The 281,549-nt window shown below is 44.4% G+C and overlaps 3 protein-coding genes and 5 long non-coding RNA genes across 18 annotated transcripts; 4 read left to right on the top strand and 4 right to left on the bottom strand.

Annotated features, from left to right (window-relative positions):
- Positions 1-76,966: 76,966 nt before the first annotated feature.
- stw (laccase) lies at positions 76,967-181,612 on the bottom strand. Of its 6 annotated transcripts, XM_033379227.1 has the most exons (8): positions 110,321-110,736; positions 98,707-99,196; positions 97,104-97,864; positions 95,194-95,378; positions 94,489-94,684; positions 94,227-94,439; positions 93,939-94,169; positions 93,393-93,872 (listed from the first exon to the last, which is right to left on the bottom strand). In XM_033379227.1, the coding sequence occupies exons 1-8, from the start codon at positions 110,439-110,441 to the stop codon at positions 93,724-93,726; spliced, it is 2,346 nt and encodes a 781-aa protein (XP_033235118.1). In that variant the 5' UTR covers positions 110,442-110,736; the 3' UTR covers positions 93,393-93,723. The 6 variants fall into 6 exon arrangements, with proteins under 6 accessions (XP_033235120.1, XP_033235117.1, XP_033235122.1 ...); XM_033379231.1 differs by lacking the exons at positions 93,393-93,872; positions 93,939-94,169; positions 94,227-94,439; positions 94,489-94,684 and adding exons at positions 77,622-77,755; positions 78,850-78,908; positions 78,965-79,045 and having other exon boundaries at positions 110,321-110,740; XM_033379230.1 differs by lacking the exons at positions 93,393-93,872; positions 93,939-94,169; positions 94,227-94,439; positions 94,489-94,684 and adding exons at positions 78,559-78,676; positions 78,850-78,908; positions 78,965-79,045 and having other exon boundaries at positions 110,321-110,740.
- LOC117183792 (uncharacterized) lies at positions 81,478-82,225 on the top strand. Its single transcript, XR_004468969.1, has 2 exons — positions 81,478-81,806; positions 81,874-82,225. It is a non-coding gene; the product is annotated as an uncharacterized lncRNA (long non-coding RNA).
- On the bottom strand, positions 136,338-138,066 carry LOC117183794 (uncharacterized). The gene is made up of 2 exons (XR_004468971.1): positions 136,927-138,066; positions 136,338-136,868 (listed from the first exon to the last, which is right to left on the bottom strand). It is a non-coding gene; the product is annotated as an uncharacterized lncRNA (long non-coding RNA).
- Positions 178,324-179,494, bottom strand: LOC117183791 (uncharacterized). The gene is made up of 2 exons (XR_004468968.1): positions 178,994-179,494; positions 178,324-178,887 (listed from the first exon to the last, which is right to left on the bottom strand). It is a non-coding gene; the product is annotated as an uncharacterized lncRNA (long non-coding RNA).
- TpnC41C (Troponin C at 41C) lies at positions 181,560-193,101 on the top strand. Of its 5 annotated transcripts, XM_033379232.1 has the most exons (5): positions 187,307-187,400; positions 187,483-187,571; positions 192,409-192,436; positions 192,501-192,896; positions 192,960-193,101. In XM_033379232.1, the coding sequence occupies exons 1-5, from the start codon at positions 187,322-187,324 to the stop codon at positions 192,992-192,994; spliced, it is 627 nt and encodes a 208-aa protein (XP_033235123.1). In that variant the 5' UTR covers positions 187,307-187,321; the 3' UTR covers positions 192,995-193,101. The 5 variants fall into 5 exon arrangements, with proteins under 5 accessions (XP_033235126.1, XP_033235125.1, XP_033235123.1 ...); XM_033379235.1 differs by lacking the exons at positions 187,307-187,400; positions 187,483-187,571 and adding an exon at positions 181,560-181,668; XM_033379234.1 differs by lacking the exons at positions 187,307-187,400; positions 187,483-187,571 and adding an exon at positions 186,981-187,013.
- Positions 181,675-183,671, top strand: LOC117183793 (uncharacterized). Its single transcript, XR_004468970.1, has 2 exons — positions 181,675-182,208; positions 183,555-183,671. It is a non-coding gene; the product is annotated as an uncharacterized lncRNA (long non-coding RNA).
- Positions 193,102-253,220: 60,119 nt separating the features above from the next.
- LOC6899343 (forkhead box protein N2-like) lies at positions 253,221-275,381 on the top strand (the record flags this gene model as incomplete). Its single annotated transcript, XM_033377509.1, is given in 3 exon segments — positions 253,221-253,440; positions 253,443-254,521; positions 275,346-275,381. Coding segments are annotated over 3 exon segments (1,335 nt in total), but the record flags the coding sequence as incomplete, so codon positions are not given.
- Positions 275,382-275,482: 101 nt separating this feature from the next.
- LOC26532605 (uncharacterized) lies at positions 275,483-276,880 on the bottom strand. Of its 2 annotated transcripts, XR_001453429.2 has the most exons (3): positions 276,552-276,869; positions 275,778-276,498; positions 275,483-275,715 (listed from the first exon to the last, which is right to left on the bottom strand). It is a non-coding gene; the product is annotated as an uncharacterized lncRNA (long non-coding RNA). The 2 variants fall into 2 exon arrangements; XR_004468848.1 differs by having other exon boundaries at positions 275,778-276,880.
- Positions 276,881-281,549: the final 4,669 nt, after the last annotated feature.

Here is a 281,549-nt window from a genome sequence, read left to right as displayed (position 1 = left end):
AGGCTATCGCCGGACAGCACTCACGGGGGGCCCCGTCGGACTAAGAATTACTACGAGGGTCGGAGATATCGGCAAGCATCGCCGGGAGGGCTTAGGCAATCGCCGGATAGCGCCCCCGGGATCCTGTCGAACTAAGAACTACTACGAAGGTCTTTGCTATGCGGGGATACCGACAAATACCACCGCGAGTACCTAGGCTATCGCCGGACAGCACTCACGGGGGCCCCGTCGGACTAAGAATTACTACGAGGGTCGGAGATATCGGCAAGCATCGCCGGGAGGACTTAGGCAATCGCCGGATAGCGCTCCCGGGATCCTGTCGAACTAAGAACTACTACGAAGGTCTTTGCTATGCGGGGATACCGACAAATACCACCGCGAGTACCTAGGCTATCGCCGGACAGCACTCACGGGGGGCCCCGTCGGACTAAGAATTACTACGAGGGTCGGAGATATCGGCAAGCATCGCCGGGAGGGCTTAGGCAATCGTCGGATAGCGCCCCCGGGATCCTGTCGAACTAAGAACTACTACGGGGCCGGAGGTATCGACAAGCGTCGCCGAGGGCACCTAGGCAATCGCCGGATGGTACTCACGGGACACTGTCGAACTAAGAATTGCTACGGGGTCGGAGATATCGACGAGCATCGCCGAGGGTGCCTAGGCAATCGCCGGATAGCACTTACGGGACACTGTCGAACTAAGAATTACTACGGGGGGGGGGGTCGGAGATATCGCCAAGCGTCGCCGAGAGTGCCTAGGCAGTCGCCGGATAGCACTTACGGGACGCTGTCGAACTAAGAATCACTACGAATACGGGGATACCGACGCATATCGCCGAGAGTACCTAGGCAATCGCCGGATAGCACTCACGGGACACTATCAGACTAAACGTTACTGCGAAAGTCTTTATCATACAGGGCAGGCATCGCCGAGAGGGCTTAGGCAATCGCCGGACAGCGCCTTCGGGACCCTGGGAACTACTGGGGTACTGCGGGGTCACAAACTACTGGAGGGAATCATGCGGGGGGAACGCCAACAGTTGTAACCGAGAACGCCTAGGCAATCGCCGGACAGCGGTCCCAGGATCCTGTTGGGCTACGAACTACTGGGGGAATCACGCGGGGGCCCCGACGGGCATCCGGAGCGAATACGGATCACCACGTGGGTGTAGCCAAAGAGGGAGACTCGGGCAAGAGGCGTGGGGAAGGGCGGAGAAGATGAAGCCCCGGGCATTCAGGTTCCCTAGCATATAGGTTGTTGGTGACCAGGCTATGTTTTCGTTATATTCGTTACATTTCACTTTATTCTTCTTTGGTTCCCTACCTATCGCACCGCTCAGCAGCCCGCATGCACGTCTTGAGACTCGCTTACCCCTCTACTCCCACGCTTGTGCTTGTCGAAAGCCTCCTCTTTTCCCCGGGATTGCAGCGCCGGTGCAGGATCCCGCCTCCGTAAACGTAGTGTCGATGCCGGATCCTTCGCGCACTGCTGATCGCGTTAATTTCGAAGTAGTCCGCCACGTGTGTTCCTTTTCTTTTCGCGCGCCACTCAGATTTTTTCTTCCGTCAACGCGTCCGATTCCTACGACTGCCTCTCATCTAACTGACTTTCTTTCCACGTTTTCCCAGCTTCAGAGCCGGCGTTCTGCTGGCTCTGCCGATCCAGCGTCGGCGTGGGCGGCTAGCGTCGTTATTTCCCCTCTCTTTTCCACTGCGGGGGCGTCGTTGCTGGATTTGATTGCTGCTCTCAGCGGTCCTCTTCTGCCGCTGCTGCGTTGATGCTGTCGGCTTATCTTGTCAGCGCTTCTCCTCGGCCGCTGCTGCGTCGATGCTGTTGGCTTATCTTGTCAGCGCTTTCCTCTCTGCTGTTGCTGCGTCGATGCCGGCGGCTCGCTGGATCCCGTTGTTTTCCTCGTCTCTCTTTGGCCGCTGCTGCGTCGTTCTTGTTGGGTTATCTTGTCGATGCTTCCCTCTCTGCCTGTTGCTGCGTCGATGCCGGCGGCTCGCTGGATCCCGTTGTTTTCCTCGTCTCTCTTTGGCCGCTGCTGCGTCGTTGTTGTTGGGTTATCTTGTCGATGCTTCCCTCTCTGCCTGTTGCTGCGTCGATGCCGGCGGCTCGCTGGATCCCGTTGTTTTCCTCGTCTCTCTTTGGCCGCTGCTGCGTCGTTGTGGTTGGGTCTTGATTCTGGAAAGCCAGTGGCGTCCGCCGTGATCGCGACTCGCCCCCCTTTTAAGAAAATAGTAAGCTACGTGGGGCTTAGAGACCCCTCGGGCCGTATAATAAAAAATTAATAACAAGTGGCCTTCGTGGCCTTCCCCCCTCCCCATTAACCTAAAACTGAACAGTCAATGCTTAAACCTAAAAAATAAAAAGTCAAAAATCTTAATTCCAATGAAATAATTTCGGGTCCCTCCAGTGGGAAAATGCCGGCAAGATGATGGGTGGAAAAAATGTGGGTGGAGCGTACGCTCCCTCACACCCCCTCCATACTTCGGGGGTGCCGAAGAGTGACTGTGACAGCCCGGCTACGGGTAATTTTGACGCGAAAGCAGGTGCCGTCGTGGACCTCCAGTCGCCGGACTCCCAGTCGGTAGGCTCGATACCGTAAGAATACGGTGATGTTGGATATGAGGTCCCGGGGCAACCGCCGCCCTGGCGCGTTGGTCCGCCATTCGGGGGGAGCCTCTGCCCATTCCGGGTCGTCCTGTACCGCGGCTACCGTAGGGTGGAGTCGGAGGATTTGCAGCAGGTCGGCCATCTCGCCATACTCCAGCGGGAGGCTCTCTTCGGAGCTGAAGTCGCGTACTTCCTCGTCGGGGCGTTGTGGGGGTAGTCCGGCGTGGGCGGCAAAGAGGGGGGGCGGGATGTCAGCTGACCCCGATGGGTTGGCTGGTGCCCAATGCTGGTTCGCTTGTGGCGCGAAGTCCAGGTCCATGAGGGACCCGGAATCGGACCCTCCGTCGTCGCGTTGGGGTCCTGCTCCTTCCCCTGCATCGCTCGCGTTAGACACGTCAGAGTAGTGTGGCCCAGCACCATCACCGGATTCGTCCTCGTTGCGTACAGCTGGAGGGGTGACTACTCGACCTTGACCGGCCAGGTCCCACTCGGCCCAAAGGGGCGAGTCCCATTCGCTTCCGCGAGCCACTGGGTGTCCGCTCCCTTCGTACTGCAGCGTGGACGCCAGGCTTGGAGCGTCGCGCAGGATCGTCTCGTGCTCGTCGGTGTCCGTGGTCGCATTGTCGTCGTCTATGGCAGCCCCGTAACTCCCGAGCCAAAGGCGATTCAGGGCGGCGACGTCGTGATTGAGCGCCGAGCGGACACCTGCGGTTGCGAAGCGGCCATCGGGCTCCACTTCCTCTTCGGCGTCGGTCCCCGGGTCCTGTGTTTGTTGGTCGATCCACCCTTGGATGGCTGCCGCGCGCTGACCCCATGGCATCCAGCCCGGTTGTCTAAGAGTCGCCTCTCCGACCCGCCTCAACTGGGCTTGACGGGAGGTGGATGGCCCATCGGGGTTGACGATCCAGCCGCGAGTCCGGCTTGCAGTCGGTTCGTCGGCAGGCGCCGGGACTTCAGGCCAATGGTCTCCGCTAGGGTGTCCCGTCGTATCACCATTTGCCCCTAGGGGCCGAGCTTGCCTTCCATCTCTTAGACGCTTCATGTCTTCTGTCGATTCTAGGGAGAAAATGCCTGTCGGTTAGAACCTGCCTGTCTTAACTAGAAGTATTAATACCCTCCCCCTCTCCTGCTTGAGCGGTGCGAGTAAAAAGATGTTTACATTGGATGCAGTACTTATCTAATCCCATAAGGACCCTTACGGGGCGAGGACGTTACGGTAGCGCGCTACCGCAAGTGGCCCTTGCGAAGTCAGCAAGTCATTCGGGTCTCTCCAGCGTCGTCGGGTTCTCCTCGGGGTGTTCCACTCCGTGGAAGACCTTTAAGTCGGCTAAACTCGCTGTTTTCCTTTGTTTGCCTTGTTGAATCTGTAGTCGAACTATGTTGGGAGATAAGAATTGGGTTACCTTGTACGGCCCGTCGTACTTAGGGGCCAGCTTATCCGCGAAACCGTCGGCGGCTTTGGATAGGTGGTGCTGCCGAAGGAGGACTAGGGTTCCTAGTTCGGGTCGCCACTCGCGCCGTCGGAGGTCGTATGTTCTCTTCTGCTCTTGGGATGCCCGTTGGGTGTTCTCCTGTACGACCTTGAATACTTCCTGCAGTCGTGTCGCCTTCCCGTGGGCAGGCTCTGGTTCATTTCCTAATCCTGGGGTCACTTCGTCGTACAAGGCTCCTGGTAGCCTTGGTTCTCGTCCGAGTACCAAAAAGGCCGGGCTGAAGCCCGTGGTGTCCGACGTGCTGCTGTTTATGGCCAAGCTTAACTCGGGGAGGAGATCGTCCCAGGTCCGTTGGTCCCCGTCGGCGTATTGTGCAATCATTGTCTTGATGGTCCGGTTTGCCCTCTCCGTCGGGTTTTGCTGAGGGGTATACGGCGCGGTGTGCTCGAGTTCCATTCCCGCCACCTCGCAGAATTTCCGGAAGGACCGACTAGTGAATTGTGTTCCGTTGTCGCACACAAACTTCCACGGGACCCCGAATCGGCAGAGTATCCTCTATCGGCACGCCTTCTCCAAGTGGGCGGTTGTGGCTTTCCGGAGTGGCACAAGTTCTACCCATTTGCAGAATGAGTCGAAGAACACGAGGAGCATCGTGTTGCCGTGCGTTGAGCGGGATAGTGGGCCTACGAAGTCCGCGCAAAGGATGTCGAACGGGCCCTTAGCCTGGCGCGTATACATGTGACCTGCGGGTTTGTTCTGGCGCACCTTAAATTTTTGGCAGCTTTCGCAATGTTTCACGTATCGGGCCACGTCCCTGTAGAGTCCTGGCCAATAATATCGTTGGGTTACCCGAGTGGCGGTCTTCCGTATTCCTAAGTGTCCGGCGGTCGGGTGATCGTGGCATTCTTCTAACACTCGTCTACGATGGCCACTGGCAACGCATAATTTCCACTGGTGAGATTCTTCTTCGATTGGTCGGTGTCCAGGCTGCCGGTAGACCTGTCCGTTCTCGATTATAAATTCTCTGCATTCCTCGGGTCGTGCCTAGATACGTTTGAGCAACCTTTGTATCCAGGGGCAGGTGGGCAGGTCTTCTAGGGTTCGCTGTATGGTGTCGATAGGTTGCCGGGAAAGAGCGTCTGCTACGATGTTTTGGCTTCCGCGTCGGTAAAGTACGTCAAAGCGATACTGTTGGAGTTCCAGCGCCCAACGAGCGATGCGACCGGTCGGGTTATTGATCGAGTTTAACCACTTCAAAGCGAGATGGTCGGTGATGACGTCGAAGTGGTAACCCTCCAGGTAGCATCGTAATTTCCTGATGGCCCAGACGATGGCTATGCATTCCTTTTCCGTGTCTGAGTAGTTTTCTTCTGCTTTCCAGAGCCTTCGACTAGCGTAGGCTATGACCCTCTCCTCTCCGCGGATCTGTTGCGTCAGGACTGCCCCTAGACCGTAGGCGCTTGCGTCAGTTTGTAGAGCGAACCTCTCCGTGAAATCCGGGCAGGCTAAGACGGGTGCTTGGGTTAACTTCTCCTTCAACTCCTCGAAAGCGGCCTGCTTTTCGTCACTCCAGATCCACCTTTTCTCCTTCTTCAAGAGGCTAGTCATGGGTTGTACAATCGCCGCGAAGTTTGGGACAAACCTCCGGTACGACGATGCCATTCCTAGGCAGCGTCGAAGCTCCTTTATTGAACTTGGTGGGGCCAACTTCCGGACGGCGACGATCTTATCTGGGTCGGTGTGTATACCCTGCTCACTAATGACATGTCCCAGATATACGATACTTTTCTGGAAAAAGCTGCATTTCTTTTGGTTTAATCTTAGATTGGCTTCCCGCAGCCTTCGGAAAACCTCTCGCAGATGGTCGACGTGTTCTTCCAGTACCGCTCCGATGACAATGATGTCGTCGAGGTAAGCAAAGGCGTTGGGTTCCATCTGTGGTCCGATGACGCTGTCCAAGGCTCGCTGGAACGTAGCCGATGCTGAGTGTAGTCCGAACGGCATCACCTTCCAATGGAAGAGTCCTCGGCCCGGAACGGTGAAGGCGGTGCATTCTCGGCTCCCCTCGGCCATAGGGATCTGCCAATACCCGTTCTTGAGGTCCAACGTCGAGATGTAACGCGCGTTACGGAGCCTCTCAATGATGTGGTTGATCCTGGGCAGTGGGTAGGCCTCGGGTATTGGTTGCGCGTTGAGTTGTCGGTAGTCTACGCACATCCGCAGCTCGCCTGTCTTCTTTCCCACCAGTACGATGGGAGCGCTGTGTGGGCTTTTTGAAGCTTCGATTCGCCCGTCTCGCAGCAACTCGTCGACCTGAGCATTCATGATTTTCAGCATGGCCGGATTTTTGGGGAAGTACCTCTACCTATGCTCAGCTATGTGAGACACGCCCTCCAATCCCTCGAACTTGGACAATTCTTGCTTCAAAAACTCGGCTTCCCACGGCGGAAGGGGCGGTGCGGTGATGGGGGCTGTCGGTGGCGAGATTTCTTCGAGCAGAGCACATGTTATGAAGGCGAGGTTCATGGTGATAGGGTCAGTCGAGTTTGATCTTCGAAAAGGGTTGCGTTGTCGACCGGCCACGGCATCGGCTAAAGGGGCGAGTTTATAATCCGTTGGGCGGTTAGATGCAAGGTGGTCTACCTTGACCCGTCCAGGTCCTTCAGGGCCGTCGTCTTCCAGGCGTAACGGCTCGGGTTGTGGAGCGAGGCTGGTTTCCCGCGGGGTCGTTTGCACTGGCCGCGCCGCACGGCTGGGCGTGTCTGATTTGGCTCGCGTCGATCGTGTTATATTTTTAGGGCCGCCGGGTCCATCTCGGTCGGGGATTAGATGCGTTGTCCTTGTATCGCTGCTGGGTCTGGCGTTGTCGAGGCTTAGAAGCGTTGTAATTGTATTGCGGCTGGGTCTTGCGTGGTCGGGGCTTAGAAGCGTTGTCCTGTTAGGAATACTCTGGGTGGTTTTCGAGGCAGACGGACTGGCCCTGGGTGCGTCCAGCGGTGTCGCAGTCGTCTCCGGCGTGGTTTCGTTACTCTGGGTGTTCTTCGGGGCGGACGGACTGGCCCTGGGTGTGTCCAGCGGTGTCGCAGTCGTCTCTGTCGTAGCTTCGTTGATGATTCTGGCGTGGTCGTATCGAATCGTGGGTTGGGTTCGGGTGGCGTTGCTGGGTCTGGCGTGTTCGCGATCCTGGTGCGTGGTCATGGTTGCGTTGCTGGGTCCGGCCGGTTCGAGATTCTGGTGCGTTGTCACTGGTACATTGCTGGGTCTGGCGGGTTCGAGATTCTGGTGCGTTGTCACTGTTACGTTGCTGGGCCTGGCGTGGTTGGGATTCCGGTGCGTTGTCACGGGTACGTTGCTGGGTCTGGCGTGGTTGGGATTCAGGTGCGTTGTCACTGGTACATTGCCGGGTCTGGCGGGTTCGAGATTCTGGTGCGTGGGTTTCGTCCGGTGGGTCGCTGTTGGATTGGTCGAGGGGGTAGGAGCAGCGGATGCCGTCGCTGGACGTTCGTCACTAAAAGTAACCATGCGGGGCCGAGTCGAGGATGATGTGGGGATCGGGTTGGTTTCCCGGATCGCCCGCTGGGTCAACTGCAAGTACGCTCGGCCGCATTGTATTATAGTCTGGACGCCGCAAAGGAAATCGAGCCCCAGTATGATGTCGTCCACTACCATGGGTAGGACTAATAGAATCACCCGCGTTTCCTGTTGATCCAGACGTACCTTGACCGAAACTGCTTGCGTCACCTCCTTTGCTGTACCGTCTGCCAGGCGGACGGTAGTCCTTATATTCCGTGCGTTCCCTCCGGTACTTACTTCATGAGCGATGCGTTCACTGACGAACGACCGCGTCGCTCCTGTGTCGAGGGTAGCTGTGAGCGGCACTCCTTCGATGGTTACTAGCGCGGCGATCCTGCCTCCTTCCAAACTTAAGGGATGAGTTACTCCAGGGGGCCCTGGAGGTATGTCTCCGATCGGTTCCCTTACGAGCGGAGACTCGGTCCGTTTCCCGACTCGGACAGCCTACAGCAGTCGATCGTCCGGATGCCGCGGCGACCACACTCCCAACAGAATAACACTCGCCGATTCCTGCATGAACTGCTGAAATGACTTTCCTCTCCGCAATTCCGACAGGCCCGGCGTGGGTTCACCGGCTGATCTCCATCCTGTGTCACTACGCGGCTTGCCGTCTCGGCGCTCCGGGAGGGCCCGGTGTCGTCTGGAGGAGCCTGCTGCGGGGTGGGTAATCCGGGTCCTTGGTATGATGTCGTTCTGGGTTTCGTATCTGGGCGGTCGTAAGCGTGGCGGGTTTGTTCGCGGTCCCGCGTTGTCTCGTACGCTACTATCAAGTGGGTCAGTTCTCGCAACGTCTCGAACTCGTGCCTACGGGTGAACAGTTGGTATTCCGGCCGAAGGTTCTCGTAGATCCTGTCCAGCTCCCTGTCTGGAGTATACTGAGCTCGTTGCATCATGAGTCGGAGGTCGATCAAGTAGTCCTGAAAGGCTTCTCGGGGTCGTTGGTGACGGGAGCGGATCGTATCTTCCAAGCGCTGAAAGTATCGCGGGGGTAGGAAGAACTCCAAGAACTCTTTCCGGAACTCGGTCCATGGCTTGCCTTGCATCTGGAACGTCCTAAACCATCCTTCTGCCTTGCCAGTTAGTAGCCCGGAGATGGCTCGCGGCAGTTGTGCTGGACTCCCGCCATATGAGTCGACCCTTTCTTCCAACCGTTCGATGAAAGCCAGCGCATCCGAGTGTCCGTCGAACTTCAGACCCCAATTGCGCAGCTTATCGGCGAGGGCGGCGAAGGAGATTTCTTCCCTTCCGGGTCGCGAAGTTCCGGCTTCCTCGGGGAAGCGGTGCTGGTAGTGATTATCACCATGTCGTCGGTCGGTTGTGGCTTCAAGCCGGCTGGAGTCACTGTACCCCGGACCTTGAGCTGCGCGCGGGAACTCGGGAATTACGATGGATAGGGGCTGTTCCGCACAGATCCCTTCCTTCTGTTCACGTTGACTCGGTCCCGGCGACGTGGATGTGTTCCTCGGGTTCCTCGGGCTGGGCGCGCTGTCGAAGACCGTTCCGAGCTCTTTGATCCGCTTTTCGATCGCCGACGGATGCTCGCCGCGCGAGATGAAGGCCGAGATCCGGCTGCGCAGTTCGTCCACTGTCCCGGTTTCACCGAGGCCGAATTCGACGGCGATGGCCTGCAATTCGTCCTTGCGCCGATACGAAATCCACTGTACCCCCATGTCGAAGCACGGTGGTCGAACTGGCACTTCGAAGTCTTTCGCGTTTCCGACGGTAGTATCACGTATTGACCCTCCGGTAGAATCTTTTTCTTTGGTAACGCGCTGAATACCGGAGTCCTAGGGGTTAGTCACGGAAACACGGCGTATGCCCGGTTAACACGGTTGTCCAGTGGGGCGTCCTTGGAGTCCTTGCTGTTTGGGGTCCTGGTCGATGGTCGTGGTTGTCGTCGGTCTTTATAGTAGCCTGGGGATCGACCCTTGCTAGGCCGGTCGATGGTCCTTGCTATCGTTGTCCTTGGAATTGTCCTGACTGTTGATCCTTGCTGGGCCGGTCAATAGTCCTTGCTATCGTTGTCCTTGGAATTGTCCTTGTCGTCCTGGTCGTGCTGGGTTCGTTGATTTAAGCGCTGGATCTCGTCTCGTGTTGATGGCTGAACGCTGACCGATCACTTTGAAGGCTGGGCATTGACTGTCTGCTTCGAATGCTGGACACTGACTCTCTCTGATACCGGGCGCTGACTGCTTGAACGCTGGGGTACTGACGGTTTTAATGCTGGGCGCTGACTCCTCCTTTCGCTGATACCGGGCGCTGACTGCTTGAACGCTGGATACTGACTGCTTTTCGCTGACACCGGGCACTGACTGTCTGAACGCTGGATACTGACTGCTCTTCGCTGACACCGGGCACTGACTGTTTGAACGCTGGATACTGACTGCTCTTCGCTGACACCGGGCACTGACTGCTTGAACGCTGGATACTGACTGTCCTTCGCTGACGCCGGGCACTGACCCTTATTCTCTGGCTCTGGGTCCGACATATATAGCCGGGACGGTCGGTCTACGGGAGGGTTCCGATGCTCGTTCGGCGTCTACAGCTCACGACTCGCTGCTCGCCGCGTGCGTGTCGCTCTCTTTCTTGCGATCTCTGCCCAGCTTCGGCTCGGTCCTCTTTCTCTGCCGTCTCGCCACGGCGTTCTCCTCCTCGTGTGGGCGCGGCGGCCACGTGCTGACGCTATTGCTAGGGAGGTTAGGGAAGCCAGTCTCGGCTGTACGTGAATAATGGGCGACCTCACGTGCGGTTTTCCAGAGATATACAGCTATTCTTGGCCTAATGATTCCGACTGGCCATGCTTGCGCGTGGTACAGTCCCGATTCCTTCTGCTACTCGTTTTCTGATCAACTGTTCTACTTAGCGCCCCAAAACATAACGGAATCCCGGAGTCCCTGCTCGGGCGCCATCTGTAAGGAAGCGATCCTGGGCTGGGGTACATATCTCAGTCTACTCCAGGGTCGAAATTACAGCAATATTTATAATTTGCCGGGACTCCGAGTTCTCTGCCGTCGACGGGACAGGGAGGCAATCCCCAGACGGGAGCGACCGAGAGGAAAGGGAACAGTAAGGGGCGTGGCAGTGGCAATCGCCGGACAGCGCTTACGTGGCCCTGTCGGACCAAGAATTACTACGAGGGTCGGGGATATCGACAGGCATCTCCGAGAGGGCTTAGGCAATCGCCGGACAGCGCTCTCGGGATCCCGTCGAACTAAGAACTACTACGAAGGTCGGTGCTATGCGGGGAAACCAACATGTATCACCGAGAGTGTCTAGGCCATCGCCGGATAACACTCACGGGACCTTGTCGGACTAAAAATTGCTACGAAGGTCTTTGCTATGCGGGGATACCGACAAATACCACCGCGAGTACCTAGGCTATCGCCGGACAGCACTCACTGGGGGCCCCGTCGGACTAAGAATTACTACGAGGGTCGGAGATATCGGCAAGCATCGCCGGGAGGGCTTAGGCAATCGCCGGATAGCGCCCCCGGGATCCTGTCCAACTAAGAACTACTACGAAGGTCTTTGCTATGCGGGGATACCGACAAATACCACCGCGAGTACCTAGGCTATCGCCGGACAGCACTCACGGGGGGCCCCGTCGGACTAAGAATTACTACGAGGGTCGGAGATATCGGCAAGCATCGCCGGGAGGGCTTAGGCAATCGCCGGATGGTACTCACGGGACACTGTCGAACTAAGAATTGCTACGGGGTCGGAGATATCGACGAGCATCGCCGAGGGTGCCTAGGCAATCGCCGGATAGCACTTACGGGACACTGTCGAACTAAGAATTACTACGGGGGGGGGGGTCGGAGATATCGCCAAGCGTCGCCGAGAGTGCCTAGGCAGTCGCCGGATAGCACTTACGGGACGCTGTCGAACTAAGAATCACTACGAATACGGGGATACCGACGCATATCGCCGAGAGTACCTAGGCAATCGCCGGATAGCACTCACGGGACACTATCAGACTAAACGTTACTGCGAAAGTCTTTATCATACAGGGCAGGCATCGCCGAGAGGGCTTAGGCAATCGCCGGACAGCGCCTTCGGGACCCTGGGAACTACTGGGGTACTGCGGGGTCACAAACTACTGGAGGGAATCATGCGGGGGGAACGCCAACAGTTGTAACCGAGAACGCCTAGGCAATCGCCGGACAGCGGTCCCAGGATCCTGTTGGGCTACGAACTACTGGGGGAATCACGCGGGGGCCCCGACGGGCATCCGGAGCGAATACGGATCACCACGTGGGTGTAGCCAAAGAGGGAGACTCGGGCAAGAGGCGTGGGGAAGGGCGGAGAAGATGAAGCCCCGGGCATTCAGGTTCCCTAGCATATAGGTTGTTGGTGACCAGGCTATGTTTTCGTTATATTCGTTACATTTCACTTTATTCTTCTTTGGTTCCCTACCTATCGCACCGCTCAGCAGCCCGCATGCACGTCTTGAGACTCGCTTACCCCTCTACTCCCACGCTTGTGCTTGTCGAAAGCCTCCTCTTTTCCCCGGGATTGCAGCGCCGGTGCAGGATCCCGCCTCCGTAAACGTAGTGTCGATGCCGGATCCTTCGCGCACTGCTGATCGCGTTAATTTCGAAGTAGTCCGCCACGTGTGTTCCTTTTCTTTTCGCGCGCCACTCAGATTTTTTCTTCCGTCAACGCGTCCGATTCCTACGACTGCCTCTCATCTAACTGACTTTCTTTCCACGTTTTCCCAGCTTCAGAGCCGGCGTTCTGCTGGCTCTGCCGATCCAGCGTCGGCGTGGGCGGCTAGCGTCGTTATTTCCCCTCTCTTTTCCACTGCGGGGGCGTCGTTGCTGGATTTGATTGCTGCTCTCAGCGGTCCTCTTCTGCCGCTGCTGCGTTGATGCTGTCGGCTTATCTTGTCAGCGCTTCTCCTCGGCCGCTGCTGCGTCGATGCTGTTGGCTTATCTTGTCAGCGCTTTCCTCTCTGCTGTTGCTGCGTCGATGCCGGCGGCTCGCTGGATCCCGTTGTTTTCCTCGTCTCTCTTTGGCCGCTGCTGCGTCGTTGTTGTTGGGTTATCTTGTCGATGCTTCCCTCTCTGCCTGTTGCTGCGTCGATGCCGGCGGCTCGCTGGATCCCGTTGTTTTCCTTGTCTCTCTTTGGCCGCTGCTGCGTCGTTGTGGTTGGGTCTTGATTCTGGAAAGCCAGTGGCGTCCGCCGTGATCGCGACTCGCCCCCCTTTTAAGAAAATAGTAAGCTACGTGGGGCTTAGAGACCCCTCGGGCCGTATAATAAAAAATTAATAACAAGTGGCCTTCGTGGCCTTCCCCCCTCCCCATTAACCTAAAACTGAACAGTCAATGCTTAAACCTAAAAAATAAAAAGTCAAAAATCTTAATTCCAATGAAATAATTTCGGGTCCCTCCAGTGGGAAAATGCCGGCAAGATGATGGGTGGAAAAAATGTGGGTGGAGCGTACGCTCCCTCACATCAGTTTTAGGTTAAGGGAGGACGGGGGGAAGGCCACGAAGGCTACATGGTATTAATTTTATATATTATACGGCCCGAGGGGTCTCTAAGCCCCACGTAGCTTATTATTTTCTTTAAAGGGGGGAGGGGGTGTCCAGTCGCGATCACGGCGGACGCCACTGGCTTTTCAGAGCCAAACCCAACAACAACAACGCAGCAGCAGCTAAAGAGGGAGAGGAATACACCAAGAATCGAAACCCAACGGCACCGACACAGCAACGGGGAGGAATACACCAAGAACCGAAACCCAACGGCACCGACACAGAAACGGGGAGGAATACACCAAGAAGCAAAACCCAACGACAACAACGCAGCGGAAGCCAAAGAGAGAGGAATACACCAAGAGCCGAAACGGTAGCCAACAGCATCAATTCAGCGACGGCCGAAGACGAGAAGCGCCGAAAAGATAAGCCGCCAGCGTCGACGCAGCAACGAAGCGCCGAAACGGTAAGCCCACAGCAGCAACGGCAGAAGAGAAATGCGTAACGCGCCAGCAGCGAAAAAGAGAGACAAAAGTCACCGGTGCAGCGTAGACGCCGAACGACGGCGCCAGCCATCTGCCGCCGCGAGAATGACGACGCTGACCGCCCACGCTGACGCTGGATCGGGAGAGTTCTGAGGCTGGAGGGAAAACGTGGATAGAAAATTCGATTGGGAGCAGTCGTAGGAGTCGGACGTGTTCGCGGAAAAAATTCGAGTGGCTTGGAAAAAGTAAAACACGTGGCGGACCGGATCCACGCCAATGCGATCAGTGACACGAGGAAGATCCTGCATCGACGCTGCGCTTACGGGGAGAAGACCCTGCATCGATACTACACTTACGGAGAGGAGATCCTGCATCTACGCTGCACCCATGGGGAAGAGGAGGCTTTAGACGAGTACAAGCGTGTGAGTTCAGGGGTAAGCGAGTCTCTAGACGTGTATACGGGCTGCTGAGCGGTGTGATAGGTAGGGAACCAAGAAAGAATAAAGTGACCACCAACAATCTATACACTAGGGAACCTGTTGGCCGGGGCTTCATCTTCTCTGCCCTTCCTCACGCCTCTTGCCCGAGTCTGTGTGATTCCATCCAGTAGTTCGTAGCCCGACAGGATCCTGAGGCCGCCGTCAGGCGATTGCCTAGGCGTTCTCGGTGACAGCTGTCGGCGTTCCCTCCGCATGATTCCCTCCAGTAGTTTGTGACCCCGCAGGGTCCCGAGGCCGCTATCCGACGATCGTCTAAGCTCTCCCGGTGACGCCTGTTGGTGTCTCGCCTGATCCCCATAGTTCCCTGGATCCCGAAGGGGCTGTCCGGCGATTGCCTAAGCCCTCTCGGCGATACCTGCCCTGTATGATCAAGATTTTCGCAGTAATGTTTAGCCCGACAGTGTCCCGTGAGTACCGTCCGGCGATAGCCTAGGCACTCTCGGCGATACTTGTCGGTATTTCCGCATAGCAAAGTCCCCGTTTCCGCGTCGTGGTAATTCTTAGGCCGACAGGGTCCCGTAAGTACCGTCCGGCGATAGCCTAGGTACTCTCGGCGATACTTGTCGGTATTTCCGCATAGCCAAGTCCCCCTTTCCGCGTCGTAGTAATCCTTAGGCCGACAGGGTCCCGTAAGTACCGTCCGGCGATATCCTAGGTACTCTCGGCGATACTTGTCGGTATTTCCGCATAGCCATGTCCCCCTTTCCGCTTCGTAATAACTCTCAGGCCGGCGGGGTCCCGTAAGTACTCTCCGGCGATAGCCTAGGTACTCTCGGCGACACCCGTCGGTATTATCGCATAGTAAAGACCTCCGTATTGATTCTGAGTTCGGTGGGGTCCTGAAGGCGCTATTCGGCGATAACCTGAGTGCTCTCGGTGAAACCGACTGCCACGTCCCACTCCGTCCCCATCGTCGGTCCAAAATACGGAGTCCCGGCAAATTATAAATATTACTGTAATGTCGACCCTGGAGCAGACTGAGATATGTACCCCCGCCCAGGATCGCTTCCTTACAATTCGTCGGCAAGGATAACGCAGCGATATTACTGGCCCGGACTACACCGAGACGTACGACGATACGTACAGGGCTGCGTCAGCTGTCAGAAGTTCAAGACCACGCAACGCAAGGCCGTGGGCAGGATGCTCACATGATTTCGTCGGACCATTGCCACGGTCCAAGCACAGGAATACCATCCTGCTGGTCTTCTTCGACACTTTCTCAAAGTGGGACGAACTGGTACCACTCAAGAAGGCGACAACCGCAAATCTCGAACGAGCATTCAGAGAACGGATACTAAGCAGCTTCGGAGTGCTGAAACTATTCGTATGCGATATCTATCGATATCGCGTCTTTACTTCGCTCCGCCTAATAATTATTTTTTTCCGTGATTTAAGGAGAGTAATTACATTATAAAACGTTTATTGTGTTTGTAATTAATCGAGCATTCCGTTTGCTACATGTGCATCGCTCAAGCATTTTCCTCGAATAATCTCACCTTTCTCATATTTATTTTCCTCATCTTTTCATAATGAGTATTTCTTGTGCTAAACGCTGCCGCTCAGCTGCCACACGGCAAACATTCACCTTCTACTGGTTGTGTAATAACATGGCGCCGACTTTGGGCAAATTGGAGGACGCGTAGTCGACCTCATAAAGACACGCTGCGGTCACAACTGGACCTGTTGGGACTGCATGAGACAGACTCATACTGAATTTGCTGCGCTCAACTCCGGATTCAAAATGCTACAGGATAAGTTTCTTGCGATGGAGTCTCATTTCAAAAATCTAAACATTTTGACTGAGTCGCCAAAGCGAAAGAAGGTTACCAAGCCGTCGCAAGCGCTTCCGTGGTCCTACTAACGCTGCCGTCCGGAGGGATGTTGAGGCTCCCTCAACCTCAACTCCCATAACTACTGCTTTCCCAACTAACACCTCTATGTCCACTGCTCCCGTCTCAACAAATAATTCTGTGACCCCTCTATCTGTTCTTACTGCGGTTGCTCCTTCAAAACCTATTTTCGTCTCTCGACTCATGCCATCGGCTACGGAGGTCATGGTCCGAAACTTTATATTGTCTAAACTCAACATAGATAGTTCTGAGGGTCTCGTAGTTACCAAATTTAACTTCAAGGTCAAGCGAAACATCTCCTCTTTTAAAATTCTCGTCCCTGATAAGCATGTTAATAGTTTGCTCGACCCCTCTTTCTGGCCCGTGCATACGATTTGTCACCTCTTTACAAATCGTCCCACCAGCCCGGATCATCGAGTAGGTATTCTTCCAACTCCATCTGATCCATCTGCAACTCCGTCTGCTACATCTACATCTACAGCAAAAAAACTAGCTTCCCCTAGTACGTTAAAGATTGCCTATCAGAACGTTCGTGGCTTGGGCAGCAAGCTCAACAAGTTAAATACTGATAGTGCAACTTTTGAGGCCGACATTATCGCTTTCTCCGAAACCTGGCTTCATCCCTCAATCTCTGATTCTGAAATCCTTATTGACAAATTTAACATTTATAGATCGGATCGTCCATCTCGTGGTGGTGGTGTCCTGATTGCTGTCTGTTCTGACATAACATCCCAACATTTTTCTGTCGAAGCTCATAACAATTGAAATTATAGTAGTTAAGCTTCGACTCTCCTCGATAAATCTATTTATATCGTGCTCTTACATCCCACCGTCCTCTGAATTTTCAACCTACATGCTTCACGCAGCCCTTTTTCAAAATGTTTCGTCCCAACTTAATGAGTCCGATTTTCTTATCGCCTCGGAGATTTCAATCTTCCAAATATTTCCTGGTCTCCATCCAAAGACTCCAACCAGATGTTCCCAATCATACAGCACGATTTCGTTGATTCTCTGTCCGACTCATTATTGGGACAGATAAACGGCATATGCAATAGCATTGGTAGGATTTTAGACCTTGTCTTTACTACCGACTCTACGAACACTTTAGTACGCCGAGGTTCCCCTCTATCTTTTCCCGAAGACCTTTACCATCCTACCCCGGAAATTGATGTCCAGCTGCCTTGACCTGGTCCCACCAAATCCTGCACAAAGCCTTCAGCTATATTTTGCTTCAAGAGGGCTGATTTTACCTCTTTGAACAGCGCACTTTCTCTGATAGATTGGTCATTCCTCGACGACTTTCGTGACGCTTTCTATAGCACTGTTTTTTTCCATTTTTCCTACCTTTGTTCCATTGGTTTTCCCTCTCAGAAATCTTTCTGGCCCTATTTGGTTCACTCCGCGGCTAGTAAACCTAAGGAATATAAAATCTCATTTATATAAGAGGTTTAACCTGTCTGGCTCGCAGTCAGATTTCTCTAAGTATTCAATTGCAAAATCTAAGTTTTCAATTTGTAATTCCCTGTGCTATAATAGTTATTTGGCAAAATGTAAGCTCAACTTTAAACGAGATCCTAAACAATTCTTTAAGTTTGTTAACTCTAAACGTAATTCTTCACAATATCCCTCTTCTTTACACTTTAATGGTATTTACGCAGATAACAATTCCGATATCGCTAACCAATTTGCTTCATTTTTTCAACTTTGCTACTGTGGAAATAATGTTTTTTATCCCCAATCGGCCGACTAATTATTTCAATTAAATAAAACTCGGCTTTCAACAGATCCATCCTGAAGGGGCAGAACCGCTACTTTTCCAACGGCCCTCTTGAAGATGCTTGCTTGGGCGCAGCTGGCGGCTACGCTGGGATGATCGTCGAACGCAGCAATCGGCGCTTCTTTACGAAGGCGGCTTGTCGTGATTACGTCTTGATCATCGGGAACCTCTGTAATTGCATAGAATGGCAGGAAATTTGGCAATGTAGAAATTGTTGAGAGTTGAATTTCATTTAGCGTGGATATGTAGGTTTTTAATATATCGAAAAGTTCGCGCTGCAGTTCCTGATTCTCCGATCGCAGTTTTTCCACTTGCACCTAGCACTCGAGCAGCTGCTTCCTGCATTGCTGCTTTACGTTTTGGTACTCCAGCGTTGTGGGCCGAAAATCGTCATTAGAGATGGAGGAGGAATTTTCAAAAGCGGCTAAAACTGCACGCTTATTCTCCGAGCTATTAATGCTTCCTGACACTATCCAACCAAGTTTTGTCTCCTGCAATGTTGGCAATTGGTCTGATAGTCGAATCTGTCCGACGCACATTAAATCGAAGAACAAACCACCACCTATCAACAGATCGATACGTTGGGGCTTGGAGAAATTAGGATCAGCTAGTTTTAGATTATTCGGCATGGGCCAATCCTTTGCGTCTAGGCCGAAGTTAGGCTGCATTTCCGTAATTGAGTTGGTGACAATTGCAGCGAAGGAAGCTCGATAGCTTGCGTCCTGGGATTGTACAACTATATGTACAGACTTGCTCGAAGGTAGAATGGAATCTCCGATTCCAGAGATGTGAACATAAGACGAGCGATGATCCAACTGCAACTGATCAGCAAGTCTAGATGTTACGAAGTTTGCCTGTGATGCAGAATCCAAAATGGCACGACATGGGATAAGTGCTCCATAACGATCTGTTACATGGACGAGGGCAGTAGGTAGCAACACGTTCTGGCTAGGCTGAGATTTCTGGATCGAGGGGGGAGGGCTAGAACACCCGCTTGCTAGAAGCACAGTCGCGGCCTCTTCCTCGGCCGGTGAAGAGGAAGATGAAGCACCAGTTCCCGATGGAATGTGGAGTAGCGTGTGATGTTTGGCCTGGCAGTGCCTGCAAAGTCCTGACCTGCACCTCTGCAATTCATGGCCTTTGTTGAGGCAATTCAAACACAAGCGGCTCTTCTTTGCTTCTTTGTACCTTTCAAACGCAGAGAGATTCTGGAATGCCTGACATCTAGATATGTAATGCTCGGAGGAATTGCAATGGTTACATATGGGGTTAGGATGGTCGTTACTGGAGGTGATAAGGGTGACAGGTTTGTCTTCTCCCACCTGTTGACTAGGACTTGTTGCCATGGCTGATCCCAAATTCTCCAGCATCCGACATCTCGCTTCCAAAAATGAGGCCATGCTTGACCACCGAGGCAATCCTGACGTCGGCAAGTTCTCTTCCCATTTCTCCTTTGTTTTGTGGTCCAGTTTCGTGCCTATGATGAAGATCAGCAACCCATCCGAAATCTCCTGCGGGGTCGCCAAGGTCTGAAGTGCACGCAAGTGCGAATTGATTTTGTCGCTGAGCGCGCGCAAGCCGATAGCTGAGCCCTTCTCCACCCCTTGCAGCCCGAAAATAGCCTTGACGTGTGCCTGAAAATGTAACAGTTTACTATCGAATCTCAACATTAGTAAATTCAACGCCTTGCCGTAATTCTCCACAGAAAGCTCCAAGGAACGAATCGTATCCAGCGCAGCACCATCTAGACATCCACGAAGATATTGGAATTTTTCGATGATTGGGATACGATGGTCTTTGTGCACCATTGTCGAGAACATCGAGTGGAATTCTGGCCAATCCATGTATTTCCCACCGAATCGCGGAAGCTGCAACTCGGGCATTCGAGAACGGCCTATACTATTATAGGCGAACAACGACGAATTCCCCTCGAGAGTATGCCGAGCTGTTGAATTGGCAACATTTACCGTGCGAGCAGCCATCAACTCCCGCGACAGCCTGGACATAACCTTGACATAAACATTCGCAAAGTCCAGCCGGGCATCATGGGCTAACTGCAGGAAATCCAACCTTTCAAGGCTCGTTTGAGCGGCATCGAAATCCGCATTCATTCGCTCAATTTGCTCTAAGCGAGCTTGAAGTTCTGCCTCATCTAACTCGGCAAGCTCTTCCTTGGTGAGAAAGCGATCCATGGCCTTTAGTTGGCGCGCGACGGACTCGGCCTTGTGCTTGTAGAAATCAACATCACTCGGCATTGCTGCGTTCGCGACATTGGTAGGCTCAGGTGCTGCCATGTTGAGGTTTTAAAAATGTCACTCAGCACGACCGAAAAAGACACCCTGTATACGTATAAACGTTGGAACCGAAAGCAAAGGGATTACAGCTAATGCCTTTAGCTGTGCGGCTGTGCGAGCTGTCCGATTCCGCTTTGTACTCCGCTTGTGTGTATTAGTGAGTTCGCTGCACTGCACCGACCGAATTGTCGCGACAGAGAAATTAATAGCCAGCAATGCGTGTATGTAGGTGTATGTAAGTATGTTTTAGCACCGAATTGTGCTTAACCGCCGAAAATTTGTTAAGGCTAACGAATGTCGATCGCGAATGATAATTAATTGACACTGCAACTCAGAGATCACGTCGGGGTCACCAAATTTTATGTGGAGATAATGTTTTTTATCCCCAATCGGCCGACTAATTATTTCAATTAAATAAAACTCGGCGCAGAAATAAAATTGCGATATGTTCTTTAATGCGTGACATCCAAATTGCAAGTGTGGCTTGCCTGCCCTTTACATTGCCGCTCCGATCGCTAAGCGCAGCTTCGCTCGGCCGACGTCGGTAGGCAGACGCAAAGCGGAGATAGCGAAGAGCGAGCTGGCAGAGAGCGTTTAGCAGGGCAAGCAAGCGCAAAGCTTTAACAAACAAATGAGTGACATAGACATAAGTAACAAACAAAATAAGCGGCTGAGGGCCAAGAATTAGGTGCTACTTGGCCAGCAGCTAATCGGCTGGGTTCTGCTCCGAACAGCTACTCTGCTCCTTCTAATAACATGCCCTCTATTCTCGCCTCACCCCACGACTATCCTGCCTCGCACTCATATCCTATCCCTTTTCATAGTTCAAGTTGTATCCACCCCCCCTTTATTGATTATGATGGCCTTCTAACTAATTTAAAATCATGTAAATTTTCTTTCTCCACTGGTCCAGATTTGGTTCCCAGTGCCATGCTCAAACTCTGTGCGGATTCTCTTTGCGTGCCCCTCTTGAAACTGTTCAACCTCTCTCTCGAGCTTGATGATTTTCCCACCGTCTGGAAATAATCCTGCATAATTCCTATTCATAAAAAGGGGTCTAAATCAGACGTCTCAAACTACCGTTGTATCTCCAATTTATCTGCCATTCCTAAACTCTTCGAAAAAATTATTACTTCTCAGCTCCAACACTTTTGTAGTTCCCTGTTATTAGAATCACAGCACGGATTTGTAAAACGTCGCTCCGTTTCGTCTAACCTCCTTGAATTTTCCTCCTTCGTAACTGCCGGATTTGCAAAGCAATGTCAAACTGACGTAGTTTATACTGATTTTAGTAAAGCTTTCGATTCAGTTAATCACAATCTCCTCATCCACAAACTATCTCTACTATGATTTCCGACTAAACTTCTTCACTGGACTAATGCGTACCTTTGCAATCGTTCTCAGCGTGTCTGCTTCCAATCTTCTCTTTCTTAACCAGTTTTTGTCTTTTAGGGTGTGCCGCAAGGTAGCCATCTCGGGCCCTTATTATTTAACCTCTTTATCAACGATCTTCCCCAAGTTTTAACGAATTCACGAGTCCTAATGTATGCTGACGATGTCAAGCTATGTTTTTCCTACAGCGATCCGGTGTCCCCGTTATTTCTTCAATCAGATCTCGACGCTCTCAACAATTGGTGTACTATTAACGCTCTTCCTCTTAACATTTCCAAATGTAACGTCATGATCTTCCATCGCAACAAGCCTTACCTTTTTGACTTTACAATTAATAACATTTCCTTGGAACGCCTGTACAAAGTTAATGACTTAGGCATTATCTTCGTTCCGAACTTATGTTGTTAATTCTCATATATCCGCTATTTCGAATAAAGCCAAAGGAGTCCTTGGCTTTATTAAAAGATGGTCGAAGGAATTTTCTGACCCACTAAACTACTCTACGTATCTCTTGTACGGCCTATCTTGGAATATGGTTCCTGTATCTGGTCTCCCCATTACCAAAAATATCAAGATATGCTTGAGTCAGTTCAAAAACAATTCCTTATCTTTGCCCTGCGCGGACTTAATTGGGACCCCTCTCGTCATCTTCCTTCTTATGAGAGTCGGCTGCGCCTCATTAACTTACACTCTCTTGAAAGCCGTAGAACTTGTCATGGAATTCTCTTTCTCCATAAACTTCTCCTAGGCGAGGTTGAATCTTCGGCCCTCATTAGCCTTATCAGAATTGCTGTCCCATCCCGCCCGACTAGGCATTACTTTCCTCTCCGTCTTCCTCTCTGTCCTTCAAACCACTCTGACCTTTACAATAAATTTTTCCATCTTTTTCCTTTGATACTTGTGCTTCCAAAGTAAAATCTTCTTTAATGAATAATTTAAGTTAACTTCTTTCGGCCATGTATTGTGTTACCGTACTTTCCAGTAGCAGATAATTTAATGATTTGTACATTCCCATTTTTACATAGTTTAACTCTCCATAGTTGAACTCTAAACATTAAACATTAAATATTAAACATAATGGGACACGGTTCACCAGCCGGTCCTTCAGTACCTAATTACGAACCGCACGCGTGGAGCTGCAATATACAGCACCGTATTGCCCACAAGAAAACCCAACGGAGAGCCAACCGGACCGTAAAGACGATGATCGCCCAATTCGTCGAAGAATACCAGAATACGTGGGACGAACTCCTACCTGAAATGCCACTGGCGATCAACTCAAGCGTCTCCGAGACGACCGGATTCAGCCCCGCGCTCCTCCTGCAAGGAAGGGAACCCCGGCTCCCCGGCGCCCTATACGACGAAGTCACGCCCGGGACAGGAAGCACTCCAGAGACGGCCACCAACAAAGCAGCGAGGCTGAAAGAAGTATTCGCCATCGTCCGGAACAACATTCAGAGAGCCAGCAAAGAGCAAGGGATACATTATAACGACTATGGCGCCCCGCCATCGGGTCGTTAGTACTGTTACGCAAACACCACCTCTCGAACGCCGCTGAGGGCTTCGCAGCAAAACTAGCCCCCAAGTTCGACGGCCCCTACCGAGTCAAAGCTTTCCGTCACCGAATATCGCCAAGTTGCAACTTTGCGAAAGCCGGATGCAGAAAGTCGCGAATATCAACGACCTGAGGGAATTCCACGATCATGAGTCCGAAGAACCCGCTGAGAATGCAGACATCGACGAGGAAAGCAACGAGACATTAACCAGACGTCCCAACCACGGCACCGCACAGTCAGCAAATCCCAGGATACCCGGCCAAAAAGACAGCATCGGCAATAAGCGAGCCCGATGCCATAATACCGCCGAGAATACGAGCGCAGCGAACCGCGTGACCACCAATTAATCGAACAGCGCTGACGCCAGCAAGAGACGCTGACGAAGCGAAGAGAACGCGGAAACCCCAACGCAGACCACAGAAGAAAACACGACGCCGAGCCACAACCGGCGACACCGCCGAAGAGTAGTCTACCACACAACAACAAGAAAGGGCATTCGGGCGATCCAAAATGCACCCTCGGTTCGTTCTTCCTCTTTCTTGCCTATGCTGCCGTTCGCCCTTTGCTCGGCGCTGTTAATGTCTGTGCTGTTAACGTACGCGCTGTTAATGTCTGTGCGCAGTGATATTTAGAGCTGCCACTGCGGTTCCTGCCGTAACATTCCCCCTTCGCAAACTTCGTCGCTTGTCGTGATGCTTGCCAAACTTCTGGTTACGCCTTGGTCCATTGGTGGGTTCGTTATCTTTACATCTAACTTGGCCAGTTTAACTATTGGCCGAGTTAGCAGTCCAGATGTGGTGCGGATCACCGCGCTTCGGGCGATTCCGTCCTTGGCTACTCGAAGGTCCATGGTGACGGCTTTCCTCCACTGCACCTTGGGGCTTGTTTCGTTCGCTAAAAGCACGATGTCTCCGAGTTGGATAGGGTTGATTGGGGGTCTATGCCATTTGGTTCGTATTCTGAAGCTGTCCACGATCTGCCCTGCCATGCGAAAACTCTTACCAAGCATACCAAGCTATTGGCTGCTGTCGCTCTTTGCTGCCATCGATCTGGTCTCTGCTCTCAGAAAGTGATTCGGTGTAAGTACGTCGGCTTCCGGACATTCTATCCTTGCTAGAGCTGTTCTCAGCACTGGTTCTTGTACGTGTGTCTCCTCTAATATTTCGGCTAGTATGGATTTCACCGATCTGATCATCCTTTCCCACGCCTCCCATGTGGGTGCTCCTGGGGGTATGAAGGACCATTCTATTTGTGGGTACTTGGTTTCCAGTTCGTTTGGTAGAATTCTTTCAATTTCTTCTCGTAATAAGCGGCTGGCTCCTCGGAAGTTCGTCCCGTTTCCGACGCGATTCTCTTGGGGACTCCTCGACGGGCTACGAACATTTCCAATGTCGTTTCTACGTTTACCTCCAGTGGTCCGAAGTAGTCGATACCTGTGTTTGTGAATGGAAATTCGTTGATTGCTAGCCTCTCTGGTGGTAAGCTTCCCATCTCCGGTGCCTCTGGAAGCGCTCTTTTATTGTGATATCTTTTACAGGTTTTCGCTACGGCGCGAACTCTTGCTCGCTGTCCTGGTATGTGGTACAATTGTCGCATCTCGTTGACGACGATCTCAGTAAGCTGATGCTGAAACTTCCGATGGAAATAATCAATGAGAAGATTAGTGAGGTTATGTCCTACGGGTAAAATTACTGGCTTCTACAGGTTCCTCGCTATGCCGATTGACTTATCTATGCGGCCGCGTATTCTCAGTACGCCTGTTTCATCGAGGTACGGCGAAATGTTGTTGATCGAACTTTTCTTACTCTTTCTTACTTCTTCCTTGTCGTAGAAGAGCCATTTCTTCAGAGTAATCCTCTTCTTGGACCATCCGTTATATAACGATGTTGACATCTTCAATGTTGCGAAAGCGTGCAGCTAAATTTGAATCCTCTGATGCGAGATCTCTTTTGCGTATTTTGTTCAGAAATCTCATCACGCATCTCAGGGCTCCCGTGAACTTTTCCCATTTGCTAAAGCGACATACATTTGGGATAATGCTACTCAGTTTTGATGGCGGTTTCGGCGTATCTATCCACTCGTGTACGTGTATCCGTTCCAGTTTACTCGAGTTGAGCTATGTAGTTGGCCAGTATTCTTCCTCGTCAAATAAGAACGTCGGAACGGAGAACCATCTCGCTTCTGGTTGTAAACTCGATTCTTTGGTCCACTTCGTTCCATCGTCTGCTACGTTCAGAGCGGATGGAACCTTTTTCATTCTGATATGTCCGAGGTTACCAAGATCTCTCCAATTCGGAGCGCAACGAACTGATGGTACTTTCGAGCGTCTGAACATATCCAATACAACACGTTCTTGGAGTCGGTCCAAAAAACACGACGCTTGACCTCGACGGAGAGCTCCTGTGTTATGAGTTTAGCTAGTCGTAGGCCGAGGATCGCTGCCATAAGCTCCATCCTGGGAATCGAAATTGGTTTCAATGGTGCCACTCTTATCTTGGATACGAGTAGTATGCACCGGACTTCTTTGTTCTTCTTCGGCAAAGGCGTTTATGCTCGCGTCTGTAAAGATGATATAAAGATTAGATGATTCTTTCGTTCGACCGAGATATCGTGGAACCCTTAATTCTTCGATGTTTTGAAGTTGCCGTGCCCATATCGTCCAACGTTGACGTTCGTTTTCTTCGACCTGTTCATCCCAGCCTACGGCCAACCTCCATACGTCCTGCAGTATTATTTTGCCTGTATAATATAGAAGCCCAATAGTCCTAAGGGATCGAAGATAGTCATGACTATACGTTGAATTGACCGCTTCGTCACAGTTTTCGTTTTGTCGTATATGTCATCCCGAAACTTATTGACGAAGGTGAAGTAATCATTTCTTGGATGCCACCACATACCAAGCACTCGTTCTCGTTTTGTCGAGTCGAATGTTGCGAAGTATGGTCTTTACTTCCTCTCATTGTTCCATGATGAACCTTTCTGCGTTCCTATTATGTACCTCATTACGCACCTATCCGGTTCTCGACTGGTGTCACCATATCTCCAGAGAAACTGCTATGAGCTTTGATCCTCCGAACGTATCCTGACCTGGTGAAATATTTCTTTAATATCTCCGCAGATGCTAATGGACTTCTCTCGAAAGCGCGAAGGCAATTGGTCGGGGCCTTTTAGTAGCATTGAAGTAAGAGCGATGCCTTCCACTACGTCCCATACGAGTCTTAATTTACCTTTGTTCGGGTTCTTAGTCATGAATACGGGCAGATACAAAGAGCGTTTGCCCTCGACCATTTCATCTTTTTTGAGTTTTCGGACTTAGCCGATGTCTTCGTACCTCTTAATCTGTTCATTTACAAACTCTCGTAGCACCTTATCGCGTGTCATACGAGATTCTAGGCACCGAAGTCGTCGCATTGCCATCTCTCTAGAAGAAGGAAGTTCCACGTTGTCGTACCGCCAGAGAATTCCTGTCTCCCATCTTTTCATTTCGCTGCTAAACCTCGTGGAATTGTCCAGTATTGTTTTTTGCTCTTTCATCCTCTTTGGACCTGAGTGTGCTCTTCGCAATATTTTTGCCAACTGCGTCTAATGAGAAACTCTTTTACAAGAGTGTCCAGCTGTGGGTGTTTATTACATTCGCATACGTGCATTACCCGCGGACTCGCCGGCCCATCGCCCTTTCTGTGGCCATAAACAGACCACCCCAACCTGGACTTGGCGGCGATAAATTCGGAATCCCCGCGTTCTTTGACAGTCAGTGGCACTCCAAGTTTCACATTGTCCAATCCGATGATCAATGACGCTCTCACGTCCTTGTAGCTGATTATCGGTAGCTTTTCCAGGTGCGAATGGGATCCTAGGATTGAGTCATCCAGCGTCTGCTTCGGCAGATCCAGGTTTTTTACTGTTCTCACGTTTTGAAGCGTGAATCTGTGAGCCACATTGTCCCTTGGAGAGAACGCTAGGCTTGTCCATTTGGATTGAGATTCTCTCTGCGTGATGTCTCCAGTCCAGCGTAGGCATAGCTCATCCGAGGGGCCATCGATACCTAGTTTTTCCGTTATCTCCGTCTCGATTAGGGTACAGGCGGATCCTTCGTCTATCACTTGAATTTGGCCGTTCAGTCCATACAATGTTAAGGAGACATATCTAAACAACGCAGCTTCGTTCTGCATCGTGTGCAGTACCGTAGTGCTTTCTTTCATCCTATTCTCTACCCTAGAATTTTGCTGGTTACTATTGTGGAGGAGGAAATGGTGCTTTCTCGAGCATCTGTCGATGGAGCATACTCTTGTTGACTTACAGTGCCTTATAAAGTGTTTGCCAAGGCACCTCCAGCACAGCTTATTTTCTCTGACGAAGTTCCATCTACCCTTCTAGCTCCAGGACCTGCTTACAGTCCTCCAATTTGTGGGCCCCATTGCACCTACGGCAGGGCGGTGCGCTGCTATCATTGGTCATGGTAGATCCTTTTTGATGACTTGTCTTGTGGCTATCTGGGATGCTGTCAAGCATCTCTCTACCCCCGCTGGCACGACCTCTTGATTACTCCCGTACGCGTACGGGTCCGAAATATTTCGACTCGTACTTGGGTAATACTGTGCAGTCGGGTCGCGAATGAAGGGGTTTTGCCCATGCAGGTTGGTACCCGGCACCGGTGCGGCCATTGGATACCACACATCGTCGACTGGCATTGTCTCGTTTGGATTCAGCCCAGTAGGCATTCCAATCCGCGTTGCTTCCGCGGGTCCTGACATGTGGACTCCGGTCCAGTTGGGAACTGCTCTGTCCCAGCCTCCGTTGGTTACCGTGGAGCTCATGAGGCTTGAGGTAGTCTGGAATGCGTCGGAATGGAGCGCATTCCCTCGAAGGCCGTGGCATATGTTGGCCTTCCCAATGCATCTGCTCTCTGCTGAGCGAACGTTTCCCAGTTATCTAAAAGGCTCGTTCTTGGTGAAAAATCTTGATCCACCCCTCCTCCTTGGTTGGTATGCTCTGGTACTTGATGACTGGTGAGAAATGAGCCTCGTAGTTTTTACATGTAAATTGCGATTGACCTATTTACACGCTCATGATTGTAGTACACCGCCTAAGTAACTATTTTTACGCGCATAGCTGTGTTGTTGTTTACTCGGGTCCAGAACATAGCTGTAATGTTCTCACACGCATGGCCAGACCCGCAGCTGCACACGCACACAGCGATGCGTTCCGTTGTTTTGCATTGAAACCGTCGCGTCGAGTCTTATCGCGTGATCTTTCAATTCCCTTTTGCTCGACTTCTTTTCGCGGAGTTGATGCAGTAGAAACTTCGAGACGAAGCCGCCCGCACGCATAGTTTGTACCGCCGCAGAATCGAACCCCCCGCTATTCTTGTAATATAACTGTACTATAACCATCAATATTAAATAATCAATAAATAATAAATAAGCTCAAGATATAAACGATTATACAGTCCACTAATTCATAACCATAACAAATTTTGGTCCTTCGAGCCGGATCTCCGCGTTTGAGTTTATTTATACATACATATACATATTGAGTGATACCGTTACCCGCTGTTTGCCATGAAGGCCCTAGTGCATCGTCTAATTCAGCAACGTGGGGCCTGCAAATCCCAATTAACTCGCGTGGCTGCGGAGGCTCAAGAGTTTGTACAGTCATGTACTTCTGTGCAAACATTAGAGCACAAGTTGGACCGACTTGTTGCAACTTTCAACCGCTTTATGGAGCTGTCTGAAGAGCTGGTCCAATATAATGCTGAAGATGAATACGTGGATCCGGATTTGGACATCCCCGAATATGAGAAAAGGTTCTTTAGTGCGCATAGTATCTTCACTGAAGCCATACGTGACCGGAGCAGTCACGAGACTGAGCACGACAACTCAAATTTACTGCTATCGACCACTGTGGAACGCTTATTTGAGGGACAAACTCAACTTCTGGAGAGGATTCGGGACTCATCGGGAACTACAGAGCTGCAGTTCGAGAAAATACGCATTCCGACGTTTTCGGGCAGATACGAGGATTGGTGTCAGTTTAGTGACTTGTTCTTAGGCTCAGTCGACAAGAAGAGTAGTCTGTCCAAGTGCCAAAAGTTTCATTATTTGAAATCCTATCTGGATGGTGAAGCGTTGTCTCTGATAAAACATATTCCCGTATCGGATGCCAATTACCAGGACGCATGGGAGAGGCTCGAAAATCGCTACAACAAGAAGTCACTGATTGCTCGTTCGTTCATTCAAAACTTTCTTTCGTTGCCAACCGCAAAGGGTTCAAACATCGCCGAGTTGCGTAAGATAGTCGACACCGCTGACGAAAGTATACGTGGTCTACATGCGCTGAGCTGCGACAGCCGCGATGTGTGGCTAATCCATATCTTGCTCTCAAAGTTAGACCCGGAATGCAAGGAAGCGTGGGCCACCTCCAGTGAATCGTGCAAGGAAAATGTGACCATAAATGACCTGTTCGGCTTTGTCTTCGCCCGTTGCGATGCACTTGAGTCTTGTCAAGATCCAAAGCTAATCCAGGATACACACACGGTGCTGAATAAACGTCGTGCAATTTCTCATCATGTGGACGTGCCAAATACGTCTGCTCGTGATTGTGTATATTGTCACGAGCAACACAGTCTTTATGCGTGCACTCAATTCAAGGCTCTGGATGTTGTGGACCGCCGCAAGTTCGCAAGGGATGGTCATTTGTGCTTCAATTGTCTAAGCCGATCTCATCAAGTCAAGAAGTGTAATTCCACAAACACGTGCCGTCTGTGTAAGCTAAGGCACCACACTCTTGTTCATCCAGAGGACATACGCTCTGTCACGGCTTCCGCTGATGTCAACAACTCCGCTGACTCACCCTTCCGCTCGTCCAGTTTCCCTGCTGACGCTGATCCTGCCGTGGTCAGCCATCATACATTGGAGAGGAAATTCGTGGCCAAGAGTCAGGCCATATTGCCAACGATTTTGGCCACTATAGTCGACTCCTGGGGCAACGAGACCACCTGCAGGATACTGTTGGATACTGGTTCGACTATAACGATGGTCGCCGAATCATTTATTCAACGAATTGGTTTGCCGCACACCCACGCTCGTATACCAGTGGTTGGTCTAGGCGCAAATCCTGCTGGGGTTACTAGAGGTCGCGCCACATTCACGCTGCTCTCCCGCACAAGCTCGGCCTCAGTGGTGGTAACAGGTCTGATTATGAACACTTTAACCTCCTCGATTCCAGCCCAGAGGATCGAGTCTAACACACCGATGTGGAAAAGGATTCGTGATCTACCCTTAGCGGACCCTAAATTTGGTAAACCAGGCGAAATCGACGTGATCTTAGGAGCTGATCAGCTTTGGAACTTGTACACTGGACAACGCAAAGAGTTTGGTTCTGAATATCCTATTGCACTTCATACTAATTTTGGTTGGGTCATTACAGGCAGCTACCATCTCAGTAGTGATGCTCACAACCACGCACTAGCACATCACGCGCACGAGGATCTGGACACTTTGGTTCGATCGTTCATGGACATGGAACGAGTTCAACCAAGTGACGCTACCATTGATGCTAGTGATCCCGCTGAGCAACACTTCGTTCATACGCACGCCCGCAGAAACGATGGCGTGTACATCGTCCAATACCCGTTCAAGGAATCTGCCCCTCCGATGGGGTCCACACTGCCACAGGACATTTATAGTTGGCTGAGCTCGGTCGACTGGAACGAACCACTACTCGCGCAGCTATGCGCACGGTGGCAACAGTTTGTAGCCGAAGTTCATTTACTGGAAAGCTGTCGCATACCCCGCTACCTATCCTCGCCACTTCAAGCAACGGAGCTGCATGGATTCGCCGATGCGTCATCTCATGCATACGCCGCTGTCATCTACAGTCGCGTGAGAGTCAATAATGACTACGCTGTAACACTGATCGCCGCAAAAACCCGGGTGGCACCCATCAAACCTATCTCCATCCCACGGCTCGATACTTCGTGTTGGTCAGACTCCGAACTTGTACTACATTGGCTCTCATCACCCCCACGGACTTGGAACACTTATGTTTGTAATCGCACGGCTGAGATTCTAGAAGCTTGCCCACGTAGCTGCTGCCACGTAGCTGCCCACATTCGCACTGAGGACAATCCCGCGGACTGTGCATCACGCGGACTTCTACCAAAGGATCTGGTGGAACATCAACTGTGGTGGAATGGACCACCGTGGCTTTCCCAATCACATCGCAATTGGCCACCTGCTAAGGCCAAGTTCGCACTGTCGACTGAGGACGCTGAGCGGATGGAAGTAAAGGTCAAGCCCCAAGTTAATCTACACATTTCCAATGAAGGAAATGATCTTAACTGTATGATCAACAAAGCGTCCTCCTGGTCACATCTCTTGCGGACACTTAGCTATTGCTTTCGGTTCGTACATCGTCTTCGTTGCAAGGACCGCCTGTCATCATTTTTATCGTCATGGGAGCTTCAATATGTCCGCTCTAGGGTAATCAAACATGTCCAGATGGAGTTCTTCCAAGTGGAGTACAGACAGCTGAGCACTGGACAAGCCCTTTCTCAAAAATCCAAGTTGATTCACTACACTCCATTTGTTGACGACCAAGGAATTCTGCGCGTAAGAGGACGCATTGGAAACTCGATGACAACCTATGACGCAAAACATCCCATACTTCTTCCAAAGGAATCACCAGTCGCTGTTTTAATAGCTAGACACCAGCACGTCACATCGTTACACGCTGGAGTCGAGTTTATGTTTCACACGTTGAGACAGAAGTATTGGATCCTGGGAGCCCGTAACATAGTCCGCAAAATTGTATTCAACTGCAAGATATGCTTCCTCCAGCGCAAAGGAACGAGTACACAGCTCATGGCTGATCTTCCCGCCGTTCGCGTTCAGCCCACCCGCTGCTTTCTACATTCTGGATTGGATTACGCTGGACCAGCTACCATCAAGACATCAGCAGGTCGGACACCGAAGTTTGGCAAAGCTTGGTTTGCCATCTTTGTTTGTCTGTCCACCAAAGCAATTCATATCGAGCTCGTCAGTGATTTGACGACTCCTGCATTTATCGCCGCTTTCAAACGTTTTTGGTCTCGACGTGGCCCTATATCCGACTTGTACTCGGACAATGGCACAACATTCCATGGAGCCAGAAAGGAGCTAACGGAGATGCAACGGATAGCTGTATCTCAAAGTCCAGACGAGGAAATTGCTAATTTTCTGACGAGTCAGGACATCAACTGGCACTTCATTCCGCCATCTGCCCCGCACCTTGGAGGTCTTTGGGAAACAGGCGTACGATCTATCAAACTCCACCTTCGCCGAGTAATTGGTAGCAGTGCGTTAACCTTCGAGGAATATTCAACAATTTTAACTCAGATTGAAGGGTTACTCAACTCTCGCCCACTGTGCGCGCCCAGCGATCACAGCTTGGATCCCCTTACCCCCGCTCATTTTCTTACAGGTCAACCTCACATGTCGGTGCCGGAGCCGTCCTTGTTAGACGTCAACATTAACAGACTGCAGCGTTGGAGACAACTGCAAGCCAAGGTTCAAGGATTCTGGAAACGTTGGAATCTGGAATACCTTACTTCCTTGCAACCTCGCACGAAATGGCAGCAGGAGTCCAACGACATAACCGTGGACACTCTTGTGGTACTGAAGGAGCCAAATCAACCGCCTAGCAAGTGGCTGCTTGGGCGAATCACCGAAGTTCATCCTGGCCAAGACGAGAGGGTTCGAGTGGTCACCGTCAAAACCGCCCGAGGAGTGTACAAGAGGTCTATTACCAAACTTGCTGTGCTTCCCTTGTTCTGAACAGTCGTTCAGGGGGGCCGGTATGGTGAGAAATGAGCCTCGTAGTTTTTACATGTATATTGCGATTGACCTATTTACACGCTCATGATTGTAGTACACCGCCTAAGTAACTATTTTTACGCGCATAGCTGTGTTGTTGTTTACTCGGGTCCAGAACATAGCTGTAATGTTCTCACACGCATGGCCAGACCCGCAGCTGCACACGCACACAGCGATGCGTTCCGTTGTTTTGCATTGAAACCGTCGCGTCGAGTCTTATCGCGTGATCTTTCAATTCCCTTTTGCTCGACTTCTTTTCGCGGAGTTGATGCAGTAGAAACTTCGAGACGAAGCCGCCCGCACGCATAGTTTGTACCGCCGCAGAATCGAACCCCCCGCTATTCTTGTAATATAACTGTACTATAACCATCAATATTAAATAATCAATAAATAATAAATAAGCTCAAGATATAAACGATTATACAGTCCACTAATTCATAACCAATGACATTTCGGGACTGTGTTGCCGCCGAGATCACATCTATATACGTATCCCTAATGCGATGAGTTTCCCTTGCACCTCTCACAGCCTCAGAACACGCACCAGGCATCTTTTCCGGCTCATATAGTTCTCCTAATCGACACGGGTTCTCACCGCCAGATTCCGACTGTTGACCATTGACGCCGTCCATTTTACTCCGGTGTCTTTTTTCGTATGGGGGTATGGGGGTATGGGGTATATTAGATTTGTGGTAAAAGTGGATGTGTGTAACGTCCAGAAGGAATCGTTTCCGACCCCATAAAGTATATACATATATTCTTGATCAGCATCAATAGCCGAGTCGATTGAGCCCTGTCTGTCTGTCCGTCCCTATCAGCGCCTAGTGCTCAAAGAATCTACGAGCTAGAGCAACGACATTTTATATCCAGACTTTTGTGATATGTCACTGTGTCAAGAAAGGACAAAAATCTGTGGCATCCACAATTTCAAAGATACGAGAAAAAATACAGAATCGAAGAGGATGACTATATGCTTAGAGTGAAAATCTGAACCAGATCGTATAATTATTATAGCCAGAATCAAGAAAACAATTTCATTCTCTCTCGCTCTGTCTCTCTCTAACACACAGGTTTCATGGTCGGTTTTGCCAATTGCAAAATGTGAGTTCAAGGATCTCAGAACCTATAAGAGCCAGAGCAACCAAATTTGGTATCCACATTCCTGTGATATAAGACCTTGACCGTTTGGTCTAAAAATTTCGCCACACCCTCTTCCTCCCCCGAAAAGAACGAAAATCTGGGGAATCCACAAATCTCAGAGAATATTACGGCTAGAATAACCAAATTTGGTATCCGCACTCCTGTTAGATACACTATAAAACGTATACCTCAAAATTTCGCCCCACCCCTTTTCGGCCACACAAAGGACACAAAATTGAAGATTCTATCTATATCAATCCGGTTGCTGAGTCTGGATCAGATAGGATCGATTTTATAGCCAAAAGGAACAAATCAATTTGCAGTGGCTACGCAGCGCCCGAAGTCACGCTCAGACTGATTTTCTGTCTCTCTCGCACTCACTCTTTGTCGTGTCGTTTAATATTAGCGGCGTCTGCCGGAGGAGAGCCATACAATGTTCCCCCTCGTTTAAGTTCATTTTTGTAAGTTGACAGACTGACCTTGTATTCGGCCCAGTACCGCTCAACGTTCTCAGCCTTAGCTTTGTTAAAGAGTCTCCGGGAGGCTTTCCGGAGTTCCCTCAGTTTAGTAGTCCACCATTCAGGTTTCTTCCGGCCTCTGCTCTTGCCAGAGAGCAGGATTTATCGAGCGCCTTATTGCAGGCGTCCGTAAATGTTTTAACGTGAGGAGACGTGGCCTCCCTGGAAATCTCCTCCTCAAGTGGAATCTCAGGGAAAACACGACTGAGGTGGACTTAGTACCGAGTCCAGTTCTCCTGCCTCCGTTTCACGTGGCAATCCGATGACTTACACTTTCCTGACTGCGCTCAGTGTTCGGTTATCGGGTCAATGGGATATTTCCAAAGAGAGTCGCTTCGTTGCTTTGGTTCGCTACAGATCTCACCGTGTGGCCGGCCGAGCGGCGTTCTCTCTCCCTTTTCGTGGGCTGCCGCTTCTTCTTCGGGTGGGTGGGTTTTTGGCTATGTCTATGCAAAATAAAAGCTTGCTTATTGGGCTCCTAAAAGTATTATAATTGTGACTTCAGTACCGGATACTAAAGGGTTGCTTAACTACGAGATACTGCGGCTTAGAGTGACTTAATATTATATGCCTTATACTAATTATATAAATGTGAGGCTCCCAATATGGATCCAATTTTATAATCCCTGACACTAATTCGTGTTAACAGCTAGGAATCACACTGTGCACAGTATTAAAACATGATTCATGTCTTCTTTTCACTCTATCTTTCAATTCATTTTCTTTCCTTCATTTGCTGACAGAAGGACATTTACATTTAATTTTCTGTTGGTGCTTCTACTGTTTGCTAATTACAGAAAATGGAATATTCGATTGTTGGTTCTATTGATTATGTATGTTTAGTAGAAAAATGTATGCGTATGTTTCTATTCGAATATTATATGCACATTTGATTCACAGTCCTTGTCACCATCTGGCGTCGAATTACCAGCCGATATAAAAGCATAAATAATGGGTGGCCAATACAAAAGCTTGGTAAAAGCAAAAGAGGGATGAAAGTTTTTGGTCATGTCGTTGAAGATGACAGCAATGTAATTCAAATTTACTGTTGACAGGCTACCAAATCTGAAGAAAATGGTAACGTTTTTGAACCTGTTTTAGATGCCGAAACGACAAAGGTCGTGACGAAGTGGGTCGTTCAAAATTGTCGACCATTTAGTATTATCAGCGATTTAGGACGTTATATCAGTAGCCCTTGATATTGGAAGTCGTTTTGGAATAAAACATAATAGTTAGCAAACTGCTATCTCATCCAACAAGGATATCGCGTAACGTCACAGACATATACAATAAGGAACTTCAAGCTGTCACAGAAGAAAAAGCCTTAATGAAAGGTAATGGCTACACTATTACGGCGGACGCGTAGACAAACACCTCTTCGCAGAAGTTCTATTTATATGACGAATGAAAAACCGTTTGTTGGAAATGATCTGCATTAAAGGTGAATCTGCAACAGGTACGTGCTTATACCCTTGCAGAGTGTATTAAATTGTTCACGAAATGTGAGGCAAATGAGGAAAACAATTGTTCTTTCTTGTTTTTATTTATTTGCAGGCACATTAATTCGTACTATGCACAGTGTGCATAGTGTCATTTGCTGGGAATCGCACACACACTTGCTTTTTTTGACATTTCAACTGAATCATGACTTTAGCTCATACATGAGAATGTTGTCAATGTGCTTTCATAGACAGTATGAAATATTGATAGTGTTCGAGTAGCACACGATTCAGTTAACCGAGATGGGATAATTTTCTGATTACTGTGGGGTAACATTGGGGCAAGGCCGGCTAGTCCATCCCAGGGCTGAGTGTTTCCCAAGCCCTCAGGTCGCACAATATACCACCTAATTGGACATCTCGAACAATACAAACAAAAAAAATAATCGACAAAAAAAATTAGAAACGGACTCTACTCGACAAACAATATCCCATTTACTTCCCCTAACATAGACCTGGACCAGGTTGAGGTATTACCTCTGACGTACCCACCCTACCTGAAATCTGGATCATAATGTTCTGAATCTCCCTGCCATGTGCAGCAGTCTTCTCACCCTCTCGCTGTTGTGGCTCCTTCTCCACCCATTCGAAAAAATTAGCAATTTATTATTTTCCTTATAATTTCCATCTCAATTTCATAATTTTACATATGGATATGTTTACTAATATACGCCTGCCTATTCATGCCTTCCTCATCTTATTCTTACAGGTAGTTATATAAATAAACAGATAACTAACATAATAAATATAAATAATTACATATATGTATATAAGGAAGAATATATAAATAAATATGGACGGACTAAAATTAGGATTTTATCAATTGTAAAAAAAAAAATTTAAGTAAATAAGTTGACTAATGATATTCTCTCGCTCCCTAGCAGGGCGAGGGACCCGAACTACGTGGCCAGGATAGTTCAGCGAGATGGCAGGCAAGCCAGGTTGGAAGAACTGTGCCCAATTCTCCATGGATTTGCAAAAAATATTAAGTTTGGGGTTTCCTTTCTCCCCATTTGGAGCAGTCTCAGGGTCTGCTTCCCGTCCCGCTGGTCAGCTCTAAAGGTTCTGGTGTTTCCCTGTTCCTGGTCTCCTGGAATCACAGATTTATTTTCTTTTTATAGAGTGATGGCCACTATTTCATCCTCATCCCACTCACCATTTTTATTTAATTTTTTTTTTTTGAAACTTCACGACACTTTCTTAGTCAACCGTCGCGCATTCACATGCTCCTCTGCTGCGGATTTTTTTAATCTGGCCCCCTCTTGACTTAGCTGCTCTATGTAATTCTCCCGGGCCCCTGATCCCCCTCCTTCTCTTCTTTTGCCCTTGAACTAGGTTCATGGCCTGATTTGGGATGCTGGCGGATAACTCTTCTCTGGGTGTGGGTGTGTTGGCTCCGGGACTCCGCTATGAGAAGAGATCGAAAATCTTCTCTCGTAACGGAGTCGAAAAGAGCACGGACCTCTCGTACTCCACGATCCCCCGACCAGGTGGTGCCACTCCTCGCTAAGCTCTTCCCCTTAAATTTTGGCCATACCACTCTGGCTAAAACTATTTACCCCCTCTAGTGCTGTAGTTCATTAACGAACGAACAAAATAATTTTCATGGAAATGAACGAACTGAATAAGTTCATGGTTCAGCTGGTATGGCAACACTTTTTCACATTTTGTTGTGTCGGACACTAGCAAGAAAATTTAAAGGCAAAAAAAAACTGTTTTAAAATGTCGCTTAAATGTAAATTTAGTGATTTATATAATCAGATCGACGCTCTAGATAAGAAAAAAGGCAAAGTGCAAGACCTGCAATTCGGAGTTGAGTATGGCTGGAGGTTCTCGAGCAAATTGACAAGGCATTGAAGTTAAAACACCCAACTTCTCTCGATACAATTGAACGACAAGGAAGTGGAAGCACTGAGGCAACTTATGCTGCCATCACAACATCGTAGCAAAAAATAACTGCATTTGTTCAGAAGCCCCCAACACAGCTAGTGCGAATGATTTCCAAAGGATAACCTGACCGTTCTCTTTGTTAAAGACCAGACTCCGCTTTCCGCTTCTTTTCCGAAGCCGGTGTTTTTCAAAATAAACCTTGATAAAATCCCCACTTAACCTACAGTAAAAAATCTGTTCTTTGACGCAAGTGCATGCTAATCGTTTGTTTGTGTGTTGCTTTCTGTAAGTACGCTCAAGCTGAGTTTAGTCCGCTCTTATCCCGTAGCCTTTGCTGCAGCTATCACTCTCTCCCTATTAGCTCTCCTTAACTCAAACAACTGTTCTTTCTCTCTCGCTCTTTAAGCTTTCTGAGCAATAGCGCTCTCTGTTTAGTAGCTCTCGCTATAACCGCTCTCCAACATGCTCTCTTTTTTTACTAATTCTGCTTAGAGCATTGTCTGGCAAATTGATCTGATACCAATTTGTTTGAAATTTTTTGTTGCAAATTTTTAAATAAATAAATAATAAAAATGAAATACGCTGTGGTCTGCGCAAAAAAAAACTTGCAAGAAACAGATCACCCACGATCAGCCGAATGTCCGCTGCTGGCTCTGCGACAGCGTAGTGCACGCAAAATGCTTAGGATTTTCTGGCCTCGTGAGTGATGCTATAGCTAAACGTAATGGGTTGTATTACAGATGCGAGGCAAGCCGTGCGGTGGAGAATGATATGGTGGCTTTTATGAGGCAGACGCGAAAGGGCTTTAAGGAGCTGACCGTTGGCTCGTTTTACCTTTTACTTACTTGCTCGTATATTCCACCTTCTTCGGATATCTCTATTTATGATCAGCACTTGTCCATTTTAACCGCTGTTTCTTCCTCGCTATCAGATAAAGATCATATGATAGTTATTGGTGACATCAACTTGCCAGGAACTGTTTGGTCCTCGGTAAACGAGTCTAGTAACCTACTGTCCATGTCACGACATGACTTTGTTGACGGCTTGCTTGACCTGTCCCTGTCTCAAGTCAACCATGTGAAAAATTCCTTGGGTCGATTGCTTGATCATAGTGTTGTTAAACCGAGCCCTTCCACTCACTATACCTGAAGACGCCTACCATCCTACTTTCGAAGTGTCGCTAGATATAGGACCAACTGTATTGGATCGGTCGAGTAGGCCACCTGAACGTGGTCGTTGCTTTCGTAAAACCGAGTTTGCGAAGCTTAATAACCTCATTAGGGATTTTGATTGGTCCGTTTTGTACTTGTGCACTGATGTCATAAAAGGCACAAACATTTTTTACAATGCTCTTGGCACATTTTTTGAGTGGTCCGCTTTCTTGTCCGATTAAATCTGGAAAACCCCCTTGGCTTATCAAAGAGTTAACCAGCCTAAAAAACTTAAAATCAAGACTTTATAAAAAATGTTAAGAAGTTGGTGCAACTACTTCTGCCTCTCGCTTTGTAATAGCTCTTTCAAACTTTTCAGCGCTTAATACTATATGCTATAATATATATACAATGCTATAAGAACTAGCTATCTCGATGCAAGATACGTTTTTCTGAGGACCCTAAACACAGCTTCGTAAACAGTAAGCGTAAAACGTTCACACACCCATCCTCGCTATCATTTCTTAATACATCGGCAAATAACACTTCATGTTCGTGGACTAGTTAAGCTAGCGTTTTCACCGGGTCCTGCAGTAGTTTCCCGGCTGTGTTCTCAAGTTCGCCGAGGTTCTGTGTGGACCTTTGCTTAAACTTGTCAGCCTGTACATTGATTCTTCATGCTTCCCCCCGATCTGGAGGGGATTATTCCTCTCCATAAGAAAGGTAGCAAGTTTGATGCAAAGTACCATAGAGGTATTTCTAAGTTATCCGCTATTCGTAAAATGTTTGAGAAAATTTTAGCTGCGCAACTACCACTAATTTGTTAGTGAAAAATCAAAAGAGTTTTTCTAATTCAAAAAAACTTAAAACTTTAAGTGGCTATATTTTCTTATATATTTGTCGGGGCGAAAATGGTCAGGTGCGCTCGATCTTCATAAATTTCAATGACAGACTATACTCCACAATTCCATCTTTTATTCTAGCTAACCTACGGTGTCAAAGCGGGGTGAATTCGCCAAGAGCGAAAGAGCGAGCTTTTACTGCGCTCCCGCCTTGCCCTGGCCTAACTTACACTAGACTTCATAATTACGATTAAGATTAACAATTTAAATTATATTGATTTGCTGCCAAGTCACTCAAGACCGTCAAGATCCGCTCCTTGACGCTAATTGCGTCGTCGAGCCTGATCCGTAGAGCGCTGAAGTGGCGGCTCGTTCCGACGAAGTTCGTCCCGTTGTCGCGATGGACGACTTGGGGATATCCTCGGCATTCGACACTTTATTATTCTAATTTAATAATTCTTTATATTGCCTTTTTTCTTTTTTCTTTATATTTGTGTCTATTCATTTTATTATTCACCCCTGATTGTAGGGGGGCGGATCGAGGCACACTTATCCAACGACAAGATTGGTGGTCCAGTGAAACTCCTAGTAGTAGTCGTAAGAAAGAAAGGCCGATGGATTTCGTGGTATATATATATAGTGACATATCTATAGTCCATGCTCCGCATACCGTTGTCTATGTCTATTACCCTGTACCCACAATACTATAAACAATCCGACACTCTCAGCTTCGAAACCCCATAAACAATCTCACGCTCGAAATGGACCACGCGTAACCGATTGCAGGCAATGTAAACAAACACCCTAAGCTAGAAGTGGAACATAAAACAATAGATGCCGCATTAGAATCCAGCCGCACTAAATCCAGCCGCACTAGAATCCCGCCACTCTTCAGAGATCAATTATTAAGCGATTCTCAAGAACCACGCCATCGTAGCTGACCAATCAGAGGCCCTATTTTCAGCCACCCCCAAGTAATGCAACACCGATCATACGCAGCGGAAGCCTTTCATCAAAAGCCGCCTTACCCACATATCGATCGAGTCACGTACTCCAACTCCAAAGCCGAAGTCGAAGCCAACGCCTCCGAATCCAAATCCGAATCCCAAGCCGAGCATCATCATATAAATAGTCTACATTTGGGAAGGCAAATCAGTTCTGTTCAAGACAAACGTCAATCGCGACACCGTCGGAGAATTCAACATAAGTTAATTCCGTTCAAGACACTAAGTATAAGTCATCGTCGGGGAAATAACTAATTAATGTGCACTAAGTTTAAGTGAAAGAATAAAATCTTTTTTAAAACGCAAACTGCAGTGTCGCATATTTAACTGGCGCAGTCGGTAGGATCTCAGTTAAAAGTGAACCCTTTTTTAAGACGATCAATTGGCGTAGTGACAATTACAGTGCGTAATAACCTACAGTGATCAGAGAAAAAGTAACGCTAATCCTAAAGAGATCCGCCAAAGAATCTACACACGATTCAAACTCAATTAATATTAGAAAAAACCAATAAATAAAAACAAATCAACATGCCGCTATCAGAAATACACCTGAACCAAGCCTTGAAGTCAATCAGGCAAATTCCACCATACGACGGATGCCAAGAACGTCTGAGTTCGTTCATAAGCAGAATTGAGTACATCTCCGGATTGTACCCAACAGAAGACCTCCGACAACAAAGCATCATGTACGGAGCCACTGAGGGTCAACTGTGCGGACGAGCACAACTTTTATCACAGAGCCTTCAACCCAACACCTGGAGTGATCTAAAGGAAGCCCTGATCAGCAAATTCAACAACCACACTCCATACGAGACGCTACTACAACAATTACACGACACCAAATCCAATGGGAGTATTCGTAAGTTCATAGAGGAACTAGAAATTAAGTCCAATGTTATAATAAGCAAACTAAATCTGGAAACTAGCGCAGAAAATAAGATAATCTTTAAAAACGCTCTGGAAAATGCCACCAGACATACCATAGAAGATGCTCTACCCAATAGACTATTCATTATCTTAGCAAAGAAGGACATTTCTACTATGGCTAAACTAGAAAAATCAGCTCAAGAGTTAGGAATCTACGAAAATTTCGTAAATGATAACAAGAATCACGAACACTCAAGAAACGGAAATAACCATCGTAGGAACGTTGGAACTTATTACCCTCGCTATAGTAGTACCGATTATAACAATCAAAGCCCAAATACTTCCAGAAATAATCATGGAACGAATCGAAATAATTCAGGAAATAATGCAGTAAATAATAAAGGATTATTTAATGAATTTAGAAATTCCTTAAACCAAGGCAGAGCACAGAATCCCACTAACTATCAAATTAACCAGACTCAGGCAGGTAGCAGTGCACCGAATCAGCCAGTCAAACGATCTAGGGAAAGTCAAAGTGGACATATGAAAATGGATGTAAATTTTCAGCAGAGTGCCTCGGAAAAAATCGAGGAGGACCATATATAGAAATAATTGTAAATAATAAAAAGTTAAGAGGTATCGCGGACTCGGGATCGTCGATAAATATAATAAAAGAAAACTATACAGATTCCAAAGTCGATTGCGACAACCTTGCCGTCCATACCATCAAAGGACCCGTCCGTCTGACTCAGAGCATTACACGTAATGCAACCAAAAACTGTCCGACAAAACAAAAATTTTATATTCATAATTTTTCTGAAAATTATGACATACTCTTAGGCAGAGAATATTTGATGGCCAGCAAAGCCGTCATCGATTACCGAAATGGAACGGTAACGTTAGGAGAAAGGTCATACCCAATCATCCAAAGTGGAGAAGCAATTGCCGACGGCAAGACCGCACACAAAGGTGATAAGTCATCTTCAAAGGAAGATACAACTACACCCAAGTGCCTTGACCCATCTCCTGAAGGAGAGCAATACTTCGCTTCCGCATTAGAGAATGAATTAAGGGAATGTAACCAGCTAAGGTTGGAACATTTAAATGACGAAGAAAAGGAGAAACTAAAGAAAGTTCTCTACGAATTTAAGGACGTGCAGTATAAAGAAGGTGACATTTTGACGTTCACTAGCACTATAAAGCACGAAATTAAAACCCATCACGAAGATCCTGTATATCGTCGACCATATAAGTATGCTCAAATACACGATCAGGAAGTGACCCAACAAATAAAAGATATGATTAGACAGGGAATCATTCGTAAGTCGAATTCTCCCTATTGTGCACCCATTGCTATGATACCAAAGAAGATAGATGCTTCGGGAAAGCAGAAATATCGTATGGTAGTAGACTATAGAAGTCTAAACGAGGTGACAATCAAGGACAAATTTCCTACACCCAGCATGGACGAAATCCTATATAAACTAGGTAGGTGCCAATATTTTACAACAATCGATTTAGCTAAGGGATTCCATCAAATTCCCATGGAACCTAGCTCGATCCCAAAAACAGCTTTCTCCACGAAGCATGGTCATTACGAGTTCACTCGTATGCCTTTTGGGCTAACCACTGCCCCCGCCACATTCCAAAGATGCATGAACAATCTGTTAGAAGATTTAATCTTCAAAGATTGCCTTGTGTATCTAGACGACATCATTATCTATTCCACATCATTGGAAGAACATTTGTTGTCTCTTAAAAGGGTCTTTGGAAAGTTGAGAGATGCAAACCTCAAACTTCAAATGGATAAGTGTGAATTCCTTAAGAAAGAAACGGAATTCCTAGGCCATGTAGTAACAACTAACGGCATAGTTCCTAATCCAAAGAAAATATCCGCCATAATAAACTTCCCAATACCCGATACAACCACAAAAATAAAATCATTCATAGGTTTATGTGGATTTTATAGGAAATTCATTCCCAATTTTGCTAATATAGCAAAACCAATGACACTCAAGTTAAAGAAACGAGCAGTCATAGACCCAACCGAGGAAAAATACGTCGAGGCCTTCGAAAAGTTGAAAATACTTATCACCTCAGACCCCATCCTCGCATTCCCAGATTTCAACAAAATGTTCACGGTAACAACCGATACAAGTAACATTGCATTAGGAGCAGTGTTGTCGCAAGACCACAAACCAATTTGCTATGCCTTAATAACCTTAAACGAACATGAAATCAATTATTCAGCAATAGAAAAGGAGTTACTAGCCATAGTTTGGGCAACTAAGTATTTCAGATCATACCTGTTTGGTAGAACGTTTGAGATATTAAGTGATCACAAACCCTTGATTTGGTTGAATAACCTCAAGGAGCCAAATATCAAGCTACAACGATGGAAGATCAAATTAAATGAATTTGACTTCAAAATAAAATATTTACCAGAAAAGGAGAACCATGTAGCCGATGCGCTATCAAGAGTAAAGATTAACGAAAACCTACTCGGGGAAACCATTAATAGTGATTGTGAAACGGTCCATAGCGCGCAAGAAGATAATACAAATTATATTCCACTTACAGAGCGACCAATCAATTACTATAATAGACAAATAGAACTGATTAAAGGTAATGAGGATAAACATCCCACTATTTCCACAAGATACTGATAAAAATCACATATACTGAAATGACAGAGTCATTAGCGAAAGATATAATAAAGGAATATGTGTGTACCAAAAAGAGTGCACTATACTTCCATAACGAAGTAGACTTCCCACTGTTCCAAAAGGCCTTCCTGGAGATAATCAGTCCAAATCACTTCACAAAACTGCTTAAATCCAGTACCAAACTCATAGATATTCCAAACTACTCCGAATTCAAGGAACAAATATTGAAGAAGCATAAAGAGCTACTTCACCCAGGTATCGAAAAGACCACTAATTGGTTTAAAGGAAAATTCTACTACCCCGATTATCAAAAATTAATCCAAAATATTTTTTTTTTTTTTTTTTTTTTGCCATTATTGGACGTTGACATGCAATGACTTCATCTAACAAGAGGCGATGCAATTACTGCACCGTCAAGTGGCCCGTGTGACACCAGCAGAAGGCTGTTACGCGCGGATCCCAGGCAAAACGCAGCCCTCCTCCCGCCCAACCGACCGAGGGGCGCTGCCGCATGACGCGCGGTGCGTAGCCGAACCAAACGCGAGCATGCAAGAAAGATAGATATTAGACTAACCTTCGAGGAAAATTAGCACTAAACTTATTAAGAAATTAAGCATGCAATAAAATACAAAATACAAATACCACTACAATTACTAATTACTAGAAAGGTGTGTAAGGATTAGTAATTTAATAACAGGAAGAGAATTAGTGGAGGATATAATATGGTAGAGGGAATTATAGTCCGAGCATAAGACCCTAAACGGTTCATGCAAGGAATAATTCGATCTACAAAGTGGAAGGAACAACGGTATAAAGTTTCTAGTCAGTCTAATAGGAATCGTGAAGTTTATGCGGCTCAACAGATCAGGGCTGTCTATGTCACCCCTGATCAAGTTGTGCATAAATATCACACCAAGCATTTTTCTACGGTTAACTAAGGATGGGAGGTTTACTAATAATAGTCTACTAGAGTAAGATGGGAGTCTTACACCCGCATCCCAGTTAAGGCCCCGCAGAGCAAAGAGTAAAAAGTTTTTCTGTACTGATTCTATACGGTCCTGGAGTACTTTGTACTGAGGGCACCATACACAGGAGCCGTATTCTAAGATCGGACGAACAAGCGAGGTATAGAGAGTCTTTGTTATATAGGGGTCGTCAAATTCCTTTGACCACCTCTTTATAAACCCAAGCACGCCCATGGCCTTATTTACCATGGTAGAAATGTGTTCGGAAAACTTTAACTTGGGATCTAACATAACACCCAGATCATCCACCAGGGTAATTCTCTCAAGAGAACCCCCAAATAGGGTGTAGGGAGCCAACAAAGGGTTAGAACGATGAAATGTCATAACTTTGCATTTCGAGGCATTAAGGTGTAACAAGTTTGCACAACACCATGACTGAAAGCTATTGAGATCGGATTGCAAGCGAGAATGAAATGAAATGTCTTGTACTGGACACAGAGTTTAACATCATCCGCATACATAAGTACTCGAGAGTATGTTAATTCTGAAGGCAAGTCATTAATAAAGAGTGTGAAGAGTAAGGGGCCTAGATGGCTGCCCTGTGGTACTCCCGAAGAAACCTTTACTGGTAAAGAGAGGGAGTTTTTGAAGAGGACTCTTTGAGACCTAGAACAAAGATAGCTAGAAATCCATCTCAGGAGGTTGGGCGGAAACCCTAAAAGGTCAAGTTTATTTGCTAAAAAGGAATGGTTTACAGAGTCGAATGCTTTACTAAAGTCGGTGTAAATAACATCCGTCTGTAAGTTACCTTTAAAGCCTTTAATAATGAAAGAAGTAAACTCTAACAAGTTCGTGGTGGTTGATCGCCGCCTTATAAATCCATGCTGAGTTGGAGATATAAGTGACTTGCAGAGATGTTGCAAGTGCGGAGTTAAAACCTTCTCAAACAATTTGGGAATAGCGGATAACTTTGCTATACCTCTATAATTTTTTGCATCAGACTTGCTACCTTTTTTATGGAGAGGAATTATAAACGATTCCTTCCAGATTGGGGGGAAGCAAGAGGAATCAATGGACAGGGTGAATAGTTTAAGCAATGGTCCACACAGAGCCTCGGCGCAGTACCTGAGTACACAACCTGGAACCCCGTCTGGACCCGGTGAAAACACCGGCTTAACTAGTCGAAGATCTTGAAGTAGGGAATATTCATTTAACAAGGGACTGAAAATGCCGTTCGACCTCGGTAATCCGTATGGGTACGGTTGACCAGAGTAGCGTTCCTCAGAATAGGTGGTTTGGAAAAACTGGGCAAAAAGATCGGCAATTGCCTGATCATTATTTGCCGACGTATTACAAAATGATAGCGAGGATGGGTGTGCAGACGTTCTACGCTTACTGTTTACGAAGCAGTAAAACTGTTTAGGGTCCTGAGAAAAACTTATCCTGCAACGAGATAGGTAGTTCTTATAGCATTGAGCATTAAGAACTGAAAAGTTTGACCGAGCTATTACATAACGAGAGTGAGAAGTAGGAGAACCCACTTCTTGAAATTTTTTATAAAGTCTTGATTTTAAGTTTTTTAGACTGGATAACTCTTTGGTAAACCAAGGGGGTTATCCAGATCTAATCGGAGAAGAAAGCGGGACACAAGAATCAAAAAATGGGCCAAGAGCATTGTAAAAAATGTTTGTGCCTTTTGTGACATCAGTGCACAAGTACAAAGCGGACCAATCAAAATCCTTAATTAGGTTATTAAGCTTCGTAAACTCGGCTTTATGAAAGCAGCGGACACGTTCAGTTGGTCCTATATCTAGCGACACCTCGAAAGTAGGGTGGTAGGCGTCTTCAGGTATAGTGAGCGGAAGGGCTCGGGTTAACAACACTATGGTCGGATCCGATACAAAGCATAGATCAAGCAATCGACCCAAGGAATTTTTCACATGATTGACTTGAGACAGGGACAGGTCAAGCAAGCCGTCAACAAAGTCATGTCGTGACATGGGCACTAGGATACTAGACTCGTTTACCGAAGACCAAACAGTTCCTGGCAAGTTGAAGTCACCAAGAACTATCATACGATCTTTATCAGATAGCGAGGAAGCAACAGCGGTTAAAGCGGACAAGTGCTGCTCATAAATTGAAATATCCGAAGAAGGTGGGATATACGAGCAAGTAATGAATATAGCGAAAGCGGGAAGAATCAGTTTTACACACAGGAATTCCAGTTCCTGTTGAACTTGGACTGTGAAGTGTTCTGACGTGTTCCGCTCAAAGCGGAATTGGTAAAAAAAGAGAGCAGAGTGGAAAGCGGTTATAGCGAGAGCTACTAAGCGTAGAACGCTATTGCTCAGAAAGTTTAAAGAGCGAGAGAGAAAGAACAGTTATTGAGGTTGAGGTGATAGCGAGAGAGTGATAAGACAACAAAAGCTACCAGACGAGAGCGGACTGCAATGCAATACTCACTCACTGCAACAACACAACACAACACAAGCCGACGCCGAAAAATAAAAAGTTAAATAATATTTTAACACAAATCAAGTCACTGGTTAGAAACAAAGGGAGCCATCATGAAAGTCTTTAACGAAATGGGCAAGCCACAGGGAATTAAAGCCGACAAAGATTCAGCCTTTATGTGCGAAGCATTGCAAGCATGGTTGAATGCGGAAAATGTCAAAATAGAGATCACTTCCAGCAAAAATGGAGTAGCTGACGTAGAAAGATTTCATAAAACAGTAAATGAAAAATTAAGAATAATAGCTAGCGAGGATAACCCAGAAGATAGATTCACGAAGTTTGAGTTAATTCTGTATACTTATAATCATAAAACCAAACATAATACCACAAATAGGACACCAGCTGATATATTCATTTATGCAGGCTCACCTGATTATGACACACAACTAAATAAAGTGAATAAAATCACTCAACTAAATAAAAACCGCATAGAGTATGAAGTAGATACCCGCTATAAACTATCACCTCTAGTTAAGTCTAAAGTAACAAACCCTTTCAAAAGGACGGGTGAAATTAGACAAGTAGACGAAAAACATTATGAAGAAAAGAATAGGGGTAGGAAAATAACTCACTATAAAACAAAATTCAAACGAAAGAAGAAATCTAATACAAGTAAATACGATAATTGCAGAGTACCCGAACAGAGTACTGGGAATTCGGAGCTACAACATAATTAAGATTATAATCTTACTAATGTTCACCGTCCTACAAGCTACCGGACAGAATATAGAGATAGATCCCATTAACTCAAGGAATGGATATCTCATATTCAAAACGAATACCATTAACATACCCATTAACTATGAATACCACTATCTAACAATTAATATAACAAAAACAGATGAAACATATCAGAGTTTACTAGAACAGGCAACCCAATTTGATAACGAAATCCAAGTTCAATATTTAGTCGAGAAATTGCAACGTGAATTCAACGGCATAAAAATAGCCAAAAGAAACAGAAGAGGCCTTATAAATGCAGTAGGCACAATATATAAATATCTATTTGGAACGTTAGATCAAGATGATAAGGTCGAATTAGAAGGGAAATTAGACAATCTGGCTAGCCACAGTGTTCAAGTTAACGAATTAAACTTAATAATTCAAGCAGTAAATTCCGGCATAGAAGTTGTCAATAAGTTAAACAAAGATAATGACAGAAATAAACAACTAGAAATATTAATATTTAACCTTCAACATTTTACTGAGTACATAGAGGATATTGAATTAGGCATGCAGCTAACAAGATTAGGTATCTTTAATCCGAAATTATTGAGGCAAGATTACCTGAAACACATCGATTCAGATAAACTATTAAATATTAAAACATCTACTTGGTTGAAATCAGACACTAACGAAATACTAATAATTTCCAACATCCCACGAGAGATCAGAAATATTCCTATACTTAAAATTGTTCCATATCCAGATGAAGATAATAACATCCTCACTGACCTAACGCAAAACAATTATTACATTCTAGAAAACGAGGTATATGAAAAAGAATCGAAACGAAAAATAAATGACGAATGTATTTCAGGAATAGTCAAACATGTAGAAACAAAATGTCCATACACCAAGGCACACCAAAACTTCCAAATAAATTTCATAGAACCCAATATATTGTTAACTTGGAAATTACCTAAAACCTTATTAAACCAAGATTGCCTAAACCAAGAAATAAAAGTAGAAGGTAACGCATTAATAAAAATACATAATTGCAGCGTACAATTAAACGAGTTCTTAATATCCAACTCAATACCAATTATTTGCAAACCAAAGAAATTGTAATAGAAAGTACGCAATTAAATAATGTATTACATGTAAGCTTAATACTACTATTTGTCATAATCATAATAGGATTAAGCTACAAATTGTTTAGTCTAAGTAAAAGCAATAAGCCTAAAACCAACCCGCACATAGAAACATCCTTAGACGAAGACGAAGAATCCCCAGCAGGCACAGTTTTAGACGCACCCGAACTATATCCAAGCATAATCGCCTGAGGACAGGCTTAAATCTAACAATGGGGGAGTGACATATCTATAGTCCATGCTCCGCATACCGTTGTCTATGTCTATTACCCTGTACCCACAATACTATAAACAATCCGACACTCTCAGCTTCGAAACCCCATAAACAATCTCACGCTCGAAATGGACCACGCGTAACCGATTGCAGGCAATGTAAACAAACACCCTAAGCTAGAAGTGGAACATAAAACAATAGATGCCGCATTAGAATCCAGCCGCACTAAATCCAGCCGCACTAGAATCACGCCACTCTTCAGAGATCAATTACTAATCGATTCTCAAGAACCACGCCATCGTAGCTGACCAATCAGAGGCCCTATTTTCAGCCATCCCCAAGTAATGCAACACCGATCATACGCAGCGGAAGCCTTTCATCAAAAGCCGCCTTTCCCACATATCGATCGAGTCACGTACTCCAACTCCAAAGCCGAAGTCGAAGCCAACGCCTCCGAATCCAAATCCGAATCCCAAGCCGAGCATCATCATATAAATAGTCTACATTTGGGAAGGCAAATCAGTTCTGTTCAAGACAAACGTCAATCGCGACACCGTCGGAGAATTCAACATAAGTTAATTCCGTTCAAGACACTAAGTATAAGTCATCGTCGGGGAAATAACTAATTAATGTGCACTAAGTTTAAGTAAAGAATAAAATCTTTTTTAAAACGCCAACTGCAGTGTCGCATATTTAACTATATATATGTAGGTGTGTGTATTTGTTTGGGGGTTCGCGCCGGTCGACCGGTTGAAACGGAGGTGAAAACGTAACTAAACTCTAACACTAAGCCTTATGATCTATGTCTTATGCTGCGGTGAGCGCCGTGTGGATCGTGGAGATCTTCCGAGTGTCCCTCCGAGCGCACGAGAGCGATTTGGGACCGGAACGCACGAAGTTGGCACAGTGCGCGGCAATCATTTCCTGCTGGCCTGAACAAACCCCTTATCTTTCCTCATATATTATTAATTATTATAATCAATATTTAGGATAAGCCAAATACTTTATACTCTACATTTTATACATTACACATTAATTATCTGTTATGAGTTCACCCTAAATTAGACACGAAACACCAAATGGATAAAATTGTTAGAATAGATAAAATAAGCTATGGGCATTAATATGAATTCCTGCTAGAACAATTACTTGGTGGGGTCTTGCGTCGTTTCGTGGACATGCAGAGGTAGACCAGGTAGACTTTTTTTTTTGGCCGCTATTCACACTTATTTTGGAATTTAGCGATCATGGAGGGCAATGGTGGTCGCGCTTAAATCTTGCGCCACATGACAAAAGTCTGCATGCTAAGAGTTCTCCTTTTTTTTGTTTTTTGTTCTATTTGAATTGATTATCGCACGCGAATCTCAATGGGGTTATATATTTAGGCGAGCAGATAAAGAAGCTCTATCTTCCTCTAACCCATCCCATCTCCCAACTGAAACAATACCGGAACAAGCGCGTGCACCTGCCGAAGCTCTTCACCTTTCAGCAGCTCACTACGTGGCACATTAAATGCTGTAACGAACCCAAAAGGGTCCGCTAAAGCGGAAAGCGAAACTGGGTCAACCCACGATCGCCGGTGCTGTGAAAAGCGAGCCCTGCGCGGAGCACCTCCCGGCCTCGCTGACACAGCAATGCGTGACAGATCTTTCCTCAGCCTGACATAGGTCTATCACAATTGAAAATTCGTAAGACTTTTTCCAAATTAAATCATATGTACGTTCACTCCGGTCCAGAGGGCTCTAGTTGCGATTTTTACTAATTGTCAGGTAATAGAAGAACAATAAAACAGGCCGTCGACTTCAAAGCATTTATTCGAAAGGTCGCAATAACTTCCCGACTCCAATGCAGTGCCTATCTTGCATGCTCAGAGATCAGTACAAGAGAGACGCATGTGAGAACAAAAGCACAGGTCACAACATTGCACACGCCAAGCTGCTTATGTAGTAGTTTAAGTTCACCTGCTGCAACAATGCTTCGGAGTGAAGTCTCGAACTCTCTAGTGGCAGATCTTCCGTTGGACAGAGTTAGCGAATCTCGTGCATTTATGTAAGATTAATAATAATGTATCGTTTATTAATAGTGTTTTTCGAAAAAGAGTATGATTTAAGATGTGAAATTAATGAGTCTGTTCTTCCGACTTTTTGTTCAACTTTCTGCTTCTACTTCCCACAACCGACTACTTTTTCGATAACCCCTTATCGGTTAGACCTTTTAAATATCAATTACTTCTGGTTATATCGGTTAGGTCTTATCGATGGTATCTTAAGTTCAAATGTTAATTTAGGTGGGATAGTGCTAACTACTTGATACCCTGTCTTTTACTTTCGGCCCTCCTGCTCATCTTCATCTGTCCCAGATGATAATATATCATCGTTCTAGAGACAAAACGCCATAGCTTCATATTGTCACTGCTCGTTCCGTGATGTTTGGCCCCTCGACTTGCGCAACCTTTCTGACGTCGTAGCGACCGTTCCGCTTTACCTTGGTGACTTCATATGGGCCTAGATACTCGCTGGCCAACTTGCGTCCTGCGACGAACTGCATCCTCTTGATCGCGACCATGTCCCCTAGTCTGTAGCCATGCTCAGGTCGTCGTTTTTATCATAATTGCGCTTGTACACCTCTTGCGGCTTCTCAATGTTTTGTTTCGCTTGGTCACGCAGTTCTTGGCGCTCGTTGTTAAACTGCGTAACCAACTCTTCGTTGAGCACCTCCAATAGTCGACTTTCAGCTTGTCTGTGCATCTTTGTCCCAAACATGACCTCGAATGGCGACGACTTCAACGTAGAATGCACATGCGAATTAATCGCCATCTGGACTTGTGGCACATGCTTGTACCACTTCGTTGACTCCTGAGCTGAGAGCTTTGCGATGATACCCAAAATCGAACGGTTCACCCGCTCAATCTGACCGTTGCCTCTCGCCACACCTGTCGTTGTAGACACATGTTCGACTTTCTTGTTGAGAAACTCGCAGAATGCGTTGGATGTAAATGCTGCTCCTCTGTCGCTGACTATGCGCTTGGGAAAACCAAACACAAATGACCAATCGCTCAGCCTCTTCACAACTTCTTCGTGACCTGTTGACTTAGTTGGGAACAGCCATAAAAACTTGGAGAATGCATCTGCCACAGCAAAAATGTACTTGTATTGCTTGGCTGTCGCATCCATTGATCCCAAATGATCAACGTGCAGCGTGTATTGTGGTGTGTCACCCTTGTCAATGCAATGAAGATAGCCTTCTTGTTTGCCCAACTTTTTGCTGAAAATTATACAACTGATACAATTAGTAATCAACTTATTTACTTTCCGTTCAAGGTGCGGAATCCAGTATTTCTGCTGAACTGAGTGCATTGTCTTCGCTGTGGAGAAATGACCAACTTCATGCGATCCTTGAATGATTTCCCTTTCCATCAGCCTTGGAACCACCATTACGTCATTGCCATTTACAGATTTGAAGAGAAGACCTCCTTTTAGTTTGTAGTCTTGATATGGGTGCTGCTTCAGGATCTCAACTGTGGCGTTGATGAAATCGTCATCCTGCTGTGCTTTCTTTATCCGAGCTGTTAGCTCCGTCGTCACGAACATGCATGTCTGCGGGAAAACGACTGAGACAGTCCACGTGTCTCATTCTGTCCCCTGGGCGGTGTACTGCTTTGAATGTAAAGTCCTTCATATACAGAATCCACTGGGAAACGTGTCTGGGTATATCTGCTTTCGTTGTTGTATGCTTAAACGCCACACAGTCAGTAGCAAGATCAAATTTGAACCGTCGCGGGAGTGTTAATGTGGTTTTAAAAAGTCCCCGAGAATCGAGGTGTTTTTAGCATAGGCCAGCAGTTCCTGAGGCGTCCTTTTGGAGGCATCTTCCAGTGATCTTCCAGGTATCTCCTCCTTGCCCTTGAGAGAGCCTGTTCCTTTGGAGAGAGAGATCTCGGTTCCACCAGAGTGGCTTGGACCTCCTCTTCGTTCTCGAGGGTTTGCACGATGCATGGTAGGCGTTCAGTAGCTCGTTGGATAGGGTCTTTAGGGACTTCTCTATATCCTCCGCGGATTTCACTGAGCCCGGATTCGCGAGCTTCAAAGTAACTGTCTTTTTAAACTTTGCCCAGTTTGTGTTCCAAGGGTTTCTATAGACTGTTGTCTTCGAAGGGTGTTTGAATTCGCACTTGAACTGAATGTACTTATGGTCTGAGAAGGATGGTCTATCGAGGACCCTCCAGCTAGATACCATAGTACTGTTTCCCTTTGCAAGTGTTAGGTCTAGCACGTTAGATGAGGTCGGACCTACGAAGGTGTGCTCCTCCCCAACGTTTGCTATATATAGATTAGTTGCTAGTATAAAGTCTAAGAGTGACTCACCTCTGTCATTGATGTCGGTGCTTCCCCACACATTGTGGTGGGCGTTGGCGTCCGTTCCGATGACGAGTTGATAGTTTTTGGTGCCGGCTTCTGTCACCAGGCTCCTGAGTTCGTCGGGTGGTGCGGGTCTGTCGTGAGCCATGTAGCAGGAAGCCACCAGAAGGCGCTTTTCCTCACTTTCCAGCATCACAACCGTCAGGTCATCCGTGCTGTAATGAGACATAAGGTAAGCATGGATTCCCTTTCGTACGAGTACGACGGTTCTGCTCCTGCTTACCGATGTTGAGTAGAACAGGTTATGATTTGAGGACTTTAGTCCGGCCACTGAATTGCCTGTCGCAATCCAGGGCTCCTGGACTAGAGCTATGTCGGCGAGCCCTTGCTCCATGGCGATGAGGAGCTCCGCCGACGCTACCTTGCTTTTATGCAAGTTGAGCTGCAGCACACTCAGCATGGGTGGCTGGCTCGCTTGCACCTGACGGGTTGACTACCAGCGTCAGGTCACCGTCTTCCTCTTCTTCATCTTCAAGCGCAAGACCCTGGGCGGCCTCCACGATGGACTCGAGACCTAGGTCCTTTTCCACCTCGCCTGCCTGTAGGTTGTGTGCGTCCTTGTCCTCAGGGTGGCGCTTTTTGAGGCGCAGGTAGACGCTACCCATGCCTCACGCCATCTTCCCGAACTTGGGGTATAGCAGATCCTCTGTTCCTTGTTTATTTGGAGGATCACACACTGGCCCCCCTCGTTGGGTAGTGGGCTACCAATGTGTAGAATCCTCCAATCGGCCGTTGGCACGTCCGCGTTTTGCCGCTGAAGGAGCTTCAGCGCTCGGTCCCCCTGGATTGTGATGGGGAAGAGTACCTTCGCCTTAGGCTTGGACGGGATAAGCTCCCGGTCCACAACCTCCAGCTTGGCCCCCTCCCACATCGCCTCCAGTTGGCAGACCGTACGCGTCAGCCACCTTAGGGTTGGGTCATCATTGCACTTCAGGATCTTAACCCCATTTAGCCACCCAGCACCATCGAACGTGGGCATTGGGGCCGCGGGGTCTTCCTCCATCTGTGCAAAGAGTGCGTCGACAAGACGCGCGTGCACCAGCTTCCACTGTGCCGCTGACATCTTGCCGTTTTCTTCGCTGCGGTCAATGAGTGCCACGATCAGGTGTCGTTTGGTCACCTCGCTGACCTTCGCTTTCGGCTTCGTTGGCTTCTTGGCCGCTTTCGGTGGAGGGGCTGCACTCTTGGGCCCGCGTTGCCGCTTGCTCGCTGGAGTGTCCTTAATGGCACTCTCAGTCGAGCGTTGCCTCTTGGTGGCCATCATCTCCTCCACCTTATTGGCATATTCGCCATTCGACGCCCTCATCTGTGGCATCTGGGCATAGTGTAGCCGACCCTCCTCTACTCGCTGCTCGGCCCAGGCTAGCTTGACCTTCTCCTCCTGGGAGATGTCTGCTTTGCCTTGCAGCCGGCTTTTTATGTTGAGGGCCGCTTTGTATTGCGCTTTGGCCTTCATCCCCTCCTTGGAACGCTTCGGCCCTTCCCTACGCAGGGAGCTGGTGCCTGGTTCCGGCGAGCGGAGAAGGCTCTCTTCGTCCGTCCTGCTTAGAGAGAGCACGCTCTCCAGATCCGTGTCTGTATCGACTACGGCATCTGTGCGGCTCAACTTGCAGGCTGCGGAGTGAGTTGTTTTTGTTGTTGTTATTGTGGCAGTAGCTTTACAAGTAGCTTTACAGGCCTGCTCCCGCCAAGTCTGAGGTGTGACCGCTGGCGACACGCAGAGAGGACTGCTCCTCCCCGTGCCCGCCGGTGGTAGCAGTCACGCTTTCCACCGACGTTTGGGTCGATATCCCAACCCGTGCTTTATCCTTCTTCGCCTCCATATTTGGCCCGAGGGTCCATACTTGTTAATATTTTTCGGGGGGACCATCCCCTAGCGTTTTAGGCCTGACCGCCAGGCACCTCTAGCCATGGCCCCGGTTCGGTTCCCCCGACTTTGAATCGGGAAGACGCCGGACCATCGTGGAGGGTTCAGCTACAGGATTTTCGCCAGCCCCCAACAGGTAGTAACGAAACTTCTTGAGTGTGAGGTATGCAGCTTTGACCTCCAAATAGTAATTGTGACGTTGTGAGGAACCGCGGTTCCCACAGGCCGAATTCGACCAAAGCACAGCCGGATAAGGCTGTGGAACGGCCGGATAGAGGCTGATGGCTGGCCGTATTAGGTGAAGGTCAGTCCGGATACCCACGGTCCGGATATCCGGATGCGGCGATGAGGCCAAGGGCCCCGAGAGGAGAAGTGTCCCGCTGTCAGAGAGAGAGACACGCGAGAGGCAGAGGAGACGGCGGGATCGGGCCGGCAGTGATCCGACGCATGACCAAATAGGGGCATGGGATCACGCCACCGGCCAGGTCCCGTTACGAAGGCCGTGGAAACCAGGAGACGACGATGGAAAGTTACCGACGCCGAGCCGGGGCCCGTTAAGGCGGGGCTATAAAGGGAGGCTGCGGCGACGAAGCGATTTTTTTTTTCGTGGATGAGTGATCGCGCGCGCACTTTGAAACCCCGCCGAAGCGTAAGAGTGATACCCGGTACGGTTCGAAGAAGTGCAGTGAAGTGAATACAACAACAGGAAGACAAGCCCCGCCTGCCCCCAGAGTGAGTCTAAGTTAAGAGGTGATCCACAATCACCTCACCGAAGGCCGTGGAAACCAGGAGACGACGATGGAAAGTTACCGACGCCGAGCCGGGGCCCGTTAAGGCGGGGCTATAAAGGGAGGCTGCGGCGACGAAGCGATTTTTTTTTTCGTGGATGAGTGATCGCGCGCGCACTTTGAAAGCCCGCCGAAGCGTAAGAGTGATACCCGGTACGGTTCGAAGAAGTGCAGTGAAGTGAATACAACAACAGGAAGACAAGCCCCGCCTGCCCGCAGAGTGAGTCTAAGTTAAGAGGTGATCCACAATTGCCGGCGGAAGCTAAGAGGGGAGTGCGAGACGTAGAGTGCGGATTTGTGTGGCGGGCCAAAGCAATAGCGGTCCATAAGTCCTAATATAGCTACGAATAAAGCGAAATTAGATTAAAGAAGAGTAAGATCTTATTATTTGTCGTTGGGGGCAACAATAAAAATACGTTGCAACGAATCTGCCGACCGCTGAGCGAGCCCAGCAAACTCAAGCGGCACAAAAAGTAGGTACGTTGAAACTGGCGCCCAACGTTGGGCCTACAACGACGAATAGTAGGACAAAGGGAGGAGAAATATAGACGAGATAATGGGGAAGGGACAATGTATCCACCGGTTGAGAAAGGAGGAACTTGTCCAATGCGGCCACGCCTTCGGAGTGCGACTGGAGGGCACAGTGGACGAAATGAGAAGAACATTCAAGGAGTGGATGAGGGAACACGAGGATGAGTCAGAGTGGGCCGATCTGATTGAGGTATGGGAGTGTCGGGCGGACAGGTCCTCGCCGACACCCCGGGCGGACGACAAACAGGCCGCGTACGAGCACCTGGCACCCCCACCCGGCGCAGCCGCGGCGGCGCTATGAAGGTCCCCAGTCGAAATACAACGAGAATTGATCGCGAGTCTCTCAGTGCCGATACCGGAACGCTCGCACACAGGTACTCCTAGCAGATCCCGCCACCAAGGAAGGGAGAGGGAAGGCCGAGAGGCCGAAAGGGGGGAGAACCGAACCAGTCACCATACGGCCGGCACACCTGGACTACGCTAGAGTGGCGAAACAGGTGAGAGAGTGGTCGTTCCGTTTCGACGGGACGACGAAGCCTCTCGAGTTCTTGGAGCAGGTCGAGTGGTCCGCCGAGACGTACGGTCTGGATCCGGATCTGATCCCAAGGGCGATGCCGGAGCTGCTAAAAGGACGGGCGCTGATGTGGTTCGTGGCGAACAATCGGCAGTGGAGAACGTGGAAAGAGTTCTCGTCCAGCTTCCAGGCTTACTTTCTGCCGCGGGGATATTTTGAGAAGTTGCTGCAGGAAGTGAGGATGCGGAAACAGAAATGGGGCGAGCCATTCAAAGAGTATATGGTAGAGATGCAGACACTTATGCGACCCCTGAAATGTCCCCAAGAGGAGCAAACGGAGTTGATTCGTGAGAATAGCATGCCCGATCTGAGAGCGTATATGAGGCCACACCGGTGCAAGGATCTCGACACCATGATGGAATTGGCAGACGAGTTCGAGGCGTTGGAGAGGGACCGCCTAGAGTTCCAACGGGAGAATCCAACCGTGAAAGCCCGGGCAGCGGATCCCTTCCACAAGCCAGCCGGGACGACGGCATGTCGGCGGTGCAAAGACGGAGCAGCAGGAAATGGGAGCGCGTGTCCTTATGCCGACACCGACCAACGGCAATATCGACAACGGATATGTCAACTGCTACTGCTGGAGATGCGGAAAAGTGGGCCTCTCGGCATGGCAGTGCTGCCACGCCGCGGAGGGCCGTGCCAGGGTCGCAAGAAACGGTCCCTCAAGCCTAGTCGGCAGGCTGACCAGCGAGGAGGAGCAGTTATCCGCAGTAGTGGAGGTCGGGGGCATGGAGCTGCAAGCCACGGTGGATACAGGAGCTACCAGCAGTTTCGTGAGCCGCGAGCTGGCGGACCGGCTAAAGGGTGAAGGCCGGGAGGTGGTGGCAAGGATATGGGTGAGGTTGGCGGATGGCCATAGCCAGGAGGTCACGTGCCAGGTTGAAACGAAGGTATGCTTTGGGAACAAGGAGATCCCAATGGTGTTACTCGTATTGCCGGGCGTGATTGATGAGTTGGTTTTGGGATGGGATTTTCTCCGCGCGGTCGGGGCAGTGGTGACCTGTGCAGGGCACAGGGTGTTAATCCCTGAGAGAGCGCATAATAGCCCGTTTTGGGGCGCCCAAAGTCTTCATTACGGAGAATGGGGTGCAGTTTGCAAGCAGGACATTTAAGAGATTCCTGGAGCAGCTAGGAGTTCGCCAACAGTTTACGGAGCCATACAAGCCGTAAGAGAATCTGACAGAGCGAACGAACAGAACGGTAAAGACCATGATAGCCCAGTTCACCGAGGGTGATCAAAGGTGTTGGGATGAAAAATGGCCGGAGCTATTGCTGGCCATGAATTCGGGAGTGTCGGATGCAACGGGATATTCACCGGCGTTCGTGGTGCAAGGAATGGAACCCCGGCTGCCAAAGGCCCTATATGACGAGGAGACGGTAGGCAAGGAGGTGTTTCAGTTGGTAAGACGCAACTTGGAAAGGGCAGCCCAGGATCAGGCCAGGCACTACAACCTGAGAAGAAGACCATGGAGACCCAAAGTGGGAGAGGTCGTATGGGCCAAACAGCACCACCTTTCCAATGCAGCTGAGGGATTTGCCGCAAAGCTGGCACCAAGGTACGATGGGCCATACCGGATAGAGGACTTTATATCCCCAGTTATCTGCCACCTAAGAAAGGAGGGCGACAGGAAGAAGAGAACGGCACACATACGAGATCTGTAACCCCAACCCGAGGAGCGAGACACAGGGGTGAAGGGGAATGGCTATAAAGGGGTCGCTCTAAAGGGTCACGCACGAGACTCGTCAGCACGCAGGGTGACGGATTTGTGCACTTAGACTAAAAACAAAAAAAAAGGAACGGGAAGACCGTGGTTGGAGAAATCTGGAGAAAAAAAGGAGAAAATTAGTAAGAATAAAAATAAAACGAGAAAAAGAAAAGCACAGCACTGTGTGAGGGAGACACCAGCCAAAAGAGTCCGGCCGGTGGCGCATAGGAGTTGCCCTGGGATGTGAGCCAAAGATGCCATCCCGGGCGGAGGGTCGGAGGACCCATTGTTCACGAGCGGAATCGCGGCAAGCGGCCCGCATTGAGGGCAGAGGGCGAGCTGGAAAGGGAGGAAGGTTTGAGTAAAAGTCATCCGGGTCGGGAGAACTCACCCAGGCCAAGGAGGGTCCAATCAGCACGGGATGACGAAGACAGGTCAACGTTAACATGTATGAAGTAAATAGCAATTAAAATAAACAGAAATAAGGGTTAAATGGGCTGCCGAAAATCCTCTAGCTGAACCCTCCACGAGGGTGCCGGCTGGGCAATGGACACTGCATTACCTCGGACAAGGGTAAAGCACTGTCGCTTGCTCTGTCCGGGGTAATGCAGTGTCTAGCTAAGGCTATGGTCCGGCGTCTTCCCGATTCAAAGTCGGGGGAACCGAACCGGGGCCATGGCTAGAGGTGCCTGGCGGTCAGTCCTAAAACGCTAGGGGATGGTCCCCCCGAAAAATATTAACAAGTATGGACCCTCGGGCCAAATATGGAGGCGAAGAAGGATAAAGCACGGGTTGGGATGTCGACCCAAACGTCGGTGGGAAGCGTGACTGCTACCACCGGCGGGCACGGGGAGGAGCAATCCTCTCTGCGTGTCGCCAGCGGTCACACCTCAGGCTTGGCGGGAGAAGGTCATGTCAGTTGTAATACTACTGCCACAACAATAACAACAAAAACAACTCACTCCGCAGCCTGCAAGATGAGCCGCACAGATGCCGTAGTCGACACAGACACGGATCTGGAGAGCGTGCTCTCTATGAGCAGGACGGAGGAAGAGAGCCTTCTCCGCTCGCTGGAACCAGGCACCAGATCCCTGCGTAGGGAAGGGCCGAAGCGTTCCAAGGAGGGGATGAAGGCCAAAGCACAATACAAAGCGGCCCTCAATATCAAAAGCCGGCTGCAAGGTAAAGTAGACATCTCCCAGGAGGAAAAGGTCAAGCTAGCCTGGTCCGAGCAGCGAGTAGAGGAGGGCCGACTACATTACGCCCAGATGCCACAGATGAGGGCGTCGAATGGCGAATATGCCAATAAGGTGGAGGAGATGATGGCCACCAAGAGGCAACGCTCGACTGAGAGTGCCATTAAAGACACTCTGGCGAGCAAGCGGCAACGCGAGCCCAAGAGTGCAGCCCTTCCACCGAAAGTGGCCAAGAAGCCATCGAAACCGAAAGCGAAGGTCAGCGATGTGACCAAACGACATTTGAACGTGGCACTCATCGATCGGAGCGAGGAAAAGGGCAAGATGTCATCGGCACAGTGGAAGCTTGTGCACGCGCGTCTCGTCGACGCACTGTTTGCACACATGGAAGAAGATCCCGCGGCCCCTATGCCCACGTTTGATGGTGCTGGGTGGCTACATGGGGTTAAGATCCTAAAGTGCAACGACGATCCAACCCTAAGGTGGATGACGCGTACGGTCTGCTAACTGGAGGTGATGTGGGAGGGGGCCAAGCTGGAGGTTGTGGACCGGGAGCTTATCCCGTCCAAGCCTAAGGCGAAGGTACTCTGCCCCATCACAATCCAGGGGGACCGAGCGCTGAAGCTCCTTCAGCGGCAAAACGCGGACGTGCCAACGACCGATTGGAGGATCCTACACATTGGTAGCCCACTACCCAACGAGGGGGGCCAATGTGTGATCCTCCAAATAAACAAGTAGGTAGAGGATCTGCTGTATCCCAAGTTCGGGAAGATGGCGTGAGGCATGGGTAGCGTCTACCTGCGCCTCAAAAAGCGCCACCCCAAAGACAAGGACGCACACAACCTACAGGCAGGCGAGGTGGAAAACGACTTAGAACTTGAGTCCATCGTGGAGGCCGCAGAGGAAGAAGAAGAGGACGGTGACCTGACGCTGGTAGTCAACCAGGTGCAACTGAGGCTGATGCTCATGATGCTGAGTGTGCTACAGCTAAACTTGCATAAAAGCAAGGTCGCGTCGGCGGAGCTCCTCAATCGCACGGAGCAAGGGCTCGTCGCCATAGCTTTAGTCCAGAAGCCCTGGATTGCCACAGGCATCTCAGTGGCCGGACTAAAGTTCTCAAATCATAACTTGTTCTATTCAACATCGGTAAGCAGGAACTGGACCGTCGTACTCGTACGAAAGGGAATCCATGCTTACCTTATGTCTCATTACAGCTCGGATGACCTGACGGTTGTGATGCTGGAAAGCGAGGAAAAGCGCCTTCTGGTGGCTTCCTGTTACATGGCTCACGACAGACCCGCACCACCCGACGAACTCAGGAGCCTGGTGACAGAAGCCAGCACCAAAAACTATCAACTCGTCATCGGGACGGATGCCAATGCCCACCACAATGTGTGGGGAAGCATCGACATCAATGATAGAGGTGAGTCACTCTTAGACTTTTTACTAGCAACTAATCTATATATATATATATAACGTCGGAGAGGAGCACATCTTCGTAGGTCCGACCTCATCCAACGTGCTAGACCTAACACTTGCAACGGGAATCAGTACTACGGTATCTAGCTGGAGGGTCCTTGAAAGACCCTCCTTCTCAGATCACAAGTACATTCAGCTTAAGTGCGACTTCAAACATTCTTCGAAGGTAATAGTCTATAGAAACCCTCGGAATACAAACTGGGAAAAGTTTAAAAAGGCAGTTACATCGAGGCTCGCGAGTCCGGGCACAGTGAAATCCGCGGAGGACATAGAGAAGTCTCTAGAGACCCTATCCAACGCGTTGCTGGACGCCTACCACACATCGTGCAAACCCTCGAGGACGAAGAAGAGGTCCAAGCCACACTGGTGGAGCCGGGATCTCTCTCTTCAAAGGGACAACCTCAAGGAATTCTTTAAGATCGCCAAACAAGCGAACGAAGGGATCGTCTATGAGGAATACAGACTCCTACTTAGGAGCTACAAGAAGGAAATACGTAAAGCACAATGGAACTCGTGGAGAACCTTCTGCTCCAACATCGAGAAAGTACCAGAAACCGCACGGCTACGGAAGCTGCTCTCTAAGCAGCCTACCATACAAAGCCAATTAAAAACAGACGGACAGTGGACAGAGGGCAGTGACGAAGCCCTAACAGCACTAATGGAGGAACATTTCCCTGGTAGCAACCGAGGAACAACACCCCCCAACAGATCTGTTAACCACCAAGCGAATCCACTGGGCATCAGAATCCTTTGCAGGCACAAAAGCAGCAGGACTTGACGGGATATTCCCAGCCATGATGCAGGTGACCAAAGAGGCGATTACCCCATGGCTCTCCGCAATATTCACAGCTTGTATAAGTACTGGCTATATCCCTATCCAATGGAGAACCTCGAGAGTTGTCTTCCTCCCAAAGGCAGGAAAGTGCACCATGCGAGTCCCAAGGACTATAAACCGATAAGCCTTACCTCCTTTATATTCAAAACGCTAGAAAAGCTGCTGGACTTACACATCAGGAGTGAGGTAGGGGGACTGATGTCAACCAACCAGCATTCCTATACTAAAGGGAAATCGGTGGAAACCGCACTACATTCGGTAGTAGCTACCATTGAGAAAGCCCTTCACAATAAAAAGTATGCACTGGGAGTATTCGTGGACATCTCCGGAGCATTCAACAACGTGGCTACGGAAGCAATAACAAATTGCCTGGTAGCAACTAATATACACCCAGCAATCAACCTGTGGATAAGGAACCTCCTAGGTTGCAGACGGGTGCAATCAGAGTGGGGCACCGCTTCCATGGTGAAAGAGGCACACAGAGGCACACCCCAGGGTGGAGTCCTGTCGCCCCTCCTGTGGAATCTGGTGGTCGACGACCTCATCAAGAGATACGAAAGGAAGGCCCCAATAATAACAGCTTATGCGGACGACATAAGCATACTTATTACGGGTGTTTGTCCATCGACCCTCAGCTCACTAATGGAACGAACACTCAGGGAGATACGCGAGTGGGCGGAAGAAGTAGGACTCAGTATCAACGCGGACAAGACGGACCTCATCCTCTTTACCAAGAGGTACAAGGTACCGATATGGACCCCCCCGAAGATCAATCAAACTAGGCTGACCCCAAAATCACAGGTGAAATACCTAGGCACAGTACTGGACAGCAAGCTGGCATGGAGGCCCAATGTAGTGGAAAGGGTGAAGAAGCATTGCGCTTTATGCATCCAAGAAGATGCTCAGCAGCACATGGGGCCTGTCTCCGGCTCTGATGCATTGTATTTACACCTCAATATATATACGGACGGCTCCAAGATGGACGGACGAGTAGGAGTGGGCATATACTGTACAGACCCTGAGATAAGGCTGTCATATAAGCTACCGGACCATTGTAGCATATTCCCGGCAGAGGTTTTTGCAATCAGGAAAGCAACAGAGATCGCTCTTCTCACTGAAGGAGCACACGATGCGGTCAACCTATTCGTCGACAGCCAAGCGGCGATAAGATCCATGCAGTCGTTCGCAGTCAGTTCCAGAAATGTCTTGGCGAGCAGGGAGGCACTAGATACCCTAAGCACGACAATGCGGATCTACTGGATTCCCAGCCACCAGGACATCGAAGGGAACGAGTCGGCGGACGTACTAGCTAAGGAAGGCGTCGGTCTGGCGAATACGAGAACCGAGAACGTGCCTGTCTCCCTCAGAACGCTGCAAAGCGACCTAGAAAAGCAGGCCAGATCACAAACCGAAAGTAGGTGGAGGAGTACCACGGCCTGCAGAACCTCGAAAATCATGTGCAAAGAACGCAATGACAAACTCAGCCACTACCTGCTGCACCTACCACGGAAGGACTGCAGATTATCAGTGGGAATATTAACGGGCCACTGCCTGGCTGCGGCGCATGCAACAAAGCTAGGAATCACAAACAGAGACAGTTGTAGGAAATGTGATGAACTTGGGGCAACCGAAACCCTAGAACATCTCATCTGCAACTGTCCTGCTCTCTTAAGGGTAAGGAGGAGATACCTGGGCGCCCCAGTGCTGGGATCACTGGAAGATGCCTCCAAGAGGACGCCACAGCAACTACTGCCTATGCGAAAAATACTTCAAAACCCACTAAACACTGCCGCGACGGTTCATAGCCTCCGCCCCACCGGACAACTAAGGGCCATACTGGCCTGTGTGGGGCCCCCTCTGAGGGCCGTCCGGGTCAACCTAACCTAAAGGGTTAAATGAAAATTAGAATAAAAAAAAAATTCCGTTCTCTTTCGTAGCGATCAGACGTGTTTTTGTTTTGCGCTCCGCATTTTTTCCTTTTGTTTTGAATAAACAGCCGGTGTTTTCCTAACTAAATTCTAACCCGACAACAATCTGGAAACCAATTGTATTACGCGAGTGCATGCCTTTTGATTTGTGTTAAAATATTATTTAACTTTTTATTTTTCGGCGTCGGCTTGTGTTTGTGTTGTTGCAGTGAGTGACTATTGCATTGCAGTCCGCTCTCGTCTGGTAGCTTTTGTAGTTTTATCACTCTCTCGCTATCACCTCATCTTCAGTAACTGTTCTTTCTCTCTCGCTCTTTAAACTTTCTGAGCAATAGTGCTCTCTGTTTAGTAGCTCTCGCTATAACCGCTCTCCACTCTGCACATTGTCTGTCTGTCTGGCACATTGGTCTGATACCAATTTGTTTTGGAAATTTTAATTTTTTTTTTTCGTAAATTTTTTTGAGCAAATACATATATAAAATGGAATACGCTGTGGTCTGCGCCAAAAAAACCTGTAAGAAACAGATCACTCACGATCAGCCGAATGTCCCCTGCTGGCTCTGCGACAGCATAGTCCACGCAAAATGCGCTGGATTTTCTGGCCTCGTGAGTGATGCTATAGCCAAACGTAATGGCTTGCATTACTGTTGCGAGGCATGCCGTGCGGTGGAGAAGGACATGGTGTCTTTCATGAGGCAGACGCGGAGTGGCTTTAAGGAGCTGACCGTTGGTTTCAAAAACCAATACGATCGGCTCCTAGCCATGGAGGCTCAGTTTAGCGGTTTAAAACTGCTGAATGAGTCTCCGAGGCGCAAAAAGGTCACTCCGCGGGACCTGCAAGTGCCAACCGTCACTCAGCCGTGCGCCGCCGAAAAACTGACTCCGACCACTCCAAGTGTGCAGCAGTTGATCTCGTTTGCCACTCCAAAGGCAACGACAGCTGCTGGCGATGCAGATTCGGTAGTCGAATTCATCGCCTCGGAGAATGTGCAGCCAAGTACGTCTGCAGCGTCCGTGTCCGTGGTGTCCGCAAGTTCGCTAGTTGTCCCGTCTATCCCGATCCCACCAGTAAATAGACGTTCCGGACCTCCGGATATTGCCCCCACAGGTACTAGGCCTGTGGTGACTAAACCACTGGTGGGAGTCCCACCAAAACGACAAGTTTTTGTTTCACGGCTGGCCCCTGACCTTACATCTAATGATGTAATTGCTTTTATTCAAAGCAAAATAAAAGCCGTGGGTTTAAAGGTGGAGAAATTTAACTTCTCTTATGCCAGGGAGAGAGACTCTTTTAAGATAAGCATCTCCCCAACTCAATTTGACACCATTTGCTCCACCAAATTTTGGCCGGAGCATTTGGTGGTGAAGGAGTTTAAGGCTAAGAAGAAGAATAGGCCCCCCATATCCCTTCCAAATCTTTCCAGTGTACCACCCTCAACTTCCTCTTCCTCAACTTCCCGTCTTGCTTCAACCTTTCCAAAAAACTAACTTCTCTTTTAGTAACCTATCAGAATGTAAGAGGCTTGCGTAGTAAGCTCAGCATTCTTTTCCGGGATAGTGTTGCATTTGCTTCCCACGTTATTGTGTTTACTGAAACCTGGTTAAAGCCGGACATTCTTAGTTCCGAGGTTTTGGCAGGTCGGTACACAACTTTTAGAAAGGACCGTTCGTCTCGACGTGCAGGAGGGGTTCTAATTGCAGTGGACTCTTACTACACGTCAGAACACTTCACAGTCCAAGTTCAACAGGAGCTGGAATTAGTGTGTGTAAAACTGATTCTTCCCGCTTTCGCTATATTCATTACTTGCTCGTATATCCCACCTTCTTCGGATATTTCAATTTATGAGCAGCACTTGTCCGCTTTAACCGCTGTTTCTTCCTCGCTATCTGATAAAGATCGTATGATAGTTCTTGGTGTCTTCAACTTGCCAGGAACTGTTTGGTCTTCGGTAAACGAGTCTAGTATCCTAGTGCCCATGTCACGACATGACTTTGTTGACGGCTTGCTTGACCTGTCCCTGTCTCAAGTCAATCATGTGAAAAATTCCTTGGGTCGATTGCTTGATCTATGCTTTGTATCGGATCCGACCATAGTGTTGTTAACCCGAGCCCTTCCGCTCACTATACCTGAAGACGCCTACCAACCTACTTTCGAGGTGTCGCTAGATATAGGACCAACTGAACGTGTCCGCTGCTTTCATAAAGCCGAGTTTACGAAGCTTAATAACCTAATTAGGGATTTTGATTGGTCCGCTTTGTACTTGTGCACTGATGTCACAAAAGGCACAAACATTTTTTACAATGGTCTTGGCCCATTTTTATACCCGATACTCAAAATGAGTATTGGGGTATATTAGATTTGTGGTAAAAGTGGATGTGTGTAACGTCCAGAAGGAATCGTTTCCGACCCCATAAAGTATATATATTCTTGATCAGCATCAATAGCCGAGTCGATTGAGCCATGTCTGTCTGTCCGTCTGTCCGTCCGTCCGTCCGTCCGTCCGTCCGTCCGTCTGTCCGTCTGTCCGTCTGTCCGTCTGTCCGTCCCCTTCAGCGCCTAATGCTCAAAGACTATAAGAGCTAGAGCAACGATGTTTTGGATCCAGACTTCTGTGATATGTCACTGCTCCAAAAATATTTCAAAACTTTGCCCCGCCCACTTCCGCCCCCACAAAGGGCGAAAATCTGTGGCATCCACAATTTCGACGATACGAGAAAACTAAAAACGCAGAATCGTAGAAGATGACTATATCTTCTAGAGTGCAAAATCTGAACCAGATCGTATAATTATTACAGCCAGAATCACGAAAACAATTTCACTCTTTCTCGCTCTGTCTCACTCTAACACACAGGTTTCATGGTCGGTTTTGCCAATTGCAAAATATGAGCTCAAGGATCTCAGAACCTATAAAAGCCAGAGCAACCAAATTTGGTATCCACACTCCTGTGATATCGGACCTTGACCGTTTCATGTCCAAATTTCGCCACACCCCCTTCCGCCCCCGCAAAGCACGAAAATCTGAGGCAACCACAAATCTCAGAGACTATTAAGGCTAGAGTAACCAAATTTGGTACACACACTCCTTTAAGATGTCACTATAAAACGTATATCTCAGAATTTCGTTCCACCCCCATCCACCCCCACAAAGGACGAAAATCTGTTGCATCCACAATATTGCAGATTTGAGAAAACTAAAAACGCAGAATCAGAGATAATGACCATATCTATTAGATTGCTGAATCTGGATCAGATCAGATCATTTTTATAGCCAAAAGGAACAAATCAATTTGCAGTGGCTACGCAGCGCCCGACGTCACGCTCAGACTGATTTTCTGTCTCTCTCGCACGCACTCTTTGTCGTGTCGTTCAATATTAGCGGCGTCTGCCGGAGGAGAGCCATACTGACTTAGTATCGGGTATAACCGTAGAGTTGCGGTGTCCGCAGCAACTCACAACGTTCCACCTCGTTTGATTCTTGTGTCCCGCTTTCTTCTCCGATTAGATCTGGATAACCCCCTTGGTTTACCAAAGAGTTATCCAGTCTAAAAAACTTAAAATCAAGACTTTATAAAAAATTTCAAGAAGTGGGTTCTCCTACTTCTCACTCTCGTTATGTAATAGCTCGGTCAAACTTTTCAGTTCTTAATGCTCAATGCTATAAGAACTACCTATCTCGTTGCAGGATAAGTTTTTCTCAGGACCCTAAACAGTTTTACTGCTTCGTAAACAGTAAGCGTAGAACGTCTGCACACCCATCCTCGCTATCATTTTGTAATACGTCGGCAAATAATGATCAGGCAATTGCCGATCTTTTTGCCCAGTTTTTCCAAACCACCTATTCTGAGGAACGCTACTCTGGTCAACCGTACCCATACGGATTACCGAGGTCGAACGGCATTTTCAGTCCCTTGTTAAATGAATATTCCCTACTTCAAGATCTTCGACTAGTTAAGCCGGTGTTTTCACCGGGTCCAGACGGGGTTCCAGGTTGTGTACTCAGGTACTGCGCCGAGGCTCTGTGTGGACCATTGCTTAAACTATTCACCCTGTCCATTGATTCCTCTTGCTTCCCCCCAATCTGGAAGGAATCGTTTATAATTCCTCTCCATAAAAAAGGTAGCAAGTCTGATGCAAAAAATTATAGAGGTATAGCAAAGTTATCCGCTATTCCCAAATTGTTTGAGAAGGTTTTAACTCCGCACTTGCAACATCTCTGCAAGTCACTTATATCTCCAACTCAGCATGGATTTATAAGGCGGCGATCAACCACCACGAACTTGTTAGAGTTTACCTCTTTCATTATTAAAGGCTTTCAAGGTAACTTACAGACGGATGTTATTTAAACCGACTTTAGTAAAGCATTCGACTCTGTAAACCATTCCCTTTTAGCACATAAACTTGACCTTTTAGGGTTTCCGCCCAACCTCCTGAGATGGATTTCTAGCTATCTTTGTTCTAGGTCTCAAAGAGTCCTCTTCAAAAACTTCCTATCTTTACCAGTAAAGGTTTCTTCGGGAGTACCATAGGGCAGCCATCTAGGCCACTAGGACGCTATATTAATGACTTGTCTTCGATATTGACATACTCTTGAGATCTTATGTATGCGGATGATATTAAACTTTAAGCAGTATAAGGACATTGCATTTCATTCTCGCTTGCAATCAGATCTCATTCACTTTCAGTCATGGTCATGATTTGCAAACTTGTTACACCTTAATGCCTCGAAATGCAAAGTTATGACATTTCATCGTTCTAACCCTTTGTTGGCTCCCTACACCCTATTTGGGGGTTCCCTTGAGAGAATTACCCTGGTGGATGATCTGGGTGTTATGTTAGACCCCAAGTTAAAGTTTTCCGAACACATTTCTACCATGGTAAATAAGGCCATGGGCGTGCTTGGGTTTATAAAGAGGTGGTCAAAGGAATTTGACGACCCCTATATAACAAAGACTCTCTATACCTCGCTTGTTCGTCCGATCTTAGAATACGACTCCTGTGTATGGTGCCCTCAGTACAAAGTACACCAGGACCGTATAGAATCAGTACAGAAAAACTTTTTACTCTTTGCTCTGCGGGGCCTTAACTGGGATGCGGGTGTAAGACTCCCATCTTACTCTACCATCTTACTCCCATCCTTAGTTAACCGTAGAAAAATGCTTGGTGTGATATTTATGCACAACTTGATCAGGGGTGACATAGACAGCCCTGATCTGTTTTGCCGCATAAACTTCACGATTCCTATTAGACTGACTAGAAATTTTATACCGTTGTTCCTTCCACTTTGTAGATCGAATTATTCCTTGCATGAACCGTTTAGGGTCTTATGCTCGGATTATAATTCCCTCTACCATATTATATCCACCACTAATTCTCTTCCTCTTATTAAATTACTAATCCTTACATACCTTTCTAGTAATTAGTAATTGTAGTGGTATTTGTATTTTGTATTTTGATTGCATGCTTAGTTTCTTAGTAAGTTTAGTGCTAATTTTCCTCGAATGTTAGTCTAATATCTATCTTTCTTGCATGTTCGCGTTTGGTTCGGCTACGCACCGCGCGTCATGCGGCAGCGCCCCTCGGTCGGTTGGGCGGAAGGAGGGCTGCGTTTTGCCTGGGATCCGCGCGTAACAGCCTTCTGCTGGTGTCACACGGGCCACTTGACGGTGCAGTAATTGCATCGCCTCTTGAAAGATGCAGTCATTGCATGTCAACGTCCAAGATAAGCAAAAATGAAATGTGGGAATAAAAAGCAAAATAATCATAAACGGGAAGGGAGTGGGTCCATCAAAGATGGAAAAGTGTTATCCATTAGCCAACAAAGAAACGCGGCGAGAACACAACAATAACCAAAAAAAAAAAATAAGGGATAAGGCGAAATCGGATAGAGAGCGGAGAGCGCGACGTCACTCACACAACAAGGGGAAAGATGCCGTTAGAGAGCGCGGCCGGTAGAGGGACGGGACTGAGGGAAGGAGGGAGGGACGTAGGAGAAGGGGGCTATCGCGCCGATCCTTCTCGTCAGCGACGGGCGTCTTTGCTCTCGACGAGGAGGATTGGTGCGATGGCTCCCAGTTCCTCCAGCTGCTGGCCTCGCCATTGGTGTCACCGGCGCCATCGGGACACGACTCAGTGTCGCCGACGGTGCCATCGGAGGAGGGCGCCGAGGAGAGCGACGACGAGGTTAAATTTACCGCCAGCCCGCTCGCCCCAACCGCTCAAGAGAAGGCCAGGTGGAGGCGGCAGCAAAGGGCGGAGCCGGGAACAAAGAATAAAAAGCCGCTGACCCTGCACGACAGAATCGAGGCGGTGAAGAGGAAGTTCCAGGAGGCGACGCCGGAGGAAGAGCGCCGGATCCACCGGGTGCTGGGGGCGGCGCGGGCGATCAGGCATCGGAGGGATGAGCGGCTGGAGGCGCGGCGGCGACAGGCGGAAAGAGCCGCCAGTACGAAGGAGCCCGGCGAAGAGAGCGACGAGGCACCGCCACCCCCACCATTCCGGGTGGTGCTGCCGCCGATGCAGCCCCGGACCGACAAGGCGGAGACCGAGGGGGCGCAGTCCCAGGCCACGGGCGAGCTGGCTACGAACCCCGAGGCCGAGTGGCAGCGGCGGCTGCAGCAGGCCGAGGAGGAGGAAGACGAGCTGTGGCAGCCTACGCCACCGGCCGAGGACGACAGGGCCCAGAGAGGCGGCAACAGCAGGCCGAGGATGAAGTGCACGGGCAGCGCCGTGCACCGGAGCAGCATCACCAGCAGCAGGGGCAGTGGCAGCAGCAACCACAGTGGAGGGGACCGGGGGCGGCAGTAATGGGCCCTTATGTATCGCAGGAGGTGCGGACCGCCGTGCGCCAGGGGATGGTGTGGCACCACCAGACCCTGCACATCACGTGGGCCTCGGGGCCCGCCCCGTGCGAAGCCCAGCCAGAGGCAGGCGCCCGGGTGTGGGAGGACACTCCACGCGGCAGCCACAGCAGGGACCCGCGGAGGAGGGACACCGGACCAGCACCCACGACCGCAGCGGCAGAAATGGCGACGGCAGAGGCGGCAGACCCCAGAGGGACGGCGGCAGCAGAGACGCGGACCGCGGAAACGGCGACGGCGGCCCAGACAGCGGCGACAAAGACGGCGACGGCCGAGGCAACGGCGACGGCGGCAGCAGAGACGCGGACCGCGGAAACGGCGACGGCGGCCGAGACAGCGGCGACAAAGACGGCGACGGCCGAGGCAGCAGCGACGGCGACGACAGCACCAACGGTGGTGGAACCCGCGGAGGTTGAGGCGTGGGAGCGCGGACCGTGGGTGTGGCCCGCACCGGAGAGGTCAACGGCGGCCGAGCGCCCGGCTCTGAAGCGGCAGGCCTCGTGCCCGGAGCCCCGTGCAGGACCGAAGCGGCCGGCCCTGCAGCGGCAGAGCTCGGCACCGGCAGCCACGGTCCACTGGATAGCGATCCCGCGGGAGGAGTGGCCAGCGGCGGTGATCCGCGCACAAACCCAAATCCGCCTTGTGGGGAGGAGGGTGGAGAAGCTGGTGAGCGAGCGGGGTACCCGGTACCGCATTGCGATGACTGCCACGCGCACGGAGGTGTTCCGTGAGCAGAAGTAACAAAAAAAAGGAAGAAAAAAAAGAGCAAGAGGAAACTAAGGAAAAAAAAACGAGGGGGAACGTTGTGAGTTGCTGCGGACACCGCAACTCTACAGTTATACCCGATACTAAGTCAGTATGGCTCTCCTCCGGCAGACGCCGCTAATATTAAACGATGTTCCTTTTGACTACAAAAATTATCTGATCTGATCCAGATTCAGCAACCGGATAGATATAGTCATTCTCTATGATTCTGCGTTTTTAGGTTTCTCGAATCTGCAATATTGTGGATGCAACAGATTTTCGTTCTTTGTGGGGGCGGATGGGGGTGGAACGAAATTCTGAGATATACGTTTTATAGTGACATCTTAAAGGAGTGTGTGTACCAAATTTGGTTACTCTAGCCTTAATAGTCTCTGAGATTTGTGGTTGCCTCAGATTTTCGTCCTTTGCGGGGGCGGAAGGGGGTGTGGCGAAATTTTGACACAAAAGTAGGTACGTTACAACGTTTGGACTCAGCTTGTGTAGCCTTTTTACTCCAATTACTCAAACTGCTGCAACAAAACTGCTCCGAAACCTTCTTTGGATGCATCCATGTGGAGTTCCGTTGGCGCTTCTCGTGAGTATAAATGTAACACAGGTGCGATTACAAGCAGATTCTTTAAGGTTTGTAGCGACTGTTGCTCTGCTTCGCCAATGTTGAAAACTGCTTCCTTCCTGAGTAGATTCGTGAGCGGCTGGGCAACTTTTGCATAGCCAGGGATGAACTTTCTGAAAAAGCCTGAGTCCCAGATATGCTTGAACTGCTTTAATGTCTTTGGGCGTAGCAAACCGACTGGCAGCTGCTGTCTTTTCTTTGCCGGGCCAGATGCTCCCGTCCTCAATGATATCGCCCAGAAAGCTAATGCGTGGCTGCATGAAGCTACATTTCTTCCACTTGATCTTTAGGCCAAACTGCGCAGCTGTCTCCAGAACCAACTTCGTCTTCCTCATGCATACCTCGGGCGACGCGGCGTAAACAATTATGTCGTCCATATAAAGCTGCATAATGTTAGAGTTGATTAATTTTGAAAAATATAGCTTACAAACCGAATGAACGAAGCTGGCGAGTTCTTGAATCCGAAAGGCGCTTTATTAAACTCGAATAATCCCTCCTTTGTGACGAAGGCCGTATACGACTTGCTTTGCTCTTCCATAGGCTCATAGAAAAATCCGTTTTCAAGGTCCATTATGATAAACCACTTAGCCCACTGCAGCTTTTCCAAGACTTCACGACGACAACTCTGCTCGCTACATTTGAAGACGACTTGCGCACGATTCCTTGCTCGATCCATTCTTCGACTTGCTTCTTTACGGCACTGGCTTCGTCTGTTGATAAACGACTCGGTGAGTGATGAAACGGCTTGATTACTCCGTCGGGAACTATCTTCAGTTGGATTGGAGACTGCTTTGCAACTTCTGTGGTAACTGTGGCATTTGGTAACTGTTTCTTCAGTTACATTATATATAAGAGCATGCTCATCTGGTGGCACAGGATTTGCGTCATGCTTTAAAAACGTATTCTTGCATATCAGCGACGAAACGGAACTTTTTAATGAAATCATGCCCCAAAAGTGCGTCGAAGTATCCAACAGGCTTTGTTGATATCTGACCCAGACCGCGCAACATAGTTGTGCACTTCAAAAGTTTAAGTTTTGGCATACTTATACTCGTTTCTTATGTCCAGACCGTTCACAATATGGCTTATAACAGCCACGTCTTCAACATGTCCGACTGCTGCTATTTTTCTCATCTGCAGCAAGTACTCGTGCATCGACTCACTACTCTTCCTCTTTCTTTCTTGCAGCAGCTTATGAATGTCTGCACTGTTATAGCTACATGTGAATTCATCCAATAATACGTTCTTGAGTTCCTCAAAGGTGCACACGCATTCAGCTTCAAGGAAAAGCTTAGCTGCACCGGTCATTTTTCCTCTGGCCTGCACATACTTTTGCTTTTCAGTAAGCTCATATGCGTCGGCATTTTTTTTCGAAAATCTCAAACCATTTTTCTATGGGAACCGATTTTCCATCACAATCGCTCACAACTTTTGTAAAATTATCTAGAGCGATCTTCATTTGGATTTCTCGTTGCTCATCGCAAAGCACTTCCAAACTTAGCAGCTTTATCATTTGATCAATTTTGTCCTCAGTATTGTTTTCCGCATTTTCAAAATCTTCCATCTCGTTTGCACTCGGGCGCGACGTTCCTGGTACAGCTTCTTCCTTCTCTCTCTCTTTCCAGTGCAACGGCGGCGGTGTTTGCATCATTTTGCGGTTCTTTTCGACTTGTGTCTGTGTACCCGACGAGTGATTGTCTTTTCTGTTTATAAGTGTGTATCACACACAACGTGTCTGTGCGGGTTTTTTCTGCTTATGTACGTACTGCGCACGGACAAGGCGACGCTGCGGCGCGACAATAAATTTCATATTTTTCCAACCGAATTAAACGACCGATCTTTTATTAAACTCCGTGGCTTATGCTCACAGAATTTGGATTGTTCAACTTAATGTTTATAGCCACCAACAAAAACTTTACAACATTATGTAGGTACAAACAACAACTTTAACAACTTTTCAACAATCCTCTTCTTGCATCAGCTTCTGCTTTCTTCTGTTTTTCTTTTTCACACACTCCGAGCTCTGTATTCGACGCGGTCTAGCCCCCAAATGTAAGATTAATAATAATGTATCGTTTATTAATAGTGTTTTTCGAAAAAAAAGTACAAAGTGTATGATTTAAGATGTGAAATTAATGAGTCTGTTCTTCCGACTTTTTGTTCAACTTTCTGCTTCTACTTCCCACAACCGACTACTTTTTCGATAACCTAAGGGGTTAGACCTTTTAAATATCAATTACTTCTGGTTATATCGGTTAGGTCTTATCGATGGTATCTTAAGTTCAAATGTTAATTTAGGTGGGATAGTGCTAACTACTTGATACCCTGTCTTTTACATTTATATTTACCGGCGTGGATTATTGCGGTCCGTTCCTGTACAAATCAGAAGTTCGGCCCCCACTAAAGTGTTACATGAGCATTTTTATATGCTTCTCCCCTAGGGCGGCTCACATAAAGCTTGTGAAGGATCTTACAACGTCTGCGTGGAAGGCCGATTCGTATTTGGTCAGATAATGCCACAAATTTTGTTGGAGCGCGGAACGAAATGGCGGGAATTAAGCCGCTATTCCACAGCGACAGTTATCAAGAAGCCGTGCATCAAGCTTGTCCCAACTATTGCATCGATTGGCGTTTCATTCCACCTAGATCGCCACATTTTGAAGATTGTAGGAGGCGTCAGTCAAGCTTGCTAAACATCATCTTCGACGTGCCCTTGGATCCTCGCATTCTTGTATTTGATGAGCAGCGCACTCTCGCGTGCAATATCTGTGCAATCATTAATTCAAGGCCATTGTTTCCTCTTTCAGAGAACCCTGCAGATCTCGATGTACTCACGTCCAGCCATTTTCTGGTGCGAGTCTCTTATTTAACCAGTCTTCAAGTAAGAACGATGTGGCGCACACGGAATCCTAAACTTTACGTCAATGATTTCGTTCATACCAGGAGCTGATGCCGTCGCTAAGCCGTCAGTAGCTACGCCTGCACTAGTCAGTTACCGCTTGATATAGTTTGAGAACAGACCTTTTTTGTCCCCAATCTATGGGTCGAGATCGGCTCGCTTGCCTCATCCAAGTGTATCACTTTTTATTACTATTGTAAAAAGCGCTGGCATCTTGGGCGAGGTTTACAGAAATATTTCGATTGTTGCTTAATAATAAGCGATACCAGAAAGTATTTGTCTTTATTGTTGTTTCATGTACAGGCGTTTGTGTTTTCCTTCGGGGTCATTACCGGGTGGTGACCTAGTTTGCAGAAGTGTACGGTACGATAGAGGAGAATGGTGTCGAGGCTCAGTTGGGAGCGTTCCCGTTGTATTTTGTGATACGGTCACATTTTGCTAGAACAGTAAGTAGTGTGCCCATCGTCGGCAGTGGTACTGTCTCACCCGGATGGCAGGGCTTGCCCTGTTCTTTGAATTTAATAAATATTTGTGGCGCTGGGCGTCACAACATGCAAAAAACAGTACATATAAGATCATAAAGCGTAGTTCAAAATAATCAAAAAATCAACACCTGTTAAATATTGCAAGATATTTTATTTGTTAATTGATAAAGTTTTTGCTTTTTATTTAATAAACTGATTTTGATGGCGTTAAAAATATTGGCTCTCAGCCATACGCTACTCATACATATATGTATTCAGATAGATAATTTATGCTAAGAAATCCAGTCGACTAGGTCCACTTGGGACTGGCAAATGTTACTACCATTCGCTGTTGGACGTTATCGGTGGTAGATGATTACCACACCGCGGGAAGTTAGGTGGCACAGGAGGCAAATCATTAAGAGTACCAATTTGAAAGACCAAGTTCATGCCAATTACAATGTGATATTGGAAATGACAATGAAAAAGCCAGAATCCAGGATTGTCAGCACGAAAGCGCAAAACAGCATATCCATTATTTGGTACAGCAACTGTATCCTTTAACGAGGGTTTCTGATATCGCCTTTCAAGCATACCGCGTTGATCGAGATCCAGTGCGTGTTTTAAGTTCATTCGCTTGATGTGTTCGTCAGGGGAGCGTCCAAGACCAATTACATAAAATGACGTACCATGTAAATGAAATGGATGGCTAATATTTATCTGCTGAACTTCATCGACCAGAACAACCTCGACGATTGCATTAAGTGGTATATCGATCTTGTGAGTACATTGACAGTTTTCACCACAGTCGGATGGTCGATTATCCCCGTTACAGTAGTACTCCTCAGGTATGTCGTTGTACTGTGAAAGCATTGGCGATGGTGGCGACACATAAGACACCTCATCGATAAGCGATACGAGATGATCAGCGTCGGAAGCGACTATAAAATGGAACTGGTCAGTGCGGATGTCTTAACTGTTGCTGTTAATTTCTGTTTATAAGAAAGTTTTATTGTATCGCGTTCAGCTGTCTATTTAACAACTTAAACACAGACAGAATTTACATAAATACATATGTACATAAATATGCGAGATACTCAGTATTTCCAGACTGAATATTTAATTTCTTTTCTACTGCGTATTATGAATTCGGACTAAACGTAAGTTAAGCTAAGGCAAACAGTTAATAAATACATACATAAGTAACTTAGAGTTGAAAAGTAAAAGCACAGAGTATACTAGGGTGATTATTAACTACTTTTTCAGCTGCTAGTACCAAGTTACGGGTGGTACATGGTCGCCGCACGTGGGAAATCGAGGTGGTACTGGCGGTAGGTCAGCTTGCGTGCCGATATGGAAGATCAAGTTCATGCCAATGACGATGTGGAAAAGGAAATGACAATGGAAAAGCCAATAGCCTGGGTTATCAGCTCGAAACCGCATAACAACATATCCATTATTGGGCACAGCTATCGTGTCCTTAAGTGGCGGCTTTGAGAAATCACGCTCAAGCATTCCCATTCGGTCCAACTCTAAAGCATGTTTCAGGTTGATTTTTTTTATTGACTTGTCCGGCGAGCGCCCAAGTCCTACGACATAGAAGGCAGTGCCATGCAAATGGAAGGGGTGGCTCAGATTAACCTGCTGCACTTCATCTACCAAAACGACCTCGACGATCGCTCCGAGAGGTATATCGACCATATGCGTGCATTCGCAGTTGGGCCCACAGTTTGGAGGCCGATTGTCACCGTTGCAGAAATATTCTGATGGTACATCATTGATTTGTGAAAGAGGTGGTGCCGGCGGTGATATGTACGATATTTCATCGACCAGAGATGTCAGATGATCACCACTAGGCACAACTGTGAGAAACGGTGAGAGTTGATAGTGTTGTTTTTTTTGTTAATACCCATTAAAGCGTTTATATAGCATTATTTTTTAAATTCAAAGATAGGTATGTGTAATTAATCGAAAAGGAACATTAGTCACTGAAACAAGTTAGTCATTAAAAAACCATATAGATAATAAAACATACCTAAGAACCTGTTGTATGTATTTGGTATGAAGAGAGTTTTTGGTTCATACACAAAAAATCTGAAAGGTAAAAAGATTTTCACATCTGGCCGCTCGACTAAAACGCCCTTATCGACCTTTTTTGCATTTTTCAAGTTTGAAACGCAAATCGCATCTTGTCGTTTACGATCACAAATAGCATCAAGTGGGTTAAGAATCTGTGAATATGATAAATTGTTAAGATATATGACCATTTTTTTGCCTTAATTCATATGATATGCATTTTAAATAAAAACAATAAATGTCATACTATTAATAGTATTAGTAAGAATTTATGTTGATTAGCCTATGTACTGGCTCTTATTTATTAATAATAAGAAAAGGCATAAATACACAGTCGCGAATGTACATTTGGTAGTGCTAAAAACAAAATAAATTCATTCTAAAAACTTTTTGTGAATAAATGATAAATAGTTGCTATGCTATGTACTATAAATTCTGATATACTTCTGTTAATTACTTTTGATAATTCTCTCACAATGATTTGTTATGAGAAGTTATCGGAACGAGGAAGAGTAGGAATTGATTTCACACTTCTTCTGCTAATTCTCTGCCCTTGGGAACCATATAATTCGGGTTTTTGGGGCCCCATTTCTCAAGGAATCCTGGAATCTTGTCGAAATAAATCCAGGCTACTGGATGGGACGGTTTTAAACCGCAACATGTTGCACCCCATGGTATAGGCAGAGAAATGTCGCTTAAGCCCATGGGGCATCAGCATGGACAATAACAGACCCAAGTGAGCTGGCGTGGCTTGTCACTCTCCCCAGCTAACGACTTTACCTAATCTAATGCATGGGGCCCAAGCCGAGCTGTCAGACATGGGCTTTGAGCATCCATTTCTACATAGCACATTTTAACACTCTGTACATATACAATAGAATTCCTAACAAACAAATGAGTGACATAAACATAAGTAACAAATAAAATAAGCAGCTGAGGGCCAAGAATTAGGTGCTTTTTGGCAAGCAACTAATCGGCTGGGTTCTGCTCCAAACACAATCAAAATACAAATACTACTACAATTACTAATTACTATCGAGGGGGAACGTTGTGGGTTGCTGCGCACACCGCAACTCTACAGTTATACCCGATACTAAGTCAGTATGGCTTTCCTCCGTCAGACGCCGCTAATATTAAACGACACGACAAAGAGTGCGAGAGGGACAGAAAATCAGTCTGAGCGTGACGTCGGGCGCTGCGTAGCCAGTGCAAATTGATTTGTTTCCTTTCGCTATAAAAATGATCTGATCTGATCCAGATTCAGCAATCTGATAGATATGGTCGTTGTCTATGATTCTGCGTTTTTAGTTTTCTCGAATCTGCAATATTGTGGATGCAACAGATTTTCGTCCTTTGGTGGGCGGAAGGGGGTGGGGCGAAATTTTAAGATATACGTTTTATAGTGAGATCTAACAGATGTGCGATTACCAAATTTGGTTACTCTAGCTTTAATAGTCTCTGAGATTTATGAATATCCCCAGATTTTCATCCTTTGCGGGGGGCGGAAGAGGGTGTGGCGAAATTTTGAAACAAACTCGTCTAGGTCCGATATATTAGGAGTGTGGATACTAAATTTGGTTGCTCTAGCTTTTATAGTCTCTGAGATCTAGGCGCTAATGTTTTACTCTAAGCAAAGCCGCCTATGCTACGTGTGTGTTAGAGAGAGACAGGGCGAGAAAAAATGAAATTGTTTTCTTGATGCTGACTATAATAATAATACGATCCAATTCAGATTGCAGTCTAAAAGATATGGTCATTCTCTACGATTCTGCGTTTTTGGTTTTCTCGTATCTTTAAAATTGTGGATGCCACAGATTTTCGCCCTTTGTGGGGGCGGAAGTGGGCGGGGCAAAGTTTTGAAATATTTTTATAGCAGTGACATATCACAGAAGTCTGGATCCAAAACATCGTTGCTCTGGCTCTTATAGTCTTTGAGCATTAGGCGCTGAAGGGGACGGACGATTCCTTCTGGACGTTACACACATCCATTTTCACCCCAAATCTAATATACCCCAATACTCATTTTGAGTATCGGCTATAAATAGTATGGTAATTATATTTAAGAGGTTGATAATATTGTATTTAAAAATATACTTAAATAGATATCGAAAACATAAAAATTATTTTGAGGAAAATAGATTAAAATTGTTGATGATGGGAAACTGAATACTTCCCATAATATAAGGTTTAAAGATTGATTTCAAGCTGTATATATAAGCTTTCACCACGCCACGCCTAAGAAAATAAAAAGATTAATTTTCTATATAAAAAGTTCCAAGTCCATCATAAAAGGTTTGTTTCATTCTTGGAAAACTATTTTCTTAAGACAGGCTCCGGATTTCACTTACTTTTGCATTTTACTGTTTAAGCCAAAACGTTGCGTTTTCAGGTGCTTCAATTTTCACAAATATTTTTTAGCGATATGTTTCGTTATATCATCGATTTTGGCAAACAAAAACAGCTGATAAAAATGACTTTATTTTCTCAATTGCTTGTTTTGAAGCAAAACGACGGCAGAAAGAGCGCGATTTAAGAAGATCAAGACATCTTTGATGCAACACCCACATATGTATGTACTTAACATATCTGACGAACTGTGAGTAACAGCATGCTTTTCAATATTATTCAATATATAAAATTGCTAAAAGTCAAATAATTAATTTGCTGCACCTATGTACATTTTGAATTTAATGTGGCTAGAAAGACCTGTCTTTAACGGAACGTCTTATGCGGAAAAAAGTATATCTTGCCATAACGTTCCGATAACCAAATCAGGCTGTGCCGGCTGATCGCACGAAAACTAACAGAGTTGTTGCCTTACCAATTATTTCCGATCCAATTTTGAGGTTGGGTTGCAAAAAATATTTATAAAGAAGGCATGTGTTGAATTGCCCTGGTAGTGCTGAAATATTTATGGTAATGCATAAATAAGTCATCTATTTTTTTCCTTTTTGAATTAAAATTAATTTTTTTGTATAAAAAGCCGTTTACTTTTAATTTCAGCGGGGAAAATGTTTCTGTTTTAAAAACGGAGAGACGTTGCTTTTATGAGAACTGGACCACCAATTTATATGTTTTCAAAGGTAAATCGGAGAATTTTTGTGAAAGTGAAAGTCGGAACCTGCCTGATTATTTTACCATGACATAATTATTCGGCTAAAAGCCTTCCCGTGGCAGCATAAAGAGAAGCATATCTCGCATGTTATCACTTGTTTGCTTCTGCCTTGCGCTCTTAATTTCTGCATTCCGACGAGAGCTGTGAAAGAAGCCCATCGGCCAGGCAGAAAACACATCTAAACCGATAGAAGCAAAAACAAATAAATTACCTAATCGAATATTTTCTGTTGTCATGATTGGAATCAATTGATTTACGCTTCCGAAGAAGGTCAGTGCCTCAACATTTGGTGATTCCCCGACGTGATAAAAATCATAAACAATTATAACAAAAATGTTTCTTTGGCGAATTCGCGTACATCCGCCACGGCTCGGCGGTTGTGTACAAGCAACAGTAACGGTTCTCGCGTCAAATGCTTTACCTTCCATTGCTGCCAATTCCTCTGCCCTTGGACCGAGATCTCTTTTAGGAGTGGCTCCACCATCTCGATCTCGCTCGGGACTTCGACTTAAAGCAGTGGTCCCTCGGAAAGCAATATTTGTTTCTCGTCTTATTCCTGATGCTACAACGGAGGATGTTAAACAACATCTTTCCTCTAAACTTAACACTTCGCCTGTTGATATAGTTGTGACTAAATTTACATTTAAACATAAGCGCAACATATCATCCTTTAAAATTTTTCTCCCTGATTCTTTACTATCCAGTTCTCTAGTCCCGTCAATATAGCGTGAGCATACAATTGTGCATGAGTTCCTTCTCAAAGATTCGAACTCGAATCCAAGAATTACCGAACATGCTCCAAAAAACTGATGTACTATTTTTCCATGCACTATCAGAACGTTTGCAGTTTGCTGGGAAACTTGCGTCAAATTCATACTAATAGCGCGTCCTTTGATTTCGATGCCATCGCGTTTACCGAAACCTGGCTCAACTCCTCTGTCAATGATCATGAAATTTTCATTGATAGTTACACTATTTATAGAATGGACCGCCCATCTTTTGCAGGTGGGGTTCTGATTGCAGTTAAATCTGTTTTCTCATCTGAGTTATTCCCATTCAATAACATTCATGGAATTGAATTTGTTGCAGTCAAAGTTCGTGTCGGCTCCGCATTTTTCTATTTAACCTTCTCTTACATTCCTCCCAGGTCTGATGCTGAGCTTTACTTACACCACCTCTCAGCAATTAATATTGTTGTTTCTGCATTAGGGTGCAATGATCGAATTATTGTCATGGGGGACTTTAACCTCCCATTTCTTTCTTGGCTGCCTTGTGATGACGCTAACCTGTTGTTTCCCCATTTCCATAATGACTTTATCAATGGGCTAACGGATATTTCCCTTGTCCAAATTAATGCCGTTAAAAAGATTAGGGAAAGACTTCTTGACCTCGTGTTTGTTAACGATGCTTCTCTTGCTACGGTATCTAGAGCAAGCCCAATATCACTCCCTGAAGATCCTTACCATCCAACTTTTATAATATCCCTGGAGTGTACACAACCTGGAGGTGCTGACAGTTCCATGGCTCCTTGTCACATAAAGTGTTTTCGCAAAACAAACTTTTTCGATTTAGATCTACACCTCTCGCGTGTTGATTGGGCGTTTCCTTATTCATTACCGAACATAGATGCAACTGTTAACTTGTTTTATAGTTCTATTTACTCCGCCCTTAATACTTTTGTTCCAGATATCACTGTACCTGTATAGTCCAAGCCTCCCTGGATCTCGAAGTATTTGTCATAATTAAAAAAAAATAAATCCCGGCTCTATAAAAAGTACCAGAAGTCGGGCTCCACGTCGGCCTTAGCTCTATACTCCTCCGCTCGCTCTCTGTTCCTTGCCGTCAATAGTCAGTGTTATAATCATTACCTTTCACAATGTAGTAGAAACTTTCGTAGTGATCCTAAAAAATTCTATTCGTTCGTTAACTCTAAGCGCAAGTCAAACGTTTCTCCGTCCCTTCATTACCAGAACAAAACAGAAGCTTCTGCTGTTGGTATTGCAAATTTATTCGCTAACTTTTTCCAAACAACGTACTCGTCTCATATTTACAACGCATCCACTCCGTATCCGTACCAGCTACCTCAAGCTAACAGCATTTTTCTGCCCTTTTTCGAGGAAAGCGTTGTGCTGGAAGGTTTGTCATCTATGGACATATCGTTTTCTGCGGGTCCAGATAAGGTACCAAGTTGCATCTTAAAACACTGTGCCCAGTCCCTTTGCAAACCCTTGACCTTTCTCTTCAACCTCTCCTTGGAACAGTCTTGTCTCCCAGTAATTTGGAATGAGTCCTATATCATTCCGCTTCACAAGAAAGGTTCAAGATCAAACATTGAAAACTATCGTGGTATCGCAAAGCTTTCCGCCATCCCGAAGCTTCTTGAGTTCCTAGTCACCCGGCAACTGCAACATCTTTGTTGCAGCTTGATATCTCCGTCGCAACACGGTTTTTTCAGACATCGTTCAACATCGACTAACCTTCTTGAGTTTTCCAACCTAATCCACCGTGGTTTTCAAATTGGTTCGCAGACGGATGTAGTTTTTACTGACTTCAGCAAGGCATTCGATTCTGTGAACCATGCTCTGCTTATTCACAAGCTCTCTTTATTAGGGTTCCCAACGAATCTTCTAGATTGGATTTTGTCCTATCTCTCTAACCGTACTCAACGTGTTTTGTTTTCTAACGTGTTGTCAAATACTGTAAATGTTACTTCAGGTGTGCCATAGGGAAGTCATCTGGGCCCGCTTCTGTTCATTTTATTTGTGAATGACCTTCCTCAAGTTATAACATACTCTACTACACTAATGTATGCTGATGATGTCAAAATCTGTCTTTCTTACTCTGATTGGTATTTGCACACACGCCTTCAACTTGATCTAAGTGAACTACTATTGTGGTGTTCAACTAATCTTCTTTTTCTGAACCTTTCCAAATGCAAACTTATGACATTTTAGCGTCGCGCTCCTCATTTTGTCCCATATGTTCTAGGAAATCATGTCCTTGAGCGAATTTCGAGTTCAAATGACCTTGGAGTCCTTTTTGATCATAAGATGTGTTTTAACACCCATATAGCTGCAACTGTAAATAAAGCTAAGGGTGTTTTAGCGTTCATCAAGCGTTGGTCCAAGGAGTTTGACGACCCGTACGTTACGAAACAACTGTACATCTCGTTAGTACGTCCTATATTGGAGTATTGTTCTTGTGTGTGGAGCCCGCAGTATAAAGTACAGCAGGCTGTTATTGAATCCGTGCAAAAGCAATTTTTAATTTTTGCCCTTCGGAACTTTAACTGGGACTCAGGTAGAATCTTGCCACCCTACCGGTCTAGGCTAAATCTTATTGACCTGCCGTCGTTGCACCATCGCAGAATATGCAATGGCGTAATGTTCGTGCACAAGCTCCTTCTTGGGACTGTTGACTCCCAAACTCTCTTGGGTCAGATTGACTTGGCCGTTCCATCTAGACCTACCCGTACTTTTAGGCCTATCCGTCTACCCATATGTAGAACTAATTATGCTGATCATGAACCTTTTAGGGTTTTATGCCATAATTATAACTCCCTCTGTCAAACCCTATCCCCTGAACTGTATCTTAAACTAATTGCATGCAATATTTCTAATCACTTAAATTTAGCTAACTTTTAACTTATCTTTTTCCGCCTTTAGTAACTAAGTACCATTATTAACAGATAATTTGTTAATTTAATAAATAAAATTCTGTTTGCTGTTGTTTCATTTCGGTTTTGGCGCTCTGAGTGTATGCCATTGTTGCTGTTTCAATTCTCGCTGCTGGTCTTTAAATGGCAAAGCCGGTGTGTTCAAACTTTTCGATCGATCGTGTAGCTCATTTTCAGCTGTTCGAGGTTATTCACCGGCTATTGACCTGGAGTTTCCTAAAGTGAAGAAGTGAAGAAGAGTTTGACAAGTGCATGGTCACGCTGGAAATAAGCATAAAGAAGGAATTTAACAAGCGGCAGTCCACAATGCTCCCTTGCTCCGGAGTTGAAGCTTCCGGAATTGAGTATGGGCTACGCGCATTATTATACCCGATACTCAAAATGAGTATTGGGGTATATTAGATTTGTGGTGAAAGTGGATGTGTGTAACGTCCAGAAGGAATCGTTTCCGACCCCATAAAGTATATATATTCTTGATCAGCATCAATAGCCGAGTCGATTGAGCCCTGTCTGTCTGTCCGTCTGTCCGTCCGTCCCCTTCAGCGCCTAGTGCTCAAAGACTATAAGAGTTAGAGCAACGATGTTTTGGATCCAGACTTCTGTGATATGTCACTGCTACAAAAATATTTCAAAACTTTGCCCCGCCCACTTCCGCTCCCACAAAGGGCGAAAATCTGTGGCATCCACAATTTTAAAGATACGAGAAAACCAAAAACGCAGAATCGTAGAGAATGACCATATCTTTTAGACTGCAATCTGAATTGGATCGTATTATTATTATAGTCAGCATCAAGAAAACAATTTCATTTTTTCTCGCCCTGTCTCTCTCTAACACACACGTATCATAGGCGGCTTTGCTTAGAGTAAAACATTAGCGCCTAGATCTCAGAGACTATAAAAGCTAGAGCAACCAAATTTAGTATCCACACTCCTAATATATCGGACCTAGACGAGTTTATTTAAAAATTTCGCCACACCCTCTTCCGCCCCCCGCAAAGGATGAAAATCTGGGGATATTCATAAATCTCAGAGACTATTAAAGCTAGAGTAACCAAATTTGGTATTCGCACTTCTGTTAGATCTTACTATAAAACCTTTATCTCAAAATTTCGCCCCACCCCCATCCGCCCACACAAAGGACGAAAATCTGTTGCATCCACAATATTGCAGATTCGAGAAAACTAAAAACGCAGAATCATAGATAATGATCATATCTATCCGGTTGCTGAATCTGGATCAGATCAGATCATTTTTATAGCCAAAAGGAACAAATCAATTTGCAGTTGCTATGCAGCGCCCGACGTCACGCTCAGACTGATTTTCTGTCTCTCTCGCACGCACTCTTTGTCGTGTCGTTTAATATTAGCGGCGTCTGCCGGGGGAGAGCCATACTGACTTAGTATCGGGTATAACTGTAGAGTTGCGGTGTCCGCAGCAACTCACAACGTTCCCCCTCGTTTCTCTATTTGGAGCATGTTTTCCTTCATTATTGACAAGGATCCTGATTTATCTTAATGTGGAAAAACTACAGCACCTACGATCCTGCCTGAAAGGGCCAGCTCTAAACACGATCTCGTCACTAGAATTTGACCAGGCCAGCTATCCCATCGCGGTAGATTTATTAAGCAAACGATTCAATAACAAGTGTTTAATATTTCAGGCGCACGTTGTTGACATTCTGGGTGTGCAGCGTTTTAAAGAGTTACATATCTGTATACCCTCCGTCCCTTGACTGATACCGCACCTGCCAATCTGAGGGTTTTAAGCAGTTGAAGGTCAAAGACGCAGGCGATGCTCTGGAGAAAACGCGTGATTCGCAATTGGCTCAGAAGTTTTGGCTTTTAATTTTTATGTCGGGAGTTGGTTGCAAAGTTACAATGACCCTCGGATTGGTCGACGCCGACAAAGCGCTCTATGTTGAGGCTGTCATTCCACAGGCAAAGATTTTCCAACAGCTGGTCTGGAAAGAGCAGCTTCAATGGAATGAGAGTCTGCCGGAGTGTCTTTCGTAAGCGTGAATAACCTTCTGCGTACATTTTTCAATCCCTCAGCATTTTAGATTTGGGTGGTTCACGGGTTCTGTGACGCCAGCCTAGACGCGTGTCGCCTTCCTAAGGTTTTGACGGTGCCCAAGATAGAGTTATGTGGCGCTATTTTCTCAATTGATCAGTGAGATACAGCACCTTCAATTATTATCTGAAAGTTTCTTTTGCTCGCCTGGCTCCACAACAGCTTTGTGCAATGGATACGTTTTTTAACTTCTACAGCGCACCATATCCCCGGAATTAACAATGGCTGACTTCATTGGTGGCACACGGATAATTCTCGGCTCGATTTCTTCGCTTGCACCATTTCTGGATGAGCATGGATTGTTGCGCGTCGGAGGCCAACTTTCAAATTTATCACTTGATTTCAATGCGCGGCATCCAGTCATTCTTTCCGTCACAGATGTTGCAATTGTGACTAACTTTGTGGGAGCTAAGAACGAGTTAAAAGAGATGAAGAAGCTTTTTCTCGACGAAAAGCATCCGGAATCAGTTTAGGAGTTTTGCGTAGCGGAACACAGCCACTGGTGCTTCATTCCCCCTCGCTATGCTCACTTTGGTGGGATCTGGGAGGCTGCGGTGACGACAGCCAAACATCACTTCTACCGATCCGCATCCAGTTTCTCGCTGACTTCAGAACACTCGTGTGCCATATCACTGCTATAGTGAACTAAAGACCATTGCTTCCCATTTTAGAGCATCCCGCCGACTTAGACGTGCAAACCCCTGCGCATTTATTGGGAACGGCGCCTATTCGTACATTCGCACCACCAGATGTGACCGGACTGAATTTCAATCGTCTCGATTGCTGGCAGCAGGTCAACTTCCTTCAGCAGACGTTCTGGTTCTGCTGCCGGGAGGAGTACCTCATCCTTCTTCAGGGATTGCGTTCTCTGGGTAGCTCAAGACTTCTACTGGGATCACCACAAGGACTATCGCAAAACTATGCATGCTACCAAAGAAGAATGGCTCTGCATTTATCAGCTTTTCAAAATTGCCAAGTTGAAAATTGGTATAAGATACACGGCTAAAAAAAAACATTACAAAACTATGGTTAATGTTGTGAGTTGCTGCCGCGACCGCAACTCTACATTTATACCCTATACTTAGTCAGTATGGCTCTTCCCGGCAGACATTGAGCGACAGAAAATCAGCCTGAACGTGTCGTCGGGCGCTGCGTAGCGAGCGAAAATTGATTTATTACTTTTGTTATATATGGTCATTTTCTATCACTGTGCGCTTATCGCATCTTTAAAATTGTGGATGCCAGAGATTTTAGTCTTTTGAAATACACTTGTAACAGTGACATATCACAGAAGACTGGATGCAAAATGTCGTTGCTCTAGCTCTTCTAGTCTCTGGGCAATAGGCACTCATAGGGGCGGACAGACGGCTTTTGATGCTGATGAAAGATATATGTACTTTATCTGGTCGGAAACGCTTCCTTCTGGACGTTACATACATCCACTTTCACCACAAATCTAATACACCCCTAAACTCATTTTGAATATCGGGTATAAATACCATATTCACTTCTATCCATTACGCATCTGATTTTGCGATTTCCAAATTTCGCTGGAATTTCGCCCTGGCAAGGTCTGGATTTAAATATATTGGACGTTGATATTTAATAACGGCTCCATCAAGTGGCGAAATAAAATTTAAAATGTCAAGTTTTTGTGCAAGAAGAGAGTGGTTTACAGAGTTGAATGCTGTACTGAGATCGGTGTAAGTAACATCCGTCTGTAAGTTTCCTTGTAAGCCTTTAATGATGTAAGAGGTGAACTGTAATAAAATTATGATATTTTATCGCCACCTTATAAACCCATGCTGAGAACTGGTGGTTTGGAGAAATTGCACAAAGAGATCGTCAATTTCCTGATATTATTTGCCGACGTATTAAGAAATGATAGCGAGGATGGGTGTGTGGTCTATGATTAATGTTTACGAGGAGTAAAACTATTTAAGGTTCTGGGAAATACGTATCCTGTATCTTGGTAGGTAATTCCTAAAGTTTTTATAGTTAAGAACGGAGAAATTTGTCCGAGGTTTTACACAGCGAGATAGAGAATAACGAAATCCAACTTCTTGAAATCTAACAAACGGGCAGGCTCGTTTTGTTTTTGTTGTTTAATTTTCTCATGGATTCTGGAAAAACAGAAACAGCTGACATGGTTGCTTCGAAAATATACAGCGTGATACAAATGCCTTTATTTTTTCAATTGGTTGTTTTAAAGCAAAGCGACGGCAGAAAGTGACCGATTTAGGAAGCTTAAGACATCTTAGATACAACACCTGTATATTTAACACGTCTGACTAGCTGTGAGAATAGCATGAAAATTAAATTGCTAATGGTCAAACAATTTATTTGTTGCATTAACATTTTGAATTAAATGTGGCGGGAAATAGCTGTCCTTACACAGATGTACTATTACGCGCATTTTACGAGCAAAGTCTGTGCTGCCAAAGATCCGATAACCAAATCAGGCTGCATCCGCTGTTCTCCCAAAAGCTAAAAGAGCTTTTGGCCTCACTAATTATTGCCGAAAAAATTTACGGTTGGTTAAGAAAAGATTATTTATAAAGAAGTCACGAGCTATATTGGGCTGGTAATGGTGCCAGGTTTAATCTTAATGCATCAATAAGTCATTAATTTGTTCCCTTTGTAATTCAGATACGTTTAGTTTTATCATTTCATTCTAGCTAGACAAAATATTCAAAAACTGTATCAAACACAGTGTAAAAGATGGGGAACTCTACATTTATACCCGATACATAGTCAGTATGGCTACATTAAACGACAAAGAGTGCGTGCGAGAGAGACAAAAAATCAGTCAGAACGTGTCGGCGGGCGCTGCGTAGCTACTGCAAATTGATTTGTTCCTTTTTTCTGTAATAATAATCCAATCTGATTCGGATTCGGCAAGATTCGGCAATCTGGTAGATATGGCCATTCTGTATGATTGTGCGTTTTTAACTTTCTCCTATCTTCAAAATCGTGGTTGCCACAGATTTCCGTCCTTTGTGTTGGCGGAACGGGGTGGGGCGATATTTTGAAATACAATTGTACTTCTGTGAAGTATTTTCAATTGGCAAGTTGAAGGCACAAAAAACTATCATATAATCTTTATCTGCTAGCGAGGAAAAACAGTTTTTATAGCGAACAGGTACAGCTCTTATAAGATTTCCGAAGACGGCGGAATATACGAGCATGTAGTGAAGATAGCAAAGGCGTGAAGAATCAGTTTTACAAACAGGAATTCCAGTCCTTGTTGACCCTGGACTCGGAAAATTTTACGACGTGAAGTTTAAGTCCACTGAAATCAGAACCGCTCCAGAACGTTGAGTCGAACGGTAGTTTCTAAAGGGCTCGGTAAACGCAAGCTGCTGAGCTTACTGCGTAAATCCCTAGAGTTCTGATAAGTTACTGCAAGAGAAGAAGGTAGTTTTTTGTATCGGTGGAAGTAGAACGGGAAGATGAGGATGGAACTTTGGGCTGATTGTGATTGGGGAGAGTTAAGGGGTCCTATTCTTCAGCTTAGTCTTATAATCTTTCACAACCAAATAAGCTGGACAAAATTTTGCCAGAGCAAAAGGTTTTGAATTGAGTTCGACGCATATCTTAAGGAAAGCTATTTCTTTGGAATAACATAAATAAATTTAAACGGCTTAAATTAAACGGCTGTTATATTGCTTTGCATCATTTAACGTGAGGTGTGGGGCAAGCCGTGAGATAAAAACATTGTCGCTTTGGTGGTACCCCCAACTGTGGTTTTGGCAATAACCTTTATTAATGGATAGATTGTTTGATGATGTCATGTTTAAGTAGGGAGCTAATTAAAATATTTTTGTAGTAAAACAAAAACTGTTCAGGCAAATTAACAGAAAATGCGGAGCCCAAAACAAGAACATGTCTAGTCACTACGAAGGGAGCATTTTAAGCGATTAGTAGACTGCTATTCTACAGGTGCCAAAGAGCGTAATGCTCGGCGAGCATGTACAAACAAATATTACAAAGAAGCGCAGCACTGAACTGTGCAAAGCTCTGCAGCAATAAGTGTCGCGCAGTTATGCGCTTAATCACAGGACATTGTCTAAAATTTTGGGGTGCACCCTACAATAATTTATGCCGAAGCTTCAGAGATGAGTTACTTTTCTGCTCCTGCCATGCTATCAGTGAAAGACGGCTACGACTGTTAGGCACATTTTTCATTAATGACAATGCAGAAATATCTTCAATACGTTCAAGAAGAGTCGTAAACTTTATAAGAATATCCGGATGGACAAGAATAAATTTCACGCGCCAGCGAAACAAATCCACCGGCCGACTCATCCCAAGTGTGTCAGGTTACCCAATAACCTGGCATCCATCTCCTAACCTAACCAAATCTTTTAATTAATACCAAATTCGACTATATATTCAGACAAGTGCTTAAGCCGTACATTAAAAATAAACCTCGTGCAAACTCTAGCTGAAAGCCGAGCTGATAATTTGAAAGCTCTGAAAAAACAAACGTACAGCACCGGTGCAAGTGATTAGCTTTGATTGATCGATCAAACATGTATCTTCTTATCAACAAGCTGAAAGCGGATTTCAATATTTTCTTCCTATGGCAACCATATGATATAGTGGTCCAAACATATTACACAATATAGAACATTTTTGGTTATTATCTTAAAAAATAAAGAATTTTTTTTAGAACAACTGGTTTACTTTGACACAGATGTCCAATCCAGCCAGTCCGACAAATAATTTTCGTAGTCATAATATAAAAATGTGTGTAACAATTAGTTTGGATAGCTGTTAACCGCAAATAATAGTTTAATAGATATAGACGGACACATATCTAGGTACCAGATTATCTTTCAAACCAGCTGACAGCCTGCGTACCCAACCAAACTCATTATGGCTTACAAAAGCTCAGATCTAAATTTTGAAAGCCTCTTCAGTACATTTCAGCTAGGAGCGTGGGAGAGCCCTAATTGCTTCTTTGCAGTATAGACTAATGTATGTGTGCATATATGTATGTATGTATATGCCATCTGCAAGCCGATCAAAGGTGCATAAGACGTGTTCCTCGAAGTGTTATAAGTACATTTAGTTTAAGCATTATATATATTTTATTTATATAAAAATTGTATATACATTAAGAATTAATAGAATTATTGTTTAATTGATATGTATACATACATATGTATATAAATACAACTTACATAGACGAAATATTTTGAATACAAAACGATATTTCATTTTGCATCAAATGCTATTCAGGTGTTGAACGATTAGGCACCAGCAGGAAAGGTATATACACGCCAACATACAAGTGCATGTATATACCTATACCTATATATATATATATATGTACATATTTTAAAAAGGTCATTAGCTAAACATTGAAAAAGCTACTAGTTTATAATATAGTGAACACGGTTTGATCTGCAGAAAGTAATGAAATTATTCGGATGCTTGCAGTCATTTCAAACATTCAGGGGAATACAAAAAACGTACACAATTATGTACATAAGTATGCAAATTAATTAGTGCATTTGCAGATGGCGAGCGAATTATGCACACTATGCATTTAAAGGCATTTTATACAAGAAGGACAGGCATCTTTTCGCTGGAGCTGGTAATGTATACAGAAAACGTTATATACATATGTACCTATACATATGTACATATATGAATTAATGCACCAGTGTGGGAATAAGTAGGAATAGTCAAAATTTTACCGAATGTTGGCATTATCATACAATTGGACGCTGGCAGTGCTTTTTTTAGGATAATGTGCTTATATATACATACATACAGATTTGTATCTGCATTCATATACACGTACAAATATGTTTGGAAGGTTTGTACACACTATACAATCAGTAGGTGTCGTGTTTGTTTAAAGTTTACATGTATAATTTTGTAGTGTCGTGTTTCAGTTAGATGAGCAGCAGCATTAAACTTGGTCTTTTTGGGTGTTGCTGGCATGTATGTGGCATTGCCTAATTTATGGGTATGGGTGGGGTGTGATCGCCACATGTAGGAAAACCTGGAGGCACGGGTGGCAGATCAGCGTTAGTGCCGACCTGCAAAATTAAATTCATACCAATAACGATGTGGAATAGAAAATGACAGTGAAAAAGCCAAAAGCCTGAAGAAAAGAACGCTTCATTAGTTTTTTTTGCATAGCATTGTTTACCATAAACAAAAAACTTACCGGGATTGTCGGCCCTAAAACGGAGCACGACATAGCCATTGTTTGGCACCGCAATCGTATCCTTAGTCGGTGGCAAATTATACTGTCTGTGTAAAAGTCCCCGTCTGTCTAAGTCTAACGCGTGCTTTAAGTTAATTTTCTTTACTGACGAATCGGGCGATCGGCCAATACCAATAACACTGAACCCGTATCCGTGCAAGTGAAATGGATGCGACAAGTTTGGTTGTTGCACTACAAAAAACAAAGTATGACAAACAAAATCTTAAGGCATTTATTAGGGCTACTTACCTTCGTCCACCAAAACAACTTCCACAATAGCATTAAGCGGTATATCGATCTTATGAGTGCACATGCAGTTCGGACCACAGTCGGCTGGTCGATTATCGCCGTTGCAGAATTGTTCTGGGTTAATATCATTATACTGCGATGTGAGTGGCGCTGGTGCAGATAGGTAGGAGATTTCGTCGATAAGCGAAATCACATGATCTCCCGTGGGTGCCACTGTAATTTGTTTAATTAGATCGTTCAATTTAGCTCTTGTATTGCTTACCCAAAAATCTATTATATGTGTTTGGCTGGAAAAGATCCTCTGCACGGTATACAAAGAATCGGAACGGTAGGAAAATCTTCACGTCTGGCTTCTCTGCCAAAATGCCACGATCTATTTCAAGGGCGTTTTTCAGTTGACTTACGCATATGGCGTCGTTCCGTTGACGGTTGCATTGAGCATCCAAGGGATTCATTACCTTTTTTGTCGTATTTGTCGTTCGTAAAGTGTTACAATTATTTGTGTTGTTTTTTTATTTACAGGTGCAATAAGAAACAGTTTAAGTCGATTTGAAAGTGTCGGTATTTTACACGGTTGAGATTTTGAAAAAAAGAATATAGAAAGATATTACTTATTACATTATATTTTAAGTGCGATCTATTTTTAATTTCCTTTCTACAGTAGTTGTCTCTCATTTGTATTGGCCAAAGATAGGGAAATATATATGCATACATGATTTAAACGTTGCAAAATACTTATTTACATAATAATTTTCGTAACCCAGTGTATTTAATTGATTTTTTTTTTAAATATAATAATAATTACTGTGTAAATGTATCAGATTATTTAGTCAGTGCCCGTCTTTATATTTAAAACTCAACAAGATATTCTATACACAATTCTATACACCCCCATAACCCCAATATTGATAAAAAATTACCGAAATATCCAACTTTAGCAAAATTAAAACATGTTATGGGTACTTACCACGCCCTGAGGTATTCCTACATCGTATGTTGGGGGCGCCGACGCAGGCTGATATGGACCACGGGCGTATCGCAAAATGGCAAGCTGTTGAGCGCGACGGATACCGCACTCACCCAGGCCACGTAATTGTATCCAATATGCACCTACGGGCTGATCCGCAGTGATAACGAAATCGTATCGCTCGCCTTAAATTACAAGTTAATGCAGAGAAAAGTTATTGTTGCTATCAGTTGTTTTTGAGAATATATAGTAAAATATTCTATACTATAGGAACTCGATGATGATTTAATGTTGATGCTGATTATGTCTGAGCTATCTAGTATTTCTGCTTACCTGCAAAATGGAATGCTGCTCGAAACGGTCAGAAAAGTGAAAGGCAATTTGTACATACATCTAATGCATGCATGTATATAGTTTATACATATAGTTACATAGTTACATAGTTAAATATATGTACATACAAACACACACGACTAATCAGATAGATAGTTAAGACTTCAACGAGTATATATTGACTAATTTAAATACCCCAAGGACACCAGGACATTGACTGATTACACTACTCAACACTGCATTTCCGCTGTGAACCAAACCAACTTTTCCTGATAGATTTGGGGGCTTAATAACATTTAATAATATTTTTTTTTAACATTTTTGAAAAAATATATCACCAAAAATTTTAAATTTGAAAGTTATATATTTTCTAGACTATAAGCTTAAGCTACAAAGTGTTTGGGTAAGATCTATAGCTGAATTTGTCAAATGTCTGTTTTATTCACTGTTGTGCATGTATTAGTGGTCAAACATATTTACTGAATTTTTTTTTTCTTTTTCTAATAAATCTAAGATTTACAATATCTAAATTAAATTTTAATATTAGCTACTATTCGTTCAAAAAATTAATATGTTTTAGTGCGTCTATTCTAGAGACAAAGAAAAAAGTACCTTATTTAACACAGCTTTAAGAAACTGTTTAAAAAACATTATTTTGCGAAATTTCTCTTTTTTTTCAAAACACTCTTGAAGAATCATTAAATAACCAAGAATTTTGTTTATCAACTTTTTTTCAATTCTTTAAAAATAAAAAGTTATAAATCAAATTTTAATGCAAGAATGGGTGCGTCTAACCTATTGACGAGCAGTGTACTTAAGTTATGTGGAAAAAGAAGCACTACCTCTAACAAAAAACAGTAAAAATATACCAGACTTTAAAATTCTTTAAAAAATTAAACCGAAAACAAAGAAAAATATTATGAAACATTTTGAAGGCCCCAAATCTACCAAAAAAAATTACGATCGGTTCACAGCGGAATATAATTTTGAATTATTTTTCATTCATTTTGGCTATTTTGCTGGTAAAAGATCGATTCTTTTTACCCTTTACTCTTTTTGAGTATCGTAGTAGTAAATTAGTGGTGATCCATAGCCGAGTCGATATAGCCGTCTGTCTGTCATGTCTGTCCACCCGTCTGTCCGTTCGTCCGTCTTGTTTGAGGCCTTGTTTTCAGAGACTATAGAAGTTAGAGCAACCAAATTTTGTATCCAGACTCCTGCAATATAACATTGTCACAAATGTATTTCCAAACTTTTCCATGTCCCTTTCCGCCTCCTCAAATAACGAAAATCTATGGCATCCACAATTTTGATGATACAAAAAAACCAAAAACGAAGAATATCATCAGAGACCACATCTATCAGATTGCCGAATCTAGATCAGAATACTAATTCTCTCTGTTTCTTTCTCACAAATTCTTCGTCTTGCAGTGTCCGCCTTTTGGTAGAGTCGCGGCCTTAGCTGTATTCTACGAATTCTATCTTCGATTGAATTGAATCCTTTGAGATTTTTTTTTCCTAACATATGTCAACTAGCATATATGAAACATTTTTTTTTAATATACAACTTAACGTACCTGAGAAAGAAATGATTGTGTTGACGTCAACAGGATGAACAGGTTCACCATCAGTCGCAATCACAGTCATGCCATGACCCTCGATCGTCACTTGAGCCGGACAGACGGAGGCAAACGCATTTATCATACGGAAACGGTAACGACGACCTGGTGTAATAGTAAATATTTCCAGCGGTGTATTGGTCATGAAACCAGTGTTGGGGTCGCGGAACTGACCCTTGCCATTAATCAGCATTGATTCAGGATCTTGGCCTGTGTTGACGGCCAGACGTCCAGGATAGCGTTCTGCCGCATCCTCATGCAACCAGTCGCTGATAAGCATAATGTGAGTGGTCAAATCGAAATCATATAGATGCGAGTTTGGGTCTCTAGAGGGCGGCTGACGTACGACAACGCTTCCGTAAAGTCCATCCAGTTTCTGAAGGCCTGTGTGGGCGTGCCAAAAGTGTGTGCCAGCATTTCCTGTCCACTGGTAACGGAAAGTATTACCTTGCTGAATTGGGCACTGAGTGACGAATGGGACGCCATCATAGTACTGCGAACCACGTTGCCATATACCGTGCCAATGGATGGTGACTTCCATTCCCTCCATATGGTTCTCCACGTCAATGACAACCTTATCGTTCTCGCACACCTGAATGCTGGGTCCAGGTATCATGCGATTCGCTGTAAGTATTCCACGCTCAACGCCATCAGCTAAGACACATTGGCAATGACTCCAAACAGTGTTCGTTGCGTTTGGCGTGCATACCTGGCAAGCGCTGTATGAAAGAATAAGAAACGAGAAAATAAACAGTTTATAGAAAATGTAGTGGTCTAATTGATATTTTGACTGTAAAGTACCCTATAGCAATATATTTTTTGTCTACTAAATATAGAAACTACTAACAAATGTTCACTTTTCACTTGCAGATGCTATTATGGTTTTGACGAGATAGATGCTTCAGCACAAATACGCTATAGGGATTCTCGTATGGCAGCTTTATGGGTATATTGTTCTACATATACACTTCGACATAGACCGACATAGACATAGACATACATATATGTATGTATCTAATAGCTGGCATACTTGAAAGAACGATATTCCGAAGAATCATTATTGCAAGGGCATCAAATAGCTTCTTAATAAAGAAAATTTGTATATGCGTTACTTATTCGTGTATTAGATTTAGATTCGTTTATATGTATATAACAGCCAAAAGAAACCGTTTCCGACCCCATACAGTATACGTATATTTATTTTTTATGAGCATCAACACCTGTGTCGACATAGACATTTCCGGATGTCGATCCAACCCTCCCTCCCTCTTGTTCATCGCCTATATCTCATATTACATATGTATATGAGTATGAGTAACCAAATTCTATGTCCAGACTTTTGGGATACGAGTATCAACCTGAACCGGCGCAGAAAAGGCAGACTTTCCAATCCAAATTTAATAATTACCGGATAATATGCATATCATATAACTGTTACCATAAGCTACCATAAACCGACCAGTCTGCAAGAGTAGAACACATTTTCTATCCCAGAATCTATCATTCCTTCCGTGGGTGTGATTAGAAATCAAGAACTAACTATTTTATGGTCAGTACTTACGCGCCCAGCACGGTGTAGTATTCCAAAGTAAAGTGATAGTAGCATATTCTAGGCGGTTCGCCTTCGCGACAAGCACGAGCACATTCGTCCGGCGCAGAAAGAGCTGGATTGCGTCGCAGTTCAGCAGTCGCACTTGTAGAAAAATCTAAGTGACGGAATGGAGACTTTGGATTGGGCTCAACTACGGTTCCGGTGATCTTGTTGACTGGATAACGTGCGGAGTTCGGCAGGCTTCCGCGGGAGTTTAGATAGCCACTACCAGCGGTCAAGGATGGGTTACCGCTGGTAGCCCCTGCCACAGGCACTCCTGGCCCCAAACTATTACTATTCAGAGGTACAGGGCGTGGATGCCCGGCACTCAAAGAGGGGTGGGTCTGTACGAGGCCATGTGTTGCCGAATAGAAGGGCGATTCGAAGGGGGTCGAGCTGCTGGGTGTGGCCACGTGCTGCTGCCAATAAGAGCCGGAGGGCGTGAGGTCCGATTGACTGTCTGAAAAAAATCAACGAAAAAAAAATTAAATTGAAATAAATTTATATACATATAACTGCATATCTTAGTAAAACGGATAAACAGATCTTTTTTGTGGGGCACATCATAAAATTCGTGTTCCATTAGGTGAAAATAGGCCACCAATTTCAGTACCCGTTTAGCTTGTGAAATCTAGGAGTTCAATCTGCTCAAAGATTACGTAACTCTGAGGTTATTTGTACCCAGTGGCATGTCTTATACTTGCTCTGTTCGCAGAAAAAATTACGATTGGCGACGCTGTGAGCTGCGGCAAGGGCCTGGATATTTTTTTATACCCGGTTTTCAGACAGTATGTATGTGATTTCAATATATTTTATACGTATTTATATATAAGCGCCGATAGCTCTCTCTCTATCTCCCATTGAAAATAAACATTATTTAGGGGATTTCACAGAAGCCTACACACAAAATTTTGTGAGTCTAGCTCTAGCTGTTATTGTCTCTGAGACCGACAAGGCTATATCGAACGGCAATTTATGCTGATAAAAAAAAAATATATGTTATGACGTCGGAAACGCTTCCTTCTGTGTGTTGCTCTAATTGCTTTCCTCCACAAAAAGAATATATACATCACTAAACTTTTCGAGCACCGGTTATAAAAAGGTGTTGCTTTTAATGTGTTGTAGTTGTATATACTCATGAGTATATTTGTGTCTTGTATTGTGACTTCAAACTTAATAATACATTTTTCTTTACTTTACAGTTGTCATATTTAAATCATTAATTAACCCTTTGACTACCTCTTCCAATTGTGTGCAAGGTGTCTTGAGATCATTGACTGCTTACGGTTAATTTTTCTTCGAAGCATAAGAATTAAAATATCTTAAAAAATTTAAAATTACTTAATTCAAAATATTAACATATTGTTATACATATGTACATATATCAAAGTGTGAGATAATTTAACATATTTGTTTAAATGGTAACATTTGCTTTTCATTGTATTCGAGTAGAAAGTAGTGGCATTCGCGCTCAGGAATTTCGAGCGTATTTTCAATGTCGGATAAGGCAGGTGAACAGTTTCAATGGAGCAACGGCCATGTACTTTCAAGTCTATTGTTGTCTGTCTTGATTTAAATTTAAATGCATGCATTTCATATACTCGTACTCTGGTGTGTATGCTCCCTATACTCACTAAAAAGCAAAGGCCGAACCTTAAATTATAAACTACAAATCTTTTGAAAGCCTCAGAGTGAAAGTTTATCGGTAATTCATTTATTTTTCAGAAATGACTTTGGCTCTAAATTATATATATTATGTATATTATGTATTATGTATTTAGAAATAGACCATGAATGATTTACAGCTTCTAAATGGAGTTAATGCGAAACGAATTTCATCTATAAGGTGTATGCAAAGAGCTTGAATGTTGGGACTGTCCGGTTCGAATAAAGTAAGTTTTAACTGAAATTTGTGGCTATTCGTTTGGGTTATAGCCACCAAGGTCAGCTTACATTGGCCGCGCCTTGTAGACTTTTGTGCTGGTTCAGTCGGTAAAAGTTTAAATTAACTTTCACTTTGGCGCTGTAAAGAATTACTCAAAAAATCTAGCATGATTTTCGTTTTTTACACTTGTAGGGTGACTGGAAGAAGTAAGCGTCTTTGACGCTATAAAGTATATATGTCTGTGCGAGTATTTATATATTATGAATTTGTTGTATCATCAACAGCGGCGTCTGTATAGCTATACTTTTTGTTTTGAAGACATATATGTATGTACGAATGTATGTACACATGAATGAACATACATATATGTATACAAGAGGCGAAAATAGAAACAGTGTATTCAGTTTGCGCTCACTGGTATTCTTGCTTCTCGTTAAGGTGCACGTGCGAGGAGTTGTGCATGCTTGCATGCTTCTCAGTTGCTGTTTACTCACTCAAGCAAACAACTCTCATGTTGAGAAAGAGAGTTGCACACATTCTTTTGGCGATCTGATGTTGATACAACAAACTTATGTAGATAAGTTGTTCTTCGAGCTTCAATGTTAGCAATTTTCGTTTACGTTTTTACGTATGCATGTAATAAATCTTTGAATGAATTCAGCTTTGGTACTTATAGTGGATTTTAATAATAACGGATTTTGATATTAAATAATATGATTTCATTATTTATTTTCTCTTTAAAGTACTTCAAAAGTTCTTCAGGTGTGTCCCTTATAAAAAAAAATCGCCGCCCGTTTTCGATGATCGTTATATCGTCTGACATAGGGGAAAGTATAACAAATAATTAATGTCTTTCAGGTCCAAAGATTTGCCTTTCCAAAACTATACAACTTTGAGTTATGAAACTTTTGAGCTTTTTGGGTATTTTTTTGTCTTTTATTATTATGCCAAAGCGCACTAACACAATACAATACATAAAGCTGTTGTTTTTGCGGTTCAATTGTGGTTTGAATACTATAGCTATATAACTGCCACTAAGGTTTTATACTTTTCCAATATACCTGTGTGAAAAAAATAAACATATCTGACCCTATATGTATATATGACACTATATTTTAATCATCCTAAAAAGCATAGTCCATACAGCCATATCCGTCTCCTTCTGTGCCGCCTGTTTTAATTCTCTGGTACATTCTTCGTATGGCAGATTATTAAATAGCCGTTATCTACAGTGATCTTATTTGGGTAAGTTATCTTAATAAAATTCAAACAAAAATTTTAAACGTATGTTCGGACTATATTGTTAAATAAAAAGCAATTTTATTTGGAGATACTATTATATATTGGTGTAATATTACAATCTTGCATCTACATACATATGTACATATGTATATATGAATACTGCGTGCAGCAAAAAGATGAAGCTGTAAGCCAAAAAATGTTACGACTGAGATGCCATTTCCCAACAAATTTCCTAATTATAAAAAAAACATATGTAAAAAGATGTATGTGCATGTATGCCTAATTATATGAATATGCGCTATTTAAGGAAACCTTGCAATACAGATTTCTTTTCGATAATTTAAAAGAAATGAAGAATTGGTCAAAAGTTGAATTGCAGAGTTGAAATAGTCAAGTGTATCTGACTGTTTCCATGCAAACTAATTTCAGTTCTAGTTTAAAATGGTCAGACAAAAATATTTAGTAAAAGCTTTTATAAAAATTAAAATTCTGTTATAATATATATTAACAAAGCTCACAATGATTTGGTGAAAATCGGAACACTATCATATGGGTAATGAAATAAGGCTTTTGAGTGGGGAAGATTATGGGCACTGCCTAACCGCAGATATTTTATAAGATATAGATTTATTGGTGGTCCAACTTCAATCAATACTAATAATGCAACATTTTGATACACTTTATTAAGCCATAGATATTAATGTTGTTTGCTCCCACTTGTATAACACACCTTTTTTAAAAAAAAAGTCATATATTCACATATTTAAATATGTATATAAAGCGTTTAAAAGCGTGTGGTAACACCTAATGCTCCAGGACTCACTCGGAATACACTCATAAAATAAGAATAACTAATTGAGTAAAATTGTTTAAATTAATTATTAATAAAAACAAAAAAATGTTTGCCCACAAATAATTTATTACCACCGATCCGTGTTTGAGGTTGAATGCTGGAGCTGTATAGCCGATGTAAAATCAATAAAAATATTATTTAAATTGTTTGCATTTAGTATTTTAAGAATTGAAATAGTTTTGAAAAATGAGTCTGATAGTTTGAACGATTTTTCAGAAATCCGATGAATGGTAAAAAGGTAAAACAAAACGAGGGGGAACGTTGTGAGTTGCTGCGGACACTGCAACTCTACAGTTATACCCGATCCTAAGTCAGTATGGCTCTCCTCCGGCAGACGCCGCTCATATTAAACGACACGACAAAGAGTGCGTGCGAGAGAGACAGAAAATCAGTCTGAGCGTGACGTCGGGCGCTGAGTAGCCAGTGCAAATTGATTTGTTTCCTTTCGCTATAAAAATGATCTGATCTGATTCAGCAATCTGATAGATATGGTCGTTATCTATGATTCTGCGTTTTTAGTTTTCTCGAAACTGCAATATTGTGGATGCAACAGATTTTCGTCCTTTGTTTGGGCGGAAGGGGGTGGGGCTAAATTTTGAGATATACGTTTTATAGTGAGATCTAACAGAAGTGCGGATACCAAATTTGGTTACTCTAGCTTTAATAGTCTCTGAGATTTGTGAATATCCCCAGATTTGCATTCTTTGCGGGGGCGGAAGGGGGTGTGGCGAAATTTTGAAACAAACTCGTCTCGGTCCGATATATTAGGAGTGTGGATACTAAATTTGGTTGCTCTAGCTTTTATAGTCTCTGAGATCTAGGCGCTAATGTTTTACTCTAAGCAAAGCCGCCTATGCTACGTGTGTGTTAGAGAGAGACAGGGCGAGAAAAAATGAAATTGTTTTCTTGATGCTGGCTATAATAGTAATACGATCCAATTGAGATTCCGCAGTCTAAAAGATATGGTCATTCTCTACGATTCTGCGTTTTTGGTTGTATCGTATCTTTAAAATTGTGGATGCCACAGACTTAGCCCTTTGTGGGGGCGGAAGTGGGCGGGGCAAAGTTTTGAAATATTTTTGTAGCAGTGACATATCACAGAAGTCTGGATCCAAAACATCGTTGCTCTGGCTCTTATAGTCTTTGAGCATTAGGCGCTGAAGGGGACGGACAGACGGACGGACGGACAGACGGACAGACAGACATGGCTCAATCGACTCGGCTATTCATGCTGATCAAGAATATATATACTTTATGGGGTCGGAAACGATTCCTTCTGGACGTTACACACATCCACTTTTACCACAAATCTAATATACCCCAATACTCATTTTGAGTATCGGGTATAAAAAAACACAACAGCCAATTAAAGCATAAAAAAAGCGAAATATGATGGAAATGAAAAAGTGATACTATTGTGAAATCTGCAGCAATAACGTAGCACCGACATTACCGACAGCATCGGTGAATAAATGATCAAAAATAAAATGAAATTATAGCTGCTTCAAAAGCCATCGCAATGAGACCGTAACGATTTTCCTTAACAGTACGAGTATCGTTGTGGTCGTCGTTAATATATAGCTGTACATTTTAGTTGGCACTAATATTCTTAACAGAAACTTCAAATCAAAAAAAAATAAGAAAAAACATTTTTAATCGTACATATATGCTAGAGTAATAAAAGCAGATTTTGAGCGTTATTAATGAACGTCTTACCAAAATTCGTCGTCATTGGATCAGAATGAAAACAGATTTCTATTGTAGCAGGATCTGTCGACTATCAAACATAAAATATGTACATTTATACACAATTCACAATTCCTTTAAGTTTCCAACCAAATCTTTGTATACCCGACATTCAAAATGAGTGTGGGGAAAATGGCTGTGTGTAACGTCCAGACAGAAGCGTTTCCGAACCCATAAAGTATGTATATTTTTAATCAGCATCAATAGCCGAGTCAATAGAGCCATGTCCTTATGTCCGTCCGCCCGTCTGTCCGTCCCTAAGAGCGCCTAGTTCTCAGAGACTCAGATTGCGGAGTCTGGATCAGATCGGATCATTATTATAACCAAAAGCAACAAATCAATTTTCAGTGGATACGCAGCGCCCTACACTGGTTGATTTTCTGCCTCTCTCGCACACACTCTTTGTCGTTGAATGTTAGCGTCGTCTGGCAGAGGAGAGCCATACTGACCAAGTGTCGTTTTTATAATTGTTTTGTGTCTATAGTATGAAAAAAATGTGTGTAAATAATTGTTGGTTTGGTCTAGTACTATGTTTTTAACATCTTAAAAAGGTTTGGATTGGATTTTGTGACCTGAAAAGAATTAGGTGCTCAAATAAAAGCATGCATTTAATCCGATCGACGGAATGTAAAGCCGTTCAATATTTTTGTGTCTAAAAGTCACTACTTGATGCCGTACCACCTTACTTGTTATTTATCGGGCTGTGCGATGATCGAAAAATGATTTTTTCTATTTATTAGCTACCTCTAGTACTTAAGTTCCAATATTATTGAAACTTGGGACTACCGATAGTACCTGGTACTCAGTTTATAAATTTGTATGTAATTCTATGATTTATGTAACTTATTCTCTGGAGGTCATTGAAAAATTTTCACATGAACAGTATGACAGTATGAACACAAAAATTTCCTTGCTGTGGCACTTATAGTTTCAGAGATCTAGCGGCGCTATCGCCCTAGGCTGACGGACGAACGGACATGGCTATATCAACTCAGCATTTGATGTTGATCTAAACAATATGTATATACTTTATGGGATCTTCCTTCCATCTGGTTGTTCTAATAATCTATATATTATATTATATTAAGTCGAATATATCTTGTACTCTTTGAGTACATAGAATATTGTTTTACGATTTGGTCGTATAATATCCCAATCCTATTTTGAGCTGGGAAATACTTTCAGGCATTATAAAATGTAAACCATTTTATAATAGGGATAGTCCAGATTATCGATCGTATCTATGTTAGCTATATGATATGACTTAAATGACAGGGATAAAAGGGAAAAGATGTTGAGCACGTTTTTGATATTGGGATGACTTTGTCATTTAGATGACATACTCGTAGGAACGGAGCGATGTGCAAGGGCATTTGAAACTTCAGACGCCGAAGCTAGCCTTTCTTTATTGTTCAAGTTTCACTAGTTTAGCTAGTTCTACTTTAACAAACATTGTTTTTGGGTCCCACGTTGGGACCCATGCGAACTTTTCTCAAGATATGAGTAAGTTCAGAGAAGTATTATGCAACAAGAAACACGTAGAAAACATACATTTGCAACACTCCTGTGGTGTGATCTCGTATCACCGACCGAGTAAAATCATCTGATAAAATTTGGCTTCGATTTCTCCTGGAATATATAAACGATCGGGCAAAAACGTGAAAAAAATATTTTCCTAGATAGCACTATGCAACACCACATTTCTGCTGTGAACCAGCGGATTTTTTTTATAGATGTGGTGCTTTGATGTGTAATGATATTTTTTGTTTTTTTTTTTTGATGATTTTTGATTATTGATGTTTTTTTTTGTAAATCTGTATTTTTGTTTTACTGTTTTTATTAGAGGTTCTGCTTTAGTTTTTCCCCTTACTGTTTTACCGTTAAATTCAGTTACGTTCCGTTACTGCTATAAATATAAAATTGTGGTATTTTTTGTATAAAAAGTAGCACAATTTATCGGTAAAACTGTAGAAAACGATACCTTAAAGGACGCCAATCTAATTAATGTACCTATACATGAAAAATATGAAAGCCCAAAACTTTTTCCGAGTTTTCAAAGTTAAAATTAAAAAAAAATATAAAATACATACAGTTACAAAATACCAGTTTTTTAAAAATAGAACAAAATTAAAAAATTCGCAGGGGAAGAAAAAGCTAGTATTGGACTAGTATTTACATACTTTCAGAACGTTTTAATCGTTCAGTAAAAGATCAATTTAAAATTATTTTTGACTTGCATTCCAAATACTAGCCGTGCTCTCGGTCAACTGCGTTAGTTGTGGACGTACTAAATCGTTTTTTGAGAAGAAAGTTGGTTTCGCTCACGTAAGTAAATGTGTCATTATTACTAGGTGTTGCAAGTACTCACATGTTTACATATGTAACAGTACATACATATAGAGTAAATATATATGTAGCTTGCTGTCAATTGCAAACGTTGTGGGTTGTGGGCTAACAAGATCAGTCCACGTAGTAGACAAAGTAAATTGCGATTAAGATTTGTTTTTCATTTGCTAAGGTTCGTTGGTCGTAGAGTCTGGTTGGTTAGTTTGCGGTCGGTTTTATATTAGTTTATTGCAAAAATGTTTTGGCCCGTACGAGTGACTGCAACAGCATTACTAGTTTCTCGTTTCTTGTCGCATTTAGCTTTAGCGTCAACGAGTTTTTCTGCTCCATTTCGTTGAGCTCTACACAAAGCTTGTTGCACACATACAAACATTAGCTTACTTTTGTACATACAAATGTTCATGTAACTGTTCATGTATTTCATATACAGATGCAGTGTCGACTAGTTTGCTCCATAATGCTGTCTCTTTTTGTGGGTTATTTGGACTGGCTCGGCCCGCGTTTTATTTGACACAAATTATTTCAGCATAGTAATCAAGAATCCACATGGAGCTGTCACAACAAATCGAAATTCTTGAAAGGAGCCTCACTAAAATTATTTGCCACCTAATCAGTAACCTCTATAAGAATCAGGAAACAGACTATTTATCAAGCACTAAAAATTATATTAAGAATACCATTTTTGAAAGTCAGTTCTTAGACTTATGTTTTGCAATTTTAGACGGAACACTTGTCTCCAACTTTTTCATCAGCTAATAATTAAATTAGGCATTTTAAATATAGAGACCTTGTTTGCTGCTAATCAAGATGGATAGTCCCTTGCATGTATATATGTATATGTATACATACATATATGTACATATGGTTTCATATACATACATATATTTGTATGTATGTATGTGCATATATTTAAAAATCAAATAAATTGGTCTTTGAATCCACTATAAATTCAACAAATTCGCGTGGTTTTGACCCAGATTTTCTGAGTTAATTATTTTTTTTCCAAATTCATATCAATTTGCGAATCGGTGTGATTTTTTCAAATTCCAATACATACATACATACAAAGGTACGCATACATATGAATGTACACTTTTTTGGCAAAATGACTTCCAGGGATCATTCTTTGCATGTGACATTAGTAGTACAAGAGTAATAATTCGGGTCTGTATTTTTATGTATGTATACTTGTACATATGAATTAGAATAATATTCCACTCTGCTTAAGCAAATATTCGCCAAGTTTTAAAAGTACACATAGAAATTTGTGCTTAAAGTTGCCAAGCCTTGTCTCTGCCCTGAGTTGCTTTAAAGCTGCACCATTTTAGACCCGTTATGGACCGGTTTGAAACCTGAGCAAATCTATAAGCAATTTGTATGACTTAGTGCATGTTATTTACTTCATTTATACATATGTATATTTTTATTCCGGCAAAGTTTTACTAATATTGCAACATAGTCCAAATTATAAGGTTATGGTTATTGTGTGATATCGAGTATATTCCATTAATATAGGCACATACATAGATATGTATGTATTAAATTCATTTATATTACTTCATTATTACGGTTATAATTGTAAAGATATGTTTAATCATGTGCGGCCGATTTTAATCATTTACATTGTATATAAAGTTTTAACATATCCAATTTTATACCCTCGTTATTAATTATTCTCAAATTTAGCAAAGAACCAAAATGTTTAAGCTATCGTTATAATTGCCAATTATCTGACGTGACATTTGCGATCAACCTGTGCGTTATAGCTAATATTGTATACCTGTCTCAAAGCCCTAATCAATACAGCGAATACAACGGGTTCAACGGGTTTGTTGCTGAATTTAAATTTGTCTTATACGTTATGTATGTGAGTATATATGTATATATACACTGTATATGCATATCTATGTACCTTATTTTTTATAAATCGTACATACCTGTGCATTAAAGTATAATGTTTTTTTACTCTGCGAGCCCTGCAATTCCCAAGCACTATTTACAGAATATATGTAGTTGTAAAATTATATATCTATGTATGTTAATACAGGAAGTAAGAGTAAATTGACAGTAAAATCAATTTGTATATTATTTTTAATTGTAAATTTCATTCGGTTTGGCACATCTGACTGCCACAGTTGCAGTCGCATGAGCTTATACATATGTATGTATGTACATACGAATGTATATATGTAAATATCTTTATGGGGTGTGGTAGCACTGACAACACCACACAATGTCATAGACAGCGAGAAATGACGTATGTACATTAATACTCACATAGTGCAGTGACTGCTCGTATTGTTTTTTTGACAGAGGTATCTTATAAAACCATGCCCTCTTACGGCGGGATTTTCTATTTTCCCAAGCCTAATTATATTCAGAAGTGTATTCACTTGTTACTGGAGCTTTGCGATTAATGTTTGTGTAGTCTTATAAATATCGAATAAGCCCTGAATTTATTCCTAATCTGAGCTATTTCCTATGCAAGCCATAAATTGTACGTAAATATTAAAGAAATTGCATAGTTAAGCTTTAACGGATGCGGATTTGCTTTAAAATGGTTAATAATTACCGGTTTTCTGTTTGCGTTTCTGTGTGTTTCAAAACTGTGGACAACTGATTTTTTGTTACCGACTGCGACATTGTTCAACTGTTCCCCTGTTCTTCAATAAATTTAGGACACACTGCGATACCTCTGTTCAAGGCTAAACTTCTTTAAATACCGCATAAAAAGAAGCACTGAATGGGTCGGAACTTACACCTGCCATGATAACCTTCATGACGAATAAGGTCCAACTTAATATGGTGCATTGGCTAGAGTATACCAACTTCGGCGAGAAAAAGCTCTCATTTCGACTGTTTTGTAACTGGATACCGGTTATCTTGTACTCCAGCACTCTCAATTGTAGCATTCTTTGCATTTGAATTTATTGCCTTAGTGAATGTAAGCTTGCCACAGTGGTTTAACTGTGAATTTTTGTACATAGTCGTATATGTATGTACCTACTTACACACATATGTACATATATGTACATGTGTACATAATGCCTGCTACAAAGTTTGTAACCTGCATCAACTCTTGGATTTTCACAGTTTCGTTGTGTACGTGTGTTGTATAGCGTGATAACTTGTTATGCTCGTTGTAGAGTATTTTGTGCATATCCGTTTGAATATTTTACATGCAAGACGCCTTTTCTTGCCAACAAAAAATGAAAGTACCCATGGACAAGGCCGGACCATTATGTTTTCTTTCCCGTGCGAGCCCATTTGGTAAAAAATATAATTATGTTTTCTTGATGTGGTATGTTTACGTAAGCGCGCGACTCTGTTCGTCCTTGTCGTTTTATGAACCCCACAAAGTAAAAAAACATGGCCAAATAATTAATCTAAGTTATTAAAATTAAGTCTGTGGTGGGCTCAATAAACGAAAAGAAATAAATATTTATAGTATATCCCCCTTTCAGATTAAGTCAGGTGCTAAGAGAAAGTGAAATGAATTTTGGCTGGCTTACCTTTAGCACGTTGCTTCGGTTGCGAACTGGCGACGCGTACCGCCTCAATATCAGGAAAATCCGAAAATATGGCCATAACCGAGAAAAGAGTAATAACCTGCTGAAATCCTTTGCGCTTCATCTTCAGCGGTATAGGTTTAATTTTCACGACAATGTATGCAATTATTATTAACTTTCTTTCACTTTTGAGCTTTAGCCACGTCCCAATAACACAATTTAAAATTTTTTTTTGTTTAGTATCTTTTATGAGAAGCAGGAAGCAGGCACAGATTACAATGAGACAATATTTTTCCTTATATACTAGGTGAAAGATACTCTAGCTGAGTCGAGTACAGCGTTACGAAGTACGCACACCGCGATTAACCACCAAACTGAAGCAGTAGCTGCGAACGTATGACTATATAAAATCTTTCAAACGTAAAAGTCAATGCAAACCAAGCTTACGAACGAATAGGGGAAAGGAATGGCTGAGTGAATCATTCCATGGCTCGAAGAGCGCAAGAAATTGCAGCAGCCAACTTGATCATGATCTCAGAGTAAGTCGCTCAGAGCTCCCACAGCTCACAAAAGCTTCGTAAAGCACGAATAGAGAAATACAAAAATTAAAAGACGACGTAGCCAGTTTTTTTTTGTATTTCTGTGTCTGAAATCAAAATTAGAGAGTGTTTTTCGAGTTTCAAATATTTAAAGTAGTTTCAATGTACATATTTAAGGTCTTATTTACTATACCTCGACTTACAAAAAATACGCATAAGCTACATATATATATACTATATGTAGTATTTGAAGATTTGAATAGCCTATCTTTTTCAAATTTAAACAAAAAAATAAGTAAAAGAAAGTTTATTTCCCAAGACGTTTGTTCTAGTTCTGTTATGTAATACAAAGTACATACATATTGTTTAAATTGGTCGAAGTGTATCAAGGCTAAGACTTCAGCATCGTCAAAAATTATGAAAAATAATTACAATTTGTCTGTTAGTATTGTGCCTGTTCGTATCGACTGATGAAATTAAATTAGTATGATTTTTTAAAAGAGAACTAATTTAAGAATTCCTGATCTTTACAAAAAATTATCGTTCAACCGGATCCCAATCACTCAAAAGAGCACGCTAGGGATTGGGTTGCAACCGCAAAGTTGGACGTCTCGACTTGTACAGCTGTCACCGAATCTCATTTTTATCGAAAACTTTTTGGGTAGGGCAGACTTTTGTCAAATGGTTCCAGAATTATGGGGTCCAGTCCTACTAAAGTGTAGATCCCTCATTGATTGATAACAGGCAAATGCAAAGCCGTAATAAAGAAAATTATTAAAGACTAAATCTGAAAACTCAAGAAAAATGTAACCGGTTTTATTTTATTTTATTTTCGTTGGTTATATTGAAGCTATTTTACTATTTTACCGACCAACAAATTTCAATGGTACTTGGATATATGTAATTTGTACAATAGATTTTGCATGTCGTTTGGTATCGCTGTTCGCAAATTGGACAAATTGTTGCCAAAGTTTTGCCAAAAAATAATTTTATTGAAATCGGTCGAACCGTTTAAAGATAAAATGTTTTGAAGTCCCCAAATCTTTCAGAAAAAATCTGTTCGCGTAAATATGGTGTTGAATAGTTTAAAGCTACAATAATGATAGCTATTTTCCACGGAATCACACACTCTATCTCACACTCTTGTTCGTACAGTGTGCATCCAATGGCGATATTGGTATGACGAGAGAAAGAAAGAGAGATGTAACGGACGGTGCGGTATGAAAACAAATCGAAAATATTTTAGAGTTAAAATCAACAATAAGCGAAGTGCAAGAATTAATATTATATAGGTATAATATAATATAAATAGCGGTCTCTTCTTTCTCTCTATATTTTTCTCATCTCTAATGACAAATGCAAGTGGAGAAAAAGGGACGTTCTGATTTTTTGCCTCTTACCATAATTTTGAAATTAAATAAATCATTGGTATACAAAAATGTGTAATAACTGAATACTAGTTATTAGTAGTTCGCGGCACAAGGCCATAACTGTTTTTTTTTAGTTTATGTATCTTGTAAAAACTTGAAAAGCTTTGCACCGATTGAGTTAATATTTGCACACAATATGTAATCCGCTTTAAGGATAGTTTTCTATTGTTCGGGTCAGTATCAACGTGCAGCAAGTATCAAGTATTTGACGTTCTCATTACAGATCTAAATTAAGTTACTAAAATGTACTGTTCGGAACATAATGCCTCGCAGAATAACGAATTTCTTAGGTCACACCACAAAGAGAAGAATCGTAAAGGCAATTTTTAAATATTACTGAACAATAGCGGGCATCCGTCCAAGTAAGGAACAGGAATAAACTGAAAATTGCGCCGTTTCGATATTAATCATTTGGAAAAACAGAAATGTAAATAATAATTATAGATCAGGATTTTATTATACCCGATACTCAAAATGAGTATTGGGGTATATTAGATTTGTGGTGAAAATGGATGTGTGTAACGTCCAGAAGGAATCATTTCCGACCCCATAAATTATATATATTCTTGATCAGCATCAATAGCCGAGTCGATTGAGCCCTGTCCGTCTGTCCGTCCCCTTCAGCGCCTAGCGCTAAAAGACTATAAGGGCTAGAGCAACGATGTTTTGGATCCAGACTTCTGTGATATATCACTGCTACAAAAATATTTCAAAACTTCGCCCCGCCCACTTCCTCCCCCACAAACGACGAAAATATGTGGCATTCACATTTTTAAAGATACGAGAACACGAAAAACCCAGAATCGTATAGAATGACCATATGTTTAAGACTGCAGAATCTGAATTGGATCGTGTTATTATTATAGCCAGCATCAAGAAAACAATTTCATATTTTCTCGCCCTGTCTCTCTCTAACACGCACGTAGCATAGCCGGCTTTACTTAGAGTAAAACATTAGCGCCTAGATCTCGGAGACCATAAAAGCTAGAGCAACCAAATTTGGTATCCACACTCCTCTGATATCGGACCTTGACCGATTTGTGTCGAAATTTCGCCACACCCCCTTCCACACCCGCAAAGGACGAAAATCTGTTGCATCCACAATATTGCAGATTTGAGAAAACTAAAAACGCAGAATCATAGATAACGACCATATCTATCAGATTGCTGAATCTGGATCAGATCAGATCATTTTTATAGGGAACAAATCAATTTGCAGTGGCTACGCAGCGCCCGACGTCACGCTCAGACTGATTTTCTGTCTCTCTCGCACGCACTCGTTGTCGTATCGTTTAATATTAGCGGCGTCTACCGGAGGAGAGCCATACTGACTTAGTATCGGGTATAACTGTAGAGTTGCGGTGTCCGCAGCAACTCACAACGTTCCCCCTCGTTTTAAAATTGCACATGAGCTAGAATAGTTGAGAGTCGTCCGTCATTGAAGGTTGTCGTCGATGTAGATTATTGTGGGGAGCACAGGATGCCAAACGACCACTATGATCAGTGATTATCATTAAAAAGGTCTTTCTTTATTAACCCTTACAGGATTTACTGTTAGTAAATTTCTATTTCGACCTATCTTATTGGAAGATGGAAGAGTGCCGGTCACGGTCATCTGAGCACAAAATGTGGTAGAAAATGTAAAATGTGGTAGAAGTTAAAGCAGTAGCTGAGCAAAATCTGGACCAACTATAGCTCCAGTGTTGGACTATAAGTGTTTTAGTATGGGTAGACTGTGTAGGCTTGCCCATGGTTCATTGTTTAATCCACATTATATGAATGGAATTTGCTTTTTAATATCCGCTCTCTTTATACACAGACAAAAACAAAGAATATACAAACATGCATTGTATGGATGTATGTATATATACACGAACACCCAAAAAAAAGAAACGAAAGAAACCTGTCACAATTAAAATACATTCACTTTTAGTTTCATTATGCTTGGCACATATAAAACGAAATTCTACGTAACATAGAAATCGAAATAAAAAATAAAAGACGGTTTATTTCATATTCAAAAATGATTTTTTTTAAAATGAATTTGTTATTTCTAAAACTGGTATATTTTGTATGTTTTTCAGTGGTTGTGCTTTTTTCATATAACCTATCTTATGCCTGCCTGAACTTTGAAATTCTAAAAAGCTGATCAATTCAGCTCAACCATTCTGAAAAGCTGATAAATGCAGGTATAAATAAGATCTAAACACATTGTGATTAAGCTTACCGTCTGGGAAATATTAAGATTTCAAATTCAAAATTGATCATTTTTGGCTGTGTTTTTTCAAAGTTTAGCCTTTAACAACTTAGGAAATGTAAAAATATTAGTTCTTCGAGGTACGACTTTTTCTTTATATACCAAAATGTTGAATTTGTAACAGATTTTAACAGTAAAATGGCATTTGTGAAGTTAATCCCTAGGTAACTTAAACACAAGAAATAATGATTTTTCAAAGTCTAAATTTTTTGAAAAAATACCGGAATAAATTATCATAATTTTCCAGACCGAAAGCTTAATCACAATGTGTTTAGATCTTATTTATACCTGCATTTATCAGCTTTTCAGAATGGTACGTCTTCTTTTCGGTAGCCTGCCCTCACACAAAGAATCCATCCAGTCGAGTTGTTCGCACCACCGAGACGTAGATCCAGTTCCACCGAGACCAAATAATTAAAAGATAAACCCACTTCCATATACACCTAATTCTGGTTTTTCACGGTCTTTTTTTACACGGTTTTGAAATAACACGGTTTAAAAATTTTGTATACGATTTTACAATATTATTCCATTTAGCACGGTTCAAAATTACAATACAAAATGATAAAACCACACACAGCTCATAAACCAAACGAAAACAAGAAAGAGAAAATGTACAGTGGGTAACTTTAATATTCGGCATTTTTTTGTCTCAACTTCAAACGCGAGTAAAACGCATAAAACTAAAAAAAAAATGAATTTAATAAGGGAATAAAGCTAGAAGTTTTACATTTTCAGAGAGGTAGATTAATAATTTTATTTTAAATGAATAGAGAAAATATAATTAAACAAACAAGCTCAAAATTTGCGTTGCTTTAATATTTGGTATATTCTTATTAGTCTAAAATAAACCTTCCTGATCTCGAAAAAAGCGTAATTTTATATTATATTATGATACCTATTATTATACCCGATACTAAAAATGAGTATTGGGGTATATTAGATTTGTGGTAAAAGTGGATGTGTGTAACGTCCAGAAGGAATCGTTTCCGACCCCATAAAGTATATATATTCTTGATCAGCATCAATAGCCGAGTCGATTGAGCCCTGTCCGTCTGTCCGTCCCCTTCATCGCCTAGCGCTAAAAGACTATGAGAGCTAGAGAAACGATGTTTTGGATCCAGACTTCTGTGATATATCACTGCTTCAAAAATATTTCAAAACTTCGCCCCGCCCACATCCTCCCCCACAAAGGACGAAAATCTGTGTGGAATCCACAATTTCGACGGTACGAGAAAACCAAAAACGCAGAATCGTAGAGAATGACCATATCTTTTAGACTGCAGAATCTGAATTGGATCGTATTATTATTATAGCCAGCATCAAGAAAACAATTTAATTTTTTCTCGCCCTGTCTCTCTCTAACACACACGTAGCATAGGCGCCTTTGCTTAGAGTAAAACATTAGCGCCTAGATCTCAGAGATTATAAAAGCTAGAGCAACCAAATTTAGTATCCACACTCCTAATATATCGGACCGAGACGAGTTTGTTTCAAAATTTCGCCACACCCCCTTCCGCCCCCGCAAAGGACGAAAATCTGGAGGAACCACAAATCTCAGAGACTATTAGAGCTAGAGTAACCAAATTTGGTATCCGCACTCCTGTTAGATCTCACTATAAAACGTATATCTCAGAATTTCGCCTCACCTCCTTCCGCCCCCAAAAGGACGAAAATCTGTGGCATCTACAATTTTGAAGATACGAGAAAACTAAAAACGCAGAATCATAGAAAATGATCATATATATCAGGTTGCTGAATTTGGATCAGATCAAAACATTTTTATAGCCAAAGGAAACAAATCAATTTGCACTTTCTACGCAGCGCCCGACGTCACGCTCAGACTGATTTTCTGTCTCTCTCGCACGCACTCTTTGTCGTGTCGTTTAATATTAGCGGCGTCTGCCGGAGGAGAGCCATACTGACTTAGTATCGGGTATAACTGTAGAGTTGCGGTGTCCGCAGCAACTCTCAACGTTCCCCCTCGTTTTTTAATGTGTCGCTTAGGCGTTTGTCATATTTTTTAAGACTTTTTGGGTATATTCATGGCCGATTTTGGCCAAATCTTCCTGAAGCCGTTTCTGTAACGCGGATATAGTCGATATTGGCGTTTTGCGTAAACGGCGGTACAGCTAGCTCCGAAAATTTTCAATAAGGCTTAGATCAGGCGATTGCGGTTTCACTTCTACTAATTTTGGGCAGTTATATAGCAGCCAAGACCTTACTTCATAGGCTTAATGTTTCGGTTAGTTTTCCTGATGTAATTTGAACGTGTTGTCAATGCCCATTTTCTACGCTATCTGCTTACATTTTTCTTTTAAAATTTTCAGATACTGATCATGATTCATTATTCCTCCAATGAACACCACATTTCCTACTCCTTTTGTCGAAATGCAGCCCCACATCATAACGCTACCCCGCCATGTTTTACTGTTTGTCTTAATTGATTCTTATGCAGGTCAGTATTTGGTTTCCGGCAACCCATAGTGTTGCCGTCACTGCCAAAAAGGTTGAATTTGCTTTCGTGTAAGACTCGGGGCAGCAGAACCGACGACTTTAAAAGTAACAGTGGGTCCCGGACATCATATCCAATAAGATAACTATCCTGCAATGTGAAAATCTATGATCTATGTATCTATGATCCACAGGCACATTCTGGAACAGCTTGTGACCAAGAGTTTGTAACTCTTTATCCGTCCATTGTCTTTCGTAGTATTTCAGACGTGTGGCTTTTCGTAAGTACGCTCTCACATTGCACTTAGCCTGCTCTCTTGTCGTAGCCTTAGCTGATCTATCAGCTCTCTCCCTATCACCTAAATCTAAATAACTTACTCTGCATTAGTTCTCTCTCATATAAGCTGTTGAAGCAACCTCTCTCCTCTCAGCTTTTAATGATTTCGGCTTCAGCTTTTGTCTGGCACTTTGGTCTGTCGTCCATCTTGACGATCTTGCGATTGTCCATGAAGTAGACTTCAGGGCTTTAAGAAGCAATATGATCGGCTCTTGGCCATGGACACCCTGCACACCCGGCGCAAGAAAACTACTCCGCGGGACCAATTGCCAACAGCCTTCTGGCCGTCGGCATCTAAGAAACTAACTCCGACACCTCCTTCAGTGCAGGAGATGATATCCTTTGTAACTCCAAAGGCAACGACAACTGATGCAGATTTGGTAGCCGAATTTATCACCTCGGAGAGTCCGTCGAGTCCGCAAACTTATCCCGATCCCATCAATAGGCGTCCCGGACCACCGAATATTGCCATCACATGTACCAGGCCTGTGGTGCAAAAATAATGGTTGGGGTCCCACCCCAAACCTCAAATCTAATAATTTAATATTTTTTTTATTGTTTTGAAGACGGCCTTCACGATCTCCATCTTCATCATAAGGGAATGACAACATGTAATCAAATCTTAATTTAATATATGTATTTGTAAAATTAATTAGTTAATTGTGTTGAGTGACATGGCCGCAGTTCTTAATAATTTAAATTGTTAATCATAATTATGAAGTCTAGTTTAAATTACGCTAGGGAAAAGCGGGAGCGAAATTAAAGATCGCTCCTTCGCTCTTGGCGAATATGCCCCGCTGTGCCACCGTAGGTTAGCTAGACTATGAGATTAAATTGTGAAGAAACACAAGGGATTCGTTGAAATTGAAGACCATCGAGCGCACCTAATATTTTTCGTCCCGCTAATATATCTATATCAAGATACAGCCAACCAAAGTTTTCGGTTATTTTGTATTAGAAAAACTCTTCTAATTTTTCAAATTGTATGAATATTATACGGCCCTATGAGAAATTTGGAGCTGTGCTGGCTTATTATTTCGCTGCAGCCGACTGTGTCTGCAAGATTGGCTGGTGCGTGTGCATGAGTGATGGTTTTCAGTATTCTAGACTGCGCACGCGGGATAATGTCGACGTTGCTTCTGCTTGCGTTTTCTCATAAATCGGAGTCATAAATCCAGATAGGTTTCAGCACGGAGTTTTACAGGAGTACGTTATAGTCCAAGTATAGGGGAGAGCGTGTGTTTATTAGCCAGTAGAGATTACTTTCTTTAATTGTAAAATACGTCTTCTTGGCTTCTATGTGCTTGCGCCAGGTGGGCCGTCTATCCATATAGACGCCCAGGTAATTCATTATCTTGCGGGACAAGATACAATACAATACAATACAATACGTAGAGGATTGGCTTGATAAAGTTGCCTTGGGGCACTCCAATTACGATTATGTGATTATTTGAGGTGTTTGCTTTGCGTCTCACGGCTAGCACTTTTTGTAGGGTGACGACTAAGAATAGTGCAGGCACGTATTGTTGTACCTGTGTCGAATAGTTGTATCAACAGCCAGCTTTTTATTTGCGCCTGTACTTAATATACTTTATTCACCAATTTATAACATACTCTTACATTTATAAAGTTCATATTTTCAATCTTGTAGTTGTCCGTACTGAAATGTAGACACTCATATTAGGTTACGTTAGGTAGAGACGGCTGCCAGGCTCGCTCGGAGCCCGGCACACTTAGGCCGGTTTCGGCCCGTTGTGATACCGCTTGGGATCATTCCCTCCCTGCAGTGAGATTTCATGTCAACAGTTGTCCCATCCAGATGCTCTTATAAAGTTTGCGATCTTTCTGGGACACAGCGTGGACATCTCCGAGATGTCGTTCAAAAAAACGGAGCCCAAGTGATGCAGCCTCCGTCTGTTGAGAGCTGGACAGGAACAGAACAGGTGTTCCACTGTCTCCTCTTCGTCCTCGTCTCTGCAGCTGCGGCAGAAAATCATTGTATGGGGCACCCAGCCTACTTGCGTGGTCTAGCCAGTGTCCTGTGTGGGAACGTATGATCGCACTGCACCTTTCCCTGCCTAGTTTGCAGAGCTCTGAGGTGCGCTTCTTATCTATGGTCGGCTATGTTTGCCGAGCTGTGGCCCTATTTGCCACTTGTTGAGCTTGCAGGTGGCCATAGGCATACAAATATCCTCCTTATCTTGGAGAAGGGGGTTCGTAGTACCAGATCTAGCCAGCTCGTCCGCTATGCTCTCGATGTCCCGGTGGCCCGGGACCCATTTAAGGCTGAAAGCAAATTGCTGAGCCATCTCGTGAAGAGATTTGCGGCAGTTCGCCACAGTAGCCGAGTTCGAGGAGATCGCGTTAAGTGATCTGATTGCAGCTTGGCTAGCGCTGTAGATGTTTAGATTGGTTGCCGTGGTGGTAACCGTGTGAAGGCAGTACAGAGCCTCCCTGGTTGCTGTAACTTCCGCTTGGAAGACGCTACAGTGATCCGGAAGCCTGAAAGATTGCCTTATGTATAGCTGTTCAGAGTAGATTCCCCCTCCAGCCCTGCCGTCCAGCTTTGAGCCATCCGTGAAGATGATTATGGCCCCGTCTGGGCCGGGGAGTCCCTCGAGCCATTCGTCTCTATGAGGGATAATTGTGCTGAATGGAGTCTCCGTGTGCTCCCTTCGAACTTGATAGTCCGTTCTTGCTGGGACCATGTTGTTTTTATTTGGTATAGATGAGTGACCTATGTATGTGTTGAGGTACCCATTGTTCAGAGTCCCTAAGACGTATTGCTGCCATTTCTGCCCGCTCCTTTCCTGCAAGGTCAAGGCTCTGGAGGCATAACATGGCGTTTAGCGCATAATTTGGTGTAGTTCGAGGAGCTCCACTGATGCAGAGGGCGGCCGTTCGCTGAACCTTGCCCAGCTGATTGGTGATCGTCCTTTTTGTTAGGGCAGGCCACCAGACAGTAACTCCGTAGAGTATTATAGGTCTGACTATTGCCAGATATATCCATAGGACTATGCTTGGGTTCATGCCCCACTTTAGGCCGATAGCTTTTTTGCAAGTGTAGAGTGCTGTCGTTGCCTTCTTCACCCTATCCTTGACATTCAGGTTCTAGTTAAGCTTTTTGTCAATTACCAACCCTAAGTAACTGGCACTGTCGCTGAAGGAGATCCTGTATCCATTTAGTGTTGGGTGGTTGAGGGGCGGAACCTTATATTTTTTTGTGAATAACACGAGTTCCGTTTTCGAGGGATTTTGTCCCAATCCGCGCAATTCTGTCCATCCGGACAATCGAGCAAGCTTTGCGGTCATTAGGTCGCATAGTGTTTGGGGGTATTTCCCTGCGAAGATAATTGCAACGACGTCCGTGTATGACACTACTTCACAGCCCCCCTCTTCCAGGTCGCATAGAATCTTATTGACTGCTATGCTCCACAGAAGAGGAGGCAGAACTCCCCCTTGCGGGGTTCCTCTGTTGACATACTTTGACTCGGCAGATGATCCCATCGAAGATGTCACCGTCCTGCGTATGAGCAATTGATCAATGAGCATCACCAAGTTACGGTCCACCACCAGGTCAGTCAGGGCTTCTGTAATGGCGCCCGGTGTAACGTTGTTGAAGGCTCCCTCGATATCGAGAAAAGCTATTAGTGAGTATTCTTTGAGATGCAACGATTTTTCTACACTCGAGATCACTTCATGAAGTGCCGTTTCCGTGGATTTTCCTTTCCGGTAGGCATGCTGCGCACTTGAGTACAGCTGGGGACTTATGGTTGTCCGTAATTGTAACCCGATAAGTCTCTCAAAGGTTTTGAGTAGGAAAGACGATAAACTGATTGGTCTAAAGTCTTTCGGGGTTGAGTGTGAGGATTTGCCTGCTTTAGGGTTGAAAACTATCCTAGCCTTAAGCCATGCTTGCGGTATTATGCATACCGCCAGTATCTTCCGGAAGATACTATGTGGCCAGTTGATGGCCGTACCCCGGCCTTCTGAAATTGGGCCGGGATTACCTGGTCCGAGCCTGGCGATTTAAACGGGTTGAAGCTGTTTACTGCCCAACTTATGTTCCGTTTTGTAAGGATATGGTCTATCGATTCTACCGATTCCTCTCCTTGGAGGTATGCCGACTCGGTGGCTGTACATCCGGGAAAAAAGCGTGTCGAGCAGAATGTGTAGGGACTCCTCACTGTAGTTGGTCCACGACCATCATTCATTTTTAGGTAACCTACCAAAGGGGTTGTTTCTGAGAGAACTTTCCGGAGTCTTGCGGCCTCCGACGTTTCCTTGATTTGGGAGCAAAATTTTTGCCAGGAGGCTCTTTTAGCCTTCCTCGTTTCCTTTTTGTATAGTGCTAGACTGATTTTATATTGAAGAGAGTCCTACGAAGGATGTCTAGTTGTTTAGACCACAAGGAGGGTTTCTTTTTCCCCCTTGGTCTGTTAGAAGGCCATGCTGCTTTGAAAGGCTTTATTGCACGCCTCCGTGAACCTGTTCACGTATTGCCGTGTTCGGGCATTTAGGAGCGGTAGGAGGGAGTAGTTTCTCCAGGGTTGTGCTATATTTTTCCCAGTTGGCTTTTCTGGGGTTGATATAGTCGGTGGGTTTGGGGATCTCGGAGGATAATATCGTCTCGATATACCTGTGGTCTGAGAAGGAGTGGTCTCCTAGGACTTTCCAGCTCTTGATTGTGTCTAGCAGTTTGTTTGACACTAGCGTGAGGTCAATGACCTCCTGCCAATTTTTAATTATAAACGTGGGGTCTTTGCACCGATTGCAAAGACACTCATATTAACTAATCTTAAATCGACAGCGTGAATTCAAAATGTTAAAAGTCAGTCGGGAAACAATTAATGTTATAGATACATTCATTAGCTGTTAATTACTGGTTTTTCCATTTCAAAAAGCAAAAAGCTGACATTAGTCTTGCCACTATTAGCACCAAACCTGGGGGGAGTGACTCTTCTTCTTTAACAATTTTATAAAGACAACGCGCTGCGGTAAAACGACCATTCTCCTCAACGTAATCGTTATAATATTTGAATTATTTATATCGTAATTATGAAGTCTAGTGTAAGTTAGGCTAGGGCAAAGCGGGAGCGCAATAAAAGCTCGCTCTCTCGCTCTTGGCGAATTCGCCCCGCTTTTCCCCCCGTAGGTTAGCTAGAATAGAAGATTGTATTCTAAAGGAAATATAGTCTATTGTTAATATTGAAAGAGATCGAGCGCAATAATTTTCGACCCGCCAAATACATATAATTAAATAGTCATCCAAAGTTTTCGGTAATTTTTGTTTAGAAAAAGTCTTCTTACTTTTCATGGCGCACCCCGGGTGGACTGTAAATTTGATTATAGGCAACAACAATAAGTGGCAGTGATACAAGAAATTGCAGTATACATATGCAAACATATTCGTGACCCGCGTCGTGTGTGTGTGCAATCGGCAATCAATTTGTAAAATATCATCGCGTCGGTCGCGCCAACAATAATAATAAAACAATAATTTTTGTGCAAATTCTGCTACCGCCGAGGGATGCCCTGCGATAAAGACAGGAAAGTAGCAGTTGGATTCAAAGATCCAAAAGAGGAATCAGAGGTATTTGTGCAGAAAATTGAAGGCTGAGCAAAAGACATTCAGATCTCTCTTTGAGGTGTCTTGTGCTGAAAACATTGCACATCGCCTTCAATTCTAGGCACAGACGTATGATATACATATAGTAGAGCTTGATTGCATGCATTTTATTAGTAATTGCATAAATATAACTAAAAACACATAAATACATACATATCTACACATACAGATATATGTGAACCGCTATTTGGACGCAACAGTTATATGTACATACATACATCTTTCGTTTACTGCAATCACTGTGGCCCCCCACCCCCCCCCCCCCCATTTTATTTTGTTCTACCTTTCTCGTCGTTATAACCTCACAAAGTTTGTTCGTTCGTTCACCCAAGCCACGGCGTATAGAAAATATCCACACATACATACAAGCAGCAGCACCGGTGCATTATTTCGTTTTCGCTTCTCCACTGCTACTTGCGTTGTATTTGTTGGGAGAATTTTCTTTGCCGCTCTTGAGCTTGACGGTGCGCCAAGTGACGCGCTACCCTGTATCTAACGGGTATATTGTTTTCGGCTGTTACTTGCCAAGTGACGCGCTATCCTGTATCTAACGGGTATATTGTTTTCGGCCGTCACTTGCAACGACTCTTTCCCTTGATACCTCGTGCCTCGACATTCAATTCAAATTCGTTTTCGATTATCGTTCTCGTTCAAACATTGAAAAAAAAAATAATAAATAAATAAATAGAAATAATACTGCTTTGTTGCGTAAAATCTTCATACACAAACATTATGGCAGAAAAAAGTAAATCCACTCTTGAAGACTTAAAGATCAAGCTCAAAAGTCGAGTAAAAAGCATTCGCCGCTTAGAGGATCGATTAGATCAAGGGTCGATTCCTTTGCAATTACCGGAATTACAATGTAGATTAGATTGTTTGAATGCTTCAATTGAAAAGGCTAATCATTTGCAGGAGCAAATCGAGGACATAACAGGTGATGATGCATATGCAGCCGAGTTGGAAGAGCTGCATCAATCTGCATCATCTCTAAGAACTCTAATCGATACTGTTTCGTCGATTTACGGATCGTTACTGTCGATCGGAGATGATACAAAAATTTCGAATGCAATGCTCATTCATCTTGTTTTAAACAGAGTCGACCCAGTGACGAAACAAAAGTGGGATGAACAGCTTACTTATGAGAAGTTGCCGCTTTGGTCCGACTTTGAGAAAGTCTTGAATCGTCGATACCAAGTCGATGCTAAGTCGGCATCCCTTTGCATTAATTGTCTGCGAAAAGGCCACGCTGTTTTAAAATGCAAAGCCAATAAATGTCGAGTGTGCAGCCGCTTACATCATACATTATTGCATCGATACATAGTGTCGGCTAATAGTCTCGCGTTGCCACCACCCCAAGAGAGTCCTTCTCCTCCATCAAATCAGAATCAACCTTCCACGTCACATGTTTTGCATGCGACAGCGTTGGACAGGGTAATTCTGGCTACGTCGATCGTAAGCGTCCGAACTAAGAGCGGTGAACACATTCTGGCCAGAGATCTGCTCGACTCTGGATCACAAACTAATTTCATTACCGAGGACTTCGCTAATCGCTTACAGATCCGTAGAGAGGAGTCCTGTATTAACTTGCCTGGAATTCGTGAATCTAATTCTTAAGTAAAGGATAAAATACACACAGTGGTGAAGTCGCGAATAAATGGTAGTGAGTTCTCCTTTGATTTTTGGATCCTGAAATCAATTTCAGGTTATCACCCTGACCAGTCAGTGAATGTGACTGACTGGCGAATCCCAGAGAACCTACCACTGGCAGACCTTTATTTCTACAAGCCACAAAAAATAGATATGCTGATAGGAGCATAATCGTTCTTTGAATTATTAGCTGTTGGTCAAATTAAGCAAGTTCCTGACATTCCAACTCTTCAGATAACCAATCTTGGCTGGGTTGTGTCGAGAAAATATGTTACCAAAAGTTCTGCTCTTCACATTACAAATAGTTTGAGTTGCAGTGAAGAGTTGCTAGTATCTATCAATCGGACCTTGAAAGAGTTTTGTTCACTGGAAGAAATGCCATCTACCAAGAAAATTGCCACACCTGAGTACAAGCTATGTGAAGAACACTATCGTAAGACGACTCAGGTACTGTCATCAGGTCGGCTCGAAGTAAGGCTCCCGCTTAAATCAGATCCAAGTTGCTTAGGCAACTCCTTTGAGGTTGTTAAACGGCGGCTTTTGTCGCTTGAAAGACGATTGCATCGTGACCCTGAGTTGAAGAAAATGAACTTGAAATTCATGGAAGAGGGCCTCTCGTTAGGTCATATGTCTCCTACTGACAATACGATTCCTTCTACTCCACACTACGTAATTCCTCATCAGTGTGTCCTGAGGCTCCAAAGTACGTCTACCAAACTCCGTGTCGTGTTCGATGCTTCGTCCAAGACGTCCTCACAGGTGGCCTTGAATGATATTCTGATGGTGGGACCTACCATTCAAGAGGAACTATACTTGACACTGCTCCGTTTCCGTCTGCTCAGGTTTGCCCTGACTGCCGATGTCAAAAAGATGTATCGCCAAGTGATGGTGAATGAAGCGGATCGGCAGTTTCAGCTCATAGTTTAGAGAAGAGACCCTTCTGAGTCCTTGAGAATATACCAGCCTAATACCGTAACATATAAGACTGGACCAACCCTATTCTTGGCTATCCTGTGTTTGAAAAGGCAGAGTGAGCTCTCATTCCGTAAAGCTGCTTACGTTATTAGGTCCAACTTTTACATCGATGACTTCTTGGCGTTAGGAGTCTCATGGTTATCTACTGACGATGCCTTTAAGTTCAAAATTGAATTGTCTCCGATTGACAAAAAAGAGCATACTATTGGTGACATCAAAGTTGCTTGCAGGAGCTTTGGATTAACAAACTAGATTGGGATGAGTCGATTCCGTAGCATTTGGAAACAGCATGGAATAAGTTTAAAAATACACTGTCTCAATTGGAAGACATATCCATATCTCAGTTTGTGTCTTCAGATCTGATGTCACCGGTTCAAATACATGCCTTTGCTGACCCCTCCATTAGAGCCTATGGAGCGTTCGTCATTTACAATGACGCAATACTGCAGAAGGTTTAAAAGTATCATTGTTGACGTCCAAATCCAAAGTATCGCCGCTCAAACCAAACCGCTCCCAAAGCTTGAGTTATGTGCCGCTCACCTTCTCGCAGATCTCTGTCACAGAATCAAACCCCTATTAAACGTGCCCATTGAACGAGTCCATCATTTCTGAAAGAGGAAAAAGTAAACTGGCCCATGAACTCTCATTTCGAACTTTCCGAGGATCTTCAACTGGAAACTTCAACTTCAGCTGTGCGAAGTTCGGAGCTGTTAGATTTCATCGAGGGATTTTCGTAACACCCCAAACTGCTTAGAGTGTTCGTGTATGTGTTCCGCTTTATAAGAAAATGTAAAGACTCAAGTCTAAACTTCAAAAAACTGTCTCACCGACCGAATATAATGAGCCTTTTATAAAAGTGTCGAAATCGTCCAGCATTACGAGTATCAGGGAGAAATCGAAAGGTTACGAAAATATCTAGTCCTAGTCTTTATCGTTTGAACCCATTAATCCTTGAGACACTTGGTGTAACTTTTAGTTGTTGCGAGTGGGTTGGCGACTAGCCAAAGCTCCTATATAATACGATGCTCTCCATTCCTGCGAAGCTACATTCATCATCTGCACCATTCGTCTACGTCATCTGGTCAACCGCCACCTCAGCGCTCTGCGGGTCAGGCTCGAGGAGGAAGGGTACGCAATTCGCGGGACTTCTGGTCAAGGAGCGGATGCCAATTTGCGTGCATACCACCGCGAGCTCCTCACATGGGAGGCAGGTGTAAAAACTGCCAAGAGCCTACTCCTACGGGCGTTAGGCAGCGCGCTCCTAACAAGCTGAAATGGCTGAATGTCCCACTGTGTGGGACAGTACACACTGCAATCTTGCCAGAAAGCACATAAATATCTTTTTGCTCCATAACTGTAGCGATGGCGACAACACGGCCGCAAGCTGAGGGACACATCTAAGACTGATGTCGCACATCCCACATTGCATACGGGAAAAGCTCGGACACAAATGTAAGGGCTGAGTCATTTTTCAGATTCATCCTTAACTTAACTTATTTATATGTAATCGGGGCAACTACACCACTGTCGGTACAGCGGTCGATGCAGCCGCAAAGTTGAAATAAATTACTTCGCTCCAGCATAGCTTAGGATAATAAACGGACAGGGAGTCGCAATCTTACATTGATGAAGAACGGTCTTGCCTTTTTATTTCTTCTCGTCTCCCCCGCAAGCAGCTCTGGTCCATCCCTCTAGTCCCCCGCGTCCGCAGCCTGATTAAAGGCCAATATTTATCGCAGAATTCTACATGGCGCCCGAGCTGGGACCTTGGGATTAGCTTTTCGTGACTGCAAATTTTTGTGTGTACCAGAAAGCTGTTCGCGAATAACAGTGTTTCGCGTCGTATAAAACAACACTTCAAAAGGGAAGGAACGCCAGAAGACCACCGGAGAAGGAAGACCATAGTGCCATAACCAAGACATAGGATGAATACTGAATTGCCGATGCCCAGAGAAGTGGATTTATCCGACGATCAGGTAATAATGCTAAAGCAATAGCGGCTAAAATAATAGCAAAAATACCTATTGGCTTGGCATTGAACAGTCCATGATTATATGAATGTATGACATGCCTAAACGGTTTTATATTTGTGTGTCGCTTTTTATATGAGAAGGAGGAGGAGGAGGAATCGGTCCTCCACTTCTTCTGCCACTGCCCAGCCCTTGGAAAACGTCATCTTCGTATTCTCGGGGCCGCTTTCCTCACGGACTTTTCGGACCGGTCCGAAATCAAACCAGGGACCTTGTCCAAATACATCCAAGCCACCGGATGGGATCATCCCTTAATCCTGCAGTAGTCTGCTCTCACGGTTCAGGCAACGAGAAGGGGCACATGCCCACGCGGCAACACAACGGACCTTTTATAGGCGGGGGCGGGAGGCTCACATCTCCCCTCCCGGCTACCGCCTTAACCTAACCTAACCTTATATGAGAAAGAGCATCATAACGCCAAAATTTACAGCCTGTTTCGGTGCTTGGGTGCCATATTTCGTCTTTCGTTTCGAGAAAACGTTGACCCTTGCAGCGGTAAACCAATGCACATTGTCGCTCTTTTAAAAAATTCATCTCGTTAATGCCTCACATACGCGTCTCTTTATTGTCGCATTCGGTCTTTACCCTGATCACAGCTTGGCGTTTCGTTTCGTAGCTTGCTTTTGCAGCTTCGTTTGTCATATCGGACTCTTTTGCTGGACCGCTCAGCTTGCGTTTCGTTGGTGTGTCAAGAAGCGATCATTTCGGTCTCTTATACTTGGGGAGCTAACTATAACATTGGAGCATCGTTCGTCTGTTTGCTTCCCCAATTTGTTCTTGGAAAAGGTTAAAATTCTCTTAAATTTGTAGGATTAAGTGGAACATTGTTTGCCGCTTCGTCTTCGGCAACTTAACTTAACTTCTTTAAACTTACATCGCACGCTTCGTATCATGTCGAACGTGGTTCGAGCTTGATACGTCGAGCCAAAGCTTGGCTTTTGGTAGCGATCGCTTCGGTTCGAAGTGCTTTCGTTCAAGCGTTTCGAATCGAACCTAACGTTTATGCGTGCATATTTTACCGAATTTATGCGCGCTTGGTTCGAATATTGTTCGGTTGGAACGCACTGCATTTGATTTAAACATTTTATTGCCTTAAATTTAATAATTTAAAACAACAAACAAAATGGCTCCAAAGAATGGTGAAGAGAAGCCAACCGCGGGCGGGATGTGTGGAAGCGCAAAACTGACCAAATTATATACGCAGCGGGACAAGGTTAGCGAAGATATTAATCGGATGAGAATTGGAGGGTGCAATTTCGCTAGATCCACTACAAATCCAATGTCGTTTTGAAATCTTAAAGTAATACATTACCAAAGCAATGGCCCTGCAGTCCGAGATCGACAGTGTGGATCCAGATAACTCGGAAAGGTCGGAACTAGAAGAAACGTGTGTGATTACAAAGGCGTTGTACATGTCGGCAGTGCCAAACAGGTCTTCCCAACCACGAGGAAATTTAGCTTCCGTGCAGCACCGCTCCAATTTGCTAAAATTAAAGTTGCCAAAGTTCCGCTGAAGCACGCGGAATATAAACAAATTATAAATTTTTTCGAAAGTTTGGTAGATTCCGACCGGTCGTTGTCCAATATTGAGAACATCAACCATCTCATTCATCTCCGATGAAGCCTTGAGAACGATACAAGCATTCCAAGTCTCAGATGCAAACTATTCGAAGGCTTTAGAAAATTTGAAGGTGGTGTATGACAACAAGTGCTTAATATATTTCGATACACTTGCCCAGTTGTTTGATATCCCGGCCATGACTAAGCCGTCTGCTCATAGTATGGCGAGAGAATCCATCTGATGAGGTACGGATTTTTATACCCGATACTCAAAATGAGTATTGGGGTATATTAGATTTGTGGTGAAAATGGATGTGTGTAACATCCAGAATGAATCGTTTCCGACCCCATAAAGTATATATATTCTTGATCAGCATCACTAGCCGAGTCGATTGAGCCCTGTCTGTCCGTCCGTCCGTCTGTCCGTCCCTATTAGCGCCTATCGCTCAAAGACTATAAGAGCTAGAGCAACGATGTTTTGGATCCAGACTTCTGTGATATGTCACTGCTACAAAAATATTTCAAAACCTCGCCCCGCCCACTTCCGACCCCACAAAGAACGAAAATCTGTGGCATCCACAATTTTAAAGATATGAGAAAAACAGAAAACGCAGAATCGTACAGAATGACCATATCTTTTAGACAGCAGAATCTGAATTGGATCATATTATTATTATAGCCAGCATCAAGAAAACAATTTCATTTTTTCTCGCCCTGTGTCTCTCTAACACACACGTAGCATAGGCGGCTTTGCTTAGAGTAAAACATTAGCGCCTAGATCTCAGAGACTATAAAAGCCAGAGCAACCAAATTTGGTATCCACACTCCTGTGATATCGGACCTTGACCGTTTCGTGTCCAAATTTCGCCACACCCCCTTCCGCCCCGTAAAGGACGAAAATCTGGGGATATTCAAACATCTCAGAGACTATTAACGTTAGAGTAACCAAATTTGGTATCCGCACTTCTGTTAGATCTCACTATAAAACGTATATCTCAGAATTTCGCCTCACCCCCTTCCGCCCCCACAAAGGACGAAAATCTGTTGCATCCACAATATTGCACATTCGAGAAAACTAAAAACGCAGAATCATAGATAGCGGCCATAGATCAGATCATTTTTATAGCCAAAAGGAACAAATCAATTTGCAGTGGCTACGCAGGGCCCGACGTCACGGTCAGACTGATTTTCTGTCTCTCTCGCACGCACTTTTTTTAATATAGCGGCGTCTGCCGGAGGAGAGCCATTCTGACTTAGAAGAGCTTTTCTAATCAATTACCGAAAACTTTGCGTGGCTGTAATTTAAATTATTTATTTGGCGGGGCGAAAAACTTGATACGCTCGATCTAATTCAAGGTTGGCGAACAACTATATTTTCTTCACAATTCAAATCTCTTACTCTAGCTAACCTACGGTGGCAAAGCGGGGCGAATTCGCCAAGAGCGAGAGAGCGAGCTTTTATTGCGCTCCCGCTTTGCCCTAGCCTAACTTACACTAGACTTCATAATTCAGATCAATAACTAATAATTGTGGCCATGGATGGAAGGTCACGCAACACCGGCCCCGTTGAACGCCTGCATCGACTTCAACACATTGGGAGCGGCGCTAATTTGTGTATGGGCCGCCGAAAAACCGCTCCAGTGCTAGTCCTTATTTCGACGACCCTGACCATGCTGTCCTCTCCTGCGTGCGTGGCGATGACCCTCCCCACGAGCCACTCCTGAGGCGGCAGATTGTCCTCGGCCACGATGACGAGGTCTCCTTCCTCGAGGTTCGGTTGCTGCTGGTGCCATTTGCCCTTAATTTGAATCCCCAGGACATATTCGCGGGACCATCGCTGCCAAAACGCTTGCCTGACTGACGAGACAAGTCGCCATCGCCGCAAGCAACTGAGACTCTCCTGGTCCGGAGTCCGCAGTGCTGGGGGGGCGAAGAGCGACCCGCCTGTCGCCATCGCTTGGATCTTGGCTGATGGCTCCCAGCGGCCTCGAGTTCATTATGGCCTCGATGCCGACGAGTACTGTGGCGAGCTCTTCGGCGGTTAGGAGCGCGCTGCCTACCGCCCGTAGGAGTAGGCTCTTGGCAGTTTTTACACCTGCCTCCCATAGCCCTCCCATGTGAGGAGCTCGAGGCGGTATGAACGCAAATTCGCATCCGTTCTTTGACGCGAAGTCGCGAATTGCGTCTCCTTGCTCCTTGAGCCTGATCCGCAGAGCGCTGAGATGGCGGCTCGCTCCGACGAAGTTAGTCCCGTTGTCGCAATGAACGACTTGGGGATTTCCTCGGCGCCCAACGAACCTTTGAAAAGCCAACAAAAAACAATCAGTGGTTAGATCGGAAACTATTTCTAGGTGAACCGCCTTGGACGCAAAACAAACAAAAAGCGCAAAGTATGACTTGTATGGGGGCCTTCAGCGAATTTTCAATGTCGTGTGCACTGGTCCACAATAATCAACGCCGCAAATTGAAAATGGGTGGAGAGCACGGAGTCGATCTGCGGGTAAATTCCCCATGAGTTGCGTCAGCAATCGAGGCTTGCATTTAAAACAGCGCATACATGATCGAACTGTCTGACGGCAGACCTCCTGAGCGTTCACTATCCACACGCTCTGTCGAAGGATGCTCACAAGTGCTCGTGGGCCGACATGAAAATTCGAATGGTGCAGATGACGAATATATAGCTTCGCACGAATTCCGAGCGCTTAGTCAAAAGCAGAGGAAACTTGGCATCGTATGATATAGGAGCTTTGGCTAGTCGCCCCCCCCACTCGCAACAACGAAAAGTTGCACCAAGTCCCTGTGTCTTCATGGATGAATGGGTTCAACCGCTGAAGACTAGGACCAATTGTAAATCCTTTCCTAACCTTTTCAATTTCTTCTTGATACTCGTGATGCTGGACGATTTCGACAATTTTATAAAAAGCTTCATTGTATTCGGTCGGTGAGATAGTTTTTTCGAAATTTAGGCTTGGGTCTTTACATTTTCTTATAAAGCGGAACACATACACGAACACTCTAAGCAGTTTGAGGTGTGACGAGAATCTCTCGATGACATCTAACAGCTCCGAACTTCGCACAGCCGCGGTCAACCCGACCGCAGTCTTCCTCTTTTCCAGCTGAAGATCATCGGAGTGTTCGAAATGAGCGTTCTTGGGCCAGTTTTCTTCTTCCTCTTTCAGAAATGATGGTCCTTCGAACCAAATTGACTGAACGATTTCGTCGACGTCACAACCTCTTGAGACAATATCTGCTGGGTTCTGTTTCGTGGGTACATGCCGCCACGTAGCATCATCTTACCACTCTTGAATCTCAGCCACTCTATTTGAAACGAAAGTCGACAACGACGATGGATGAGACCGGATCCAATGAAGAGTTACCTTTGAATCCGACCAATAAACGACTCGTTCAATGGGCACGTTTAATAGGGGCTTGATTCTGTGACAGAGATCTGCGAGAAGGTGAGCGGCACATAACTCAAGCCTTGGGAGCGTTTTAGTCTTGACGCGGCGCTACTTTGGATTTCGAAGTCAACAATGATATTTTTAAACCTTCTGCAGTGCTGCTACGTATATAGACGCGCCCTCCATAGGCTCTCATGTAGGCGTCAGCAAAGGCATGTATTTGAACCGGTGACATCGGATCGGAATACACAAACCGAGATATGGATATGTCTTCCAATTGAGATAGTGTATTTTTCAACTTATTCCATGCTGTTTCCAAATGCTACGGAATCGACTCATCCCAATCTAGTTTGTTAAGCCAAAGCTCCGGCAATAGGATCTTGCCTTTTATGATGATATGACTTAACAAACCAAGGGGGTCAAACAACTTTGATGTCACCGATAGTATGTTCCGTTTTGTCGCTCGGAGACCCATAACTTAATTGTCAATTTTGAACTTAAAGGCATCGTCAGTAGGTAACCATGAGATTTCTAACGCCTTTGTCGACTCTGAATCCGAGATTGTTATGGGTTTGGCTGTGCTCTCAGATGCGGTGATCTCGGGTGAGTTTGAAAACGACTTAGTCAACTCAAACCCTGCGGTCTACGCATGCAGCACCAGTCAACATACGTAAAAGTCGGACCCAATAACGTTAGCAGCTCTAGGGAATGAGAGCTTCGCAGACTCACTCAACCTTTTCAAACACCGGATAGCTAAGAATGGGGCTGGTCCAGTCCCATAGGTTACAGTTTTGAGCTTGAATAATCTCAAGGATTCAGAAGGGTCTCTTCTCCACACTATGAGCTGAAACTGCCGATCCGCTTCGTTCACCATCACTTGGCGATACATCTTTTTAACATCAGCAGTCAGGGCAAACCTGTGCAGACGGAAACGGAGCAGTGTCAAGTATAATTCCTCTTGAATGGCAGGTCCCACCATCAGAATATCATTTAAGGCCACATGTGAGGACGTCTTGGACGAAGCATCGAACACGACTCGGAGCTTGGTAGACGTACCTTGGGGCCTCAGAACACACTGATGAGGGATTACGTAGTGTGGAGTAGAAGGAATCGTATTGTCAGTAGGAGACATATGACCTAACGAGAGGCCCTCTTCCATGAATTTCAAGTTCATTTTCTTCAACTCAGGGTCACGATGCAATCGTCTTTCAAGCGACAAAAGCCGCCGTTTAACAACCTCAAAGGAGTTGCCTAAGCAACTTGGATCTGATTTAAACGGGAGCCTTACTTCGAAAGGACCTGATGATAGTACCTGAATCGTCTTACGATAGGGTTCTTCACGTAGCTTGCGCTCAGGTGTGGCAATTTTCTTGGTAGATGGCATTTCTTCCAGTGACCAAAACTTTTTCAAGGTCCTATCGATGGATACTAGCAACTCTTCACTGCAACTCAAACTGTTTGTAATTTGAGGAGCAGAACTCCTGGAACATATTTTCCCGACACAACCCAACCAAGAAGGGTTTTCTGAAGAGTTGGAAAGTCAGGACCTTGTTTAATTTGACCAACAGCTAATAATTCAAAGAACGATTCTGCTCCAATTAACATATCTATTCTTTGTGGCCTGTAGAAATAAGGGTCTGCCAGTGGTAGGTTCTCTGGGATTCGCCAGTCAGTCACATTCACTGACTGGTCAGGGTGATAAACTGAAATTGATTTCAGGATCCAAAAATCAAAGGAGAACTCACTACCATTTATTCGCGACTTCACCACTGTGTGTATTTTATCCTTTACTTAAGAATTAGATTCACCAATTCCAAGCAAGTTAATACAGGACTCCCCTCTACGGATTTGTAAGCGATTAGCGAGGTCCTCGGTAATGAAATTTGTTTGTGATCCAGAGTCGAGCAGATCTCTGGCCAGAATGTGTTCACCGCTCTTAGTTCGGACGCTTACGATCGACGTAGCCAGAATTACCCTGTCCAACGCTGTCGCATGCAAAACATGTGACGTGGAAGGTTGATTCTGATTTGATGGAGGAGAAGGACTCTCTTGGGGTGGTGGCAACGCGAGACTATTAGCCGACATTGTGTATCGATGCAATAATGTATGATGTAAGCGGCTGCATACTCGACATTTATTGGCTTTGCATTTTACAACAGCGTGGCCTTTTCGCAGACAATTAATGCATAGGGATGCCGCCTTAGCAAACTCAAACCTTTGCATCACCGAGAGACGCGAAAATGAAATGAAATTTGACACTACATGGTCTCCTGAATTGCAGTAGCTACAAGTTTGCTGAGTTCTACTGTTGGTGGAAGTGGAAGAACAAGCAAATGAACTGCGATTATGTTGCTTGCTTGGCATGACTTTGTCTTGCCTTGGCTTGGTCGATTCTTCAGCAGACAGATGCTGGTATCGACGATTCAAGACTTTCTCAAAGTCGGACCAAAGCGGCAACTTCTCATAAGTAAGCTGTTCATCCCACTTTTGTTTCGTCACAGGGTCGACTCTGTTTAAAACGAGATGAATGAGCATTGCATTCGAAATTTTTGTATCATCTCCGATCGACAGTAACGATCCGTAAATCGACGAAACAGTATCGATTAGAGTTCTTAGAGATGATGCAGATTGATGCGACATTCTCGGCAGATTGAACAATTTGGAAATATTATTCGTGAAAATCAAATAATCGTTGTCATATACTCGTTTTAGGCCAGCCATGGCCTTTTCATAATTTGCCTCGGTGACTTGGAACGCCTTTATTGTTCCTAATGCTTCATCAGAGAGGCACGAAATCAAATGATTAAATTTTTCGATCACCGGTATGCTGTTGTCGCTATGGAATAGCCTCTCAAAAAGGCTAATGAAATTTTTGAATTCCGAGTGTTTACCACTAAATTTGGGTAATGTCAATTTCGGAAGTCTAGCATGAGTTGGGGCTGAAGAAGACACTGGCTTCGTCTCGCTTGCTGCATCAAAGGCGGCGATAAGCGACATTATCTTTCCTTTGTTGACAATTATCAGCTCTTCCAACTCGGCTGCATATGCATCATCACCTGTTATGTCCTCGATTTGCTCCTGCAAATGATTAGCCTTTTCAATTGAAGGGGGGGGGGGGGGGGGGGGGGGGCACAGTGATTGCAGTAAACGAAAGATGTATGTATGTACATATAACTGTTGCGTCCAAATAGCGGTTCACATATATCTGTATGTGTAGATATGTATGTATTTATGTGTTTTTAGTTATATTTATGCAATTACTAATAAAATGCATGCAATCAAGCTCTACTATATGTATATCATACGTCTGTGCCTAGAATTGAAGGCGATGTGCAATGTTTTCAGCACAAGACACCTCAAAGAGAGATCTGAATGTCTTTTGCTCAGCCTTTAATTTTCTGCACAAATACCTCTGATTCCTCTTTTGGATCTTTGAATCCAACTGCTACTTTCCTGTCTTTATCGCAGGGCATCCCTCGGCGGTAGCAGAATTTGCACAAAAATTATTGTTTAATTATTATTGTTGGCGCGACCGACGCGATGATATTTTACAAATTGATTGCCGATTGCACACACACACGACGCGGGCCACGAATATGTTTGCATATGTATACTGCAATTTCTTGTATCACTGTCACTTATTGTTGTTGCCTATAATTCACTTTACAGTCCACCCGGGGGCGCCATGAAAAATTAGAAGAGTTTTTCTAATCAATTACCGAAAACTTGCGTGGCTGTAATTTAAATTATCATACGCTCGATCTAATTCAAGGTTGGCAAACAACTATATTTTCTTCACAATTCAAATCTCTTACTCTAGCTAACCTACGGTGGCAAAGCGGTACTAATTCACCAAGAGCGAGAGCTTTTATTGCGCTCCCGCTTTGCCCTAGCCTAACTTACACTAGACTTCATAACTCAGATCAATAACTAATAATTGTGGCCATCGATGGAAGGTCACGCAACAGGTATAACTGTAGAGTTGCGGTGTCCGCAGCAACTCACAACGTTCCCCCTCGTTTCGTTTAAATACTGTCACCTTTGGAACGGAAAAAACAGTGGTGAAAAAACCCGGGTCGGTCGCGCGCCTCCGTTGCTCCTGTGTTTGCGCCGCGCTCCGTGTGTCTGCGGAGCCGCCGAGGGTGGAATAGGACCTGGGCTGACGAGGTACCGTTCTGGCTACCAGGGCAGGTCGAGCCCCTCCTCGTTGTGCCCGCCTCCGATCCAGGCTGGCGGTTCTGTTCTTCTTTTCTCCCGCGTCGGCGGTAGCAGCCATTGAGTGAAGTGACTGGCTATAACTCAAAGAGAGAGTGATCAACGGTAAGCGAGCGCACATCCACCCGTACTTACCCTATGGGCGCGATGCTTACTGAGCTTAACTCTGGACTCCTGGCCCGAGCAGACCGTGTCCAAACCCAAGAAGGTCGACAATCAGGATTTTAAAGCAATCTGCCATGGCTAAACCAATTTGGGGTTTGTCACTCAAACTCCAACTCACTCACAACACACACGAAGCTCCCGGGGTGAGTTTCTCTCCTCCTCTCACCGGCTCAAGATGGATGGCGACGGAGTTACCATGCCAGACAACGGAGTTGCCTGCACCGCACGAGCATGCGTAGGTTGGCCGTTCTAAGGCCCGACATAATGCACCAGTTGCCTCAGCTTCTTTAGGATGAGCTCCACGTTTTTCCGTATGTCTATTTTCCTGATCAGAGCAACAGCTGCTGACTAGGGCTACAAGAAGGCGATAGCCTACTCATCGCAGGCGTGTCCCACCGTCAGAGGGCGCTGCTACGTAGCACGTAGAGGAAGACGAGCACCGGCAGATGGCGCTGCATCATACATCCTAGAAGTATACCACGACTTTTCGGCCCCCCCACCGCGGGTCTATAGGATGTGGCAAAGTGGAACTGATGGGGATATTGTAGAGGCTCACACTGCACATCGGCGCTTTCTAAGGCCATCGGGTACACAAGAGTGGACCCATCGGCGCCATAGGCGCCTTGGTAGGTACTATACCGCCCGTAACACCGAGACCAGTAAGGTGTTACGTACGACCCACTGGAACCCCCTTACGTACATTAGACTGTGGGCTGACGGCGTCGGCATTCTATGACCTGAGTAGGCAGGCTGAACCCCTAACCCCAACAAGCGTCGACCCAGCTCAAACCGCCGGAGCAGTCCCAGGATGAACTAACCCCCTCGGGTACAGTGGACCATGGTGCCACCCCAGCCGCTAAGAAACAGCTCAAGTGGCAGCAGGTGGGCCCTAGGGTAAGAAAAAAAAGGGAGCCCCGTGAGCGTGAACCAAGGCCAGACGCAATAATCATCCAACCCCAGGGCGAGCTTAGCTATAGCGACATCCTCCGTATGGTCACCAGGCGCCAGGATGGCAAGCTGCAGGAGGTAGGGGATAATGTTAATAGAATCCGGAGGACGGCAAAGGGCGAGCTGCTGCTCGAGCTCAACGGCGCGAGCAAAAGCAACACAGCTAAGCTCAAGGAGGACATCAGCGCGGCACTGGGACTGCAGACGGGCATCAGGGCGGTGTCAGAAGAACTCTGCGTGGAGGTCAGGGATCTCGACAGCCTGGTCGAGAAGGAGGACATCGCAGCAGCGATAGCTGCATCGATAGACGCCCCCAGCGTGGACACCAGCGCCATTAAAAGCCTGAGGCCATCGTTCGCTGGTACGCAACTGGCAGTTGTGTGCCTGCCGCCCGTGCAGGCAAGAGCCCTGCTCATGGTGGGCAAACTTAAAGTCGGATGGACATGCTGTAGGATCCGGGAGCGGACAGCTCAACGACGATGCTACAGGTGTCTGGAGTTTGGGCACCTAGCAATCAGGTGCAAGAGCGCGGTGGATCGCACCGGATGCTGCCTCAGATGCGGCGGGGACGGGCACAAGGCGGCAACCTGCCAAAGCGATCCGCGGTGTTTCATCTGCACCGCTAACAATAGCAAGGAGACGAAACACTATGCGGGTAGCAGGAGATGTCCAGCAGCCAGGAGCGTGCCCAGCTTGACGGCCCAATAATGAAGGTTATGCAGCTCAACCTCAACCACTGCGCTGCGGCTCAAGACCTGCTGAGCCAATCCATAAGAGAATTGGCAATTGACCTCGCCATCCTCAGCGAGCCATATCAAACTAGGGAGTCCCCTGGGTTCATCTTGGATGCCACCAAAAAGGCCGCGATATGGCTATGCGGGGCCACGCCACTACAGCTTTCCCTCTCAAGCGCTGCTGCTGGGTTTGTGCGCGCCAAGGTCGGAGGTGTGTGGATTTATAGCGTCTACCTTGCCCCTAGCCTGACGCTCTCCGAGTTCGCAGGTACTTTAGACAACCTAGCGGCTGATGCTAGAGGACGTCACCCAGTAGCCATTGGGGGGGACTTCAACGCGTGGGCTGAAGAGTGGGGAAGCGTGGCGACGAATGCGAGAGGTAGAGCTCTGCTGGAGATCATTGCGCCCCTAGACATCGCGCTCCTCAACGAGGGAAACCAGCATACCTTCTCCAGAGCAGGAATAGGATCGGTCATCGACCTTACATTTGTCAGCAGCTCACTTTTTAATTCATCGGGCTGGAGCATCAGCAACATCTACACAGGGAGCGACCACAGGGCAATTATATGGGATACAGGCCAACAGATGTCTAGCGTAGAGACAGCTGCGCCCAGATGGAGATGCTACCGCGCCGAAACGCTCAATACGGTCCTGTTCATGGAGCTTATGTCCAACCTCACGGCGAATGGAAATGCTGAATACATGGCCAACCATGTCATGGAGCATCTGGAGGCAGCATGCAATGCCACCATGGCGCAGAGGAAGAACTACGGTCGCCACCACCAACCTGTGTTCTGGTGGAACGAGGACATTGCCGCGCTACGCCGGGAATGCAACCAAGCCCGACGCCGCTACCAGCGCTCGCGCGGAAGCACTGCCTTTCCGCAATGGCAATCTACGTTTAGGGACTGCAGAAGGGCCCTCAAGGCGGCCATTAGGGATAGCAAGCGCCAGTGCTTTCTCAAGCTATGCGACTCTGCGGAGCAGGACCCATGGGGAAGGGCGTACAAGTTGGTGACGAACAAACTTTGCGCCAAGAGGCAGGCACCCCCATCGGACACCGACACGACACGATCCATCGTGGAGGAACTCTTTCCGCACAGGGCTGACCACATCGGGGATGCCCGTTGCCTCACACTGCAACCGCACAGTCAGGCACACATCGAGGAGGTGTCAATCGAGGAAGTCGAACGCGCAGCCAGGAGCATCAGCCCGAACAAGGCTCCTGGGCCGGACTCTATCCCGAACAGAGCCCTCTTGCTCGCCCTCTCCACGCGCCCGGACATCTTTGCGAAGCTGCTAAATCAGTGCCTTCGGGAAGGAGTGTTCCCTGGGAGGTGGAAAAGGCAGAAGCTAGTGCTTATTCCCAAGCCAGGCAAGCCGCCGGGGACAGCGTCATCATATAGGCCTATCTGCCTGATCGACACCGCGGGTAAACTGCTTGAGAAGGTGATTTGCGCGCGACTGGAACGCTCCATCGCGGAGGCTGGCGACCTCTCACCGCACCAATACGGCTTTCGCAAGGCCCGATCCACAATAGACGCCGTTCGTGAGGTGGTGGACATTGCCTCCGGTGCAATTGCCGGCACTCGGTGGAAAGGCGGCGGGAAAGAGTATTGCCTAGTAGTCACTCTGGACATTAAGAACGCGTTCAACATGGCGAGGTGGAGCTGCATCCTAAGGGCGCTGGAGAGCTTCGACACACCCAGGTACCTGCAGCGGATGGTAAAAAGTTACTTTGAGAGAAGGCTGCTCTTGTACGACACGCAGGCTGGCACGGAGGAATACGAGGTATCGGCAGGCGTCCCGCAGGGTTCAGTGCTTGGCCCCACTCTGTGGAACGCAATGTATGACGGCATCTTGCGACTCAGCCTCCCCCACGGAGTACACATGGTGGGTTTTGCAGACGATGTGGCTGTCCTAGTGGTGGCAAAAGACCTGTCCGTCGTGGAAACGACCTGTAACCAAACGATAGCGCGAATTCAACAGTGGCTGGACCTGGTCGGGCTCGAACTCGCACCCCACAAAACAGAGGCAGTGCTGGTATCCAGCCGGAAGAAAGTTGAGACGGCCAACATCTCAGTGGCAGGTACCCTGGTCTCGTCTAAGCGCGCTATTAAATACCTTGGTGTCCTGGTGGATACACGTCTCTGCTTTCGGGAGCACTTGGCCTACATGGGCACGAAGGCGGCGACCACCAACGGTGCGCTCTCGAGGCTAATGCTGAACACCCGAGGACCAAAGCAATGGCGGCGACAACTGCTAACGAGTGTCACGAGATCGGTGATGTTATATGCGGCGCCAATCTGGGCAAAGGCCCTTCGAACAGCGAGCTACGCACGGGGTCTGGCAGCCACGCACCGCCTCTCTTCGATTCGGATCACCAGTGCCTTCCGAACGGTCTCGGACGAGGCAGCATACGTGATCGCGGGCATAGCACCCCTGGAATTCCTGGCGGAGGAACGGTCCACATACTACCAGGAAACACACGGCAGAGGATTGGACGCGGCGGCGAAAAGGCAGATACGCACGGCGTGCAGACAGGAGAGTCTCAGAAGGTGGCAACAGCGCTGGGACGCGACCACTAAGGGGCGTTGGACCCACCAGCTTATCCCGTCCATCGACGCGTGGGTAAGCAGGAAGCACGGGCAGGTAAACTTTTACCTGACTCAGCTACTCAGTGGTCACGGCTGCTTCCGAAGCTACCTTCATCGCTTCGGACACGCGGACTCCGCAGAATGCTCTTGGTGCGGGCACTACGTGGAGGAGGATGCCGAGCATGCGATATTTTCGTGTGGCAGGTTCGCAGCGCAGCGTCAGCGGCTAGAAGAAGCGCTGGGTGGAGCCGTAGTCAAGCAGAGCTTGGTGCCGTGCATGCTCCTGTCCCCGGAAAACTGGGAGGCGACGAGCTGCTTCGCGGCGACCATTATGAGGGAACTGCGCGCTGTTGAGCACCAGACAAGAGTCCAGTTAGTCTAAACGAAGCCTGCACATGTGTGAAGCATTGCTTCACGGCCGTACCACACATGTTGGGCTTGCATAGCCTAACCTTTAATATAGTTCGCTTTAAGTATAAAATAAGATGTAAATACGAGCAAGTAAATGGAATTAAAAAAAAAAAAAAAAAAAAAAAAAAACCTTTGGAACGGCTTCAGCTCCATTTCTCGCCCTCCGTTGCTTGCAAGAACTTGGAGGTCTTCCGACATAATTTGCTACGATTTTTATGTGGACATGCTTACTGGAGCCGATGAGATTGACACGTTGAATGTGATGTGTAATCAAGTGTCCGAAATCCTAAATCACGGTGGCTTCCAGCTGTGTAAATGGTTTTCAAACCATCCACAACTATCCAAAGACTTAGGCATGCGGTGGAGCCCGCAAGCAGACACATTCCGCTTTCATTTGGATGAAAGTTTTACGGAAGGACTCCTACAAAGCGCTTCGATCTGTTGGGATTGCTGTGCCCCATTGGCATAAGGTCCAAAAAAAATCCTCCAGAGACTTTGGCAACTCCAATCGGACTGGGATGAAGCGATTCCGATGGAATTGCAGACAGGTTGGGAGGTCTTGAGGAAGAATTTGCGGAATCTCCACGCAGTGACCATTCCAAGGTAAACTTTTGTCACTGGATGCTTATCTTTTCAAGTTCACGGTTTCGCAGACGCTTCTAGTAAAGCACACGGCTGTTGCCTTTATATTTATATATATATATTGCTCCATTAAAGACAGAAACCATACCAAGACTTGAACTATTCGCCGCCACTCTCTTGGTTCAATTTTGGACAAATGCAGAATCGAGAGCGTTTATTTCTGGACGGACTCCGAAATAGCGCTACATTGTATAAAGACTCCGCCATCGTCGCTTGCTGTTTTTGTGTCAAATAGGGTAGCCACACTTCAGGAGCTATCAGAACGGATTACGTGGCGTCATGTGCCTTCGCTGTCAAATCCAGCGGGCTTGGCTTCTCGTGGATGCGACGTCCCTGAACTCCTTTAGTAAATTTGATTAGGTTAGGTTAGGTTAAGGCGGCTGCCGGGCTCGCTCGGAACCAGTCACACTTAGGCCGGTTTCGGCCCGTTGTGATACCGCAGAGGATCATTCCTTCTTGCGTTGTGAGACTTCCTGTCAGCAATTATCCCATCCAGATGCTCTCACAAAGTTCGCTATCCTCCTGGGACATAGTTTGGACATCTCTGAGATGTCGTGTAGAAATGCTGAGCCCAGGTGCTGTAGCCTTCATCTGCTGAGAGCGGGGCAGGATCAGAACAGATGTTCCACTGTCTCCTCCTCTTCCTCGTCTCTACAGCTGCGACAAAAGTCGTTATGTGGGGCCCCCAGCCTGTTTGCCTAGAAGGTCTTAAATTTTTATGTGAGCCTGAGCACAGTTGGCCAGAGAACTCGCATTTTAACATTCCAAGCGATGTAAGGTAATCCGTGATGAGGACTCATTTCCCAATCAGATATTTGCTCGTTTTTCATCGTACACAAAAAGAGTTCGAGTATTTTTATATGTGTGCCGTTTTTTAAACATCGACAGCCAAAGAGAGGGCTCCACAGAGTTGACTGTAAAGGAGTTGCAGCAATCGTCCCTCAAATTGATGGAGCTGGTTCAACGAAGAGTCTTTCCGCAGGAGTTTAAACAGCTGAAAAGGGGACAAGCTCTTCCGCCAAGCCTGCAAATGATGGCCCCAATGGTTTGTCCAAAAGATATCCGAAAAAGGGAGAAGATTTTCGCTTATCAGGGTGGGAGGCAGGTTGTTGCATGCGCCTGTGCCACTTGAGGCCAAGTTTCCTACTCTACTCTACCCGTCAAGAGTCACTTAGTCGAATTGTTTTTGAGGAATTATTACTTAAAAAATTGTCAATACAATGCAAAGACACTGGTCAGTCTGCTGAGACAGGAGATTTGGCTTGTAAATGCACGTGATGCATCCATTCTTTTCGCTACAAACCAAAATGAATTAGTCAGATCATGGGAAATATGCCGGCCGACAGGTTTAAAGAAGGTCGTCCATTCCGACCAAGCTGCAGGAAGCGTTCGAGGAGCAGCAACCCAGCCTGCGGACGTTCGCAGCGAAGTAAGGGGTGGAGTGGAATGGGGTGGAGCCGCTGCAGCGGTGGGTCACCGGCAGGGTAACCAGAGTCGTTGAAGGAGCGGATGGAAGATTCAGGGTGGTCGAGGTGCGGACAGGAGGGGGCGTCATTCAGCGCCCAATTCATAAATCGGCCCAGCTACCAGCGGATTGAAGACCGACATGCGGTCGTTCAAGGCGGCCGGAATGTTGGTACAGCGGTCGATGCAGCCGCATAGTTGAAATTAATTAGTTAAATGGCAACCTTTACCTTTTAAGATCTACCGCCTAACATAGTTAGGTTAGGTTAGGTTAACCCGGACGGCCCTCAGCGGGGCCGCGCATAGGCCAATATGGCCCTTAGTTATCCGGATGGGGGGGTGTATGAACCGTCGCGGGAGTGTTAATGTGGTTTTAAAAAGTCCCCGAGAATCGAGGTGTTTTTAGCATAGGCCAGCAGTTCCTGAGGCGTCCTTTTGGAGGCATCTTCCAGTGATGCCAACACTGGGGCGCCCAGGTATCTCCTCCTTGCCCTTGAGAGAGCCGGACAGTTGCAGATGAGATGTTCCAGGGTTTCGATAGCCCCAGGTTCCTCACATTTCCTGCAACTGTCTCTGTTGGTGATGCCTAGCTTTGCTGCATGTGCAGCAGCCAGACAGTGACCTGTTAGTATTCCCACCATCAGTCTGCAGTCCTTTCGTGGTAGGTGCAGTAGGTAGTGGCTAAGTTTCTCGTTGCGCTCCTTGCACATTATCTTCGAGGTTCTGCAGGTGGTGGTACTCCTCCACCTGCTATCAGTCTGTGCTCTAGCCTGCTTCTCTAGATCGCCTTGCAGCGTTCTGAGGGAGACAGGCACGTTCTCGGTTCTCCTATTCTCCAGCCCGACGCCTTCCTTAGCTAGTACGTCCGCCGCTTCGTTTCCTTCGATGCCCTGGTGGCTGGGAACCCAATAGATCCGCACTGTCTTTGTCGTGCTTAGGATGTCTAATGCCTCCCTGCTCGCCAAGACACTTCTGGAACTGACCACGGACGACTGCATGGATCTTATCGCCGCTTGGCTGTCGACGAATAGGTTGACCGCATCGTGTGTTCGTTCTGTGCGGAGAGCGACCTCCGCTGCTTTCCCGATGGCAAAAACTTCTGCCTGGAATATGCTGCATGGGTCGGGTAGCTTATACGACAGCCTTATCACGGGGTCTGTGCAGTATAGGCCCGCTCCTACTCCTCCGTCCATCTTGGAGCCGTCTGTGTATATATTGAGGTGCTCAGTTTGGTCCCTTCCAATCTTCCAGTCTTCAGGTCCCAGAGATGTGGTTGTTTTGACGTCAAGGCAAGTTTGGGGGGTCATGTAGTCAGTTGATCTGGTCATTTCCCTGCCGATTGAACTATGCCCGTATCCTTGTGGCGATAGATTTCCTGATGCTATGAGGCGTTGTGCTGCCTTTCCCGCAATCAGGCGAGCTTGAATGTCCAGGGGGTCGATTCCGAGTATGGTTTCGAGTGCTTTTGTTGGGGTTGACCTCAGCGCCCCTGTAATACAGAGCAGAACCTGTCGCTGAGTCTTCTCCATAAGCTTATGGTATGTCTTCTTTTCAGTAGCCTGCCACCACACTAAGGCTCCATACAGCAGAGTTGGTCGCACCACCGAGATGTAGATCCAGTGCATTAGAGCAGGTGACAGGCCCCATGTGCTGCTGAGCATCTTCTTGGATGCATAAAGCGCAATGGTAGCCTTCTTCACCCTTTCCATTACATTGGGCCTCCATGCCAGCTTGCTGTCCAGTACTGTGCCTAGGTATTTCACCTGTGATTTTGGGGTCAGCCTAGTTTGGTCAATTTTCGGGGGGGTCCATATCGGTACCTTGTACCTCTTGGTAAAGAGGATGAGGTCCGTCTTGTCCGCGTTGATACTGAGTCCTACCTCTTCCGCCCACTCACGTATCTCCCTGAGTGTACGTTCCATTAAGGAGCTGAGGGTCGATGGACATACACCCGTAATAAGTATGCTTATGTCATCTGCATAAGCCGTTATCTTTGGGGCCTTCCTTTCAAATCTCTTGATGAGGTCGTCGACCACCAGATTCCACAGTAGTGGCGACAGGACTCCACCCTGAGGTGTGCCTCTGTGTGCCCCCTTTACCATGGAAGCAGTGCCCCACTCCGATTGCACCCGTCTGCAACTTAGGAGGTTTTTGATCCAGACGTTGATTGCAGGGTGTATGTTATTCGCTTCTAGGCGACTTGTTATTGCGGTTGTGGCCACGTTGTTGAATGCTCCTGAGATGTCCACAAATGCTCCCAAAGCATACTTTTTGTTGTGAAGGGCGCTCTCGATGGTGGCTACTAGCGAGTGTAGTGCCGTCTCCACTGATTTCCCTTTAGTGTAGGCGTGTTGGTTTGTTGACATCAGTCCCTCTACCTCATTCCTGATGTGCAAATCCAACAGCTTTTCTAGTGTTTTTAGTATAAAGGAGGTAAGGCTTATCGGTCTGTAGTCCTTGGGACTCACGTGGCTGCACTTTCCTGCCTTGGGGAGGAAGACAACTCTCGAGGTTCTCCATTGGATGGGGATATAGCCCGTACTTAGGCATGCTGAGTATATTGCGAGGAGCCATGGGGTGATAACCTCTTTGGTCAACTGCATCATGGCTGGGAATATCCCGTCCAGTCCTGGTGCTTTTATGCCCGCGAAGGAGTCTATGGCCCAGTGTATTCTCTTAGTGGTTAACAGACCTATTGGAGGGTGTTGTTCCTCGGTTGCTAGGTCCTGATGCTCCTTGGCGTCAGTGACCTCGGTGCATCCAAGGAAGTGCGCCTCCATTAGTGCTGTTAGGGCTTCTTTGCTGCCCTCTGTCCACTGTCCGTTGTCTAGTTTTAGTTGGCTCTGTACTGTGGGCTGCTTTGAAAGCAGCTTCCGAAGCCTGGCGGTTTCGGGCACTTTCTCGATGTTGGAGCAGAAGTTTCTCCACGAGTTCCTTTGTGCCTTACGTATTTCCTTCTTGTAGCTCCTAAGTAGGATTTTATATTCCTCATTGACAATCTCCTCGTTCGCTTGTTTGGCGATCTTGAAGAATTCCTTGAGGTTGTTCCTTTGGAGAGAGAGATCTCGGTTCCACCAGAGTGGCTTGGACCTCCTCTTCGTTCTCGAGGGTTTGCACGATGCATGGTAGGCGTTCAGTAGCTCGTTGGATAGGGTCTTTAGGGACTTCTCTATATCCTCCGCGGATTTCACTGAGCCCGGATTCGCGAGCTTCGAAGTAACTGTCTTTTTAAACTTTGCCCAGTTTGTGTTCCGGGGGTTTCTATAGACTGTTGTCTTCGAAAGGTGTTTGAATTCGCACTTGAACTGAATGTACTTATGGTCTGAGAAGGATGGTCTATCGAGGACCCTCCAGCTAGATACCGTAGTACTGTTTCCCATTGCAAGTGTTAGGTCTAGCACGTTAGATGAGGTCGGACCTACGAAGGTGTGCTCCTCCCCAACGTTTGCTATATATAGATTAGTTTCTAGTATAAAGTCTAAGAGTGACTCACCTCTGTCATTGATGTCGGTGCTTCCCCACACATTATGGTGGGCGTTGGCGTCCGTTCCGATGACGAGTTGATAGTTTTTGGTGCCGGCTTCTGTCACCAGGCTCCTGAGTTCGTCGGGTGGTGCGGGTCTGTCGTGAGCCATGTAGCAGGAAGCCACCAGAAGGCGCTTTTCCTCACTTTCCAGCATCACAACCGTCAGGTCATCCGTGCTGTAATGAGACATAAGGTAAGCATGGATTCCCTTTCGTACGAGTACGACGGTTCTGCTCCTGCTTACCGATGTTGAGTAGAACAGGTTATGATTTGAGGACTTTAGTCCGGCCACTGAATTGCCTGTCGCATAACATAGTTACATACGCCCAAAATAATGAAGCAACATAAAGATGTTAAGCAACATTCGCTCCAGCATAGCTTAGGATAATAAATGGAGAGGAAGTCGCATCCTCACATTGATGAAGAACGGTCTTGCCTTTTTATTTCTTCTCGTCTCCCACGCAAGCTGCTCTGGCCCACCCCGATAGTCCCTCGCGTCCGCAGCCTGATTAAAGGCAATCACCAATATTTATCGCAAAACTCTACATTTATAGTTACAAATTCGATAGGAAGTTATTGACCTCAGCTTAGTGTTACAGTGTCAAAATTTAGAAAGTGCTAGAGAACATTCCTTTTCTCATTAGACCTATATCGAGATGGTAATATCCCTCTAGATCCCAAAATCTACTGACTATATTGGCGCCAGGAAAGCTAACTGGGAAAAATAAAGTACAGCCCTGGAGGACTTACTCCACTTAAAAGCCCCAAAAGACGCAAGGGACAACCTAAACCGTCTTTTTCACAGGTTCACGGCAGCATGCCCCCAAATAAACCAAGGGGGAAAAACAAACCCTCCTGGTGGTCAAAACAAATAGATATCTTGGACGTTGACATGCAATGACTGCATCTTTCAAGAGGCGATGCAGTTACTGCACCGTCAAGTGGCCCGTGTGAAACCAGCAGGCAAAACGCAGCCCTCCTCCCGCCCAACCGACCGAGGGGCTGCCGCATGACGCACGGTGCGTTGCCGTACGAACGCGAACATGCAAGAAGGATAGCTATTAGACTAACATTCGAGGAAAATTAGCACTAAACTTTCTAAGAAACTAAGCAAGCAATCAAAATACAAATACCACTACAATTACTAATTACTAGAAAGGTGTGTAAGGATTAGTAATTTAATAAGAGGAAGAGAATTAGTGGTGGATATAATATGGTAGAGGGAATTATAATCCGAGCATAAGACCCTAAACGGTTCATGCAAGGAATAATTCGATCTACAAAGTGGAAGAAACAACGGTATAAAATTTCTAGTCAGTCTAATAGGAATCGTGAAGTTTATGCGGCTCAACAGATCAGGGCTGTCTATGTCACCCCTGATCAAGTTGTGCATAAATATCACACCAAGCATTTTTCTACGGTTAACTAAGGATGGGAGGTTTACTAATAGTAGTCTACTAGAGTCAGATGGGAGTCTTACACCCGCATCCCAGTTAAGGCCCCGCAGAGCAAAGAGTAAAAAGTTTTTCTGTACTGATTCTATACGGTCCTGGTGTACTTTGTACTGAGGGCACCATACACAGGAACCGTATTCTAAGATCGGACGAACAAGCGAGGTAAAGAGAGTCTTTCTTATATAGGGGTCGTCAAATTCCTTTGACCACCTCTTTATAAGAGGTTGAGTGTGGCACACTGGAAAGATTTGTATGGGATATGGGGGGCCTATTCTTCTTCTTAGCCTTAAACTCCTTCACCACCAAATGCTCCGGCCAAAATTTGGCGGAGCAAATGGTGTCAAATTGAGTTGGGGAAATGCTTATCTTAAACGAGGCTATCTCCCTGGCATAAGAGAAGTTAAATTTCTCCACCTTTAAACCCACGGCTTTTATTTTGCTTTGAATAAAAGCATTACATCATTAGATGTAAGGTCAGGGGCCAGCCGTGAAACAAAAACTTGTCATTTTGGTGGGACTCCCACCAGTGGTTTAGTCACCACAGCCTAGTACCTGTGGTGGCAATATCCGGGGGTCCGGAACGTCTATTTACTGGTGGGATCAGGATAGACGGGACAACTAGCGAACGTACTTGGCTACACATTCTCCGAGGCGATGAATTCGGCTACCGAATCTGCATCGCCAGCAGCTGTCGTTGCCCTTGGAGTGGCAAACGAGATCAACTGCTGCACACTTGGAGTCGGAGTCAGTTTTTCGGCGGCGCACGGCTGAGTGACGGTTGGCACTTGCAGGTCCCGCGGAGTGACCTTTTTGCGCCTCGGAGACTCATTCAGCAGTTTTAAACCGCTAAACTGAGCCTCCATGGCTAGGAGCCGATCGTATTGGTTTTTGAAACCAACGGTCAGCTCCTTAAAGCCACTCTGCGTCTGCCTCATAAAAGCTACCATGTCTTTCTCCACAGCACGGCATGCCTCGCAACTGTAGTGCAAACCATTACGCTTTGAAATGGCATCACTCACAAGGCCAGAAAATCCAGCGCATTTCGCGTGCACTACGCTGTCGCAGAGCCATCAGGGGATAATCGGCTGATCTGCTTATTGCATGATTTTTTGGCACATACAACAGAAAACTCCATAATACAAAATTTGAACAAAATTAAAATTAAAATCAAATAATATTTCAAAACAAATGGCTATCAAACCAGTGTGCCAGACAAACGCTAATAGGAGTGCACGCTAGGAGGAGAGGAGAACAGTTGCAGCAGCAGCTAATGAGAGAGAGAGAGCTACTGAACAGAAAGTTACGAGAGCGAGAGAGAAAGAACAGTTATTGAAGTTGAGGTGATAGGGAGAGACTGATAACACAACAAAAGCTACCAGACGAGAGCCGACTGCAATGCAATGTAATGCGTACTCACTCACTGCAATAACACAAACGCGACAAGCCGACGCCGAAAAATAAAAAGTTAAATAATGTTTTAACACAAATCAAAAGGCATGCACTCGCGGAATAGAATAGGTTTCCAGATTGTTGGCTGGTTAGGAAGTTAATTAAAGTTTATTTAAGAAAACATCGGCTGTTTATTCAAAACAAAAGGAGACAATGCGGAGCACAAAACAAAAACGCGTCTGATCACTACGAAAGAGAACGAACGAAATGTTTATATATATAAGTTTATTACAAATAAATTGAGCTTAGAATTCTTTTCTGCATACAGCCTCTATGCTTTTGTATTATAGTTTCAAAGTCATCTTAATATTAATACTTGTTATTAATTATTAATACTATATTTTTAATATTTGGTTGGTCCACCATTCTATTACATCTACATTACATCATATATTACAGCCTGTAGTCTTCGGGGCATCGATGCCACCAATCCGTACCAATCTCTCTAAAATATCCCAAAGATGTTGACGTTATTCCTTGACTGTATGTATCTCTCATTGGTGAGCGATGTCCATCCATCAGTTGTGAGACAAACTCCAGATTCAGAACCAATCTTCTCTTTCACATTGGCAATTAACTCACTGTGTAAATTTGGAAGTAGCACATTAGACAGCGTTTTACCACTACAGTTACTAATTAATCGAAAGGTGTGTAAGGATTAATAATTTAATAAGAGGAAGAGAATTAGTGGTGGATATATTTCATATTCATATTCGCTTCTAGCTCTTGCTTAAGCCGGTTGTGTTTTTTTCTTGCTCCTGCATTCTCCGCCCTTTGCCTAAATATCATACAACATTGTTGTGACTTTGTTTTGATATATCATCGCATCTCTGTAATTTGATTCTACTTTGTGTTAATCACCAGTGTTTTGTTTGTGAACAAGTGTTTAATATAAATTCAATATTCGCAACGTAACGCATCGGACTCGTGCAGGCAATTTGTTATTGTTTTTTGCCCAGTCTGCTTTTCGTTATCGCTTCTTCGGTGTGCACTGTTCTCGCGCATCAGCGTTTGCATCTCCCACACTCTCTCGTGAGCATAAGCGGGCTGCTCGCATTGTTGCTCTCACTCTCTCTGGATTGCCTATACTCTCCCTCTCTGTGGACTTTTCTTTTGTGTCTCTGCTTTGGTGAGTTTACTGCTCGTTTTCTGCACTTCGTTGGATCATCTGCTTTGAATTATTGCCGATGCAGCTGATTGTCTGGCTCGCTCTGCTGTCTGCTCTCCCATTTTACCTGCGATCTCACTCCGTTCTTTTCTTATTCGTGCACAGTGATTCTATTGCTGTCAATAATGGCAATCGTTTGTAGTGCAAAGAAATGTGAATTCGGTGGTGTAATCATTGGTGATTCATTTCTTAGCTGCTGGCTGTGCGACAATTTTGCCCACATAAAATGTGCTGGTGGTGGAAATTTTGGCCGGCTGAATGATCTGATCTCGAAACGCATGGGCCTGTCTTGGTCATGTCTGGCTTGTCGGGAGATTGAGGCCGAAATGCGCACATTTATGAGACAGACTCGAACTGGGTTTCTGGATGTCCGGAAACAATTTGTGGCTCTCAACGAGAATTTTCTTGCCCTTGAATCACAGTTTCTTGGGCTCAAACTCTTGAGCGAATCGCCTAGACGGAAAATTCCGCATAATGATACCAATCTCTTGCAACCTAATCCGATTGGTACGCCTGCCTCCCACCTTCATCCATCGGCAGCAATTCCGTGTAGTCATGTCACGCCGTTGTCTGTAAATCCGCCAACGGTGGCTCCGGAGTTCTTTACACCGAGCAATGTGGCCGTCACTTCTGACGCGGTGAGTGCTTCTAGTGCGGGTGTGCTGGTTGCTGACGACGTCTTGCCAATTCCTGCTCCAATTCCTGCTCCAATTCCTGCCCCATTTCCTACTCCGATTCCTGCTCCAACCATTGCTGCCAATTCCTCTGCCCTTGGACCGAGATCTCTTTTAGGAGTGGCTCCACCATCTCGATCTCGCTCGGGACTTCAACTTAGAGCAGTGGTCCCTCGGAAAGCAATATTTGTTTCTCGTCTTATTCCTGAGGATGTTAAACAACATCTTTCCTCTAAACTTAACACTTCGCCTGTTGATATAGTTGTGACTAAATTTACATTTAAACATAAGCGCAACATATCATCCTTTAAAATTCTTCTCCCTGATTCTTTACTATCCAGTTCTCTAGAACCGTCAATATGGCCTGAGCATACAATTATGCATGAGTTCCTTCTCAAAGATTCGAACTCGAATCCAAGAATTACCGAACATACTCAAAAAAACTGATGTACCATTTTTCCATACACTATCAGAACGTTTGCAGTTTGTTGGGAAAATTGCGTCAAATTCATACTAATAGTGCGTCCTTTGATTTCGATGCCATCGCGTTTACCGAAACCTGGCTTAACTCCTCTGTCAATGATCATGAAATTTTCATTGATAGTTACACTATTTATAGAATGGACCGCACATCTTTTGCAGGTGGGGTTCTTTTTGCAGTTAAATCTGTTTTCTCATCTGAGTTATTCCCATTCAATAACATCCATGGAATTGAATTTGTTGCAGTCAAAGTTCGTGTTTGCTCCGCATTTTTCTATTTAACCTGCTCTTACATTCCTCCCAGGTCTGATGCTGAGCTTAACTTACACCACCTCTCAGCAATTAATACTGTCGTATCTGCATTAGGGTGCAATGATCGAATTATTGTCATGGGGGACTTTGCCCTCCCATTTCTTTCTTGGCTGCCTTGTGATGACGCTAACCTGTTGTTGCCCAATTGCCATAATGACTTTATCAATGGGCTAACGAATATTTCCCTTGTCCAAATTAATGCCGTTAAAAAGATTAGGGAAAGACTTCTTGACCTCGTGTTTGTTAACGATGCTTCTCTTTCTACGGTATCTAGAGCAAGCCCAATATCACTCCCTGAAGATCCTTACCATCCAACTTTGTTAATATCCCTGGAGTGTACACAATCTGGCGGTGCTGACTTGGCTCCTTGTCACATAAAGTGTTTTCGCAAAACAAAATTTTTCGATTTAGATCTACACCTCTAGCGTGTTGATTGGTCGTTTCCTTATTCATTACCGAACATAGATGCAACTGTTAACTCGTTTTATAGTTCTATTTACTCCGCCCTTAATACTTTTGTTCCAGATATCACTGTACCTGTATAGTCCAAGCCTCCCTGGATCTCGAAGTATTTGTCATAATTAAAAAAAAATAAATCCCGGCTCTATAAAAAGTACCAGAAGTCGGGCTCCTCGTCGGCCTTAGCTCTATACTCCTCCGCTCACTCTCTCTTCCTTGCCGTCAATAGTCAGTGTTAGAATCATTACCTTTCACAATGTAGTAGTAACTTTCGTAGTGATCCTAAAAAATTCTATTCGTTCGTTAACTCTAAGCGCAAGACAAACGCTTTTCCTCCGTCCCTTCATTACCAGAACAAAACAGAAGCTTCTGCTGTTGGTATTGCAAATTTATTCGCTACCTTTTTCCAAACAACGTACTCGTCTCAAATTTACAACGCATCCACTCCGTATCCGTACCAGCCACCTCAAGCTGCCTTTTTTCGAGGAAAGCGTTGTTCTGGAAGGTTTGTCATCTATGGACATATCGTTTTCTGCGGGTCCAGATAAGGTAGCAAGTTGCATCTTAAAACACTGTGCCCAGTCCCTTCGCAAATCCTTGACCTTTCTCTTCAACCTCTCCTTGGAACAGTCCTGTCTCCCAGTAATTTGGCATGAGTCGTACATCAGTCCGCTTCACAAAAAAGGTTCAAGATCAAACATTGAAAACTATCGTGGTATCGCAAAGCTCTCCGCCATCCCGAAGCATCTTGAGTTGCTGGTCAACTGCAATATCTTTGTTGCAGCTTGATATCTCCGTCGCAACACGGTTTTCTCAGACATCGTTCAACATCGACTAACCTTCCTGAGGTTTCTAACCTAAAATCCACCGTGGTTTTCAAAGTGGTTTGCAGATGGATGTAGTTTTTACAGACTTCAGCAAGTCATTCGATTCTGTGAACCATGCTCTGCTTATTCACAAGCTCTCTTTATTAGGGTTCCCAACGAATCTTCCGGATTGGATTGTGTCCTTTCTCTCTTACCGTACCCAACGCGTTTTGTTTTATTATGTGTTGCCAAATATTGTTCATGTTACTTCAGGAGTGTTTCGCTTCTGTTTATTTTATTTGTGAATGACCTTGCTCAAGTTGTAACATACTCTACTACACTAATGTATGCTAATGATGTTAAAATCTGTCTTTCTTACTCTGATGGGTACTTGCACACACGCCTTCAACTGGATCTAAATGAATTACTATTGTGGTGTTCAGCTAATCTTCTTTTTCTGAACATTTCTTAATGCGAACTTATGACAATTTACCGTCGCGCTCCACATTTTGTTTCATACCGTCAAGGAAATCATGTCCTGGAGCGAATTTCGAGTTCAAATGACCTCGGAGTCCGTTTTGATCATAAGATGTGTTTTAACAGCCATATAGCCGTAACAGTAAATAAAGTTAAGGGTTTTTTAGCATTCATCAAGCGTTGGTCCAAGGAGTTTGACGACCCGTACGTTACGAAACAACTGTACATCTCGTTAGTACGTTCGATATTGGATTATTGTTCTGTGTGTGGAGCCTGCAGTATAAAGAGCAGCAGATTGATATTGAATTGCAAAATCAATTTTTTATTTATGCCTTTCGAAACTTAAACTGGGACTCGGGTAGAATTTTGCCACCCTACCGGTCCAGACTAAAAATAATTGACCTGCCGTTGTCGCACCATCGCAGAATATGTAATGGGATCCCTTCTCGGGATTGTTGACCTACCCGTACTTTTAGGCCAATCCGCTTACCCATATGTAGGTCTAATTATTCCCAACATTAACCTTTAGGGTTATATGCCACAACTATAACTCCCTCTTGTTAATTAATTAAATAAATAAATAATAAACAAGCCACTGGCACAGTCGCGAATGTAGAACCTACATCCATGTTATATTTGTGGGTTGAGACGGGTACCTTGTATTTGTTTGTGAATTATACGAGTTCCGTTTTTGAGGAATTTACTCCCAGCCCTCGCGATTCTGACAATTCGCATAGAATCATGTTGACTGCTATGTTCCAGAGAAGAGGAGACAGGACACCACCTTGCGGGGTGCCTTTGTTGACATACTTTGACTCGGTAGATGATCCCATCGATGATGTCACCGTCCTGCATATGAGAAATTGATCAAGGAGCATCAGCAACGGTCCATCCCCAGGTCAGTGGGGGTTTCTGTAATGGCGAACGGTACAACGTTGTTGAAGGCTCCATCAATAACGAGGAAGGCTATTAGTGACTACTCTTTGACATGCACCGATTTCTCTGTAGCCCCACAAGTCTCAAGTCTTTTGGTGTTGAGTGTGACTTTCCCTGCTTTGGGGATGAATACCATCTTTGCCTTAAGCCAAGCATGTGTTATTATACACACTGCCAGTATCTAAATCCTATCTGACTCCTCACTGGAGTTAGTCCACCCAGCAACAGTTCTATTAAGGTGCCCTACCGTGGAGGTAGTTTTTGGGAAGGTCTTACGTAGCCTTGCGGCTGCTGACGTTTACTCGATTTCAGATCAAATTTTTCGCCAGGAGGCATTATTTGCTTTCCTAGTTAAGTATTTTTGTATAGAGCTAGACGTTTTTTTTATAGTCTGCCCCGTGAGTCTCCTCGTTTCTCTTTTTGCTCTGTTGAAAAGAGTCCTTCAGCTTTTGCGTAAACAGTAAGCGTAGAACGTCCACACACCCATCCTCGCAATCATTTTGTAATACGTCGGCAAATAATGATCAGGCAATTGCCGATCTTTTTGCCCAATTTTTCCAAACCACCTATTCTGAGGAAAGCTACTCTGGTCATCCGTACTCATCCGTACCAATACGGTTTACCGAGGTCGAACGGCATTTTCAGTCCCTTGTTAAATGAATATTCCCTACTTCATGATCTTCGACTAGTTAAGCTGGTGTTTTCACCGGGTCCAGACGGCGTTCCAGGTTGTGTACTCAGGTACTGCGCCGAGGACATTGCTTAAACTATTCACCCTGTCCATTGATTCCTCTTTCTTCCCCCCAATCTGGAAGGAATCGTTTATAATTCCTCTCCATAAAAATGGTAGCAAGTCTGATGCAAAAAATTATAGAGGTATAGCAAAGTTATCCGCTATTCCCAAATTGTTTGAGAAGGTTTTAACTCCGCACCTGCAACATCTCTGCAAGTCACTTATATCTCCAACTCAGCATGGATTTATAAGGCGGCGATCAACCACCACGAACTTGTTAGAGTTTACTTCTTTCATTATTAAAGGCTTTAAAGGTAACTTACAGACGGATGTTATTTACACCGACTTTAGTAAAGCATTCGACTCTGTAAACCATTCCTTTTTAGCACATAAACTTGACCTTTTAGGGTTTCACGACGGTAAAATGTCATAAGTTTGCATTTGGAAAGGTTCAGAAAAAGAAGATTAGTTGAACACCACAATAGTAGTTCACTTAGATCAAGTTGAAGGCGTGTGTGCAAATACCAATCAGAGTAAGAAAGACAGATTTTAACATCATCAGCATACATTAGTGTAGTAGAGTATGTTATAACTTGAGGAAGGTCATTCACAAATAAAATAAACAGAAGCGGGCCCAGATGACTTCCCTGTGGGACACCTGAAGTAACATTAACAGAATTTGACAACACGTTGGAAAACAAAACACGTTGAGTACGGTTAGAGAGATAGGACAAAATCCAATCTAGAAGATTCGTTGGGAACCCTAATAAAGAGAGCTTGTGAATAAGCAGAGCATGGTTCACAGAATCGAATGACTTGCTGAAGTCTGTAAAAACTACATCCGTCTGCAAACCAATTTGAAAACCACGGTGGATTAGGTTAGAAAACTCAAGAAGGTTAGTCGATGTTGAACGATGTCTGAAAAAACCGTGTTGCGACGGAGATATCAAGCTGCAACGAAGATGTTGCAGTTGCCGGGTGACCAGGAACTCAAGAAGCTTCGGGATGGCGGAAAGCTTTGCGATACCACGATAGTTTTCAATGTTTGATCTTGAACCTTTTTTGTGAAGCGGAATGATGTAGGACTCATTCCAAATTACTGGGAGACAAGACTGTTCCAAGGAGAGGTTGAAGAGGAAGGTCAAGGGTTTGCAAAGGGACTGGGCACAGTGTTTTAAAATGCAACTTGGTACCTTATCTGGACCGGCAGAAAACGATATGTCCATAGATGACAAACCTTCCAGAACAACGCTTTCCTCGAAAAAGGGCAGGAAAATTCTGTTAGCTTGAGGTAGCTGGTACGGATACGGAGTGGATGCGTTGTAAATTTGAGACGAGTACGTTGTTTGGAAAAAGTTAGCGAATAAATTTGCAATAATTCCCATGACAATAATTCGATCATTGCTCTCCTAATGCAGATACGACAGTATTAATTGCTGAGAGGTGGTGTAAGTAAAGCTCAGCATCAGACCTGGGAGGAATGTAAGAGCAGGTTAAATAGAAAAATGCGGAGCCAACACGAACTTTGACTGCAACAAATTCAATTCCATGGATGTTATTGAATGGAAATAACTCAAATGAGAAATCAGATTTGACTGCAATCAGAACCCTACCAGCGAACGATGGGCGGTCCATTCTATAAATTGTGTAACTGTCAATAAAAATATTAAGATCATTGATATAAGAGTTAGGTCAAGGTTCGGTAAAAGCGATGGCATCGAAATCAAAAGATGCAATTTTTTGTATGAATTCGACGCAGTTTGCCCAACAAACTACGAACATTCTGATAGTGAAGACAAAAATGCATAATTGTAAGCTCAGGCCATATTGACGGTTCACGAGATTTAGACTATCTAAGAGAAAGAAAGAAAAGAAAATAATCAAGGAGAAGAATTTGAAAGGATGATATTTTGTGCTTATATTTAAATGTTTAAATGCGAAGCGTTGAGTTTAGAAGAAAGATGTTGTTTAACATTCTCCGTTGTGTCCTCAGGAATAATACGGGGAACAAATATTGCTTTCCGAGGTACCACTGCTCTAAGTTGAACTACCGAGCGAGAGCGTGATGGTGGAGTCATTCCTAAAAGAGACATCTGCCGGAGCTGCCGTTGGCAGATTTACTGCTAACGGCGAGGCATGATCACATGGATTAACAAATGGTTCCGATGGATGGAGGTGGGAAGCAGGCATACCAATCGGATTAGGTTGCAAGAGATTGGTATCATTATGCGGAATTTTCCGTCTAGGCTTGAGCCTAGAGCTAGAAGCGAATTTAGGGTAATTGTCTAAAAATTTAATTGGGACCTGAATGTCAAAGATAGAGTGAAGAAAGCAACGACTACGCTCTATACATGTAAAAACGCTGTTGGCTTAAGATGGGATATGAACACAAGTATAGTCCCATGGATATATCTAGCAATAGATAGACGGCCGGCCCTATAAAAAAAAAGAAAAATCACCAAACAGCTGGGCAAAGTTCAGCGAACCTTCGCCCTATGTATCAGTGGATGTATCTTCACACCTCACCAAATGATGCGCTAAATGCCATCTTATGCTTCCAGAGCCTTGACTTCGCAGGAAAGGTGCGGACAGAAACCGCATCAATACGTCTAAGAGACTCCAAGAGACCCTAAGCAGTTTTACAGCACACCCATCCTCGCTATCATTTCTAAATACGTCGGCCAACAATGATTAGGCTGATCGCCGATAGTCTTGCCAAATTTTTCCAAGCTACATATTCTCAGGAAAACTATTCTGAGGAACCGTACCCAGACGGCTTAACATGGTCGATTGGCATTTTCAATCCTAAATCCTAAATGAACGCTCTCTGCTTCAGGATCTTCGACTAGTTAGTCTAATACTTTTACCGGGTCCTGACGGAGTTCCCGGTCGTGTACTCATATACTGCGCAGAGGCTCTGTACTCTCGAGTACTCATGTATGTGGATGATGTTTAACTCTGTGCTCATGTATAGGGAAAGTTTATTTTGTTCTCGATTGCAATCCGATCTCAATAACTTTCAGTCATATTGGCCTCCTCTACCCTGGTGCATAATCTTGGTTTTTTATTAGAATGCAAGTTTTCTGAACACATTTCTACCATGGTTAATTAGGCCATGGGCGTACTTGTGTGGAATTTTGTGGGAGAGCAACAGAGTCTGTAGAGATAACAGAGGAAGTAACAGAGAGAGAGACTAGAAGCGGCCGTCGAACAATGAGAGGAGAGAACACAGCCTCAACGATCGACGCCATTTAATTCGGTGCCAAAGTCTCACTCAGCCACACGCAAATTACGAGCACAAATATCTGTATTAATCAAAATATACTTAAAGCACAGCGACCGTTGTAATCATAACTAATCTTAAATAATATTCATAAATAAAGACTAATTATAATAAAACCTGGCGTCCTGGACTAAAGTACAACTACGGAAAATCCGGGGACACAATTTTTGTGGGCTCTACCGAGATTTGAACGATTACAAACGGAAAGTCATCAAACTAAAGTTGTGTTTTACAAATATTGCGAGAGCTCGGTGAATTGTTGTGGCGTTGTTTGGAACATTCTGGAAGACATCTTCAAAAACTCTGCTGCGCGAAAATTCAAACAAAAGGCAATTGGCAAAGCAGCGCGAGAGTGAGCAAGACGCAGCAAGCAGCTACGGTAACAAGGAGAAGAGAAACCGAAGCAAACCGAATGAAGATGAACGGCGTAAGCAGCAGAGACGGCGATAAAGAGACCCAGTACCCAATCTGAAGGCAACGCAAGACTTGGTGGATGGTCAGCAACGTGCAATAGGCAGGATCGTTGGCGGTGAGCATCATCTAGACAAGAAGAAAGGCGTGGAGCAGAGAAGGTAGCTAGTGGTTCGCAAGTACTGTACGGAGAAAAAGGCGGCTGGTCACGACGAAAATTCTGGAGCTGTGTTGGTGCGACGACAACGAAAACATTTTGGAATTGGTTGTTGTTGGTGAGTGCAAGCGAAATATTGCAAAGAAGCACACAGACAAGAACGGCGGTAGCAGTGGTAATTAACATAGTGTTAAGTTTACATTTTCAATAACATAAAATCAAGTTTAAAGAGCGGAATACTGTTAATTATTGTAAGGTGTGAGAGGAACTGGATTCTAAAATTGTATTTTGGCGAGCGAGCGGCATACATCCATTTCTTATTCGATTATAATTCATACAAGTTTGTAAAAATGAATAGAGATGAGATTTTGGCACTGTTGGTGGCAGATTTGCGCGATAAATTGGCCGAGATAGGTTTAAATAGAACCGGAAGAAAAGTTGAATTGCAATACAGACTGCTGGCTCACTATGGTTTTCAAACCTATCGAAAACGATGAAGAAGTAAGGGATGAGGGAGAGACTGCAGATGAGATTAATGAAGAGTTATCATTTAGAACAGTGGCCTCAAATAATGAACAAGCAAGGGGAAACGAATGACGAGATGAAAATCCAATTGGATCTGGTCAGAGGCGGCAAGCAGACAGTCAGTAAGCAGTAAGCAGACAGACAGTTCTAATTCAGGAAGGTCATGGTTTACGTTGAAAGATGTAGAAGGTAGTGTGTCACAGTTTTCGGGTACAAGTTCACCAGACATTAATCAGTGGATCGAAGAACTCGAGGAGTGTGCAGTGGGGCAGCGAAGCTATTTATTCGAAGTCAACGCGATATTCGTGATTGGAATGTGTTAAAGGGTGCATTGATCGACGAATTTGGGGTGAAGGTGTCATCAGCTGAGATACATCTTAGGCTAGGGAAGCGGCAGAAGAGGAAGAACGAGTATCTTGCACGAGTATCTGTACGCTCTGATGGAGTTGGCAAAGCCAATCGAGATGGATGACGAAAGTTTAATTGAATATTTTGTCAGCGGGATTCCAGATTCTAGTACAAACAAGGCTTTACTGTATCAAGCTAGGAATATGAGGCAATTGAAGGTGCAAATTGAGGCATACCAGAAAATGACAGGGTCGGTGAGATCACAAGGGAAGTTTGACTCACACTTCAATAAAGGAGAAAAAGAGTTAGTGAAATCAGCGGAAAAGTTTAAAAAGTGTTTTAGCATATTAAGCGGGATTTTCCAAAAAGAGATAACAGGTGTTTCAGATGCAACCAGCTAGGACATAGAGCTGCTCAATGCAAGGTCGACATGGCAATTAAACAGGAGAAAGCAACCAATCTAGTTCTGGAGAATGGTAGGACAAAGGACACTTCGTCAGGATTAGAGTTGAAATCGGTAAACTACGGAAAAGTTGTGTTTAAAGGATTGGTCGATACAGGTGCAGATTTGTGTCTTCTAAGCAGAAATGTGTTTTTGAAGCTTGGTAGAGGAAAACTGGCAGGACATAGTAAATGTTTAACGGGAATTGGTGAAAGCCAAATTATGACTTTCGGTAGTATCACAATACCTGTGCAGATTGATGACATTGACTTAATGGTAGAATTTCACGTAATTGCGGACGAGGACATGGGATTTGATGCTATATTGGGTAGAACTCTTTTAGAGAGTGTGGACATAAAGGTAACAAGAGATGGAACAGCACGAGTCCTCAGATCAGGAAGTCAAGTAAGTACTAGGCGCAATGTTCCAGAACATAGAGATGAAAGGGAAAATGTTAATTCATGTACGGAGTTGCTGAATGAGTTTCAGAGTTTGTGTATGGTGAACTTAGAGCAGAGTGAAGCTATAAATATTGATTTGTCACATTTGCCCCATTCAGAGAGAGATCAAAAAAGTAAGATAATTGAGGAATACAAGCCGAGTCGAAATGTGCATTGCCCTATAGAGATGAAAATTGTACTAACGGATGATTTACCTGTGTATCAGCATCCTAGGCGTATGGCTTATAGTGAGCAGAACATAGTAGACGAGCAGGTCAACGAGTGGTTGGCACAAAAGATAATAAAGCCCAGTACATCAGAATATGCCTCTCCGATTGTATTAGTACCAAAGAAGAATGGACGGAAACTTCTATGCTGCGATTATCGCAAGTTAAATGAGAAAATAGTGCGAGATAACTTTCCGATGGTACAGCTGCAGGATGTTATTGAGAAATTGCAAGGAGCTTTGATTTTTACGACACTAGATTTGACTAACGGTTATTTCCACGTACCAGTTGAAGTTCAGTCACAAAAGTATACATCATTTGTAACGCAGAAAGGACACTATGAGTTCCTATTTGTACCGTTTGGGATTTCGAATTCGCCAGCAATCTTCACACGTTTCATAGTTGCGGTAATGAGAGAATTGGTTCAGAAGGGTGACGCTGTAGTATATATGGATGATATCATTATACCAAGTAAGGATGTTAAGGAAGGCGTACAGAAGTTGAAAAGAGTGCTAGAAGTGGCAGGAAAGAATGGTTTGAAGATAAACTGGAGTAAAGGTCAAATTTTGCAAAGTAAGGTAGATTTCTTGGGGTATGTTATACAAAATGGTACCATAACACCCGGTAAGGAGGAAACACAGTGTGTAGCAAACTTTCCGATCCCAAAGGATAAAAAAGCTATACAACGATTCATTGGGCTGACTTCTTATTTCAGGAAATTCATTGAAGGATACGCAGTCATAGCCAGGCCATTGTCGGATTTGTTGAGAAAGGATTCTAAGTTCGATTTCAAGGAGTTGCAGCGATTAGCATTCGAGCAATTGAAAGCCGCGCTCGCTAGGAAACCAGTTTTACGATGGTACAATCCTAAATTATCTACGGAGATACACACGGATGCTTCTATGTTAGGTTTTGGGGATGTCTTGTTACAAAAGGATCCAGAAGATGGTCAACTGCACCCAGTGATGTATATGAGTAAGAAAACAAAGCCATGTGAGGAAAACTATCATTCATTCGAACTTGAAGTGCTAGCAGTAATAGGAGCATTGACTAAATGGCGTGTGTATGTTTTCGGACTGAAATTTAAAATCATTACGGACTGTAACGCGTTTGCCATGACGATAAAAAAGAAAGACGTTCCATTAAGAGTAGCTAGGTGGGCAATGTATCTGCAGGACTACGATTACGAAATAGAACATCGTTCAGGATCGAAGATGCTACACGTAGACTCTCTCAGTCGAGTTGCTTGTTAATTATTAACAGAGATCTTATTCAAAGATCTAAACCGAGAGTTAATAGTTGTTCCATCTCAAATGGAAACCGAAATAATACAGATCGCCCACAGGCAGGGACATTTTTCGGTGAAGAAAACACAGGATCTGGTAGAGAAATCTTACTTTATCCCTAAACTAAGAAATAAAGTAGAAAGAGTGGTAAGCGGTTGCGTGCAGTGTATCTTGGTTAATACAAAAGCGGGCAGGCAAGAAGGGTACCTAACTCCCATTGACAAGGGTGATAAACCATTAGTTACCTATCACTTAGACCACGTCGGGCCAATGGAGATTACAAAGAAAAGATATAATCACATTTTGGTAGTTGTTGATGAATTTTCAAAATTCGTTTGGTTGTACCCCACACGTAGTACCGGAGTAGAGGAGGTGCTGAACTGTTTAGAAAGGCAAGCAGTATCATTTGGTAACCCATTCAGAATTGTCACTGATCGTGGCGCAGCTTTCACATCGCACTTATTCAAAGAGTACTGTGACAAGCAGAAGAATAAACATTTGTTAATAGCTACAGGCGTACCTAGAGGCAATGGACAGGTCGATAGAATGCACAAAATAGTAGTACCGATGCTGTCAAAGATGAGCTTAGAAAATCCAGGAAATTGGTATAGGCACGTGGGTAGAGTGCAACAGATAATTAACAATGTAGAACCTAGGAGTACCAAAGTCGCCCCATTTAAACTCCTAACAGGAGTATACATGCGTATAACTGACATAGCTGAATTGAGAGAATTGGTACAGCAGTCTCTCATAGGTGAGCTAGACGAAGATCATGAGCAGTTAAGGAAAGAGGCTAGGGACAATATTCAGTCGTTGCAGGAAGAAAATAAGCGAGCCTTTGATAAAAAGAGAAAGGATGAAAAGCAGTACAAGATCAATGACTTAGTTGCAATCAGGCGGACCCAATATGGTGTTGGATTGAAGTTGAGGGGAAAGTTTCTAGGGCCCTATAAGATGGTCAAGATTCACAAGCACGGCCGGTATGATGTAGAAGGAGCGGGAGAAGGAGAAGGCCCTTTTAAAACATCTACGGGGGCCGAGTTTTTGAAGGAGCTCGGGGCGAACTCTATGTCAGGAGGGCCGAATGTGGGATTTGGTGGGAGAGCAACAGAGTCTGTAGAGATAACAGAGGAAGTAACAGAGAGAGAGACTAGAAGCGGCCGTCGAACAATGAGAGGAGAGAACACAGCCTCAACGATCGACGCCATTTAATTCGGTGCCGAAGTCTCACTCAGCCACACGCAAATTACGAGCGCAAATATCTGTATTAATCAAAATATACTTAAAGCACAGCGACCGTTGTAATCATAACTAATCTTAAATAATATTCATAAATAAAGACTAATTATAATAAAACCTGGCGTCCTGGACTAAAGTACAACTACGGAAAATCCGGGGCCACACTTGTGTTTATAAAGTGGTGGCCAAAGAAATTTTAAGTCCTCTATATAACAAAGATTCTATATACCTCGATAGTTCGTCCTACCTTAGAATACGGCTTCTGTGTATGGTGCCTGTTCGGGCCAGCCACCGAAGAATAACAGTTAATTTAAGCATTGTTATTGTATGAGCAGAGTGAGCCACCTATGTTTTGCAAGCCTTGACGATCTGCAGAGCTGAGAGCTGCTGCGCTCTCCCGCTAAAGGGGCAATCTGCTGCCGCCACTTCGGCAATTACCTTGCTGTACCGCCGCCACTTCGGCAATCACATTTGATCTGCCGCCTTTGTCTTTTAGTTCCATGCTAACCCCTCTGGGCATCGGTTTCATACCTCTTATCTATCTGGCCCTAGCAAGCAACCGGCTTCAGCTCAGCCACAAAATCAAATAAATATTATAAAGTTTAACCTATTTCTCTTTTTTATTTTGGAAAAAAATAGGTGCCAAAAAAGCTTGGCATCTCAAACATTGGTGACCCGGACGTGATATAAAAATAAAAACATTGCTTAGTCGCGTTCCGTTCCGTTCGCGCGTTCTCCGCGCAGAAGCAGCCGCGGTTCTTGACTTTTAGTGTCTTCCATTCTCGCTCTCGCGTCTATACATCGTCGCTCAAGCGGTATTTCATTTTCCGTTGCTGTGTCGAATTGCACAACGGTTAACATGGACAACGCTCAGAATACAGGCGCGGGCGGAAATAATGTGGTGGCTGATTCCAGACTGAGTCTGTATAAGCGTAAAAGTCAGTCATTATATGATCGATTGCACAGGCTTGGCGAATCTTTCGCGGGAATTAAAATCGATAAGGTGACCACCGCGGAAGTCGAGGTGCCTTGATATGTTGGCAGAAATTCAAGAGGAATTCAGTAAGTTAATGAATTGGAGGCTCTCGATCAAATCGAGATTGGGAGTGATCTGCGCGAAAACTTCGATACCATTTTCATATCATTAAAAGCTGAGTTGCTGGCTGCTGTTGAAGTAAGCCAGTCACACGCCGCTGCCCATTCAACGGCCAAACCATTCCGGACATAGTACCATCATCATGGCTCACAAGCAGCGACTTCCTGAGCTGAAGGTGCCGAAGTTTTCTGGTGGATACGTCGAGTTCTCGAATTTTATAGCAATGTTCAAATCGGTGATTGAAGCGGATGCGGATCTCAGTGACATCGAGAAATTCCAGCACCTTCGCTCTTGCCTCGCTGATGCGGCTTTGGATTCGGTTCGATCGTTGGAGCTCTCCAGTGGCTCTGGATATACTTAATAAACGCTTTAATAAGAAAAGACTTGTTGCTCTTGCCTCGCTGATGCGGCTTTGGATTCGGTTCGATCGTTGGAGCTGTCCAGTGCCAACTATCTTGCGGCTCTGGATACACTTAACAAACGCTTTAATAACAAAAGACTTGTTTTCCAGGCACACATGAAGAAGATTCTTGAGCTGAAGAGGGTAGACTCGCTGCGAGCGTTGCGGACATTGGGTACTTCTGAGGAGATTTCAGAAGTTGAATTCGACGACGCAAACCAAGTGGGAGGAGCCATTCCTATACGCAGGTTAAAACAACGTTTTTAGCTTCCAACTCTTCCGCCGACCTGTCTTTTGCCCCTCAGCAGGTCATGGAATATACTCTTGCAAGAAATTCAGAAATCTCTCACCGTTGCTGCGCCACAAAGAAGTGAAGAAGCTTTCCCTATGCTTCAAATGCCTAAAACCGGTGCACCGGACCCGCGCATGCAATAGTGGAAAATGTCGAGTATGCGGCGGTAGGCATCATAGTTTGCTGCACTTCGATAGTATACAGCCCACACCACAAAGCTGTCCAGGTATAACTCCCCCCGATCTGGCCGTTTAACCAGAAACTCCTTCCGTTGCTCAAAATTCTGCTAGCAGCTCGCCTCTACCTTCGTCTACCTCTCTTAAATTCTTGGACGTTGACATGCAATGACTGCATCTTTCAAGGGGCGATGCAGTTACTGCACCGTCAAGTGGCCCGTGTGACACCAGCAGAATGCTGTTACGCGCGGATCCCAGGCAAAACGCAGCCCTCCTCCCGCCCAACCGACCGAGGGGCGCTGCCGCATGACGCGCGGTGCGTAGCCGAACCAAACGCGAACATGCAAGAAAGATAGATATTAGACTAACATTCGAGGAAAATTAGCACTAAACTCACTAAGAAACTAAGCATGCAATCAAAATACAAATACCACTACAGTTACTAATTAATCGAAAGGTGTGTAAGGATTAATAATTTAATAAGAGGAAGAGAATTAGTGGAGGATATAATATGGTAGAGTGAATTATAATCCGAGCATAAGACCCTAAACGGTTCATGCAAGGAATAATTCGATCTACAAAGTGGAAGGAACAATCGTGAAGTTTATGCGGCTCAACAGATCAGGGCTGTCTATGCCACCCCTGATCAAGTTGTGCATAAATATCACACCAAGCATTTTTCTACGGTTAACTAAGGATGGGAGGTTTACTAATAATAGTCTACTAGAGTAAGATGGGAGTCTTACACCCGCATCCCAGTTAAGGCCCCGCAGAGCAAAGAGTAAAAAGTTTTTCTGTACTGATTCTATACGGTCCTGGTGTACTTTGTACTGAGGGCACCATACACAGGAGCCGTATTCTAAGATCGGACGAACAAGCGAGGTATAGAGAGTCTTTTTTATATTGGGGTCGTCAAATTCCTTTGACCACCTCTTTATAAACCCAAGCACGGCCATGGCCTTATTTACCATGGTAGAAATGTGTTCGGAAAACTTTAACTTGGGGTCTAACATAACACCCAGATCATCCACCAGGGTAATTCTCTCAAGAGAACCACCAAATAGGGTATAGGGAACCAAAAAAGGGCTAGAACGATGAAATGTCATAACTTTGCATTTCGAGGCATTAAGGTGTAACAAGTTTGCACAACACCATATTGAGATCGGCTTGCAAGCGAAAATGAAATGAAATATCCTTGTACTGGACACAGAGTTTAACATCATCCGCATACATAAGTACTCGAGAGTATGTTAATACTGAAGGCAAGTCATTAATAAAGAGTGTGAAGAGTAAGAAGCCTAGATGGCTGCCCTGTGGTACTCCCGAAGAAACCTTTACTGGTAAAGAGATGGAGTTTTTGAAGAGGACTCTTTGAGACCTAGAACAAAGATAGCTAGAAATCCATCTCAGGAGGTTGGGCGGAAACCCTAAAAGGTCAAGTTTATGTGCTAAAAAGGAATGGTTTACAGAGTCGAATGCTTTACTAAAGTCGGTGTAAATAACATCCGTCTGTAAGTTACCTTTAAAGCCTTTAATAATGAAAGAAGTAAACTCTAACAAGTTCGTGGTGGTTGATCGCCGCCTTATAAATCCATGCTGAGTTGGAGATATAAGTGACTTGCAGAGATGTTGCAAGTGCGGAGTTAAAACCTTCTCAAACAATTTGGGAATAGCGGATAACTTTGCTATACCTCTATAATTTTTTGCATCAGACTTGCTACCTTTTTTATGGAGAGGAATTATAAACGATTCCTTCCAATGGACAGGGTGAATAGTTTAAGCAATGGTCCACACAGAGCCTCGGCGCAGTACCTGAGTACACAACCTGGAACCCCGTCTGGACCCGGTGAAAACACCGGCTTAACTAGTCGAAGATCATGAAGTAGGGAATATTCATTTAACAAGGGACTGAAAATGCCGTTCGACCTCGGTAATCCGTATGGGTACGGTTGACCAGAGTAGCGTTCCTCAGAATAGGTGGTTTGGCAAAACTGGGCAAAAAGATCGGCAATTGCCTGATCATTATTTGCCGACGTATTACAAAATGATAGCGAGGATGGGTGTGCGGACGTTCTACGCTTACTGTTTACGAAGCAGTAAAACTGTTTAGGGTCCTGAGAAAAACGTATCCTGCAACGAGATAGGTAGTTCTTATAGCATTGAGCATTAAGAACTGAAAAGTTTGACCGAGCTATTACATAACGAGAGTGAGAAGTAGGAGAACCCACTTCCTGAAATTTTTTATAAAGTCTTGATTTTAAGTTTTTTAGACTGGATAACTCTTTGGTAAACCAAGGGGGTTTTCCAGATCTAATCGGACAAGAAAGCGGGACACAAGAATCAAAAAATGGGCCAAGAGCATTGTAAAAAATGTTTGTGCCTTTTGTCACATCAGTGCACAAGTACAAAGCGGACCAATAAAAATCCCTAATTAGGTTATTAAGCTTCGCAAACTCGGCTTTACGAAAGCAGCGGACACGTTCAGGTAGTCTACTCGACCGATCCAATACAGTTGGTCCTATATCTAGCGACACCTCGAAAGTAGGGTGGTAGGCGTCTTCAGGTATAGTGAGCGGAAGGGCTCGGGTTAACAACACTATGGTCGGATCCGATACAAAGCATAGATCAAGCAATCGACCCAAGGAATTTTTCACATGATTGACTTGAGACAGGGACAGGTCAAGCAAGCCATCAACAAAGTCATGTCGTGACATGGGCACTAGGATACTAGACTCGTTTACCGAAGACCAAACAGTTCTTGGCAAGTTGAAGTCACCAAGAACTATCATACCATCTTTATCAGTTAGCGAGGAAGAAACAGCGGTTAAAGCGGACAAGTGCTGCTCATAAATTGAAATATCCGAAGAAGGTGGGATATACGAGCAAGTAATGAATATAGCGAAAGCGGGAAGAATCACTTTTACACACAGGAATTCCAGTTCCTGTTGAACTTGGACTGTGAAGTGTTCTGACGTGAAGTAAGAGTCCACTGCAATTAGAACCCCTCCTGCACGTCGAGACGAACGGTCCTTTCTAAAAGTTGTGTACCGACCTGCCAAAACCTCGGAACTAAGAATGTCCGGCTTTAACCAGGTTTCAGTAAACACAATAACGTGGGAAGCAAATGCAACACTATCCCGGAAAAGAATGCTGAGCTTACTACGCAAGCCTCTTACATTCTGATAGGTTACTAAAAGAGAAGTTAGTTTTTTGGAAAGGTTGGAGCAAGACGGGAAGTTGAGGAAGAGGAAGTTGAGGTTGGGGGTGGCACGCTGGAAAGATTTGTAAGGGATATGGGGGGCCTATTCTTCTTCTTAGCCTTAAACTCCTTCACCACCAAATGCTCCGGCCAAAATTTGTTGGAGCAAATGGTTTCAAATTGAGTTGGGGGATCAGGATTCAGAATCGCAGCTGCATCTCGTCTCTTGTTGAACAAGGTCTTCACTCTGATGTTCTGCTTCTGGCTACAGCCGTGGTTCTCATGAAGAATCGGTCTGGCGTTTAAGTTCCTTGTCGTGCCATCTTAAATTCAGGATCGCAGCTGCATCTCGTCACATCCAGGTCCGCCCAGCAGCTTCAGCTTAGGAGAACTCAATCGTCTGCACTTGTCTCTCGGCTGGGCGATACCAGCGTTTCTACTGAGGTATCCACCATAAGCATTTGTATTCATTCTCGCACCTCTGCTTACACAACTACGCTTACTGCTCTCATCACCCACGATTACCGATCCTCAACCAAGTATGACAGTAAATGTATCCGATTAGAGTATTCCATCTAACATTCAGCTCGCTGATCCTGCATTTTTCAATCCTCAACGGGTAGATCTCCTCATTGGTGCGAGCGTTTTTTATGATCTCCTCTGCGTAGGGCAAATCAAACTCACCGTTGGCCTGCCTCTTCTGCAGAAGACCCGGCATGGGTGGATCGTATCTGGCGGTGGACAGAAGGTATCAAGCTCGGCGCAGAAGACGAAGAAGACGATTGTGAAGCACATTTCGTAAGCCACCTTTCACGGTTGTCATCCGAGGAGTATGCAGTTCGTCTGCCACTAAATGACAATACTGATCGTTTAGGAGAATCTTATGCTCAGGCTTATCGACGGTTCATCAGACTGGAGCGAAAACTGGAGCGTAATCCTACACTCTAAGAGCGGTATTCCACCTTTATTAAGGAAAACATTGATTTGCATCGTATGCACCAAGTCAACACTAATTCCAGTAGCCTCTGCAAATATTTCTTGCCTCATCACTGTGTATTAAAGGACGACAGTACGACGACAAAACTCCGTGTCGTTTTCGATGGATCCGCAGCTACATCAACTGGATATTCTTTAAATGATGATGATGACAGGCCCGGTTATTCAGCCTGCAATGTTATACATGTAAGAAGGAGTGGGCCAGCTGGCCTATTGAAGGGGCAGCGGGGAGCAGCAACAGCAGTAATAACAGCAGCAGAGGAACAGCTGATGAGCAGTAACAGCAGCAGCAACAGCAGTAGCAACAGCAGTAGTAACAGCAGACAGAGAAGAAGAGGAACAGAGCGAAGCAGTGAAAAGGAGAGAACAGCAGCATACGGACGCGACTCAAGCAGCAGCAGAAAATCAGCAGAAATAAGCCGTAACATTAAGAACTTTTTTAAGCACACATACCAGGCCATCGCGATAATAATACGAATAAACAATACTTTAAATAATATCTTACATTTGGGGGCTCAACCGGTCGCGTACTGCCTGTGTAAAGTGGAAAAAATCAAAAATTGTGTGTCTCATGTCTCAGAAGCCGGCAGCAGACGAAGCGAAAATACAAGTGGACCACCAGCCGGGAATATGCAGAAAAACGAAGACCCAAGTGGAGCAGAAGAAAACAGGATCAATCGCCAGCAAAGCGCGAACGAGGAAGCGATGAGGTCAACACTCCTAGAAGAAAACACACAGACGCTCCAACAGCTGGTTCAACTGCTCTCGATGAAAATAAATGCAGATGAAATAGACAAGAAAAATGATGCAAAGCTGGTAGTGGAAAATTTTGCCAAAATTATTCCAGAATTCAACGGAGAAAATATGTCGGTACAGCAGTGGTTTATTAACTTCGAGCTAAACGCTGAAGCATACGGACTAAATGACAAACAAAAATACGTGCAAGCCCGAGCAAAAATGACAGGTACAGCCGCTCTTTTTCTCGAGTCCACAGCAGTGTATGAGTACGGCCAATTGCGTCATCAACTTCTACAGGAGTTTGAGTGTGGGCGTTTATGCAGTGCGCAAATTCACAATCAATTGTCTATGCGAGTGAAGATTGCCGGCGAAAGTTTTCACGAATATATACTACAGATGAAACGCATTGCTGCACGTGGGACAACAGACACGGAGTCGGTGATTCGATACATTGTCGACGGACTGAATTTGAAAACGGATTATAAGTACACCTTGTATGGATGCAGCTCATACAAGCAGCTGCGAGAGAAGTACGAAATCTACGAAAGAACGGTCGCGGTTGATGGGGGTTTTGCCCCGAAACAAAAAGTCTCACAGCCGTTCGGAAAGAAGTCCAATTTTACTACATATGAAAGGAAGCAACACTGCTACAATTGTGGATCCCTGGAGCATCTACGCAAGGATTGCCGAGCTGCATTAAAGTGTTTCCGCTGCAATCAGACTGGACACATGTCTAAGGATTGCCCGAGTGCTGCTGCCGTAAACGTTGCATACGAGGAAAAACGCCTGAAGTCTCTTAAAATTAACGACTTGCAAGTCAAGGGGCTCATAGACACCGGTGCAGATGTTTCCCTATTAAAGATGTCAGTGTTCGGCAAAATGAGTGGTATCCATCTGCAAGCCAGTTCGTCAACTTTGAGGGGACTTGGAAACAACATCACACGCTCCGCTGGGCAGTTTACGGCAGAAGTGGAGATCGACGGAATGCGACTGGCACACAAATTCCTTGTGGTGGCCGATCATGCCGTCGGATGCGAATTGTTGCTTGGACACGACTTTATATCCAAGTTCACAATGACATCAACGCAAGGAGGATATAAGTTTTCTCCCCTGCCGGGGGAGGAAACTGAGGACATCAAACAGATAAGTATTTACAACGTGGTCGAAGAAAATACTGACATAAACATTCCGTCGCAGTTCAGAGATGCCGTCCAATCAATGATTCAGGACTTTACTGAAAAGAAGCAGACTGCAGTGTGCCCGATCATGCTGAAGATCGTACCGGACGAGAAAATAGCGCCGTTTCGACATTCGCCAAGTCGAGTGGCCATCAGCGAAGCCGACGTTGTCAAGCAGCAGATCGATGAATGGGCCAACGCTGGGATAATACGACGCTCATCATCAAATTTCGCCAGTCGGACTGTAATTGTCAAGAAAAAGGATGGGAGCAGCCGGGTCTGCGTGGACTATCGTCAGTTGAACAAGATGGTCTTGAAAGATTGCTTTCCCGTTCCAATCGTTGAAGAGGTGCTGGAAAAACTGGAAAATGCTAAGGTGTTCACCATCATGGACTTAGAAAATGGGTTTTTCCACGTTCCTGTGAAAGAAAGCAGCAAAAAATATACGGCGTTTATAACGAAGGAAGGCCTCTTTGAGTTCAACCGTGCGCCTTTCGGTTTTTGCAATTCGCCAGCAGTTTTTATCCGTTTTATAAGTTTTGTATTTCAAAACCTTATAAATGAAAACATTCTTGACCTGTACATGGACGATATCGTTATACACGCTGAAACCGCCGACGAATGCCTGGGAAAGCTGAAGAAGGTTTTTGATGTTGCAGCTGAATACGGGCTGAAGATGAAGTGGAAGAAGTGCCGATTTCTGCAGTCGACCATTACATTTTTGGGCCACCAAGTTGGAGGAGGTGAAATCAAGCCTGGATTGGAGAAAACCAAAGCCGTCAGCAAGTTCCCGATGCCGAAAAACATAAAGGCTGTGCAGTCGTTTTTAGGATTAACTGGGTTTTTCCGTAAATTCATAAGAAACTATTCGCTAATCGCCAAACCACTGACCAATCTGCTGCGAAAAGATGTTCCATTTAAAATGAGTCTGGAGGAGCAGCAGGCGTTCGCTACATTAAAGGAAGCATTGGTGAAAGAGCCGGTCTTGAAACTTTATCGCAGGAATGCAAAAACCGAGATACACACTGATGCGTCAAAGGACGGGTTTGCAGCGGCGTTGTTACAATGGCACGAAGGACAATTGCATCCGATCTTATTCTGGAGTAAGAAAACCTCGGAGTCTGAAGCACGACAGCATAGCTATATACAGGAAGCCAAAGCAATTTTCCTAGCGTGCAAAAAATTTCGTCAGTACATACTTGGAACCAACTTTAAGCTCGTAACGGATTGCGCCGCTTTCAAGCAAACGTTAAGCAAGAAGGACGTTCCGCGGGAGGTAGCCCAATGGGTCCTGTACTTGCAGGACTACGACTTTGAAGTGGAACACAGACCAGGAGAACGGCTGAAGCATGTGGATTGCCTGAGTAGGTACCCAATTGATGTCATGATGGTATCTTCGGAAGTCACAGCAAGAATTAAGAAAGCCCAGCAGGAGGATACGATGATCAAAGCAGTTTCCGAAATTTTGAAAAGTAAACCATATGACAACTTTAAGTTGAAAGCTGGTCTCGTATACAAAGTGGTGCAAGGCACGGACTTGCTGGCAATACCGAAGTCATTAGAAAAAGAAATAATAACCGACGCTCACAACGCAGGACACTTTGCCGCTCAAAAAACAATGCACACCGTACAGCAGAGCTATTGGATTCCACATCTGGAAGGAAAAGTAATTCAGATCATAGGAAACTGTATGAAATGTATAATCTACAACAAAAAGCTTGGCAAAAAAGAGGGATTTCTGCATCAAATTGACAAAGGATCACAGCCGCTGTATACTATACACGTGGATCACCTTGGGCCTATGGATGCCACTTCAAAGCAGTACAAGTACATCTTCGCAATGGTTGATAGCTTTAGTAAGTTCGTATGGATGTATCCCACAAAAACAACAGGAGCAGACGAAGTTCTCAAGAAGTTAAGGGAGTGGTCTGATGTATTTGGTAATCCGGCACGCATAGTAAGCGATCGTGGAGCAGCATTTACATCTTCAAGCTTTGAGGAGTTTGTCAAGGAAAAGAACATCGAACACATATGAAGCACCACAGGGGTACCAAGAGGAAACGGACAAATTGAACGCGTAAACCGATCTATTCTCAGCATCATTTCCAAATTGTCGTCGGAGGAACCTGGAAGATGGTATAAGTTCGTACCGCGAGTTCAAAGGGCTATCAACAGCACTGTTCACGTGTCTACAAAGCGTTGTCCATTTGAGCTGATGATCGGGGTAAAAATGCGTTGTGGACCGGATAGCGACATACTTCAGCTAATAGAAAAAGAGATGGTTGATAATTTTGAAGACGAGAGGCAAAATATGCGACAAGAGGCAAAAGAAAATATTCAGCAGGCCCAGGACAGATACAAGGAACAGTTCGATAAAAAGCGGAAATGCGAATACGGATACAAGGTCGGAGATCTCGTAGCCATACGTAGAACACAATTTGTAACCGGAAGAAAGATGGCCAGCGAATTCTTAGGGCCATACGAAATAACCAACGTGAAACGAGGCGGACGCTATAATGTTCGGAAGGCAGCAGACGTCGAAGGACCAAGCAACACGACTACAAGCAATGATAACATGAAACTATGGAGCTTTTATGTAGAAAACGAGGACGCATTGTCATCAGGGACTGATGACTAATCAGGATGACCGAGTGTAAGAAGGAGTGGGCCAGCTGGCCTATTGAAGGGGCAGCGGGGAGCAGCAACAGCAGTAATAACAGCAGCAGAGGAACAGCTGATGAGCAGTAGCAGCAGCAGCAACAGCAGTAGCAACAGCAGTAGTAACAGCAGACAGAGAAGAAGAGGAACAGAGCGAAGCAGTGAAAAGGAGAGAACAGCAGCATACGGACGCGACTCAAGCAGCAGCAGAAAATCAGCAGAAATAAGCCGTAACATTAAGAACTTTTTTAAGCACACATACCAGGCCATCGCGATAATAATACGAATAAACAATACTTTAAATAATATCTTACATACATATTGATTGGCTTTCGAACATATCCAGTCGCTCTCACTGGGGACATTTGTAAAATGTACCGCTGCGTACGAGTGTCTCCACCCGACAATTTGTATCAGTGCATCCTATGGCGAGATTCCATCGTGTCCGACGTTCAAGTCTACACATTGGACACCGGGACGAAGGCTGCATAATTTTTAGTGGTCCGCGAAATGCACCAGCTGGCCATCGACGAGGGTGAGTCCTACCCTCTTGGCTCAGCTGCTCTGCGTCAGGAGTTTTACGTTGATGATTTAATTTCGGGCGGTAATTCGGTCGCACAGGTCATGGACAAGAAGCACCAAACATCAGCTTTACTGTCCCGTGGTAATTTTAAACTTAGGAAATGGTGCTCCAGTCACCAGGAGGTATTTGAGGGAACCCCTGAAGATGACATAGAGAAGTTCCTAAAGTTTCATGATGGAACCGACTTAGCCAAAACTCTCGGCTTAGCGTGGGACCCTGTTTCGGATCAGCTGCTTTTTGCCTTGTCCGCACTGGACACGAACTCAAAGCCATCAAAGCGGTCGGTGTTAACTACGATTTGGATTGTTAAATCCAGTCATTGTCAGGGGCAAAACTTTCTTTTAGCAGCTTGGGAGAAAATATTTGTATTGGGATGAAAGCCTACCCGCAGCGTTGCATTTAACTTGGATGGAGAAACAGTTTGGTAAGCATTTCTCGGATCTCATTTCCTCGCTTGGTTCTTCGTTCTAGTGTGGCTACAGAAGTTCACGGATTCTGTGATTCCAGCTTAGTATAGCCCGATTCCTAAGCTGGAATTAAGTGGAGCCCATTTGCTTGCGAAAATCATGCAGAATGTAAAGGACATGGGAATCTTTACAGGTCGGTTCTATTGCTGGTCGGATTCGTCAACAGCATTATCTTGGATTAGGGACGAGCCAGCCAAATTTCAAGTTTTCGTGGCAAATCGAGTGGCATCAATTCAGGAGTTGACGGCAGCCATGGAATGGCGCTATGTTCCCACATCTTTAAATCCTGCTGATATTCTCTCGAGAGGCTCGCTTCCCAACCATCTTATCCAGTCAGAGCTATGGTTTCACGGCCCATCCTTTTTGCTATGCTCCAAGGATAAGTGGCCTGTATCTCCTACTAACAACATAGCAACTTTGGAGCTTCGCAAGAGAGGATTGCTAATCACGTCTCCACATGCCGATCTCACGTCCGGATGCAAATTTGCGAATTCATTCTTTCGCATGCAGCGCACATTCGCCTACATGCATAAATTTATACATCGTCTTAGGCATCCAGGACTCACCGTTTCTGATATTCGGCAAGGAACGCATCTTCTAATTCGACACATTCAGCTGGCAAGTTTGTCGATGGACATAAAGGAGATTCGGCGCAATGGTCAAGTCATGAAATCCAGTTCTATTAGTTCGCTCAACCCGTTCATCGATCGTTCTGGACTACTTAGAGTTGAAGGTCGTCTTGGCAACTCATCGCTAGGATTTGACGCTCAGCACCCGCTCATTCTGCCAAAGGGACATTCCATTACCTTTGCGCTGATAAGATATTATCATGAAAGAAACCTCCATGCCGGACCCCGCGCCTTGCTATCCAAAATTCGGCTGGAATACTGGCCCATTTGAGGTGTTAAGGCAGTGTCAAGGGTCGTCAGCAGATGTGTGAGATGCTTCAGGACTAGGCCGCGCATGGTTGAACCTACCTAAGGAACGTTTGGAGGGATCTCGAGCTTTTGAAGTCACTGGAGTAGATTACTGTGGACCTTTTTTCTACCGATCAGAAATCCGCACGAGGCCTCCGATCAAGTGCTACATTAGCGTATTCATCTGCTTCAGTCACTACGCTCTCCGCATTTTGGCGGGTTGTGGGAAGCGGCCGTAAAGACCGCAAAATATCACCTATACCGCTCAGTTCAGATCTCTCCTTTGTTAACTCTCGCCCTTTGATCTTGCTTTCAGAAAAACCTGATGATTTAGATTTTAGGCCGTCCCCATGTGCAAATCCTCGAGCCTGACCTAACGAAGCTGAACTACAGTCGTCTGGATGGCTGGCAGAGGGTCACCCAACTACAAAAAATATTTTGGAGCCGTTGGCGCGAAGAGTATCTCACTCTTTTGCAAGAGCGCGCGAAGTGGCGTAGCTCCGCGCAAAACATCTGCAAGAACGTTCTCGTCCTGGTGAAGGACGAAAATCTTCCTCCAATGCGTTGGCCACTGACTAGAGTGGTCGATGTCGTTATGGGCAAGGACAGAGTTTGTCGCGTCGCTGACCTGAAGACATCCTCCGGAAACATCAGGAGGGCCGTCACTCGGCTATGTTTGCTGCCCCTTAAGGAATCTGTTGAGAGACTAGCTCCCAACGGGGGGAGTATGTTCGGACCAGCCGTCGAAGAATACCCATAAATTTAAGCATTGTTATTGTATGAGCAGAGTGAGCCGCCTATGTTTTGCAAACGTTGACGTTCTGCAAAGCTAAGAGGTGCTGCGCTCTCCCGCTAAAGGGGCTCTCTGCCGCCGCAACTTCGGCAATAACCTTGCTGTGCCGCCGCCACTTCGGCAATCACATTTTATCTGCCGCCTTCGTCTTTTAGTTCCATCCCTCTGCGCATCGGCTGCATACCTCTTACCTATCTGGCCCTAGCAAGCAGCCGGCCTTGGCCCATCCAAAAAATCAAATAAATATAAAGTTTAACCTAGTTCTCTTTTTTATTTTGAAAACAAATAGGTGACAAAAAAGCTCGGCATCTCAAACAGTGCCCTCAGTACAAACTACACCGGGATCGTAAAGAATCAGTCCGGAAAAACTTCATACTTCCGTCTCTCCTTAACTGGGATGCAGGTGTATCTACTTTAGGTGACGTAGATAGACCTAATCTGTTGAGCTGCATAAGCTTCAAGGTTCCCATTAGACTCACTAGAAACTATGTACCGTTGTTCCTTCCACTTTTTAGATCGAATTATTCCATGCATGAACCGTTTAGGGCCTTATGTGCGGATACATACTCATAAACCATTCTCGTAATTAGTAATAGTATTTCTATGTTGAATGCATGCTTAGTTCTCTTAGTAAGTTTTGTTCTTATTTTCCTCGCATATTAGTATAACATCATTCCTGAATGTTCGCGTTCGGTTCAGCTACGCGCTGCGCGTCATGCTTTAGCGCCCCTCTGTCGGTTGGGCGGGCGGAGGGCTGCGTTTTTCCTGCGATCCACGCGTAATAGCATTCTGCTGGTGTCACACTGGCCACTTGATGATGCAGTAATAGCATCGCCAATATAAAAAAAAATGTGGGAAGACAGTTTTCTCTTATATGAAAATATGGATGGCGGGCCGCAATGCTTGATTTTCTTACATATTTCAAGTCGATGCACAATTTTTTCACTAAGAGGAACCAAGGAGCATGCTTCGAAACAATTGGATTTAGTGGCTACATTTCACCTAATATAATATTTAATAATATTTTAATATTTCCTCTCAATATTTGTTCTTTTCTTTGGTGCAAAAAATTTTGCTTTATCTCAATTTCTGCTCTAATATTTTCCAGTGTAAAGCAGCAATCGGATTTTCCTTCGTGCGGATTCGTGCCAGTTGTCTGCGCACACAAACGGACTAAAAACATTTGAATGGCTGCATGCTGACCTCTAGACTAGACATAAGCTTTTTGTGCGCGGTCATACTAAAGTTATCCTAATATCCAAAAATTTTTACGCAGTTTAATCAAAAAAAGAGACTTTGAATAGCGCTACATTAATCTTATAAATCTCTTCCATAGTTATTATCAAAATTACAATTGTCTAAGTTTTTTCAACTTCACATATTTTATGGTCCCCCGCAACTGGCACCAGCTTGTCAATTCTCATGCACAAACAATTATAGCAATTACAGTCTGTTTTTAGCGACTATTGCTTTGAAATCGGCTAGATTATTGCCCTCCCAAATATATATATTATTGAGAAATGTTTTTAAAGGAATCCGGAAAATTTCAACCATATTTAGAACTTTAGCTAATATAAGTTATTCATGATATGATATTACAACCCAGTTGTAATAAGAGCAGTTCGAAATGTAGAACAAGTTTTGTTTATATGTATACTTAACTATGATCATACTAAAAAACTACATAGAGTAGGAAACAACTGTCGAAGGTTATATATTTTCAAAATGTAAGAGTTAATCTGCTTCTAAAGTTTGGAATCTAAAATTGTATGTAGCAACATTATAACCGTAAAATCCATATAATCAGTTCTAAAAATATCTTTAAAAAAGTTGAGTCTTACATTGCATGTGTTGCTCCCATTTTTGTATTCAATTTTTCCAATGGAAAATTTATGAATATTGGTCTTCGTCTTTATAATAATCCAATAACCTTGCAAATAAGATGAAAGAAAGTCACAAAAGTAACAGACGAACAGATAATCATGTCTCGGGTAATTAAAGATATATTAATATCCTAAAGAAGGATCTAAAGGGGTATTTACAGACTACCTTTTTATATTGGAAGAAACCCAGAAACCCTACATATACATATACATATACATATACATATACATATGCATATACTTATACATATACACATACAAATGTATATTTATACGTACCTATATTTTAGTAATCATTAGTCTGAACCAAAATTGCATCTAATGTATATTTGTATATAGTTGATTGTGGCCAGTCCAATGGTTTGGGAACAAATTTAAGATATATTTATTACAAAATAAGACATTTGTTAACTATGCGCTTTGACTTAATTTGAGACACATATGTATGTATATAATTAACGTATGCATGTATGCATACTATTCGCATGTGATCATTCACACACAACTACGGTCCACTCTCTTTTCCAAGTTCAAGATCCAGTGTGTTGGGAAATCGACTCGGCTCGCTACGTACCTTTTTTATTTGTCAGGAGTGCATCCTCGGGCTAATCCTCGCAAGGGTATGTAAAAATGTATCTCATTGTGCAATGTAAATGTGTGAATAAATATTAATTTTTCACAAAAATAAAACATTTTTCACATCGACTTATTCGACCGAAGCGAAAGTCTATGGCCTCCACAATTTTGAAGATACAAGAAAACCAAAAAAGCAGAGCATAAAGAGAGAGATAGACAGATGTATATGGCGGAATACAAAAAAGTACCGGATAAACGGAAGCAGATAAAATATTCTAAAGTTCTAGTCAAATAGAATGGAATGGAATGGAAATAGACGGAATGCAAAAACTAACATTAGAACATGACCAGCCCTCTATATGTTTCTCCCATCACAGTATGTCTTTTCTCAAAGCAAAACATTTTTTTTTTTTGTTTTTATGGAGCTATTTCTTGATATAAGGAAATAAGAATTTTTTATTTAAAATGTAGACTTGTATCTTACGAGAACCAGGTTAACAACAAGTCGAACCAAAATTTATTAAAATATACGAATTTGATTCGACTATAGGCGTACACGAAAATTTGTCCTTCTTAAACATAACCCTTCAACATCAACTACATACATATGTATAGCCGTAATTAACCTTGACAATTAATCTCGACAATATTTTTTGTACAAAAAGTTCTTTCAAAATTGTTTACTCAAAAACATAATTTTCTTGGACCCATTTTATCGCGTAGAAATATTTACTTGTATAACTATATATATATAACTATCTCTTTTCAGTGACGTTTTGGCTTTTCGAATCGCAATTTATAGTGGATTTCTGACCTAAAAAATATCTTCAACGTCATGAGCGCTTCACGCCATTTTCTGCATACAAAATCAATTTAAATGTGGGATGAAAATGAGTATGTGCTTTCATATGTATGCATGGATATGTGTATATTTGTTTTGTACTTACGAGTATATTTTGCGATATGAATTTTCCGTTCGTCTGCTTCCATCATCATAAATGACTTGGTCCAGTTAGTAGAGAATGGTCATTTAGTTCAAGCAGTAAATTTTTCGTGTTCTTCATAGATCGATTTCCAGTGCACATTTGCCTGTTCAAAAGTCAAGAAGATAAAAATGGGAAACTCAACAATGGTCCGTGTGAAAAAAAAAATTGTGACTATAGTATTAAACATGTTATGGATAAAAGGCGTTAAAAATTAAAAAAAAAAAACAATGACTTAAATATGTAACTTAAAAGTCGATATTCAAAGTATACGCAACCCTCATTCCCGAAACAATGTTTTATATACTCGTATTATAATAATAAATTATAATAAATAATAATTATAAAACGTTGTCAAGAAGAATCTTAGTTTGAGCAGTTAGTTTAATATAGTCAAGTGTTATCTTTTTTATCTCTTTTATACTTTTTTATTAAATCAACAAGTTTTGGGTCGATGTTTTGCTTTGGGTCGTTGCCCGATATGCCCGAAATGTCTGGCGAAATAGTTGTAAATGCTTGATAAATCGTGTCTTTTTTTGGTGCTTAATCAATTGAGACGGGGTTTGACATTGGGCGTGTCCCCTATTTTATGTAAAAGTTATGTTTTCATTTCCGGCAATCACTTGAAGAGCGCTCTCCTCGGATTAATAGTGTAAATGTGAACTATGTGGACAATGATACAAACAAATGTATGCTTCGAACCATAAACAGTTTATAAATAGAAAAGAAACCAAATAGTTTCTACTCAGCGTAAGAAATCGCTGTCCATCGAGGCCATTTCTGGAATGAGTATAGGCCGTATATCGAACATTTACCTGAATTCAGTTTGTTTCGTTTTTTCGCTTCCCTTATCGCACCCTACCTAAAATCGCTAAGAATGTGGCATCCATAACTTTGAATTTGTGAGAAAACCAAAAATGTTTTGATGTATGTTTAGGGACTGTTTTTATATGAACCTTATGGATGCGCTAATTTATACAAGTGTAATTTCCCAAGCTCAAAGGGTATAAAAAAGTTCCATTTGGTCAAAAAAATAATATGAGAAGTTCTAGTCCTATTCGACAATTTCGTTTGTTCGTTATCTACGTTTTATCTATGTATGCGGAACGAAGCTGCGCTCAACGATCGGAGCGGCAAGGTAGCCATGCAAGTCATGCCCAAGCTTCACTTGCACTTTGGATACCACGCATTAAAGGGCATATCGCAATTTTACTTGTGCGTCGTATTTCCCGGTCATGAAAATTCGATCAGTGTAGTGCAGTCGGTAGTGCAGTGAAAACATCAATGCACACAAAATCACTAAAAGGGGATTCGGAAAGCTAAACTCATTAGCTGTAATCCCCTTGCTCGTGGTTCCCACTTGTATACATATACAGGGTGTCTTTTTCTGTCGTGCTAAGCGATTTCGTATAACCTCTTTTTAAAACATGGCATTACCTGAGCCTTATAATGCCGCAAGCGCAGTAATGCCGAGTGATGTCGATTTTTATAAGAATTACGCCGTCCATTGCGCGTCAATTAAAGGCCATGAATCGATTTCTCCCCAAGGAAGAGCTGACCGATTTACATGAGGCAGAGCTTCAAGCTCGCTTAGAGCAAATGAATTCGGATTTCGATGCCGCTCAAACGAGCCTTGAAAGTCTGGATTTGATGCTGTTAGCCCATGATACTCGACTGGAGTTTTCTAATACCTTTGTGGTCAGGTCCAAGCTGTCGCGATCATTTATGGCTGCTCGCACGGTTAATTCTGCTCATTCAACGGCTCGGCATATTCTCGACGAGAATTCGACTTGGTTCGCCTATGATATCATAGGCCGTTCTCGCCTGCCTGAGATGCAGCTTCCTCGATCTAGTGGAAACTAAATGGATTGACCAGAGTTCCATTCGAAGTTTTCGAGAATGGTGCACAAGGAGTCATTGAAAAATTCCAGAATCTTCGTGGATGCCTATATAGTGCTGAGCTGGATACGATTCGTTAGAGAATTACGACAAAGCATTAAACTTACGAATCAATAATAAACTTATACATTTTCAGGCACACGTCAAGGCTATTTTCGTAATGCAAGGGGTGAAGGAGCGCTAAATAATCGAATTGCGCGAGCTCAGCGACTTCTGACTTACATCGTGTGCACGAAATTGGACCACAATACACAAGCGAAATAGGAGGAGAAACTCGGAGACCTCAAAATTGGCCGTATGGTCAGGCCTGATCTCGTTCTTGAAATCTTTTTCTTAACTCCACATGTAACCATTTCAATTGATCCGAATATTATCTAGATGTCAGGAATTCCTTAGTCTCTCTGCTTTTAGTCAGTATATAGAAACAAATAAGAGTCACTTATGTTTAAACTGCCTCAACAATGGACACGAATTGCAGAAAGACAGGTCAGGATCATGCAGGCATTGCCAGTCCAAACATTATACGCTGCTCGACTTCCAATCGAGAGCTGGTGGAGGAGCTTTATGGCTCGATCTGGAATCGATCTGGCTAGCAACGTCCCTCGTCCATGTCACAGATTGTTATGGAAAACTTAACCCCTGTCATGCCATTTGGGATTCTGCATCGTAGACAAACTTTATAGCATCCAGACTCGCTAATTTTTAACAGATCATCGTTTGTCTCATGATAACATCTTCAGTATTGGAGATTCCATTCTACCTTTGAGCAAGTCTAGGCAGCAAGCTATCGCGATTCTTTCTTTAACGTGGATGCAAAGGGTTAGCCAATAGCGAAAAATGTGGATCCAGCTGACCCTGAATTCGTCAAGCCCGTACTAGCCGATATTCTGATAGGAGCTGGCCTATTCTTCGACCTATTGTGCGTGACAAAGATACGACGTTCGGCGCAATTACCAATATTAAAAAAGACAACTTGGTTAGATATCGTCTGAAAACATCAGTAGCTCAGAAGATAAGCGTGCAGCGTTATCCGCTTTTGAAAATTCTCCTCACATCTCCAATGACGATTTTAGTTCCACAATGCTGCACTACAAGCTGACACAGCAATGGCACCAGGAGGCAACCGATCAAGAGCAACAATACAATGCGCGAACTTACAAGTACAACAAACACGTATATATCTACGTGTAATGAAAGTCAAACTTCCACAACTTAAATTTCTACCTTGCTAAATTCCCTATGATCTGGATGTACTCATCAAAACTCACAATCACTATTGGAGTAGCCGTCATCCGCACTCAAAGATGCGTCTTCAAAAGTGCTTTCTTATCTATACGGATCGAAGCTGCGCTCAGCGATCGGAGCCGGCAATGCAGTCATGTAAAGCGCAACCAAGCTTCACTTGCACTCTGGATATCACTCATTAAACAGCATATCGCAATTTTTTTTTGCGCCGTAATAATCGAAGTAATTATTTGGTCGATCGGGCATAGAAATCATTATCTCCACAAACTTGATTCAGTGAGACATTACAGGAGTCTTAATACAAAATGTCGTTGCTCTAGCTCTTATAGTCTCTTAGAACTAGGCGTCAAACAAGACGGATGGACATTCGGACAGACATGGCCATAACGACTCGGGTATAGATGCTGAACAAGAATATATATAATTTATGTTCTGGGTTGTTGTTGCTGTTGTTCTGGGTACTAACACATCCACTTTTACCACAAATCTAATACTCTTTAAGTGACTGCGATTTTTCAAGAGATACATTTTTATCTATGAGAAACAAGTGCCGCGGCTCTTTTTTATACCACTGAGCTCATTATATATATATGTAAGATCTAAGATCTAGTTTAAACAATACATTTTATGTTTGATTTATATATTAAGTATATAAACATATATATATGAATTAAATATATACATATATATACTCCTAATTCTGTATTTACACGGAAAAAACCGTGTAAAATAAAACATTCGTTGATCGTATGCAAAAATAGATGATTGGTTCCTTATCTCTACAACCTATTAAAATTAAGAAAAAAATTAGGAATCGTTGGAAAAACAAATTTGCGTATACAAAATTTCTTTACCAAACACGTCTGATTGCATTGTCAGTTCACAAAATACTAACAAATTTTTTTTGCAAAAATGTAATTCCCATAAATTTCCACATGAAGTGTGCTATCTACAATTGATCTGACCAGTAAATTTGCTTATACATATGTATGTATACGCAAAAAAACAACGAAAGAGAAACAAATATGTATGTACATATTCTTATTTTCTTTATTTATATATTTATATATTCTTTATTTTTTATTTTCCAACCGTCTTATTTCGAAACTGTGTAAAAAAAGGCCATGTAAAAACAGAATTAGGTGTATACATACATATGTATATATATAGTCGACTTAGGTCACAACAATGAAACCAAGAATTTAACGAAAATAGTGTTATAATACAACAATAAGCAAGTTAAAAAAATATATATTCAACAAAAAACTTTAAAAATCTGAGACCATCTCCAAAAAGTCCTGCCACCTGGAAAAAAGGCTAAAAAAGTTCAAATTTGGCCTGTATTCCTTATATTTTTAATTGATTTCCTCTTGGTTAAGCCACGACTTGACTATCTTGCAGCAATTATTCGGGTCGTTGTCCTGCTGAAATATCCAGGCAAGTGGAAAATTATGGGCATATTCTCAGGGGACCTACGCCCGATGATCTGAAACAGCCCCAGACCATAATCAAAGCGCCACCATGTTTAACGGTCTTCTTTGTGTATTTTTGATTTAATTGTTTGTTGGGAAGACGTCCTGCATATAAATATATATAACTATATCTTCTTCTATATATATATATATATATTAATATATATTTATATATATTTATACAATTTTAAAGTCTTTATAACTCAAGAACGGCTGAACCGATTTGCCTGAAAATTGATGGGGAGGTAGCTAAGATTAAGGAGACTACTGTATTCCGTTCGAAAGCGTTCCCGTGTTACATGACATAAACTTCAGCACAGTAGGTTGTTTGTGACAGCCCCGACTTGGCTGTGTTTTTCAAAACATGTAATCATTATTCTGGTAGACTCAGATACGAAACTATTTCAAAAATTCTTAAAGTTATTTGGAATGGATTTTGAATAAAAACAGAAAAGAGTACGCGTTTAATAAACATACGTGTTTTTGTTGTTCTCATTGGAACAATATTCCCATCAAATCGTGCAGCATGTGAATAATTCAATTTACTCGAACAATCGAGGATGCTTTTATCTCAGCATTTCTAAGTCAGAAACGCACATTATTTGCTAGCATCATTTCGACATGCTCTCCATCTAACCTGTGCCACAAATACAAGGATAATATGTCAGAAGATATTTTACATCAAAATCGTGTAGGTTCCAGAAATCCCGATCTTGAAATGATTAAACAAAATTAAGCGATACTATTGATGGAAAACATGTGTTACCTCAGATCAGCAAATCGTGGAATGAATGACGCATTTTATCGCGAATTTGAACGGGAATAATTGAAGGCAATTGATGATGGCTTATATATCCTGGATGGCCCTGGTGGAACTGGTAAGACATTCCTCATGTCAATAATTTTAGCCACTTTTCGTAGGAGAACAAATTTTACGGTTGCAGTTGCTTCTACTGGAACAGCAGCCATATTGTTAGAAGGATGCCGTGCGTCAGATTCAGCATTAAAATTACCGTTAAATCTTTAAAATATTGAAGAGCCTATATGTATGTATTATTGCAAAACACTCCGCAATGGCCACATTTTTGTCAGCATCGAAAATTATCATCTGCATAAACGTGCATTTGAAGTACTTAACCGAAGATTATAAGATCTACAAAATGACACGAGATATTTTGGAGGAGCCATGATTCTACTGTCTTTCGATTTCCGCCGAACATTACAGTTTTATTGTAAAATTATCTCAGAGCATTTTCTGACTATCGGTAATGGCTAGTAGTAGCTGTCAACGAATAAAGCGGATTGATTTTATTTCCTCAGAATTTCTGTAACTTTGTCACAACAAAGTATTCCCAAACATCAATTCCAACTACAACGATGGGGAACGTTGTGAGTTGCTACTGCGACCGCAACTCTACATTTATACCCGATACATAGTGAGTATGGCTACATTGAGCGACAATGTGTGCGAGCGGGAGTCAGAAAACGTGTCTGAACGTGTCGTCGGGCGCTGCGTAGCCACTGCAAATTGATTTGTTGCTTTTGGCTATAATAATGATGCGATCTGATCCAGATTCGCTAATCTGGTAGATATGCTCATTATGATTTATTTCATTCTTTATTTATATTATATTATATTATATTATTTATAATATTTGTATACCCGATATATGGGGTATATTAGATTTGTAGTGAAAATGGATGTGTGTAGCGTCCAGAAGATCAGCATCAATAGCCGAGTCGATTGAGCCATGTCTGTCTGTCCGTCCCTATTAGCGCCTAGCGCTCAAAGATTATAATAGCTAGAGAAACGACATTTTATATCCGGACCTCTGTGATATGTCATTGTTACAAGTATATTTCAAAACTTTGCCCCGCCCACTTCCGCCCCACAAAGGGCGAAAATCTGTGGCATCCACAATTTCAAAGGTACGAGAAAATCAAAACCGCAGAGTCGTAGAGAATGACCATATCTTCTACACTCTTCTAGAATCTGAATTGGATCGTATCATTATTATAGCCAGAATGAAGAAAACAATTTAATTTTTTCTCGACCTGTCTCTCTCTAACACACTCGTATCATAGCCGGCTTTGCTTAGCGCAAAACAATAGCGCCTAGATCTCAGAGACTATAAGAGCTAGAGCAACCAAATTTTCGTATTATTATTTTAATTTTTGAAGTTTTATGGCATTAAAAAATAATATGGACTTTTAGTTACGAATGACATTTCTGCCCCTTTTTAAAGAATTGGAATTTTTTAAAGATATTAAATGCGTTTATCCGAAAATAAATATTTTTGTTGGTTTCCTGTTTGTCCTTCAGATCAAATAGTGCTTTTAATATTATTTTAATATGTCAAGGAAATCGTGAAAGTAATATAGGAGGCCTATAATAGAATCATATTTTGAATAAGTGTTCAGAAATATACTGAAAATTTCTAATTGTTTTATGTTGTATTTTTATTTATACAATTTGGCCTAAGCACAGTTAAGAAAATCAAGCAAAGGAGGAATAGTTATAACTTTGGTGTTAATACACTTAGTCTCTCTTTCTCGTTCTCTTTCCATCAACGAATTAACACCCAGTCGTTCTGTCACTCAATCCGCCAGGGCGCAACACTGGACTGCCCACGGCAGGCCAGGCAATATCACAGGAATCTACACAAAAAATTCGGACAAAACGGACAAACGTTAACGAAATTATTATACCCCTATCCTGTATTTTTGGGGTACTGGGTGTTTGGGTGTTCTAGGGAAAAGTTGTTTTGATTGTGGTTAAAAAACATATAATTTTTGTTTTGTTTCCCTTGTAATTTGTTGGAATCGTCCCATAAATTCCTTACTGGTTTTTGTGGTTAGTTTTTGATTGGGGACAAGACAAAATTATGGAAGTGTGGTATCTTCTGGCAGCTTTTTAATATAAAAAGTATATATGTAAATAAGACAAACGTATAGTAAAAAAACAGTACACATATAAGCAACTTAAAATACGGATCTGTATATTTCAGAGAGTATGTGATTCAAGAAAAAATATAGTGCAATATAATAAGTCCTAACGTTGAACAATTTTACCAAGAAATATATTTTTCTATCAAGAAATTTGTAGCTTATTGTAAATCTATAAATAAAGTAACGAACCAGGGAAATTAGGGAAATTTTTCTGATGGAGAGAATATATGACGCTCCCCGAACATCTTAGCGCAAATATTCAGAGAGGAACATGACGAATACAATGTTTATGCTCACATCAAATTTTTTTGATTTTTTTTTTTAAACACTAGCAACTACTGCTACGAGTGCAGTTTGTGATTTTCGTCTCATCCGATGCTGCGACACATGTCGTTGGTAGCAAGAAATACAAAAAATGTGGATCGCGTAAGAGGGAAGACTATATTTATTCCCTGTCTTCGATCGTAATAAACAGCGGTGGCTGTGGGATCTCTGATACTAACGTTAAAGGTGTTACGACTTAGGCCCTCTTGAACCATTGAGCAAACGACAATAAGGTTGTGTCCGTAAAATCTTGCAAGTAGATACAAATATAAATTTATAGTCGTATTTACCAGCAAGCAACAAAATTATTTGTTTAGAAACAGTCTTCAAATCAAACACGCCTATACCTGATTCGCTGATTCGTTGTATGACAGTGTTCCTAAATCGTATGCATTTGTGTACAAAAATTAAAACTGCCAAAAAATATAATTAAATTATTCGGGATAACGAAAAATTCTTGAGTTGTCGAAATGAGCGTAAGTCTTTGTTGCCGTAGCTTATAGCTACGTTATAAGATATAAAAACAAATGCTTATTAGTGAATATAACGTTTTCTAAACAACACAACGTTTTCAAACAACGACCATAAGTGTTACTGGTTAGTTCATACGGCGAGCTGCGATACAATTTATTAAATAGTTTTCGATGTGTGCGTTTTACTACTTCGGGTAGGATTATATTTAAGCCGACAGATAGTCGTACGAATAATAATATACTAAAAAAACAATCAATTTACTAAGCGGATAGTCATATAACAATTATTCCAAAAAATTAATGGTTCACTTAACTTTTTATTAAAAATAGTACCTTTAATAAAATGTATTCATTATTCTGCCAAACGACACAAAAGAAAATTGTAAACCGTTTTAATTGTGGGAGCAGGTACTGTTTCAGACATGATCATTATGTTTAAAATGTTTTTTATTTATGTATTTTGTTGAAAATAATTGAATAATAATTGAAACAAAAAAGCACTACCTAGAGACGATCAAAAAATCAGTATTTTTGAAAAAAATGGGTTTTCTTTATTACATTATTAAAAAACTTCGAAATTTTATTGAAATATCATTATTTTTACCTACAGAAATACTGATATTTGTTTGTTGGGATTTGTTTGGACTACTTATAAGAGACGCAGATTTGACAAACACATTTTTATAAGCGATACTCAAAGAGTATAGGGGTATTTTAAATTTGTAGTAAAAGTGGATGTGTGTAACACCCAGAAGGCAGTGTCTCCGACCACATAAAGTATATATTCTTGATCAGCATCAAAAGCCTCGTTGATATAGCTATGTCTGTCTCTTGATTCAGTATCACATGAGTCTGGATACAAAATTTCGTTGTTCTAGCTTGTATAGTCTCTGAGAAATAGGCGTCAAACAGGACGGACGGACAGATGGACAGATATGGCTCTATCGACTCGGATTGTGATGTTGATCAGGAGTATAAATCATTTATGTTGATTATTGGTATACAAAGTAAAAAACTTTCTATACTCAAAGTATATGACATTGTTTGTCAATACAAACTTTTTATGTTTTGCCAGATTTATAAATAATTAAACTATGCAACACCATATTTCCGCTCAGAACCAAACCGACTTTTTCTGATAGTTGTCTTTAAAAATGCTAACTGTTTTTTTATGGTGTTTTTTTTTACATTTTTTTTCGACTTTGAAAGGTAAAATTAAAACGAGGGGGAACGTTGTGAGTTGCTGCGGACACCGCAACTCTACAGTTATACCCGATACTAAGTCAGTATGGCTCTCCTCCGGCAGCGCCGCTAATATTAAACGACACGACAAAGATTGCTTGCGAGAGAGACAAAAAATCAGTCTGAGCGTGACGTCGGGCGCTGCGTAGCCAATGCAAATTGATTTGTTCCTTTTGGCTACAAAAATTATCTGATCTGATCCAGATTCAGCGATCTGATAGATATGGTCATTATCTATGATTCTGCGTTTTTAGTTTTCTCAAATCTGCAATATTGTGGATGCAACAGATTTTCGTCCTTTGCGGGGGCGGAAGGGGGTGGGGCGAAATTTTGAGATATACGTTTTATAGTGAGATCTAACAGGAGTGCGGATACTAAATTTGGTTACTCTAGCTTTAATAGTCTCTGAGATTTGTGAATATCCCCAGATTTGCATCCTTTGCGGGGGCGGAAGGGGGTGTGGCGAAATTTTGAAACAAACTCGTCTCGGTCCGATATATTAGGAGTGTGGATACCAAATTTGGTTGCTCTAGCTTTTATAGTCTCTGAGATCTAGGCGCTAATGTTTTACTCTAAGCAAAGCCGCCTATGCTACGTGTGTGTTAGAGAGAGACAGGGCGAGAAAAAATGAAATTGTTTTCTTGATGCTGGCTATAATAAAAATACGATCCAATTCAGATTCCGCAGTCTAAAAGACATTGTCATTCTCTACGATTCTGCGTTTTTAGTTTTCTCGTATCTTTAAAATTGTGGATGCCACAGATTTTCGCCCTTTGTGGGAGCGGAAGTGGGCGGGGCAAAGTTTTGAAATATTTTTGTAGCAGTGACATATCACAGAAGTCTGGATCCAAAACATCGTTGCTCTAGCTCTTATAGTCTTTGAGCATTAGGCGCTGAAGGGGACGGACAGACGGACAGACGGACGGACGGACAGACGGACAGACAGACATGGCTCAATCGACTCGGCTATTGATGCTGATCAAGAATATATATACTTTATGGGGTCGGAAACGATTCCTTCTGGACGTTACACACATCCATTTTCACCACAAATCTAATATACCCCAATACTCATTTTGAGTATCGGGTATAAAAACGAGTTTTAAAACTTTTATAATATGAAATCGCTCATTGAAAAAATATTCGTTAAAAATTTTTAAAGACCCAAATCTATCAGAAAAAGTCCGTTGGGTTCGAAAGAAGCTTTATCAAAATAGATATAATTATTAGATACTATGTAGCTAAAATGAAAATATTAACTTTTTAACTTTCCGTATGTTTCAAGGATGAATTGACGAAAGAACAAATCGAACGTAAGTCTGCTTAAATACTCTTAACATTCGTATCAGATTTTCTCATTTATACGTTTTGATACAGTGCTTCGCAATGCATTCAATGCATTCGATCCAGAAAAAAATGGATACATCAATACTGCTATGGTTGGAACCATTCTAAGCATGTTGGGTCACCAACTGGATGACGCGACATTGGCCGACATTATAGCTGAAGTCGATGAAGATGGATCGGGTCAGATTGAATTCGAAGAATTTACGACATTGGCTGCTCGATTTCTTGTTGAAGAGGATGCCGAAGCAATGATGCAAGAATTAAAGGAAGCCTTTCGCCTTTACGACAAAGAGGGAAATGGTTATATAACAACAGGCGTCCTTCGAGAAATTCTGCGAGAATTAGATGACAAACTGACTAACGATGATCTGGACATGATGATTGAGGAAATAGATTCGGATGGATCAGGAACCGTAGATTTTGATGGTTTGCTAAATAATGTCATGGAAGGTGAGACATATGAATTGAATGACTATTTTTAATTTTTAGAATTTATGGAAGTTATGACTGGTGGCGACGACTAATACATGGATTGATCGATACAATGCTAGCAACAAAATTTAAATAGTCTTAAATTGTTGGTCTATAAAAAAAAAATAATAAAAGTCCAACTTGAAATATCAAATATTTATTTATAAAAATGTATTTTTTTGATACGTCAATCTTAATATATTCTAGCTCAGGACAACAAGTTTATCTAGCGATGTCTGTGTGTTTTGAAGATATACATATGTATGTACATATGTATTAGAAACATCGCCATACTATTCTTTTATAAAATATTCTTTCCTTCGTCAAAACTGGCCAAATTTTGTATTTTTCTACAGCAAACTGCTTTTGATTTAAGATCATTATTTTGATCGTTTTCTTCGTTCTTGAGTTAAATATATGACTTCAGATGCTTAAAAATCAATGTCAATCTAAATATTGAGCAGCGTTTCATAAAAAATTTCAGCCCTACCTACAATATGAAAATTCCCGCAAAAGTGAAAAAGGTAGCAAATAATTTAAAGGACCTTGGCTTCTTTGATGGCTTTGAAAAATTTCAGTAATGCATTAAAACAAAAAATATTTTTTTTTCTAGTCAAGATAAGCACAATGATAATGTATTATTTAAACAAGATTTCCTTTCTATGGAATTTTCACCGTATCAATTTCCTACCGTAGATACTGCTGCAGTGTTGGTTTCAATGTTTGCCCATAATCAACAGATTATAGTCAGTGGTGTACTAGTAGAGGAAAACCCTATTGTTGTCCGTCATTTGCACTGCCCACTGTACCACACTGTCATCTACATATGTACTTATAAATATTCTCGCGCTTTTCTTTCCTTCCTTGGCTCTCTCAATCTGTTGCGCTCTTGTCGAAGCCTCGCTTGCATTGAATTTGAATCTTTGAATTGATCTATGCCTACTTATTTGTCGTGCTCTCGTGCTATATCTAATTCTATCGTTATCGAAGCGGCGCACCTCTCGCTCTTGTTCTATATACCAAAAATACAATAAACATTTAATTCAGTTACTATATTAACCGATTAGAGCGTTATTATTGTATTAGAAAGCAAGCTGATATATTAGATGATCTCCTTTAAAGAGGAGCGTTCGGTAAAATATCAAGTTGATGTGAGAAAAGAAAAAGGACTAAAATAATCCAACCTAATCTTTCACATTTGTATTTCAATACTACGTACATGTGCAACTTGCAAACAGAAAGGGGCTGGAAATATTACTCGAAGAGTAGATTTTTGTTATAGTTATGATATATATTTAGTTATTTATTTGTCTCTAATATACTTACAAGCTAAAAGTGTACTGTTGGGGCTGGGTGCCCTAAAAAAGGTGCCATAAAGTTAATATATTATTGATCAGCATCAATCGCAGAGTCGATATAGCCATGTCTGTCAATCCGTTCGCTCGTCCGTTTTGAATCACAGAATCATAGAGAAGTATGTGGTGTGGTCATTACCTCTGAATGTCTGAGATGTGATCATAAAAAAAATATGATGTAGAATGTGAAGAAAAAAAAACAAATAAATATACAAAAAAAAAAAATAACAAATCTAGTATATTAATTTTAAAATTATGAATCAAACGCTTATTTTTTTTTTTTAGAAATCAGCTTCACTTAAATTATGATCTAATATAAATGATATTTACATTGGCTTACTACATATTTTAAGAGTTTAATTGTTAGGTTTTTTCACACAAAACACAGCGCTTTGATGATTAAGTATCTTTATTAATTACGTTAGTTAAAAATTCCTCAGAAGCGTTAGCTAGATAGGTTAGGTTAGGTTAGGTAGAGGCGGCTGCCAGGCTCGTTCGGAGCCCGGCACACTTAGGCCGGTGTCGGCCCATTGTGATACCGCTTGGGATCATTCCCTTCCTGCATTGAGACTTCATGTCAGCAAATGTCAGCTCTTATAAAGTTTGCGATCTTTCTGAGATGTCGTCTAGCAAGGCAGAGCATAAGTGTTGTAGCCTTCTTCTGCTGAGAGCTGGACAGGATCAGAACAGGTGTTCCACTGTCTCTTCCTCATCTTCGTCTCTGCACCAGCGGAAGAAATCATTATGTGTGGCACCCAGCCTGTTTGCGTAGGTGCCTACTAGCCAATGTCCTGTGAGGGAACGTATGACTGCGCTGCACCTTTCCCTGCCTAGTTTGCAGAGCTCTGAGGTGCGCTTCTTATCTATGGTCGGCCATGTTTGCCGAGTTGTGCGACAACGTGGCCCTATTTGCCACTTTTCGTCTGTCAGTCGCTTGTATTGCTCTTTTATGATAAGCTTGCAGGTGGCCATAGGCATACAAATATCCTCCTTATCTTGGAGAAGGGGGTTCGTAGTACCAGATCTAGCCAGCTCGTCCGCTATGCTCTCGATGTCCCGGTGGCCCGGGAACCATTTAAGGCTGAAAGCAAATTGCTGAGCCATCTCGTGAAGAGATTTGCGGCTGTTCGCCACAGTAGCCGAGTTCGAGGAGATCGCGTTCGAGTTCGTGGCTATCGCTGTAGATGTTTAGATTGGTTGCCGTGGTGGTAACCGTGTGAAGGCAGTACAGAGCCTCCCTGGTTGCTGTAACTTCCGCTTGGAAGACGCTACAGTGATCCGGAAGCCTGAAAGATTGCCTTATGTTTAGCTGTTCAGAGTAGATTCCCCCTCCAACCCTGCCGTCCAGCTTTGAGCCATCCGTGAAGATGCTTATGGCCCCGTCTGGGCCGGGGAGTCCCTCGAGCCATTCGTCTCTATGAGGGATAATTGTGCTGAATGGAGTCTCCGTGTGCTCCCTTCGAACTTGATAGTCCGTTCTTGCTGGGACCATGTTGTTTTTATTTGGTATAGATGAGTGACCTATGTATGTGTTGAGGTACCCATTGTTCAGAGTCCCTAAGACGTATTGCTGCCATTTCTGCCCGCTCCTTTCCAGCAAGGTCAAGGCTCTGGAGGCATAACATGGCGTTTAGCGCATAATTTGGTGTAGTTCGAGGAGCTCCACTGATGCAGAGGGCGGCCGTTCGCTGAACCTTGCCCAGCTGATTGGTGATCGTCCTTTTTGTTAGGGCAGGCCACCAGACAGTAACTCCGTAGAGTATTATAGGTCTGACTATTGCCAGATATATCCATAGGACTATGCTTGGGTTCATGCCCCACTTTAGGCCGATGCGCTTGGGAAAACCAAACACAAATGACCAATCTCTCAGCCTCTTCACAACTTCTTCGTGACCTGTTGACTTAGTTGGGAACAGCCACACAAACTTGGAGAAAGCATCTACCACAGCAAAAATGTACTTGTATTGCTTGGCTGTCGCATCCATTGGTCCCAAATGATCAACGTGCAGCGTGTATTGTGGTGTGTCACCCTTGTCAATGCAATGAAGATAGCCTTCTTGTTTGCCCAACTTTTTGCTGAAAATTATACAACTGATACAATTAGTAATCAACTTATTTACTTTCCGTTCAAGGTGCGGAATCCAGTATTGCTGCTGAACTTCATGCGATCCTTGAATGATTTCCCTTTCCATCAGCCTTGGAACCACCATTACGTCATTGCCATTTACAGATTTGAAGAGAAGACCTCCTTTTAGCTTGTAGTCTTGATATGGGTGCTGCTTCAGGATCTCAACTGCTTTCTTCATCCGAGCTGTTAGCTCCGTCGTCACGAACATGCATGTCTGCGGAAAACGAATGAGACAGTCCACGTGTCTCATTCTGTCCCCTGGGCGGTGTACTGCTTTGAATGTAAAGTCCTTCATATACAGAATCCACTGGGAAACTTCTAAACGCCACACAGTCAGTGGCAAGATAAAATTTGATCCCCAACAGGTAGTGACGAAACTTCTTGAGTGCGAGGTATGTAGCTTTGACCTCCAAATAGTAACTGTGACGTTTGGACTCAGCTTGTGTAGTCTTTTTACTAAAATAGTAAATCGGGGGGAAATTGCCATCAAACTGCTGCAACAAAACTGCTCCGAAACCTTCTTTGGATGCATCCGTGTGGAGTTCCGTTGGCGCTTCTCGTGAGTATAAATGTAACACAAGTGCGATTACAAGCAGATTCTTTAAGGTTTGTAGCGACTGTTGCTCTTCTTCGCCAATGTTGAAAACTGCTTCCTTCCTGAGTAGATTCGTGAGCAGCCGGGCAGCTTGTGCATAGCCAGGGATGAACTTTCTGAAAAAGCCTGTGAGTCCCAGAAATGCTTGAACTGCTTTAATGTCTTTGGGCGTAGCAAACCGACTGACAGCTGCTGTCTTCTCTTTGCCGGGCCAGATTCTCCCGTCCTCAATGATATGGCCCAGAAAGCTAATGCGTGGCTGCATGAAGCTACATTTCTTCCACTTGATCTTTAGGCCAAACTGCGCAGCTGTCTCCAGAACCAACTTCGTCTTCCTCATGCATACCTCGGGCGACGCGGCGTAAACAATTATGTCGTCCATATAAAGCTGCATAATGTCAGAGTTGATTAATTCTTGAAAAATATAGCTTACGAACCGAATGAACGCAGCTGGCGAGTTCTTGAATCCGAAAGGCGCTTTATTAAACTCAAATAATCCCTCCTTTGTGACGAAGGCCGTATACGACTTGCTTTACTCTTCCATAGGCACATGGAAAAATCCGTTTTCAAGGTCCATTATGGTAAACCACTTAGCCGGCTGCAGCTTTTCCAAGACTTCCTCCATAATCGGGACTGGGAAGCAGTTCAGCAATACCATGCTGTTTAACTTCCTGTAGCCAACACAAACTCTAAGTGTACCATCTTTTTTCTTCATGACGACAACTCTGCTCGCTACATTTGAAGACGACTTGCGCACGATTCCTTGCTCGATCCATTCTTCGACTTGCTTCTTTACGCACAGGCTACGTCTGTTGATAAACGACTTGGTGAGTGATTACTCGGCTTGATTACTCCGTCGGGAACTATCTTCAGTTGGATTGGAGACTGCTTTGCAACTTCTGTGTTAACTGTGGCATTTGGTAACTGTTTCTTATCATCAATTCAACGTCTTTTCGATATTGCGGCGGAGCTACAAAGGATGACTCTTCAGTTACATTATATATAAGAGCATGCTCATCTGTTGGCACAGGATCTTCGTCATGCTTCAAGAACGTGTATCCTTGCATATCAGCGACGAAACGGAACTTTTTAATGAAATCATGCCCCAAAAGTGCGTCGAAATCAATCTGGCTACTGGGGACTACTAAAAACTTCTGTGTGGTCTGCAACTTATCCACGGTAACTTCTGCATTAAAGTATCCAACAGGCTTTGTTGATATCTGACCCAGACCGCGCAACATAGTTGTGCACTTCAAAAGTTTAACGTTTTTCATGGTCTTCAACATACTCTCTTTGATTATGGTTACATCTGACCCTGTATCCACAAGACAGTCAACTACAATGCCGTTTATTTGAATTTTTTTTTCATGCGACAATATGGCTTATAACAGCCGCGTCTTCAACATGTCCGACTGCTGCTATTTTTCTCATCTGCAGCAAGTACTCGTGCATCGACTCACTACTCTTCCTCTTTCTTTCTTGCAGCAGCTTATGAATGTCTGCACTGTTATAGCTACATGTGAATTCATCCAATAATACGTTCTTGAGTTCCTCAAAGGTGCACACGCATTCAGCTTCAAGGAAAAGCTTAGCTGCACCGGTAATTTTTCCTCTGGCCTGCACATACTTTTGCTTTTCAGTAAGCTCATATGCGTCGGCATTTTTTTTCGAAAATCTCAAACCATTTTTCTATGGGAACCGATTTTCCATCACAATCTCTGGAGCGATCTTCATTTGGATTTCTCGTTGCTCATCGCAAAGCACTTTCAAACTTAGCAGCTTTATCATTTGATCAATTTTGTCCTCAGTATTGTTTTCCGCATTTTCAAAATCTTCCATCTCGTTTGCACTCGGGCGCGACGTTCCTGGTACAGCTTCTTCCTTCTCAATCTCTTTCCAGTGCAACGGCGGCGGTGTTTGCATCATTTTGCTGTTCTTTTCGACTTGGGTCTGTGTACCCGACGAGTGCTTGTCTTTTCTGTTTATAAGTGTGTATCACACACAACGTGTCTGTGCGTGTTTTTTCTGCTTATGTACGTACTGCGCACGGACAAGGCGACGCTGCGGCGCGACAATGAATTTCACAATTTTCCAACCGAATTAAACGACCGATCTTTTATTAAACTCCGTGGCTACTGTTATGCTCACAGAATTTGGATTGTTCAACTTAATGTTTATAGCCACCAACAACAACTTTACAACTTTATGTAGGTACAAACAACAACTTTAACAACTTTTCAACAATCCTCTTCTTGCATCAGCTTCTGCTTTCTTCTGTTTTTCTTTTTCACACACTCCGAGCTCTGTATTCGACGCGGACGAGTCCCCAAATTAATAGTGTTTTTCGAAAAAAAGTACAAAGTGTATGATTTAAGATGTGAAATTAATGAGTCTGTTCTTCCGACTTTTTGTGCAACTTTCTGCTTCTACTTCCCACAACCGACTACTTTTTCGATAGTCCGTTATCGGTTATGGTGAGAAATGAGCCTCGTAGTTTTTAATGCAATGTTCATGTATATTGCGATTGACCTATTTACACGCTCATGATTGTAGTACACCGCCTAAGTAATTATTTTTACGCGCATAGCATTTGCTCGTGTCCAAAACATAGCTGTAATGTTCTTACACGCATAGCCAAGCCCGCAGCTGCACACGCACACAACGATGTGTACCGTTTGGCATTGGACCGTCGCATCGCCTGATCTTCCAATTCCCTTTTGGCTCGAATTCTTTTCGCGGAGTTGAGTCAATAGAAATTTCTAGACGAAACCGCCCGCACGCATACTTTGTACCGCCGCAGAAACGATCCCCCCGCTGTTCTTGTAATATACTTGTACTATAACCACCAATATTTAATAATCAAGAACATAAATAAGCTCAGGATATAAACGATTATACAGTCCACTAATTCATAACCATAGCAAAATTTGGTCCTTCGAGCCGGATCTCCGCGTTTGAGTTTATTTATATACATATTGAGTGATACCGTTACCCGCTGTTTGTCATGAAGGCCCTAGTGCATCGTCTAATTCAGCAACGTGGGGCCTGCAAATCCCAATTAACTCGCGTGGCTGCGGAGGCTCAAGAGTTTGTACAGTCATGTACTGCTGTGCAAACATTAGAGCACAAGTTGGACCGACTTGTGGCAACTTTCATCCGCTTTATGGAGCTAGACAGCTGGTCCAATATAATGATGAAGATGAATACGTGGATCCGGATTTGGACATCCCCGAATATGAGAAAAGGTTCTTTAGTGCGCATAGTATCTTCACTGAAGCCATACGTGACCGGAGCAGTCACGAGAATGAGCACGACAACTCAAATCTACTGCTATCGACCACTGTGGAACGCTTATTTGAGGGACAAACTCAACTTCTGGAGAGGATTCGGGACTCATCGGGAACCACAGAGCTGCAGTTCGAGAAAATACGCATTCCGACGTTTTCGGGCAGATACGAGGATTGGTGTCAGTTTAGTGACTTGTTCTTATGCTCAGTCGACCAGAAGAGTAGTCTGTCCAAGTGCCAAAAGTTTCATTATTTGAAATCCTATCTGGAAGGTGAAGCGTTGTCTCTGATAAAACATATTCCCGTATCGGATGCCAATTACCAGGACGCATGGGAGAGGCTCGAAAATCGCTATAACAAGAAGTCACTGATTGCTCGTTCGTTCATTCAAAACTTTCTTTCGTTGCCAACCGCAAAGGGTTCAAACATCGCCGAGTTGCGTAAGATAGTCGACACCGCTGACGAAAGTATACGTGGTCTACATGCGCTGAGCTGCGACAGCCGCGATGTGTGGCTAATCCATATCTTGCTCTCAAAGTTAGACCCGGAATGCAAGGAAGCGTGGGCCACCTCCAGTGAATCGTGCAAGGAAAATGTGACCATAAATGACCTGTTCGGCTTTGTCTTCGCCCGTTGCGATGCACTTGAGTCTTGTCAAGATCCAAAGCTAATCCAGGATACACACACGGTGCTGAATAAACGTCGTGCAATTTCTCATCATGTGGACGTGCCAAATACGTCTGCTCGTGACTGTGTATATTGTCACGAGCAACACAGTCTTTATGCGTGCACTCAATTCAAGGCTCTGGATGTTGTGGACCGCTGCAAGTTCGCAAGGGATGGTAATTTGTGCTTCAATTGTCTAAGCCGATCTCATCAAGTCAAGGAGTGTAATTCCACAAACACGTGCCGTCTGTGTAAGCTGAGGCACCACACTCTTGTTCATCCAGAGGACATACGCTCTGTCACGGCTTCCGCTGATGTCAACAACTCCGCTGACTCACCCGTCCGCCCCGTCCACCCGTCCAGTTTCCCTGATGACGCTGATCCTGCCGTGGTCAGCCATCATACATTGGAGAGGAAATTCGTGGCCAAGAGTCAGGCCATATTGCCAACGATTTTGGCCACTATAGTCGACTCCTGGGGCAACGAGACCACCTGCAGGATACTGTTGGATACTGGTTCGACTATAACGATGGTCGCCGAATCATTTATTCAACGAATTGGTTTGCCGCGCACCCACGCTCGTATACCAGTGGTTGTTCTAGGCGCAAATCCTGCTGGGGTTACTAGAGGTCGCGCCACATTCACGCTGCTCTCCCGCACAAGCTCGGCCTCAGTGGTGGTAACAGGTCTGATTATGAACACTTTAACCTCCTCGATTCCAGCCCAGAGGATCGAGTCTAACACACCGATGTGGAAAAGGATTCTTGATCTACCCTTAGCGGACCCTACATTTGGTAAACCAGGCGAAATCGACGTGATCTTAGGAGCTGATCAGCTTTGGAACCTTTACACTGGACAACGCAAAGAGTTTGGTTCTGAATATCCTATTGCACTTCATACTAATTTTGGTTGGGTCATTACAGGCAGCTACCATCTCAGTAGTGATGCTCACAACCACGCACTAGCACATCACGCGCACGAGGATCTGGACACTTTGGTTCGATCGTTCATGGACATGGAACAAGTTCAACCAAGTGACGCTACCATTGATGCTAGTGATCCCGCTGAGCAACACTTCGTTCATACGCACGCCCGCAGAAACGATGGCGTGTACATCGTCCAATACCCGTTCAAGGAATCTGCCCCTCCGATGGGGTCCACACTGCCACAAGCACTACGCCGCTTTTCTTCTCTCGAGCGGAAATTTCGAAAATTTCCTGCGCTCAAACAACAGTATGTCGAGTTTATGGAGGATTATATACAACGAGGACACATGGAGGTGATTCCTTCTACTACCGTAGAAAATGGTCCCGCCAATCACAATTACTTAGCACACCACGCAGTATTTAAACCAGATAGCACCACCACGAAATGCCGAGTTGTATTCGATGGCTCTGGGGAGGACTGCAATGGATCTTCACTTAATTCACGACTACACATCGGACCACCTATTCATAGGGATTTACTTGGAGTATGTCTACGTTTCCGTCAGCATCGCTATGTGTTTTGTACGGACATTGAGAAAATCTTTAGAGGCATCCTGGTTTCAGAAGATCACACGCATTACCAACGGATTGTCTGGCGAAAGGAGGAGACTGCTACACTCGATCATTATCGATTGCTGACCGTGACGTATGGTTTAGCGTCTTCGCCGTTCTTGGCTGTTCGAGTTCTCAAGCAGATCGCGCAAGATCATGCCGATTTGTATCCGAAGGCTGCTGCTGTGCTTGTACGAGACGCGTACGTGGATGATATCCCTACTGGTTGCGATAGTATCGACGATCTCATTGCACTCAAAGATGAATTAATTTTATATTGAGCCAAGCTCAATTTAAACTTCGAAAATGGAGTTCAAACTGTTGGTCACTACTCAAATCGCTGCCACAGGACATTTGTGAGTATCCACTTGAAGCCCTAGAGGGAAAGAGCCCAACTCAATATTTCAAGGTTCTTGGAATACGCTGGGACCCGGCTGTGGACGAGCTTTCCTTCAAGTTGACCATTCCCGACGCCACAGGGGTTCTGACAAAACGGATTTTGCTGTCCGAGCTTGCCAAGATCTACGATCCACTGGGGTTGCTTGCCCCCACAACTGTATTTCTAAAGGTTCTCTTTCAAGATAGTTGGCTGAGCTAGGTCGACTGGAACGAACCACTACCCGCGCAGCTATGCGCACGGTGGCAACAGTTTGTAGCTGAAGTTCATTTACTGGAAAGCTATCGCATACCCCGCTACCTATCCTCGCCACTTCAAGCAACGGAGCTGCATGGATTCGCCGATGCTTCATCTCATGCATACGCCGCTGTCATCTACAGTCGCGTAAGAGTCAATAATGACTACGCTGTAACACTGATCGCCGCAAAAACCCGGGTGGCACCCATCAAACCTATCTCCATCCCACGGCTCGAGTTGAATGCCGCTCATCTTCTGTCGAAATTGATGTCTCTGGTTAAGCAAACTCTAACTATTCCTATTTCCAGTACTTCGTGTTGGTCAGACTCCGAAATTGTACTACATTGGCTCTCATCACCCCCACGGACTTGGAACACTTATGTTTGTAATCGCACGGCTGAGATTCTAGAAGCTTGCCCACGTAGCTGCTGGCAACACATTCGCACTGAGGACAATCTCGCGGACTGTGCATCACGCGGACTTCTTCCAAAGGATCTGGTAGAACATCAACTGTGATGGAATGGACCACCGTGGCTTTCCCAATCACATCGCACTTGGCCACCTGCTCAGGACAAGTTCGCACTGTCGACTGAGGACGCTGAGCGGATGGAAGTAAAGGTCAAGCCCCAAGTTAATCTACACATTTCCAATGAAGGAAATGATCTTAACTGTATGATCAACAAAGCTTCCTCCTGGCCACATCTCTTGCGGACACTTAGCTATCGTTTTCGGTTCGTACATCGTCTTCGTTGCAAGGACCGCCTGTCATGTTTATCGTCATGGGAGCTTCAATATGCCCGCTCTAGGGTAATCAAACATGTCCAGATGGAGTTCTTCCAAGTGGAGTACAGACAGCTGAGCACTGGACAAGCCCTTTCTCAAAAATCCAAGTTGATTCACTACACTCCATTTGTTGACGACCAAGGAATTCTGCGCGTAGGAGGACGCATTGGAAATTCGATGACAACCTATGACGCAAAACATCCCATACTTCTTCCAAAGGAATCACCAGTCGCTGTTTTAATAGCTAGACACCAGCACGTCACATCGTTACACGCTGGAGTCGAATTTATGTTTCACACGTTGAGACATAAGTATTGGATCCTGGGAGCCCGTAACATAGTCCGCAAAATTGTATTCAACTGCAAGATATGCTTCCTCCAGCGCAAAGGAACGAGTACACAACTCATGGCTGATCTTCCCGCCTTTCGCGTTTCACCCGCTGCGTTCTACATTCTGGATTGGATTACGCTGGACCAGTTACCATCAAGACATCAGCAGGTCGGACACCGAAGTTTGGCAAAGCTTGGTTTGCCATCTTTGTTTGTCTGTCCACCAAAGCAATTCATATCGAGCTCGTCAGTGATTTGACGACTCCTGCATTTATCGCCGCTTTCAAACGTTTTTGGTCTCGACGTGGCCCTATATCCGACTTGTACTCGGACAATGGCACAACATTCCATGGAGCCAGAAAGGAACTAACGGAGATGCAAAGGATAGCTGTATCTCAAAGTCAAGACGAGGAAATTGCTAATTTTCTGACGAGTCAGGACTGGCACTTCATTCCGCACTATTCCTTCGAGGAATATTCAACAATTTTAACTCAGATTGAAGGGTTTCTCAACTCTCGCCCACTGTGCGCGCCCAGCGATCACAGCTTGGATCCCCATACCCCCGCTCATTTTCTTACAGGTTAACCTCACATGTCGGTGCCGGAGCCGTCCTTGTTAGACGTCAACATTAACAGACTGCAGCGTTGGAGACAACTGCAAGCCAAGGTTCAAGGATTCTGGAAACGTTGGAATCTGGAATACCTTACTTCCTTGCAACCTCGCACGAAATGGCAGCAGGAGTCCAACGACATAGCCGTGGACACTCTTGTGGTATTGAAGGAGCCAAATTAACCGCCTAGCAAGTGTCTGCTTGGGCGAATCACCGAAGTTCATCCTGGCCAAGACGAGAGGGTTCGAGTGGTCACCGTCAAAACCGCCCGAGGAGTGTACAAGAGGCCTATTACCAAACTTACTGTGCTTCCCTTGTTCTGAACAGTCGTTCAGGGGGGCCGGTATGGTGAGAAATGAGCCTCGTAGTTTTTAATTCAATGTTCATGTATATTGCGATTGACCTATTTACACGCTCATGATTGTAGTACACCGCCTAAGTAACTATTTTTACGCGCATAGCTGTATTGTTGTTTTGCGATTTCCAATGCGTCCTCCTACGCGCATAATTCCTTGGTCGTCAACAAATGGAGTGTAGTGAATCAACTTGGATTTTTGAGAAAGGGCTTGTCCAGTGCTCAGCTGTCTGTACTCCACTTGGAAGAACTCCATCTGGACATGTTTGATTACCCTAGAGCGGGCATATTGAAGCTCCCATGACGATAAACATGACAGGCGGTCCTTGCAACGAAGACGATGTACGAACCGAAAACGATAGCTAAGTGTCCGCAAGAGATGTGGCCAGGAGGAAGCTTTTTTGCTCGTGTCCAAAACATAGCTGTAATGTTCTCACACGCATAGCCAAGCCCGCAGCTGCACACGCACACAACGATGTGTACCGTTTGGCATTGGACCGTCGCATCGCCTGATCTTCCAATTCCCTTTTGGCTCGACTTCTTTTCGCGGAGTTGAGTCAGTAGAAATTTCTAGACGAAACCGCCCGCACGCATACTTTGTACCGCCGCAGAAACGATCCCCCCGCTGTTCTTGTAATATACTTGTAAAATAACCACCAATATTAAATAATCAAGAAAATAAATAAGCTCAAGATATAAACGATTATACAGTCCACTAATTCATAACCAGGGTAGGTCATTTAAACATCGGTTAAGTCTGGTTATATCGGTTAGGTCTTATCGATGGTATGTTAAGTTTAAATGTTAATTCAGATGGGATAGTGTTATGTGCTTGATACACGGTCCTTTACATTTATTTGTGAAAACCACGAGTTCCGTTTTCCAGGGATTTAGTCCCAATCCGCGCAATTCTGTCCATCCGGACAATCGAGCAAGCTTTGTGGTCATTAAGTCGCAGAGTGTTTGTGGGTATTTCCCCGCAAAGATAATTGCAGCGTCGTCCGTGTATGCTATGCTTTTTCGAGAAAAGCTATTAGTGAGTTTTCTTTGAGATGCAGATATTTTTCTACACTCGAGATAAGTCTCTCAAAGGTTTTGAGTAGGAAAGACGATAAACTAATTAGCCTAAAGTCTTTCGTGGTTGAGTGTGATGCTTCACCTGGTTTAGGGATGAAAAGTATTAAGCCTTAAGCCTTAAGCCATGCTTGTGGTATTGTACTCACCGCCAGTATCTTCCTGAAGATACTGTTCAACCAGTTAATGGCCGTATCCCCGGCTTTCTGAAGTTGCGCCGGGATTACCTGGTCCGGGCTTGGCGATTTAAACAGGTTGAAGCTGTTTACTGCCCAACTTATGTTGCGTTTTGTAAGGATATGGTCCATCGATTCTACCGGTCTCTCTCCTGGGAGGTATGCCGGCTCGGTGGCTGTACATCCGGGGAAATGCGTGTCGAGCAGAATGTGTAGGGACTCCTCACTGTAGTTGGTCCACGTACCATCAATCTTTTTTAGGTAACCTACCAAAGGGGTTGTTTCTGAGAGAACTTTCCGGAGTCTTGCGGCCTACGACGTTTCCTCGATTTTGGAGCAAAATTTTTGCAGGAGGCTCTTTTAGCCTTCCTCGTTACCTTTTTGTATAGTGCTAGACTGATTTTATAGTCTGCCCAGTGAGTATCCTTATTAGCTCTTGTGGCTCTATTGAAGAGAGTCCTACAAGTCCTACGAAGGATGTCTAGTTGTTTAGACCACAAGGAGGGGTTTTTTTCCCCCTTGGTCTGTTAGAAGGCCATGCTGCTTTGAAAGGCTTTATTGCACGCCTCCGTGAACCTGTTCACGTATTTAGGAGTTTTAGGAGGGAGTAGTTTCTCCAGGGTTGTGCTATATTTTTCACAAATTGGCTTTTCTGGGCTTGATATAGTCGGTGGGTTGAGTGATCGCGAGGGATAATATCGTCTCGATATACGTGTGGTCCGAGAAGGAATGGTCTTCTAGGACTTTCCAACTCTTGATTGTGTCTAGCAGTTTGTTTGACACTATCGTGAGGTCAATAACCTCGTGCCGATTTTTAATTATAAACGTGGAGTCGTTGCCCCGATTGCAAACGAATTAATTTGTGTCCAAGATGAAGCTGAACAGTGACTCACCCCTTACATTCGTGTCCGTCATCCCCCATTGGGTGTGATGGGCGTTGGCATCGTGGTATTGGTATTTGGTATTTTTCCGTGCTTTCGCTGTCGCTGGCTATTTTGCGAACAAGGTCGTTGGGAGGATCATCTTCCTCGTGGGCCATATAGGACGTCACCAGCCTGAGATGAGTCCCGTTTATCTCCAGGCTTGCCGCCGTGTTATCGCCATCGCTATAATTGTGTAGCAGAAAGAAATTTAGGTGCTTTTTAGCAAGTATGCAGGTACGGGTTTTACCTTAATTTTGGGATACAATGATCTTGTATTCCATCGTCCCTAACACACAGACTTTGTTTCCTACCACCCAAGGCTTCTGGATCAGGACTACGACGGCTCCGCTCGCGTCTAAGCGGAGTATGAGGGCAGTCGATGCTGCTTTACAGTGGTGGAGATTGATTTGAAGAATCCTAAGGACCATCCAAGGTTCTCAAGCACTGTAATGTGTGCGTCCGAGTCGAAGGTAGGCGGCACCCAAATTCTGGCCTTAGGTCTGCTGGGCACCTGGCTTCAATCGACTGCAATTATCTTAACGTTTCCCTGGAACCACCCCATATCCTTACAGACTGGCGGTGGTCATGAGTCTTTGCCGAGGAGGTCGAAGCAGCGGTCGGCCAATGCCGATTTCTCCCACTTCCACTGACTCCTTGGATTCCTTCGCTTTGCGCGGATTGCCAAGGAGAGGACTCTATTTGCGTCCCTTCCTTGCCGTTCTCCCTCGCCGCAAAAGAGGCTGGCTTCACTGCTGGCGTGTTGCCGCCGGAGTATGTGTCCTGCACTCCTCTTTTTGGCATAGGTGTAGCGTTTGGCTTTTGGCATTTGGATAGTGCCGGACTCATTTTGTTTGTTTTTTAAATCTTCCATTCTTTTCCCACGAGCTGCAGAGAAGGGGTACGGTCCGTCCGGGCAGATCCACGTTGCCCGGATAAGGCATATTTAGAACAGGGGGCTGCCAAGTCCCTGAGCTCTCCGTTAACGACAGGGCTAATTTTATATACCGGGCCCCCAGCCAGGCTGACTCTCGGCACGGGTCGAATAACACTCTTAGTCCGGCCCGGTGTGAGGTGGGTGTTGGGATATGGGTAGGTATGGTAGGTGTGGGGATGGGAGTGTGTGAGCTACTTATATTGACCACAAGTGCATCGTCAGTGTTGCTACCTGGCTAACACCCGCTGGCTGTCCGGGACTGCCTATTTCGGTACTCTCCCGTGAGGGATGCCCGCTTATTCGCAGCAGACCTACCGAGGTAGACCACTATCCGCAACCCGCGAACCGTGCGGTGGCCTCACCTAGGCCCTCTTTGAGCTACCTCACGAGCTTATCAGATCAGATAAGATAAGATAAGATAGCTAGATAAATAATATTAAATATATAGCGTTAGCTGGCCGAATATGATGAATGAGAATTAGTGATCAACGGCGAGAGATACGCTGCGGTTTATTTAGATTCAACTTAAGACTGAAAATGTATGAAATTTATGAAAAAAAGCTTTGATTGCAGCTGGCTTCTCGGCCAGTTCTGCCGCGGCGCTGCCGTCAGCGCAGAACCATCGCCGCCGTTATAAGAACTCCAACGTCGCTGGCAGCTGTTCGGCACCCGTGGGAACTGCTGACTTACGCCTTGTGGGTGGTGTCGGTATTTCTGCAGCGGCTACCAACATTGTTGCGACACATCCTCCGCACCTGTGACTCTGGTCGACCGCCCTCGGTCGCGTCACAGTTCTGGACTATTTCGGAGACTAGTAAATTATGTTTCATGGACCCTTATTACGGAGCAGTCGCCATAGCTGATGGTGGCGCTAACATCGTTTACGATGATGATGCCGTGGTCGACCATATTGACAGGGTCGAGGTGGCTTGGTTGCGTTTGACAGTGAGCGATGTCCCCTGAATGGAGACCTTGCGCACAGGTAACGTTCTCTGAAGCGTTGCAGAATGTGGCTGTCGCTGTTTGGGTGCAATTTGTCGCGGCCATGACCTTCACGTTGCATTCGGCTACCTTCCTGTAGCTGGAGTGTCAAAATTATAAGCCTAAAATGTTAAATGAAAAAGGGATTAAAAATACAAATAACCGACGGAGGTTGTCTTTGTGGACCACCTTCCCCTTGATGAGGACCTTGTCCCCAATTCCGCTTCAACCATTTTTCATCGCAGATGGGTGAAAGTTTGTTCCCTAACCTGTGGTTGCTTTTTACTGTCGGTTTTTATTTAGTCTGATATTTTGCTCGATCTGTGCTTCCTCTATTTTTTTACAATGCCCTGGATTCATTCCGGCGAATCGGTGGTTACGGCATTCTTGGGGCTTTGCTCGGTTACCAAATGAGTAGAACTGTTATATTCGATAGCAGCTTGCAAGATAAGGTCGACTGTGCCTACGATTCCTCTTTGGAGTTTCAGGCACCTGGCTATATCTAACAGGGTGCTGTGGAACCGTTCCACCTGGCCGTTCGCCGCGGAATGGTGGTGTGTTTACGATGTTTACATCATAATTGTTCAAAAGAAGACGTTCATTAGTATCAACAGAGTGGGTGGTAAGTCTTCTATTGTACTGGATTCAATGGGTTGTACCATTGCGAACTTGAATAGTTTGTCTACGCAGGTGAGGAAGAACTTTTTGACTGTGGAGAAGATGTCAACGTGTAACATCTCTCCAGCCTGTGAGGGAATCGGTGTTTGGCCGAGCTCTTGGTTTTTTGGTTGCCTATCGTACTTTTCCCTTGCGCAAACTTTACAATTTAGGACCACGACGATGGCTAGTTTAGACATTTTGGAGAAATAATATTCCGTCATTATTTGTTTCTCCCTTTTACTGCGCTGCCCTGTGGCTGGGAAGGCTTTTTTCACCTCGTGTTGGATGTTTTCCACTTTTGTTAGGCTGCAGTGATTCGCATTCACTACGCCTCGGTTGATGACAGACTTGACTGCCTCCGCTAAGGTTTCTTTGTCGGTGAAGTTTATCAAGTGGCGAGCTTTTTCGTTGAACAAGATAAAGTTCTTTTTCAGTGGATGCCGGTTACAGGTCGCGCTTTTCAGCGTGTATTTGGAATTTGGGTTTCTTCAAGTGGCTGATGGTCGGTAAATATGTTAGTATTTTTCGCACCATAGAGTATGTGCCACAGTTTGGCTAAGGCCCAGACGATAGCTGGCAGTTCTCGCTCTTTAGTTGCGTAATTTGCTTCTCTAAATTTCAATGATTGAGATATCATTGTTATTGGGCGGCCGTTCTGCCTCCGATGCAATACGCCGAGACGTCTGTAGTCAGATCGAATGGCTTTTGGTAATCTGGGTACATGAGGTTTACGTCCTCCGAGGCTAGTATGTTTCTTAACTTTTCAAACGAGTTGCGTTGGTCCTCATTAAACTGTACCTGGATCTTTTTTGAACTGTATTTGCAGACGGATCCGTTTTCTCCTTTCAGAACTTCGGAGCTTGGTTTCGCGATTGCTGCGAAATCCTTAATGAAACAACGGCAATAGCTGGCTAGACCCTTGAATGATCTGACGCTTAATACCGTTTTCGGCTTTCACCTTTTCAGGGTCCGTTTCTGCGCCGTGCTTAGTTACGACAAAGACCTCGGCTTTGTCGCTCTCGACTCGACGCTCTCTTTAAACTCGACTTTTCGCGGGCCATCATACTGTTTACACGATGAAGGTTCTTGAATATCCAGCGGACGTGTTTGACGTGATCCGCCTCATCTTCGGAGAAGACGAAGATATCGTCAACATACACGTAGCACGTAACTTTATCGATCGTGCGCCGAAAAATACCTCCAGCATTTTTTTAACCCGAAGGGAAGTCGACCAAATTCGTATTTCCCCCGTTAGCTAAGAAAACCGTTTTCTCTCGATCAGATTCTGCCAGAGTGATCTGGGGGCAACCTGATTTGAGATCGAGAGTGGTGAAGTACTTTGCTTTACCTAAATTTGCCAGTATCATCATAATCATGGTGATGCTCAGCTCGGGGTATTTGTTCCCTTAAAAAATAAGCGTTGTCGCTTTCAGAGTCGTTGCCGTCGTCTATATTAGCTGCCGCATCCTGTGCTACTTGTGCGTAGCTTGCCTCTTGTTCAGCGACTGTCTTTAGGTTTGCAAAAGCGTATCTTTCGTGCTTTGCTTCGACCTCCTGTGCCAATGCGAGAGCTTTTGGCAATTCGAGGGGGTTAGCGTGGAGCACAGAGAGCCAGTCAAGCTACGCTTCAGCCCAGAGATGAATACACGAAGTGCGTCGCCTCTGAACTTTTCGTACATGATCTTTGCCAAGCTAATGTCGTAGGTCATGTGGGCCTTGTTGGTCAACAAGGTAAGTTTCTTTTTTACCTCATCATAATACTGTAGAATTGACATTCCGCCTTGCCTCAGCGTGCCCATTTCTTATTCAATGACATGTACATATGTAGGGAGTAATCGAAAAAGAAGAGTTTGAGCTACGAGAGGGAGAGGTTGTGTTCTCTGTGCGCGTCGCAAATGGAAACGAAAGAAGAGAAAATTATAAAACATTTGTGTAAATTAAATATAAGACGAATGAATGAAATACAGCTATGATCTATTAATGAATCCGTCGACAGCAGTTATTGCGAGAAATAAGATTCAAATTCGACACAACCGGGAGGATTATACGTGCATGCCCTGCAGTACCATGACGAATGTCATCTACAATGTCATCTAGGCGTCTACGCCAGCCAAATCGAACCCTTTGTTTTTTCTTTAGTTTCTTTCTTTTCCGCGCGTGCCGAATGTAATTCGGTTCTGCCGACCGTGCGCAGTAGCAGAGAACTTCGTTTTTTCTATTCGCCGTCAGAACTCTTTTGCTTTGTTCTTTGCTATTTGCAATCGTCAAACGAAGTTTAAATAAGTGAAATTAAGTAATCTGTGATTATTATTATTATAAGGTAAGTGCAGTTTTTAAATAATTAATAATATATGTTGTGCGCGTGTTAAATAAAGAAAATCTCAATTGTATAAATAGTTATATTTATGAAAAAACTGTGTTCAAATTATATTAATGTTTCGCTGCATTGACATTATATTTCTTTATTCTTCTCTTATGCTCGGGAATAAAAGAAGAATAATTAAATATAATGTAAATCCGTATTAGCGAATTAAATTGTTATAATCTGCGGTGGGCACGAAATTGCAATTTGTGAGCAGTCCAGCAGCAAAACAAACAACAAAAGAAAAGTAACAAAAAGTAACCCTTATTTGCGGGGCTTGGCTCGAGCAGGTACATTTAATACATTTTTAATAATAACAGCTCAGCGTATGGCTGGTCATCAGCTATGTCATCGGGGGTAGTGACGCGGTCATCGACGTGTCAGCAGCTGAGTCATCGATGACCCGTACTGCAGGGTATATTTACTCCGCCCTTAATACATTTGTTCCAGATATCACTGTACCTGGATCGTCCAAGCCTCCCCGGTTCTCCAAGTATTTGTCATACTTAAAAAATAAGAAATCCAGGCTTTATAAAAAGTACCAGAAGACGAGATCCACGTTGGCCTTAGCTCTACACTCCTCCGCTCGCTCTCAGTTCCTTGCCGTTAATAGTCAGTGTTATAATCAATACCTTTCACAATGTAGTAGAAACTTTCGTAGTGATCCTAAAAAATTATTTTCGTTCGTTAACTCTAAGCGCAAGTCAAATGCTTTTCCTCCGTCCCTTCATTACCAAAACAAAACATAAGCTTCTGCTGTTGCTATTGCAAATTTATTCGCTACCTTTTTCCAAACAACGTACTCGTCTCATATTTACAACGCATCCACTCCGTATCCCTACCATCTACCTCACGCTAACAGCATTTTTCTGCCCTTTTTCGAGGAAAGCGTTGTTCTGAAAGGTTTGTCATCTATGGACAGATCGTTTTCTGCGGTTCCAGATAAGACACCAAGTTGCATTTTAAAACACTGTGCCCAATCCCTTTGCAAACCCTTGACCTTTCTCTTCAACCTCTCCTTGGAACAGTCTTGTCTCCCAGTAATTTGGAATGAGTCCTATATCATTCCGCTTCACAAGAAAGGTTCAAGATCAAACATTGAAAACTATCGTGGTATCGCAAAGCTTTCCGCCATCCCGAAGCTTCTTGAGTTCCTGGTCAACTGCAATATCTTTGTTGCAGCTCGATATCTCCGTCGCAATACGGTTTTTTCAGACATCGGTCAACATCGACTAAAAACAGCGATGGTGCAACGACGGCAGGTCAATTAGATTTAGCCTAGACCGGTAGGGTGGCAAGATTCTACCCGAGTCCCAGTTAAAGTTATGTAGGCTATGCAAAAATTAAAAATTGCTTTTGCACGGATTCAATAACAACCTGCTGCTCTTTATACTGCGGGCTCCACACACAAGAACAATACTCCAGTATAGGACGTAACGTTCTGGTCGTCAAACTCCTTGGACCAACGCTTTAGCTGCAGCTAAATGCAGCTGTTAAAACATAGCTTATGATCAAAACGGACTCCGAGGTCATTTGAACTCGAAATTCGCTCCAGGACATGATTTCCTAGACTGTATGAGACAAAATGTGGAGCGCGACGGTAAATTGTCATAAGTTCGCATTAAGAGAGGTTTAGAAAAAGAACATTAGCTGAACACCAAAATAGTAATTCATTTAGATCCAGTTAAAGGCGTGTGCAAGTACCAATCAGAGTGAGGCAGACAGATTTTAGCATCATTAGCATACATGTAGTAGAGTATGTTATAACTTGAGCAAGGTCATTCACAAATAAAACGAGGGGGAACGTTGTGAGTTGCTGCGGACACCGCAACTCTACGGTTATACCCGATACTAAGTCAGTATGGCTCTCCTCCAGCAGGCGGCGTCTAATATTAAACGACGCGACAAAGAGTGCGTGCGAGAGAGACAGAAAATCAGTCTGAGCGTGACGTCGGGCGCTGCGTAGCCAATGCAAATTGATTTGTTCCTTTTGGCTACAAAAATTATCTGATCTGATCCAGATTCAGCAATCTGATAGATATGGTCATTATCTATGATTCTGCGTTTTTAGTTTTCTCAAATCTGAAATATTGTGGATGCAACAGATTTTCGTCCTTTGTGTGGGCGGAAGGGGGTGGGGCGAAATTTTGAGATACACGTTTTATAGTGAGATCTAAGAGGAGTGCGGATTCCAAATTTGGTTACTCTAGCGTTAATAGTCTCTGAGATTTGTGAATATCCCCAGATTTGCATCCTTTGCGGGGGCGGAAGGGGGTGTGGCGAAATTTTGAAACAAACTCGTCTCGGTCTGATATATTAGGAGTGTGGATACCAAATTTGGTTGCTCTAGCTTTTATAGTCTCTGAGATCTAGGCGCTAATGTTTTACTCTAAGCAAAGCCGCCTATGCTACGTGTGTGTTAGAGAGAGACAGGGCGAGAAAAAATGAAATTGTTTTCTTGATGCTGGCTATAATAATAATACGATCCAATTCAGATTCTGCAGTCTAAAAGATATGGTCATTCTCTACGATTCTGCGTTTTTGGTTTTATCGTATCTTGAAAATTGTGGATGCCACAGATTTTCGCCCTTTGTGGGGGCGGAAGTGGGCGGGGCAAAGTTTTGAAATATTTTTGTAGCAGTGACATATCACAGAAGACTGGATCCAAAACATCGTTGCTCTAGCTCTTATAGTCTTTGAGCATTAGGCGCTAAAGGGGACGGACAGACGGACAGACGGACAGACGGACAGACGGACGGACGGACAGACGGACAGACAGACATGGCTCAATCGACTCGGCTATTGATGCTGATCAAGAATATATATACTTTATGGGGTCGGAAACGATTCCTTCTGGACGTTACACACATCCACTTTTACCACAAATCTAATATACCCCAATACTCATTTTGAGTATCGGGTATAATAAACAGAAGCGGGTCCAAATGACTTCCCTGGGGCACTACTGAAGTAACTGTAGCGCCATTTGAATAATAATAATTGTTATTAGGATACTATTTCATGAAGTCTAGTGTAAGTTAGGCTACGGCAAAGCGGGAGTGCAATAAAAGCTCGCTCTCTCGCTCTTGGCGAATTCGCCCCGCTTTGCAACCGTAGGTAAGGTAGGCATAGAAGAAATTGTTAATATATGAAAAGAAGTCGAGAAAAATCCATGAAATCGAACGCACGCACCGCTTTTCTTTCGTCGTAATAAAATAAAATTGCAGTCACCCAAGAAATTTCGGTATTGTTATTTAGAAAATCTCTTCTAAAATTTCATGGCGCCCCCGGGTGGACTCGCAATTTAAACGTACATATTAATTCAAGTGGAAGGCAAAAAGTTGAAAAATTGAAAGCTCGAGTGAAGACGAAAAGATTAAAAAACTCGCAATTATTGTCTTGTGCTGAAACAATTGCACCTCGCTTTCAATTCTTGGCACATACGTATGACATAGTAGAGCTATGTAGTTAGAGTTAAGCATATATATTAATACATATATACATACATATGTACATCTAACCCTCTTGGACGCAATAACTACACATATAACTCATTTTAACTGCAATCGCTGTCGCCCCTTTCCCCTTTCTCGTTTTCGTTGTGTCAAATATATGTATAGTTGGGTCGTTGGCCAAGCACGCATACTAATACGCAGCTGCAGCGGTGAATTTTTTCGTCTCGCTTTCGCTCTTCACCGTTGCTTATCGTTGTTCTTTTGCTTGGCGCGCTTGATCCAAACCAAACACCAAGTGACGCGCTACCCTGTTTTCGTCGGGTATATTCGTTTGGTGTCAGTAGGATCCAACTATCAATTAAGACAAAGTCGTGCCTCGCCAAATTTAGCGTCGATCGTTGTCGGTGCATACGTATACACAACGTTTATTCTTCAGAACTGCAGCGGTGAAATTTTTCGTTTTCGCTTGTCACCAGTGCAGTTCGTTGGTATTCCTGTGTGGTTTTCGTGTACGCGCCAGCCAAGCGACGCTCTACCCTAAATTTTTCGGGTATATTGGTTTTTCACCTCGTTTGGGTACAATTACCCATTATTTCATTGAGTGCCTCGGCATTAAATACGATTATTAGAAACGATCTTTCGCCTTCAGTTGCTGGTATTGAGAATCAATATGACCTCAAAAGCCAACAATATCGTCCTTGAAGAGCTGAAGAAAAAGCGCAGTTGCCGTGTCAAAGGCATTCGTTTATTAGCGGACCGTTTAGAAGCGGGGGATATTCCGCTGGTATTGACGGAGCTCGAGTGCAGACTCGAAACGCTGATGCGTAGCATTGACACGGCACGCGAACTTCAAGAGAAGATTGAAGATATAGACATTGACGATGAATTTGGAGTCGAGTTGGAAGAACTCTCAATTGTCACAAAGGCAAAATTAATGTCTCTCATTTGCGCATTAAAGACAGCTGATGAGACAATACCGGCAGTACCAGCTTATGGTGGCCCAACTCGTGCGGCAACTTTTCGGACTTTAAAAACTTCATAGGTTTATTTGAGACTCTAGTTCATAATGACAAAAGCATTCCAATTATCGAAAAGTTCAACCATTTGCTTTCGTGTCTCTCCGGTGAAGCGTTGGGAACAGTTAGGGCTTTCCAAGTAACCGAGACCAACTACGAGAAAGCAATGGCTAGCTTAAAACGGGTCTACGATAATGATTGTCTGATCTTTAAAAATCACATTGATGCCCTATTTAATCTTCCCAAAATGACCCAGCAATCAGCATCGTCCTTAAGGAACCTTATCGATACCGCCTCATCCATATATGGTTCGTTGTTGTCGATAGGCGATGATAAAAAGATCTCGAATGCGATGATTATTCATCTCGTCTTGAGCAGAGTGGATCCGGTGACCAAAGAGAAATGGGAAGAACAGCTCGATTATGACAAACTGCCACTTTGGACGGACTGTGAAAAGTTGCTTAATCGCAGACATCAGCATCTTTCGGAGCTCATTCGCGTGTTCCACCGCGAATACCAAAAATCAACAATGCAGCTACTGCAATGCGAAAGGCCATTTGTTGACAGATTGCAGTCCATTTGGTCGGCTAGCAGTAATGCAAAGGTTCGAATTTGCAAAAACTGCATCCTTGTGCATCAATTGTCTGCAGCCAGGCCACTCTGTAGTACGATACAAAGCTAAGAAGTGTCGAGTGTGTGGCTGCTCACACCATACCTTATTGCATAGGTACACAGTGGCGAATAAAAGTCTAGCGTTACCATCACCCCCAGAGAATTCTTCTCCTCCTCCCAATCAGAATCAACCTTCCACTTCGCATGCTCTCCATGCGACAGCTATGGATAGAGTTATTCTGGCTACGTCGATCGTAAGCGTCCGAACAAATAATGGTGAACATATGTCGATGACATGTTGACTGGTGCTGGTTGCGTAGAGGAGTTAAAGACAATTAAGTCTGATGTGGCTCAGGTTCTTCAAACCGCTGGGTTTGAATTGACTAAATGGTTTTCGAACTCACCTGAGGTCACCGCATCCGAGAGCACAGTTAAACCGATAACGATCTCGGACTCAGAGTCAACTAAGGCGTTAGGAATATCGTGGCTGCCACACGAAGACGTCTTTAAGTTCCAAATTGACACGTCAGTTATGGGTCTCCGAGCGACAAAACGGAACATCTTATCGGTGACATCAAAGCTGTTTGACCCCCTTGGCTTGTTAAGTCCTTTAGTAATTAAGGGAAAGATCCTACTGCAGGAGCTTTGGCTCAACAAGCTAGATTGGGATGAGTCAATTCCAATGAACTTGGAAACAGCATGGAACTTATTAAAAGAATCCTTGGGTCAGTTGGAGAAGATTACCATACCTCGATTTGTGCATACTGATCCCATGTCACCGATTCAAGTACATGCCTTTGCCGACGCATCCATGAGAGCTTATGGAGCCTGCGTCTATATCCGTAGAAAGACTGCAGAAGGTTTCAAGGTCTCCTTGTTGACTGCAAAGTCGAAAGTAGCGCCACTCAAGACGAAAACGCTCCCAAGGCTTGAGTTATGTGCCGCTCACCTTCTAGCAGACCTTTGTCACCGAATCAAATCACTGCTCAAGGTTCCAATTGATAAAATGATATTCTGGTCAGATTCAGAAGTTACTCTTCATTGGATCAGATCCCACCGTTCGTCGTTGTCAACATTCGTTGCGAACCGAGTAGCGGAGATTCAAGAGTGGTCAAGTGAAGCTACGTGGCGGCATGTGCCAACAAAACAGAACCCAGCAGACATAGTTTCGAGAGGTTGTGATGTAGAGGAAATCGTGCAGTCGATCTGGTTTGGTGGACCAGAGTTCTTAAAGTTTGAAGAAGAGAGCTGGCCCAGAAATCCACACTTCGAGCTTTCCGAAGAAGAGATACAGATGGAAAGTCGGAAGAAATCGGTCGGACTGACCGTCGCGGCCAAGCCAAATTACTTAGTGGATGTAATCGAGGGATACTCGTCACATCTCAAACTGCTAAGAGTGTTCGTTTTCGTGTTCCGCTTCATCCGAAAATGCAAAGACAAAAGTCTCAACTTTGGAAAAATTCCGTCATCCGTAGAATACGACGAGGCGTTTCTAAAAATAGTCGAAATAACACAGAAAAATGAGTCTCAAGAAGATATTGAAAGGGTTCGTAAAGGCACCAAGTTAGGCCCCAGTCTTCAGCGCTTGAATCCCTTCATCCATGAAGAGGCTGGGACATGGTGCTCTTTTTCGTTGTTGCGAGTTGGGGGGCGACTAGTTAACGCTCCTATGTCATATAATGCCAAGTTTCCTTTGTTATTGACAAAACGCTCGCAGTTTGTGCAGACATACGTTCGGCCCACGAGCACTCGTGAGTATCCTTAGACAGCGCATTTGGATAGTGAATGCTCAGGCGGTCTGCAGGGCGACAGTTAGGTCGTGTATTCGTTGCTTTAAATGCAAGCCGCTACTCCAGACCCAAATGATGGGCAACTTACCCGCAGACCGGCTCCGTGCTCTCCGCCCATTTTCAGTATGTGGCGTTGATTTTTGTGGCCCAGTCTATACGACTCTGAAAATTCGTGGAAGGCCCCCTTATAAGTCCTACATAGCGTTATTTGTCTGTTTTGCGTCCAAGGCGGTTCATTTAGAAATTGTCTCCGATTTGACGACTAATTCCTTCTTGTTGGCATTCCAAAGGTTCGTCGGTCGTCGAGGATGTCCGCAACGCGTGAACTGCGACAACGCGACAAATTTCGTCGGAGCAAGTCGCCACTTCAGCGAACTGCGGAGGAAGATAGAGGCGGAAGCGGACGCGATACGCGAATTTGCGTCAAGAAGCGGGTGCGAGTTTGCCTTCATACCGCCTCGAGCACCGCACATGGGCGGACTTTGGGAGGCCGGTGTGAAGTCTGCCAAGGGCCTACTCCTACGGGCAGTCGGAAGCGCTCTCCTCCCCGCAGAGGAGCTGGAGACCGTGCTGGTCGGGATCGAGGCGGTACTCAACTCGCGCCCGCTAGGACCCCTAAGCCCAGACCCAAGCGACGGAGACGCGCTGACTCCCGGGCACCTGCTGACAGGCGGGCCGCTCATCGCACCCCCAGCACCCAGGACCCCGGACCAGGAGGGTCTGAGCTGCTTAAAGCGATGGCGGCTTGTCTCGTCAGCCAGGCAAATGTTCTGGCAGCGATGGTCCCGGGAGTATGTTCTGGGATTACAAATCAGATGCAAGTGGCACCAGGAGGAGCCAAACATAAAGGAAGGCGACCTAGTAATCGTCGCCGAGGACAACCTGCCCCCTCAACAGTGGCTCCTCGGAAGGGTGGTCGGAACAAACGCCGGGCAGGACGGAAGGGTCAGAGTGGTCGAGCTAAGGACGAGCAGCGGAGCCACGTTCAGGAGGCCGATACACAAATTGGTGCTTCTGCCAATGGTTTGAAGCCTTCCAGGCCTTCAACGGGGCCGGTGTAGCGCCATTTGAATAATAATAATTGTTATTAGGATAGTATTTCATGAAGTCTAGTGTAAGTTAGGCTAGGGCAAAGCGGGAGCGCAATAAAAGCTCGCTCTCTCGCTCTTGGCGAATTCGCCCCGCTTTGCCACCGTAGGTAAGGTAGGCATAGAAGAAATTGTTAATATATGAAAAGAAGTCGAGAAAAATCCATGAAATCGAACGCACGCACCCCTTTTCTTTCGTCGTAATAAAATAAAATTGCAGTCACCCAAGAAATTTCGGTATTGTTTTTGGACGTTGACATGCAATGACTGCATCTATCAAGAGGCGATGCAATTACTGCACCGTCAAGTGGCCCGTGTGACACCAGCAGAAGGCTGTTACGCGCGGATCCCAGGCAAAACGCAGCCCTCCTCCCGCCCAACCGACCGAGGGGCACTGCCGCATGACGCGCGGTGCGTAGCCGAACCAAACGCGAGCATGCAAGAAAGATAGATATTAGACTAACCTTCGAGGAAAATTAGCACTAAACTTATTAAGAAATTAAGCATGCAATAAAATACAAAATACAAATACCACTACAATTACTAATTACTAGAAAGGTGTGTAAGGATTAGTAATTTAATAAGAGGAAGAGAATTAGTGGAGGATATAATATGGTAGAGGGAATTATAATCCGAGCATAAGACCCTAAACGGTTCATGCAAGGAATAATTCGATCTACAAAGTGGAAGGAACAACGGTATAAAGTTTCTAGTCAGTCTAATAGGAATCGTGAAGTTTATGCGGCTCAACAGATCAGGGCTGTCTATGTCACCCCTGATCAAGTTGTGCATAAATATCACACCAAGCATTTTTCTACGGTTAACTAAGGATGGGAGGTTTACTAATAATAGTCTACTAGAGTAAGATGGGAGTCTTACACCCGCATCCCAGTTAAGGCCCCGCAGAGAAAAGAGTAAAAAGTTTTTCTGTACTGATTCTATACGGTCCTGGTGTACTTTGTACTGAGGGCACCATACACAGAAGCCGTATTCTAAGATCGGACGAACAAGCGAGGTATAGAGAGTCTTTGTTATATAGGGGTCGTCAAATTCCTTTGACCACCTCTTTATAAACCCAAGCACGCCCATGGCCTTATTTACCATGGTAGAAATGTGTTCGGAAAACTTTAACTTGGGATCTAACATAACACCCAGATCATCCACCAGGGTAATTCTCTCAAGAGAACCCCCAAATAAGGTGTAGGGAGCCAACAAAGGGTTAGAACGATGAAATGTCATAACTTTGCATTTCGAGGCATTAAGGTGTAACAAGTTTGCACAACACCATGACTGAAAGCTATTGAGATCGGATTGCAAGCGAGAATGAAATGAAATGTCCTTGTACTGGACACAGAATTTAACATCATCCGCATACATAAGTACTCGAGAATATGTTAATACTGAAGGCAAGTCATTAATAAAGAGTGTGAAGAGTAAGGGGCCTAGATGGCTGCCCTGTGGTACTCCCGAAGAAACCTTTACTGGTAAAGAGAGGGAGTTTTTGAAGAGGACTCTTTGAGACCTAGAACAAAGATAGCTAGAAATCCATCTCAGGAGGTTGGGCAGAAACCCTAAAAGGTCAAGTTTATGTGCTAAAAGGGAATGGTTTACGGAGTCGAATGCTTTACTAAAGTCGGTGTAAATAACATCCGTCTGTAAGTTACCTTGAAAGCCTTTAATAATGAAAGAGGTAAACTCTAACAACTTAAACTCTAGCCTTAAACTCCTTCACCACCAAATGCTCCGGCCAAAATTTGGTGGAGCAAATGGTGTCAAATTGAGTTGGGGAGATGCTTATCTTAAACGACGCTATCTCCCTGGCATAAGAGAAGTTCAATTTCTCCACCTTTAAACCCATTCGGCTACCGAATCTGCATCGCCAGCAGCTTTCGTTGCCTTTGGAGTGGCAAACGAGATCAACTGCTGCACACTTGGAGTGGTCGGAGTCAATTTTTTGGCGGCGCACGGCTGAGTGACGGTTGGCACTTGCAGGTCCCGCGGAGTGACCTTTTTGCGCCTCGGAGACTCATTCAGCAGTTTTAAACCGCTAAACTGAGCCTCCATGGCTAGGAGCCGATCGTATTGGTTTTTGAAACCAACGGTCAGCTCCTTAAAGCCACTCCGCGTCTGCCTTATGAAAGCCACCACGTCTTTCTCCACCGCACGGCATGCCTCGCAACTGTAATGCAAGCCATTACGTTTGGCTATGGCATCGCTCACGAAGCCAGAAAATCCCGCGCATTTTGCGTGGACTACGCTGTCGCAGAGCCAGCAGGGGACATTTGGCTGATCGTGAGTGATCTGCTTCTTGCAGGTTTTTTTGTCGCAGACTACAGCGAATTCCATTTTATTTTTATTATTCAAATATTTTCTTAAGAAAATTTGCAAAGAAAAATTAAAATCAAAAAAATTAAAAATTTCCAAAACAAATTGGTATCAGACCAATGTGCCAGACAACGCTCAAAGCGGAATTGGTAAGAAAAAAAAAAGAGAGCATAGTGGAGAGCGGTTATAGCGAGAGCTACTAGGCAGAGAGCGCTATTGCTCAGAAAGTTGAAAGAGCGAGAGAGAAAGAACAGTTATTGAGGTTGAGGTGATAGCGAGAGAGTGATAAGACAACAAAAGCTACCAGACGAGAGCGGACTGCAATGCAATACTCACTCACTGCAACAACACAACACAACACAAGCCGACGCCGAAAAATAAAAAGTTAAATAATATTTTAACACAAATCAAAAGGCATGCACTCGCGTAAATGAATAGGTTTCCAGATTGTTGTCTGGTTAGAAAGTATATTTAGAATTTAGTTAGGAAAACTCCGGCTGTTTATTCGAAACAAAAGGAAAAATGCGGAGCGCAAAACAAAAACACGTCTGATCACTACGAAAGAGAACGGAGAAAGAGAGAAGATTTAGAAAAAATCTTCTAAAATTTCAGTAACATTAACAATATTTGGCAACACATAAGAAAACAAAAACGTTGAGTAATCTAATCCAATCTAAAAGATTGGTTTTAACCCTAATATAGAGAGCCTGTGAATAAGCAGAGCATGGTTCACAGAATCGAATGCCTTGCTGAAATCCGTAAAAACTACATTCGTCTGCAAACTTCTTTTAAAACCACGGTGGATTAGGTTAGAAACCTCAAGAACCTCTACATTTATACCCGATACACAGTCAGAATGGCTACAGTGAGTGACAATGTGTGCATGTGGGAGAGACAGAAAACAGGTTAACAGTCTTCAGGAGAGTGGCTAATCGGGTTAGGAAGAAATTTGCGAAACAAAACACCGCCGCCACGGATAGACTGCTATCGGAGGCCAAGAGCAGAATTGGACAGAGTGAAGGCTTTTGCGACGAACCTGGAAGAAAGAATCTAGAAGAGCAAAGATGGTCTCTGAGAGGCTGAATGAGACCCACCAGATGAAGTTCCCTGTGGCGCCAATCACATTAAAAGAAATCTCGGAGGATATAAAGAAACTCAAGTCCAAGAAGGCCCCTGGCGTCGACAGGATGGACAATGTTGTGATAAAAGTCTTACCAAACAGAGCGATACTATACCTGTTGCTAGTCTTTAACGCGACGCTAAGATTAGCATACTTCTTCAAAGCCTGAAGATGTACCCGCATAATCATGTTGCCAAAGCCAGGAAAGCCCCCGGAAGACCTCAACAACCATAGATCAATTAGTGTCTTGCCGACTTTTGCCCAGACTTTTTGAGCTTGCCTGGATATATCGCAGGCCTTCGAACAGGTGTGACACGAGGAACTGCTCGCCAATATCAATGTGATGCTCAACACCAGGCTATATGAAGTTATCAAAACCTGCCTGACGGAGAGGACCTTCCGTGTAGTTCAGGATGGTGCAACTTCTTTGTCCGAGACCATCAAATCAGGGCCGATGCTGTACTGCTTATTCACATACGTCATGCCAAAGCCCACTACGTTCCGAAGGAAACCAGTGCAGACCCTCAGGGTGGCAACATTTTCTGACGACATGGGCCGATGGGCCCGCCGATGGAACACACACTTTAAGAAAGGGATCTAGCCCGAGGGTCTTCCTGCTTGCGGGTTTCGTGGAGAACGTAGGAATCACACATACCTCGGAGTTACACTGGATGCACGTTTAACTTTTGACAGCCACATCCGTAGCGTGAGGAGCAAGCTGGTGGTAAGGTCCAGAAAATGTGCTAGCTACTTAAACAAAGCAACAAGCTCAATTTCAATAACAAAGCCATGATCTACCAAGCCATACCTACCCCTGCCTGGAAGTACGGCATTCAGGTGTATGGGATTGCCGCCAAGACTAACCTTGCGCTGAGTGGTATATCCGTAGCCGGAACGTGATCTTGACTTTCGGTATGAACCATCGCGGGAGTGTCTATGTGGTTTTAAAGTCCCCGAGAATCGAGGCGGTTTTAGCATAGGCCAGCAGTTCCCGTGGCGTCCTCTTGGAGGCTTATTCCAGTGATGCCAGCACTGGGGCGCCCAGGTATTTCCTCCTTGTCCTTGAGAGAGCCGGACAGTTGCAGATGAGATGTTCCAGGGTTTCGATTGCCCCAGGTTCATCACAGTTCCTACAACTGTGTCTGTTGGTGATGCCTAGCTTTGTTGCATGTGCGGCAGCCAGAGAGTGACCTGTTAGTATTCCCATTGCGCGCTCGATGGTGGCTACTTGCGAGTGTAGTGCCGTCTCCACTGATTTCCCTTTGGTTTAGGCGTGTTGGTTTGTTGACATCAGTCCCCCTACCTCATTCCTGATGTGAAAATCCAACAGCTTTTCTAGTTTTTTTAGTATAAAGGAGGTAAGGCTTATCGGTCTGTAATCCTTGGGACATGGCTGCACTCTTTTGCCTTTGGGAGGAAGACAACTCTCGATGTTCTCCATTGGATACGGATATAGCCCGTACTTAGACATGCTGAGTATATTGCTGAGAGCCAGGGGGTGATAACCTCTTTGGTCAACTGCATCATGGCTGGGAATATCCCGTCCAGTCCTGGTGCTTTTATTCCCGCGAAGGAGTCTATGACGCGTGGTTGGCGTGCAGTAACTCGTTGGAAATGGTCTTTAAGGACTTCTCTATATCGTCCGCAGATTTCACTGAGACCGGATTCGCGAGCTTTGAAGTAACTGTTAAACTTTACCCAGTTTGTGCTCCGGGGGTTTCTATAGGCTGTTTTCTTCGAAGAGTGTTCGAATTCGCACTTGAATTGAATGTCCTTATGGTCTGAGAAAGATAGTCTTTCGAGGACTCTCCAGTCAGATACCAAAGTACTGTTTCCAGTGACGAAAGGTTAGGTCTAGCACGTTTGATGAGGTGGGACCGACGAAGGTGTGTTTCTCCCCCACGTTTGCTACGTCTAAGTTAGGAGTGACTCACCTCTATCATTGAAGTCGGGGCTTCCTCACACATTGTGAAGGGCGTTGGCGTCTGCGCCATTGAGAAGTTGGAGATTTTTGGAGCCGGCATTTGTCACCAGACTCCTAAGATCTTTCGGTGGAGCGGGCCTGTCGTGTGCAATATAGCAGGAAGCTGCCATAAGGCGCTTTTCCTCACTCTACAGCATCACTACCGTCAGGTCATCCGTACTGCAATGAGTCATAAGATGGGCATGGATTACCTTCCGTACGAGTACGGCGGTTCCGTTTCTGCCTACCGATACTTGGGTACAAAGTATCCTCTGCCTCCTTGCTGATCTGGAGTATCACATGCTGGCCTCCCTCGTTGGGGCACCTTCTGCACCAGCCGCTGCCGCGTTGAATCGTCATTGCATTTGAGGATCTTGACCCCGTTCAGCCATCCCGCTCCATGTAACTTGGCAGGGGAGATCTGGGGTCCTTCTCCTTTCGCAAGAAGAGTGACTCAACGAGCTGCGCATGGACTAACTTCCACTGCACCGCCGTCATCTTCGCATTCTCGTCGATGCGGTCAATCAGGGCCACAATGAGATGTCTCTTGGACACTTCGCTCAGGGTCTTCTGTCTCGGCTTCCTCGTCTTCGGCAGGGGGGTGGCCACCTTAGGCCCGCGTTGCCGCTTGCTCGCCGGAGTGTCTTTGGCAGCACTCTCGATCGAACATCCCCTCCACCTTTTTGGCTAATCCACTTCTATATAAACGCAAGCACGCCCATGGCCTTGTTAACCATTGTAGAAATGTGTTCAGAAAAGTTTAACTTGGAATCTAACATAACACCCAGATCATCCACAAGGGTAATTCTCTCAAGAGAACCACCAAATATTGTATAGTGAGCCAACAAGGGGCTAGAACGATGAAATGTCATAACTTTGCATTTCGAGGCATTAAGGTGTAACAAGTTTGCAAATCACCATGACTGAAAGTGATTGAGATCTGATTGAAAGCGAGAATGAAATGCAATGTGCTTATACTGCTTAGAGTTTAATATCAACCGCATACATAAGATCTCAAGAGTATGTCAATATCGAAGATAAGTCATTAATATAGCATGGTACTCCCGAAGAAACCTTTACTGGTAAAGAGAGAGAGTTTTTGAAGAGGACTCTTTGAGACCTAGAACAAAGACAGCTAGAAATCCATCTCAGGAGGTTGGGCGGAAACCCTAAAAGGCCAAGTTTATGCTCTAAAAGGGAATGGTTTACAGAGTCGAATGCTTTACTAAAGTCGGTGTAAATAACATCCGTCTGTAAGTTACCTTGAAAGCCTTTAATAATGAAAGAGGTAAACTCTAGCAAGTTCGTGGTGGTTGATCGCCGCCTTATAAGTCCATGCTGAGCTGGAGATATAAGTAACTTGCAGAGATGTTGCAAGTGCGAGGTTAAAACCTTCTGAATCATTTTGGGAATAGCGGATAACTTTGTTATACCTCTGTAATTTTTTACGTCAGACTTGCTACCTTTTTTATGGAGAGGAATTATAAACGATTCCATCCAGATCGGGGGGAAGCAAGAAGAATAAAAGAGAAGTTAGTTTTTTGGAAAGGTGGAAGCAAGACGGGAAGTTGAGCAAGAGGAAGTTGAGGTTGGGGGTGGCACACTGGAAAGATTTGTAAGGGATATGGGGGCCTTCTTAGCCTTAAACTCCTTCACCACCAAATGCTCCGGCCAAAATTTGGCGGAGCAAATGGTGTCAAATTGAGTTGGGGAAATGCTTATCTTGAGCGAGGCTATCTCCCCCTGGCATATGAGAAGTTAAACTTCTCCACCATTAAACCCAAGGCTTTTATTTTGCTTTGAATAGAATCAATTACATCATTAGGGCCAGCCGGGAAACAAAACTTGTCGTTTTGTTGGGACACCTACCACTACAAGTCTTGCAGATCCCGCGGAGTGACCCTTTTACGCCCCGGAGACTCATTCAGCAGTTGCAGACTGACAAATTGAGACTCCATGGCTAGGAGGTGATCGTTCTGTTTTTTAAAGCCAACGGTCAGCTCCTAAAGCCCTTCCGCGTCTGCCTCATAAAAGCCACCATATCATTCTCCACTGCACGGCATTCCTCGCAACTGTAATGCAACCCATTACGTTTGGCTATAGCCTCACTCACGAGGGCAGAAAATCCTAAGCATTTTGAGTGCACTACGCTGTCGCAGAGCCAGCAGGGGACATTCGGCTGATCGTGGGTGATCTGCTTCTTACAAGTTTTTTTGGCGCAGACCACAGCGTATTCCATTTTTATTATTTATTTATTTAAAAATTTGCAACAAAATATTTCAAACAAATTGGTATCAGACCAATGTGCCAGCCAACGCGGAATTATTAAAATCGAGGGGGAACGTTGTGAGTTGCTGCGGACACCGCAACTCTACAGTTATACCCGATACTAAGTCAGTATGGCTCTCCTCCGGCAGACGCCGCTAATATTAAACGACACGACAAAGAGTGCGTGCGAGAGAGACAGAAAATCAGTCTGAGCGTGACGTCGGGCGCTGCGTAGCCACTGCAAATTGATTTGTTCCTTTTGGCTATAAAAATGTTTTGATCTGATCCAGATTCAGCAATCTGATATATATGATCATTATCTATGATTCTGCGTTTTTAGTTTTCTCGTATCTTCAAAATTGTAGATACAACAGATTTTCGTTCTTTGTGGGGGCGGATGGGGGTCGGGCGAAATTCTGAGATATACGTTTTATAGTGAGATCTAACAGAAGTGCGGATACCAAACTTGGTTACTCTAGCCTTAATAGTCTCTGAGATTTGTGGATGCCCCAGATTTTCGTCCTTTGCGGGGGCGGAAGGGGGTGTGGCGAAATTTTGACACAAAACGGTCAAGGTCCGATATCACAGGAGTGTGGATACCAAATTTGGTTGCTCTGGCTCTTATAGGTTCTGAGATCCTTGAACTCATATTTTGCAATTGGCAAAACCGACCATGAAACCTGTGTGTTAGAGAGAGACAGAGCGAGAAAGAATGAAATTGTTTTCTTGATTCTGGCTATAATAATTATACGGTCTGGTTCAGATTTTGCGCTCTAGAAGATATAGTCATCTTCTACGACTCTTCGTTTTTAGTTTTCTCGTATCGTCGAAATTGTGGATGCCACAGATTTTCGCCCTTTGTGGGGGCGGAAGTGGGCGGGGCAAAGTTTTGAAGTATTCTTGTAGCAGTGACATAACACAGAAGTGTGGATCCAAAACATCGTTGCTCTAGCTCTTATAGTCTTTGAGCACTAGGCGCTGAAGGGGACGGACAGACGGACGGACGGACAGACAGACATAGCTCAATCGACTCGGCTATTGATGCTGATCAAGAATATATATACTTTATGGGGTCGGAAACGATTCCTTCTGGACGTTACACACATCCACTTTTACCACAAATCTAATACACCCCAATACTCATTTTGAGTATCGGGTATAATTAAAATACCAAGCCCTAAATACACGCGCACATGCGGACCACCAATCCAGCGTCTTTCGAGCCGGCTATTGATACAACTATTCGACACAGGTACAACAATACGTGCCTGCACTATTCTTAGTCGTCACCCTACAAAAAAGTGCTAGCCGTGAGACGCAAAGCAAGCACCTCAAATAATCACATAATCGTAACTGGAGTGCCCCAAGGCAACTTTATCAAGCCAATCCTCTACGTAATGTACACGGCAAATATCCCTTCAAATAACCAGGTAACAACCTCGACGTTTGTTGATGAAACTGCGATTTTTAGTCGGCCGGTAAGGTTTTTATACCCGATACTCAAAATGAGTATTGGGGTATATTAGATTTGTGGTAAAAGTGGATGTGTGTAACGTTCAGAAGGAATCGTTTCCGACCCCATAAAGTATATATATTCTTGATCAGCATCAATAGCCGAGTCGATTGAGCCATGTCTGTCTGTCCGTCTGTCCGTCCCCTTCAGCGCCTAATGCTCAAAGACTATAAGAGCTAGAGCAACGATGTTTTGGATCCAGACTTCTGCGATATGCCACTGCTACAAAAATATTTCAAAACTTTGCCCCGCCCACTTCCGCCCCCACAAAGGGCGAAAATCTGTGGCATCCACAATTTCGACGATACGAGAAAACTAAAAACGCAGAGTCGTAAAAGATGACTATATCTTCTAGAGTGCAAAATCTGAACCAGATCGTATAATTATTATAGCCAGAATCAAGAAAACAATTTCATTCTTTCTCGCTCTGTCTCTCTCTAACACACAGGTTTCATGGTCGGTTTTTGCCAATTGCAAAATATGAGTTCAAGGATCTCAGAACCCATAAGAGCCAGAGCAACCAAATTTGGTATCCACACTCCTGTGATATCGGACCTTGACCGTTTTGTGTCAAAATTGCGCCACACCCCCTTCCGCCCACGGCTAGAGTAACCAAATTTGGTATCCGCACTTCTGTTAGATCTCACTATAAAACGTATATCTCAGAATTTCGCCCGACCCCAATCCGCCCCCACAAAGAACGAAAATCTGTTGCATCCACAATATTGAGGATACAAGAAAAACGCAGAATCATAGATAACGACCACATCTATCAGATTGCTGAATCTGGATCAGATCAGATAATTTTTATAGCCAAAAGGAACAAATCAATTTGCAGTGGCTACGCTGCGCCCGACGTCACGCTCAGACTGATTTTCTGTCTCTCTCGTACGCACTATTTGTCGTGTCGTTTTCTCTTTCCTTTCTCTTTGGTTTGGTTCCCCGTTGAAGTTTATTGTGGCTTCTCCGCATGTTATTGATGTGCCTGCATCCTTTAAGAATTCCATTTCTAGTTTGGGGGTGTCTGGTACCCCTGTCATGATTAGGAATGATTGGGTGGTTTCTTTTCCCCTTAGTTGTACTGTGAGTTGGACTCTTCGTGTTGTTCTCCGAGTGCTTCCATCCGCGAGCCGGATTAATCTGTTTTCCACTCCTTCGATACCTTCTCCTTTTAGTTTCTCGGCCGCCCTTTCGTTTATCATGCATCTTGTTGCCCCTGTATCGATGATTACTTCCATCAGTTGTGATGGAATCCTGGCCCGTCCTAAAAGTTGGTTCTTGTCAAATATTAGTTGTATGTTGTCCCGCTCAGCTGGTTTTGGGCCACAGGAGATTCGCGGGCTGGTGCGCCCTGTGTGTGTTTCCGGTTGTTTTCTGCAGCAGTCTATTATGCGTACTCCTTGTTTGTTGCAGGTCCAGCAGTACAGTACGGGTTCCCTGCTGCATGTTCGGGGCTCGTGTCCATAGTTTCCACATCTTTGACATTTCCTTTGTCGGTATTTCGTCCTTTGCCATGCTGGTTGGTTTGTGTCGTTTTGTGGGTAATTCCATTGGCGACCTGTAACCTTGGAGAGTCCTGCATCTGTCTCTATTTTTTCGAATTCCTCTGCGATGATAGTGAATTCCGAAAGCGTTTGGAACTCTCTTCTCTTCACGTATAGTTTCAGCGGCAGCCGGCTCCAGTTTTTCCTGCTCTGTGTAGGTTCCGAACCTCATTAACTTCCTTATTTCTTGGATATAGTCTCGAACTGGTTCTGTTCTCCTCTTGGAATCTCGGGGATATGAAGTTCTCTTTTAGACCGACCTTTGCTTCCTCCCATGATGTGACTGGCGCTGGCTTTGTGTGCCACTAGCTACTGCTTCTGGTGATCCTTTCTTTATCTGTTTTCGAAATATCGATTTCTTCCTGACTGTCCTGGTCTCCCCTTGGCTCTCTTCCATTGTTGGTTGTTGGTACTCCTTTTGGTGATTGTTGCCTTGGGCTCTTGGTTCTCGGGCCTTTCCGTCGTGTTTGGGTATATGTATTGGGAGGTCTGTTCTCTCCGAAAATTGTAGTTGTTTCTTTTGGGTCTCTAGTCCGTCCAGTTTCTTCAATCCGAATTCCTCGCAATAGTTTTATAACTCCAGTTTCGTTACTTGGTTTATCCATTGTTTTGCCATCTTGACCTTTGAGATTATGCTTCTTATGCTATCACAACATGCTCGGGCGCCACTGTGATGGCGCTTCGGCCGGGGAATGCTCGTCGCGCCGGGTTCCACAGAAATTTGTTTGATCTCTGGGTGTGGTAGCTGAAAGAGAGTCTCGTGGATCAAGAATAAGGCGGGGCTTGAGCGGTAATAAAAGAGATAGAGTTATTTTTATTGTTCTTAAAAGGTACAAAGTTTGGTGCGCGGGTTTTTTCTTCTGGCTCTTCCTTCGGGGTCGTCCTTCCGGTTGGCCGCATTTGGCGGATGGTTGCATGCGGGTCCTGGTAGTCGTCCGGTCGGTGTCGGTTGAGGTCGCGGAGGTTTAATGCGCTCCGAGGAGGATGAGAGGATCGCTGGGGCTGCTGTTGGCTGCTGTGTCCCTAACGCGTTTGTACGGATCGGCTGATAGTGTGCCCGTTGGTGCTTGGGTTATGGTCACACTTGGGGCGGTCAGCTGTGGGTGTGACCGTGGGTGGCTGTGCTACGGGCCCATTGGTGGTGATCAGCTGTGGTTGGTTTTATGTCTCTTTCGTGTTTTCTTTGTTGTTTGTTTATTTATACTTATTTCTTTTTCCCTTATGTGGCAGGTCTTCATGTATTGTCGCTTATGTTCTACTTATCCTACTAATACTTATAGCTTAGTCTTCATGGCTTGTCTTGGTGTTTCTACCGTGTTTCTACTGTCGGTACCAGGTGCCGATGCGGATATCTCCAGCTCGGCCGATCTTGACCCAGCACGCCTCCTGTTCCTCGTTCCATAGTTTGAACCGTCTTTGCGTGCGTTTCGGGCGGTCTTCGAGTTTCGCTTTGATGATTTTGATTAATGCGTCCAACAGCTCGAAGCTAAGCGGAACGTTTCATTCCAGGTTTAGGTCCAGCACGTCCCTGTCGGATTCTTCGTCTTTCACTTGTTTGGCACATGAAAGTTTCGTGACTTGTTGTTCGCTGACTCTTCGTGCCGTTTGTTCCCGTTGGTTGGCCTGGTTCCTCTTCTGATCCTCTTCTTTGTTGGGATTACGTCCTTGTATGTTGCTACTGGTTCTCCTTGTGTCTCGTGCTGTCCTGCCGTGGTTTCCATCGTCTTGGTTTTGGTTGTTTTCCTGGGTGCTGACACTTTTGTTACTGATGTTCTCATCCGTCAGCTGAGTGGGGGGGCGGCCGATAGTAGCTTTGCCGCTCGGTTTTTGTGGCAGGCCTGTGCCATCCTCTCCTTAAATTTCCGGGCCGAAATGTCGAATTTATTTTCATTATTTTCCATCTTTCTGAAAAGGTAGAGAGATGGCATCATTATTGTGTTTGCTTCCTCTATTTTTGCTGGTTTTAGTTGTGAGACGTGTGCCCGTAGTTTTTTGTTCGCTGTCGTATCTTGTACTGTTGTAATCACTGGTGAGGTTAGTTCGAGTACCTTACACGGACCGGTGTATTTCGGTTCTAGTTTCGCTGTTGTTTTGTCGATTTTTTTCGATATTGGGTGCGTTCGTACCCATACCAAGTCCCCTATTTTTGGTTTCCATGCTCGCTTTCGCAAATTGTAATGTGTTGCGTGACCTTCCATCCATGGACACAATTATTAGTTATTGATCTGAATTATGAAGTCTAGTGTAAGTTAGGCTAGGGCAAAGCGGGAGCGCAATAAAAGCTCGCTCTCTCGCTCTTGGCGAATTCGCCCCGCTTTGCCACAGTAGGATAGTTAGAGTAAGAGATTTGAATTGTGAAGAAAATATAGTTGTTCGCCAACCTTGAAATAGATCGAGCGTATCAAGTTTTTCGCCCCGCCAAATAAATAATTTAAATTACAGCCACCCAAAGTTTTCGGTAATTAATTAGAAAAAATCTTTTTGTGCAATTCTTCTACCGCCGAGGGATGCCCTGCGATAAAGACAGGAAAGTAGCAGTTGGATTCAAAGATCCAAAAGAGGAATCAGAGGTATTTGTGCAGAAAATTGAAGGCTGAGCAAAAGACATTCAGATCTCTCTTTGAGGTGTCTTGTGCTGAAAACATTGCACATCGCCTTCAATTCTAGGCACAGACGTATGATACATATATAGTAGAGCTTGATTGCATGCATTTTGTTAGTAACTGCATAAATATAACTAAAAACATAAATACATACATGTGGGGTTTTTATTTACTTTAGGTTTAATAATTAATTTGTATTTAATGTTTGATAAATTTAGGATAAATGTATTCTTTATTCTGCGTCGTTTTATTCTTCTTCTCTGCGGGCGTCGTCGTTTTTGCGTCTTTTCGGTACCGCCGTCGTTTTATTTCTCTGCTTGTCTCTTCTTGCTCGTCGTCTTCTTCGTGATGGTATAATCGTTGTTCGTCGTTCTTTTTAGTGATGGGATCATCGTTGTTCGTCGTCTAGGGATCTTATCTTCATTTGGTATTTTGTGTGGTACACCAACCCACATTCGGCCATTCTGATTAAGCATTCGACCCGAATGCGTCGTCGTCGTCGTCGTCGTTGCCAATGGACCATGGCTTCATGTACTCCGCGCACGATGAGGTATTCTTTGGGCCATCGCAGTTTCCGACTTTCTGAACATCATACGCATTGTTATGTTTGATTCCAACAACTTGGTAGGGTCCCAAAAACTTTGCTTTTAATTTCAGGCCACTACCAAACTGTGTACGTTTGATGGCAACCAAGTCACCAATATTATATCGTCTTGCAGGTTGTCGTCGTAGATTATACGTCTTCTTATTTTCGTTCTGAAGCTTCACAATTTGAGCCTTTGCCTTTGCTCTTAGGTCGCTGCGTTCGTCGTTAAATATAGTTGCTGCTTCTTTGTTGATCAATTGCCGTATTTGGAGGTCTTCTTTTGTCCGTATCAATGCTTCTCGTAAATGTTGAATTTACAGCTTGTTGAACTTTGCTGACATGCCTGTACCATTTCGTGGGGTCGTCGATACTCAGTTTTGAGAGCACTGAAATTATGATTGCATTCAGTCTCTCAACTTGACCATTTACTCTCGGTAGTCCTGTCGTCGTCTTCACCAGCTTAATCCCTTCGTCGTCACAATACTTAACAAAGTCTTGCGAGGTGAAAGCGGAGCCCTTATCTGAGATTATAAACGCTGGATTACCAAATGTAATACTTTGACTTCTAAGCTTCGCAATAACCTCATTTGCGGTAGTCGATTTCGTGGGATACAGCCAGCAATACTTCGTGAATGAGTCTATAACTGCAAAGATATGTTTGTAGTCCTTGTGCGTCGAATCCAGAGGTCCCAAAAAGTCAATATGATAAGTGTATCATGGAACGTCTTCTTTCTGGAGTGGGTGTAGTAGCCCTTCCTGCTTGCCTCTCTTTCGGTTCATCAAAATACATGGAATACAGCACTCAATATATTTCTTGATCTTCTCTTCGACATTTTGTATGTAGAATTCTCTACAAATCAAATTCTTCGTCTTCTTTGCTGCAAAATGACCTCTATCATGTGCACGGCTGATAATTTGTTTCTGCATGTCATTGGGTACCACCATAAGTTCCTCGTCCTGTACAAGTCTATATAGCATACCAGATTTCAGGAAATAATCGTCGTAAGTCTTCTGTTCGTCGTTCAGAATTTGTTTAATAGCCTTAATCTTTTCATCTTTCGACTGTGCATCTTTTAAAGCGATGCTTATGCTGTCTTCAGTTATCATCATGATTGGGTAGCGGCTGAGAGCATCGACATGCTTCATTCTAGTTCCTGACCGATGTTCCACAGCATAATCTCCTGCAGGAACAAAATCCATCGCGCCACCCTAGTGCATAAGTTTTGTTTCTCCAGCGTCTTTGTAAAAGCATTGCAGTCTGTTATCAGTTTAAAATGAATGCCTAAGAGATACACTCTAAACTTGGTTAACGCTTCTATTACTGCCAAAATCTCTAATTCGTAACTGCTATATTTCCGCTGTGCATCAGTAGTCTTTTTGGACATATAATAGACCGGGTGTAGCTGTCCGTCGTCTGGCGATTTCTGTAATAGAACTGCACCAAAACCATCAATTGATGCATCTGTGTGTACTTCTGTATCGTAAGTCTGATTATATATATTCAATACTGGGTGTTCGGGCCAGCCGCTGAGGAATAACCGTAACTTTAGCATTATTATTGTATGAGCATAAAGAGCCGCCTACATATGTTGTAAAACGTTGACTTTCTGCAGAGCTGCTGCGCTCTCTCGCTAAAGGGGCTCTCTGCCGCCGCCACTTCGGCAACTACTTTGATCTGCAGTCACTTTGATCTAACGCCGTTGTCTATAGTTTAGTTCTATGCTAACCCCTCTGCGCATTGGTTGCATATCGATCTCGCATAAAGTACATCTGGCAATAGCAAGCAATCGGCTTCCGCTAAGCCACCAAGATTAAATATTATATTATATATTATAAAGTTTAACCCAAATCTCTTTTTATTTTGAAATACATAGGTGCCAAAAAAGCTTGGCATCTCAAACAATGGTGACCCCCCGACGTGATATAAAACCATTTCTTAATCGCGTTCCGTTAAAACACTTATTAATTATACAATATTGTGTTGTTGGGTAGTTTAACTACCAACAAATGCACATTGAAAAACAGTTTAAAGTGCAAATTCAGTGAGAGTGCGGCTGGAATATTTATAGACAAATTCCGGTACTTTAAGCGTCGAATCTCTCATTCTCTGCGCAGCTGCAGCCGCGGTTCTTGACTTTTCGTGTCTTGCATTCTCGCTCTCGCGTCTATACATCGTCGCTTAAGCGGTATTTCATTTTCCGTTGTTGTGTCGAATTGCACAACGGTTAACATGGACAACGATCCGAATACAGGCGCGGGCGGAAATATTGTGGTGGCTGATTCCAGACTGAGTCTGTATAAGCGTAAATAAATTATATGATCGATTGCACAGGCTTGGCGAATCCTTCGCGGGGAATAAAATCGACAAGCTGACCGCCGCGGAAGTCGAGGTGCGCCTTGATATGTTGGCAGAAATTCGAGCGGAATTTAATAAGGCCCATAATGAGTTGGAGGCTCTCGATCAAAACGAGATTGGGAGTGAGCTGCGCGAAATCTTCGATACTCTTTTCATATCGTTGAAAGCTGAGTTGCTGGCTGCTGTTGAAGTAAGCCAGTCACACGCCGCACTTGCAGCAACGCTGCCAGAAAATGGAGCGATTGGAATATGCTACAGCGACACACGCTAGTAGCGATCAGGTGGGAAAAAACCATTCCTATACGCATGTTAAGAAAACGTTTGTAGCTTCCAACTCTTCCGACCCGTCTGTATGCGTTTTTTGCCACTCAGCAGGCCATGGAATATACTCGTGCAAGATATTCGAAAATCTCTCACCGTTGCTGCGCCACAAAGAAGTGAAGAAGCTTTCCCTATGCTTCAATTGCCTAAAACCGGGGCACCGGACCCGCGCATGCAATAGTGGAAAATGTCGAGTATGCGGCGGTAGGCATCATAGTTTGTTGCACTTCGTTAGTATGCAGCCCACAACACAAGGCTGCCCAGGTATTACTCCACCCGATCTGGCCGATCAACCGGACACTCTTTCCGTTGCTCAAAATTCTGCTAGCAGCTCGTCTCTACCTTCTTCTACCTCTCTTGCAGCCCAAGGTCTTCACTCTGATGTCGTGCTTCTGGCTATAGCCGTGGTTCTCGTGAAGAATCGGTCTGGCGTTTTAGTTCCTTGTCGTGCCATCTTAGATTCAGGATCGCAGCTGCATCTCGTCACATCCAGGTTCGCCCAGCAGCTTCAGCTTAGGAGAACTCAATCGTCTGCACTTGTGTCTGGGCTGGGCGATACCAGCGTTTCTACTGAGGGATCCACCATAAGCATTTGTATGCATTCTCGCACCTCTGCTTACACAACTACACTTACTGCTCTCATCGCCCCCACGATTACCGATTCTCAACCAAGTATGACAGTAAATGTATCCGATTGGCGTATTCCATCTAACATTCAGCTCGCTGATCCTGCATTTTTCAATCCTCAACGGGTTGATCTTCTCATTGGTGCGAGCGTTTTTTATGATCTCCTCTGCGTAGGGCAAATCAAACTCACCGATGGACTGCCTCTTCTGCAGAAGACCCGGCTTGGGTGGATCGTATCTGGCGGTGGACAGAAGGTATCAAGCTCTGCGCTTTTGGCCACGCACAATTGTCCAGATTCGATAGCTGAGATGGAAGCAAGGTTGGATAAAACTCTTCGTATGTTTTGGGAAGTCGAGGATTGTGTGGAGGCTGGGTTGAATACCAAAGAAGAAGACGTTTGTGAAGCACATTTCGTAAGCCACCTTTCACGGTTGCCATCCGGGGAGTATGCAGTTCGTCTGCCGCTAAATAACAATTCTGATCGTTTGGGAGAATCTTATGCTCAGGCTTATCGACGGTTCATCAGTCTGGAGCGAAAACTGGAGCGTAATCCTACACTCAAGGAGCGGTATTCCGCCTTTATGAGGGAGTACATTGATTTGCATCATATGCAACAAGTCAACCCTGATTCCCGTAGCCTCTGCAAATATTTCTTGCCTCATCACTGTGTCCTAAAGGAGGACAGTACGACGACAAAACTCCGTGTTGTTTTCGATGGATCCGCAGCTACATCAACTGGATATTCTCTAAATGATGTGATGATGACAGGCCCTGTTATTCAGCCTGCATTTTTCAACATATTGATTCGCTTTCGAACATATCCAGTCGCTCTCACTGGGGACATTTGTAAAATGTACCGCTGCGTACGAGTGTCTCCACCCGACAATTTGTATCAATGCATCCTATGGCGAGATTCCATCGAGTCCGAGGTTCAAGTCTACACATTAGACACCGTCACATACGGGACGAGGGCTGCATCATTTTTAGCGGTCCGCGCAATGCACCAGCTGGCCATCGACGAGGGTGAATCCTACCCTCTTGGCTCAGCTGCTCTGCGGCAGGAGTTTTACGTGGATGACCTCATTTCGGGCGGTAATTCGGTCGCACAGGTCATGGAAAAGATGCACCAAACATCAGCTTTACTGTCCCGTGGTAACTTTAGACTTAGGAAATGGTGCTCCAGTCACCAGGAAGTACTTGAGGGAACCCCTGAAGATGACATAGAGAAGTTCCTAAAGTTTAATGATGGAAGCGACATAGCTTCGGCTTAGCGTGGGACCCTGCTTCGGATCAGCTGCTTTTTGCCTTGTCCGCACTGGACACAACCTCAAAGCCATCAAAGCGGTCGGTTTTATCTACGATTGCGCGGTTCTACGACCCTCTTGGATTGATAAATCCAGTCTTTGTCAGGTGCAAAATCTTCCTTCAGCAGCTTTGGAGAGAAAATTTGGATTGGGATGAAAGCCTACCCTCAGCATTGCATTCAACTTGGATGGACTTGAGAAATAGTTTGGCAAGCATTTCTCGGATCTCATTTCCTCGCTTGGTTCTTCGTTCTAGTGTGGCTACAGAAGTTCACGGATTCTGTGATGCCAGCTTAGAAGCATATGGCGCTTGCGTGTATGTCGTGTCCAGGGAAGCCCAGTCTTCGAGCCACGTTTTGTGCTCAAAGTCGCGAGTGGCGCCGCTAAAGACTATATCGATTCCTAAGCTGGAATTAAGTGGAGCCTATTTGCTTGCAAAAATCATGCAAAATGTAAAGGACATGGGAATCTTTACAGGTCGGTTCTATTGCTGGTCGGATTCGTCAACAGCATTATCTTGGATTAGGGACGAGCCAGCTAAATTTCAAGTTTTCGTGGCAAATCGAGTGGCATCAATTCAGGAGTTGACGGCAGACATGGAATGGCGCTATGTTCCCACATCTTTAAATCCTGCTGATATTCTCTCGAGAGGCTCGCTTCCCAACCATCTTATCCAGTCAGAGCTATGGTTTCACGGCCCATCCTTTTTGCTATGCTCCAAGGATAAGTGGCCTGTATCTCCTACTAACAACATAGCAACTTTGGAGCTTCGCAAGAGAGGATTGCTAATCACGTCTCCACATGCCGATCTCACGTCCGGATGCAAATTTGCGAATTCATTCTTTCGCATGCAGCGCACATTCGCCTACATGCATAAATTTATACATCGTCTTAGGCATCCAGGACTCACCGTTTCTGATATTCGGCAAGGAACGCATCTTCTAATTCGACACATTCAGCTGGAAAATTTGTGGATGGACATAAAGGAGATTCGGCGCAATGGTCAAGTCATGAAATCCAGTTCTATTAGTTCGCTCAACCCGTTCATCGATCATTCTGGACTACTTAGAGTTGGAGGTCGTCTTGGCAACTCATCGCTAGGATTTGACGCTCAGCACCCGCTCATTTTGCCAAAGGGACATTCCATTACCTTTGCGCTGATAAGATATTATCATGAAAGAAACCTCCATGCCGGACCTCGCGCCTTGCTATCCAAAATTCGGCTGGAATATTGGCCCATTGGAGGTGTTAAGGCAGTGTCAAGGGTCGTCAGCAGATGTGTGAGATGCTTCAGTACTAGGCCGCGTATGGTCGAACACATCATGGGAGACCTACCTAAGGAACGTTTGGAAGGATCTCGAGCTTTTGAAGTCACTGGAGTAGATTACTGTGGACCTTTTTTCTACCGATCAGAAATCCGCACAAGGCCTCCGATCAAGTGCTACATTAGCGTATTCATCTGCTTCACTTCCAAGGCTATACACATGGAGCTCGTAGAGGATTTGACCACTGCATCGTTTCTAGGCGCACTAAAGCGTTTTACTTCCACTCGAGGAAGGCCAAGTCAAATTTGGTCGGACAATGCGACAAACTTCGTTGGCGCCAAGAACGAGCTTCTGGAGCTAAAGAAGCTCTGTCTGAGCGAACCGCATATGAAGGAGGTCCACGAATCCTGCTTGGCTGACTCGATCGACTGGCGTTTCATTCCACCTCGCTCTCCGCATTTTGGCGGGTTGTGGGAAGCGGCCGTGAAGACCGCAAAATATCACCTGTACCGCTCAGTTGGACCATCTGTGCTTAGCTTTGACGAGCTGCGCACTCTGATCTGTCAGATCACTGCAATTGTTAACTCTCGCTGACGTTTTGATTTAGACGTTTTGACTCCTGCTCATCTGCTGTTAGGCGGCCCCCATGAGCAAATCCTCGAGCCTGACCTAACGAAGCTGAACTACAATCGTCTGGATGGCTGGCAGCGGGTCACCCAACTACAACAAATATTTTGGAGCCGTTGGCGCGAAGAGTATCTCACTCTTTTGCAAGAGCGCGCGAAGTGGCGTACCCCCGCGCAAAACATCTGCAAGAACGACCTCGTTCTGGTGAAGGACGAAAATCTTCCTCCAATGCGTTGGCCACTGGCTAGAGTGGTCGATGTCGTTTTGGGCAAGGACGGAGTGTGTCGCGTCGCTGACCTGAAGACATCCTCAGGAAACATCAGGAGGGCCGTCACTCGGCTATGTTTGCTGCCCCTTAAGGAATCTGTTGAGAGACTAGCTCCCAACGGGGGGAGTATGTTCGGGCCAGCCGCTGAGGAATAACCGTAACTTTAGCATTATTATTGTATGAGCATAGAGAGCCGCCTACATATGTTGTAAAACGTTGACTTTCTGCAGAGCTGCTGCGCTCTCTCGCTAAAGGGGCTCTCTGCCGCCGCCACTTCGGCAACTACTTTGATCTGCTGCCGCCACTTCGGCAGTCACTTTGATCTAACGCCGTCGTCTATAGTTTAGTTCTATGCTAACCCCTCTGCGCACTGGTTGCATATCGATCTCGCATAAAGTACATCTGGCAATAGCAAGCAATCGGCTTCCGCTAAGCCACCAAGATTAAATATTATATTATATATTATAAAGTTTAACCCAAATCTCTTTTTATTTTGAAATACATAGGTGCCAAAAAAGCTTGGCATCTCAAACACTGGGTTCTCCGTCTGCAGTTTTTTTAAGATATTAACGGCATTCTCTTCATATACATCAAATTTAAATTTGTTCTTGTTCTTTGTCAACTCCGTTAAAGGTCTAGCAATGCCTGCATAATTCGGGATAAACTTTCTAAAATACCCAGTCAGTCCCAAGAAAGTCTCTACTTGTTTGAGTGATTGTGGCATTTTAAACTTTGATACGGCATCTATTTTTTCTGTTGAAGGATAAATCTTACTGTTTTCAATTATATGACCAAGAAATTGAATACGGGTCTTCAGAAAGTGGCATTTTTTTATGTTCAATTCTAGGCCAAATTCTTTGCATGTTTCGATAACTTCCTTTAGATTCTTCATAGCTTCTTGTTCTGTCTGTGCTGGAATAATCACGTCATCAACGTAGGTTAAAGCAATACCTTTGCTGGACAGATGTCGAAATATCGCATTGACGTGCCGCTGAAAAACTCCTGGTGAATTTGAAAATCCAAACGGGACTCTCAAAAATTGATATTGGCCTCGCTGAGTTACAAACGACGTGTACTTCCGACTAGATTCAGAAACCGGCACATGAAAAAACGCATTCTTAAGATCAATCGTGCTGAATATCTTGGCCTCTTGCAATCTGTCTAGTTGATCTTCAATAAGCGGCAAAGGAAAATGGTCTTTGACAGTTACCTTATTGATCCTCCTGTAATCAACACAAACCCTTGCCGAACCGTCTCGCTTTTTAACAAGGACTATTGGACTTGTAAACTCCGATTCTTCGATAATGTCATTTTTAAGCCACTCTTCAATCTGTTCATCGACGATACGCGTTTCCGTAAACGCCATTCTGCGCGGACGCGAAAATATAGGAGACTCATCTTTTAATACGATACGCATCTCTACATTTGTTGTTTTTGATTTGTTTGGCACATAATTGTCTATTAGTTCGCGTACTTCTTTTCTGGCAGATTCACTTGCTGCTTCATTAATGTCAATCACGTCATTGTCAATTTCCGCACAAATTTTCATTATATTTAGTTCGTCCCCGCTCGACATATTGCTCGACATATTGCGCACTTGAAGTCCGTTTCTATTAAAAACGATTTCCGCCAGTAAACACAGTTCTTCTCCAATAATTAGCTTCACGTCGATAAGTCTGGTTGGTACTACATAAAAATCTAAGAAGAATTCACCATCGTCAATTAGAACAGCGTGTTTAAAATGTCCAACTGGGTTTATCCTATTAGAGTCACAATCTTCAAATCCAATAAGAACAATTTTACAGCTTTCCAACTTCGGCTTGCCAATCTCGCGATAAAAGTCTTCCCGCATAACGTTGAACTTGCTGCCCGTATCAAAAAGCGCGATACACTTTTTATTTTCAAATGCGACTTCTTTGTGTGTGATATCGGGTTTTGGCTGCAATCTACGCGTATTTACTGACGTTGCACCAAACTTTTCAATTTTACAATCTTTAGAAATATGCCCGAATTGATTGCATTTGAAACACTTTCGACCTTTATCTTTATTTTGACAGTTACTCGATAAGTGACCTTTACCACCGCAATTATAACATTTCACTTCTTTCTTATCATCTTTGTTCATGCTTTGACTTTTTTTGTCGGTTTCTTTTATATTGATTTCATTTCGCTTCGACTTCTCTTTTTCCATTTGATTTTCTTTTTCCATAATTGTTTTATAGCACTTTAATTTTTCTTTAAACTGATTTATATTTGTTGCGCCGTACAAAATTGTCTTATTCACACCTTTTCCATCTATGCCGTCAATCAAATATTGGATAAATGTGTCGTCTGCAATACTTCCTCGTGATGCAATGTCTTTCATTTTGTAGAAATATTCGAATACACACTCATTGTTGCCTCGTTTCGTTTGCGCGAGTTGCTCATGAATTTGCTTGCTGGTTACATTCGACTTAAATTCTGACAATAATGCCTGCTTGAGTGAATTCCATGAATTCAAACCTCTTTCACTCAATACAAACAATTTCGCGATTCCTTTTAGAGCTTTTTTGGCGAACAAAAACCTTTGGAAATCATTCCATTTCATTAGTGTCGCCTGTTCCTCGTATTCTGTTATCCACACTTCGACTGGAATGGTATTAGTGCCGTCGAAACTTCGAATGCTCTCTTCCACGTCGCGAAAACTGATCGCAAATCGTGGCGTCATATCTCTCTCCACTATTTGGTTGTATGTTGTAGCGTGTCTTCTTTGTTCTGTGTCTTCGTTTTTCCCTGCAATGTTTTCTATGCTGGCATGGTCTGCCGTCCCAAACGAATTGTTGCTATCCTTTTCTTTTTCATCATCATCCTCTTCATCCTCAGTTTCGTCGTTTCTTGCTTCATCATGCGCTAGCAGGGTCATCGAACGCAAATTGCAAAACACATGCAAGAAAAGGTCCTCACTAGTATAACTGATTCCCAACACATTGCATATAGCCACAAGATCACTATGTGTTATATTATTTACTGCGTATTCCTTCTTTTCTTTGTACCTCTCATCATTTTCGTCGTAGAGGAAGCCAGAAAATTCGCGTAATCTTTTTCGGTTGATTCTGTCTCCCTCGGCCTCGAACACAAATTTATGCAGTGCCGCTATGCACTCTTTCTTGCTCGAGCGTAGATTTTCACATATCAAATCGTTTAAATACGGCATTATGGGGGAAAAAAATTTATATTTTCGTTTCTTCTTCAATAGTAACCACTTTTAATTCATTCCCGGAGGAGCGCCCAAAATGTGGGGTTTTTATTTACTTTAGGTTTAATAATTAATTTGTATTTAATGTTTGATAAATTTAGGATAAATGTATTCTTTATTCTGCGTCGTTTTATTCTTCTTCTCTGCGGGCGTCGTCGTTTTTGCGTCTTTTCGGTACCGCCGTCGTTTTATTTCTCTGCTCGTCGTCTTCTTCGTGATGGCATAATCGTCGTTCTTTTTAGTGATGGGATCATCGTTGTTCGTCGTCTAGGGATCTTATCTTCATTTGGTATTTTGTGTGGTACACCAACCCACATACATACATATCGACACAAAGAGACATACATATGTGAACCGCTATTTGGACGCAACAGTTATATGTACATACATACATACATCTTTCGTTTACTGCAATCACTGTCGAAGCGAGACGAAGCCAGTGTCTTCTTCAGCCCCAACTCATGGTAGACTTCCGAAATTGGCATTACCCAAATTTAGTGGTAAACACTCGGAATTCAAAAATTTCATTAGCCTTTTTGAAAGACTAGTCCATAGCGACAACAGCATACCGGTGATCGAAAAATTTAATCATTTGATTTCGTGCCTCTCTGATGAAGCATTAGGAACAATAAAGGCGTTCCAAGTCACCGAGGCAAATTATGAAAAGGCCATGGCTGGCCTATTTGATTTTCACGAATAATATTTCCACACTGTTCAATCTGCCGAGAATGTCGCATCAATCTGCATCATCTCTAAGAACTCTAATCGATACTGTTTCGTCGATTTACGGATCGTTACTGTCGATCGGAGATGATACAAAAATTTCGAATGCAATGCTCATTCATCTCGTTTTAAACAGAGTCGACCCTGTGACGAAACAAAAGTGGGATGAACAGCTTACTTATGAGAAGTTGCCGCTTTGGTCCGACTTTGAGAAAGTCTTGAATCGTCGATACCAGCATCTGTCTGCTGAAGAATCGACCAAGCCAAGGCAAGACAAAGTCATGCCAAGCAAGCAACATAATCGCAGTTCATTTGCTTGTTCTTCCACTTCCACCAACAGTAGAACTCAGCAAACTTGTAGCTACTGCAATTCAGGAGACCATGTAGTGTCAAATTGCCCTTCATTTTCGCGTCTCTCGGTGATGCAAAGGTTTGAGTTTGCTAAGTCGGCATCCCTATGCATTAATTGTCACGCTAAAGGCCACGCTGTTGTAAAATGCAAAGCCAATAAATGTCGAGTGTGCAGCCGCTCACATCATACATTATTGCATCGATACACAGTGTCGGCTAATAGTCTCGCGTTGCCACCACCCCAAGAGAGTCCTTCTCCTCCATCAAATCAGAATCAACCTTCCACGTCACATGTTTTGCATGCGACAGCGTTGGACAGGGTAATTCTGGCTACGTCGATCGTAAGCGTCCGAACTAAGAGCGGTGAACACATTCTGGCCAGAGATCTGCTCGACTCTGGATCACAAACAAATTTCATTACCGAGGACCTCGCTAATCGCTTACAGATCCGTAGAGGGGAGTCCTGTATTAACTTGCTTGGAATTGGTGAATCTAATTCTCAAGTAAAGGATAAAATACACACAGTGGTGAAGTCGCGAATAAATGGTAGTGAGTTCTCCTTTGATTTTTGGATCCTGAAATCAATTTCAGTTTATCACCCTGACCAGTCAGTGAATGTGACTGACTGGCGAATCCCAGAGAACCTACCACTGGCAGACCCTTATTTCTACAAGCCACAAAGAATAGATATGTTAATTGGAGCAGAATCGTTCTTTGAATTATTAGCTGTTGGTCAAATTAAACAAGGTCCTGACTTTCCAACTCTTCAGAAAACCCTTCTTGGTTGGGTTGTGTCGGGAAAATATGTTTCCAGGAGTTCTGCTCCTCAAATTACAAGCAGTTTGAGTTGCAGTGAAGAGTTGCTAGTATCCATCGATAGGACCTTGAAAAAGTTTTGGTCACTGGAAGAAATGCCATCTACCAAGAAAATTGCCACACCTGAGCACAAGCTATGTGAAGAACACTATCGTAAGACGACTCAGGTACTATCATCAGGTCGGTTCGAAGTAAGGCTCCCCTTTAAATCAGATCAAAATTTTTTAGGCAACTCCTTTGAGGTTGCGAAACGGTTGTTTTTGTCGCTTGAAAGACGATTGCATCGTGACCCTGAGTTGAAGAAAATGTACTTGGAATTCATGGAAGAGTACCTCTCCTTAGGTCATATGTCTCCTACTGACAATACGATTCCTTCTACTCCACACTACGTAATCCCTCATCAGTGAGTTCTGAGGCCCCAAAGTACGTCTACCAAGCTCCGAGTCGTGTTCGATGCTTCGTCCAAGACGTCCTCACAGGTGGCCTTAAATGACATTCTGATGGTGGGACCTACCATTCAAGAGGAATTATACTCGACACTGCTCCGTTTCCGTCTGCACAGGTTTGCCCTGACTGCTGATGTTAAAAAGATGTATCGCCAAGTGATGGTGAACGAAGCGGATCGGCAGTTTCAGCTCATAGTGTGGAGAAGAGACCCTTCTGAATCCTTAAGATTATACAAGCTCAACGTAGGTTTGCTGTCCGTAGTCGTTCAAATACCATTTGTAGTTTCTGCATGTGTTCAACTTTCGTCCGCCCAATTACGATTATGTCGTCTAGGTATGCGAAAGCGAATGGTTCCATGTCTAGCTCCCCATAAGAGCTAGAGCAACCAAATTTGGTATTCACACTCCTGTGATATCGGACCTTGACCGTTTCGTGTTAAAATTGCGCCACACCCCCTTCCGCCCCCGCAAAGGACGAAAATCTGGGGCAACCACAAATCTCAGAGACTATTAAGGCTAGAGTAACCAAATTTTGTATCCGCACTTCTGTTAGATCTCACTATAAAACGTTTATCTCAGTATTTCGCATCACTCCCTTCCGCCCCCACAAAGGACGAAAATCTGTTGCATCGACAATATTGAAGATATGAGAAAATTAAAGACGCAGAATCATAGATAATGATCATATCTATCAGGTTGCCGAATCTGGATCAGATCGGATCATTTTTGTAACCAAAAGGAACAAATCTATTTGCAGTGGATACGCAGCGCCCGACGTCACGCTCAGACTGATTTTCTGTCTCTCTCGTACGCACTATTTGTCGTGTCGTTTTCTCTTTCCTTTCTCTTTGGTTTGGTTCCCCGTTGAAGTTTATTGTGGCTTCTCCGCATGTTATTGATGTGCCTGCATCCTTTAAGAATTCCATTTCTAGTTTGGGGGTGTCTGGTACCCCTGTCATGATTAGGAATGATTGGGTGGTTTCTTTTCCCCTTAGTTGTACTGTGAGTTGGACTCTTCGTGTTGTTCTCCGAGTGCTTCCATCCGCGAGCCGGATTAATCTGTTTTCCACTCCTTCGATACCTTCTCCTTTTAGTTTCTCGGCCGCCCTTTCGTTTATCATGCATCTTGTTGCCCCTGTATCGATGATTACTTCCATCAGTTGTGATGGAATCCTGGCCCGTCCTAAAAGTTGGTTCTTGTCAAATATTAGTTGTATGTTGTCCCGCTCAGCTGGTTTTGGGCCACAGGAGATTCGCGGGCTGGTCCTGCGCCCTGTGTGTTTTCAGGTTGTTTTCTGCAGCAGTCTATTATGCGTACTCCTTGTTTGTTGCAGGTCCAGCAGTACAGTACGGGTTCCCTGCTGCATGTTCGGGGCTCGTGTCCATAGTTTCCACATCTTTGACATTTCCTTTGTCGGTATTTCGTCCTTTGCCATGCTGGTTGGTTTGTGTCGTTTTGTGGGTAATTCCATTGGCGACCTGTAACCTTGGAGAGTCCTGCATCTGTCTCTATTTTTTCGAATTCCTCTGCGATGATAGTGAATTCCGAAAGCGTTTGGAACTCTCTTCTCTTCACGTATAGTTTCAGCGGCAGCCGGCTCCAGTTTTTCCTGCTCTGTGTAGGTTCCGAACCTCATTAACTTCCTTATTTCTTGGATATAGTCTCGAACTGGTTCTGTTCTCCTCTTGGAATCTCGAGGATATGAAGTTCTCTTTTAGACCGACCTTTGCTTCCCCCCATGATGTGACTGGCGCTTGCTTTGCGTGCCACTAGCTACTGCTTCTGGTGATCCTTTCTTTATCTGTTTTCGAAATAGCGATTTCTTCCTGACTGTCCTGGTCTCCCCTTGGCGCTCTTCCATTGTTGGTTGTTGGTACTCCTTTTGGTGATTGTTGCCTTGGGCTCTTGGTTCTCGGGCCTTTCCGTCGTGTTTGGGTATATGTATTGGGAGGTCTGTTCTCTCCGAAAATTGTAGTAGTTGTTTCCTTTGGGTCTCTAGTCCGTCCAGTTTCTTCAATCCGAATTCCTCGCAATAGTTTTATAACTCCAGTTTCGTTACTTGGTTTATCCATTGTTTTGCCATCTTGACCTTTGAGATTATGCTTCTTATGCTACCACAACATGCTCGGGCGCCACTGTGACGGCGCTTCGGCCGGGGAATGCTCGGCGCGCCGGGTTCCACAGAAATTTGTTTGATCTCTGGGTGTGGTAGCTGAAAGAGAGTCTCGTGGATCAAGAATAAGGCGGGGCTTGAGCGGTAATAAAAGAGATAAAGTTATTTTTATTGTTCTTAAAAGGTACAAAGTTTGATGCGCGGGTTTTTTCTTCTGGCTCTTCCTTCGGGTTCGGCGGGGTCGTCCTTCGGGTTGGCCGCATTTGGCGGATGGTTGCATGCGGGTCCTGGTAGTCGTCCGGTCGGTGTCGGTTGAGGTCGCGGAGGTTTAATGCGCTCCGAGGAGGATGAGAGGATCGCTGGGGCTGCTGTTGGCTGCTGTGTCCCTAACGCGTTTGTACGGATCGGCTGATAGTGTGCCCGTTGGTGCTTGGGTTATGGTCACCCTTGGGGCGGTCAGCTGTGGGTGTGACCGTGGGTGGCTGTGCTACGGGCCCATTGGTGGTGATCAGCTGTGGTTGGTTTTATGTCTCTTTCGTGTTTTCTTTATTGTTTGTTTATTTATACTTATTTCTTTTTTCCTTATGTGGCAGGTCTTCATGTATTGTCGCTTATGTTCTACTTATCCTACTAATACTTATAGCTTAGTCTTCATGGCTTGTCTTGGTGTTTCTACCGTGTTTCTACTGTCGGAACCAGGTGCCGATGCGGATATCTCCAGCTCGGCCGATCTTGACCCAGCACGCCTCCTGTTCCTCGTTCCATAGTTTGAACCGTCTTTGCGTGTGTTTCGGGCGGTCTTCGAGTTTCGCTTTGATGATTTTGATTAATGCGTCCAACAGCTCGAAGCTAAGCGGAACGTTTCATTCCAGGTTTAGGTCCAGCACGTCCCTGTCGGATTCTTCGTCTTTCACTTGTTTGGCCCATGAAAGTTTCGTGACTTGTTGTTCGCTGACTCTTCGTGCCGTTTGTTCCCGTTGGTTGGCCTGGTTCCTCTTCTGATCCTCTTCTTTGTTGGGATTACGTCCTTGTATGTTGCTACTGGTTCTCCTTGTGTCTCGTGCTGTCCTGCCGTGGTTTCCATCGTCTTGGTTTTGGTTGTTTTCCTGGGTGCTGACACTTTTGTTACTGATGTTCTCATCCGTCAGCTGAGTGGGGGGGCGGCCGATAGTAGCTTTGCCGCTCGGTTTTTGTGGCAGGCCTGTGCCATCCTCTCCTTAAATTTCCGGGCCGAAATGTCGAATTTATTTTCATTATTTTCCATCTTTCTGAAAAGGTAGAGAGATGGCATCATTATTGTGTTTGCTTCCTCTATTTTTGCTGGTTTTAGTTGTGAGACGTGTGCCCGTAGTTTTTTGTTCGCTGTCGTATCTTGTACTGTTGTAATCACTGGTGAGGTTAGTTCGAGTACCTTACACGGACCGGTGTATTTCGGTTCTAGTTTCGCTGTTGTTTTGTCGATTTTTTTCGATAGTGGGTGCGTTCGTACCCATACCAAGTCCCCTATTTTTGGTTTCCATGCTCGCTTTCGCAAATTGTAATGTCTTGCTTGTTTTGCTGCTGCTCTTGCAATTTTTGCCTTGCTATTGTTTCTGTTTATTTTCGTTTTTCGGTGCTTTCTTGGTTTGTTTAATTGTTGAACCCTGATCCTAGTGTTACCTCGTCGAATAGGTTGCCCGGTAATCTAAGTTCTCTCCCGAATATCAAGTATGCTGGACTAAACCCTGTTGCCTCTGACTTGCTGCTATTTATCGCTAGGCTTAGTTCTGGTAGTTGTTCGTCCCATTTGTTGTGTTTTCCTCCCGCGAATTGTGCGATCATCGTCTTTAGTGTTCGGTTCGCGCGTTCGGTTGGGTTTTCTTGTGGTGTGTATGGTGCCGTGAATTGTTGGGTGATGCCCCACGTTTTCATTACCTGTTTCGTTTTTCTGCTTGTAAATTGAACGCCGTTATCTGAGATCAATCGCTTTGGTGCACCTCCCCTTGCCAGTATTTTTTCTCTGAGCGCCTTTAGGAATGCGTCGGCTGTTGCGCTTCTTGCCGGTGTGACCTCCACCCATTTCGAAAATTTATCGATAAACACGATTAGTGCAGTGTTGCCATGCGGCGATCTTGGAAGTGGTCCCACAAAATCGACGCATATTGTTTCCCATGGTGCGTTTGAGATTTTGGTCAGAATTTTTCCTGCCGCTGCTTGTTGCGATACCTTAAATTTTTGGCAGCTTTCGCATGTTCGTACAAATCGTGTTACGTCTCTGCTCAACCCTAGCCAAAAGTATCGCTGCCTTATTCTGATTGGTATGTGTCGGTATAATCTTCCGTGTTTTATGCTATAATCCGTAGCTTCGTTTGGTATCTTCTCTACTTGGTTCCATTTGTTTTGATACCAAGCGCATTCTACGATTTCTGCTATTCGGGGTTCTTCGCGTGGTAAGTGGGATAGTCCGTCCGCCACTGCGTTAAACTTGCCTTTTCGATATCGTATTTCGAATGAGAATGGTTGCAGTTCCAATGCCCATCTTGCTACTCGTCCGGATGGGTTTTCGATGGAATTTAACCATTTGAGGGCTAGGTGATCTGTAATTACAATAAATTGATAGCCTTCTAGGTACATCCTCATATTGTGTATACCCCAGTAGATGGCTAGGCATTCTTTTTCCGTTGCAGAGTATTTGGTTTCCTCACTTTTGAGCTTGCGGCTTGCGTAGGAAATAACATGTTCTCCGTCCTGATCTTCCTGGGTCAACACCGTTTGGAGTATGAATGTTTTTCTGCAGTCTGGGCATGCCAATATTGGTGCTTCCGTTAGACACAGCTTTAGGTCTTTGAAGCTGTTTTCTTGTGCTTCGCCCCACTCAAATTTTTGTCCCTTTTTTAATAGGTCTTGTAGTGCTTTTGCTCGTTCGGTGTACGCTGGTACGAATCTGCGGTACCAAGATGCCAGGCCTAAAAAACTATGCAGTTGATTTAGTGTAGTTTGTGCGGTAAGTTCTTCAATGGCCGCCACCTTGTCTGGGTCTGTGTGTATTCCTTCCTCGCTCACCATGTGTCTTAGGTATTTAAGTTTCTTTTGGAAAAAGTGGCATTTTTCTGCGTTAATGCGTAGTTTTGCTGTCCGTAGTCGTTTAAATACCGTTTGTAGTTTCTGCATGTGTTCAACTTTCGTCCGCCCAATTACGATTATGTCGTCTAGGTATGCGAAAGCGAATGGTTCCATGTCCGGTCCGATTACCGAGTCTAGGGCTCTTTGGAACGTAGCAGGTGCTGTTGTGGGTCCGAATGGCATGACCTTCCATTGATACAATCCCTGCCAGGGAGCTGTATAGGCTGTGTAGTGTCGGCTCTGTTTTTCCATTGGGATTTGCCAATACCCTGACTTTAAGTCGAGCGTGCTAATGTATTTGACCTCTTTAAGCTGATTTAGAATAAAGTCCAACCGTGGTAATAGGTATGCATCCTTCTCTGTTTTTATACCCGATACTCAAAATGAGTATTGGGGTATATATATATTCTTGATCAGCATCAATAGCCGAGTCGATTGAGCCATGTCTGTCTGTCCGTCCGTCCGTCTGTCCGTCTGTCCGTCCGTCCGTCTGTCCGTCCGAGTGCTCAAAGACTATAAGAGCTAGAGCAACGATGTTTTGGATCCAGACTTCTGTGATATGTCACTGCTACAAGAATATTTCAAAACTTTGCCCCGCCCACTTCCGTCCCCACAAAGGGCGAAAATCTGTGGCATCCACAATTTCGACGATACGAGAAAACTAAAAACGCAGAGTCGTAGATGACTATATCTTCTAGAGTGCAAAATCTGAACCAGATCGTATAATTATTATAGCCAGAATCAAGAAAACAATTTCATTCTTTCTCGCTCTGTCTCTCTCTAACACACAGGTTTCATGGTCGGTTTTGCCAATTTCAAAATATGAGTTCAAGGATCTCAGAACCCATAAGAGCTAGAGCAACCAAATTTGGTATCCACACTCCTGTGATATCGGACATTGACCGTTTCGTGTCAAAATTGCGCCACACCCCCTTCCGCCCCCGCAAAGGACGAAAATCTGGGGCAACCACAAATCTCAGAGACTATTAAGGCTAGAGTAACCAAATTTGATATCCGCATAATCATAATCAGGTGAGCCTGCATAAATGAATATATCAGCTGGAGTCCTGTTTGTGGTATTATGTTTTGTTTTATGATTATAAGTGTAAAGAATTAATTCAAATTTCGTGAATCTATCTTCTGGGTTCTCCTCGCTAGATTTTATTCGTAATTTTTCATTTATTTCATTTATTCCATTTTTGCTGGAAGTGATCTCCATTTTGACGTTTTCCGCATTCAGCCATGCTTGCAATGCTGCGCAATTAAAAACTGAATCCTTGTCGGCTTTGATTTCAATAGGTTTGCCCATCTCGTTAAAAACTTTCATGATGGCTCTTCTTGCTTCTAACCAGTCACGACTTTTTACTTCTACAAGAGTGTCAAATTTCGAGTATACGTCAATACATGATATGAACTGTTGGTTACCAATCATATAGAAGTCCATGACGTAGTCGCAGTCCAGTCCGTCTGAGGAGGGCGGCAACAAGACCTCAAAGACCTCCTCCAACCTGCTCACCACCGGAGACGTCTCCACCAACACGATCAAGCTGGCGCCCGGCATCGGAGGCCTGACCTTCTCCAACAGCGCCGCCTACCAGAAGCTGAAGCACCAGTCGTCGGCCAAGTCAATCAACGGTTCGTCCTCGAGTTCGGACAACGGCATGGTCCTGAAGCCTCCAAGCGCGGCCTGCTGCAGCAGGGGAGCACCACACCAAAGAGCATCGCCTCGGCGGCCCATTCGCCGCACCACCAGATGCAGAGCATGGGCTCGACATCGTCCGGCTCGTCGCTGGCCTCCTCCTCGCCGCTCAGCAATGGCAGCAACAACAGCAGCGGCAGTGCTGGTCTCGTCAAGCCGCTGCAGCAGAAGGTCAAGCTGCCTGTCGTGGGCAGCGCCCTTCCCAAGCCGGCCTACTCATACTCCTGCCTCATCGCGCTGGCCCTGAAGAACTCGCGGGCCGGCTCGCTGCCCGTCTTGGAGATCTACAGTTTCCTGTGCCAGCACTATCCCTACTTCGAGAATGCGCCGAGTGGCTGGAAGAACAGCGTGCGGCACAATCTGTCGCTGAACAAGTGCTTCGAGAAGATCGAGCGCCCGGCCACGAACGGCAATCAGCGCAACGGCTGCCGCTGGGCCTTGAACCCGGAGCGCATCACCAAGATGGACGAGGAGGTGCAGAAGTGGTCGCGCAAGGATCCACAGGCCATTCGCTGCGCCATGGTCTATCCGGAGCATCTGGAGTCGTTGGAGCGCGGTGAGATGAAGCACGGATCGGCCGACTCCGATGTGGAGCTCGATTCGACGTCGGAGATCGAAGAATCTTCCGATCTGGAGGAACAGGACTTCGACGGCACCCTTGTGGATGCGATGCTCGTTGAGGAGGACGAAGATGTCGTGGACGAGGATGAGGACGACGATATGCTGGGCGACATTGAGGTGAGTTTGGAAAGGCACCTGGTCGAGAAGTCTTCGTTGCTATACGAGAAGGCCGACGAACAACTGTACGATGCCATCGACATCGAGGACGATAAGGAGGCAGTGCGCCGCGCCATAGGCAGCGGCCAAGGCACACAAATCATCGAGCTGAATCCGGCAAATCTTAATGCAAACCACAACGGCTACCACCACCAGCAGCAGAAGGTGAAGCGTGCGCGTTTGGACATCAACTATGCCATCGGTCCCGCCGGCGAGCAGCAGTATGGCCAGAAGGTGAAGGTTCAGCAGCTGGTGCAGACACAGGCGCAGCCACAGGTGTGGTTTCGAATGCCAACTTTGTATTTCTATGCTCTGTTTTGGCAATATTACAAGTAGGACATTCGTTTATGATGTTTTGGATTAGTTTTTGATAATCCGGGTAATAGTATTTTCCCCTAAACCAATTGACGGTTTCCTCTATACCAGGCTGGAGTAAGCCTTTATGATTTTTATACCCGATACTCAAAATGATTAATGGGGTATATTAGATTTGTGGTAAAAGTGGATGTGTGTAACGTCCAGAAGGAATCCTTTCCGACCCCATAAAGTATATATATTCTTGATCAGCATCAATAGCCGAGTCGATTGTGCCATGTCTGTCTGCCGGTTGTAATAGTTAATCGGTCTTTCCGTGATGGCAATGTGATTGAGATGGTCTTCCTGTGCGCTATGTACAGTTGCACGAACGCTATTGGAAGCTTCTCCAAGGAGATTTTCGTTAATCTTTACCCTTGATAAGGCATCCGCTACATGATTTTCTTTGTTTTATTTTCCATCTTTGTAATTTCATATTTGGCTCCTTGAGGTTGTTTAACCAAATAAAGGGTTTGTGATCGCTTTGTATCTCGAATATTGTACCGAACAGGTATGAACGGAAACACTTGGTTGCCCATACGATCGCCAATAATATCTTTTCGATGGCTGAATAGTTTATTTCGTGATCGTTTAGGGTTCTGCTAGCGTAGCAGATCGGTTTGTGTTCTTGTGACAAAACCGCTCCCAATGCTATATTACTTTCGTCGGTTGTTACAGTGAAAATGTTGTCGAAGTCTGGGAATGCAAGGACAGGCTCTGAGGTGATGAGTACGTTTAGTCTCTCAAATGCCTCGACGTACTTTTCTTCCTTGGGGTCTATGACAGCTCCTTTCTTTAGTTTTATTTCTTGGACGTTGACATGCAATGACTGCATCTTTCAAGAGGCAATGCAGTTACTGCACCGTCAAGTGGCCCGTGTGACACCATCAGAAGGCTGTTACGCGCGGATCCCAGGCAAAACGCAGCCCTCCTCCCGCCCAACCGACCGAGGGGCGCTGCCGCATGATGCACGGTGCGTAGCCGAACCGAAAGCGAACATGCAAGAAAGATAGCTATTATACAAACATTCGAGGAAAATTAGTACTAAACTTACTAAGAAACTAAGCAGCTAATCTGTGGAGATAATTTTTTTTATCCCCAATCGGCCGACTAATTATTTCGAATTAAATAAAACTCGGCGCAGAAATAAAATTACGATATGTTCTTTAATGCGTGACATCCAAATTGCAAGTGTGGCTTGTCTGCAATTTACATTGCCGCTCCGATCGCTAAGCGCAGCTTCGCTCGGCCGACGTCGGTAGGCAGACGCAAAGCGGAGATAGCGAAGAGCGAGCTGGCAGAGAGCGTTTAGCAGGGCAAGCAAGCGCAAAGCTTTAACAAACAAATGAGTGACATAGACATAAGTAACAAACAAAATAAGCGGCTGAGGGCCAAGAATTAGGTGCTATTTGTCAAGCAACTAATCGGCTGGGTTCTGCTCAGAACTTTCACCCCCCGTTGGAAGGCAAAAGCTTTCAACAGATCCATCCTGAAGGGCTATTTTTCCAACGGCCCTCTTGAAGATGCTTGCTTGGGCGCAGCTGGCGGCTACGCTGGGATGATCGTCGAACGCAGCAATCGGCGCTTCTTTACGAAGGCGGCTTGTCGTGATTACGTCTTGATCATCGGGAACCTCTGTAATTGCATAGAATGGCAGGAAATTTGGCAAAATGTAGAATTGTGGAAAGTTGAATTTCATTTAGTGTGGATATGTAGGTTTTTAATACATCGAAAAGTTCGCGCTGCATTTCCTGATTCTCCGATCGCAGTTTTTCCACTTGCACCTGGCACTCGAGCAGCTGCTCCCTGCATTGCTGATCTAAGTTTTGGTACTCCAGCGTTTTGGGCCGAAAATCGTCATTAGAGATGGAGGAGGAATTTTCAAAAGCGGCTAAAACTGCACGATTATTCTCCGAGCTATCAATGCTTCCTGACACTATCCAACCAAGTTTTGTCTCCTGCAATGTAGGCAATTGGTCTGATAGTCGAATCTGTCCGACGCACATTAAATCGAAGAACAAACCACAACCTATCAACAGATCGATACGTTGGGGCTTGGAGAAATTAGGATCAGCTAGTTTTAGATTATTCGGCATGGACCAATCCTTTGCGTCTAGGCCGAAGTTGGGCTGTATTTCCGTAATTGAGTTGGTGACAATTGCAGCGAAGGAAGCTCGATAGCTTGCGTCCTGGGATTGTACAACTATATGTACAGACTTGCTCGAAGGTAGAATGGAATCTCCGATACCGGAGATGCTAACATAAGACGAGCGGTGATCCAACTGCAACTGATTAGCAAGTCTAGATGTTACAAAGTTTGCCTGTGATGCAAAATCCAAAATGGCACGACATGGATAAGTGTAACGATCTGTTACATGGACGAGGGCAGTAGGTAGCAACACGTTCTGGCTAGGCTGAGACTTCTGGATCGAGGGGGGAGGGCTAGAACATCCGCTTGCTAGAAGCACAGTCGCGGCCTCTTGCTGGATCGATTCCTCGGTCGGTGAAGAGGAAGATGGAGCACCAGTTCCCGATGGAATGTGGAGTAGCGTGTGATGTTTGGCCTGGCAATGCCAGCAAAGTTCTGACCTGCACCTCTGCAATTCATGGCCTTTGTTGAGGCAGTTCAAACACAAGCGGCTCTTCCTTGCTTCTTTGTATCGTTCAAACGCAGAGAGATTCAGGAATGCCTGACATCTAGATATGTAATGCTCGGAGGAATTGCAAAGGTTACATGTGGGGTTAGGATGGTTGTTACTGGAGGTGATAAGGGTGACAGGTTTACTTTCTCCCACCTGCTGGCTAGGAATTGTTACCATAGCCGATCCCAAATTTTCCAGCATCCGACATCTTGCTTCCAAGAATGAGGCCATGCTTGACCACCGAGGCAATCCTGACGTCGACAAGTTCTCTTCCCATTTCTCCTTGGTCTTGTGGTCCAATTTCGTGCCTATGATGAAGATCAGCAACCTATCGGAAATCTCCTGCGGGGTCGCCAAGGTCTGAAGTGCACGCAAGTGCGAATTGATTTTGTCGCTGAGAGAGCGCAAGCCGATAGCCGAGCCATTCTCCACCCCTTGCAACCCGAAAATAGCCTTGACGTGTGCCTGAAAATGTAACAGTTTACTATCGAATCTCAACATTAGTAAATTCAACGCCTTGCCGTAATTCTCCACAGAAAGCTCCAAGGAACGAATCGTATCCAGCGCAGCACCATCTAGACATCCACGAAGATATTGTAATTTTTCGATGATTGGTATACGATGGTCTTTGTGCACCATTGTCGAGAACATCGAGTGGAATTCTGGCCAATCCATGTAGTTCCCACCGAATCGCGGAAGCTGCAACTCGGGCATTCGAGAACGGCCTATACTATTATAAGCGAACAACGACGAACTCCCCTCGAGAGTAGGCCGAGCCGTTGAATTGGCAACATTTACCGTGCGAGCAGCCATCAACTCCCGCGACAGCCTGGACCTAACCTTGACATAAACATTCGAAGAGTCCAGTCGGGCATCATGGGCTAACTGCAGGAAATCCAGCCTTTCAAGGCTCGTTTAAGCGGCATCAAAATCCGCATTCATTCGCTCGATTTGCTCTAAGCGAGCTTGAAGTTCTGCCTCATCTAACTCGGCAAGCTCTTCCTTGGTGAGAAAGCGATCCATGGCCTTTAGTTGGCGCGCGATGGACTCGGCCTTGTGCTTGTAGAAATCTACATCACTCAGATGCTGCCATGTTGAGGTTTTAAAAGAGTCACTCAGCACGACCGAAAAAGACACCCTGTATACGTATAAACGTTGGAACCGAAAGCAAAGGGATTACAGCTAATGCCTTTATCTGTGCGGCTGTGCGAGCTGTCCGATTCCGCTTTGTACTCCGCTTGTGTGTATTAGTGAGTTCGCTGCACTGCCTACCGCACTGCACTGACCGAATTGTTGCGACAGAGAAATTAATAGCCAGCCATGCGTGTACCTATATATGTTTTAGCACCGAATTGTGCTTAAACACCGAAAATTTGCTAAGGCTAACGAATGTCGATCGCGAACGATTATTAATTGACACTGCAACTCAGATAGCACGTCGGGGTCACCAAATTTTATGTGGAGATAATGTTTTTTATCCCCAATCGGCCGACTAATTATTTTGAATTAAATAAAACTCGGCGCAGAAATAAAATTACGATATGTTCTTCAATGCGTGACATCCAAATTGCAAGTGTGGCTTGTCTTCCCTTTACATTGCCGCTCCGATCACTAAGCGCAGCTTCGCTCGGCTGACGTCGGTAGGCAGACGCAAAGCGGAGATGGTGAAGAGCGAGCTGGCAGAGAGCGTTTAGCAGGGCAAGCACGCGCAAAGCTTTAACAAACAAATGAGTGACATAGACATAAGTAACAAATAAAATAAGCAGCTGAGGGCCAAGAATTAGGTGCTATTTGGCAAGCAACTAATCGGCTGGGTTCTGCTCCAAACACAAACAAAATACAAATACTACTACAATTACTAATTACTAACGAGGGGGAACGTTGTGAGTTGCTGCGGACACCGCAACTCTACAGTTATACCCGATACTAAGTCAGTATGGCTCTCCTCCGGTAGACGCCGCGAATATTAAACGACACGACAAAGAGTGCGTGCGAGAGAGACAGAAAATCAGTCTGAGCGTGACGTCGGTCGCTGCGTAGCCAGTGCAAATTGATTTGTTCTCTTTGGCTATAAAATGAATATATCTGAAATGAAATGAAAATATAATGATCTGATCCAGATTCAGCAATCTGATAGATATGGCCGTTATCTATGATTTTGAGTTTTTAGTTTTCTCGTATCTTCAAAATTGTGGATGCCACAGATTTTCGTTTTTGGGGGGGCGGAAGGGGGTGGGGCGAAATTTTGAGATATACATTTTATAGTGAGATTAGATCTCAGTGATGTGCGGATACCAAATTTGGTTACTCTAGCCTTAATAGTCTCTGAGATTTATGAATATCGCCAGATTTCCATCCTTTGCGGGGGCGGAAGAGGGTGTGGCGAAATTTTGAAACAAACTCGTCACGGTCCGATATATTAGGAGTGTGGAAACCAAATTTGGTTGCTCTAGCTTTTACAGTCTCTGAGATCTAGGCGCTAATGTTTTGCTCTAAGCAAAGCCGCCTATGCTACGTGTGTGTTAGATAGACAGACAGGGCGAGAAAAAATGAAATTGTTTTTTTGATGCTGGCTATAATAAGATCCAATTCAGCTTCTGCAGTCTCAAAAATATGGTCATTCTCTACGATTCTGCGTTTTTGGTTTTCTCATATCTTTAAAATTGTGGATGCCACAGATTTTCGTCCTTTGTGGGGGGGCGAAGTTTTAAAATATTTTTGTAGCAGTGACATATCACAGAAATCAGGATCCAAAACATCGTTGCTCTAGCTCCTATAGTCTTTGAGCACTAGGCGCTAATAGAGACGGACAGATGGACAGACGGACATACAGACAGGGCTCAGTCGACTCGGCTTTTGATGCTGATCAAGAATATATGTGGGATTTGGTGGGAGAGCAACAGAGTCTGTAGAGATAACAGAGGAAGTAACAGAGAGAGAGACTAGAAGCGGCCGTCGAACAAAGAGAGCAGAGAACACAGCCTCAACGATCGACGCCAATTAATTCGGTGCCAAAGTCTCACTCAGCCACACGCAAATTACGAGCGCAAATATCTGTAGTAATCAAAATATACTTAAAGCACAGCGACCGTTGTAATCATAACTAATCTTAAATAATATTCATAAATAAAGACTAATTATAATAAAACCTGGCATCCTGGACTAAAGTACAACTACGGAAAATCCGGGGCCACAATTTTTGGGGGCTCAACCGAGATTTGAACGATTACAAACGGAAAGTCATCAAACTAAAGTTGTGTTTTACAAATATTGCGAGAACTTGGTGAATTGTGGTGGCGTTGTTTGGAACATTCTGGAAGAAATCTGCAAAAACTCTGCTGCGCGAAAATTCAAACAAAAGGCAATTGGCAAAGCAGCGCGAGAGTGAGCAAGACGGCAGCAAGCAGCTACGGTAAAAAGGAGAAGAAAAACCGAAGCAAACCGAATCAAGAGGAACGGCGTAAGCAGCAGAGACGGCGATAAAGAGACCCAGTACCCAATCTGAAGGCAACGCAAGACTTGGTGGATGGTCAGCAACGTGCAATAGGCAGGATCGTTGGCGGTGAGCATCATCTAGACAAGGAGAAAGGCGTGGAGCAGAGAAGGTAGCTAGTGGTTCGCAAGTACTGTACGGCGAAAAAGGCAGCTGGTCAACTCAAAAAGTCTGCAGCAAGAAGACGACGAGAAAATTGACAAGGCAGTGAGTGCGTGGAAACGAGACGCAGCAGTCAGTAACTGTAAAAGCAGAGGAATAGAGAGGAACGGCGTAAACAGCAGAGACGGCGATAAAGAGACCCAGTACCCAATCTGAAGGCAACGTAAGACTTGGTGGATGGTCAGCAACGTGCAATAGGCAGGATCGTTGGCGGTGGACATCATCTGGACAAGGAGAAAGGCGTGGAGCAGAGAAGGTAGCTAGTGGTTCGCAAGTACTGTACGGCGAAAAAGGCGGCTGGTCACGACGAAAATTCTGGAGCTGTGTTGGTGTGACGACGACAGAAAATTCTGTAGCTGTATTGGTGCGACGACAACGAAAACATTTTGGAATTGGTTGTTGTTGGTGAGTGCAAGCGAAATATTGCAAAGAAGCAGACAGACAAGAACGGCGGTAGCAGTGGTAATTAACATAGTGTTAAGTTTACATTTTCAATAACATAACATTAAGTTTAAAGAGCGGAATACTGTTAATTATTGTAAGGTCTGAGAGGAACTGGATTCTAAAACTGTATTTTGGCGAGCGAGCGGCATAGATCCATTTCTTATTCTATTATATATCATACAAGTTTGTAAAAATGAATAGAGATGAGATTTTGGCACTGTTGGTGGCAGATTTGCGCGATAAATTGGCCGAGATAGGTTTAAATAGAACCGGAAGAAAAGTTGAATTGCAAAACAGACTGCTGGCTCACTATGGTTTTCAAACCGATCAAAACGATGAAGAAGTTAGGGATGAGGGAGAGACTGCAGATGAGATTAATGAAGAGGTATCATTTAGAACAGTGGCCTCAAATAATGAACAAGCAAGGGGAAATGAAAGGCGAGATGAAAATCCAATTGGATCTGGTCAGAGGCGGCAAGCAGACAGTTCTAATTCAGGAAGGTCATGGTTTACGTTGAAAGATGTAGAAGGCAGTGTGTCACAGTTTTCGGGTACAAGTTCACCAGACATCAATCAGTGGATCGAAGAACTCGAGGAGTGTGCACTCACAGTGGAATGGAACCAATTACAGGTGTTCATTTACGCCAAACAATTGCTCAGTGGGGCAGCGAAGCTTTTTATTCGAAGTCAACGCGATATTCGTGATTGGAATGTTTTAAAGGGTGCATTGATCGACGAATTTGGGGTGAAGGTGTCATCAGCTGAGATACATCGTAGGCTAGGGAAGCGGCAGAAGAGGAAGAACGAAACGTTGCACGAGTATCTGTACGCTCTGATGGAGTTGGCAAAGCCAATCGAGATGGATGACGAAAGTTTAATTGAATATTTTGTCAGCGGGATTCCAGATTCTAGTACAAACAAGGCTTTACTGTATCAAGCTAGGAATATGAGGCAATTGAAGGTGCAAATTGAGGCATACCAGAAAATGACAGGGTCGGTGAGATCACAAGGGAAGTTTGACTCACACTTCAATAAAGGAGAAAAAGAGTTAGTGAAATCAGCGGAAAAGTTTAAAAAGTGTTTTAACTGCGGAGATGAGTCGCATATTAAGCGGGATTGTCCAAAAAGAGATAACAGGTGTTTCAGATGCAACCAGCTAGGACATAGAGCTGCTCAATGCAAGGTCGACATGGCAATTAAACAGGAGAAAGCAACCAATCTAGTTCTGGAGAATGGTAGGACAAAGGACACTTCGTCAGGATTAGAGTTGAAATCGGTAAACTACGGAAAAGTTGTGTTTAAAGGATTGGTCGATACAGGTGCAGATTTGTGTCTTCTAAGCAGAAATGTGTTTTTGAAGCTTGGTAGAGGAAAACTGGCAGGACATAGTAAATGTTTAACGGGAATTGGTGAAAGCCAAATTATGACTTTCGGTAGTATCACAATACCTGTGCAGATTGATGACATTGACTTAATGGTAGAATTTCACGTAATTGCGGACGAGGACATGGGATTTGATGCTATATTGGGTAGAACTCTTTTAGAGAGTGTGGACATAAAGGTAACAAGAGATGGAACAGCACTAGTCCTCAGATCAGGAAGTCAAGTAAGTACTAGGCGCAATATTCCAGAACATAAAGATGAAAAGGAAAATGTTAATTCATGTACGGAGTTGCTGAATGAGTTTCAGAGTTTGTGTATGGTGAACTTAGAGCAGAGTGAAGCTATAAATATTGATTTGTCACATTTGCCCCATTCAGAGAGAGATCAAATAAGTAAGATAATTGAGGAATACAAGCCGAGTCGAAATGTGCATTGCCCTATAGAGATGAAAATTGTACTAACGGATGATTTACCTGTGTATCAGCATCCTAGGCGTATGGCTTATAGTGAGCAGAACATAGTAGACGAGCAGGTCAACGAGTGGTTAGCACAAAAGATAGTAAAGCCCAGTACATCAGAATATGCCTCTCCGATTGTATTAGTACCAAAGAAGAATGGACAGAAACGTCTATGCTGCGATTATCGCAAGTTAAATGAGAAAATAGTGAGAGATAACTTTCCGATGGTACAGATGCAGGATGTTATTGAGAAATTGCAAGGAGCTTTGATTTTTACGACATTAGATTTGACTAACGGTTATTTCCACGTACCAGTTGAAGTTCAGTCACAAAAGTATACATAATTTGTAACGCAGAAAGGACAATATGAGTTCCTATTTGTACCGTTTGGGATTTCGAATTCGCCAGCAATCTTCACACGTTTCATAGTTGCGGTAATGAGAGAATTGGTTCACAAGGGTGACGCTGTAGTATATATGGATGATATCATTATACCAAGTAAGGATGTTAAGGAAGGCGTACAGAAGTTGAAAAGAGTGCTAGAAGTGGCAGGAAAGAATGGTTTGAAGATAAACTGGAGTAAAGGTCAAATTTTGCAAAGTAAGGTAGATTTCTTGGGGTATGTTATACAAAATGGTACCATAACACCCGGTAAGGAGAAAACACAGTGTGTAGCAAACTCCCCCGATCCCAAAAGAAAAAAAAGCTATACAACGATTCATTGGGCTGACTTCTTATTTCAGGCAATTCATTGAAGGATACGCAGTCATAGCCAGGCCATTGTCGGATTTGTTGAGAAAGGATTCTAAGTTCGAGTTCAAGGAGTTGCAGCGATGAGCATTCGAGCAATTGAAAGCCGCTCTCACTAGGAAACCAGTTTTACGATTGTACAATCCTAAATTATCTACGGAGATACACACGGATGCTTCTAAGTTAGGTTTTGGGGCTGTCTTGTTACAAAAGGATCCAGAAGATGGTCAGCTGCACCCAGTGATGTATATGAGTAAGAAAACAAAGCCATGTGAGGAAAACTATCATTCATACGAGCTTGAAGTGCTAGCAGTAATAGGAGCATTGACTAAATGGCGTGTGTATGTTCTCGGACTGAAATTTAAAATCATTACGGACTGTAACGCGTTTGCCATGACGATGAAAAAGAAAGACGTTCCATTAAGAGTAGCTAGGTGGGCAATGTATCTGCAGGACTACGATTACGAAATAGAACATCGTTCAGGATCGAAGATGCGACACGTAGACGCTCTCAGTCGAGTTGCTTGTTACGTATTAACAGAGAGTGTTATGCACAGGCTTAAGGATGCGCAGTGTGCAGATGAATGGACAAGGGTGGTCAGAAATCTGGTGGAAAAGAAGGGATACGATCTTATTCAAAGATCTAAACCGAGAGTTAATAGTTGTTCCATCTCAAATGGAAACCGAAATAATACAGATCGCCCACAGGCAGGGACATTTTTCGGTGAAGAAAACACAGGATCTGGTAGAGAAATCTTACTTTATCCCTAAACTAAGAAATAAAGTAGAAAGAGTGGTAAGCGGTTGCGTGCAGTGTATCTTGGTTAATACAAAAGCGGGCAGGCAAGAAGGGTACCTAACTCCCATTGACAAGGGTGATAAACCATTAGTTACCTATCACTTAGACCACGTCGGGCCAATGGAGATTACAAAGAAAAGATATAATCACATTTTGGTAGTTGTTGATGAATTTTCAAAATTCGTTTGGTTGTACCCCACACGTAGTACCGGAGTAGAGGAGGTGCTGAACTGTTTAGAAAGGCAAGCAGTATCATTTCGTAACCCATTCAGAATTGTCACTGATCGTGGCGCAGCTTTCACATCGCACTTATTCAAAGAGTACTGTGACAAGCAGAAGAATAAACATTTGTTAATAGCTACAGGCGTACCTAGAGGCAATGGACAGGTCGATAGAATGCACAAAATAGTAGTACCGATGCTGTCAAAGATGAGCTTAGAAAATCCAGGAAATTGGTATAGGCACGTGGGTAGAGTGCAACAGATAATTAACAATGTAGAACCTAGGAGTACCAAAGTCGCCCCATTTAAACTCCTAACAGGAGTATACATGCGTATAACTGACATAGCTGAATTGAGAGAATTGGTACAGCAGTCTCTCATAGGTGAGCTAGACGAAGATCGTGAGCAGTTAATGAAAGAGGCTAGGGACAATATTCAGTCGTTGCAGGAAGAAAATAAGCGAGCCTTTGATAAAAAGAGAAAGGATGAAAAGCAGTACAAGATCAATGACTTAGTTGCAATCAGGCGGACCCAATATGGTGTTGGATTGAAGTTGAGGGGAAAGTTTCTAGGGCCCTATAAGATGGTCAAAATTCACAAGCACGGCCGGTATGATGTAGAAAGAGTGGGTGAAGGAGAAGGCCCTTTTAAAACATCTACGGTGGCCGAATTTATGAAGGAGTTCGAATGTCAGGAGGGCCGAATGTGGGATTTGGTGGGAGAGCAACAGAGTCTGTAGAGATAACAGAGGAAGTAACAGAGAGAGAGACTAGAAGCGGCCGTCGAACAAAGAGAGCAGAGAACACAGCCTCAACGATCGACGCCAATTAATTCGGTGCCAAAGTCTCACTTAGCCACACGCAAATTACGAGCGCAAATATCTGTAGTAATCAAAATATACTTAAAGCACAGCGACCGTTGTAATCATAACTAATCTTAAATAATATTCATAAATAAAGAATAATTATAATAAAACCTGGCATCCTGGACTAAAGTACAACTACGGAAAATCCGGGGCCACATATATATACTTTATATATATACTTTATACACACATCCACTTTAACCACAAATCTAATATACCCCAATACTCATTTTGAGTATCGGGTATAAAAAGGTGTGTAAGGATTAGTAATTTAATAATAGGAAGAGAATTTGTGGTGGATATAATATGGTAGAGGGAATTATAATACGAGCATAAGACCCTAAACGGTTCATGCAAGGAATAATTCGATCTACAAAGTGGAAGGAACAACGGTATAAAATTTCTAGTCAGTCTAATAGGAATCGTGAAGTTTATGCGGCTCAACAGATCAGGACTGTCTATGTCACCCCTGAACAAGTTGTGCATAAATATCACACCAAGCATTTTTCTACGGTTAACTAAGGATAGGAGATTTAATAATAGTAGTCTGCTAGAGTAAGATGGGAGTCTTACACCCGCATCCCAGTTAAGGCCCCGCAGAGCAAAGAGTAAAAAGTTTTTCTGTACTGATTCTATACGGTCCTGGTGTACTTTGTACTGAGGGCACCATACACAGGAGCCGTATTCTAATATCGGACGAACAAGCGAGGTATAGAGAGTCTTTGTTATATAGGGGTCGTCAAATTCCTTTGACCACCTCTTTATAAACCCAAGCACGCCCATGGCCTTATTTACCATGGTAGAAATGTGTTCGGAAAACTTTAACTTGGGGTCTAACATAACACCCAGATCATCCACCAGGGTAATTCTCTCAAGAGAACCACCAAATAGGGTGAAGAGAGCCAAAAAAGGGCTAGAACGATGAAATGTCATAACTTTGCATTTCGAGGCAATAAGTTGTAACAAGTTTGCACAACACCATGACTGAAAGCTATTGAGATCGTATTACTAGCGAGAATGAAATGAAATATCCTTGTACTGGACTCGAGAGTATGTTAATACTGAAGGCAAGTCATTAATAAAGATTGTGAAGAGTAAGGGGCCTAGATGGCTGCTGATGATCTGCTTCTTATAGGTTTTTTTGGCGCAGACCACAGCGTATTCCATTTTTATTATTTATATATTTGCACATAAAAATTTTCGAAAAGAAGAAAATTTCCAAAACAAATTGGTATCAGACCAATGTGCCAGACAACGCTCAAAGTGGAATTGGTAACAAATGAGAGCAGAGTGGAGAACTGTAGCGAGCGGTACTGAGTAGAGAGCGCTATTGCTCGGAAAATTTAAAGAGAGAGAGTGTCAAGCTATTAAGCGTTTTTAATAACTGTTGCAATTTGAAGTTAATGAAAGTCGAGAGGCTGTTTATAATTCACAATTTATTTGCATATGTAAACCAACTTATCGCGTATGTACATATGGGGATGATTGGGCGAACGATTGATGCGAGGATGATAATCTAATAGCTGCGACGATTAGCTCAAGACTGCCCATGCAAGGGCTGACGGGCCAAATTGCCGGACCCTATGCAGCAAGCTAAGACGCGAGCGAGAGCGTATGATAGCCCGAGAGCGTTAGAGCTGCTCGGGGACGCTGTTAAGCCGAGTCAGAGTGATTGCGACATAAGGAGACGAAAGAATTGCGCTGCATGCGCATATGCGGTAGCAAATGATCTTTGCAGTGGGGGCATTGGAAACGACAAAACCAAAATGCATTTCCTTTGGGCCGCACCACTGGCAATAATTTAAAATATTTAAGCTGCTTGACCCGACATACTCCCCCCGTTGGAAGCCTGACTTTCAACAGCATCTTTAAGGGGCAGCAGGCACAGCTTTTTGACGGCGCGCTTGGTGATTCCAGATGACGTCTTCAGTACAGCAACTCGGGAAACGCCATCTCGTCCAAGCAAATGCTCGACCACTCTCGACAGTAGCCACTTCATGGGAGGAAGATTCTCATCCTTGACAAGAACCAAATCTGCGACTGCTAAACTAGGCTTCGCAGTGCGCCACTTTGAGCGCTGCTGAAGTGACGTTATGTACTCCTACTTCCACCGGTACCAAAAGAGCTGCTGCAGGTACGAAACGCGCTGCCAGCCGTCCAGGCGATCGAAGTTTAGCTGCGTGACGTCAGGCTCAGCGAACGAAGCAGGAGGGCCACCATTCAAAAAATGCGCTGGAGTTAGAACATCTAGATCGGCAGGGCTCTCTGAAATCGAAACTAAAGGTCGGTGACGGCGCGCTTGGTGATTCCAGATGACGTCTTCAGTACAGCAACTCGGGAAACGCCATCTCGTCCAAGCAAATGCTCGACCACTCTCGACAGTGGCCACTTCATGGGAGGAAGATTCTCATCCTTGACAAGAACCAAATCTGCGACTGCTAAACTAGGCTTCGCAGTGCGCCACTTTGAGCGCTGCTGAAGTGACGTTATGTACTCCTACTTCCACCGGTACCAAAAGAGCTGCTGCAGGTACGAAACGCGCTGCCAGCCGTCCAGGCGATCGAAGTTTAGCTGCGTGACGTCAGGCTCAGCGAACGAATCAGGAGGGCCACCATTCAAAAAATGCGCTGGAGTTAGAACATCTAGATCGGCAGGGCTCTCTGAAATCGAAACTAAAGGTCTTGAATTAATCACTGCCGTGATGGGGCCAACAGCGTCCGCAGCTCGTCAAATCCAAGAACCGAGTTGCCTATCGCACGGTAGAAGTGGTACTTGGCCGTCTTCACTGCAGCCTCCCATAGACCACCAAAATGAGGGGAGCGCGGAGGAATAAAATGCCAGTGTATAGCCTCGACCAAGCAAAAATCCAGCAGCGCCTTCTGATGGTCATCGCTGAGGACCAGGCGCTTTAATTCCATCAGCTCATTCTTAGCGCCGACAAAATTGGTTGCGTTGTCTGACCAATTTTGCCGCGGCTTTCGTCTGGTACATATGAAGCGCTTTAGTTCATGTAGAAAAGCAACTGTGGATAAGTCCTTTATAAGCTCCAGATGAACAGCATTGGTAGCGAAACAAATGAAGACGCAGACGTAGGACTTGATTGGAGCCTTGTTGCGTGCCTCCGGCTTGTAGAAAAACGGCCCACAGAAGTCCACGCCTGTGATCTCAAAGGCATGAGAACCATCGAGCCGCTCCTTTGGAAGATCCGACATAATATGCTCCAATACCCTGGGCTTCAGTCGAAAGCATCTGACGCACTTGCTTACTGCCTTGTTTACCGTCTTCCTCCCCCCAATAGGCCAATATTGGGATCGAATTAGTCCAAGCAAAGCTCGAGGACCAGCGTGCAGATTCCGCTCATGAAAATGGGAGATTATTGCAAGAGTCAGTGGATGGCTGCTGGGCAAGATGATTGGATGACGGCCATCAAAATCCAACGAAGAGTTTTTCAGTCGACTATCTACCCTGAGAAGTCCAAACTGATTCATGAATGGCGATAACGATGCGATTGAGCTTGATGAGGAGACTGCTCCCCTTGCCCGCAGTGACTTCATGTCCTCCCATAGCTGAGTACGCTGGACTAGTCGTAGCAATACCTGGGTTCCATGTTCAATGTCTGAGACAGTGAGTCCGGGGCGCCGAATTCGGTTGCAAAACTTGTGAATGTATCCGAAAACGCGTTGCAAAATTCGTATACTTGGAATCAGCAATAATGTCCATGTAGGGCGATTAGACCAGAAGAGCCTTCCGACGAAGTTCAAGGGCTGGCTAGGTAGTACAGTGGGTGGCCAGTCATCTGCGGAGCCGCAAAGAAATGGAGGTGACTCAAAGAGGTGACTCATTCAGCTCAGTCGGATGAGCCCCTCGAGACAGAATGTCGGCTGGGTATAAAGCTGTGGGAACATAGCGCCATTCCATTTTTTCAGTCATTTCCTGAATCGTTGACACTCTATTTGCAACAAAAATATTAAATCTTGACGGCTCGTCCCGAATCCAAGAGAGCGCAACGGCAGAATCACACCAACAGTAACACCTTCCCTTGAAGACATTCATTCCAGCTATCTTAGACATGAGCCTAGCCAGCAACTCCGCTTCACAAAGCTCCAACTTTGGTACTGTAAGTGTCTTCAAAGGAGCCACACGAGATTCGGCACAGAGTAAGTGACTGCTGGAATGCTGACCCTTGGACACGACATAAATGCATGCACCATAAGCCGATGCTGGCATCGCAAAATCCGTGAATTTCCAGCGTAGAGTCTGGAAGGAGTGCAAGCCGAGGAAATTCAAGTCGACGAATCTGACCAAAACTGGTGCATATTTCCTGCCACTCGGTGTTCAGTGCGACTGGAAGGCTTTCATCCCAGTACAACTTCTCTTGGCACAAACGCTGGAGAAAGATTTTGGGAGAGCGCCTGCAGGAATTCAAAGAAGATTGAAGGGCCGAGAACGAAAATAATAGTAGATCAGAAACCGGATCCCACGTAAGTCCTACAGTTTTAGTCACATGGCTGCCATCGTCGAACTTCAAAAATGTTTCCTTATCCTCTTCCGGAACTCCATCCAGCACAGCAGGGACGTTAAAACACCATTTCCTCAATCTGAACTGACCTCTAGCCAAAATTCCAGTAGTTTGCTCCCGAATTCGGATAGCCTCCTCCTCCGAGCTGGCTCCAGATATCAAGTCATCCCTTAGAAGTCACGGCGAAGGATTTCCGCTCCAACCGGAAACGCCATCTGCATCGCTCGCACAGATAGATAGGAGGCAGGCTTCGTCCCATAAGTAACGGTGTCCAATTGAAACACACGCAAGTCTTCTTCACTGGAGTTTCTCCACAGAATACACTGCAAGTTGCTATCCTCGGTCGAGACTCTTACACAACGATACATATTACAGATATCTCCCGTAATCGCAACGGCGTTTGACCGAAATCGAGCAAGAATATGAAACAGTTTGGGTTGGATTACGGGACCAGCCATTAAAACGACGTTCAGGAACTATCCAGATGATGTTGAAGCGGATCCATCAAAAACGACGCGAAGCTTGGTCGTAGAACTATCTTCCTTCATGAGGCAATGGTGAGGCAAAAAATATCGGCAGTTCCTGTTTGCCTGGGTAGGAACCTGAGACATATGGCCTAAATCCAGGTACTCCTTTATAAATGCTGCATACTGAGATTTAACATCAGGGTGACGATCTAACTTTCTCTCAAGGGTTAGGAATCTACGAAGCGCTTGATTGCAAGATTCTCCAAGGAGATCCAAATTATATTTTCCTGGCAGCCGAACACAATAATCGCCTTTATGTAGTCGACGGAAATGCTGCACAAAGTGTGCTTCACAATCTAGCTCTTCTTTGGTAGACTTTATTATTGGTTCGATGCTATTTTCTACCTCCCAAAACCTCCGAAGAAGCACCTCAAGCTGGTCCTCTGGACTATTATCCTCAGCAGCTACGGCCCGAGCGCGAGAGACCATCAACGAGGAACCTTTTAAACGCGAACAACTTCCAATTGAGGAGCTCGAAAAACAGACTTGCGCCAATTAGCAGATCGACGCGTTGCGGCTCAAAAACTCCGGATCATAAAACTCCGGATCAGCTAATGGTATGTTAGATGGAATGTTCCAGTTTTGAGTGTCAATTCCAAAGCTTGGCTGTCGATCGGCTATGCTAGAGGCTACAATGGCAGTGATGAGAGTTGAGTAATCCGATGAGCGAGAGTGCAGGCTAACGTTGACCGAAATTCCATCCGTGACGAAGCTATTCCCGAGACTGCAGTCGATGATTTCATTTTTCGAAGCTGACGCTGATTCGCGAAACGAGAAGTTATTAGATGCAACTGGGAGCCGGAATCCAGCAACGCTCGGCAGGGAACTAAAACTCCGGAACGATTTTTGACTAAGACCGTGGCCGTGGCAAGTAGAACAACACCATTCCTGAGATCTTGGGCAATAAGGGCAGACGAGGTAGCCGCTGAAGTAGAGGGCTCAGTGGTATGCTCAGACGGCATAGACTCAGACAGCGCAGACTGAGATGGAGTATACGGCGCTGATTTTCCTTAGACAGCAGTATCTTCAGGGATACCAAAATGAAGGAGGGTATGGTGTCTACCCCCGCAGGTATGACAGTTGCTCGAGGTGCATTGAAGTAATCGATGCCCTGTTCTGAGACAATTTATACATAACGAAAGCCGCTTGGCGTCTTTATGGCGATTTGTGGGGGACAGCGCTTGAAACTTCTGACAGTGGTGGACCTCGTGAGCACCTCGTTGCACAGCGCGCAGCGTGCTACGGTTTGGTTCGTTGTAACCAATGTGGACCTAGAATTATTATGCTTTCTACTTCTGCCCACCTGATTGCTCAACGCATAGCTTGCCATAGAAAAGTCCATCGTCTCCAATGATCTTCATCGCTGCTCCAAGAACGAGGCCATAGATTGCCACGTCGGAATTAAGTTGGCGAATGCGGGGTCGTTGAATCGTTCCTCCCACTTCTCTTAGCTCGCTGGATCCAGTTTTCGGAGAAGCTCCTGCACGATGATGCATCCTGCGATCTGCTCAGTGGTGCCCAAACACTGGAGTGCGCGCATATGTGAATTGAACTTGTCTGAAAGCTCCCGAGTGCGCGCATATGTGAATTGAACTTGTCTGAAAGCTCCCGAAGCATGACCACTGACCCAGGTTCCACAGCCTGAAGCGCCAAGATTTCATTGATGTGTTCCTGAAAAACCAATTGCCGATTATTGAATCTGTTTTCCAACAAATCTAATGCCACAGCATAATTGCCATCTGAGATTTCCAGCGACCGAACAGTCTCCAATGCCGAATCCCGCAGACATGAACGCAAATGCTGGAGCTTTTCTATGTTTGTTAAGTCCGGATGGCTGTCGATGATGGTGGCAAACATTGAATAAAAGTCCGTCCAGTTCGCATACCCGCCACTAAACGTCGGCAATTGTATAGGAGGCAGGGATGGTACTTGTCTACGGTGAGGTAGAAATTGCGAGCCGGCAAACTCAACCGTAGTGTTTCCTCCAGCCAAGGTAGAATGAAACGGCATGCGGCCGCTACTCTTAGCCATTACCCTCATAATCGCCGCCTTCAGCGAGCTTGCAAGTGACTCAAAAATGTCACACAAACCACTATGAATTTCGCTTCGATCCAATTCCTCAGGCTCGCCGTGAAACATCTCAAATTTGCCGATCAACTTCTCGACTTGCTCTTGCTTTACCACGAGCATGTAGTAGTCACAGTCCAACGACTCATTCTGCCAAGCGGTAGCTAACCTTTTCATTTTCTCGCATAATTCCGTTGGCTTAAGCTTCAAAAAAGACACCCTGTTTTGCTCACTGGTCATTGGAATTTCGTTAGCAGCACTAATTTCCATGGTAGCGGCAGCGTTAGCAGAAAGACCAACGTCTCTAGCGGGAAGATGATCGCAAAGAGTAACACGAGCATTAGACGACAAGAACCGAGCCCAGCAAGCGAACAGCTATGTACGAACTGTATATACAAAGGCGACCGGTGTAAGAAACGTTTCTTGCGGGAAGATGACCGAAAAGAGAAGCGCATGCCAACAGCTACGTGCACTACCGAATATGCAGGGGAGGCCGGTGTATATATGTATGGATAACTTATGTGGTCGATGACACTGGTTGAGATGGCAATTAGTTTAGATCTTTGAATGCTATATTAGTTTGTGATTGCACTGATGGATTATTTATTGCACAATCACGTCGGGGTCACCAAATGTTAAGCTATTAAGCGTTTTTAATAACTGTTGCAATTTGAAGTTAATGAAAGTCGAGAGGTTGTATATAATTCACAATTTATTTGCATAGGTTAAACCAACTTATCACGTATGTACATATGGGGATGATTGGGCGAACGATTGATGCGAGGATGTTAATCTAATAGCTGCGACGATAAGCTCAAGACTGATAATGCAAGGGCCGACGGGCCAAATTGCCGGGTCCTATGCAGCAAGCTTAGACGCAAGCGAGAGAGTAGTATAGCCCGAGAGCGTTAGAGCTGTTTGGGGTCGCTATTAAGCCGACTACGAGAGATTGCGATATAAAAAGACGAAAGAATTCCGCTGCATGTGCATATGCGGTAGCAAATAATCTTTACAGTGGGGGCAAAGGAAATGACAACAACAAAATGCATTTCCTTTGGGCCGCACCACTGGCAATTATTTACAAAATTTAAGCTGCTTGACCCGACAATTGTAATTCCGGTAATTGTAACGGAATCGACCCTTGGTCTAATCGATCCTCTAGGCGGCGAATGCTTTTTAATCGACTTTTGAGCTTCATCTTTAAGTGTTCATGAATGCGTAATACTTATGTAGAATTTTCGCAACATGCCATTATATTTATATTTATTTATTTTTTTTTTAAATAAAATGTTTGAACGAGAACGATAATCGAAAATGAATTGTAATATTGAATGTCGAGGCACGATGTATCAAGAGAAGGAGTGGTTGCAAGTAACGTTTGAAAGCAATATACACTTACAATGTAGGGTAGCGTGTCACTTGGCAAGCAACAGCCGTAAATTACATACCCCTTGGCGCACCGCTAAGCTCAAGAGCGGCCACGAAAATTCTCCAAAGAAAGCGATTTGTCTGATACAAATTTGTTTTTGAAATTTGTATTGAAAATTTGTATATTCTAATATACAAGCTTTTTGCTAAATTCCTCCGAAATGGCTCTACCAATTTTCGCGAAATTTTCGTGAAATTTTGTGAGCTTATATATTTTTTATCACGATCAGACCACTCTTCGGACCACTGTCTCATTGGAAGACATATCCGTATACGTTTTGTATTCCGATCCGATGTCACCGGTTCAAGTACATGCCTTTGCTGACGCCTCCATTAGAGCCTATGGAGCGTGCGTCATATAAGTATGCAATACTGCAGAAGGCTGAAAAATATCATAGTTGACTTCCAAATCTAAAGTAGCGCCGCTCAAGACCAAAACACTTCCAAGGCTTGAGTTATGTGCCGCTCACCTTCCCGCAGATCTCTGTCACAGAGCCAAGCCCCTATTAAACGTCCCCATCGAACGAGTTGTTCATTGGTCGGATTCAGAGGTAACTCTTCATTGGTCCTGCACTTTTCTTTGTGCAAATGGTGCTCCAATGAGCCTATACTGCTTGAGGAGGGGCCTGAGGAAGAAAGGAAGCGCAAGTTCCATAATGGAACAGACATAGCGAGGGTGTTGGGGCTGGTATGGTGGGGGTCCCACCAAATAACATAAGAGCCAAGGTTGCGGAACGGGACTTCTACGTCGGCGATCTCATATCTAGTGATGACACAATACCTATACGCAAATGGTGCTGCAAAGAGCCTAGAGTGATGGAGGAGGAGCCTGGTATGCAAATGTACAGGCCTGTAGTCTAGAGCCAGATTCTATGATTCTCGGTTTGACAGCACCTATGTATTCTGGCCAGAGTCAAAATATTCTTTCCGAGCTTATGAGAGGACGATTTAGGATGGGAAGCTACAAGACTATGTCCTGAACATTTAGGAGCAGTTGATCGTTGTCGTTTTTGCTGGTACATGACATTTTAAATGTTAATAACTGTTGGGGATGGTAAATTTCATGTTAAATTTAACTTAAATCTATAAATTTGTTAGTGAATATCTATGACACAATTTCCAATATATCCATCCAATAATCCATTGTGAACTTTTATTATTTCTTGTTTTAATTGAATATTAAATTATTAGAATTACGCTTTGGTAATGGTGGGGGAATAGTGAGGGTACTTCCATAACTGAGTTCACTATACTCTTTTATTGAAAAATCCAGTTCTTTAGGCATTTCATACTCGTCTACTCTATAAACCTTGCCTAGAACACTTCTAGTATCCACAACTGTGTCTTCTGAAAAAGGACTGAAAAAAAATATTTTTTTATTTAAATGTTATTTTTCTTAAAAAACAATTGGATTACTTACTGCTGAGTATCATTTAAAATTTTTGCACCAAAGTATTTTCTTTTTGTTTCATCTATTGTGTATTCGGATTCTGTTATTGTTGATATATAGCATGTTTTATCCAATTTTTTAATTATTAATACGTTCTTTGAGCCCTCTAAAAGATCCGGGTAGGCTTTGATACCAAGATATGAAATTATTGCTCCAAAAATTGTGGAAACAAAAAGAATTAAGACCAGCATGGCGACCGAAAACTGCTTATTATTGCTAGTGTTTTGAATAGAATCCGTCGCATTATGAGTTTTCTCTCCAACCATAGGTACATAGAGTGGTTGACAAAAGAGCGGGGAAATAACTACGTTATCTGTCGGCATCATACAAAAAGTATATGTATGATTTCCATGCAGTGAAGCAATGGTTAAAAACGGGCCAGAATACTGCATACAGTTGTATGAGTAATCTACATCAAATACATCTTTATTGCTATCGATTATTGCTTTATTGGTTCTGTAAACCAAATAATGTTTATCTGGTCTGCATCATTATAGTTATCAATTCGTACTTGTAGACTAAAATCATCTGATAACTCTAAATAGAGGTCATAGGTGGGGGGTTGAAAAACAAAAATGCCATTGGCATAGTTTGCTTGATTTGGTTCGACTTTATTTGTGTTTATGTCTCTCTGGGAATGGTTAGTAAGGCGTACACTTTCATTTAAATCAACAGCCTGGGAACAACTAAACTGTAGTATAGGACTGTAAGAATATTCATTTGTAAAAGAACCAGTGTATTTACCACTCCCTATTGTAGTTAGTGTTGAAAGTTCTTCTTGCCAGCCTGTTGTAGTTTGATTTGTTTTCTCAGCAGTTGTGGTTGAAATATATGTTTTTTGGGTAGTAGTAATACGTTCATTACCTGTAGAACAATTTATTTTACTGCTGTCTAGGTCGTTAAAGAGTATACCAAAAAAGTATGGCAATATGGCACATTTATAAACAGCCTAGAGTGCTTAGAGACGAAATATATCAAGGACAAAAGTTCACAATCGCAAAGCCAATTGTTGGGCTCAAGCTCAATATATATAGGATTAATTCCAGTTAGCACAATAGAACTGATAGTACAGGGTCATCAGCCACAAGCTCAGATCAAAGCTAGTCAGAGCGCAAGCTTTAGCGGGGAGAGAGCTAATGGAGACATACTACAAAACATGCAAAGTAGTAAAAACAAACAATGATTCTCGATGGCATTTAATCTAGGAAAATTCTGCGCTGTTCTGCTCCGAACACCTGTAAAAGTTTAACGGGTATAAAAAGTAATATAAAGGAAAAGTAATATGCCTTCGTTAAAAAAATGTTTATTAAAGTCTCGTAAAGAATGAACCTGAGGCAGCAGAATGCGGAATTAGTTTTCCAATACCGTCCACGATGCAGTTGGAGCACTTCGACTCAATTATAACTCCGGAGCACACCGATTTCTATATGAGTGTTAGCTTCTTTCATATATAAAAAAAAATCCACTCTACAAAAAACGTTGCACGTTGTGGTAGAATACGAAAGACAACTGCAAAGGCAGACACTTTTATTTTGCGGCAATTTAAGCAGGATGTCTTGACCAATGAATTGAAGGAAACAGGAAATGTTGTTATCAGTGAACGGACAATTCATAGACGTCTGTAGGAAGCTGGTTATGGAACATTTATTGCCAGAGCTATACCACAAATAACTCAGCGCAATAAGTTAAATCGCCTTGAGTTTGCCAAAAAATTGATCAGCAAAACATTTTCATTCTGCCAAAATGTTTTATGAACCGATGAAAGTGAAAAAAAATGGCACTCATATGGAGTGCCATGGAGGTGGGACCGTAATGTTTTGTGGGTGCGTCGCCTACAATGGCTTGGGAAGCTTAGTTCCTGTTAATGGTAGCATGACCAAACACAAATATTTCGAAGTGCTACAAAAACACGCTTTCCCCTGTGAAGATAATTTGATTGGGTAGTCTGAAAAACTAGAAGAGTTTTTCTAATTGAAATTACCGAAAACTTTGGGTGGCTTCGGCGGGGCGAAAATTGATACGCTCGATCTCCTTCAATGTTAGCGAACAACTATATTTTCTTCACAATTAAAAATCTCATACTCTAGCTAACCTACGGAGGCAACGCGGGGCGAATCCGCCAAGAGCGAGAGAGTGAGCTTTTATTGCGCTCCCGCTTTGCACTAGCCTAACTTACACTAGACTTCATAATTACGACCAAATAACAATAATCGCCTCATAGACGGAAGGTCGCACAGAGTCCTTTAAATTACAGCAAGACAACACCCTGTGGTATAAAGCTAAAGGTGTAACCTTATTCGTGAAGGACATTGGGGTTAATACTTTGGACTGGCCGCCGCCCAGACATAAACATTATCGAGAATCTCTGGTCGTATATAAAAAGGAGCCGGACTCCAAATTTGACAAGGAACTATCAAGATACAATCTCAGAGGAGAAATCACTTTTTAGAGAAATTCCATTGTCTTATATCCACAGCTTAGTGGTGTCAGTTCCGAGACGTCTGCAAAAAGCCATACGCAAGGGTATACATAACTAATATAAAATGCTTGTTTGTAGGGGGGCGGATATAAGAATAAAAAACGAAGACAGATAATTCCAAATAAAGGTGTTCCAGTATATCGTTCAACTATTTCGTTTGTTTTAAGTATAAGTTGTTGGGTACAGGACTCAGCTGCTTGTAGCGGGGGTGGAATCGTAACTAAAAACCTAACTTAAACGTTATGCTGCGCTGAGCGCCGTGTGGTCCCGAGCGCTCGAGAGCGAGCTGCGACCGGAGCGCACGGAGTTGGCACAGTGCGCGTAAATCATTTGCTGCTGCCCTTAACAATGGTCAAGAGCAAAAAAACAAAGCTCAGGGCAGCACAAATGAAAATTAAATTAAATAAACAAATGAATGCACTGAATTTTCTTGAAATTTATCACTTATACATTCGTATTGCGTTTGCCGCCCCCCACTCCTCGTCGGACGCTTTGTGTTTCTCGTGTTCGTTTTGTGTTTGTGATTTTGCGACGGCCGTTTGTTCGTTGTTGTTGATGTATTGATTTGCGTAATTGTTTGTGCTACTTGATCATTATTAGTTTCGACTTAAAGTCATCGCTCAAGCATTTTCCTCGATTAATCTAACCTTTCTCATATTTATTTTCCTCATCTTTTCATAATGAGTATTTGTTGTGCTAAACGCTGACGCTCAGCTGCCACACGGCAAACATTCACCTTATGCTGGTTGTGTGATAACGTGGCATACACTGTTTGCGCCGACTTTGGGCAAATTGGAGGACGCGTAGTCGACCTCATAAAGACTCGGTCCCAACTGGACCTGTTGGGACTGCAGAGCGATTGAGAACGACATGCTGGTTTTTATGAGACAGACTCATACTGCATTCGCTGCTCTCAACTCCGGATTCAAAATGCTACAGGATAAGTTTCTTGCGATGGAGACTCATTTCAAAAATCTAAAAATTTTTACTGAGTCACTAAAGCGAAAGAAGGTTACCAATTATTTGCCAAACTCTAATCCGGTCGTTTCTCTTCCAGTCACGGTATCACCTGCACCCCAATCTCGATCACCGTGGTGACGCCATGGACATTGGTTACATTGCACCGACTACGACGGTGGCCTCATCTGCAGTCTCTCCTGCAGTCGAACCTGACGCCCCTCCCGCGCCCGTGTCTGACCAGGATGTCGGCCCGAATGTCATTGAGGAAGCCGTCGCAAGCGCTTCCGTGGTCCAACTTGAAGCCGCTAACGCTGCCGTCCGGAGGGATGATGAGGCTCCCAAAACCTCAACTCCCATAACTACTGGTTTCCCAACTAACACCTCTACGTCCACTGCTCCCGTCTCAACAAATAATTCTGTGACCCCTCTATCTGTTCTTACTGCGGTTGCTCCATCAAAACCTATTTTCGTCTCTCGACTCATGGCATCGGCTACGGAGGTTATGGTCCGAAACTTTATATTGTCTAAACTCAACATAGATAGTTCTGCGGGTCTCGTAGTTACCAAATTTAACTTCAAGGTCAAGCAAAACATCTCCTCTTTTAAAATTCTCGTCCCTGATAAGCATGTTAATAGTTTGCTCGACCCCTCTTTCTGGCCGGTGCATACGATTTGTCACCTCTTTACAAATCGTTCCACCAGCCCGGATCATCGAGTAGGTATTCTTCCAAATCCATCTGCTACATCTTCTGTAGCAAAAAACTTGCCTCCCCTAGTACGTTAAAGATTGCCTATCAGAACGTTCGTGGCTTGGGCAGCAAGCTCAACAAGTTACATACTGAGAAAGCAACTTTTGAGGCCGACATTATCGCTTTCTCCGAATCTTGGCTTCATCCCTCAATCTCTGATTCTGAAATCCTTTTTGACAAATTTAACATTTATAGATCGGATCGTCCATCTCGTGGTGGTGGTGTCCTGATTGCTGTCCGTTCTGACATAACATCCAAACTTTTTTCTGTCGAAGCTCGATAAATCTATTTATATCGTGCTCTTACATCCCACCGTCCTCTGAATTTTCAACCTACATGCTTCACGCAGCCCTTTTTCAAACTGTTTCGTCCCAACTTAATGAGTCCAATTTTCTTATCGGCCTCGGAGATTTCAATCTTCCAAATATTTCCTGGTCTCCATCCAAAGACTCCAACCACATGTTCCCAATCATGCAGCACGATTTCGTTGATTCTCTGTCCGACTCATCATTGGGTCAGAAAAACGGCATATGCAATAGCATTGGTAGGATTTCAGACCTTGTCTTTACTACCGACTCTACGAACACTTTAGTACACAGAGGTTCCCCTCTATCTTTTCCCGAACACCTTTACCATCCTACCCTCGTACCCTCCTGGTCCCACCAAATCCTGCATAAAGCCTTCAGCTATATTTTGCTTCAAGAGGGCTGATTTTATTTCTTTGAATAGCGCACTTTCTCTGATAGATTGGTTATTCCTCGACGACTTTCGTGACGCTTTCTATAGCACTGTTTTTTTCCATTTTTCCTACCTTTGTTCCATTAGTTTCCCCTCTCAGAAATATTTCTGGCCCTATTTGGTTCACTCCGTGGCTAGTAAGCCTAAGGAATATAAAATCTCGGTTATATAAGAGGTTTAAACTGTCTGGCTCGCAGTCAGATTTCTCTAAGTATTCATTTGAAAAATCTAAATTTTCCATTTGTAATACCCTATGCTATAATAGTTATTTGGCAAAATATAAGCTCAACTTTAAACGAGATCCTAAACAATTCTTTAAGTTTGTTAACTCTAAACGTAATTCTTCACAATATTCCTCTTCATTACACTTTAAGGGTACTTACGCAGATAACAATTCCGATATCGCTAACCTATTTGCTTCATTTTTTCAACTTTGCTACTCTGCTCCTTCTAATAACATGCCCTCTATTCTCGCATCACCCCACGACTATCCTGCCGCGCACACATATCCTATCCCTTTTATTAGTTCAAGTTGTATCCACCCCCCCTTTATTGATTATGATGGCCTTCTAACTAATTTGAAATCATGTAAATTTTCTTTCTCCACTGGTCCAGATTTGGTTCCCAGTGCCGTGCCCAAACTCTGTGCGGATTCTCTTTGCGTGCCCCTCTTGAAACTGTTCAACCTCTCTCTCGAGCTTGATGATTTTCCCACCGTCTGGAAAGAATCCTACATAATTCCTATTCATGAAAAGGGGTCTAAATCAGACGTCTCAAACTACCGTTGTATCTCCAATTTATCTGCCATCCTAAACT

The sequence above is a fragment of the Drosophila pseudoobscura genome, chromosome 3, assembly GCF_009870125.1.
Source record: "Drosophila pseudoobscura strain MV-25-SWS-2005 chromosome 3, UCI_Dpse_MV25, whole genome shotgun sequence".
Classification (NCBI taxonomy): Eukaryota; Metazoa; Arthropoda; class Insecta; order Diptera; family Drosophilidae; genus Drosophila; species Drosophila pseudoobscura.
The sequence above is the reverse complement of the archived record's forward strand: the minus strand, read 5'-3'. Positions and strand labels throughout refer to the sequence as shown.

Excerpts from the sequence above, each read along its gene's own strand:
- TpnC41C (XM_033379232.1), top strand. The coding sequence starts at position 187,322 with ATGATTCTACTGTCTTTCGATTTCCGCCGAACATTACAGTTTTATTGT. Across the intron at positions 187,401-187,482 it reads AGAGCATTTTCTGACTATCG|TATTCCCAAACATCAATTCC; the intron begins GTAATGGCTAGT and ends GTCACAACAAAG. Across the intron at positions 192,437-192,500 it reads GACGAAAGAACAAATCGAAC|TGCTTCGCAATGCATTCAAT; the intron begins GTAAGTCTGCTT and ends GTTTTGATACAG.
- stw (XM_033379226.1), bottom strand. The coding sequence starts at position 110,441 with ATGAAGCGCAAAGGATTTCAGCAGGTTATTACTCTTTTCTCGGTTATG. Across the intron at positions 79,046-95,193 it reads TAGGAATACCTCAGGGCGTG|ATTCTTAACCCACTTGATGC; the intron begins GTAAGTACCCAT and ends TCATATTCACAG. Across the intron at positions 77,756-78,849 it reads TACATACAACAGGTTCTTAG|TCGCTTCCGACGCTGATCAT; the intron begins GTATGTTTTATT and ends TCCATTTTATAG.